General features: G+C 37.3%; 2 protein-coding genes and 3 long non-coding RNA genes across 7 annotated transcripts; 2 read left to right on the top strand and 3 right to left on the bottom strand.

Annotated features, from left to right (window-relative positions):
* Positions 1-17,379: 17,379 nt before the first annotated feature.
* On the top strand, positions 17,380-29,863 carry LOC129754441 (uncharacterized). Its single transcript, XR_008739028.1, has 3 exons — positions 17,380-19,281; positions 29,232-29,532; positions 29,677-29,863. It is a non-coding gene; the product is annotated as an uncharacterized LOC129754441 (long non-coding RNA).
* An 8,563-nt stretch (positions 29,864-38,426) lies between these two features.
* On the bottom strand, positions 38,427-157,069 carry LOC129752796 (uncharacterized). Its single transcript, XM_055748572.1, has 3 exons — positions 156,984-157,069; positions 45,665-47,121; positions 38,427-38,638 (listed from the first exon to the last, which is right to left on the bottom strand). Exons 1-3 carry the CDS (start codon positions 157,067-157,069, stop codon positions 38,427-38,429), a joined length of 1,755 nt encoding a protein of 584 aa, XP_055604547.1.
* LOC129750756 (regulator of G-protein signaling 20) lies at positions 75,395-223,814 on the top strand. 3 transcript variants are annotated; one of them, XM_055745781.1, is made up of 6 exons: positions 75,395-75,868; positions 157,122-157,592; positions 174,127-174,207; positions 187,819-188,047; positions 188,583-188,704; positions 218,689-223,814. In XM_055745781.1, exons 2-6 carry the CDS (start codon positions 157,549-157,551, stop codon positions 218,777-218,779), a joined length of 567 nt encoding a protein of 188 aa, XP_055601756.1. In that variant the 5' UTR covers positions 75,395-75,868; positions 157,122-157,548; the 3' UTR covers positions 218,780-223,814. The 3 variants fall into 3 exon arrangements, with proteins under 3 accessions (XP_055601756.1, XP_055601758.1, XP_055601759.1); XM_055745783.1 differs by having other exon boundaries at positions 157,119-157,592; XM_055745784.1 differs by lacking the exon at positions 75,395-75,868 and adding an exon at positions 76,152-76,173.
* On the bottom strand, positions 177,234-179,026 carry LOC129750758 (uncharacterized). Its single transcript, XR_008738483.1, has 3 exons — positions 177,504-179,026; positions 177,406-177,444; positions 177,234-177,318 (listed from the first exon to the last, which is right to left on the bottom strand). It is a non-coding gene; the product is annotated as an uncharacterized LOC129750758 (long non-coding RNA).
* Positions 206,755-207,301, bottom strand: LOC129750757 (uncharacterized). Its single transcript, XR_008738482.1, has 3 exons — positions 207,188-207,301; positions 206,948-207,129; positions 206,755-206,889 (listed from the first exon to the last, which is right to left on the bottom strand). It is a non-coding gene; the product is annotated as an uncharacterized LOC129750757 (long non-coding RNA).
* Positions 223,815-248,544: the final 24,730 nt, after the last annotated feature.

Below are 248,544 nucleotides of genomic sequence, written 5' to 3'. Positions count from 1 at the left end.
ATCCAAAAGTGATGCACTAGCCGATGTTAATACTGAAGTAGGGTCTATCACCATACTGTTACTTTCACCACGAATCCACGTCAATTGCGGTTGGTTGAAGTCACCGAGAAGAATAACGCTGCACGAAGGATGTTGCAATCTAACTTCAGATAAGCTATCAACATGCAGATCGATAATTGATCCATCCTGACTTTTTTTCCGGTGGAATATATGCTGTACCAATTAAAAACGAACTATGAGCATGAGAAACTTTCACCCACAAGGCTTCTATGCAATTGGTATTAGTCAAAGTAACCAATGATGCGCTGAGCATGTTTAACACCGCTATAAGTACTCCGCTACCCCTGCTACGACGACTATTGACACTACTTCTGTCACAACGAAATACATTATAATCAGAGCCTAATAGCTGACTAGACGGTACTGAAGAATCGAGCCAGGTTTCGGTGAATGAGTAGATTTCGTAGCCGAGCTCTGATGTAGCAACGAAGCACTCACAAATCTTTGATTTCGAACCACGCACGTTCTGGTAATACAAGCGCAGCGCGTCAGATGAATTGGATGCGTCAATTGGGCATGTTTTGCGATGGTCAATAGGACGAGAGCTGCAAATTGAGGGGCGGTCATTGAACGCAGCGGGAGAAGAAGAAGGGTACTTGCCTGAAAGCACAGGCTGGAGAGCCCTGTTGTCTTCTTCGAACACATGGCCGGGACGACTGTTGACGCTGGCAGGAAACTGCGCGACTGTGACGAAGGGCTTGGGGGCCTCCATTGTGCTAAGTTCGTTGCATCCCGGTGATCCGATCGGCAAACTATCAGCAAAATTTCCATTTAGGCAAACATCCAATTTATCGAAAGGTACTGTCAAACTCGACGCGCACGGTTCGGGACTAGAAGGCAGAGGTGTGTGACTAGATGGAATACATAAAACCGAAGGATACTTGCCATTAAATGGCAATTGGAAGCCTCCCCCCATAATTGTGGTTTTGAAAAACGTGGACTGTTTCGGTAAATTATGTTATTTTTAAACAATATTTCAATAAAAAATATATTTGAACTCAAAGAGGAAGCATTTAATGACTGAAATTCATGCAATGCTTGATATTTGGTCTACTAACACCCGAATAAACGATCAATTTGTGGTGGAGGGATACGTTAAGTGACTAATGATTGTGGGGGAACTGTACTTCGGATTCATCAGAGTGACCACCCGTCCGTACTACCCGCGACCGCTGCTGTGCTATCGCTGCGGAAAGTACGGTCACTCGAAGAACGCTGCCCGAATGCGCCCATTTGCGTTGACTGTGGTTGCCCCAACCAACACGACCCATGCCCGAATCGTTCGCTGTGTGTTAACTGCCGTGAGGACTACCCAGCTAAAAGTCAACTGTGTCCCTTGTATGAACAGTAAGAAGCCACCATCCACCTGAAGGTCGACCTCGGAATAACACAAATTGTAGTAATTATAGTGTGCGAACAACAATCAACGAATCTTCCAAAGTATCCAAAACGCAAACTTGGAAAAGGATCAACAGTTCCATAGACAGTCCCAGCGAAACAACAAAAACAAAAAAAAAAACAAAACTTCCCTAGACGAAACCAGTTAAAGCGCGATGTAAATCCCCTCAGACTGCTTCCAATCCAAACGGTAAGACAATCCAACGTTAACCGGCCCGGCACTCAGCTCTTACCTTCGCAATAGTTTCCCTCTGTTCTTTAGAAATGGCTGATACAATCCAAACAAAAACATACCTGCAACAAACCAACAACCAAGCCCACAGCAAAAAAAAAATCATTGATTTTGCTGCTGTAAAATGTAACACACGGGGTCTCACCTGCAGACTCCCTGAAATTCATCTGCTAATTAAAGAATACTTACCCATAGTACTGGCAATTCAAGATATTCTCAGCAAATCTTTAATAGATCACAACCCCACCTCCCGCCAAGCAACAGGACTATGGATTTAAATCTATATTCCACATCAATTTATAAGAATCAACACCGCCCTAAATGCCGTCTGCGACAGGCTGCAGGTCCCCGTTAGAAATTACGGCAGTCTCCTACCACGATTTTGCCGACAGATTAGAAAACCTTTTCTCTCAACTTCCACCGCCGCTAGTGCCAATGGGGAAGCACCCACACTTCCAACAAGGGAATCTATCTGGAAAACCTTGCAAACACCAAAAAGCTAACCTTACTCAAAACTGCCACTTGTTAAAACATGTAGACCCTACATCTAGGACATGTCTGCCATAGATATTACACTTGTTTTTTGGGAACTCGAAATTCAACTGGGAAGTACTAGAGGACTCCCACGACACAAATCACATCTTGCTAAACCAACAATACGTCAATTACCCCCTAACACTTGCCAACACCTTCTGCGATCATTTCTCATCCATCTCTGCCCCATCAATCTCCACCCTTCTTCCAATTCCTAACGATCAAAACAACAACGATGCGGACTATAACATAGCCGTTGCTGAACGAATTAGAGTTCGCCTAGATGATATCGGATACCCCTGCATCATAAACTTACCCCACTTGGAAAAATGACGTTCCAATACATACTCAACAATATCTGGTCAGAAGGATCCCTACCCGACAGCTGGAAAATTTGTCTTGTAATCCATATCTAAAAACCAAAACAGAACTCATATCTTATTGATAACTTCCACCTTATTACCCTCCTGGATTGCACGGTGAAAGTAATGGAGAGAATAGTTAACTGTCGTCTTCATACCTATATGGAAAAACAACAACTCCTGGACCCTCTGCAATACGCCTTCCGAGCTAGAAAATCGACAGACGATTATTTCGATGATCTCGAAAACCTATTCGACACTCACCTGAACCAGCAACACAAACTAGAATGCCTCTCCCTCGACCTTTCGAAAGCCTTCGATAGAGTCGATCGTATCGCCATACTGAACCAACTGATCAAGTGGAGCATCCGATGTGGTTTTTATAAAATTTCGAACTTTTCGTCGAATACAACTCATCATAGTTTGGGCGCCCTGCTCGCTGACCTTCAGCGGCCATTTTGTTCCACCTTCACTTCAGCTCTGTTGCGAAGGCTTTTCAAAACAGCAAAAACCAAAGATTCCGTTTCTAAAATTTTTGTTTTTCCACAGGAGCAGAATCTTGATACATCATTATATTTTATACAAAACAACCAGCAAATGCGTACTATAATATGCTAGGGACCTTACCACGAGCAGACATTTTATGGGATTCAAAAGATGGAATTTGTTTGATATAGAGATTCTCACAAGTTTTGTCGTCCATCAGAAATCAACGGTCTCATAGCCTCGGTACCGGCTATACAGCTTACGAGCTCTGGAACTAGCAAAAATTTGTTGTTTGAGGTGTGCGAACGGGAACCGAAATATTTTTCAGGCAACCCTATCGCTAAAAGATAGAGACGCTCAACTAAACGCAACAGGACAGAAAGGGAAGCTGATCTCGTTTGACCTCTCGAACGCCTTCGATCGGGTTGAACACAGTTATCTTTTTCATACCATGTGCTCACTCGGCTTTCATCGGAACCTGATCGGGTTGATCTCTCGTATTGCAAAGAAGTCATCGTCACGAATACTTGTTAACGGCCACCTATCCTCCCCAATTCCTATCCGACGATCTGTACGACAAGGAGACCCTCTGTCCATGCATCTATTCGTAATATATTTGCAACCTCTATTGCGAGAGCTAGAACGAATCTGTGGGAGCGATTTAGTAGTTGCGTATGCCGATGACGTAACGGTAATTGTGACATCGACCGAAAAAATTTAAGCAATTAAAACAATTTTTGAGAGCTTCGAGCGAGTATCGGGAGCAAGGTAAAACCTCCAGAAAGCATGTTCTATTGATGTTGGTGCTATCAATGGATCCCCACTGAATGCCGATTGGTTAAAAGCGAAACATACTCTCAAGGTGCTTGGAGTTTTTTTTTGCAATTTCAATCCGTGTTATGATTCGCCTTAACTGGAACGCGATAGTGAACGAATTCTCCCAACTTATTTGGTTACACACAACCAGAATACTTACGATCCATCAGAAAGTTTAACTGCTGAACATCTTTGTCTCCTCTCGGACCTGGCACATTGCTTCGTTGCTCCCACCGTATTGTCTACATACTGCTAAACTAGCAAGTACGATCGGTTTTTTCCTCTGGAGGAATTCTCCCACACGGGTCCCGATACAGCAGCTTGCGCGAAGTATTCCCGAAGGAGAACTCAACCTGCATCTTCCGGCTCTTAAAAGCAAAGCTCTACGTGGCTCTACTGCTGAATAGACATCTTTGCGAATCGGAAAGCATCCCATTCTATGGTTCCCTTCTACAAACAAACAGTGCAATCCACAACATTCCTAGTGATTTTCGATGCTTGAAGTTCATCGCACAAACTGAAATACAGCTCCCAGGAAACCTTCGCCAGCAACCGTCTTCGGCATCTATCTACTGTTGGTTCTTGCAACAAACTGATAGACTCAAAGTTGAAATGAAACATCCTATAATGTCAACTGACCCGAACATGTAGTCTGCCGTCTTCTTACTTCTAAACAGCGAGATATCCTTTACATGTTAACAAATGAAAAAGTAGAGCACAAACAGCTATTGCATAAAATGGGTAGAGTAAACAGTGAATTTTGCTATCACTGTAATAACACTGAGACACTTGAACATAAATTTGCGACGTGTACTCGAGTATTACCGGCATGGACTGTTCTTCAAAGAAAAATTGAAGACATTATAGACGGACGAATGAGTTTTTCTTTTCAAGACCTACTGTTTCCAACGCTTCAATGAGTAGGATTAAATCAAATATAATAATAGTAGGAATATTCCTCACTCCCCAGAAACTTGAAGGACACATGAAACGCGCCTCCATGTGAGGAAAGTTCTTACGAACATGAATAAATGCTATCGAGAAGACCTAAGTTGCCTTAGACTAAATTTCGAAAGCTTCTGGCGAAAACTGTTAAGCTCAATATCACCAAAACTTTGTGTCCCGATCTGACAATTATACTAAACTAGCTGACCCGGTAAACTTCGTTTTACCTTCTAAAGTATAAATCGTCATAAATGTTTAATTTCATCTACACGTCCTTAACTGCATTGTGCTCGCCAATAGATTCTTATGGAAATCGGGACCCCCTATCATCAAAAGTGAGATCCTTGAAACTATTATACATACCATCTCTGACCCAAAAAACCCTCGGATACCAAATTTCACTTCATTCCGACCGATCATTCATACGTGATGTTATTACAAAGAAAATGCCTCCATTTTTATATATAAGAAGATGTGAAGAAGAGATAACTTTGTATGGGGACCCCCCTTTCATAAAAAGTGAGATTCTTGAAAGTATTATACAAACCATCTCTGACCCAAAAAACCCTCGGATACCAAATTTCACTTCATTCCGACCGACCATTCATACGTGATGTTATCACAAAGAAAACGCCTCCATTTTTATATATAAGAAGATGTGAAGAGATAATTTTGTATAGGGCCCCCCTTTCATAAAAAGTGAGATTCTTGAAAGTATTATACAAACCATCTCTGACCCAAAAAACCCTCGGATACCAAATTTCACTTCATTCCGACCGACCATTCATACGTGATGTTATCACAAAGAAAACGCCTCCATTTTTATATATAAGATGTGAAGAGATAATTTTGTATAGGGACCCCCCTTTCATAAAAAGTGAGATTCTTGAAAGTATTATACAAACCATCTCTGACCCAAAAAACCCTCGGATACCAAATTTCACTTCATTCCGACCGACCATTCATACGTGATGTTATCACAAAGAAAACGCCTCCATTTTTATATATAAGAAGATGTGAAGAAGAGATAACTTTGTATGGGGACCCCCCTTTCATAAAAAGTGAGATTCTTGAAAGTATTATACAAACCATCTCTGACCCAAAAAACCCTCGGATACCAAATTTCACTTCATTCCGACCGACCATTCATACGTGATGTTATCACAAAGAAAACGCCTCAATTTTTATATATAAGAAGATGTGAAGAAGAGATAACTTTGTATGGGGACCCCCCTTTCATAAAAAGTGAGATTCTTGAAAGTATTATACAAACCATCTCTGACCCAAAAAACCCTCGGATACCAAATTTCACTTCATTCCGACCGACCATTCATACGTGATGTTATCACAAAGAAAACGCCTCCATTTTTATATATAAAGAAAGATGTGAAGAAGAGATAACTTTGTATGGGGACCCCCCTTTCATAAAAAGTGAGATTCTTGAAAGTATTATACAAACCATCTCTGACCCAAAAAACCCTCGGATACCAAATTTCACTTCATTCCGACCGACCATTCATACGTGATGTTATCACAAAGAAAACGCCTCCATTTTTATATATAAGAAGATGTGAAGAAGAGATAACTTTGTATGGGGACCCCCCTTTCATTAAAAGTGAGATTCTTGAAAGTATTATACAAACCATCTCTGACCCAAAAAACCCTCGGATACCAAATTTCACTTCATTCCGACCGACCATTCATACGTGATGTTATCACAAAGAAAACGCCTCCATTTTTATATATAAGAAGATGTGAAGAAGAGATAACTTTGTATGGGGACCCCCCTTTCATAAAAAGTGAGATTCTTGAAAGTATTATACAAACCATCTCTGACCCAAAAAACCCTCGGATACCAAATTTCACTTCATTCCGACCGACCATTCATACGTGATGTTATCACAAAGAAAACGCCTCCATTTTTATATATAAGAAGATGTGAAGAAGAGATAACTTTGTATGGGGACCCCCCTTTCATAAAAAGTGAGATTCTTGAAAGTATTATACAAACCATCTCTGACCCAAAAAACCCTCGGATACCAAATTTCACTTCATTCCGACCGACCATTCATACGTGATGTTATCACAAAGAAAACGCCTCCATTTTTATATATAAGAAGATGTGAAGAAGAGATAACTTTGTATGGGGACCCCCCTTTCATAAAAAGTGAGATTCTTGAAAGTATTATACAAACCATCTCTGACCCAAAAAACCCTCGGATACCAAATTTCACTTCATTCCGACCGACCATTCATACGTGATGTTATCACAAAGAAAACGCCTCCATTTTTATATATAAGAAGACTAGCTGACCCGGTAAACTTCGTTTTACCTTCTAAAGTATAAATCGTCATAAATGTTTAATTTCATCTACACGTCCTTAACTGCATTGTGCTCGCCAATAGATTCTTATGGAAATCGGGACCCCCTATCATCAAAAGTGAGATCCTTGAAACTATTATACATACCATCTCTGACCCAAAAAACCCTCGGATACCAAATTTCACTTCATTCCGACCGATCATTCATACGTGATGTTATTACAAAGAAAATGCCTCCATTTTTATATATAAGAAGATGTGAAGAAGAGATAACTTTGTATGGGGACCCCCCTTTCATAAAAAGTGAGATTCTTGAAAGTATTATACAAACCATCTCTGACCCAAAAAACCCTCGGATACCAAATTTCACTTCATTCCGACCGACCATTCATACGTGATGTTATCACAAAGAAAACGCCTCCATTTTTATATATAAGAAGATGTGAAGAGATAATTTTGTATAGGGCCCCCCTTTCATAAAAAGTGAGATTCTTGAAAGTATTATACAAACCATCTCTGACCCAAAAAACCCTCGGATACCAAATTTCACTTCATTCCGACCGACCATTCATACGTGATGTTATCACAAAGAAAACGCCTCCATTTTTATATATAAGATGTGAAGAGATAATTTTGTATAGGGACCCCCCTTTCATAAAAAGTGAGATTCTTGAAAGTATTATACAAACCATCTCTGACCCAAAAAACCCTCGGATACCAAATTTCACTTCATTCCGACCGACCATTCATACGTGATGTTATCACAAAGAAAACGCCTCCATTTTTATATATAAGAAGATGTGAAGAAGAGATAACTTTGTATGGGGACCCCCCTTTCATAAAAAGTGAGATTCTTGAAAGTATTATACAAACCATCTCTGACCCAAAAAACCCTCGGATACCAAATTTCACTTCATTCCGACCGACCATTCATACGTGATGTTATCACAAAGAAAACGCCTCAATTTTTATATATAAGAAGATGTGAAGAAGAGATAACTTTGTATGGGGACCCCCCTTTCATAAAAAGTGAGATTCTTGAAAGTATTATACAAACCATCTCTGACCCAAAAAACCCTCGGATACCAAATTTCACTTCATTCCGACCGACCATTCATACGTGATGTTATCACAAAGAAAACGCCTCCATTTTTATATATAAAGAAAGATGTGAAGAAGAGATAACTTTGTATGGGGACCCCCCTTTCATAAAAAGTGAGATTCTTGAAAGTATTATACAAACCATCTCTGACCCAAAAAACCCTCGGATACCAAATTTCACTTCATTCCGACCGACCATTCATACGTGATGTTATCACAAAGAAAACGCCTCCATTTTTATATATAAGAAGATGTGAAGAAGAGATAACTTTGTATGGGGACCCCCCTTTCATTAAAAGTGAGATTCTTGAAAGTATTATACAAACCATCTCTGACCCAAAAAACCCTCGGATACCAAATTTCACTTCATTCCGACCGACCATTCATACGTGATGTTATCACAAAGAAAACGCCTCCATTTTTATATATAAGAAGATGTGAAGAAGAGATAACTTTGTATGGGGACCCCCCTTTCATAAAAAGTGAGATTCTTGAAAGTATTATACAAACCATCTCTGACCCAAAAAACCCTCGGATACCAAATTTCACTTCATTCCGACCGACCATTCATACGTGATGTTATCACAAAGAAAACGCCTCCATTTTTATATATAAGAAGATGTGAAGAAGAGATAACTTTGTATGGGGACCCCCCTTTCATAAAAAGTGAGATTCTTGAAAGTATTATACAAACCATCTCTGACCCAAAAAACCCTCGGATACCAAATTTCACTTCATTCCGACCGACCATTCATACGTGATGTTATCACAAAGAAAACGCCTCCATTTTTATATATAAGAAGATGTGAAGAAGAGATAACTTTGTATGGGGACCCCCCTTTCATAAAAAGTGAGATTCTTGAAAGTATTATACAAACCATCTCTGACCCAAAAAACCCTCGGATACCAAATTTCACTTCATTCCGACCGACCATTCATACGTGATGTTATCACAAAGAAAACGCCTCCATTTTTATATATAAGAAGATGTGAAGAAGAGATAACTTTGTATGGGGACCCCCCTTTCATAAAAAGTGAGATTCTTGAAAGTATTATACAAACCATCTCTGACCCAAAAAACCCTCGGATACCAAATTTCACTTCATTCCGACCGACCATTCATACGTGATGTTATCACAAAGAAAACGCCTCCATTTTTATATATAAGATGTGAAGAGATAATTTTGTATAGGGACCCCCCTTTCATAAAAAGTGAGATTCTTGAAAGTATTATACAAACCATCTCTGACCCAAAAAACCCTCGGATACCAAATTTCACTTCATTCCGACCGACCATTCATACGTGATGTTATCACAAAGAAAACGCCTCCATTTTTATATATAAGAAGATGTGAAGAGATAATTTTGTATAGGGCCCCCCTTTCATAAAAAGTGAGATTCTTGAAAGTATTATACAAACCATCTCTGACCCAAAAAACCCTCGGATACCAAATTTCACTTCATTCCGACCGACCATTCATACGTGATGTTATCACAAAGAAAACGCCTCCATTTTTATATATAAGATGTGAAGAGATAATTTTGTATAGGCACCCCCCTTTCATAAAAAGTGAGATTCTTGAAAGTATTATACAAACCATCTCTGACCCAAAAAACCCTCGGATACCAAATTTCACTTCATTCCGACCGACCATTCATACGTGATGTTATCACAAAGAAAACGCCTCCATTTTTATATATAAGAAGATGTGAAGAAGAGATAACTTTGTATGGGGACCCCCCTTTCATAAAAAGTGAGATTCTTGAAAGTATTATACAAACCATCTCTGACCCAAAAAACCCTCGGATACCAAATTTCACTTCATTCCGACCGACCATTCATACGTGATGTTATCACAAAGAAAACGCCTCCATTTTTATATATAAGAAGATGTGAAGAAGAGATAACTTTGTATGGGGACCCCCCTTTCATAAAAAGTGAGATTCTTGAAAGTATTATACAAACCATCTCTGACCCAAAAAACCCTCGGATACCAAATTTCACTTCATTCCGACCGACCATTCATACGTGATGTTATCACAAAGAAAACGCCTCCATTTTTATATATAAGATGTGAAGAGATAATTTTGTATAGGGACCCCCCTTTCATAAAAAGTGAGATTCTTGAAAGTATTATACAAACCATCTCTGACCCAAAAAACCCTCGGATACCAAATTTCACTTCATTCCGACCGACCATTCATACGTGATGTTATCACAAAGAAAACGCCTCCATTTTTATATATAAGAAGATGTGAAGAGATAATTTTGTATAGGGCCCCCCTTTCATAAAAAGTGAGATTCTTGAAAGTATTATACAAACCATCTCTGACCCAAAAAACCCTCGGATACCAAATTTCACTTCATTCTGACCGACCATTCATACGTGATGTTATCACAAAGAAAACGCCTCCATTTTTATATATAAGATGTGAAGAGATAATTTTGTATAGGGACCCCCCTTTCATAAAAAGTGAGATTCTTGAAAGTATTATACAAACCATCTCTGACCCAAAAAACCCTCGGATACCAAATTTCACTTCATTCCGACCGACCATTCATACGTGATGTTATCACAAAGAAAACGCCTCCATTTTTATATATAAGAAGATGTGAAGAAGAGATAACTTTGTATGGGGACCCCCCTTTCATAAAAAGTGAGATTCTTGAAAGTATTATACAAACCATCTCTGACCCAAAAAACCCTCGGATACCAAATTTCACTTCATTCCGACCGACCATTCATACGTGATGTTATCACAAAGAAAACGCCTCCATTTTTATATATAAGATGTGAAGAAGAGATAACTTTGTATGGGGACCCCCCTTTCATAAAAAGTGAGATTCTTGAAAGTATTATACAAACCATCTCTGACCCAAAAAACCCTCGGATACCAAATTTCACTTCATTCCGACCGACCATTCATACGTGATGTTATCACAAAGAAAACGCCTCCATTTTTATATATAAGATGTGAAGAGATAATTTTGTATAGGCACCCCCCTTTCATAAAAAGTGAGATTCTTGAAAGTATTATACAAACCATCTCTGACCCAAAAAACCCTCGGATACCAAATTTCACTTCATTCCGACCGACCATTCATACGTGATGTTATCACAAAGAAAACGCCTCCATTTTTATATATAAGAAGATGTGAAGAAGAGATAACTTTGTATGGGGACCCCCCTTTCATAAAAAGTGAGATTCTTGAAAGTATTATACAAACCATCTCTGACCCAAAAAACCCTCGGATACCAAATTTCACTTCATTCCGACCGACCATTCATACGTGATGTTATCACAAAGAAAACGCCTCCATTTTTATATATAAGAAGATGTGAAGAAGAGATAACTTTGTATGGGGACCCCCCTTTCATAAAAAGTGAGATTCTTGAAAGTATTATACAAACCATCTCTGACCCAAAAAACCCTCGGATACCAAATTTCACTTCATTCCGACCGACCATTCATACGTGATGTTATCACAAAGAAAACGCCTCCATTTTTATATATAAGATGTGAAGAGATAATTTTGTATAGGGACCCCCCTTTCATAAAAAGTGAGATTCTTGAAAGTATTATACAAACCATCTCTGACCCAAAAAACCCTCGGATACCAAATTTCACTTCATTCCGACCGACCATTCATACGTGATGTTATCACAAAGAAAACGCCTCCATTTTTATATATAAGAAGATGTGAAGAGATAATTTTGTATAGGGCCCCCCTTTCATAAAAAGTGAGATTCTTGAAAGTATTATACAAACCATCTCTGACCCAAAAAACCCTCGGATACCAAATTTCACTTCATTCTGACCGACCATTCATACGTGATGTTATCACAAAGAAAACGCCTCCATTTTTATATATAAGATGTGAAGAGATAATTTTGTATAGGGACCCCCCTTTCATAAAAAGTGAGATTCTTGAAAGTATTATACAAACCATCTCTGACCCAAAAAACCCTCGGATACCAAATTTCACTTCATTCCGACCGACCATTCATACGTGATGTTATCACAAAGAAAACGCCTCCATTTTTATATATAAGAAGATGTGAAGAAGAGATAACTTTGTATGGGGACCCCCCTTTCATAAAAAGTGAGATTCTTGAAAGTATTATACAAACCATCTCTGACCCAAAAAACCCTCGGATACCAAATTTCACTTCATTCCGACCGACCATTCATACGTGATGTTATCACAAAGAAAACGCCTCCATTTTTATATATAAAGAAAGATGTGAAGAGATAATTTTGTATAGGGACCCCCCTTTCATAAAAAGTGAGATTCTTGAAAGTATTATACAAACCATCTCTGACCCAAAAAACCCTCGGATACCAAATTTCACTTCATTCCGACCGACCATTCATACGTGATGTTATCACAAAGAAAACGCCTCCATTTTTATATATAAGATACAACACAAGTATATCTACTATTTTTTTCATAATATCTTTCATGATAAGTAAGTTGACTTCGTTAATAAATTTATACTCAAAATATGATTTTGATTTATCGGTTCAACATGTGTTGGAGTTTTCAAAAAATCAGATGTGGCTAAATGAAAAGTATAAAAAAAGAGCTAATTCTACACGAAGAATTTGTTCCTTTACCAATTTATTCATTTTTAGAGAAATGCTGATTTCCATTTACCAAACGTACTCCAGATAATAATAATAATAATAATAATAATGATGTGGTCATCAATAAATCTCAAATCATATTGTAGAGTAGATTTTAAGATCAATTTACTTAGTAAATTGTTGCTTTCTTATAATTTCTTTTATGAAATATTAAGTATTGTCCAAAAAGTGAAATTTCCATCAATGATTGTTCCAATTCAAAGACTTTAAAATCTCAAATGGTAGATTTATTAGCATACTCCGTCAGTCGGGACCTTTTTTCCATTCGGCAGAAAACAACACAAGTTGAGAACCATAGCAACATACTTTGCTACACGAAGAAAAGTTGGAGTAGGCTGAAATTCCTATGTTGAAAATAAAACATAAACAAAATTTTCTGCGTGGTCATAGAAATGCAAGTTCAAACACGAACTTTTGTAGTTAAGACGCGAACCCACGGTTGATGGAAAGAATGTTCAGAGTTTCCTCAGTACCTCAATGCTTGAAATTTCCTTCTAGTAAGAACTTTCTCCAGGAGGTGGTGCTGATATACATGTCCTTGCTGAAGTATATGAAGCATTAGACTGAGTCGATTTGGGGTCATTTTAGAATTTCTCAAACCCTGGGGTCTAAAAAGCTTCGTCTTGGTCCAAAACTCATTCATGATTTTTCGCAGAATTTTTAAGTAGCGTTTTCATGAGTAAATTTGAATTTTTAGGTTTGTATGGGAAAATTGAATATTTTGCACTGAAAAATCAACATCATTTTTGTTTCTTCTGTGGAACCAAGTCAGCTAACAGTGTTTGTGCCAATTTATAAAATTCCTTAAGGAAATTTTCCGCTGAACAACTTTGTTGAAGACCACAACTTCGTATCTAATTAGGTAAAAAAGTTATTAGCTGTGTAACAGAGGTATGTCTTTTCACATTGATAAACAATAAATTCAATTGACATCACTGCTGGAGCCTCACGAACAGGGTGAGTCAGTAGGGTGGGTGCATATTGAGGAAAAGTAGGCAAGGGGTACCAAAAGTTACTCATTGGTGGGGGGTGGAGACGGAGCGTTTTTTGACAGCGAATTGTTCGTCTACCATGCCTACGATTACGATTGCCTGTCACAAGATGGACGATTCCGTGCATTGGTATAAGAACACACCTGAAGCTTTACCCGCCTTGCTCACGAAGCATTGAATGAAAAGTAGCCGTGCAATACCTCGCTAGGCACCCTGCAGGGATGTCAATTGAATTTATTGTTTATCAATGCGAAAAGTCATACCTGTGTTAAACAGCAAATAACTTTTTTGCCTAATAAGATACGAAGTTACGGTCTTCCACAAAGTTGTTCAGCGAAAAAATTCCTTAAAGAATTTTATAAATTGGCACAAAAACTGTCAGCTGGCTCGGTTCCAAAGAAGAAACAAAAATGATGTTGATTTTTCAGTACAAAATTTTTAATTTTCCCATACAAACCTGAAAGATCAAATTTACTCATGTAAACGTTACTGAAAAATTCTGCAAAAAATCATGGATGAGTTTTGGACCAAGACGAAGCTTTTTAGACCCCAGGGTTTGGAAAATTCAAAAATGACCCCAAATCGACTCAGTCTAATGAAGCATGCTGAGAGTTACCAATGTTGATTATAATATGTTTGATTAAATCGAAGAGAAGAGGAGATATTTTGAAACTGTTTTCTAACTACATAGTTTATATAAATCAAACCAGTAGCACTATCGACACAAATGAGTGTAATAAAACACGGAAATTACCAAGGATTTTTAATAGCTTATTACCCCCGGCGGAGATCTTCGGATACAGATCAGTACACTTTGGGTGATTTCTATAGACTGCTTATAATTTGTATTTCCAGATAGGTATTTGGTGTAAGGAATGAATTTGTGTAAGTGTAGTTTGTGTAGAGTTTAACAAAATTCAATGGGTTCAACCCTTTTCGTATAAAATTCATTACATGAGTTAAATTTTTATTCAAGTAATGAATGATAGATAATTTAAAAACAAACTAGACAAACAAAACATTATTTAAAAAAAAGGCTAGGTTTCCACGACTCATAACGAGGCTTATTGAAGAAAAAAATTGCTGGATTTTCAGCGATCTACCCTTAGTTTTTTGCTTATTAAAAATTAAAAATTCTGATATGAGACTTGACTTCCCTGATGACCCTTAACTGTAGTTGCCGATCATGGCTTCACTACAATGCTTGATTTGAACTTTGTGGACATTTTTGACAGTGTTTGCATACTTTTTTACCACTGACACAAGATAATTCTTTGAATGATCAACGGTTTTGTCAGGAATCGATTTTATACAGATATTTAAAAAAAAAACTGTGCAAAATATTTTTTTTCTTTTTCTTTTGCATCATAAATATTTCAAAAACACGTGATTTTAAAATTTTGAAAAAAAAATAGATCGATTGGTAATTTTCACAAACAACAGAATGCTGTCGAAATTTGGAATGTACAATTACTTGTAAATGAGCTATTAGCAAAAGAAAGTGTCCCATTTGTAAAAGAACTAAGCTTCAGTACCTCTTTGCTGTAGTGGCAGCTTGCCAAAGTTAGGGTTGCCGTTCTATGGAGGCAGTTCATCCATAAAGAAAACTTCATCAAATCTGTTTTAAGATCTTCAATTCTCTCTTAAGATGGTAACCAGGGCTTAGATTTTAAGTTTCAATGATAAAAATCATTTATTTATTCTATTTAACCTGCTATTTTAGGATGGAGGCATATTACAAACATGATGGGGGCATACAAAAACACTCTCTTATTCCACTATATAATCATTATTAAACCTCCAAAAAAGCTTAAATAAGTTTAATTTTTAAAGTTCATTTGAATAAGAAACAAAAACCATCCTAGTTTTTGTTTTGAGCTTCTTTACGTATAGTTTTTAAAAGTCGAAATATTACATCAAAATGTATCAAAACCTTGTATGAATTTTTAAATTTTTTTGAGTTTGTAAATTCATAAAAAAATTTATTGCCTAATGTTCGAAGCGTATAACCCTCAAAATGCATTGGTTAGATATGCTGTCTAGTCAGCCATTTCATCAAACAGCCGTAGGCGCATTTAACCCGATAGGCCCATTTAGGAAACCTTTCCCCTACAAGGAGTGCTATAGTATAGAAAACGATGCGTCCAGATTTAATATGATCCATGCTGTATATAAATTTATTATCTTTGAGTTACGAATGTGTTGTGTAGAATATAGTGTAGAATATAGTTACATTGTTAAATTTATAACTTTTGAGTTATGCTTTTAAGTACAGCTCACTTGCCGCGAACGAAAATACGAAATATCTCGTATTCGGTCCGCAATGTGTTAATCGATGGGAATTTAGTAAGTGGTTGTAAATGAAGACTTTGAACTCCTGTAAGTGACTGCCTGTATCAGATAAATAAAAAAAATCGGAATTTAAACTTCTTATCATTTCAGCAATTTTACTTACTCAAATACTTCCACGGAATATTAAGTTTTGTAAAACCAAGATTTCAGCGACTAGGAAAAGTTCTGAGCTATTTTTTTCTTCAAAAATTTGATCATTTTCACTAATTTTAAATGTATTTTTTTAGGCTTAGGGTGAGGTGATGACCAGATTTTTTTCTCATGAATATCATTTACTTTATTAAAAAAAATCACGGAAGTGGGTTTTGTTACACTCGAAATCGTTAAAAATGTCATGTCAAGTATCACACAGTGAGCCTGTAATTGGACAGATTTTTTTCCCCTGGACATCCCTTCGAATAGCTCATTATCGGTCCTGGTAATGATAAACGTGCGAAAGCAGTAAATTGGAAAGTAACGAATCATTGAATCGCGATCGGTTTTTTCGCACTTATAGCTGTAGCGAGCCATGTACAAATGTACATATAATCCGCTCACACGCACTTCATTCATTAAAAAGTGAACAAAGTCGAATGAGAACGACAAAGCGGAAAAGAGATAGCTGGGAAGCGTTGTAAATTTAGTAATTTTCGGAGTAGCGAAGAGTCAACCGGGAGGGGGAACGGAAATCATCATCCCCCCCTCCCCTTCCCATTCCCACCCTTCAAGGAAGGTGGCTGCCCTCTGCTAATTTTCGTAGGTGGCAATTGCCAGCAAAGGGCACACAACACCGTCTTACCGAATGAAATCAGCTGCAGAGGAGAGAGCGAAAATTCAAAGTGTAAAAAGCCATCATCCCCCCATTCTTCGTTTCGACTAACGAGGAACGAGTAACTACCTAAGAACTTGGGTGTAGGAAGGAAGCAGCAGATGGCCAGCAAACATCCTCTCAGCTCAGTGGTGTTTTCCTCGTTTTGGTGAGTTGGCGAGCTGGTGAGAAATGAAATTTTTTTTCTCGCCTATCAGGATGGGAGAAAAGATGTTTTCGCGATGCCGTGCTGTGAGATTTGGGATGGGAGAGTCGGATGAGATTGGAGCACACTAAAGGTGAACAAAAAAGAGCAGTTGTGTAGTATTTGCACGCCATATTGGTTTTTGTTGCGCCCTTTCGGAGTCGTGGAAGAGGTTTGGGCGCCACACCAGTTCGCGCAATTCACAGAAACTCGACGCCTTTTCCGTGCAACTCTATATAGGTCAAACGCTAGTCAAGGCTTCGTCGAGGTCCGGTAGTTTTAGGTGTTCGAATTTCGCGATCCGGATGACGATTTCGGAGTCATCAGTTTCCGGAATCGGGATCCTTCGTCGTCGTTTGATTTCCAGATAGTCGGTTCACTATTTTTGGGAAGGGGTGTTTTTTTCCAAACGGGGGAAAATCATTTGCGCGCGTGGAAGGTCACAGCTCGTCTCTCGCGTTTTGGTGTTGCGTGTGGTTTTTCGATACTTGTCTTGTGTGTTTTTCTTCATTTTTCTCGCTGCCCCCGATTCGAATTTTTTGAGAAGCAAAGATATACACACAGTCCTAGTCTCTGGTTCTGGTTTTTTTCTCCTGCCATATCATCGTGTCAATACAGTGAGGTGAGGTGTTGCAAACGAGTGAGTCGAGCTTTCCTTAGTTCCATGGCCTTTTTTCTTGAATGGGAGAAATTTTCTCGCCCTGCTGATAGTGGATTTGCTTACTGTAATTAAGAAATTACCAACGAAAACGGCAAATAGTAGTGAAATTCGGGTGTTTTTCTTTCAGAAAACTATGAAGTAGAGACCGTTCCGTAATTGAATCGTAGAAAAAACGTGTGATTAGAAGCTAGAAGCTTAGCAAAAGTTGAAATAGTCGATGGTTCTGTTTTTGTCCTCTCCCGTCCTCCGTAAAATTTCCCAAATGGTGGACAGGGATTGCATACATGCTGGAAGTGATGATGTAGCCAGCAGGCATTATTAAATAGTGTAAAATATTAAAGAAAAACATAGTTGAATGTGTGCTGATAGAGTGTAAAAGATTGAAGAAATAATAGTGGAAAAAATCTATGTTTTCGGAGCGATCATCCAAAGCACCCATGTTTCTTTTTACAAACGTTACAAGGCATCATCTTTCATTCTTTCCCAATTGACTGGGTGGTGGTCGAAACTACTATCAATAGGGTGCAGTGGTGTGTCATCATATGCAGGAATGCTATCATTTTTGCTCTTGAAATTCTTCGTGAATCGTAAAGCATAAAAGTGTTGCTGCAGCATGTAAACCTTGGAATACATTGTGTTAAAGTTATGCAGAATACAGTCTTCACGAAAAGCTATCACCATCTTCAACGCGCCATCATCTGATCTCTATCACGGGAGAGTTTCCAAGTCAAGGAAAAAGAATCCATCAGCATCAACAAATCTAAACCACACACGAATTTTCCGAAAAACCTCATCAGTAAAAGAAGAATCCCATTGAAAAAAGCGCGAGAGAGAGAAAGAGAGTGCGAAAACGGGAACGAGAAGTTCGAAGAACACAACAGAGACAGCGAGAAACAAATCCACACAAACACGCACACACTGACACGCATGGGTCCCATACATACAAGGTAGAAAGAAAAAAAAGCACATGAAGGAAAACTCATGGTCTCTGGGAGGTCAACTTGAAACTTCCGGAATTGAATGGTGAAAAAGAATCGAAGATCGCACTCCCTCGGGGTAAGAAAAGCAAAAAGAAGAGAAAACAAGTGAAGAGGATACGGGAAAAATAGGAAGAGAGCAAAGAAGGCATTCCAATGGTACACAAGTACAGTGAGTCGGGATACTGGTGATAAGAAATCAACACACACAGCACAAATACAACAAAAAACACAAGCAAAACGGCAATAGTAGGATTAATAACGTCATCCAATCAGAGCAGTATCATCGTCATCGAATCATTCTTATCAAAAACGTCACCGAATCTGAAACTGAACGGCACTATACTTTGGACATGGAGAAGAAACGATTCGGTGCACCGATAGCAGGAAGAAAGTAAACGGTGAGTGCTGATAACGTCTTGATTGTTTTTGTTGTTGTTGATCTTTTTCTGGCACTTGTTCGTGGAGACGCTTGGTTAGCGGTAGCTTCACTATGGTGGTGAATGTTATAAATCTTCAATAAGTTAAAAACCCTTCAGTAACAAACCACATATATACAAAATACTTTGTGATTGTTCGTATTCATCAAAACGTTGAATGTTCTACTAGCCTTGATAGATTCGAATCCAACAATTTTACACCTTGACATATGAGGTTTGAAAACGCTACGAGTCAGAGCCGTAGGACAATAGCCTCATAGTTTAAAAAAACTAGTAAAAAAGTGATACTAAGAGTATCTCATTACTCGGGTTTTAGTTATTTTATATTATTTGTTATTCATTTGAAATCATTACTTAGGTCCTAAAAATGTTCAGTTTTCTAAGCATTCAAAAATAAATGAGAGATCATGAAAGCTTCATTTGAAAGAAAAACTTATTTGGGGATCAAATCAGATTTATTATTATTCTTGTAAATTCAATACACTCAGGATTTAATTTCAAATTTTGTTTTTAAAGAGTTCGCCATGGCCGTAGGAACGGGCGGGGGGAGGGGTTTTGGGGGTTTTAACCCCTCCATGAGGATCCAAAACAGCCAACGAGGTATTTAACTCTACACCTAAAATGTTAAATTCAGAACCAAATTATGATAATAGATTTAGGTCTATTAAGAGTAACAACCTACACTAAAAACTAATGCCAAAACCTCAAAAACCCATGCAAAGTCCAGAATTCTGCTACACTTTTTTAAAAAAATTCTCTCTTGTTATTCGTAATTCTGAATATTAAATTATGAATTAAATTAAACCTATTTCGGAGGTTCAGATTCCATAATTCTCAACACCAAAATTGTATTCCTATTTTCGTATTTCGGTTGCTGTATCCAGTTAACGATTCTTGATTTTCAGTTCGAATAATCATAAGACATATTGTTTTCATTGTTTTAATTGGGATTTTTAGCCTCTTGGGTTTATTCATCCCATAAACAAAGAAATTAGAAATAAAAAGCTGCTTTAAATCCTGGTTCATATTTGGTTTTGCATTTCATATCAATTTCGAATAATTTTTTTCAAGATCATATGCATTTTCAATATTTTGATCATAGTTTTCCGAATATGAAAAAAGGGAAATTTTGTTTTTTATTCAATTTTGAAGTTCTTAAACTTTTCTTACACAAAATTAAAAAATTTAAAGTTTCGAAATGGCAATCCAAAAATAAAATAGTCAGATTCAGATCTTTGTGAATTCATATATAAATTCTGATTCACAATACAGATTAAAAATAAATAATTTAAATAGTGAATTTAGATTAATCCTGAACTACGGAATTTGAATAATAGATTCATGAATGAGAATGAGGGCTCTAAAACTTGGCTCATAAAATTGTAGTCTGAAATAAGATTCGGAATTCGAATTTTTTGTACATTTCAGAAATCGTATGGAAATTCAGATACAGTTTACAAGCGCAACGAAACTCCGTCTTTTCAAAACATATATTTATCCTCTATTTATCTACGGTGATTTTGTTTACCATAACGCTTCGGTAAGATCATTAAACAGGCTTCGTGTTGCGCTGAACTCGTGTATTCGATATGTCTTTAACATATCAAGATTTTCACTCGTCTCACACCTTCAAAAATATTAATGGGATGTCGCTTCGAGCGTTTTTATGCTTATAGATCAGCTACTGTCATCCATAGGATTCTCACCACGGGAAAGCCGGAATATTTAAGAGAATTACTTGTACCACTACAAAGCTCTCGAACTGGATGCCTTGTTATCCCCAGACATTGCTCCTCTTATTACAGTAATTCGTTTTTCGTGAGAGGTATCGTAAATTGGAACGTTATTCCTGTCCATATTAAGTGTATTAGAACTAAGTCAGAATTCAAGAAGGGTCTATTGGCGGAGCTTACAGATTAAGAACGACATTATCATTACGAGTAAAGTTAGTGTTTTGGAATCAAAATTAGGTTAGGTAAACCCATTATTATTCAGATTGTAACAAAACTATAAGATTGTATCTTACGTTACATGATTAAAGCAATAAATAAATAAATATATAAATAAATAAATAAATTTTTGAATTCAGGTTCAGAATTCAGATTCAGCATGCAGATTAAATACGAGATATCTTTCACTTGCCAACAGTGTGCTACACTTCAAGTTATAACTTAAATTGACTGAATTTACGTTTTAAACTTTATTCGACAAAATTGAACACATCATTTTCCATAAATTCAAAATGCTAAATTTGTAAAATTTAGTCCAGGGGTTTCTGAGATATAAATGTCGAATTTCGGTGTTATTCGCCATAGATTTCTTCGCGGTTCTTAATGTGTTAAGATAGCATGTCAATTCAATTTCCAGATATCACTTTTTTAAACAAAATAAGTTTGTAAACAATATTCAGCTGAAAATCACAAATAAAAGATAGAATTAGAGTTTTTTGTTATATCTGAAAAAAAAAAACAATATTTTATTTAAAAAAAATCATCCACAGGATTTTTTATTATGGAAGAAACATTGTAAAGATTGTATCAAGAGAAAATTTGATCCGATAATCTGATGATTTTTGCCTCTTACTTTTTTTGAAAATTTGAATTGAGGCTCTTAGGATCAGAGGGGTGCAAGTGATTTTTTATCAAAACTGAGATAAACTGTTTTTTTGGATAGTTAAAGTATAGATTAACATTCTGTAGAAGACACAGGTCAAAAGAAAAATTATTTCGATATTTTTAAGCTATTTATGAAAAAACGTGTCAATGAAAATCCTGTTTCGTTTGGTATCATAAGGGTGCAAGTGCACTTGCACCCTCCTGACACCAAAGGATTATACTTTTAGGCTAATTTCATTAGAACGTATACATTTTTGTCAGTTGAAAACAACATCATCTAGCTCCTACTAGGTTTTTCTACTGGTTCTGACCAGGATAATCCAAAGTCCTCAGATAGAGAAGTGATGAAAATAGATTCAGGTGTAACTTCGTCGGCATGAAAATCTCATTGTTATGTATACAAAAAATTCTAAAATATTTTTTATGGCAAATTTAGCCAATGCTAATAGGGATAAAAGGCAAACACAAAACGCACTTAACAATAATTTTTTGGCAAATATATCTAAGAAAAATCTCTCGGATGAAAGCTCAGAGGATTCAGAGTTTTCGACAGGCTCTGATCATGATGTCACATACTAGCCCACGGAACAAAATGAAACTTCGAAAAGTTCAGATGGGTCGTTGCGACAGGTAGTTTATAGAAAAATAATATAGAAAAAAAATAAGTCTTTTAAGGAATATTTACATAACTGTTAAGGAAAGAGGCCTGGTATAATTAGACCAAAAACAGAAAATCCACGGTTCTTCTGGAGAATCAGAAGTTTCTGCTGCTGCAGTTGCTAGCGAGAATGAGTCCATTCCTGGAGAGTCAACTGGCCATTCATCAAGACCCCAAAAACGCCAACGAAATCAGGCAGTCTGGAAACTCATCTTGCAAAAAAAGCTACGAAACCAAGGGGAAGCGTACGTTGGTTCTACCGGAAAAAGCGACCAGCTAAACAGTTAATTTCAATGAATGAACACATATGCAGGTATTCTTGTGTATCCATTAAGGAAAAAGAGAAATTGAAAGTTTTCAACAAATTCTGGGAATTAGGATAGTGGAACTTGCAAACCTCGTTCATTATAAGTTGCATAGAAATTTGAAGCCCGAAAACGCAGAAAATTAAATGTGTGAACAAAAACAAAACATCTAGTATCGTACTGAAAATACTCGTTACATACAGGTTCCAAAAGGTTGCTATCATGTTGTTTGGAGTCAGAGGGGTGCAAGTGTCATTCTTGGGATCAGAAGGGTGCAAGTGAAAAATATCAATAAAAGTAGTTCACCGTTTTAACATAAATATCGCAAAAACTTTGGTTTTTCTTTCAGAATCCTTCATTTTAGACCTCATGAGACACACTCCATCGAAAATTTAGTAGAAAAATTGATTCGATAATTTTGATTTAGAAAAAAAACTTTGAGGCCCGTTTTCTCGAAATCATCATTTCGGCACTTGCACCCCTCTGATCCTAAGCGCCTCAATTATTTTCATCAAAGGTTAAAATCTTTTAATTTGCAAAACAGTTTAATAGAATATAGAATTAGGTTTTTTTTTGTAAGAAATGAAAGACTTCTAAAAAAGCCTATTAAACAAATTCAAAGATTTTAACCATCGATGAAAGCGAATTTAGCTCACCTTTTAGGTTTAGGACCAATTTTCTAAGGTTACGATTTATTACGAAAACTTTTAATGTCTAAGTACTAAAAAATTAATAATCATATAGTTACGAACATAATTTGTTTTAATTTTTTTTTGTATTCGGGCATAGTTGGGCAAAATAGAAAAGGTAAAAATCAGTCACCAAAACCACCTCCATGAGTCAGTTCTTCCTACGGCCCTGGTATTCAAAATATTAATACTGTTAAACAAAAAACCATTAAAATATATTTTGAGCTGAATTTTTCTTAACTTGAAGATTAAGTACAAGTTAATTTATCAACAATAAATTATCTTTAACAATTTATTTCGTTATAAAAATCATGTTATAAGAAATAAAAAAAATTTAGATTTTTTAAAGAACGCAATTTTGAAAATGAGTTCATATCTTATTTTATAGTAGTGGTTTTCACGTATTTTGTGTTTTGTTTTGGGAAATTTGAAATTTTATTTCATATCTTAATCCTGCATTTTGAACCTGAATAAAAATTTGGAACTTTTTAAAGCGATTTCTGATTCCAAACAAAAAATCCCTAAAACTATGAACAGAACAGACAGAATCCTTAACCCGAAATCTATTATAAGAATTTTGAATCTTAAGCTTTTTATACGATTTTTTTCTTAAATTATTTATTCGTAATTCAAATAGTGAATCTGAACGAAAATTTCGAATGATGAAATTCTGATATTTTAATTCTGGATCACCATTATGGAATGTTATAAAGCTTTAATTCTGCATGAGATAAATGCAAATTAAAATCTTAAAATGGTTGGTTGTCTTCAATACAGGTTTAACCTCCAAAACACCCCCGTTCCATGCTACGAGTAGTTGAGGCACTTCAGGAAGTTTCCCTTGAAGAATTATGTGGAATGTTTAACTTTGAAATCTTGATATTTGACAGTTCGGATTTCGGCGGCTAGGCTTCGCCGCCACGAGTTTCTGGATCTGCCTCTTCTTCGATGTCCATCTGGATTCCATTTTAGCGCCTCTCTGCAAATCTTGTTCTCATCGTTTCGCAGCGTGTGCCCAATCCATCTCTACCTACGTTCTCGAATCTTGATTTCTAGCGCCCTTTGATCACACCGGCGATGTAGTTCCTCATTTGAGATCCAGTTGCCAGGCCACCAAGCGCGGATGATATTCCACAGGTAGCGATTAACAAATATTTGTAGTTTTCGCGTCATCACCGCATATGTGCACCAAGTTTCGCACCCGTACAACACTAAGGATTTCATGTATGAGTTGAAGATTCGGATTTTCGTTCGTAGAGAGATCTGGTGTGGCCGCCAGTTGTTCCGGAGACTCGCAAATGCAAATCGGGCCTTTCTTATCAGGCTTTCGATGTCTTTCTTTGTACCATCAAGCGTTATCTGGCTTCCAAGATGGAAGCACTCCACTTTCTCAACTTGTTGTCCAGCTACCATGAAACTGGAGGGATTTCCTGTGTTGATCCCCTTCGACTTGGTCTTTCCTGCATTGAATTTGAGACCTGCTGCTTTAGAGCTTTCTGTAAGGTCGTCGAGTTTGCTCTGCATGTCTTGTTATCTTTGGGCGAGCAAAACAATATCGTCAGCCAGGTCAAGGTCGTTTCGTTGTTCCCTTGTCAAAGGATTCCAATGCAATCTTTGGTTTGGTCTACAGTTGATCCAGTCAAGATCTCATCCACTACGATGAGAAAAAGCGGCGGTGATAAGATACACCCCCTCTCACTCCAGCAGTTTCCGGGATTGGGTTGAACAAGACACTGAGATGGACTAGTTTCTCTGGGACTCCACGTCGTCTAAGAGTAGCCCAGGTGTTTTCATGGTTCAGTCGGTCCAATGCTTTTTCGAAATCAACGAACACCTGCAGAAGAAAGGCCTGGAATTCGTTGATTTGTTCCAGTATAATTCGTAGCGTTGTGATGTGGTCTACACATGATAGTCCGGATCGGAATCCAGCTTGTTGCCGTCGGAGTCGGTTTTTTCCTGGATCCTGTTCAGGATCACTTTGCAGTGTACTTTGAGGTTTGTACAGATCAAAGTTATGCCACGCCAGTTACCGCACTTGGTCAGGTCTCCTTTCTTTGGGACCTTTACGAGGATAACCTGCATCCAGACGGCCGGGAATGTTGCAGTATCCCAGATGTCAGCGAACAGATGGTGCAACATTTGTGCTGACAGGGCAGGGTCGGCTTTCAGCATTTCAGCAGGGATGCAATCGATCCCAGGTGCTTTGTTGGATTTCATGTCTTTGATTGCCGCTTCTATTTCAGCCAGCGAGGGCGCTTCCGAGTTGACGCCATTTATGCGACTTACTGTTGGCGCTTCAAGCTGCGGGTTCTGTTGGCCATCCCTATTCGTGAATCGGAAGAGTTGTTCGAAGTGCTCAGTCCATCGTTTGAGCTGATCTGTTCGATCGGTCAATAACTGACCTGCTCGGTCTTTAAGCGGCACTCTTGCATTAGTCCTTGCACCACTGAGGCGGCGAGAAATGTCATAAAGTAATCGGATATCTCCATTGGCGGCGGCTCTCTCTCCCTCTTCGGCTAGGGAGTTTGTCCAGGCTCTCTTGTCTCGTCTACAAGCTATTTTAACTGCCTTTCCAGCTACCGCATATCGTGAGCAGGTGGCTGCTTTGGCTGATCTGGTAGATGCCTGCTCAATTCCGACTTTCGCCTTTCTCCGATCATCGATCATCCTCCAGGTTTCATCCGACATCCATTCACTTCATCTTCCACAAACTTTACCGAGAGTACCATGGCTCGTCGTGATAAAGGCTTTCTAGATTCTACACCACTGTTCTTCGACTGTTCCGCCTGTCGGCAATTTCTAGGCTCGGGATTCTAGCTGTTTTCAGCTAGCCCTTTTCACCTCTGGATTCTCCAACCGGCGGACGTCGTATCGACACCCGACTTTTTCCTCGTGCCGTTGGACACGCGCAACTCTCAGTCGTATCTCGCCAAGAACGAGGTGATGGTCAGATGCAATGTCTGCGCTTCGTTTGTTGCGGACATCAAGAAGGATCCTTCTCCATTTTCGGCTGATGCAAATGTGGTCAATTTGATTTTCTGTTCGGCCATCTCGGGATACCCAAGTGACCTTATGTGCTGGTCGATGGGGGAAGAGCGATCCACCGATCGACATGGAATTTTCTGAACCACGCTGTTCAATTGACTGTAAAACTGCTCTTTCTCCTGCAAATCGGCAACGTCAGTTGGCGCCCCAGACAACCAGAAGTCGTATTTTCTTTTACAGATTACATCGTATAGAATGTTATTTATACTCATTTTCGTATATCTGCACCTACAATGTGCGATCCATGCATATTCTTTATCGTATTTAAAAGCATTGCATGATTTTATTACGACAAGAAGAGAGACTCGTATTTATGTACATATGAACTCGAGCTTTGTGTACGACAATTCGCAAAAAATCCGTGAAACAACCGATATACGGTGATCAGCCGTGACTGAGAGATTTTGTCGTGTTATGCATAAAATAATTCGAAATAAAAAACGTATATAACTGCATTGATTCGTAATAATGTGCATGCAGTCGTATACCTTTGCAAATCAATTCGCATGTCTGATTTTCGTAAAACGTATTTGCTGGCAATCGTAAAAGAATACAAAAAAGTTCAATCAACTCGTTTATGATAATGGGACATCGATGATTGGAATCGAACTAAAGGAGGCTTCAAAATGTTGATCTATTTTTAGATCATCGATGACGCGTTCTACGATTTGAAAGATTTAAGTTATAGAAATATACGATTTGCTTTTGGTTTAATGCCTGCAGATCGTATGGTCAGGGGATCAAGTCCAGGTACTAACAATAAAATCAGCAATCAGGCAAATAATAAATTTGTACGATATAAACTTGAATTTGACAGCAAAAAACGCATTTCTTTGAAATAATCTTATTTTTATTATTTTTATGGATGAATAAACAGATTGGTTTAAAGTATAAAAAAATAATAATCTTATTTTTATTCAACTGACGGAAAATGAGAGCCCTGCACTCAATTCGCAAAAGACGACCAAATAAGTCATCAAACTTTCCATATTGTTACGAAAAATGTCGTATATTACAACCTCAATCATCTATATGATGATGTAAATTGTCAAAGTATATTCCATAAAGAATCAGGGTAGTCGTAAATGATGCGCATGACAAGTCGTGCAAATCGTAATTTAATACAATTCAAATCAAGAATATGTTTGCTAATGTACCTATATGGCCTCCAAAATGATACGTATATACTGGTTTTGCTACATTATATACGATATGTTTACAGGTATATTTGCGTTGCAAATTCGAAATACCCACCAAATGGTTGTCTGGGGCATAACACTGGACCATTGTAAGGTTTCTAGCCCGTGTTCTGAATCTGGCTACGATTATTCTTTCGTTTATCGGTTCCCATCTTATGAGGGCCGCATGGGCCTACGGGTTTAATAAGAAATCAACTCCTCGTTCCCGAGAAGCGTGTTCTCCTCGTGTGTCAGAGTAAAGCAGTACTTGCCCAGACTGTGTCTTATGTTCTCCAGTGTTAGGCCAACGGACTTCGCTCAGTCACAGTATCTCTAGCTTGAGGCCGCTAGCTTCTCTAGCCAGTGTAGCCAGCTTACCTGGCTGGGCTAGGGTCAAAACATTCCAAGTTCCAATTCTAGTCCGTGTTTTCATGCTACAAATCGTTGCCATATGCACTTTTTGTCCTCATCTACCCCGTATGTCCAAAAACGTAACGCTGCGGAGCACCCGCTCTGAAAATAAGGAACGCTGATAAATACCTTCCCCTTTATATTTTTGATTTTCGAAGGTTTTTTTTTCGTGTTGGGGAGAGTCCACTGCGACCATTTAGTTGATCTATTGTGCGGTATTACCCCACGTAACTATTTCAACTTTGCTATGCTACATGAGACCCTTGCACTATTGGCTAAAGTTGCAGTTGTTTACCGGTAGCACCACGAGCACACACATATATAGGTAGGATCTCCAAGTGCAATCTGAGTTCTCTTCAAAGATCCATCAACATGCATATGCTGCATCATTGAGGCGTTCAATTCCAAGATATATTGGGTTAGCATTTCACTAATGCTAAAACCTCTAACCTTAATCATACTATTTGTGCCGGGTTATTTCATGACCGGGATTCGATCTCATGACTGTTGGCTTAGGCACAATTCTTAACGCTCGAGCTTACTCCATCTCCTCCCTAGATCTATACGTACTAAATGGATGCCCCTTCAGCCAAATTTATAAATTTGGTTTTTGAGTTTTCAAGGGAATGTTTGATTTAACAGAATCTTTTCTCATAGTAAATGTATATGTTTCAAGGTGATTTCGAATTTAAATCTCAATGTGTAATGGATGCTTAGGGCACAATCCTTAACTAAAAAACAAAATCTTGTTCTAGACATTTGTTTATAATCACCAATCTGTTCAATACACTTCTTTGATTGAACTCATCGAAGGCTGTCTTGAGCAAAAGCCTCGGGAGGTTTCACTCACACTGTAGCTAAATTATTCAGATTGCATAGGGAAAAGCTATCGACACTTGCCACAAAACCAATCCAATCAAATTATCATGCTGCTAACCATGATAAACAGTTGCCCTTTCCTGTAAAACAAAATCAGAATCTAATTTTGATTCGTTTGCTCCCTTCCACAGGCCCATAAAAATAAATCCAAACAGCGAAAAGAAAGAAAATCTCTGAGCCCTGGTTATTTCGACCTAGAAGCCCAGGAAACAAACAATCTGCGGCAGGGATTTTGGGCGATGGCGTTTGAGGTTATGAGGGCGACCGGTGTCTGCCCATCATCATCATCAACAGCAACAACATCATCGTCGTCGTCCAGCTCAGCCTCACCAGTAGTAGAAAAAGTGATACATCAACAACAACAACACTCGTCGTAGAGCCAGAAGTTGTTTTAGGCACAAAACAACTTCTACCGCTACTTTTCCAAATTGGGTATGTTTTGCCACCGACAGACCGCAACGCCATTTTCGTTCCGTTCTTTTCGATTCGACCGGGACACAGATTGTAAAATGTGATAATTGATTGCTCTCTTGTATCCTTTTTTTCTCTCTCTCTCTTTTCAACTTTCAATTCTAGAATGTCCTGCAGCGTCGACGGGCTGCCGGCGGGGTGTCGACTCCGGGGCATGGGCTCGACCGTTCAAACTGGTCCACTTAATTCGGCTTTGAGTGGAACGCAGCAGACCTCATCCAATGTTGTCCAACTACAACGACCACCTTCGCAGAAGCCGTGCTGTTTCTGCTGGTGCTGCTGCTGCTCCTGTTCGTGGTAAGTTCTGCTCGTTCTGATTCGCGAATGATTCTTCATTCACTGACCGCGACTCGACCATTGATCGGTATCATTTACTGGACGTGGACTGAATCAACCTGCATTTTGATTATAATTTTCAACAGCTCAATATAGTTGGATGTGCTATAATTCACACAGGAAATCAAATATGGCCATAGTTATCACTAATTCTACAATGTCAGCTGTCGAATCGCGAACATTACTGCACAAGTTCATCACATTCACGTCATCACGTCATCATTAAAGTACATATCTAGAGTTAGTTTTGATTAGGTCGTATGAACCAACATAACCAAAATTGAGTTTTTGAGTGCAAACGATTGATAAAAACGTATTTTACGTTAGGTAAAAACTCGGTTTAATTTTGTCAATAAATAACTTTTGCAAATATATTTGAATTTAGGACGCATAACGACTTTCTCATTTTCGAGTGTAATTTGGTTTTTGCGACTATTTGCATTGCACTGAATTATCGTGCAAAACAAAGGTCGCAAAATAACATTTCGGCAAGTTGGTTTTGGCGACCTAATGCATTTTTTCAAAAAATGCTTCAGCAAGTGTTAAAAAGTTAACAAATTTATACGTAAATTGTTAGTGATAGTTGTTTAAGCTATCCAGTTATAAAAAACTTCTTCAATTTGTAAAGAGGTAAGTTGAAAATGCAAAACTTTTATGAGTGGGCAAAATTTAAATTCCAATTTCATTAGTTTTTCATCACAGAGGTAGCCAACAACACAAAACAGGAAGTGATCGGCAACTCAAAGTGGAATGAAAATACCTACTTGATGGACAGTCCTTCGCGATACGGATTCCCAGCTGCTTAAGTGGTAAAAGGAAATTGCTACGGACTACAACTGCCGTGCGTTTAGAAGAAAACGGAGATTCCGTAGAGCACATATCACCCGTGAGGACCGGGACATCGGCCGAGGATTGTAACGTAAGTCCTTTTCGTTATGCTCTTTTTCGTTATGCTGTTTTAAGGTAAAATTTAGCTATATGCACACTTAATCTTTTCTCCTGTGATCGGGACGATTTCGTCCTGTATTTTCAACAGCTGAAATTACAGGACGATTTCAGGACAGAAAAACCGCTCAGGAAAACAACTGTCAAACTCGCCTGTAGGATCGAAACGGATTTCTCCTGTTATTTGCAGGAATTTTGAAATATTCCTGTGGGCTCGAAATGTGTTCCTCCTGTGGTTTGTAGTGAATTTTGCTTTTGTTTTCCCCTGATTCCAAAACCCCAATTTTCCCATAATAACAAAAAAAACACACAATGATTGTTTAAAGTATTTGAATTTATTTTTCACATATCACAATTTCTTTTCATTTGCCTTATTTGGAAAGGTGGTATTTTCACTATCACACAGACAGACTATGAATCTGAAAAACAAAAAGAAAAGGTTTTTATTATTTTTACTAAAACGCAATGGCAGCTAAACTTACCGATACACCGTGAAAATCGTGTAGGTGTTCTAATCCTTGTGATCCGGTCCATGCCAGCAAACGAGTTTAAAAGTCTTGCACCCGAATATGCCAATCATGCAGCCAACGAAAGTTTCACTGTGAATCTTCACTAAACAGCAACGAACGGATACCGCAAGGAAAAATGGCAGACTGAACTCTTCCGCGGGTATTTAATTTGTGCACTGGTGAGAAAGAAAAAGAAATCCGGTTGTTTTTTTTCCAAACACGATAGAAAGAGATGGGACATTTGACAAGGATTGTGTCTACAGCGATTCAGGAGAACACTGTCCTGAATTCACGGGGTTGGTTAGAGTTCCTGTGCTCTCGTAGCAAGTTGGTCTCGGATTTCAGGAGAGATGAGACGTCCCGCGATTCGGGTGAGTTCTCATCCGAACTTCGTTTAAATTGAGCCGTGTTCCTGTGATACGGAGAATCATGGTCCCGAGCGATATAAATGCAATCTTAGTGTGTGCAAAACGACGTTTGCGCCAAAAACGAAAAGCCTAAGGTCGTAAGTGCATGTTTGCTCGAAAAACCCTATTTATGCTTGTAGTTAATACTCTAGGCTCTTTTAAATCTATTTTCGCATCGCATACCAAATTTTCAGACAACTCTGAGCAGTATTTTAAAAATAAGAATTAAAAATAAGTTACAAAATTTCAACTGCGATTTTCTCGAAACACGTCAGATGGCTCATACGACTTAATCAAAAAAAACTCTAGATATTTTTTTTAGCTTAACTGTCGAGCAGCTTGTGAGAGAAATAGGATGAAGTTCCCAACCAACCAAAAGTCTCATATCTACTTAAACTCGTGCCTCCAAAGTTTGAATTTCGCTGAACAAAGGTTTCAAAGGGATTTGGTACCAAATTTTCACGAATGTGAACATGAAAGTTACAAAACGTTCCTCAAAATGCCTTCTATGGACTCGAAGTTCCAAAATGTTCTTCAAATAGCCTTTTTGTGACATGTTAATCGTATCCACACAGTATAAAAGTTACAAATTAGGTCTCAAATAGCCTTTAGTGGACTTCAAGTTCCAAGAAGTTCCTCAAATAGCCTTTTTTGTTACATGTCAATCGCATTATTCAGAAAAAAAGTTACAAATTAGGTCTCAAATAGCCTTCAGTGGACTTCAAGTTCCAAGAAGTTCCACAAATAGCCTTTTTTGTGACATGTCAATCGCATTATTCAGAATAAAAGTTTCAAATTGGGTCTCAAATAGCCTTCTATGAACTCGAAGTTCCAAAAAGTTCCTCAAATAGCCTATTTTGAGACATGTCCGCCATTTCATGAATATGTAATGTGAACGAACATCAAAAAAGGGCATATAATAAATTAATCATTTTTTCGAGCTTGGAAATTGTTGAAATGTATAATTTATAATGAAACTTCAACTCAGAGCAACTGAAAGCTAACTCGCAAATGATTGTTTTTGAGAAGAGTAACCTTTTTGATTTTCTAAAATTACGTCCAACTGTATTTATTTACCACGAATTTATCACACATTGAAAGTCAGTTGAAGCAATTCATTAATTAAATATCAAGATAAACTCAAGAATTTGTATAAATCTTGGCTTAACAGTTATAAACATGGAATTCCAGTTTTTTTTAAACCGATATAATTTTAACGGATGATTGATTTATACGCCGTTTCGTAATGTTTCTTAGTCATAATCAACATGCGTCTTTGCTGCTGGCTGCTGGCTGCCCGTGCGGGTATTCATAGGAAGCTTATAACCACTTCGAATTTTAGCTGCCGGTAAGGCAACATCTAGGCGTGGCGTCGTGGCAGCGTGTTCGACTATCATCTCGGAGGATCGGGTTCAAATCTGGTACCAGGTCTAATTTTTTCCATTAGGTTGTTTGATTGCTTGAGTAAGCGAATCAAATAATTGTGTATCAGAACTGGCGTACGTGCTGGCATGTGTCGTTAAAAGTTAGTTAAAAGTTAAAAAAAAGCAATCAAGTAAGATCAATTGGGAGGAATAAAGATGGATGCCGAGAAACCGTCAGCACCACATGGGCTGGTGGTGATCTCAAAGTGAGAGAGGAGAGGAAAATTAATTTTTTGTTTTCGCTGATTACACGTTTACTTGTGGGCTGAATAGAAGGCCGTTCAAATCTGTAATGGAACTTCAAAGTTTCAATAAGAACTCAAATTTTGGGATGAATAAAACGAACTTCAGCACATTGATTATGCTGATTAAGCTGTGTTCGACCTTTTTAACGAGACTTTTGGTTGCTTGGGTTATCACCAAGAATTTAATTATACGTGAATACTCTTCTCCCTACGAGTTCGACTGCGGAGAAGGTCTTATCTTATCCCCACAGCCTCCGTCGCAGAGGGCGCGTTCGACTCGGATACTCCGCGACGGTAACGTTGGAGGTATCCTACACACAGACGCTCGACGTACCAGGCAGCTCGGCATACGCAGACAGTAGAGCCTTATCTTCGTATGCTTTTCTACCAGGATCGGACGCACACTACTCAGATGCTCCCCGACGAAGGAGTCACCCTACACCGGTCCTGGACTGGTGCTGGTTCCAACTCCTCTGCAGGGCAGTCATGATCCGGGTGAACCCATCGCTGAAAACGCGCCAAGTATTGGCATCCTCACACATCCTCCTCTGGCCGCAGGCGCAAGCATGTTAGCGCGTACCCCTTCGAACCTCGGACAGTTGAACACTACGTGCTCTGGTGTCTCTACTGTGTCACTGCAGGTTTGGCAGAATGGCGAGGCCACGTGTCCAAACCGATGGTGGTACTGCATGAAACATCCGTGACCAGTCAAGAACTGTGTCATGCAGAAATCCACCTCTCCATGTCTCCGGTCCATCCAGGATCCGACCTTAGGGATCAAGCGATGGTTCCACCGGACACGTTCCGAGCTATCCCACTGGTGCTGCCAGTTGGACATCGAGGCCTCTCTGGCATGTTTACGCACATCGGGCATTACCTGTGCTCTTAGCTGAAGATATCTCGCCACATCGCCACAACGTCAGCAGCTACTGAGGACATTGTTCGATATGCGCTGATAACCCGCCGGTTCATCAGCCACTGCACACTGCAGAGCTTCTGCAGATAACACTGCCTGCTCAAGGCTACCGCTCCGTACCGCAAAATGGACGAAATCACGCTAGCCGGGACCCTCCTCCTGCTGCAGCGGGTCGCTGAGTTGTTCGACATGGCCTTCAAGGGCCGCTCTTTTGCAGGCGTAGTCGACGTGGGCCGTGAAACTTAGCCGATCGTCGATCATCATCCCTAAGTGCTTGATCGCACGCTCGGATTCGATTGTGCACGGTCCAGCTGCAATCGTCCCTGTTTGTGCTGAAATAAGGTTTGTGATCAGCACCATCGCGATCTTGTGGTGAGCCAGACGCAAGCTCTTGGAGCGCATTAAACTTTCCATCTTCTGGAACGCTGGACCGAGCTGGACCTCCTTGGTTGAAGGGCCCGATGCCAGGAGAACCACGTCGTAAGCGAATCCTACAAGTCTCTATCTCGTGGGGAGACGCAGTCTGAGCAGTTCATCGTAAACAATGTTCCAAAATACCGGACCTAGTATCGATCCTCTGCCGAGACACTCACTCCTTCCAATCCCTGGTCATTTACTGTAGTTGGCTGTTGCGGAAATAACACTCCATCATCCTACAGATATATGCCGAAATCCTCATACGAATGTGCGACGACGCAATCGCTGCTCAACTGACGCTGTTGGAGGCGTTCCTCACGGCCTGTCAGCGGTCTTCCCAAAAACCAAACTGTTTATCGGAAAGGTCGTTCTCGCCCTCGGTGTAGAGCTGCATCCTTCTCTGGACCACCTTTTCTAGCAACCTGCCCCAGCCGTGTCCAGGAGACATATCGGTCGATATGCGATGGGTCACTTGGTGGTTTTCCCGGTTTTGGCAGGAGCACCAATCTCTGCCGCTTCCACACATCTGGGAAGACTCTCTCATCCACATACTGTTGCAGTGATGAACGGAACAGTTCAGGGTGTTCCAGACCGGAAGCTTTCTTAAACTGCAGGGACTAAGCAATGTCCCACAGTTCCTCCAGCAGAGTCTTTTTTCAATTAGTTGAGCACCCAGGTGGTAAATCCTGGTTTACGAATTGTATTCCAAGGTACGGCGAACCACCGCATCCCCCCAGTTTGCTATTCTAAGTTCATGGGTGCAATTGGTGAATCATAATACTACGTACCCCTACACCATTAAGTCCACATGGGGCCTCTGGACCTGCATTGAAGGCTGTACCCGTTATGGGTGACCATTAGACTAGTTCTCTTTTCGACTTTTAACGCAGATCAAAGCCGGACTCATATGGATTGTTTCTCATGCATTTTCAAGTGAATCTGCCAAATTTGAGATCTTTTGAACTACTGACCATACTCGTGCAAAGCTTCACGGAAATACCCATTTATACATACTACTCCAGCAAAGCTCTTCCCCTCTACTGTCACGATTCGCGACTCACGGGACAACTAACCGTTCGCCGCTGCTCGTTACTCGAGGCCCACATTCGGCCTCTTGTCACAATTTGGAGAGGCGCCTCTGTTCGTGATTCGAGACCCTCTTACACGCCGCCCTCTCGACCAATTCAAGGCGAGAACAAGTCGCCTCTCATCGTGTCTTAAGGGACCTCTTTCGTTCCGTCTCTTGACCCAATTTGAGATGAGCAGCTACTCGCTTCTCCTCGAGTCTGGAGATACACACATAAATTAACGTGTTCTCCCTCTCAACTCTTTGAGACTCAGCCTGAGCCCAGTCGTTTGCCAATCATATCCGCTAATCGGGGCCAGGAACCTCCCAAAAAAGCAGACCGATCAACACCCGCTCGAACATTTTTGGTCGCCCCGCATATCGGGTTCGCGACTTTCCGATACACGTGACGACCCGTTCCTCTTTGCGACTGAGCACAGGTATCAAGGCACCCAGTCACACTACGTTTGTGCTGCGGTATGTCCTGATGACCCGCAAATTCATTTGAACAGGACCGTTTCGTTGGAGGCTGCATGCGTTGTAACGGGAGTCATGCCCATCTCGGTTTTGCTGGTGGAGAACTCCTATTACTACGAAAATAGAGGCACGCAAAACGTGAGAACATGAGCCAGAGATAGCTCCATGGCCTACTGGCAGCAGCTGTGGGACTGCTCATAAAGAGGAAGGTGGACCCATCGTTTGATCCCAAATATCAAGGAGTGGATGGAGAGAAAGCATGGTGAAGTGGATTTCTACATGACGCAATTCCTGACTGGTCATGGATGCTTCATGAAGTATCACCACAGGTTCGGACATGCAGCCTCGCCGGTCTGCCTAACATGCGGTGACGTGGACGAGACACCCGAACACGTGGTATTATATTGTCCAAGATTTGAAGAGGAACGTGCCAACATATTCGCCGCCTGCGGACCAGAAACGACAGCGGACAACATGTTGCAGAAGATGTGTGATGACATTAACACATGGCAGACAGTCAGTGATGGGCTCGCCCGGATAATGACTGCTTTGCAAAGGAGTTGGAGACTGACGCAAATTGCGATTGACGTAGGATAACGTTGGTTAACTTGACTAAGCTTAAAGAGTCCGAAGCTATCAAATGAACTACGCAAAACAATCAGCGTAGCCGTGAAAATGATCTTGGGCGGTCAGGATGATATTTAATTGATATTTGTATTTAATTCTTGGCGAGTGTTGCGAAAGTAGCGCATATGCGTGAATTAGACACCCCCTACCGAAGTATTGCCTTAGGCAGGTACCGGTTTGGGAAATAGTCTGACGCCCCAGGTGGAGTTTAGGGCATATGTATATACGGATGAGTATATAACGAGTTGACCCATTGTTCCCATGTAGACACGGCACTCGACGTGCATTGGGACCAATCGTAAAATGCCTTCCTTCCTTTTCCCAAAACAAAAAAAAAACACTTCAGTGCTTCCAACCCCAAGTTTAAAAAACGAACACACACATATAGGATCTCAGTGAAACTTCATGTTTCTTTGAAGAGATCTAATTTACTTAACTCTAAGGCGTACATCTTTCAAGGATATTATGGCTAGCATCTTACAAATGCTAAAACCACCAGACCACAGAAAGAGTACTATATGTGCCGTGATCGGGATTCGATCTCATAAACTCTGGCTTGGAAGACTGGAACGCTATCCTCTAGGCCACGACCGGTGGCGAGTCTTTATCATAAGGGGTTGGGTCTCGAGTCGTAAGAGGAGGGATCAGGCCCCTTATCAACAAGAGGAGGGGTACAAGTGGTCACATCGAGTCATTACGAGGAGAGGTCAGATTTCAAGTCGTTAGAGGAGAGATCGGGCCTTGAATCGTTCAGAAGAGAGGTAAACCTCGAGTCGATGCGAGGGAGGGTCGGATCTCAAGTCGTTAGAGGAGAGATCAGGCCTCAAATCGCGAAGAGGAGAGGTTTGTGTGGGAATCGAGTCATTGCGAGGAGATGTCGGTTCTCAAGTCGTTAGAGGAGAGTTCAGGCGTCGAGTCGTAAGGATGAGAGGTTTTGTTGAAAGTGGTCTCGTTAAAGAGTATTGCCTTGGAGCGCATTAGCGCGAATAGACCTCCCACTATTGAAGCATAGTGTACTAAACAGTTCGAGGTGGGAACCAGGTCCGCGGCCCCAGGTGGACTTTATGGCGTAGGGGTAGGGGCACCCATGGACCCAGAGTAGCATACTGGGGGGACTCGGTCGCTCGCCGTGCCTTGGAATGCAATCCGTAAAAAGGATTTACCACCTGGGCGATCAATTAAAAAAAAACTTCAGTGCTTCCAATCTCTGGGTGAATTAGACCTCATTCTGTTCCCCAACTGATTGCAACCCAGTTGGCGCTTCAGGAACTTGGCCTTCCTCCTAATTATCGTTTTCAACCGGATCCTGCCGGACCTTAGGATCCCGGGTTCTTTTCTTCGGGGTTCCAGGTCTCGTCTCCTCTAGAGACCATCTTTACCTCTTGCTGTTCCCGGCAAACTACTTTTCGCTGTCGGCCTGCACGAAGATGCTCGCACCTTCTTCGGCCGAATAGTTTCCTCCCGCAGAGGGGTCACCACGTCTTCATCACGTGCCTTCCTCCGGCACTCCGGTGCCGTAAGAAGGCTCACCACCGCTCTGTTCGCCGTGACGTAAACGGACCTCTATGTGGATGTTAGACTTCTTCCTAACACATTCCACCAGGTCGTAAAAGCCCGCCATTATCACCGCTAACTCAGCAGGAGCCTCAGCATCCTGAAGCTTCGGGGAGCTCGTGAGTTCCTCAACTGCCTGTTGAACTGCGACGAAGGGGTCTTACCTCTCCAGATTATACCGGCTCGGCGGGTTGCCTAAGTTTGGCCTCCTTTCAAGGTAGTCCTTTGTCTTGTGAAGGGAACGGGAGAGGGAATAGATTCCCATTGATTGGGAATTGGAAACGAGAAACTGTGTTTTGCTTTTCTACTTCCTGCCTTACATAAACAGACACAGCTAGTAAATTGCATCTATTGCACGATTTTTTTTAAATTTTCTATGAATATCAAAACTTTGAAAAACTATCTCACGATGTGAGAAGCTGTGTCATCATCATTTTGTTATCATTAAATGATAGCTTCATTACATTATATTAAAATAAAAATTTAATAAGTGTTGTGTTATCTAACCTTGCTGTTGTATGATGCCCCGTTTGACGGTGCTTATGATTGTAGATAAGTCTGAATTTTGGGTGTAGAGCAATTGTAACTAGAGTATCCTCAACAATAAATTATTTACAGGTTTTATTAACCACTCCAGCGGGTTTTTAATCTGCAATTCAAAGTAAAAAAAAAAACATAAAAGTTGGGATCAATAAAAGACATGGTTTTGATAGATTGAATTATCCGCTATATCCACGCGATGCTGTAACAATCTTTGCAGCGATGAAAAAGGGGCTGCAGTATTACTCAATCAGATTTATACACCGCAGCTACAAACCATCCGAATCGAATCGATTTTGACGTTTTTATTTTTATACTTAAAATCCTTGGCATGGGAGAGGCTCGACAATATTAACTAGATGAAATCGATCGACACCCGCATGCGATTGCCATTGATGATTACCTAGCTTCCCAGCAGGAGGAATGAGTGACGAAAAGCTGACTACGATGACAACAACAACGACAGAATCATATATACGAAAATACGAACGCCAATACATTATTTGTGGCATAGTCTTCTTACTAACGCTTGTTCTTTTTTCTTGTCGATTTCTTTTCGGTATTTTCCATGCACTCCCCGGGGGCTTCGAACGAAACTACTCACGGAATGTTTTCGGATCTGGATTTCGGTTCTACCACACGCTTCCCACCATGAAGGGCTAAATGGTAAGTTTATAAATATGTTACCTGCCACCGAAATGCTGCCCGAAAGTGGGAGAGATACACCGAAAGAGCCTTCGGCAGTGCAAGTATGGGCGATGATTTGAATATTGGAGCAAGAGCCACACAATACAATCAGGTTAAGAGTGCCTCCAACTAGATGATAGGGTTTCCTGGTGCGTGTGGGTTTTATGCACTGCGAACTATTCAAATGCAATTGTTGTATGCATGCATTCTGAAACTGTGGAAAAATATGGCTGTCAAAAGTGGCTCCAGAGAGTGATATGTGTATTTTTTTAAATTAATTCTTCGACTGCATACTAATAAGAGAACAACATAATTATTATTATTCTTTGAAAGACCATAGTTATTTTGTTTTGATTATAGCCGTTTTGTATACAGTTTTCGTGTTATTTGCGTTTTACATTAAAGATTCAATTGGTTGACCGGGGCTGAAAAAATATCAGGAACAACTGTATTTTATGTTTACTCTTACTAGAACTCATGGCAGAAGGCAAGAACTCGACCTACTGAGCTATGACTTGGTTTCTAAAAATTAATACAGTAGTACCCCGCTTATCCAAGGTAGTCGGGGGAATCTCGGATATTTTTACTATTATCAAATTTTTTGGAATTTTTTTCAAACTAATTTGGTGAAAAGGTGAATGCCAGCTGAAATTCGATACCATGGTACACCCGGGTTTTCCCAGCATTTCTTTTCATTATCAATCCATATTGTTGTTCATGTAAATTCTTAAAATGATATGAATTATTCATAAAAAAAATTCCAAGATCGATGGTCTGGCTAAAGCTTAGGAGAGCAAGTAAATTCTATAAAAATTTTCGTTCATTGTTTGGATTTCACCTATCGTTATTCAATGAGGAAGCATAAAATTGGTAAACGCTTGTGTAGTGATGAGAAGAATAATGTATAAATTAAAAAAAAAATGATGAAAATTAATGAAACAAATATGTGACAACATTTGAAGAGAAATTATGAAGTGTAAACAAAACAATAGTCTATTAGGATATATTTACTGTTATTAACGAACACTACCAAACCGAAACGTCTCAGCCCCAACTTCTAAACAAGAATGAAACGAATAATTTTATCAAAAAGACGTACCAAATCCCGATTTTCCTAAGACAAAATTGTTTAGGTTTGTAATTGTTACTTGGTTGAAAACAACCTGCAGCAATTAATTCGAATTGTTTATAGAATTGAAATAATTTTAGTGATTAAACCGTAATATTAACCATTTTCAGCTTCTCTATCATTCACTACTGCCTAAACACCCAAAATTTGCTATTTAGAAATTTTACTGTTTAGAACTTTTACATTTTCTTTATCTACTGAAATGAAGGTTTTGCAAACACAAGCGCGTACAACACTCTTAAAAATTTACAAATTGGCAATAAAATCTGTAAGAAATGTTGATAGTTGAAAATTCAGCTAGAATTTACGAGAAATAAGAAGCGAGTATACACACAGAGGCGCCAGGTGTCCTGATTTTTCAGGATTTGTGCTGATTTTCGAGAGACCGTCCTGACTTTTCATAAATTCTCGAATTGCGGCAATTGTGGCATATGCTGCATCTACATAAGCCCGTAGGTGAACTAGAAGCATTTTCGGGCGACAAAAGAACTGTGATATTTTTAAAGTTAAATGAGACTTGATCCTTTCTTAAAGCAGACTTGATCGGATCAAGTTGATCCTTTATTCAGGCTGCCCTAAGCCTTGAAAAAAATCAAGCAGATTGTTAAAACAAAAGTTCCATTGACTTTATTTGGTTATATTAGTTCTCATTTCACAGTGTATTAGTGTCAGATAAAAAAATATTTTTAAGTATGTTTACTACCCTTTAGTCATTGCATACTTTAATGCGTTTTTAAAGCTTTTAGATTAAACCTTTTTTGGGTCATTTAAATTAGGCGATTATTGGACTAATAATTGTTATTGGATCAATTATTTCGTGCTAAGCAATTATCACAATCTATTCAGAAGAGAAATATTTCTTATTGGACACTAGGGATCAATCAAACCCAACACGTGTATGATAAGGTAAATAAATTGTTTAAAAAAAGCATGGCAGAACAATTTTCAATCTTTTAAAGGCAAAACTTGAATTTTTTTGGGCATCTGATCAAAAATTGGAAAAATTTAAATAAGGAGAATTTTTTTTTTCAATTTCAACATTGAAAATATCACGGGTAGGGTACGGAAACATGCGAAATTTTTATCTTCTGTATATGGTAATGATATGATGATGATAAATTTGATAATAAATTTGTTGCTGAGACATGCTAAAGAGTGTCCCACATCAAATTGCATCACATTAAAAATGCTGTAAAAAATTTCTTTGTTGATCAATCCTTTCCAAGCTTTCAGACAATTAATTATAAACCATTTGTGATATTTTGGTATTTTTATTTGTTTTAAGTTTTCACCTTGATTCTACAATTGTAGATTAAAAGTAGCATCTTTTATACAAAAACCTACTTTATCGTAATTTCTTCCTCAAAATTAACCTTTTTGGAAGCTCACTGAGTGCCTCCTGCTTCAAAATAGCACAGTATTTTTCAATGGGTCTTAGTTCCGGTGCTTTAGAAGAATTTATATTATTGGATACAAAAGGTTTCTATCTTGGCTTCATATCACTTCAGAGCATCCTTTAAATGGTGAACGACTAAAAATAAGTCGAAATGGTGCAGAAAACCACCTTATAGCTTTTTTGAACTTTCAACGGATCAAAGAATACGAATCCTACTGCAGAGAGCTTTAGAAGTAGTTTTTACAGTAAATCGAGTTTTTGTTTAAAACTAACATCACTATCGAACCATTTCAAATTCATCTTAAATCAAAATATGAGAACAAGCAAGTCGCTTTTAAGACGATTCCAAAATGGTATTGGTGATAAAGTTGGTCCAGTAGTTTTGCAGATGGAGCCAAACCTGTAAACCACTTTTTTTTGCTATTTGTGTTTCTTATCCAATCTATCTTTGTTTATTAGAATAAAATCAACGGATCATATGTAGATCCTAATGATAACTTAATAGTAGATAATAACAATACAAGATAAAAAAATTAACACAGGTCTATACAGTTCTTGAAACAGTTAAAATTTTTGTCCGGAACACGTTCCTCGAAACATCGAAGTCGAAATGCTCAGAAAAGCGATTGAACGTTTTCAATATGCCGATAAATGCGCTGTTCGCTCCGTAGTTGTTGAGACGAATAGGTACATAGAGCTGCAAAAGCTGGTTTCTCAATCCTCGGGGATGCACGCTGAGAGGAATGGCCTCCAGCAAAACGGGACAGTCGACTCTGGACGTTAAGAGATCAGCAACAACTAGAGCGCGCGTAGCGTTTCTGCGAGCTTGAAGCGTATCTAGGTTTATGAGGCGGCAGCGATTCTCGTAACTTGGTAAACGGAACGGGTCTTGCCAGTTCAGATGACGTAGGGCATACCGCATGAAGCGACGCTGGATGGCCTCGATTCGTTCAGCCCCATTCTGGTAGAAAGGGCACCAAACAGCTGAAGCATACTCGAGGATGGAACGAACTATACAGCAGTAAAGACTCTTCAGGCAGTACACGTCTTTGAAGTCTTCGGCCATGCGAAATAAGAATCCGAGGTTTCTGGATGCTTTGTCGACGATGTAGTTTGTGTGAGTCTTAAACTCCAGCCGTTGATCGAGAATAACGCCCAGATCGTTGATGTGGTCCACCCGAGAAATGATTCCGTCTCCGAGAGCGTACTCCGCATAAAGAGGGTGTCTCTTACGTGAGAATAATACGACCGAGCATTTACTGCGATTCAGGGGCAGGCAGTTCAGGTCACACCATTGAGCAAACACAATGAACTGCTGCTGCAGGAAATTGATGTCCTCTTGGCCGTTTATGGTGTGAAAGAGTTTCAGGTCGTCGGCATATGCAAGTTTTTTGCAGTCAAGGAGCGAGAGTACGTCATTAAAATATATCACGAAAATTAGTGGTCCTAAATGACTTCCTTGAGGCACGCCGGAGCAGGCAAGAAAATGATTTGAAAAGGAGTCATCAATACGAACGGATAACTTTCGACCTGTTAAGTAACTATGGAACCAGTGCAAAAGGGATCCACAGAAACTGTAACGATGTCACATATACTTTCCGTGTACTAATAATACCTCAAGCAATTCTCTTAACGTTCGCGGTCTCTGAAAACTACCAAGCTAAGAGATGTCAGGTCGAACTTGGCAGTAGGAATGCGTTTAAGTTTGGGGTCGTCATTAAATGACGAAACCAAAGAAAAAGGAAGTAAAACGGATCCAACGATGATCCTCGCGTCGGGTTAGAATAATGGGTAAAGGAGCCCCAGTCAAGAAGGTCTCGTCCATTTCAAGCTTGACCACGAAGCGAGTGACAAGGTAGTGCTACAGTTATTTTTTTAAAAACGTGCTTTGGAAGTGCTCAACCTCTCGTGAGTTAAAAGATCAGGGAAATAGTACTCAATAAACTAAATAGCTTGTTTTTATTTAGGCTATTTAACGACAGCTAGGTCAATCTTGTTATGAAATAAACAAGATAGTGAAAGGAAAAACAGGTAAATGAATAACCTCATGCAAAAGATTCAACCAATATTGGGTGGGTTCTAATTACGTTCTGTTTGGTTAAACCGAAAAATCGAAGGTTTCCCTTCGAAAAGGGAATTCCTCTCGGGTGGCAAAAACGAAACTGCAACACCCCTAGTTTCGGAACACCAACGGCTGTTTCCTGGCCGTGCAACATAAACCACCGCGAGCCGCCGAAGAAAGTCGACGATAAGTCACGTGTCGTCGCGGCTAAACCCTCCGTGTCCAGGTGATGTGTCCAGGAAGTGATGAATAGCATACTCACCTACTTACCCACTCCAATCGTCAAGCCGGGACAACCACCACGATTAAGGCAAGTGGAGCGGGTTCAAGAAAGTTTGCCTACCTGTGAACGGTGCCCTGCGTCGTTGCCCAGCGTCGGTGCCAAGCATAGGTGCCGAGCATAGATGCCCAGCGTCGGTACCAGCATCTCGACAATAGCACGTGTAGAACCACCGAAAGAAACGGATAAGCATGCGCATGCCAACGAAGGTTAGATAGCTGTAAGAAAAACTGTACTACTAACAACTTCCCCCACAAAAATCTGATTAAAGGCCAACAAAATTGTAAAATTAACAGAATCCTCGTGTAGTGGTTATTTTGAGTGCCGTGACTTTCTTGCAGTTTGGATTTCGAAATCGTATTTAGCATAGGCTCTGGCAAGGAAAACCTACAAAGGACACCTTGCCACCCTGGTTGTTGTTGTATTTTGCTTTTTTTTGGATTGACGTTGATTCGGGTTGCCTCAGTTTTCGACTCGAACACATTCTTTAAGTCAAGACTCGCCCTGAGGTCTCTTAGCCGGGTACGGGTTTTTCTACAGGGACAAATTGCGACACCACGGTGCTTTCGAGTACCTGGCGCGTGCATGAAGTGGTGGTTCGCTTAAGGGATTGCCTCCTACTACCTTCCCCCCCGTTACAAAACCCAGACGTTCCAGCTTTGCGATAGCGATATCGTGGTTCACCTTGTCGAATGCAGCAGAAAGGTCAGTATATATGACATCAGTTTGGGTTTTCATAGCAAAGCTGTCTTGCACAAAAGATGTGAAGGTGAGTAAGTTGGTAGTCGTGGATCGTTTAGGCATGAACCCGTGTTGATCATTGGAAAGTTGGTGCTTGAAGAACGAATTAATGGGATCCAGGATAACCAATCCAAACAATTTGGCCATCGCGCATAGAGCTGAAATTCCGCGGTAGTTGTCAACGTCTCTCTTGTCACCCTTCTTGTGAACAGGAAACATGTAGGCTTCCTTCCATAGTGAGGGAAAGATTCCAACATCCAGCGATGATTGGAAAATATGCCGAATAGGAAACAGCAAAAGTGGCATAAAACGCTTCAAAAAAGTAGCAGGTATACCATCCGGGCCCAAAGATGTAGAGTTTTTCAGCTTAACTGTCGCTTTCGATATGGATGCATCGTCGATTGTGATACCGTTAAACGAAGAAGGTGTAGGCAATATATTTCTCACAGCTCTAGCCAGTTGCTCAGGAGAAATGGATCCAGTTGTAAAAATGCTGGAGAACTTCTCGGCAAATAGATCACAAATTTCGGGATCAGAGTTCCCTGTGTCGCTGTTCAGGAACATGTGAGACGGAAGCCCTGATTCTCTCCGCTGATTTTTCACGTGCTGCCAAAAAGATTTCGGACTGCTCTTGAAATTCTGTTGTAACCGATTAATATAATTCTGGTAGCTACGCTTGATGGCTTTCTTATAGGCAGAATTCAATTTGCGATATTTGTCCTTAGTGTAGAGGGACTTGTGTTTGTTGTAGTTGCGTAGTGCGCGCTGCTTAGCCGTCTTAAGTCTACGAAGACTTCCAGTAACCCAGGGGGTCCGTAGATTGGTAGCCGTGCTACGTTTCGGCACATGGCGATCGATGATATAGTTCAGGATGTTCGCAAACGTCTCAGCAGCTGCATTGGGATTAGAAAAATCGAGCTCAGCCTCCCAATCAATGGATTGCAGGACGAGGGATATGGCTTCGAAGTCAACGTTCTTAAAATCGTGATAGAAAGACGCAGTTTTCTCTTCTGAGCCAAGTATTTTAGTGATATCGAGTGAAATCACTAAGGCTGGATGATGCGGGACAGTTTTAACCAGAGGAGCAAGAGCAGATTCGATCGTCGGATTCTTGATCCCTTCGTTCACGAAGCAGAGATCAAGCATACGGCCGTTTTCATTTTCAATTTTGTTGATCTGTCGTAGAGTCGCGGTGCTCAAGGAGTCCAGGAAGATATTAGAGGATGCTGAGAATGAAGAACGAGCAGGATCCGGAAATAAAAAGCCGCTTGGGGAGGAGCACCATTTCAAACCGGGTAGATTGAAGTCGCCGATGATGAGTATGTCGTCTGCCGGAGAGCAAATCGAGCTTATTTTAGAGAGGCAGAGCGAAAAAGATTCAGCTAAAGCCAAGTCTCCAGAACGGTCAGGGGGCACGTACACTACGCACAAATAAAGTTTCCGATCTCCGAAATCAATGCGAATCCAAACAAGTTCTAAATTGGCCCAGGAATCGTCTTCAATTTGCTTAGCTGGAAACGTAGATTTCACGGCGAGTAACACTCCACCACCAGTAGACTTTTTGCTGTTACGAGGACTACGGTCGCAACGGAACACTGCGTAATCTGGGCCAATAATCTGACTAGAGAGGGTCCGGTCGTTGAGCCAGGTTTCGGTGAAGGCAATGACGTCGTAGCAAGAACATGAAGTCGCCAACAAGTAGTCAATCAAACAACTATTAACACCACCGACGTTCTGATAGAAAATGTTGAAGGGTTCGGACGATTCGAACGTAGCGCGGGATCGATGATCACTGGAAATCCAGTTTGCTTAAATCACTTTCAAATGCTAGTTATACGTATTGAATGCTGTAAAAATTATGTTCATTAAAATTTTTTCAATAATCTAATGAAATGTCATAAAAAATTCAAAAAAAAAAAATTATGATAGGTTTGGTAGAATCTCTTTAGGGAGGCGCTATGTAGTTTCCTGAGCGAGATCGTGCCTAATCTTCTTCTGTTAGTTATTATTCAGTATATTATTCTGTTAATAATTATTAGAACTGCGTAGTAACGTTTAATCACAAAACTCACAATTGCAGCACGACTACAAGTTGTTTTCGAACGTCGCGTTGAAAATTTAGTATTTTTCTGAAGATTTGCGCAAAATAAATTTGCCTCATTGCTCTTTGATTAGCTCTTTTTTTTTTCTAGCAAAAATACTCAATAAGTGATTTTCAACAGCGTTTGCAAAGTGATGCAATTTGATGTGGAAAAACCTTATTGTTCCCAAAAAAAAACGTTTTTAAGAAAAAAAAAAATTGATCACTGTAAACAAAATAAACCGGTTAAAATGTTCTGTTTACAGTATCTGATTAATTTTATTTCTACCACTTATCCTCAAGTAACATTTTAACTTCCACTTAAATTCACCATTTGAAAATTTGTTTTTACTCACTTTTAAACCCGTAATCACATGTTGAACTGCGACGCACTTTTCATACGGTTGCCTTTCAGTCTATAAATTTCAGTTGATCAAAATATTGAAGTTTCGAAAAAAAATGAATAATGAAAACTGACTGGCACATGATGCCAAATGTATTAGAAAAGCAAATAAACATAAACTTCATTATAATAGTTCATATTTAAATTTTGACTTTTTCCAAGTTTTAAATGAAAATCTTCTGTGGGCAACATCTCATGAAGCCTATGACCTAGATATAGTTTTGGTGTTAATACGTTTTGATGATCGATGGTTTCACTGATGGTTGATTTCACTGTATCAATGCAGATAATGATAAATTAATACAATCGATTCAATTTATTGAGTTCATCGATCATAATTATCACAACTTTTTGTTTTAAATTCATATTTTGTCAGTCTAGCTGTAGCGAAAAAACTTTTAAGAAGACATTTATGACAATTTGAATAAAACAGTCATAATTAACCAGCCAGCAAACATTTTTGTAGCTATATTCTTATGCTGTTTTGAGATACGTTCTAAGACACTATAATAGAATCATCGTATGAATGTCGAAAAATCAGCGTTGGGAGCTTCTAGGGAGTGGTAAGCTCTACTTTGAAATTTAGGGTGCACTGGAAGGGCTCAGAGGGGCGATGGGGTCATTTTTAAATTCACATTTTCACAGTTTACGGAACAATTTAGAATTGAAATGGCAACAAGTACGTTCAATACCCAATGACTTCGAAGAGTTCTGAAAACCAAATTATAGCCAGGTTAGGGAGACAATATCTGTAAACTCACAGAGTTGTTTAGCAAGTTTTTGTCTCTGAAAGTCACAATCAAGACAGTTTTTTTTAAATTGTGACAAATTTTTTATACGATCTGTACACTGATCTGGTTTAAGTTAATTTTGGGTTGCATTAAAAAGCAAAAAATTTTGATGGCAATGCTTCAAAATCTTTAAAATGTATTGTCTAAAAAATTGACAAAGTAATCTTTCAAATAGAATCTGTGTTAATAGGCGTCATAGATTTGGTCAAGGATTTTTTAAATTAATAAGAAGAATTCTAACAAGTCAAAAGAACTTTCATTTTTAAGTCTGATTTTTTAATCAATCAATAAAAAATGAAATTCGTCTACTTTTCATGACTACACATAAAAAGTTATTCAATTTCTTGAAATTGTGGGAATTTAGTTGAAAATTTCAAGACCAGTAAAAGAAACAGCATTCAAATTTAGTCTACGTTTGTCATGGATAGAAGTTTGAAATATTTTTTTTATCAAGAAATAATACTATGCATTTAACTTTTAATGCTATTTCACCAAATTTACAGTAACTAGCATTTGAGTAATAAATGGCTAATTTAATTGGTAAAGAATTCTGTAGTTATCTTTAACTGAATTCAAGATCTCTTTTTATACAAATGTAGAGTTTTCTTAAAACTTATAAAAATACGAATAAAATTTTCGGATTTTTTCTTGAAACACGACTCATTAAGCTGCGCACACCTTATTCCTCCAACGGTTTTGGCTATTTACTTCCAGGTCTTCATATAATTGATGTCTTTGACAACTTTTCCCTTTGTCTTGAGTCTCCTCTTCATTATTGCTCAGTATTTCTCAATGGGGTGGAACTGGGGGCATTAGGATGGGTATAGGTTTTTCGGAACAAACTGGACCCCTTGCTCTACATACCATTCTTGAACGACTTTGCTGTAATGACAGCTTGCCAAATCTGGCCAAAACATTACGGGATGATCGTGGGATCTAATGAATGGCAAAATTCGTTTTAGGAGACACTCTTTTTGGTATAGTATACAATGACGTCGGGTTGTCTGATTGTCGAATTGTCAAATCATAAATTTTCTTGCAAATTTGTCGGCAAAAACAAATTTTAATTTAGCTGGAACATACCTCCGACCTGTTGCCAAGTAAAATTTTTTACCTGGGATTTAACACGCAGTTCCCGGTTGACAGTTCCTCTCATCAATGTTTCCATTTACCGTTTGATAACGCTCCATACGCTATTTCTGGGCAATTTCAGCTGTTTAGCTAGCCTAAATGCAGGCCATAGTGGATTTTCCAAATAACTGTGCACATTTTTCCCTTCTTCCGGCTTCCATTTTGATTCACAGTACGATTTGCAGAATGTCAAAAATACATACGTGAAGCTGACCAAATTCCCGACACGTGGGTGCCAAGAACTATAAAATCCTTCCACTAGGTGCGCCAGAATTGGTCAATATTCCTCAATTCCCATCTGATATTTAGCCATCTGGAAGCACTGCTTGTTGCAGGGAGAACGTGACGATGATTTGTCATTTGAAACTCGCGTGGGAGCAAAATCATTTTAAAAATTAACAAACATGACCAATTTTCTATCATATCTAATTTAAACTGACTTCAGACGACATTTTATACGTTCTTTTCATTATGCAGTTGGAATTTCGATTCGCAACATCATTGTAATCGATTTAAGTAATCATTTCTGATACGACTTCATGTTTGCTGGGTATTTTTGGCTTCATTTAAAAACATTTCTGTGATTTTGATTTCTTAACTTTATTTTTTTAGGAATAATCCACGGCTCTTGAAATGTAGAGCTGATTGAGAAAAACTTTTACTATGGTATTGCATATCAACTAGGTGCATGACTCTGTGAATGCAAAGACTTCGTTGTGCTATTTAATCGACATTTGACAGCAAGTTTAGACTTTAAATTTGCAGAAACGTTGAATGAATAGCAGAACAATATATCACGGTGATAAATTACAACTTTACATCGATTTGTTATGAAAATAGTGGCTCAGTTTTTGCGGGAGTTAATATTACCGGAGCTCGATAAGCGTATGTTTGCCATCATAAAACAAGAAGGATTATTTCGAAGACCTGTGTTCTTTCCACATTTTTTAACAACCGAATCCCTTTTCTCACAGGTTAAATTTGTGAGCTACTCATTAAAACAAACTTCCTTTGTTCAAAGGAGATTACGATGCACAATTTGAATTAAAGATTTAACATTGTCTGATATTTGTCATTAAAACCAAATGTTTTGGTTAAAAAAAATCAAAACCATCTTTGCGAATAAAAGGTGGCTCCAGAGAGTACCTCTATCAAATAAGCAGCCAATTGAAGAATTTCTACATAATTGAAACTCTATGTGATTTGATGAGATAAATAAATTTCTATTTTTATTATTTTTGTAACTCTTGTATAAACCTGTTCACGGGCGGTTGATGTGTGAAATTTAAAGATATTTTATAAAGTATAAATTCAGGCGTTTGTGCGCAGATTTCATGATTCCAATCATTTCAATATTGGTTGGACCAATTTTTTTTAATCCATATAGACAAGTAAGTCGTTCCAATTAAAAATCATTCCCAAAATAAATTCCCTTGAGCTATGTCATTCGGTGTTCTTTAAAAAAAACTCCCACCCGCTTCACCGACAACCCTAACCGCAAACATTTGCCACCAGGCATTTACGCTTCTTTCGCTTGGTTCTGTGTCGGTTTTTATATTCTTCACTACATCAACAATGGATTGTCACCCGATTTCGAAATTTGTTTCTCGATTCGCTTCCAGTTCTAGTTATTTCGATGGAGTCGATTGGATGGCGTTGCCTTTCATATGTATACCAACTCCCACTTCCCTCGTATCTAGTGGAGGTTCTATTTTTTCTGTGACAACCGACTATTGTGTCGTTTTCGTTTTTGTTGAAGGTAAAGGCTGTTATGTGGTTGTTCTGTTCTGTTGCTTGTTGCTATTCGTGTTGGAGTGAAGAAAAGCCACCAGCCAGCACCAGACTACGGAACAATCTGGAAATGTGCCTGAATAATTAATCAATTTGTAGAGCAACAGTCCAGAAGAGGCTCTGCTTTGCTGCTGCTAGTTGGTGTTGAGCAGTAGTTTAGGACTAATGTATTGAGCGCTTTGGATCCTTGGGAAAACTTTCTCTCGGCTACCTCATGGTGTTGCATTTTGATTTATTTCGATTCTAACGTTTCTTGTTGACGAAGATGGATGAGATTCCGTTGTATTGCTATAAATACTTCCAGGATCAATTAATTTCATTCTACTGTAAATCTTCAACGTATCACAGTCAAATTTTGACATTGATTTGAGTTTTTGATGATTTTTTCAAAATCGAAAATTCATAGCTTGGGCGCAGACTTTCAATATTTGAGTTTCATATTTCGGTTTACTTTTTCTGTTATTAATTCAAAATTGAAGCATGTATTCTATCGTTCACTAGGTGAATCATTGATGAAATGGTACACTTGAATATTTTCCCTCCGCCACTTAAAACATTCCCATAGAATCGGTGGGTTTAAGAGGAGGGTCAATTGGGTTCGGGCTCTTAAAAATTTTGGTCGGAAACAAACGAAAAGATAATAGAAAGTAAAAAAAAAGAACCAAGAGCCTAGCCAGTAGCTTCCATTCAGAAAGTAAACATACTGGGTAGTAAAAACGAGCCTACATGAAGGTATGTATAGTAGAGTAGTTGGACAGCTGTGCTGCATGAATGTGTGTATGGAGCAAAAATGGAACTTTGTGGTATAGCTTCAGGCTCTTTCGAATACCAATTTTCGTGAAGAGGTCATCGCACAGAAGAGATCTCGCATGTGAGTGAATGTGCAAGAGTTGAAAGGTCAACCGGGAATTGGTGGAAGGTGAATAACAATTCCCTCCGATAATGAGAGCAAAATGTTTGTGACCGTCGTTGCGTTACATATGAGCTAGATTGGGCTAAATTGATTTGAACAGTATAATTATGACGATTTATTTGACGAGGTATCATTATTTCGGAACCAATTGGGTACTCAAAATTTGTTTCAAGTAGTGACCAGCACAAAAGTCGAAAATCCGCGCTCATGGCTTGCATAAGCTAAGGCGTTTAGAGTATAGCCATTAGATTTTTTGGAAAATGTTTTTGTTTCTTATCTTATAATATTTTTTTTTTATTATGACTTGGCTTGACTAGACTTGACTAGTTTTGACTAGACTTAACTTGACCAGACTTGACTAGACTTGACTAGACTTGACAAGACTTGGCTAGAATTGACTAGACTTGACTAGACTTAACTAGACTTGACTAGACTTGACAAGCAGTCGGCCAGTGAAACAAGAAGTGAAATTTTTCTGAGCATTTCGTAGCTGATTTACAGTCTTTTTTCCGAAGCATGTTTTTTCGGATTTTTATTCTAAGACTTTGAATAAAGGAAAACTGGCATCTGGAGCTGAATATTGTCTGGGAAACATATTTGAGTTACATAACGAGGTTTTCAAAACTATGACTTTTGTAAAAATCGGTTGAGAAACAAGAGAGATATATTAGTTTTAGTCTGGAGTGTCAAAATGTCACTCCAGGGACTATAACGGGTAAAACTTTCAGGGGCGGATGACGGAGAGGGATAGTAAAATTTAATTTTCGTTTTTTTTTTCATAAAGTAACAAATTAAATTATCTAACAGAGCAAGGCTAGAGATTTTTAAATTATTTTCCGTAAAAGTATACCATTGCCTGTTAAACAGAATGTTTTAGTTAAATTAATAACTTTGAAATTGAGGGGTTAACATTGTGATAATTTTCAAATAAATTTGAATTCTAAACTTTCTGTTACATTTTTAATTGAAAGTCTTGGTTTTGTAAAAAAATAGTTTTATATTCTTTTTCTCAATAAAAGTCAATCAAACTAACTAGATAATTCCAATAAAGAAGATGCATTTAAATTTCAGAATCGCACAAGTCGTAAAATATTCACAACATAAAAGCTCTACTTCATTTTTTTTTGAAAACTGTTCGATTTCTTCCACCCACAATGCTCTAGCTTCATCTTTTCACCTAACGATACTTTATGTGAGTCTTACAATTCTATTTGGAGTTTCTTAGTTCATCGAAATGAGAAAAATTTAATAGGAGAAAACATGCATATGTTTTAATAACTGTTTTGGCGTCATTTTTTTTTTTTTTTTTTTTGTTTCGATTATAGTCGTTTTACCATCTTTATGGCATTCGCGACTTTATCAACGTTACAGTTGGCGGATCGTTATTGAAAAACTATCCGGTACAACTGTGTTCGATGTTTACTCTTGGGCTCGAACTCGCGGACATCGGCTCAGGAGACAACAGACTTGCCAACTGAGCTATATCACAAGCCCGGTTTTAACGTCATGAATTCGAATATTTCGTCAGATTTTGTCTATCACCTTATAGAAAATAGCATTTTTTTAAAAAAAATTCCAGTTGATAAACTAAAAAACCTACATATCAACTAAATACTGATTATAATATTCATTATCTTTTATATCATGAAGGATCCAGATTTTGCCTAGATTTTTTATTTTCAGAGATACAATGCTTTAGAATAAGGTTGCCAGAGTTTTTCCCGATCGCTTTCAGGCCGGACAAATAAGGGCTAATTGAATAAAAACCTGGCTAAATTCAAGCAGTTGATGTCAAAATTTTCTTTTAAAGTCGAAAATCGGGCAATATTCGAGCAAATTTGGGGAAAAACACACATAAGCTAAGAAAAGCAATTGAAAGATTATATTTTAATCAAAACCCATCAGCAGAATTTAAATAATATTCAAGGCTTTCATAAAATCGTTCATGTTATTTTTAACAAAACCTGTTTGAAAATGCTCTTTTTTGGTCACAAAAATAAAAAATATAGGAACTCTTCTACAGTTTTTTGTACTTTTTTGCGAATAATGTGAAAAAATGAAGTAAGTGTCTGGGCAAGTCTAGATATAACCGGAAAATCTGACAAACTGAATTTAGAAAAAAAAATTCGACAATTTTTTAGAGAATTCAAATGAAATTATCTTACTATTCCTGACATCACAGAAAGGCGTTTTAAATGCTTGATATTGAAGAATTAAGTTTATCCAACAACTATGCACTGCAAAACTGCAAAACGTTTTGTTTTCAAAAATATCCAAGATTCATTTTTGTTTAGTTTTTTTCTTATGAAATTTGGTCAAGTTTCTTTTTTTCCGTAGATCTGTTCGAAAAACCAATAAAAAAATTTCGGAACTTTTTCTCAGAAGTTAAAATTACTCGCAGTTATCGAGATTTACTTATTCAATGAAAAACTTTATTTTCAATGGCAATGTAACATTTTACAGTTTTTTTTCAAAAAAATAAGCAAATTTTCTACACTCCTAGACCAGTTAAAACAATTTTTTGCACCAATGTGATTTTTATTACCTTAGGCTATTTCATATTTTTTTAAATTATTTCGTTTCAAAATATACGGAATTATGCACTTCAAGGAATAAAAAAACTATTTTAAATTTTATTCATATCTTCTTAGTTGTTGTAAGTAAACAAATAAAACAAATTTTATTTCATTCCTTTGAGGTTGAAAAAAAGTTTTATAATTCAGATATTTTTTTTATTTTTTCAGCATAAAATTGAGATTAAGATATTAAATTTATGGATCACAATTCACAATGGGAAATGATTTTCAGAATTGATATAAATAAGATATTTTCGAATCATTTTACGGGAAAATATAACAAAATAATAGAAAAAACAGAGTTTAAAAACAAGTTTTAAGTTCATAACAAATCTATTTCCAAAAAGTTATCTCAAATATGTGTTTTGCAAAAAAAAAATCATTAATATTTCTTTGTAATTACATTGCACCAGGGCCGTAAGTAGAACTGATTCATGGGGAGGGTTTTGGTGACATATTTTTTTATAACATTTTTCATCAAAAAATGTACGAATAGAATAATAAAAATATTCTTTTTAAATTCTATATGATTATTAATTAATAAGTTCTTCAAAAAGTGATCTAGACCTAAGCAAACAATTGTAAAAAAAACGAGTTTGGCTCCTTAAAGCCTCAAGGTATTACAAAAAAAAATTAAGTTCTTTTACATAAACAGTTCTTTTGAAAATACATCTTAAAATATTTCAAAATATTAATTAGGATTTATATAGAGAAGTTTTTAGTAACAAAATAGGAAACTTACTTTCATCGATCGTTAAAATCTTAAAATTTGCATAAAAATCTGAAGAACTTATCCAGAAGTTCTGACAAAATTCGGTAAAATTTTATTTCCAAGTTTTCAACCCGAAATCCATGCAATATCCAAGAAAATATGACAAGAATCAAGGAAATATTCAACAAAAATAAAAAAATCAAAACATTTGAATCATTATATTTTTATCGAAAAAATAACCTGATTTGAAATCGTATTTCAGGCTCCCAATAAAAATCGGTAATGTTTATTTTAATCAGTCTAGCTTGCAAAAATTTCTTCTTTCGGAGACAAAATTTCAAATTGTAATGATGCAAATTGAATTTTTTGGTGTGAATATCCAAAAAAAAAAAAAATTGAATGAATCCGGGCAAATTATTTTGATTGTGGAGCTCAGAATCTGAATCTGAATCTTGAACTTGAGGTTATGTATTGGCTTTTCGGTCTTTTGCCTCGGTACCGTATTCATCGTCAATCTGGTTGTAGAATTGAGCCATCTTCTTGATCAATTTGTTGTTCGACCGGGAACCTGAATCCAAAGTTTGAATTTTCAATCTCTTTGGAATTTCAATTCGTTTTCTGAAATGTTTATAAAACGGTTTTCGAATTTAGAAATATAAGTCAAAAATTGAAATAAGTTTCAAAGCCCTCAATCATGAATACATGATTATTATTCGGAGGTTTTGGGTTTCAATGATTTTTGTTTATTCCAAGAATGTATTTTTAATCCAACTTGCAAATCTTAATACAAATTAAAAATTCGTATGTTGAATCTATATTGCCATTTGATGCTTTTTTACATTTGAATTTTCAATTTGATTTTTAAGTTTATTCTTCAAATTCGGAAAAATATTAACTAAATATAAAAAAATGTTTATGAGCTTCGAAAATCATGAATAAATTTTTTAAGAAAAATTTAAAACCGAATTTTAACAACGATTTCAAACACAGCTTTTCATTTCAATTTTTGATGATACTTTGAACCGAAATTTTGACTGGATATATTATGCGAAACATGAAAACACAAATACAATTTGTAATTTGATTTGAAGGAACCAGAATCTCTGAAATAAAATGAATCTTATTCAAAACTAAGTATAGACCATTTCGTTTTTGGCAACATGCCCGAACATTTTGTGTTGCTAAAATAGAATATTGCCAAAATCGAACGGTTTTTTTTTCTGAAATTTGTTTTTCCTATTTTAACAAAATAACTATTTTTGTTATCATTAACGTTATTTCAAGTCAATTTCTGACCATTTTTAAACTTTTTAATATTTTTTTTCTTATGTTTTTTATGCATTTTGCACTATTTTTGATTTGTTTATAATTTTTGTTTTTTTTTGTCATTTTTGCTGCTTTTGTCATTCTTCATTATTTTTAAGTTGATTTAGTTATTTTTAGTCTTTTGTTTGTATTTGTTTTTGTTTTTTCTAAATTTTTCATCTTTTTGTAATTTTTGAGTACCTACTTTATAATTTTTTTTACTAACTTTTGCTTTTGTTGTAGTATTCTATCACTATTTCTGAACGTACAAACGTATTTTTGGCGTTTATCTAAATTATATTGGTCCTGTTATAGAGGAAACTAAAAAGTAATGTCACTTCTAAAAACCGTTCGTTTTTGGCATATGTGCCAAAATCGGATGTTGCCAAAATCGAATGTTGCCAAAAACGAACGGGCCTGTATTTAGAAATGAACTACTATCGATGAGTGAGGAAATTTTTGAAAAACTTTTGCTAAAATTAAGATTAGTTTTCGAGGTTTTGACATAAGTTCTGAGTAAAGATTGCAACTATCGAATAACCTTCCTCCATCATCCAAATTTGATTAAGAGTAACAAATTTTCAATGTAGATTAGAATACCTCGCTTGCTTTTGATGGACCCTTATGGGGGTGGCCATGCATTGCACTAATATGAAGAATGTAAGGAAAAATATATAAATGAAAAGTTTCTTAAAATTTTCTTCTATTCAACGAAAGTGTTTTTTTTAATTTAATAAATGAAATTTATTTCGAGGGATTCCTTAATGATCTTTTTTTTTACATCCTGGTATAACATTTTCTCGCATGAATAAGAACTTCACAGATTGAAGTTTTATAAAAAAAAATCAAAATAGGTTCGAATTGAAAATGGGTTAAAAAAGTTTAAATTTCATCATTAGTTTTGGAATTTTTCAAAACCTACTTCAAATTTAGTTCAATGAAATCAACTTTATGGAAAACGGAAACCTTTTCCCCACATCACTCTTGAAAAATGAACGTTTTTCAGCAAGATAAAAATTAGTGTTTATTTTATTAGTCGATTATTGAAACTTGTAAAATCAGCACTTTTTTGAGTGCTTTTTACCAGAAAATTATTGGATAAATATTAGTTATTGGATAAATATTAAAAATTTCGTGCTTTTAGCAATGATCAACATCCATTCAGAATAATAGTATATCTTTTTGAAATCAAGGAATCAATTAAACTCATATTATAGATTGCTTTAAAAATATGGCATTAAGAAGATCATATTATACTCTTACGATGGACTTATTGGAATAAATCTATTTAATATAATTTTTTCGTGTGGAGAACATTTTAAAGTGATAAAAAGATCATCGAATGACATTTTGTTAATCTTTTCAAACAAAGTGCAATAACTCGAACTATAAAGTTTTAATTTTTTATTTTTTTTAATAAAAGGTTTGTTGTTTTGTTCTATTTACCATTTCTGTAAAGGCATATTTTTATAGAAAATTTGATCTATGTAAGACATTTCAGTTTCGAGATTTAACTGAGGAATCAAGTAATCAAGTAGGGATCAAGTGTCCTCATTCTTCCCTACTGTTGATCATACGCAAAAATTAAATTGAAATAGTCGATTGCAAATTGATTCGTTATTAATATGCAAAAAAGATTTTAAATTAATTTCTGCAGTTTAAGATATTTGAATCAAAGCACAAATACTTATTTTATTTTTCCAAAATTTTATTTTTAGAGCATAACTCAAAAACTGTTCGTGTGAGATTTGTTTGATAATCATTTTCGTTTTCAGCGCCAATTTTACATAAAAAGTGATCTTGAGCTTATTTAGTTCAAAAATGCTGTAAACTAGTGTTATTATTCTCTTACGAATAGTTTCCCTGTTACAAATATGTTGAGACTTTCAACTCAATGAAATCAACTAGGTCAATGAAAAATGAATCCCAGTTTTCTTATTGAAGAAAACAAAGTTCAACGCTACATCGAGATAGCACCAAACGGCTCATCTGAGTTCGATTAGGCAGAGTTCAAGATTTTTATCTCCCAGCTTAGCTTGTGTCTCTTGCTTGCGGCCAAATAGAAGACCGGGCTTATAATAGCACCAATCGACGACGATGATCCATATCTGGATCCAAAGATCCTGCAAACTTCCTTCTCGAATCAAGAACGGTTCACAAAGTCAAAAATGGCACCGAAAGGAAAGAAACATGCCATGTTTGTGAAACCTTTCTTCTGCTGCTCCATCATCCTTTTCCTTCTTCCTATGTACGGCACCCAACATAAGCACAGAGCCACTTTTCCGGGGTATAAAAATTTTATGGGGAAGGTTCTCCACCAACCAACCATCTCGTCATCGTTCTGGAAAGTGAGTGAAAAATAAATTGAAGATATGCTGTTTGGACTAGATATTTTCTGTGCCAGCAGAAAGGAAAAAAGGATGAAAAAAAAACCATCCACTGATAGAGAAGTGACGAACGACTTCATGGGCCCGACTGATACGATGAATGTGATGGATAAGTATTGATTGAATGGAAACTGTGGGATACGCTTGAGTTTTTATCGATAGCTAGCTAGCATTGGGCTACCAGCAGTGCATGGGGAAAAGGCATAACGAATACTCGTTTTGTGGAACATTGTCTCTTCTCAACAGTTGAGCGATGGAATAAAATGATTGAAACGATGAGGAAAATAAATTCATGGATTCCCTGTTCAGATGCTGTGGAAATGGAAATGTTTTCTCGGACAACATCCTTCAAAAATTTGAATTACCTCATCGAGATGGCCTCAGTCGTTAAGCATAAATCTTATGGGTAGTTTAAGTTGGATGTTTCCAAAGAACTTAAACACAGAGTAATAAAAATGTTTTGTCGATCAGTTTTCAAGGGCCTTATAGGTACTTATAGACTTATAGGTAAATATATGAAACTGTTCAATTAAAAAAATGTTCACAACTAAACGTTGCTTGAAATATGTTGAAATTTTGTTCTTATGTTCTTAATATTGCACAATTTCTAATTGTTTCAATAACGAAAGCAGATGTATTTTTTCGTTTTAATTTAAATGATTTGACAATTTTCCACATAATTTTTGGTATGATAGAAATGTTGTATTTTCTCTATTCAACTCCAAGAAAAAAAGATTCCAGATGTCGGAAAAATGCCTAGGTGAAGAACAACAATAAAAAAAATTATTGCAACAATGCAGCTACATTAGGAAGAAATTAATTCGAATTCATGAACTTGAAAAAATAACTTAAGCAACATCATTCAAAGCCATTTTGCAATAAAAAAAAGTTGAAAATTGGTATTAAAAACATGTGGCATGCCGAATACACAAATTCAAGAAGTTGTTTTTTTTATTAAATTACACAACTGTGTTATTCTCGACACGGCACAACTGGAAACTGTGTTTGCAATACAACAAAATTGAAGTGCTATGCTAAACTGAAGGGTCGCTCATAGAAAACTTATGTGTCAGAACTCCAGGTTTTGTATTGACCGATATTGTTTGTATTGTGTTTTTTTGCGGAATCTGGCTGTGTGAGTATGTAAGTCGGCATTATAAAAAATCTTTTACCGTTTTAGTTTTCACCACTTGATAGTGTTGCACCGTCCCGGCCAAAAACGAGCTTCAATCGAGTAAAGGGCGAACACGAAATTATTGCGTCAACGAAAATGCCGTGCCAATTTTGTTATAATGTTTAGAATCAAATGAACATTTTACATATGTTTGTTTCAAAATCAAAAGAAAATTTAATCGATGGAGCCTTGAGTATAAAATTGAACGCATTTTCGCAGCCCTCCATCAAAGTCTTTACGGAGTCATCCGGTACCAGTTTCTCAGTTTTTTTTCCTCCATTTTGTTAGCATGTCCTTCTTGTCTTTGAGTGTCTTCCTGCTCTTCCGAAGTTCCCGCTTCATTATTGCCCAGTACTGTTCCACCGGGCGGATAGTTTGGCGGGTTTATGTCCATTGGAACAAAATGGACAGAATAGGCCCTTATACTACTCCAGGACACTTTTAGAATAGTGGCATGATGGGAAAACTGGCCAAAATAGCGAAGCTCCGTCGCGCTGACGCGAGAACGACGTTTCGCGAGGCACTCAGATTAGTAGATCTCATCATTTACTGTGTCCTTTGTCACGAAAGGCTTACTCTTAAGTCCGCAAGAGCAGTTGGCCAAACGAGATATTTGGAGGCAAACTTCGACATTTTCTCCTTCTTAAATTTGTCGTCCACATCGAACTTGCTCTTGCCGGTGAAAAAATTTGCTCAGAATTGGCTTTTATATACGATTCGTCGCCCTATTTGCACAGCAGCCATATTTTGTCTGCATCTTCTCGTAGACCCAAGTTTTATCGCTCTTAGAACCGCTTCAACACTCTGGAGACGGTTGAAAGGCAAATATTCAACATTTTTCCCAACTGCCAGTGCGACAAGTCAGGAAATTCCAGGTGTTTGAAAAGAATTTGTTCTCTAGACTCGCGTTGGTTCACCTCCATTTTCGTTTTATCGAAAAACACGACTTCGAGTTACACAGCATGTGAACAATACACATCAATGAGAAAGTGTGCAAAATGTGGTTGATTTTTACCCAATGGTAAAAAAGTTATGCCCTGTTGAATGTGTCGCAATAATTTCGAGCATGAAGACAGCAAAAAGAGCACTACCTGTAATGCACCGGTGCAAAACTGAACGAAAACAAAATTCTAACTTCCGGCAAACAACTACCGGCTCAGATGACCGGCAGTAGGCAGCTGTGTGTTTGTAGACCGGCAAAAATAATTTCTAGTATTCCATTCCCATCCCACTACCATCAAAGACAAATGATGATGAAAAAACCACCGATCAAACGGCATTGCGGCAAAACAAAAAACCTTAGTTTGCTAACTGACTCAGTTGGTACACTGGTTAGGTTATCAGACTGGCAAGTCGAAATAGGAATGTTGCTTTGGGCTCGATTCTCACTTTTTTTTTTATTGTGGAAGAAATTATCCAATCGAATGAAAATACCATAAAATGTTAGCGCCGAGCGGCATTGAACTTTGCTACCTCTTCTTTGGGTGTATGTATCAACATTCGATTGATGCCTACTGTGAAAATCAGGTTAGTCAAGTCGCCTTGTATGCCAATTCCTTTTCCCCTCCTCTTTCTTTTCAAATCGATAGTATTTTAGTTTATGATGCCTTTGCTATTCCAAAAACAGTGCTGAACACTGATTCATGCAATGATAAATTGAACATATGCAGCTTACATTAATGTACAAAGCATCTGTGCACGCCGTATTACCAAATTTAATGAACTGAAAAATCTCTTTCTAATAATTCCTTGGGAATCCAAGATCCTCTGGTTTCTTTTATTTATTTGCTGATAGCTTTATAACGATAAAATTTTGCAAAAATTGTGATAAATTGGGATGAAATGTTCTAAAACAGTTTCCATTTTTTCTGAGCTCATTTGAAATTCAAATAATCGAAAATTCCACTGTCCACCACTAAGTTATTCTTTGTTTATCATATTTGTTTAAATTCACTTACACCCTTTCAAAGGTGAGTTTTTCAGCATCTTTTTGCATTTTAAAAGAAAAATCTAATTTGACTTACTAAAACGAGATACATACAATTCTATGAGTTCATTTGAAAACAAAAATGTATTTTTTGATGAATGCTCATACACGGGCTATACTAAATAAAATGTACGTTCTGTACCCAGTAACATGCCAAACTGCCAACTTCTTTTAGGAATCCAAAGCGTGTCGAGCAAATTTGTGGATTTATAGAGGGTTTAAAAAGGGGCATTAGAGTTTTTAAGATTTACAACACATTCTATAAATACTTTTTAACGAAAATTCGTTAATTTTTTTACATAATTTAAATCGATTAAGAAACAAAGAAGACACAACAGAGATAATGATAAGATCGGTGAAACTTTTTTTTCGTCAGAAGGATTTTAATACCAGTATGTCATTCATCCTTCTTGTAGCGCATCGAAAACTGTATTATGAAACAAATTGTCATTTCTTTTTTTGTATTCGTATTTTAATTGCGTCTATCAGGGCCAAATTTTCGTGTTACACATATTGCATACTTTTGATGAGTTAACGCTAAGAATAAGGTTGCCAGATTTTTTTCAGCACGTATCCGGGCCGAACAAATCCGGACTATTTTATCTTAAAACCTGGCAAAATACGAGCACTTGATTCCAAAATTGTCGACCGAAATTCGAGAAATATCTGGGCACATTTTTCCATATTCCATATCTATCAGCAGATTTTAAAAGTACTTAAGGGTTTCAGAAAACCTTTCGTGATTATTTTTATGAAATTTGCACAAAAAGTTTCGTTTTAGACGAATAAATAAAAAAAATTTACAATAAAATTTATTTTTTTAAGTTTGATTTCAGAATGAGAATAGGAAAAAAAAACATGGCAAAATCCAGACTTTTCCAAAGAAATCCGGGCAACCGGGCCCGCGGCGACCGGACTGCTTCAAAATTTCATATTAAATATCCGGGCAAACCCGGATAAAACCGGGCTATCTGGTAACCTTATCTTATCTTATCTTATATAATTTTCAAACGATTAGATTTTTTTTTAAATTATAACTCTAACCGAGGCGCCGTTTCAGGTGAAATTGATATGAGCTGCTACCTTTTTCGTTTCCAGATCGGAAAAAGTATAAAATTCGGTTCGATTTTCATCCGTTCATTATTTGCGCTTTGGAAAAAAACTCATTTTCGGATGACGCGAGCCCGGTCAAGGAAAACTAACCGATTTCAAGCTTAAACCCAACCGAATCATAACGAAAACCTTTATTTTTGACAGTAATCGGTCCGATGGAACACCGAAATGGGTCACCGAAATCAGTTCGTTTATAAAACTACTAAACGCACTAAAATTGAAAACCAAAAACTACTAGTTTTTAGTCAGTTCATAAAAAAAACGTTTTTACAAAATTTCGTTGAATTCCGTGTTTAAATACAGTACAAATTTGAAAATTTTGAAATTTGAATTTTGAAAACGCTGAAAAGTTGTCCGATAAGGCGCAACAGAGGTAAAAGGCTTTATTTTGTTAACCACTGCATGGAAAAGCTTTTATTGGTTGCCAATTGAAGGTTAACTTGTGCAATGGACTACGATATAGAGTTTTCATAGAAAAATTTGAACACCTTAAAAATTATTAGAAAATCATTTAAAAAGAACAGAATGAGTTTAGTATGTTTACTTGTTTTTGAATAAAAGTTTAGAAATTGGTGACTCAAGTAGTTTAATTTAATTAAGTTTCGTTTAAAAATGATTTTTATCAACATTTGTCGAAAATTGTGAAACCGAGGGAATAGGGAGAGTGTTATTACATTTTTTAAATTACATTTTATTTAAATTTTAAATTCAAAAAAAAAATCTATAGAATATAGCTTAGTTCACTTAGAAATGGGACAGTTACGAAGGCGTGTATCTCAAAAAATATTTTTTGATCAAAATATGTACTTTCTATGAAGGAAATGAAAGTAATCTTATGACAATTCATGAGAAAATATAAAACGAAATATATTTATCGTCTTTTGTAAGAAAAAAAAATTCTACTTTATTCTTGGTATCTCCTAATGGCCAGCGAACACTTTCTGCAATTATGATATTGATAAGTTTTTCCAAAATATTTTTCATCTAATCTTTATTTTAGGTAGCTGCATCCTCTTCCTTCAATTTCTGCTACTTTTCGGTCCAATACTCCTCTTCTAAAAGAAACTGAGGGCAATTTAATGGATGCTGTTCCGGAATTAACTAAACTTGATTATTTTTTAGCCATCTTAAAGCAATTTGAATGGTATGTCTGCTGGAACAATCTGACAATTACGAAGTAAAACTATCATGAGATTGAATTTGAAGTATTAACGGTTAGTATAGATCGTAAGTCGCGAAGGGTACATACAAGATTAGCAGGGCTGGGTTTGGCCATCGAAGGCCCGTGGCAATTTTTCTCGGGGGCCATATTGTTCGATTTTTTTTCAAATGCTATCCAAAAGAATACAAAACCGTTTAAACGTGTACTGGAGATGAGTTTACTATACTGTCTTAAAATAGACATGTTGTCTGCGTTGAAGATAGTTTCTGGTACCGTAAAACGGTGTAACATTGATCACCGGGATAACTTGGATCAACATGAAATTTTTCCACCCAATCATCAATAACTAGGGCTTAAGTTAAAATATCTCAAAACTCAACTTAAATCTTCTACGTTCAAATTTCAAATTTCAAATTTCAAATTTCAAATTTCAAATTTCAAATTTAAGTAAAAATCCTGTCCAATTTTTGAATGTCCGATTACTAGTAAACGAGCTATCAGCAAAAGAAAGTGTCTCATTTCTAAAAAAACTAAGCTTTAAATCATTGAATTCTATGGCTGAACCTTGCAATAGAATATTATCGTTCGACCAAAAATAATTCAACTCAATTGAAACTAGTGAAAAAGATGGGCGCTTAAAGATGAAACGACCAAACACCCCCTTAACGTTATCTCGTGAGATAATTATTTCAATTGGGACACATGCTGCCGGTAAGCCTTCCATTCAAAAGTCGTTAAATTTGATTACGTTCGACACCTTCAAGAAAAACCACTTCAACATTTTAATCTCATCTCCCCGGCAGCCAGCCAGCAGTAGCTCTCTCAGCTTCCTTTCATGACAGCTTCAGCAGTATCACCAACGCAGCCATCGTCACCATCAGCATAAAACCACTCGGTCTCGGTCTCGGTCTCAGAGTCTCGCTCGGGTATGAATGAATTGGTTTTCTTCCCATTTACCCGCACGATTATTGCGGAGGTGTTCTTCTCTGGCTCTGTCAGTGTTCAACTCAACTCAACTTTGAGAATTCGCACAAACACGACCGCATTGTGTTGTTAAAGTCACATCTGACTAATACGCCAAAGTGCAGTGACTTTGATGGAGTGAAGACGATTTTGCGTGCTCTCGATTCACTTGCAAGGCGTTCCGAATCATCTCATGTTACATACGAACGTGTGTGATAGATTGGCTAGGATGGGTCAAATTTTGAATGATTTTGCCAATCATGACCATAGATATGTACCCTACTATTCAAACTCGTCTTTGATTACATCAAGTCCGATAACGCTTGAAATTCTGAAAATAACCCCCAAATCTTCACTGTGAACCAACCTAATGTTCGCATACTATCCGTCATCAATCGTCATCCTGCTTAGGATCCACTCTCGCTGTTCAAAAACGAACCGAAATATAATCAACAAATTGTTGTTGGCAGCAAAGCAAAACACTTGAATCATGACACAATTCTCACGTTCTCGTCTCACATCACAACACAACAGAACCATGCGCTCTCTACGACAACTCATCTCATCGCTCACTTTGCAAGAGCAAACGTGAGTCGTGAGCAGTGATCGAATTTTCTCACTTTCTCCACATCGTAGAAACGGTAGAAACAAGGTGGTTTTTCTCACTGAAATAAACTACGGGAAAAAAGAGAGGAAAATATTCGATCCGTTGTAACACTGAACAGATGTCCCTCGGTCGGACTAGAAACAACACAAAGAGAACCTCAAAAGTGGGAGCAATCTCACGAAAATGAGTGTACATTCTACTGATAAAAGATTAATTACGGAGAAATTTCCAGCGCTTTCCCAGATCTCTCTCAGCATCTCTCACTCGCTCGAGTGAGGTTTTCTTTTGTTGCGCTTCGAATAGAGTTTTCTGGCCTGCCTGGCTACACAAAGAAACAAATAACAAATGTTTCCAAAACCATATGACTGAGATTCTTCTGGCTGAATGCCACTAGCTAGGTGGTGTGGTAGGACTCTTTCACGGTCTGGCAATGTGGGCAACGAACGAGACTGGTTTGGGGTGGCTGGGGGCTTCTGGAAAAGCTGACACACGTTTGGCTACGGACTTGCGCTGTGGTTTTTCGTTAATTTTTTTCCGAACCGCAAACTGTTGCCAGTTTGGATCGGGAATTTTAAGACTGTTACAGCTTTATTTGGATCTTGACATTAGCCTCTACAAACTATCAATGACAAACCGTATTCTTTTGCACTGACACAGCTTGATGAATATATGGAATAAATACGTATAATATGAATAAAACGTCGAGATCGTACCAAAGCTTGGATAAGCGGGGTTCTACTATACATCGATTATACTAAACAAATATCTTATCTTATATATGAATCTTATCGAAATGAAGAAAAAAACACTTTTTCAAGATCCTTTCATACAATTTACGCACTGCACCATGATGTACACATTGACCCTTAATTTTCACCATATTTTTTTTATTTCCACTATACCTAATCAATTTTAAAACACGTTTTCACTTCATCTTGTTGACCTGGGGCATGTAGAGCGCCATTGATCGCGCACGATGAGCATTTTCTGCCCAGCAGCGAATTTAACTCGATGAAGTCAATTGAATTATAGAGGCACAGCTCATAAGTTTACATTTGACGATTTAGCCTATTGGATAGGTGTCGGAAAGATAATCAAATGTTTCTAACATTATGTTTCTGGTGCTTTGTTTCGCGGATGATGCTACTATCCGTATAGTGCAACAATCGTAATAATCGATCATGAATGATTAGTGAAAAAAAAACCTCGAAAAGGAATCGACCTCTTGTCTTCGGATTACCTTTCCTAACACCTAACCAATAGGCCAAATCGTCACATGAAACAAGTCAAGATGTAGCTCTATAATTTAGTTGATTTCATGGAGTTGAACTCGCTGCTAGATTCTACGACAGAAAATGCTCATCGTGCCCCCATTAATGGTGCTTATACTCCCCCAGTGGGGGTTCTCATTATGTTTCTGTAGTAACTGCTTAAGGCAAACGTTTTTAAAATGCATTTTTAAACGTGTTTATCTACATTTCAAGTTAAAGCCCCTTAGGAAATTGACTTTTTAAGTAAGTGTCTGAAAAAGGAACTATGAAGTATGCTCATGCCCATGCTTATGCTTATGATACGTACACAGACGAAGGCAGAGACGACTGGAACCAGGGGAGAAAGAAACGTGGACAACGTTGGTGTTGGGACTTGCGATTCTTCCTTGAAGGGATGGAAATGAGGTTTTTCTATATAGAGTCCAAAAACTAACAATACAATAATTATAGAAAAATCTTTAACCATTATACAATGTTTAGTTCTGGATCCTTGTACCTTCATCTCAGGTCATCGACCATGGTTATAGCGCCATTGCTCGCTTTTGAAAAGATTTGCAAGAGCAGAGAAATCATTAATACAACACCGAAATCCTTAGAATTTTTCTATTCTAAAAGATTTCAGCACCAAATGGAATACATAAACATATGAACACCAAGATCACCAATGCCTCGGAAATTTTGGAACATGTTTTGCATCAAAGTGTTTAAAAAATGCCTATTTGAAAACTTTTAGATGCGTGTCTTCTGTTTATAAAGTGACCAAATAAATGCGCATGCAGTCCGCATAAGTGGATGACAATAATAAATAAATATTTCGTTTTAATGAGAAAATATTAGGCTGGAACAAATATCAATTTCTTCTTTTGTCACCCCCCCCCCCCTCCCCCCCTTCGAAATTTTCAAAAACCCGAAGAGGGAAGTAAATGAAGTTTGAAGTATTTAATGTAAATTTCAAAAAAGAAAATTCAAGAATCCAAAAGATTACAAGACGAAAAAACAAATTTTGGAAGATGGAAGTTATTCCACCTTTTGTATTCTTGATTTTATTGAATTTTTTGATAAAAATTTACTTGTTTTTTAGGTTTTGTGCAATGATATTCTATGCATCTTTGTTGCATACAAGCTTTCGTGCAATTTATTCCAATTTATTTCTTTTTCGCATTATTTTTTATTATCCCCCCCCCTCGCGAAGTTCCAACTCCGAGTGACAAAAGAAGGATTTGAAATTTGTTCCGGCCTTATTAAAACGTAATGAGAAAAAAAAAGTGAGAAAATAAAAACTAAAATGCATCAAGTATTTTAATGATCAAAGCAACCAAACCATATAACGAATTTACTAGCTGCTAAAAACAAGAAAAGAAAAACCAACTTCCGAAATCTTTCGGATGTGGAAATATTTCTTGTTAACCAAATTTCAGTACAGTATAGCAGCTAAAGCCATTGTAGATTAAAGTGTCCAAAATATCTCAGAAAAACCAAAAACTTTTCACCGGGATTTCCTGTCTTTGCCTTCCTTGTCGACTGGCGTTTTCCGTATTGAGGCATTCATTGTTGTTGCATGTCCAACTTTTCCTGCCACAAACTTTCTATTTCATCCAAATTCCACTTTCCATGAAGAAAATAATTAGAAAAAAAAATCAAAACTGTAGAGCAACGAACTGACAGAAAAACGCGTCCGCACCCGAACAAGGCCTACTCGGAATTCATGAACACGAAACAATAAACTAACTCACAAACTATAGCTGTTTTCTAAGAGCAAACGCACCAATGAGTGAGTATACGCGGCCCGGTTTTGCTCATTTCAGCGGCCCGGTTTTAGGATACACACTCTTTCGCGCACCAGTTGGGTGAGCATCGCGGGCGAGTCTTAACTGTTACACTGAAAAAGGGAATTAAAAAATCATTCATATTAATAAATTCAAAGCGGCAGTTATTTATTCATTCAAAAATAATTTATTTTTTCAATTGTATCAAATATTGCACTGTGTTATGGTTAAAAAGATACATTGAATGCTATGCATTGAATTTTTTTCATAGTTTAAAAAATTTTTTAAACAGTTGCCTGATAAATTTTTAAATTAGATTCTTACGAACTCGTTCTGTTTATTTTTAAGAAATTGTACAATATCGTACGTGGAATAATCATGAAATTCAACCTTATATCGATACTCCCTTCGGGCCCTAGAAAAAAACCACCCTATTTTTCAGTGAGAGATGTGCTGGCCGTGACTTGGGCCCCATTTTCGAAATATACCTTTTCCTCTTCTAAAAAAAGTGATGAATAAAGAAGTTCCTAAAAAACCTTATATCGATATACGTTCACAAATGGTTATAGTATTTTATAAACTGTTTAGGAAATCTTAACTGTTCTAAACTGTTAAGAGATCTTTAGAAAAATAATTCGCATATGGTGCCACCCAGACAGTCATCAAAAATCCCAAAGCACATTTCCAGTTAAGTTACCATGCGATCATTACTATTTTGTTATTTTAAATTGAATTTATCATGCATTTTATTCAACATTTTGTAAAATAAAGAATATCATCAATAAACATTTAGTAGTCTATAATTTTTCAGTGCATGTTTGCTCTCGTCCCTTTCTTGTGAGCAAATTTGGTGACTTTGTCGGTCCCGACGGCAACGGCCCTATTTTGCTCACCCATATACTAACCCCCGGTGCGGTATAAAAGTAATTAAACTCGTGAGCATTTTCACTTTGCTCGCGATTGCTGCGGATGCTCTAAATATGCTTAAATTGCTCTCCTATTCGGGTTTTGGAAACAAGTTTTCCATCAAAATATCAATTAATCGTGTAGTTTTTGAAATTAAAATATGATCTTGAGTGGAATCATCTTTGATCTTGAGCGGGACTACTAACTTCCAAAATAAATCGCTAGGTGCGCTGCCTAATGCCTTATTATGTCTCTCACGCGGTTTTTACCCCTAGATATATGCAGAACCTTTGTATTTTTCTTGTTATATCAGCTTTAGAGAAAGAAATCAAGTAAAATTAAGTTCGAATAGAAAGAAAAAAATCTTTAATTGGTATCACAGTGTAAATTCTGTTTTACATAGAATCTCGATCGGAATAAAATCGGATCTGAATCGGATAAAATAAATCATTTCTCCGCAAAGAAATAACGTACATCCAAAGTAAAAATGTCATTTTGTAGGGTTTTTATTGCACTTAAAGGAAAAAAATACAAAAAAATCATTCGTCGGATGAATTTTCGAACTTTTTTTTTGTGATACCACCCATCATTTTCTGCACAGTACTGCTGGTAACCTCATTCGCCATCTTGTTCCACCACTTTTCCATTTGAGCGGGGGTTTTCATGGTTCTGCCACATTTCTTCAGTTTGCCCTTAACTATTGCCCAATATTTCTCGATGGGACGAAAATCCGGACAATTTGATTTGTATGGAAGAAGTAAAAAATTTCAATTTTTTTCTTCAATTTTTGAAAACTAAAAACTACAGTCCTATAGTGCTGCCAGATGTTTAATATTACTGATAAAATGCATATTTAAAGTAACGATTTAAATTAAATCGCATTTTTTTTAATTTATTACAGTGGTCATAACAAAGTACCCACAACACGTGGTAGCTCCAATCACTATTAACAAATTGGAAACTAGCAACCTTAACAAGGCGGCTTTCGAAATCAGATATTTACCTACCTCAGTTCACCAAAAATGGATCATATATTCCTAAACACAGAAGGCTAGTTGGATTGTGTTCTGTGGATAAACAATCGGGCCGTAGAACCACACCGATTTACATGTGCTTTCTTAGATGCGCACCCGGGGGTTAATGAATGGGAAAATACAAAAAAAAACGATTCACTTAGATAATTTTCGCAAAGTTGGGACGCCGAGTAGATTAAATGTGAAAAAATCAACAAGTAGCAAGCAACTACTCTAAGAAAGCACATGTAAGTTGGTGTGGTGCTACGTTTTTGCTCGATTGTGTATTCACAGTACACAATCCAACTTGCCTGCTGTGTTTGCACGGAAAATAAAAAGGTAAAATTTATCGAGAAGCGAGGGGATTTTTATCCACCCCTCTTTCGAGGTAAATTCTACCTTTTTTCATTCACCTAGCAAAAAGGTTAATTTTACATGTTTTAATTCATCTAGCAAAATGGTTAATTTTACCTTTTTCGCATATACCTAGCAAAAAAGTAAATAATACTGCCTTATTCACTGATTTAAGCGGTAAATACTATTAGTTGGTTTACTTGGTTTATTCAATAAAAATTCAAAAAACAAAATTCTTTCAAAAATTTATATTTATTTGAGATAAACAGGGAATTTTACCTTTTAATTTTGGTATGTATCACGTAATTAAAAAAAAAATGTTGAGGCAAGTCCGCCAGGCTCGTGGCAATTCGACTTCGCGTTCTTCCGAGCCACCATGGCCGCTGAATCCTCCTGCATTGCGTACATTCATGCCCTCCTTCCGGAATGTTATCTGGAGGATGACGTGGAATACACCACCTGTGGGCCGATCTGAAACATAAGCAAAATATTATGACGCGAACCAGCACAACTAAATGATATCTAAGAAAATACTTACCATTCTGTTCCGATTTTCACATATTGGACACGAGGCAAAACTTGTTCCTGAATGACAAAACATCTTAACCTCAATAAACGGGTTCGGAAAATCGTTTGTTAAGCTCAATCCAGGTCAACTCCACCTCGCTACGAGGTAAGTAATATCTTTTTACGGATTTACCTTTTAGGTGAATTGTACCTTTTCATTCAGCTCGATTCAGGTGAAGTTCACCTCGCTACGAGGTAAGATTTACCTCTCACCTTTTTTCTCGGTGAATTATACCTTTCTTTCCAGTTCACCTCGAAGAGGTAGAAGTTTCTTTTTTGGCTTCCACGAGTGTTCACCTTGCTATCTCGGTAAATTTTACCTTTTTATTATTACCTGTGTTGATATGTGTGATCAGAAAACGATCACGCTTTCTATACAGAGTAGTCTGTTGTACGACTAGAGCGTACCACCACACTTTCAAGCTTTCCAATACAAACACCCAAAATAATTTAGAAATTATTTCTACGGTATTTTTCCCGTAAACTAAGATTTTGATGCATTATATCGATTCTACGTGAATTTTGTAGTAACCCCAGTGTAGCAAGGACGCCCCGGTAGCAACTACTTTACTTCCACATAACTGTCTCATGAATTTCACGTAAAGTCTAAGTGGATGATTTCAAATCCGTTCCGTGGTAAATTCATATTAGAAAATTAAATTGTGGTCCGTCAGCTTACTTTTATAGCTGTTGTGAATTTTTTTTGAAGGCGTTGTGTCTGTTGTCATCAGCTAAATATGTTAGCAAGGAGGATTTGATCGGATATTCATTTGTTTTGGAATAGTCGTTTTGGTAAGTGATAAAAATCTCCTTTATTGTAATCAGCTAATTTTTGTTATTTTCATTTTTCTGATAGCAATGGCTGTGTTCTCTCGTTCTTTGGTGAGGCTTTCCAAATAAGATGATCAACGAACACCATTCACGGAACAACGGACAAAATAAAATATTTTTTAATCAAATAATACTTTTTAAATTGACGCATACTTTTCTTTTTTTTCAGGATGTCCAAAAATAAAAGTGTGTTTAGTGCTTAAGCAGCAAAGAATGTAAAAATAAAGATTATTCATAACGAAATTTCGTTTTTTTAATCATCATGAAAAATAAAAAGTAAACAAACCACCCTTATTTTCATTCCGATAATGAAAACATTCCCCGTGGCTTTCATAAACATACTGCGTTAAACTCAATTAAAATTCACGTAAAATGTAGGTGCGTTCCATGAAGCACAAATTCTTATAGGCGCGCGTTTACTTTTTGATTTCGTACCTTCTACGTGAAAATCAAGTGGATAAAAATTATGCAGTTTTTCACGTAGCCCCTACGTGCAAATTATTTTGGGTGAAACTGCCGTAGACTTTTCAACGCCAACTTTATCCTACGAAGCCTATCTGATGCTTGGCTATCCGCCTGTTCTTCATTCGTTTGCAAAATTCTTCTACCTAACATTTCATCTCGCCAAAGGTGTCAACACGTGAACATACTTAAATCAATAAATTTATCGGCGATTAAAACTTATCATCAATTTCAACTATACACAGCAAGAAAAAATCGTGTAATTTTAGACCGAAAACGATGCACGAAAACGGAACATTGATTTTGATGTAAAATTCTATCACGATGTATTTTTTTCAAGAATGTAATTTTTGAGGCGTGTAAACTTAGATCGAAAACAATGCACGAAATCGGACGACGAAAGCCGTCGTGTAAAAATAAACGGGGATGTAAATTTTATGATTTATTATCGTAAATATTAGAAATATTTGCTAAATATTCAGGTTTTGCTGTTGTCCATGAATGAATACGCTGCTTTTAAAATTTTAATTTCGCATATATTTCCAAAAATAACCTTAAAGATATACACCATCACGCACAGCGTCAGCCTGGAATTTTTGTTTCATCCGATGATTCCCAGCACGGTGATGTTGAACAGATGGCCGTCACCAGGATCCTCGATTCGTCCCAGAACACAATTATTTTTCGGTCCGCGTCACCTCCGCCTGACGAAAATTTCTCCGAAAAATCACTGCCACTGCGAAAAATCTGATCTTGCTGCAATGGAGAGAAAACTGATTAATTTCAATAGTATTCTTTTTTTCAATATGACATTATTGTGAACATACCAGCTTTTGAAGGATTATAGAAATGCTAGAGCTACGCCTAAGACTCGTTTTCGAATAATTTTCTTACTTGTTTATTTTGTATCCAAAGCGCGCCACACAAGTTGCACATTTCCATTTAATTTTGAATCAAACATACAATTTTACACTGTTTGTGATATAAAATTTATTGACCACTTGATTTTTATATCACGGAATGTAAAATTATAGCGAAACAATGTATTTCTATTCATTTTTGAAAAAAGATTAAAATTACATCAAAAAGAGTTGAAAATTACATCGTCTTCGATTAACACTTGTAAAAAATTAGACTACTCGTGTTTTAGATTCCGTATACTTTTAGAAATTTTTTGCTGTGTATAAAATGTAAAGAAAATCGCCTAACATGAAAACTTTTAAGCGTGTTTTGATGGGAGTAGCTCTTATTCACTCATTGGCCCGCTTTATTGTTTAAAAACACCATTTTTCAATAGATAAAATCTAGTTCTAATTCGTGACGGTTTGTAAGATTGATTTCTTCAAAAACTTTATGAAAGCACCCAAGTGTATACTATCATTACTTGTGATGCTCATGATTTTACTTATATTACAACATGAATTATATCACACTTGATACCAAAAATCATAAGGTAAATCAAATGTTATGAGTGTTTATATTATGCTACTAAACCTAAAAAATGGCAACACGTTCCGACCAGAAGTTAAGATGTAAACAATCTCCTGACCGAAACGGGAAGCAAAAACGCGTGGTGGAAAAACTTAACGAAAGCTCCATGCACGTTGCGTCCTCGGCTTCCCTCGCCTTTCCTCCTCCGGGATGATTTTCCACTCGATGGCATGAATCGTCTAGTCTCGTATCGCTCCATCCTCCAATCTGAATGATGGAAAACAGAACCCCTTTTTCGATAAAACATCCACGTCCGTGGCCATTCGGTCGCCACCTTTTGGCCACACTGTCTTCGGTAGTTCAGTTCTTCGCTGACGGTGGAGTGCTGCTGTACTGATGTGGCCAAGATAGGGAACGGGCCGGTTTCGGGACGAGATTGTACATTTTTGGCGGTTTGATGAACTTGTGTATTCGTTGCCAATGCTGTTTTTTTTCGTTGTGGAGGAGAAAAACAACAAGTGTGACATACTTACTAGAGGTGTTTTCGAACCAGGAAAAACGCGCGCGTTTTCCAAATACATACCAAACACGTTTGTGGGATTGCGGACGCTTCCTCAGGGCGAATTTCCGTGAATCAGCTGTCCCGTGGTTGATTGAATGGAGTGAAGTTTTTCAAACTGGACGGGATTCGATTCGCAATCTCTCTGACTGCGATTGCGGAAGTGCTGTTGAAATGGAATCAATTTATTAAAATAATTGATACGTTTAAAATGTGCGGGAATCGGTGGTGTTGAAATCGTCGGCCGTTTTAGGCCAAAATTAGAAAAAAAAATCATTGGAGTGGTGTGTGAAATCGAAGTTCTATCAAGCTGCAATCTTAATCATTCCGCTGTGGAAAACATGTTAATTTATAACATAAACAGTTTGCTATAAATTAATTTATCCATGCGCTACAGCATCATCAACAACAACAACAACTACAACAACGGCAACAAGTTAACAGGCAACGGCATCAGTCAGAGACCGACATCTGATCGCAAATCCTATGATACTTTTCGGTGCTATTGGAAACATTCACACGTTTTTGCGGTTTTGCAAAACTGATGGTTTGTTGGAATTAATTTCCGTTGGTTTTGCAACTGGTCCGGGTGAGAATTTCTCCAATTGATGTTGCAAATAATCAAACCAGCAGTTCAGATCGGACAGGCAGCAGCGCCTCAATGAGTTTGGCATGCAAAATAATGGTTTTAATCAGCTTTACGTGCACTTTCCGCTAGGATTTTAGCTTCAGTCGGTATACACAGTCGGTTGGAATTAACTTTCAATTAAAGTCCAAATGTTTCGGCTTTCGGATGTTTTGAAATAATTTAGAATGTGCGTATGAAATTATTGGAATTTCTCACTTGATTATGATAGTGATTTTTGAATAGCTTCACGGTAGTCAATGATTCGCACAAAATGTTTGATAATTCCCCAAGCAACCAAAAGTCACATATTTACTTGAATGAAGGCATTGAAAGTTACATTTTGGCTGACAAAGAGAATCAACTGCCCAATTCCCTTTAGTGAACTTTATGTACTCATTAATGAACTTGAAAGTTGCAAAAGTGATTAATATGTACGTTGTATGTGACTTGTTTTGCCCAATTCCCATTAGTGAACTATATGTGCTCATTAACGAACTTGAAAGCTGCAAAAGTGATCTATACGTACGTTATACGGGACTTAGGTCACATAAAGGGCACAAAAGTGCCCAATACGGGATTTGGTAAGTCACATAAAGGGCACAAAAGTGCTCAAACGGGATTTGATAAGTCACAAAAAGTGCATTGATGTGCTTTCAAAATCAAATCACCTCTTCGAGTTTTAGTTTTAGTTAGAACAACTTCTAGGCGTGGTCTCGTGGTAGCGTGTTCGATTCTCACCACGAAGGTCGGGGTTCGATCCCCAAGCCGGGCAAGTTTTTTTCAATAAGTAATTTTGTATATGAGTGACCATTCTGATGCGATATATTTAGGAAATGTAGGAAAGAAGCAATTGAGCAATTTGTCGAGTTTGAAATCCGGCGCGTGGCATCATAGCGGCACCGGTACAGAACACAGTAAATAATCAAGAGAAGGTAATATGAACCGAAGCCAACGGTTCAGTTGAGATAGAGAGAATTTTTTTTGCTCATTTTCCGATTTTTTGGAAGCTGAATTAAGAGGCCGCTGGAAGCTGAATAGAAGATCATTAAGACTTGTTTTGGAACTTGAAAGTATCACTAAGAACTTAAATTTTGAGCTGCATAGAACGTACTTCATATCAATGATGGGGCTGAGTAAGCGTTTTTGTACCTGTTTTATGAGACTTTTGGTTGCTTGGGTCATTATAGTTTTACGATTTTATACATCCTACCCTGTAAAGTCTTTCAAGTCATGTTGTTTTTAATTTTATTTTCCTAATTAGCAATATTTTCAGTTAAAAACATGCGGAATGCTTTGACAACAATTAAGTTTAGTTTTTCATCGATTACATCAATGCCGATTTTTATAAAATTAACTTTCAGGCGTCGAATCTAATGTTCATTCGTCCTTTTGCGAGCGAGTATCGAAACTGGGGAGATTTGGCAATTGTAGTCCCCTATCGTTGTGCAGTTTGAAATAAATTGTCTTATAACTAAGCATATAATATTTATCAGTAAAATAAATTGCGTTGTAAACTGATCAATGTTCAGAAAATTACAGTCTCAGTTTTCATTTGTTTTCGTTATCCCAAACTTAAAAATTGCTAACGAGAGTTCCCGAGAACTGCTTTAATTCAGGAGAAAAGCTGACAAAAATTTAGGATTTGTGATACATGAATCTTTCCATGCTCTCATCTTTCCCGTCGATCGATCTCTACTTCAATTTTATAATCTTTACGCTTGTTTAAATAAATCTTTTTTTTTTTAATTCAATGGGTAATAATCACAATCATTTTTCTATGCAGTTTTTGTGTTACTAAAAACTTGTGGAAATTATGAGTTAGATATGTTTCGAGGAGAGGACGAATGACAGATACTGTTAAATTCTCTCTAAATAAATAAAATTAGAATATGTTTCGAGGCTTAGATTAATCCTATTTCAATTATCTAACAAATTCGATTCATCACAATCATAAGCACAAAATAGACCTGAGTTTGATACCAGATATTGATTGACCGTTAAGGAATATCCCATTTCCGAAGTTGATTAACTCATATTTATCTACACAGATAAAAAAATGTAACCTTACAATACAAGTGATTTTACATTTCTGCATCGTCGCTTGACAATTTTGGAAAAAGGGTATAGCAGCTCAACCATTTCTATGAAAATTACATGTCAAAGCACGCTTATTCCAGCGCCGGTGTCAGTTTGTCAGTTTTGTTTTGTTTTCATTCCTGTTCGTTTCCCGTCCCGTTCTGCGTCGGCAAAAGATGTTATTTTTTTTTCCAATCAAACCGTGGTTGCTGATTAAAGGTAAATCAATTTAAAAATTAACGTTTGATTGACTTGATAATTTCACACTAATTGCTGTTCTTTACAGGAAATATTGATGCTGAATCCCCAAAACCCAAAGCCCCAACCGTGCGACAATTTTCTGCTGTTTTATCGAACCAGCCGTCGAGCCGCCGTCGTCGGCGGAATCGTCAACGAAGATCAGTGAAAGTGTTGTTAATCAATCAACAAGTGTGATTTAAACGTGAAATAAAATTTTTCCTCTATAAAAACGGTGTTTTTTTTTAATTTTGCGAAACCACTCCCTGTCCAATAAGATTCGTGAGATGTGCTAAATAATGTAAATGTACAGTAAACAACAGCATTGAATGCTATCGGGAATTTACATGAAACGTGCAGTATTATCACTTGCAAATAGCCGATTCCTTTCTACCCATGCAGTTGCATGTAAATCTACGTGGATTTTTTTAAGTGTGTACAATTGTTATATCGAAATAAAAGAGTGCCGTAAACTGGGGGAACATTGATAACTTTTTAACTTCATGGTGGCCTTTTTGTAACACTTTTGTAAAATTTTAAATTATTTACTGGGGTAAGGATTATCAAGCATGATCATTGACAGCAGAATATTCAAACGACATTAGGCTGGAACAAATATCAATTTCTTCTTTTGTCACCCACCCCCTCCCTTCGAAATTTCAAAAAAACCCGAAGGGGGAAATAAATAAAGTTTGAAGTAATTTATGTAAATTTCGATTAAAAATTCCAATGTCTGAAAGATTAAAAGATCAAAAAACAAATTTAAGAATATGGATGTTATTTCACCTTTTGATTTCTTGATTTGATTGAATTATTCGGTAAAAAATTACTTGATATACAAGTTTTGTGCAACGATAGAGTATGCAATTTTTTTTGCATACAAGCTTCCGTGCAATTTATTCCAATTTATTTGTTTTTCGAATTATTTTTATTGTCTCCTCCCTCGCGATGTTCCAACTCCGAGTGACAAAAGAAGGATTTGGAATTTGTTCCGACCAGTGGCTGTAACTAAATGTTTGTTACAACACCAGAATTCATGTTTCGGGGTAACTTTGATCACAACGGTTTTCAGGTATTTCAACATCTACAAAATTATTGTTTTGATGCCATTTAGTACAGAAGACTTAAAACATCAATAACAGTAATTCTTGGTTTGGTCTCGTTTGAATTTTTCAACGTTTTCTTTTTTAAAAAAAAAGGCCGTCAAACGGGGCAGCTACAGTGGGCTGGATAGATGCAACATTTATATACCAAAGCACTGATTTAATTTTGAATTTTTATAATGTTATCAAGTTATCTTTTCATGACTACAAAATGATGATGGAATAATTTCTCACATCTTAAGCTAGTATTTTGAAGTTTTTCATTTTTATTCAAAACTAGCTGATCCCATACGAACTCCGTTTCGCTTCAAACTTGGAATATTTTATGAACAGTTTGTATGGAAGTCAATTGCCAAGCATTTTCCAGATGCAATTCCGAATACATTGTTTTTAATAATCGCAAAAATATTAGACGATCACTTTTCTGACGACTGCACCTTAATTTGAAATCATGAATCAATTGACCGTGGCGAAAACCCCCGTGTATAAATTTCGACTCGATCGGTGCATAACAATGCAATTATTGCCAAAAAAAATAAACCTCTTTTGGTGACCTGTTATAGAATCTTTGATATCTGAAATCGATTACCTTTCCCCCAAAACTCCTGTTCAAATTTCCTAAGCAATCCATTGAATAATAACGTCAATATTGCCAAAAACAGTGGAAATTAATTTAATGTGGACGACCCCTTTCGTCGATCCCTGGCAAAACATTTGACATCTGAAATTGATTGCTCGTCCCTGAAAACTACCGTGTGCAAATTTTCATCCCAATCCTATATAATAACGACGGTATTGCGAAAATATGGAGAGGTTAATATGGACGACCCCCTTTGTTGACCCCTTACACTGAATTTAATACCTGAAATCGATTACCCGTCCCTCAAAACTCTCGTGTGCCAATTTTCATCTGAATCCATTGTATAATAACTACAATATCGCATTAACTGTGAATTGTTAATATGGACGACCCTTTTGGCGGACCCCTTCGGCCGATCTCTGACTTTAATTTGGATAAGTAAAATCTATTGTTTGTCCCTAATAACTCCTATGAGCAAATTTTTATCCCAATCCGATGTATGAAAACGTCAATATCACTAAGATATTGAAAGTTAATATGGACGACTCCTTTGGACGATACCTGACTCCGCATTTAGCATCTCGAATTGATTGCTCGTCATTCAAAACTACTATTTGCAAAGTTTCATCTCAATCTGATGTATAATAACGCCAATATCGCAAAAACAATAAACAGTCGATATGGACGACCCCTTTTGCCGACCCCTGACCCAAAATGCAATGCCTGAAATCGATTGGCCATCTCTTGAAACCCTCATGGGCAAATTTTCATCACAATCCGACGAAAAATAACGTCAATATCGCGAAAACAGTATTTGTCTTGTATGGAAGACCCCCTTCAGAAATGGTCATCCGAAAATCCGAAAACATTTTTCATCATTCCTGGTCCTAATGAACATACGTGCCAAATTTCAGCTCTCTAGCTCTTAAGACGGCTGAGTCTATAGAGGACAAACAAACAAACAAACCCACAGAAATAGCTTTTATATATATAGACTAGCTGATCCCATACGAACTCCGTTTCGCATTTAACTCGGAATATGTCATGAACAGTTTGTATGAAAGTCAATTGCCAAGCATTTTCCGGATGCATTTCCGAATTCATTGATAAGTAATAAATTGCAAAAATATCGGACGATCACTTTTTCTGTCGTCTGCTACAGAATTTGAAATCAGTAATCAATTGACTGTGCCAAAAAAACCACGAGTAAAATTTCGACTCGATCGCTGCACGAAATTATTGCCAAATTGTCCTTTCGGTGGCCTCTTATAAAATCTTTGATATCTGAAATTAATTGCTCTTCTCTCAAAACTCCCGTGTGTAAATTTTCAGAGCAATCCATTGCATAATAACGTCAATATTGCTAAAAACAGTGAAAAATTAACTTATATGGACGACCACTTTCGTCGACCCCTGGCAAAACATTTGACATCTGAAATCGATTGCTCGTCCCCGAAAACTACCGTGTGCTAATTTTCATCCCAATAGGATGTCAAATAACCACGATGTTGCAAAAATATTGAAAGATTAATATGGACGACCCCCTTTGCCGGCCCCTTACACTGAATTTAATACCTGAAATCTATTGCTCGTCCCTTAAAACTCTTGAGTACCAATTTTCATTTGAATCCGATGTATAATAACGACAATGTCGCATTTACAGTTAATAGTTACTATGGACGACCCCTTTGGCGGACCCCTGTTTGTAATTTGGATAAATGTAATCGATTGATTGTCCCTAATAACTCCTATGTGCAAATTTTCATCCCAATCCGATGTATAAAACGCCAATACCGCTAAAATATTGAAATATTTATAAGGACGACCCCTTTTGACGACCCTTTACACTAAGTTTGATACCTTAAATCGATTGCACGTCACTCAAAACAATCGTGTACCAATTTTCATTTTAATACGATTAATAATAACGTCAACATGGCTTAAACAGTGAACAGTTAATATGGACGACCCCCTTTGGCTGGCCCCTTGCACAAAATTTGACACCTGAAATCAATTGCTCTTCTTCCAAAACATTCATGTTCAAATTTTCAACACAATCCGACGAAAAGTAACGTCAATATCGCGAAATCAGTATTTGTCTTGTATGGGCGATCCCCTTCAGAAGGGGTCATCCGAAAATCTGAAAACATTTTTCATCATTCCTGGTCCTAATGAGCATCCATGCCAAATTTCAGACCTCTAGCTCTTGAGACGGCTGAGTCTATAGAGGACAAACAAACATACAGAAATAGCTTTTTATATATGTACTAGCAGACCCGGTAAACTTCGTCTTACCCTGTTAAATTTGGCGTCCATTTTAAATTTTTTCTTCATTAACTTTTTAAATTTATTAAATATTGAGTTGTTAATCGTCTCACTTTTGTGAACATGTTCTAGTTTTTTTTTTTTTTAATTTTCCTCCTTTCCGTTTACTCGAATTGTCCCGCTTAATTCTATCGAAATAAAACCTTACAATTTTATTTCAGTTCTACGGGTCTTTTCTCCAATAATAAAAAAAATAACCTTTAATAAATCTTACATGCAACTTTCATGAATACTTTTTTATTAACTTTTCTATCATTCAGATTTTGTGTATATCAACGAATAGTCAAGTTTCAGGTTCTTGTCGCAAAATGGTTTTATTTTTTCAGTTCGATGTTATCGTCCAACTTGCAAGCCTTTTGCAAAAAAAATCACTTTTTGTAACTTTTTCCATAAATAATTGTATGTTGATAATATGTATGTTTAAATTATTGTATACAATTTAGTTGATTTATTCCGCTTTGTTCGAAATAACATTAAGGTTTGAATCGAAATCAAAAGTTTCTCATTTATTGTAATTTATTGGACATGAAACATTATTAAAATAAAATTTTTAATATTGGGACAATTTTCTGAGTATTTGGGAGCTAAAATCGCTGCGTTAGGATTAATATTCCTAACGCAGCGCTTTTAGCTCCCAATTTGTTTTGGGACAGCTTTTTGTTCACCATCCTCACCCCTCGAAGTAGTTTGAATAAATATACATATTTTCACCAAAACCATGTTCAAAAAGTTTTTCTAGATACCGAGCTTATAGATATGACACATTTCAACTTGAAGTGTTCACAAACAGCATTTGCCATGGCGATTTTGTATACTGCAATCTACTTTTTCATATTGATTAATGAAAAAAAAAGCAAATTACATTCCTATGAACTTTAACCCAATGAATCACGGAAACGATTGGTATTAAAAATAGAAAAAAAAAGTTTTTTATTGAAGTTTGAAATGATGTTCTGATTTCAAAATTTCCTGAACATTGTTGGTGGGGATCTGCGATTTGATTTAAGACTATGTAATATTTTCATGATTCAATAACATTTAATTGAAAAGCAGATTTAAAAAAAAACTCAATAGTTCGAAAAGAAATAATCTGTTCAGGCTACGATCGTTTCATGAGTTCATATCATTTTCTGGAAAACTTCATGCTGGAATAACTCAAAGCCTTAAAAAAATAAGTGTTTTTTTTGTAAATCGAAACTCTCAATAAAGGAACACCGGGTATGATAACAGTGAACCTATAAACAGTTTTTCGGTAAATAATTTTAGAAAAAGTTGAGTTTGTTTAGTCAGATTGTTTATTTGGGCCCAACCATTTATAAATGAAGAAAAAATGTATACATTTTATGTAAATTTTGAACGTTTGCATTCGCTCTAGTGTACCTTTTAACTGAAAATTCTTCTTAGATTATTGATAACTTATACATATGGTTGCAAAAAATTCTTTGCATTCGGCCTTTAAATAAACATCAATCCTATTTAATCCTCCTTAAAGGACAGGCTCTTGTTCAGTACATGTGTATGTTCATTTTCAACGGATTTTGTTGTTGTTCTGTAAATTTAAAGGCGCTTGATTTATCTTCAGTTAAGCACATTTGTTCATGTTCGAAAAATGTTTCTAGGCGTATTGGATTATTCAATCGTACGTAAATCTTCCCACTTTCTTTTTTTCAAACGTCCGCAAAGAGTCATACCATTTTTCCATATGCATCAGTATCAAATTCATGTTTTTTAGACAACCATTGCTGATTCAATTAACATGAAACAAAAAAAGTTTTAATATTTAAAACCGTTTAAATGGTTTTGATTTGATCTGTAAAATATCAATCTGGGTCACATCAAGGCTTCATTTATTCATATGTGCTGTAAAAAGAGCTAGTAATCAATAAGAAAAAAAACACATCTAGGCTTCATATCGCCGCCACGTGCGTTGAAAGTATGCTTGGTTGAGAAATAGGCGCCCAAATATTCCCACTAATCAGTATGCTATGCCCTGGTTACTATCCTCTCACGACGTTTGCCTGCGACGCCTCGACCATGGAGACGAAAAACAAACCGCCCGCCCGGCGCCCAAAGTAAAAAAAATCTCGAAAAAATGGAAGCCATGACTTTTATTTCATTCAAAAAACTACAAATTTAATAATTACGGACAATAGATGCGACTTTCTGTTGTTTTTAATCGATATAAACCGATTCGCATGGCTACAGAATATTCTAAAAATAATTTCATTCGAATCGTTTGGATCATTTCGGAGGAGTAGTACTACAAACACCGTTACAAGAGAATTTTATATAATAGATATAGATTAAAAAAATCATCAATAAATGTACTAACTATAGCATTTTTCGGTCTGATACTAAACTTTACCCAGTATGACGGACTGACTTAATAATATCACCTGCAAACTTTCAACTGGTTTAATCATCCTGTACCAACACCGTTGGTGTAAAAATATATTGCAAGCAATCGCAACATTGTTTTAAATAAATATTTTTATAGTTTAGTTACCGGTCTGGGGTAACATGCAACAAAAAGGTAAATCGAAGAGACGCCTCGTAAATCTCGTTTCCATGTGCTGGAATATAATTGTTCTGCATCACGCGTTTTTCAACATTGAAATTTCATTCATCCAAACTTTTATTTTTATGATTTTATGATTTATGATTTATGATTTAGATGTTTTCGTAGTATTTTTACCCCTAAATGTATACACATTAAAGTGTCCAAAAATCGCATAATATATGGAAATCTGGGATCTCGCCCTCCAAATGATAGATAAGGATGTGGAGAACTTTTGTCTGGGGCCAACTAAAAAAATCATGTTTAGAGGTTCCGCAAACGCGATCTTTGAAAACAGTCCATTATACAATGATTTGATTTCGAATGTATTCTGGGTCCAACAATTTTTACAAAATTTATAGACATTTTTTAAATTTTGATTGATGTTAATTACTACACGTAAAAAATAAAATAATGAACCAAATTTGTATCTAAATTTAAAATCAGCAAGCTATTTTCCAGAAAAAAAATTTGTCAAAAAATTTTGTATTCAACTGACCAAAACGTGTACCTCGCGTAATTTTTTTTTATATCAACGCAATCAAAAGATGCGATTTTTTGTGCACTTTATCTTTGCTGAACAAAGTATGTTGTTTGTATCATCGTGTAAAGAGATATTCACGGTTCAACCATTATTAAAAATCACAATTTAGGATATTTTTTATTTAATTTATCGAAATTCGTCTTAATAAATACCTACTTGAAAATCAAACTTCTTGCAAAGAAAAGTCTTAGATGTTTTGAAGGAGTTATAAGGCGATTTGTGAAAACAAGTATTTGATGAAAAACCATTTTTTATGCTTTTTCAGAACACAATGTCCCAAAATCCCTTTCACACTTGAGATTCAGTGCAGCCCCTTCCCGTTATCAGATTCAGCTCAAATTTGACATATGGTCTGCTGATAGTTCCCTTAAATTATCTAAGTCTTTTTTTGCAAATGTTTTAATTTTCAAGTAGGTATTTGTAAGGACGAGTTTGATAAATTAATTTAAAAAAATCCTTAATTGTGATTTTTAATAAGGATTGAACCGTGAATATCTCTTCACACAATGATACAAAGAACATACTTTGTTCAGCAAAGTTTAAGAGCACAAAAAAACCGCATCTTTTCATGGCATATATATAAAAAAAAATTCCCGCTAGGTACACGTTTTTACAGTTGAATACAAATTTTCGGAAAAAAATCTGGAAAATAGCTGCTGATTATAAATTTTGATACAAATTTGGATCTTTTTTTTTACGTTTAGTATTTAACCCAAACAAAATTAAAAAAATATAAAATATATAAATTTCGTCAAAATTTTTGAACCCAGAATTTATTTAAAATCAAATCTTCAAAAAGTGAACTTTTTTTTGAAATATCGCGTTTGCGGAACCTCTAGAAAATTTTTCTATCTAGGTGGCCCCATACAAAAGTTGTTCTTCACATCCTAATCTACAGTTTGAAGGGTGAGATCCCAGCTTTTCAGACATTATGTTATTTTGGGACACCCTAATGCACATCCTTATGTTCAGAAAAAATGTAAAAATTAGTGTAAACAAATCCGAAAATTACTGCAATTGGTGTTTTAATGCGTAATGGTTTTTATGGCATCAAAAATGCATCAAAAACTATTAATTTATATACGTTTTCATTAGATTTTTCATTCACATCTAAGTTTGTTTCAGGTTACCTCTTTCACTAAGTAAAGCGAAGATCGCATGTTTTTTTTTTTTAAATTGAAAATAACTGAAGAAACCATTAATTTTTTTGACTACGTCAATTTGATGTCCCACAAAGCTAAGAACTTTGGATGCACAAGCGGTATGTAGCATTAGATTGAGTCGATTTGGGGTCATTTTTGAATTTCTCTAACCCTGGGGTCTAAAAAGCTTCATCTTGGTCCGAAACTCATCCATAATTTTTTTGCAGAATTTTTAAGAAACGTTTACATGAGCAAATTTGAACTTTTAGGTTTTTCTGGGTAAATTGAATATTTTGTACTGAAAAATCAACGTCATTTTTGTTTCTTCTGTGGAGCCGAGCCAGCTGATGGTTTTTGTGCCAATTTACGAAATTCCGTAAGGAAATTTTCCGCTGAACAACTTTGTCGAGGACCTTATTAGCTTCGTATCATATTAAACAGAAATTTTATAAGATGTTGAATGGGGGTTAGACCGCTGCAAAAAATTACTTTTTGCTCCCATATGTTTTTTCGATGCCTTTTGGGTCACCAAGCATCAGTATAAAATTTGAGATGATTTGGTTGATTCCTGAGTTAGCGCAACGCGTTTCAATTTTGTATGGAAATTTGTATGGAAGAAGAAATTTTTGCACATTAAATCATCCAGAAAATTCAAATAAGCTTGAAATGACGTCGGTCTTTGATTTTTAGATTTGTCTATTCTTAAGCTTCATTTTTTGCTATTATGACAAGCAGCTAAGAATTTCATTAAAAAAGTTATAACCATTTCAAAATAAAAAATCTGAATCCATTAAAAAGTATTCAAAACAGGCAGACTTTGCTTGCTAGAGCTGTTAAAAATTGCATGAAATGTTTTTGCAAAGACTACATAAATCAATAAATTCTCTGGCAATGTAAAGCAGTTTTTTGAGATTTTTTATTTCCATCCTAACGTTACACAGCTTTCAAATAAGCAGTCAAAAACGATAAAATTAAAAAAAAAATTGAAAACAAAAATTTTATATAACATGAAATATCTTTTCTGGCAAAAAATTAAGGTTTGTGCTTTGTTCACATGAAATTTACTGCAAGAATCAAGGAACATTCTTCATCCAAAGTTATATTTTTTGGAACTTTCAGAACATCTCTGGCGATTTTTGAATGAAAAATTTTGTTTTCCCATACAAATTTCCATACAAAATTAAAACCCGTTGCGCTAATTCAGGACTGGATGGATCGCTTCCAAAAATTTTATTGCTATTTCTGGCAGCAAAAACAATCTAAAAAAGTTATTGGAGGTGTTAAAATTTAAAAATTTTAAATTTCCATACAAAGCTTGCAGCGGTCTAATGGGGGTATGTCTTTTCGCATTGATAAACAATAAATTCAATTGACATCACTGCAGGGTAGCGAGGTATTGCATGATTACTTTTCATGCAATACTTCGCGAGGCCTAAGCAGTGATGTCAATTGAATTTATTATTTATGAATGTTTTTTTTTGTTGTTTTTGCTACATACACACGCACAGCTTAGCCGTGGTTGTTTGCCGGTGGATTGAATGGGCGATGGAAGCGAAAAGTTATTCTTTCTCTCCTTAAGAAAAACACCTTTAAAACTGTCAAAAGTTGGGTGAAATTATAATTATATTATAATAAACTAGCAGACCCGGTAAACTTCGTCTTACCCTGTTAAATTTGGCGTCCATTTTCCGTTTTTTCTTCGCTGATTAACTTTTAAAATTTATGAAATATTGAGTTGTTAATCGTCTCGCTATTGTAAACATGTTCTAGTTTTTTTTTTAATTTCCCTCATTTCCGTTTACTCGAATTGTCCCGCTTAATTCTATCGAAATAAAACCTAACAGTTTTAATTCAGTTCTACGGGTATTTTCTTAAATAAACAAATAAATAACCTTCAATATATCTTACATGCAACTTTCATGAATTGTCGCAAAATTGTTTCATGTGGTTCTTGTCGCAAAATGGTTTTATTTTTTCAGTTCGATGTTATCGTCCAACTTGCAAGCCTATTGCAAAAAAAATAACTTTTTGTAACTTTTTCCATATATAATTGTATGTTGATAATATGTTTGCTTCATTTATTGTATACCATTTCGTTAAATTATTCCACTTTGTTCGAAATAACATTAAGGTTTGAATCGAAATTAAAAGTTTTTCATTTATTGTATTTTATTGCATATGAAACTTTATGAAAATAAAATTTTGAATATTGGGACAATTTTCGGAGTATTTGGGGGCTAAAAGCGCTGCGTTAGGATTAAAATTCCTAACGCAGCACTTTTAGTTCCCAATTAGTTTTGGGACAGCTTTTTGTTCACCATCCTCACCCCTCTAAGAAGTTTGAATTAATATACATATTTTCACCACCAAAATCATGTTCAAAAAGTTTTTCTAGATACCTAACTTATAGATATGACACATTTCAACTTGAAGTGTTCCCAAACAGCATTTGCCATGGCATAAAATCTGGCGATCTTGTATACTACAATCTACTTTTTTTTATATTGATTAATAAAAAAAGCTATTCCTAACATTCCTATGAACTTTAACCCAATGAATCAAGGAAACGATTGGTATTAAAAATAGAAAAACATATGTTTTTAATTGAAGATCGAAATGATGTTCTGATTTCAAAATTTCCTGAACAATGTTGGTGGGGATCTGTAATATTTTCAAGATTCAATAACATTAAATTGAAAAGCTGATTTAAAAAAAACTAAATAGTTCGAAAAGAAATAATCTGTTTAGGCTACGATGGTTTCATGAGTTCATATCATTATCTGGAAAATTTCATACTGAAATAACTCAAAGCCTTAAAAAAATAAGTGTTTTTTTTGTAAATCGAAACTCTCAATAGAGGAACACCGGGTATGATAACAGTGAACCTGTAAACAGTTTTTCGGCAAATAATTTTAAAAAAAGTTGAGTTTGTTTAGTCAGATTGTTTATTTGGGCCCAACAATTTATAAATGAAGAAATAATGTAAACATTTTATGTAAATTTTGAACGTTTGCATTCGCTCTAGTGTACCTTTTAACTGGAAATTCTTCTTAGATTATTGATAACTTACACATATGGTTGCAAAAAATTCTTTGCATTCGCCCTTTAAATAAACATCAATCCTATTTAATCCTTCTTAAAGAACAGGCTCTTGTTCAGTACATGTGTATGTTCCTTTTCAACGGATTTTTTTGTTGTTCTGTTAATTTAAAGGCGCTTGATTTATCTTCAGTTAAGCACATTTGTAAATGTTTGAAAAAGGTTTCTAGGCGTATTGGATTATTCAATCGTACGTAAATCTTCCCACTTTCTTTTTTTCAAACGTCCGCAAAGAGTCATACCATTTTTTCATATGCAGCAGTACCAAATTCATGTTTTTTAGACAACCATTGCTGATTCAATTAACATGAAATAAAAACAGTTTTAATATTTAAAACCGTCACAAAAAAAACAGAATTTGGTAAGTATAGACAAATTTAACAGACTTTTTGAATTTTGTACGCATTTCCAAAATTATAAACTTTATGTCAACATAAATACTGGATTTTTGGAAGGCATGGTAAGATTGGTAATTAATTAATAATTAGTTGGCACATTTCTTCATGACTTTTCAAAGCCATTTATGTCGTTTTCATAACAAAAAACCATCACAGAATTCATGGGTAAAAACTCAGAAGGTCAGAATTTTTTTTCCCAAAAAACACAAAAAAATTTCCGGGGATGTAACTATGAACATTTTCATAACAAGATCTCAACTGGAGTAACTTTCAGCACTTCTCAATATGAATAGATTCTGTAGAGTTAAATTCAAAGATAATCACACGATTTATGCATCAAAAGATTTAAGGATGATGTGACATCACACTGACATATAGTCAGAATTTTTTTTTCGATTTTTTATGACTGAAACACATGCGTTTTGCATATTCATCAGAGAAGGGCGGAACACGCAAGAAACATGTTCTAAAATGAGAAACCTATTGTAAACCTGACAAAACATATAGTTTTGCGATGTTCTTAGGCATAAAACACAAATTGTGGTAATTTTAGGTGTTGTTAGATTTGAATACTACTTTTTATGTAAACTGAAGTTGATATGAGAAAAAAACATACGGGTGCTGCATATATTTAAGGGTAAAAGTTTACTTTAAATTCTACTGAAATAGATGCAAATTTAATGTTAATAAACGTGTTATTAATTAGAGGAAAACTGTACAAGACGCACCAGCTGGTTAAGATGGCCCATGTCAATTTTTAACAAAAATACACTAACCTACGGTATCGAATGGTGTTTTTCTTCATTTTTATTGTAGCAAGCAAGCTTCTCCATGATTTATTAGATGAAAAATTCACAAAAACGACTTAGAAACTGAAGGATTTATGGAATCAGCGTAAAACTTGTTATTTTTCATGGGTAACATGTAAGACTTTATGGTAAAACATCCGGCGCAATCTGATGAAACTAAAGCTTATCGTTTTTCCACTTTCGGAAGACTATACATATTTTGTTGTGTTTTACTAACTTTTCACAAATTTTATCTAAAATCAATCATATCAAAATTGGGGCAGAACGCCCACCAGACCACTTGTTTTACGTTCAAATTTTGATTGCTGTTAACTTTTGAGTAAACTCGAATATCAACATAAAATGCCATTATTTTTATTTGCTGACTCCCAAATTACGATAACAATGCAAATTTCGTCCTTGTTCTAGTTGAAAAGGTGCACCAATATTTGCCTCGAAAATATTATCAGCGCCATGTTTGCCGCGATATCAGTCAAGAAATTTAATTTCGTTGCCTACCTGAAGGCGTTTTACTTATAAGAATGTAGAAAAGTGTATTTTGAAAAGCGAAATTTTCGATAAGTTTAGCAATTATAGATGGTTTTTTGCCAAAGCATGGTTGATTTTCAAAAATACGATGAATATTTAATTTGATGTTTCAATTATGACATTTCGTATAATCATTGTTCTTTTCTCACCACCCTTTTCATATGATGCCTTCTGTCCACTTGTTTTGGCGTTCTATCCCGCGGTTTGTTTTCTGGCAGTTTGAGTTTTTTTCAAAAATATAATCAAGATCGTCTGAATTAAAGCATTCGAAAGATTCCTTTTAATTCAACCACGGTAAATGAAAAGTTCAGATACCGGTATTTCTACTATCTTCTTCAGTGAGCGTTTCAACCAAGTAGGCTTACAACATCGTGTTTTTATCATATTTTGTCTTAAAATACGTAAATCTGATCCCTGAATCATCGTAAACTTTCAATTTGTTTCTTAAATGATTGGTATCGCTGTAAATAGTGATTATGCTTAACTGGTGCATCTTGTACAGCTTTTCCTTACAAGGTTTCACTGTGATTTTAATTTTGTGGAATCATACCTTAGACAGGTTTTTTTTTTTTAATATATCTTTATTAGTACCAATTCATCATTACATTTATATTACATTAATACATTAAATTAGGTGTTCAGTTCAATAATGAACTTTCAGAGCCCTATAGTTTAATAATCACTAAAATTTATTTATTCGACTTAAATTTGCTGAGCACAATCAAGCATTTTTATAAAGGAGAACATCCTGTAGTGAAAAAAAAAAATATTTTAAACTAAAAACTAAAGCTATCCTAAAATTAAACTAATTGTACAGAGAGCGAATCTCTGCGATGGAAGACTGCATCGATTTGCCTCTGAAGTTGGAGATGATTTTGTTGGCCATCTCTTCGATCGATTCAATGCCCGCAATCCGATGAAGATCTTCGGTGCTGTGCCAAGGTGGAAGCCGCAAAATCATTTTCAGAACCTTGTTCTGAATCCTCTGGATGGCTTTCTTCCTCGTCGCGCAGCAGCTAGACCAAATCGGAACTGCATACATTATCGCTGGTCGGAAGACTTGCTTGTAAATAAGCATCTTATTCTTCAGGCAAAGTCGGGATTTCCTGTTGATGAGAGAATAAAGAGATTTAGTGTATTTATTACATTTAGATTGAATATCTTCAATGTGATTCTTAAAAGAAAGATTCCGATCAAGTGTGAGTCCCAAGTACTTCACGTGATCAGGCCATTCTAAAGAAACCCCATTAAAAGTTATGGAATGATTTTCATTAGGTTTTAAAAAATTTGCTCTTGGCTTATGGGGAAATAAAATAAGTTGAGTTTTGGAAGCGTTAGGAGAAATTTTCCACATTTTCAAGTAATTCAAAAAGGAATTTTAATTTTGTTGCAATCTACTGCGTACCACCCGTAAATTTCGACCTTTGGCTGAAAGCAAAGTATCGTCAGCAAATAATCTTCTATCTTTTCCTTCTGGGACATCAGGAAGATCAGAAGTAAAAATATTGTATAAAATAGGCCCAAGTATACTACCCTGAGGGACACCAGCTCTAATGGGTATCCTTTCAGAGCATGAATTTTGATAGCTTACTTGCAAAGTTCGGCTAGTCAAATAATTTTGAATAATTTTGGTGAGATATACAGGAAAATCAAATCGAGCTAATTTAGCTACTAAACCTTTGTGCCAAACACTGTCAAAAGCTTTTTCAATATCAAGAAGAGCAACACCAGTTGAATAACCCTCAGATTTGCTAGCGTTAATCATATTAGTTACACTCAAAAGTTGATGTGTAGTAGAATGTCCATGACGAAAACCAAATTGTTCATCAGGGAAAATAGAATTCTGATTAATGTGAATCATCATTCTATTCAAAATAACTCTCTCAAATAGTTTACTTAAAGAAGGAAGCAAACTAATTGGTCGATAACTTGAAGGCTCTGAAGCACTTTTTCCAGGTTTCAAAATTGGAGTTACTTTGGCATTTTTCCATTTATTGGGAAAATAAGCCAAGTGAAAACATTTATTGAAGATTTTAACTAAAAAATTTAAAGTGCTTTCAGGCAACTTTTTAATAAGAATATAGAAAATCCCATCTTCCCCCGGGGCTTTCATATTTTTAAATTTTTTTGAAAATCAATTTAAGTTCATCAATATTTGTCTCACAAGAACTTTCAAACACAATTTGCTTAGAAAGAATATCATCAAATTCTAGGGAAATTTGAGCATCAATTGGACTTACAACGTTTAAATTAAAATCATGAGCAGACTCAAATTGTTGGGCTAATTTTTGAGCTTTTTCTGAATTAGTTAAAAGAAGTTTATCCCCATCTTTCAAAGTAGGAATTGGCTTCTGGGGCTTTTTTAGAATTTTAGTTAATTTCCAAAATGGCTTTGAGTAGGGTTTTATGTCCTCTACTGCTTTAGCAAAATTTTCATTACGAATGAAATTTAAACGACGTTTGATCTCTTTTTGAAGGTCGCAATAAATTAATTTCAAATAAGGATCCCTAGTTCGTTGAAATTGGCGTCGACGAATGTTTTTCAGTCGTATCAAAAACTGAAGATCATCATCAATTAAAGGTTGATTAAATTTATGTTTAACTTTAGGTATTGAAGCGGCTCTAGCATTGACTATTGAAGTTGTCAAATTTTCTACAGCCAAATCAATATCTTCTATTGAATTCAATGGAACGTTTACATCTAAATTACGTTCAATAAAATTCATATATCGCTCCCAGTTAGCCTTTTGAAAATTAAAAGTTGATTTTAAAGGGTTTTCAATGGGACTTTGGAATAAAGAAAATGTTACTGGAAGGTGGTCTGAATCGAGGTCCGCATGAGTAACTAATTGACTACAATGCTCGCCTAAATCCGTTAGAATCAAATCAATTGTGGAGGGATTTCTAATTGAAGAAAAACAAGTATGCCCATTAGGATATTCAACAGTATAATAACCTGCAGAGCAGTCATTAAACAAAATATTCCCATTTGAATTTGATGAAATATTATTCCAAGATCGGTGTTTTGCATTAAAGTCACCAATAATAAAAAATTTAGATTTATTTCTGGTGAGTTTTTGTAAATCTCCCTTCAAAAAATTTTTCTGTTCACCGCTGCATTGGAAAGGCAAATATGCGGCAACAATTATAATTTTCCCCATAGAAGTTTCTAATTCAATTCCAATTGTTTCTAAGACTTTTGTATTAAAAGAAGGAAGAAGTCTAAATTTGAGACGACTATTGATGACAATACCTACACCCCCACCTTGTCGATCAAGTCGATCATTTCGTAAAATTTTAAAGAAAGCATTGCTTTTCAAGTTATTGTCTGGCTTTAAAAAAGTTTCAGTGATGGCAGCAATAAGTATGTTTTGAGTTTTCAAAAATAAAAAGAACTCGTCTTGGTTAGCCAGCAAAGATCTAGCGTTCCAATTCATAATATTTAAACATCTATTTGGATCCATGAGGGAATCGTAAAGTCATAATAATTTTGTTAGCATAATTAAAAGAAGTTTGGAAAGCTAAACCTGAAGAGGGCAACCCATTTTCAACCACCTCTGAGAACGATAAACAACGAGTCTGTGGCGCAGAATCAGCCCAGGTAACATTAAAATCACTTCGGGTATTACCCAGCCGTGATTCCAATGTAGGCCGAGGCTGACTGCGAACAGGCAGGTTGTTTGCCGGTCTGACGTGTGTAGACGAAAAAGAGGAAGGAGGAGAAGAAACTTTTCTGGAAACTTTGGGGTTTTTCCTAGAAGCAACAATTTTTGCCCTAACGGGACAATCTAGAGAATTCGAGGAATGATTACCTGCGCAATTCGCACACTTAAAAAATTCTGTTTTTGGCTTATCACCACCAAAAAGGCATTTAGATTTTTCATGATCGAATGAGCCGCAAAACATGCATCTGGCATTCATTCTACAATTTTTAGTGCCATGACAAAAAGCTTGACAACGACGACATTGCGTAATATTTTGTAAAAAATTGGTATGGGATTTACGAAAAGGTTCAAATTTTACTCGACAATGAAACATAAGACGAGCCTTTTCCAAAATTTTCAAATTATCAACCTGATTCTTTTTAAAATGGATCAAATAAAGTTCAGGAGCAAAACCAACACTACTGGTATTATTCGTGTTGGTTCTTTTCCTCATTTGAAATACTTGAATTGGAGAAAAACCTAACAAAGAATTTAATTCATTTGTGATCTCATCCGGTGTCTGATCGCCGGTGAGACCACGAAGTACAACTTTAAAAGGACGATCACCTCTAGTGTCGTACGTAAAAAATTGGTGTTTTTTATTATTCAAATAATTTAAAATTTTTTGAAAATCATTAAAAGATTCCGCCAATATACGAGCAGTTCCCCTTCGACCGATCTGAAAAGAAATCTTCACATCCTTGACGGAAGTGACGATTTCTTTTCGAAAGGCATTGAAGTCAGGAATCGTGACCGTTATTGGTGGAATCTTTTCGTTTTTAAGAGTATGAGTAGAAGAAGAAGGTTGCTTAGTACTCTTATCAGAATTAAATTTGAATATTTCCTCATCACCGATGTTATGAAGGACATCGAATGAATTGGAAATTTCAACTTTTTTGGCAGATGGCCCTGGATTAGGTTCAGCAATCCGTTTTCTTCCGGCCCTTGAGCCGGCCGAAGACTTACCCATGCTGGAAAGAAAAGAGAAAATATGAATAAAAGAAAATGAAAATAATTTTAGCACTGAAAAGTGCTGATTGAAATACAGGTAAGGAAAAAATAAATAATGTAAAATGTTCCTGCAGGTACACAGCAACGATACGATGCTCCGGCGTACGTGTTGACGGCTCAACGGTACAGATGGAAGTGGACCTTAGACAGGTAAAATATTATTTTCCAAACGTGTTAGAATGATGAAACCAACATAAAGTGTGTAGCTGAAATCATAATATCAATCCGTCATACTCGGTGAAGTTTGTTACGCCATCGAAAAATGTTTAAAGTTGGACATCTATTGAAAGATTTTTAAATTTTTTATGAGTTTCAAAAACTAAATAAAATTTCCTCGAGACGTGAGAAAGCATGTAATCATCAATTTGTTAGTATGAAATTTTGACTAGATTACATTCTATCAAATTCGTATCTTACCCCGCTGTTTCATGATGCCTCGTTCAACGGCAATTTTGAGACAACAATGAACAATGTTCAATGTCTTGCCATTTTATTTGAAAATATTTAAATCTCACGTAGGTAATCAATAACAATCGATAAAACAATATCTCCAAGTCCATGTGCCCGCCCACACGAAACAAGGAAGGAAACTTGAATAATTACACTATTGCCAGGAGAATGATTTCGTAAACTATCGACACGGAAGATATCCCTTCCATGTGTGCAGGGAGGGCTTAAAAAACCACTATTAAAACCTAAAGACCATTGAGACTCACGTGAATGGACACTGAATGGACGTGTGCGATGCACCAGATGATGTAGCTATCTATGCAGTTATGTCTATAGGGTGGTACTCAGGGCGTTATCGGTAAGTGACACATGTTGTTCAAAAGAGATCAACATTAAGAATGTACCTACTCTTTAAATTTTATTGCTTCTTGGACACGTTATTTTCCACTTAACGTTTTAAGAGGAGCTCAAATTGAACCACCCTTAGCCTTGCACAGCTGACCAACCATTTGGAGCATCTGTTGAACCTACACAGTCATTAAAGGCCAGCCGTCGAAGGCGAGGCTCATGAAGGTCAGGTCAGTTGCAGTAGGATAATCGAATGCAGTTGTTACTTTAAACGACAGTTAATATTTTATTCTTTGAATAAAAAATTTAAAAAAAATCAACTTTTCAAATCAACGGACAAACTATACAATCGAAAATTTGCGAACGGTTCAGCGAGTTGTCTCGCAGCAGTGCTAGTACATCTCTCTTTTATGTCACCAGAAAAGTTGATCCCAATTAAAAGTTGATTTGACTAGTTTGCTCCCATATTTTGTCAGCTCTGTTACCGGTTCCGGAAATGTGCATTATCACACCAAATAGAGACCGTGAGCACACATACAGCTCACACGTGTGCACATTGGAGCGAAAACGGACCACGAGGATGGCGACACGTTGATGATGATAGTGATGTTGAAGTTGAGCTCTGTGCACCTTTATCACAGCCAACACACATAATTTCATTTCGGGTTTTGTGCGTCGAGTCGGAAGTTGTGTTGGTTGAAGGAACTTTTCTCTCCCCCAACATGCCATCGTTTGTTAATACCGGGAGTGGCTCCATAGAGTTCGTCGAGTTAATTACTTTATCATTACCGGGCACAGGAGAGCTATTTTTGCCCTTCATGTAAACAATAGATGATTATGGAAAAGGTGGACATTGAACGAAAAGGTTGCCTGGGTTTCTATTCTGTCCTGTTTATGGATCAAGCAAGAATCGCCCAAGCAGGACGGCACGGCGTCAGGCCTCACATGTTTGCTCGGGTTTGTTGTTCTTCGTTGATATACCGGAAGCAACCGGCCGGCGCAGATAATGAGCTACGTTTTTTTTAGATTAACGCAATTCAACCAGCTTAGCTGGGATTAAGAATTTTAAAACGGTTAGTGCAGAGAGAAAGGTGCGATTTTATGAATAACTAGCTTAAGTCGAGTCTAGTTAAATAAGCGTTGCAACACAGCATGAAACATTTATTTACAAAAAAAAGGATGTTAAATTTTAAACGAAGGCTGTTATATTGAATTCAACCTTCTTGAACTGAATAAAATTTAATTTTTTATAATATAGTTAAAATGTTAGTTAAACGTAAGCCCTGTCACACTGTATTATGAATATGGCGTTTAACGATGTAATCCATCTTTTCATGTTTAAATGTGCGTTTCTTAAATGCTGTCAGTTATTTGTTTACACTTTTTTTCTAATCTCACTTACATAGAAGGATTATCTCTAAGAAATTGCTCACAATTTAACCCTCAACCATTCCAGAAATTTTTACTCGTTACTGTTTTTGTAGTGTCAATATATCTCTCTTGTTTTCCAATAGATTTTTAAAAAAATTTATAGTTTTGGAAACCTTGTAATGTAACTCAAATATGCTTTCCAGACAATATACACATACACTACTTCAGTTTTCCGTTATTCAAAGTCTGAGAAAAAAATTCGAAAAAACATGCTTCGGAAAAATGCGTTGCTCATAAGAATATATTATTTCGAAACTTTTTAAGATCTTCACCGTAAAAAATGTAAAAAAGTGATGTAAAATTCGTACTTTCAATCATTGAACCCTGAAATTTGTTTTAATTACACCAGATAAATTTTGAGAGAAGGATTGGAAAATTGACGTGATTTGAAACATTTTTGCATTTTCAGATTTTATAAATACGAAACACAGAATTCTTGACGAATTTTTAAAGGTAGCGCTTAAAGGTTGCGCTTAAATTCATTTTTGCACTGGATTTTGAGTATATTTACGCAAGATTTCCGCAATAAGTTTATATTTACCAGAAAAAGGAATTTCATACCAATTTAAGTGGTAATTATTACATAAGCACTGCTATACTTTTCAAAAATATCAAAAGTAAAAATGTTAGCTCTAACATCCGCTAGCAGCTGTTTGTTCGTTCCGAAATTGGGTGGGAGATGGGCGGCAAAAACGACAAAATCATGCAAAAACGTGAAAATTAAGTCAATTTTTCAAAATTTATCTAGTGTGACTTAAACAATTTTGACGGTTACGAAAAAACGTTTTACACCACTTTTTTGCATTTTTTAATGATCATGATCTTAAAAAACTTCAAAAAATATATATTCTAATGTGCAACGTATAGCTTCTAACTTCAGCTTTCTTGGACACTAAGTTAATTTTTTTTTTGAGAATTCCGTTGCTGATTTACAGTCTTTTTTCCAAAGCATGTTTTTCGGATTTTTTTCTTAGCCTTTGAATAACGGAAAACTGAAATATTGCAGCTGAATATTGTCAGCAAAACATATTTGAGTTACGTCACGGGGTTTTTAAAACAATAAATATTGTAGCATTCGATTGATAAACAAGAGAGACATAGCGGTTTTAAGCGAGGAATGTCAAATTTACACTTAAGCAATCTTGAGAGTTGGAAATCAGCAACCAGTAAAACTGGCAATTTTTAATTTAATTTTAATTTCAATTTTCCTACTCACATTACAACTTCTTATTTATTTATCGAGTATTCATAAAAAATATTTCAAATTCTTCCTCCCTTAAAATTATCATGTGTCACACGCAGAAAAATATATTTTAAAAATAATAAAATTTCGGCCAAAAATAATAAAAACTTTGATTGAGAAAAGGCACAAACATGTTTTTGATAACACTGACAAAAAACATCGATTCGATTTAACCTTTCCGTTTGATTTAAACACCTTTTTTCAAAATGAATCGAAATTTCTGTCAAAACAATAAAAAAAATTGGTTGAGAATTACAAAATTTTTATTGTTGGAAAAATGAATCATTGAGGGTTTCAAAAAATTAAACTTTGTGCTGTATTTTTTTTTTTAAATTCAAATTAACATATATAATTTTGATTTGAAGAATTTTCGGATCTACTAATGTAAACAAAAAAATTTAGGTATAAGTTTTTTCTTTATTCATAAACCATTACGAAAATTCACAAAACATCAACGAAAATTTATTTCGGAAAGAATAGACGGCACGATTTGGGTAGTTGCATCTGAAATAGGAAAAAAAATGTAAAATGTATGCTCAGAAAAATTTTATTCCCCCAGCCGGTTTTGAGTAGTTTTCCGGCTTGTTGGAAACTTTGATATCTACCTTGAAAGCTGCTTTCCCTGCTGGCATGAAACCCTGATGAGTGGGCTGCTGTTGGCGTAAATTGCCTTGCTTGGGCCATCTCTGTGATTTTTCGTTGTGTTGTTGTTCGGATATGCTGAAATTTCATCACTTTTTTTTTACTTACCTTTTTTCATGAACATGTTTATCGGATAAACGCAATATTGGTTTTATAATAAGCCAAATTTTAATTTCATGTTATAAAAAATGATAAAAATTTCGTTTATCTATATTAAAAAAATTGTTGAAGCTATTCAAATATCTGCTTTTAAAATACAAAATAAAATAACAAAACGTTTTGTTGAAACCAACCCCAGTTCTTTTTCTGCGTGTAATCCTTTAAGTGAGTGTTAATGCACATTGCTTTTTTTTCAAACTAAAGTTCATTAAAGATTATTTTTACAAGTGTCATATCATCAACAAATTTGCCTTCAAAATATTTCAAATGTTCGAGCATCGAGCAGACCGAATCAAGTCTTATAATTCCGGAATTTTTTGAGTTATTGTTGTTCATTTACTAGGAGAGAATATGTTTTCAACAAAATAAAGTACTTTTTGTAAACAGCTGATGACGTTCGTGGTCTACTCATATCAAAACTGAACACTGTGTTTAGACACGTTTACAGCATATTATGAAAATTAAATTTGCGAAAAACGAAAGTTTTGTAATTCAAATACAATAACTTCAGACTTTTTCTACCCCTGAGTTTAGGCAACCCCATTTACTAGTGTTCAGTACAAAAGTACTTACTCGCTCAATAGTTTGGTAACTTTATGTTAGCAATTTAGCAAGACATCGAGTTTTCGAGAGTGTTTCAGTGAGTTAACGCATTCAAAAGTTTTTTTTTTGCTGATCGTGCTCCAATGGTTATCCGAGCATACACGAGCTGTTAGCGACTCAGAATTTAGACGGCAAGTGTGAGAACTCTTGAATCTGAGAGGGAGAGAGGGAATTCCATTAAAAAGGGTTCAAAGTAGCTTAATTAGCACTCGTTTCGTTCTCCTTCCTTCATTGGCGCAATAGAATGCTATTCAGCCTCTAAAGAAATATTTTGAACCTTTTAAGCCGGAAAAAAAAATCTTTTTTAACATTATTACACAAAAGAATAACGCAATATAAATCGCCGGCAGCAAGCGATGGTACCCTCCTCAATCGCAACTGTAGATGCTGAAAAGATGCTGAATATAAAAAACCAAGAATGAATTTCGGAAAGTTCTTGTGAATATTTATTTCAACCTTCGACGAATTCATTTATAAATATTAAAACTGAAAAAAATAAACAAACACTAATGTGAACAAATCACATACCATAACATAAAATTGATATTTGATATGACGCTTAGAAGTCTTTTTAATGGGAAAAAAGTGGGGAGGGGGGCAGCCATACAATTTTTCGCACAACTCAAGAATTAAACAAGCAAACGGAACCAAATTTAGTGTGTGAGGGTATAAGGATAGGAAGAATTTTTTAAAGATGGTATGAGACTCTTCCTCCTTTCCATGTAAATATAAAAAAGGGGGAGGGGCCTTCCATAGATTTTGTTTTTGCAAAATTCGACAACTAATCAAGCAAATTTGACATGGGTGGTTTTTTTTTGTACGAGAAAAGTTTTTATAAGCATTTGGGACTCCATCCTATTCTATTGGGGGGATATTAAGAGGGGAAAGTTTTCCATATAATTTAATGCATGATTTGATATTTAATCATGCACATTAATCCAAATTTCACAAAGAAAGGTTTAAGGCTACTAGTCAAGTTTCTACGATGTTTGAGACCCATCTGTCCTTCTACTGGTGGGATAAGAAGGGTGGAGTGGTCCCCTTTTTATGTATTACTCGAGAACTAATCGTATAAAAAACTAAATATATCACGGAAGTATATTTGAGTACGAGAAATGATTATTTTTATGTTTTGAGACCCCTCAATCACTCCAACGGGAAGAGGGAAAGAGAGGTAAGGTTTTCATAAATTATTTTTGGACCATTCGAAAACTTATTATTCAAATTTAATAGCAGAGAGTATATGAGAAGAATCTTTTTCTGTGATTTATCAATGCTCTCATACATTTTTTAATAACTGGAGTGCAGATCTAGCAGATTGTAACAAATTGAGAAGAAAATTTAAATTCAAGAAATATTTCTAAAATTATTTGGTTCTCCCTACAGAATTGGAAAGAGAAAAAAGGTGCCATACGTTTTTTTTGATAAATTCAAGACCTCATAAAATAAATTTAACCAAATTCTACAGGAGAGAGTATAAGAGTACGAGAAATTATTCTATAGTTATTTAAAAACCCCTTTTCACCTTCCAGTTTTTTGTATGTATTTTTTTATCCAACAAATAGAACCAAATTTGAAAGAAAAAGTACTCGAGTACGAAAAAATTTTTTTTAGGAAAGATTCTATTCAGTACAGAACCAGGAATGGAGAAGCTGTTATCGAATAGTTTTTCAAACCTTCAAGCAAGAGAAACGATATGTTACTTTAAAGCTTTTTTTGAGTTTCAATACCACTCCTTTTTTCAGAGGAGAATCGGGAAGAAGGAAAATATGTATAGCACGAAAACTTATCAAACAAATAGAGCCTTATGTCTAATGTGATGAAATTTTGTTACGAAAAACTTTGCACATTGCAGAGGAAAAAAGCAAATTAAAACGAGTTCCTAATATCAAATTTAAAACAATTATTGAAAAACATGTGATGTGAAGGCTCTCATTGTAAAAATATCGAGAATTATTTTCTCACAATTTATTGCTTTTTAGAAGGTGTTACAAAGCACACCGGGTCAGCTAATATCAAATAAAACAGAGTACTATTTGTATCGGAAAATGATCACATTTATTCTCGTTAAGTCGATAAGGTTAAGATAGTGATTAACATATGTTTGGATAATCCATCCGTCATATTGGCAACACTTCTTTTTTTTTTTTTAAGACATACACCGTCTTAGCCGATTTAGGCTTTACAGACTGAATAAATTACGTGGACAACTTAAGGTTGACATTTAACATCCAGTACCGAGATGGGAATCGAACCCATGCCATCAGTGGACCAGCGATCACCGTCTTACCACGCTAACCGCTCGATCACCTAGACGTACATGATGATTTCCAATCTGTTCAACTGGCTTGTTGCCAGTTCCAGTGAACACTAGCTTCGTTCAACGGTTGGTAAAAATCGGTTTCAACTGGTTTCAGGCAACTGGTAGATGTTCGATCACCAATGTTTTGGTCGAAACTAGTCAGGTCGTTGTTCAATGGGGCAAGTATAAAATAGTCGAAACCAATCCAGCTCGGCAGCAGGATTGGTTTCGACCAGGTAGAAATCGGTCGAAGTCAATTGGAAAGAGACAGGTGATCAACTGTCAATTCTTGTTCTACTTGTTTCGACCCGTTTCGACTAGGTTTCATTGAACAGACTATTAACTATGAATTCACTCTCCCGATAGGAAATTTGACAGATGAAAAATTTCGCCGTTCACATATTTAGTTGGGTGCCGATTTAGTCTGGCTACGAATCGCCCTACTAAATCAATGACCCTATTTAGTATGCCGATTAATCGGGCTACGCTTGAATATGAAATAGGTGCCATACTAAATCGGCTGATGAGTAGGCTCACACAATTACGTATGATCTAGTAGCACAATAAGTTGATCTACGTTATCGGGAAGGATTGGTCAATTTAGTAGGTTTACGTAGGACTCTATTTAGTTGGCATACTTTAAGCCTATTTAGTATGGAATGGTCATAACTGAATTAGTATTTGACATCTGTGTGTGATGGAGTTCATCGATGGGAAAGCTTGGCCCACGTCAGCACGAAAGGTCTCGTCGGTCATCAGTGGTTCGTTGGAGTGGCTAGCGAATTCTATCGGTTCCATCATGACGACGTTCTACCTGACCAAGTTCCCGGACGTTTGTCGGATATGCCTGAAGCCGTAATAGAAGGTGTTCCTGACTCCGATGGAGGTATCGTTTATGGATTCCGCCGCTCTCACCGTGGGCCAGTTTCTAGATGCAGTGCTTGGATGGCAAGCTTCTTCGCAGGACATGTCGTTTCCAGATCGGCTAAGTTAAAATATTTCGGCATTCTCATAAGAAAAATCTCCACTGGACTTGCTCTAGTCTAGTCCATACTGCTATTAAATATGGATTCGCAGGTTTACTTTACTAAATCATGTGACTAATAAACCTTTTTGGTCGGGTGGTTCTATTTTGCGGTAAATCAATCCCACTATTTAATACGATTGGGTAGAGTGGTAGGAAAAGGAATCGATTTTGGAGACCAATCAATTCTGCTATTTAGTCGGATTGAGTTGGGTGGTACGAAGAAAAATCCATTTTTGCGATCAATGAATCCGGCTATTTAGTACGATTGGGTCGGGTGATAGAAAAAACAATCGATTTTTGAGGCCAATCAATTCTGCTATTTAGTCGGATTGAGTTGGGTGGTGCGAAGAAAAATCAATTTTTGCTATCAATCAATCCGGCTATTTAGTACGATTGGGTAGGAATATCTCATCAACTTTATCGCCCTACTAATCAGGCGATTTAGTCGGTTCCTACACAATCATGCTACTCATCACCCTATTTGATAGGCCTACGAAATCGGCCTATTAATCGGCTGATGCCCAGCAAAAACTCCCATAAGCGACGTTGCAACAATAGGCCGATTATTATGAACTAAAATCGGCCGACGCACCCTTCGCGAGCCGACTAAGTATAGTGAATAGTAGGATGTATTTCCTATCGGGCTTCGTCGATTCTAGAACAATATGGGTCGATTCACGATGACGTAATTCCCTTTTGTGATGACAGTTCGCAATTTTTCGTGTACCCGCACGGTCAAGAAATTTAACTTAAAATTCAGTTTGAGGATAGCAAAAACCAAGTCCCATTTGTGAACTTAATTTAACGCATTTTTTTGTTTCATAACGGTTATCTCTCCGGGAGTGAACAGTTAAAATTCTTAAAAATTACGGAAATGAGGTTTGTTTATTAAAATGATTCTACATTAGACTGGCCCATAACAAAAAAAAATCCTTATATATTCCACGCGGCACCCCCTAGGTTGGTGCATTTAGGTGAAAAAATGACTTTCTGAAAGTTTCAGGTCATTTGGTGGAAGCACGAGCTGGCGCAAAGGACTTGTAATTTGTATGAAGATTTTCAGCAAAATGTATGGAAAATCGACATACCTTCACTCTTTGTATTCTAAAACATGTTTCCAGTATGCTAGAAAGCTCAGAATTTCAGGAATTGTAGTTCAAATAATGACAAACAAGTTTGTAGAAGATTGTGACGCAATACGAGTTGATTGTGATGAGTTATTTGCAATTGAATGTGTGATTGTCGCATTTCTTTGATATGAAATGGGCTGTATGGGCTAATTATCTCACTTATTTGATAGCATCGTCACACAATGAGAATAAAATATATAAAATTTGCGTCCCCGGCAAAGTTCTAGCTTATTTTAAATCAAAAAGTTGCAACTATGCCGAGGACACAAATTTTCTATCTTTCATCTCATTGTGTGACAATGCGATCAAGTGAGTACTAGTAATCCACCTATATCTATGCCGTTCACGATATATCGATGGAATGCGAAAAAAAATCACACATTCAATTGCAAATAACTCATCACAATCAACTCGTATCGCGTCACAATCTTCTACAAACTTGTTTGGCATTATTTGAACTACAATTCCTGAAATTCTGAGCTTTCTAGCATACTGGAAACATGTTTTAGAATACAAAGAGTGAAGGTATGTCGATTTTCCATACATTTTGCTGAAAATCTTCATACAAATTTCAAGTCCTTTGCGCCAGCTCGTGCTTCCGCCAAATGACCTGAAACTTTCAGAAAGCCATTTTTTCACCTAAATGCACCAATCTAGGGGGTGCGTTGAAAAAAATGTTGTAAAAATCATCCCATACAAATTTGGGCCAGTCTATTCTACATGTCTTCAAAACACTTTTTAAACACATTTCTTCTGGACCTTTCCGGACCAACCGACTTTGCATTGAATATTCTGAGACAGCGCTTCTAATTGAAACAAAAAATCTTATTGAATTTTTAGATTTTATTTATCGGCCTAGCGGTGAAAAGTGATGTCCTTTTTAGTAGGGACATCTAAAGATTATGAAATTTGTCTACCGCTTCATAGTAGTAGGCCAATAATTTGATATGTGAACAAAAATTTGATATGTGATGATATGCTTCTAAATAAATTCTACCCGCTCATTTTAAACATCTTTCCTTTCATCTAACCTTCGATCCACCTATATAAAAAAAATCATAATCTTTAGATGTCCCTTCTAAAAAGGACATCACTTTTCACCGCTAGGCCGATAAATAAAATCTACAACTATAAATTGCGGTGATTAATCCTTCATAAAATCTTAAATAATTTTTAAACTGCGACCCAGAGATGGGTCTTGACTCAAACATTCAGTCAGCGAAACTTTTTTTTTTTTGTAGAGAAATGAATCCAACTTAGATGGAATTTCAGGGACTAGATAAGAGAAAATCGATATTGAAAAACATGCGAAAAAATTCGCCTTGTCTCCCGGTGAGACTTGAACCCACATCTTGCGCCTCTCCGGGGCCCATGTATTAACATTCTACTACAGGAGACCAACCTGGCGTATGAATATTATACTGGTTGAGTGTCGATGTCTATCGGAAATGAAGGGAATAGTTCTCCCATGTGATCATAATCATTTTTCTTGGTCTATTTCTATTCCCATCATTTCATCTTAGGGTAGTTGGAATCAAGTTTTTGGACATTTTTTAAGTACGGCAAGATTTGCATTGCCTTCTCATATCCTGCACGGGTTGTCAGTTATGATGAGAAATGATGCGTTTGCCGTATTTGGATATCCAGCCAATTTCGGTGTTTGGCACCGCCTTATTTCTATTTTTAAACTGCGACCCAGAGATGGGTCTTGATATGAGAAGGCAATGCAAATCTTGCCGTACTTAAAAAATGTCCAAAAACTTGATTCCAACTACCCTAAGATGAAATGATGGGAATAGAAATAGACCAAGAAAAATGATTATGATCACATGGGAGAACTATTCCCTTCATTTCCGATAGACATCGACACTCAACCAGTATAATATTCATACGCCAGGTTGGTCTCCTGTAGTAGAATGTTAATACATGGGCCCCGGAGAGGCGCAAGATGTGGGTTCAAGTCTCACCGGGAGACAAGGCGAATTTTTTCGCATGTTTTTCAATATCGATTTTCTCTTATCTAGTCCCTGAAATTTCATCTAAGTTGGATTCATTTCTCTACCAAAAAAAAAAAAAATCTTAAATAATTTTCAAATGTGCTTCTTAAGAATTCGAATGTGCCGAATCGATTGTCCGGAAGATTCTTGTGTTATTTTGACCGCAAGCTGTTAACGAATGCACTAAATGTTCGACAACAGTAATCAGGGACAGAAGAATCCAATATAGGAAAATTTTACCGGAGAATTTTCCTATACTGAAAGAAAAGGCTGAACTACTCTAATTTTTTACGATATGGTATTTATTTTCGAGGAATACAAATAATTTCGGATAGTTTATCTATTAAGTTTGAATCCATTTATTCCTTCTGATTTCAGCTTGATTAACCAACAAAATGATGGATTTTTCATTATTTGACGCACGCTTCATTATTTGAATATCTCATTTCTTAACAACTTATTCTCATTTTAAATTTTTTTATCCCAAAATTCGACTCACTGTTATTGGTTTCATTTGTCACGCAATCCGGATCAATTTCCATGGTGTAAACCTCGCATAGTTCGGTCGTCAAGAGTGATGTTCAAAAGATATCATTTCTGTTCTTCATTGTCTTCAGAGCAGACACAATCGGTACCAAAAATATTAAAAATTCTTTACGTTTTAAGACAAATATGTACGTGAGGCAACCTACTGCTGTTTGTTGTTTAGGATTTTTTCTTGCAAACATTACTGTCAAAGGTGATGTTCGGAGCAAAGGGGGCAGGTGATTTCGTCAAATAATTGTATATGAAACTTATTACAAAACTCAATATTTCCATCACTTTATCTAATTAATCTATCGTATCGTAACTATCTCGGCAAGTCTCGTTGGATAAATAATGACTCATGCAGAAAAAAAATCACTTTTTGCCACTTGTACCATAGGTTTATAAATATTTTGTGACCAAAAACGAAATTTTTCTAAAAAGTTTTCTCAAAATAACTATGAATGATTGTTTGGAAGCCTAAAATTTGGTTCAAATTTTGCTGACGTGTTAAAAAAAACTTTTATTTGTTTTTCTTCTTAATTTTTACTTAATAATTCTGTGAGTTTGGTAAAAATGTTCTTGCAAGCTTCACGCTATATATCCCATTTTTAGAGCTGGAATTTCATCTGTGCTGGAATATCATTCCTAGCAGAACAGTCCATTTGCCAGCAGATCAATTCGCACCTTTTTTGGTGTCGTCATTAAGGCATTTTTTCATCAGAAAAAAAATCTGACAACCATAAACATAGCAACTCTTTTTTACAAAAGTACCTTATAGTTCCTTATAGTATCTTATAGTTCTATAAGCCATGTTTCTCAATTGTGATATCATCACAACGCACAGTCCCAAGGTTCCGATTCCAGTCCAGCATTTACCAAACGAATAAAAAATAAACTATGTAGTTCTCAAGGTTCACCTCAATGGCCCGTGACACGTGTGAGCGAGTGAACAAGCAACTGGAAGCAGCATAACAATTGCAATTTCCCAAAAGGCCACGCGGGTGATAAATCTTCTCGAAGATGACCTGCATCTTTAGCCTTCCTCACTTCTCACGGGGGGAAAAGCGGATACGGCGTGTCGTACTATAGGAGTAGAAACCTCCTATAAATAGTGATATCACACTGCCGGCGTGGCGACAGCATGCGAAATTCACGCAACCGTGTCGTCGGAAGAATAATCTTTCCCGAGAGTCACAAACAACACTCCATCGGCCAGTCGCTTGAAAAAGGGACACTGTTTTTTTAGTCACACTGTCAAGGTTAAGGGAAACGCGTTTTTCACTTTTTGCTAACCGGAAAGAAGCGAAACGGAACCATTTGTTGTTAGATTCCGCTTAAGGTTTTTGAAGGGCTTGGCACAGTTCCAAAACTGCTCACTTGAGAGGACCGATGGAAAAATATTGCTTTAATGTTAAACGTTGGTCGATGCTTCGTTCATTGAACTAGAAAGATTGATTGCCTATGCATAAAATCTGAATTTATCGGATAATGTAACATCTTGTGAAGTACATCCAATGCTTCTTACGATAGCTTTCCAATCACCAAATCGAAAATTGACATGATACACTGTGAAATGAATATGTCAACTATGAAAAAAGTGACCAAAGTTACCCCAGTTCACAATAACAAAAAATGAACAGATATTATATCAATTTTTATATCAATTTCTAATTTCTGTTCTGACTCTGAACAACGAATCACTGATTGAGATATGATACAAATCCATTTTTTCTAATTTTTCATAAGATGATATGCTCTGGTTTTGTCAAGTTGAGATTTATCACCTTTTCCGTGGGAAGTTTTAAAGTAAGTGCATAAATTTAGGGGTAAACAGGGACAAAAAAGTCCGAATGTTTTCATTAAAAATCTGCGAAAGCTACAATCTGCTAGAATTCAACTTTCTTCTTTTCGATTTCATTTAGAAGGTCCTCTATACATTTAGTGTTTTGTTTTATAAGTATTTCATCTTATTATCGATGATATAGAGTTATTCAAGAGACATTTTGATCTGTGGAAATCAGAAAGTTACAATACATTAAGTTGACGAAAGAAATCGAAAAAAAACATTCACACCTATCCAGACTAGTTTGTTCACTTTAGTCAAAGACTCCCGCGCGGTATCGGTGCAATATGATCACTTCCATCTGTACCGTTGAGCCGTCAACACGTACGCCGGAGCATCGTATCGTTGCTGTGTACCTGCAGGAACATTTTACATTATTTATTTTTTCCTTACCTGTATTTCAATCAGCACTTTTCAGTGCTAAAATTATTTTCATTTTCTTTTATTCATATTTTCTCTTTTCTTTCCAGCATGGGGAAGTCTTCGGCCGGCTCAAGGGCCGGAAGAAAACGGATTGCTGAACCTAATCCAGGGCCATCTGCCAAAAAAGTTGAAATTTCCAATTCATTCGATGTCCTTCATAACATCGGTGATGAGGAAATATTCATATTTAATTCTGATAAGAGTACTAAGAAACCTTCTTCTTCTTCTTATACTCTTAAAAACGAAAAGATTCCACCAATAACGGTCACGATTCCCGACTTCAATGCCTTTCGAAAAGAAATCGTCACTTCCGTCAAGGATGTGAAGATTTCTTTTCAGATCGGTCGAAGGGGAACTGCTCGTATATTGGCGGAATCTTTTAATGATTTTCAAAAGGTTTTAAATTATTTGAATAATAAAAAACACCAATTTTTTACGTACGACACTAGAAGTGATCGTCCATTTAAAGTTGTACTTCGTGGTCTCACTGGCGATCAGACACCGGATGAGATCACAGCTGAATTAAATTCTTTGTTAGGTTTTTCTCCAATTCAAGTAATTCAAATGAGGAAAAGAACCAACACGAATAATATCAGTAGTGTTGGTTTTGCTCCTGAACTTTATTTGATCCATTTTAAAAAGGATCAGGTTAATAATTTGCAAATTCTTGAAAAGGCTCGTCTTATGTTTCATTGTCGAGTCAAATTCGAACCTTTTCGTAAATCTTCTACCAATTTTCTTCAAAATATTACGCAATGTCGTCGTTGTCAAGCTTTTTGTCATGGCACTAAAAATTGTAGAATGAATGCCAGATGCATGTTTTGCGGCTCATTCGATCATGAAAAATCTAAATGCCTTTTTGGTGGTGATAAGCCAAAAACAGAATTTTTTAAGTGTGCAAATTGCGCAGGTAATCATTCCTCGAATTCGCTAGACTGTCCCATCAGGGCAAAAATTATTGCTTCTAGGAAAAATCCCAAAGTTTCCAGAAAAGTTTCTTCTCCTCCTTCCTCTTTTTCGTGTTCACACGTCGTGCCGGCAAACAACCTGCCTGTTCGCATTCAGCCTCGGTCTACATTGGAATCACGGCTGGGTAATACCCGAAGTGATTTTAATGTTACCTGGGCTGATTCTGCGCCCCAGACTCGTTGTTTATCGTTCTCAGAGGTGGTTGAAAATGGGTTGCCCTCTTCAGGTTTAACTAATAAAAATGGGAAAAAACCAAGTCTCAACGTTCATGCGAAGGCTTGGGAAAATCCCCGAAATTCAAATACTTTTTCTTCTCCTTCCTCTTCTGATTCTAACAATTTTGTTGATTTGGGTGAGATTACTGAGGAAAAATTAAAATTTTTGCATCAAAATTTAATGGAAATGATGCAACTTATGTTGAAAGCAAATTCAATGTTTGAAGCTTTCCAAACTTCTTTTAATTATGCTAACAAAATTATTATGACTTTACGATTCCCTCATGGATCCAAATAGATGTTTAAATATTATGAATTGGAACGCTAGATCTTTGCTGGCTAACCAAGACGAGTTCTTTTTATTTTTGAAAACTCAAAACATACATATTGCTGCCATCACTGAAACTTTTTTAAAGCCAGACAATAACTTGAAAAGCAATGCTTTCTTTAAAATTTTACGAAATGATCGACTTGATCGACAAGGTGGGGGTGTAGCTATTGTCATCAATAGTCGTCTCAAATTTAGACTTCTTCCTTCTTTCAATACAAAAGTCTTAGAAACAATTGGAATTGAATTAGAAACTTCTATGGGGAAAATTATAATTGTTGCCGCATATTTGCCTTTTCAATGTAGCGGTGAACAGAAAAATTTTTTGAAGGGAGATTTACAAAAACTCACCAGAAATAAATCTAAATTTTTTATTATTGGTGACATTAATGCAAAACACCGATCTTGGAATAATATTTCATCAAATTCAAATGGGAATATTTTGTTTAATGACTGCTCTGCAGGTTATCTACTCTCTGTTACTTGCGAGCTTGTTTTACAGCTGAATTAGGTTACAGTTGTTTTTTTTTTTGCTTTGGTTTACTTTAAGTTAGGTAGTTCATTAAGTTGGTTTTCAGGTATGCTTTAACTTGGCGTTTGAAGCTGAGTTTGTTTGTTACGAGCTTCAAGAATCCTGGGAGGTTATTGCACTTCAATTAGCTATAATATTCGGGTTATTATACTGTTGAATATCCTAATGGGCATACTTGTTTTTCTTCAATTAGAAACCCCTCCACAATTGATTTGGTTCTAACGGATTTAGGCGAGCATTGTAGTCAATTAGTTACTCATGCGGACCTCGATTCAGACCACCTTCCAGTAACATTTTCTTTATCCCAAAGTCCCATTGAAAACCCTTTAAAATCAACTTTTAATTTTCAAAAGGCTAACTGGGAGCGATATATGAATTTTATTGAACGTAATTTAGATGTAAACGTTCCACTGAATTCAATAGAAGATATTGATTTGGCTGTAGAAAATTTGACAATTGCAATAGTCAATGCTAAAGCCGCTTCAATACCTAAAGTTAAACATAAATTCAATCAACCTTTAATTGATGATGATCTTCAGTTTTTGATACGACTGAAAAACATTCGTCAACGCCAATATCAACGTACTAGAGATCCTTATTTGAAATTAATTTATTGCGACCTTCAAAAAGAGATCAAACGTCGTTTAAATTTCATTCGTAATGAAAATTTTGCTAAAGCAGTAGAGGACATAAAACCCTACTCAAAGCCATTTTGGAAATTAACTAAAATTTTGAAAAAGCCCCAGAAGCCAATTCCTACTTTGAAAGATGGGGATAAACTTCTTTTAACTAATTCAGAAAAGGCTCAAAAATTAGCCCAACAATTTGAGTCTGCTCATGATTTTAATTTAAACGTTGTAAGTCCAATTGATGCTCAAATTTCCCTAGAATTTGATGATATTCTTTCTAAGCAAAATGTGTTTGAAAGTTCTTGTGAGACAAATATTGATGAACTTAAATTGATTTTCAAAAAATTTAAAAATATGAAAGCTCCAGGGGAAGATGGGATTTTCTATATTCTTCTTAAAAAGTTGCCTGAAAGCACTTTAAATTTTTTAGTTAAAATTTTCAACAAATGTTTTCACTTGGCCTATTTTCCCAATAAATGGAAAAATGCCAAAGTAACTCCAATTTTGAAACCTGGAAAAAGTGCTTCAGAGCCTTCAAGTTATCGACCAATTAGTTTGCTCCCTTCTTTAAGTAAACTATTTGAGAGAGTTATTTTGAATAGAATGATGATTCACATTAATCAGAATTCCATTTTCCCTGATGAACAATTTGGTTTTCGTCATGGACATTCTACTACACATCAACTTTTGAGTGTAACTAATATGATTAACGCTAGCAAATCTGAAGGTTATTCAACTGGTGTTGCTCTTCTTGATATTGAAAAAGCTTTTGACAGTGTTTGGCACAAAGGTTTAGTAGCTAAATTAGCTCGATTTGATTTTCCTGTATATCTCACCAAAATTATTCAAAATTATTTGACTAGCCGAACCTTACAAGTAAGCTATCAAAATTCATGCTCTGAAAGGACACCCATTAGAGCTGGTGTCCCTCAAGGCAGTATACTTGGGCCAATTTTATACAATATTTTTACTTCTGATCTTCCTGATGTACCAGAAGGAAAAGGTAGAAGATTATTTGCTGATGATACTTTGCTTTCAGCAAAAGGTCGAAATTTACGGGTGGTACGCAGTAGATTGCAACAAAATTTAAATTCCTTTTTGAATTACTTGAAAATGTGGAAAATTTCTCCTAACGCTTCCAAAACTCAACTTATTTTATTTCCCCATAAGCCAAGAGCAAATTTTTTAAAACCTAATGAAAATCATTCCATAACTTTTAATGGGGTTTCATTAGAATGGTCTGATCACGTGAAGTACTTGGGACTTACACTTGATCGGAATCTTACTTTTAAAAATCACATTGAAGATATTCAATCTAAATGTAATAAATACACTAAATCTCTTTATTCTCTCATCAACAGGAAATCCCGGTTGTGTCTGCGAAATAAGATGCTCATCTACAAACAAGTTTTCCGACCAGCGATCATGTATGCAGTTCCGATTTGGTCTAGCTGCTGCGCGACGAGGAAGAAAGTCATCCAGAGGATTCAGAACAAAGTTCTGAAAATGATTTTGCGGCTTCCACCTTGGCACAGCACCGAAGATCTTCATCGGATTGCAGGCATTGAATCTATCGAAGAGATGGCCAACAAAATCATCTCCAACTTCAGAGGCAAATCGATGCAGTCTTCCATCGCAGAGATTCGTTCTCTTTATGTTTAGTTTAATTTTAAGATAGTGTTTAGTTTTAAGTATAAAATATTTTTGCTATTACTGGATGTTCTCCTACATTAAAAACTTGATTGCGCTCAGCAAATTTAAATCTTATAAATAAATTTTTATAATCTAGTTACTTATAGGGCTATGAACAGTTCATTATTGAGCTGAACACCTAGTTTAATGCAATAATGTAATATAAGTGTAATCATGATTTGATACAAATAAAGACATATTTAAAAAAAAAAAAAAAAAATCGGTGCAATATGACGTGATGTCAATTATGGAGGAGCAGATGTTTTCAAATTTTCTCTCCTGGTGCCAGCCAGTACAGTTTCTTGTGCTCGAAGTGTAGCCAAGAATCCCATCTTGTTGGAACCGGGTCCAAGTTTTGCAATTAACAAGTTTTGTTGCGAATGAGACTTTCACGGAACGGTGCGTCTCGTCGTTGGAGAGAAGAAACCCCATTGGACAGATAAGTGGGACAAGCTTGATCTGTGGTTTCTTGAAGTGTTTCCTAGGAAACGAAACGCGAAAAGACCAAGGATTTTTTTTTCTATTTCTTTCCAGCAGTTTGATCGAGCTTGTCCCGGTAGTTGAATAATGGAAATGAAACAGAACGAACTTATTTTTTGGGAATATTGATTGATTGATCGAGTTACGTTTAATGAAGTGTCAAATGACAAAGTGTCAAGTGACAAATTAAAATATTGCAAAAAGCCTTTTTAAACGTAGCAAAAAACGTAAAAAAAGTTGCACATTGAAATTACCAAAGCAAATCCTCGGAATGGTACATGTCGAGATGGAAAACAAAGCCTGGAAACAAATAAAACAAGCTCCCAACGAAGAAACAAACCTAGCAAATGTCTGGCCCGCGGGGATTGACCGTCAAACTTTTGTGACTGGCTGAAGAAAGCCAAAAGTGCTTAATTTTTCATGAAGACACAGAAATAAACAAATGGAAAATGGAGGCCGCCTGCAGCCTCAAGGTTCAACTTAATTTTCATATTTGTAGAAGGGATTTCCGCTAAACAATAAAGCACCCTGCCAGGGCTTTCCGAGTTGTTGGCTTATGTTGGTTGATGTTGTGTTTTTTCGTTCATCCAGAGTTTTTTAACAGAAGAAGCTCCCCTGATGGGGCTGGAATTTAAAACATGTTAAAAAATCGTTGAGGGGAAAAAGTTGCCCTCTTGACTGACTCAAAAATAGAAGGGCAGCTTGGGTACGTAACGTAACCCATCCTTTGTGAATGATTGAGGCAATATTATTGACACACAGACAGTGTGTGGGTGGGTGCTTATAGTAAGTTAGTTTGAAGGGTCGCCGGGAAGAAAACTCGATGAAAAAGTGACGATGTAAGCACTTTTCCTCATGAAGTGAAGGGCAAATATTTCCGCAAGTAAAGGGGAAAGTTGTTGAAGACAAAGTTGAATTTTAATAGTTCTCGCATGTACCTATGTAGTTGTGAGTGTGTTTGAAATCGTGCGAATGTGAAGTCAAAATTGCTCTAAAATACTTAGTAAATTTTCATTTTCTTCACATAGTTTATCCTTATTCAATTATCAGAGGATTGGACCCGAATAATGTTAAATTATCGAAGTATTTGAATAGAAATCAAATTAAAATGGAAATGCGTGGATATTTTGAGCTATCCATCATGAAGGGATGAATGATCCCATAGGCGAAAAAATCGGGAAAACAGAATAATTTATCCACAAAAATTGTTTGAAAAAAAAGTTGTCCAGGGTATATTTATCACTGTAATCTATATATATACTAGCAGATCCGGTAAACTTCGTCTTACCATGTTCAATTTGGCATCCATTTTCTATTTTTCCTAGTTTTCTTTACATTTCCCTTCTTTCCCTTTACTCGGATCGTTACGCTTAATTCTATCAAAATTAAACCAAAGAATTTAAACTCAACGGGTCTTTTAAAATCCAATTTTTGTAACTTGTTAAATAAATAACTGTATGTTGTTAATATGTATGTTTCATTTGCTGTATTCCATTCAGCTTGGATAAGCTTGAGCTTGGATAAACCGTACATTTCAGTAGTTGCTACTCCGTGATTGACAAGAACCATCAAATTTGCACATAGATCCAAATAAATGGGGCTTGGGATTAGCTTACCATTTTCTGTGTGCACGTTTCGAAGGTTCCTCATCTTATATGGTCAATAACGGCGCCGGCCACGTCCTTACGGTTCATCGGGGAAAGGGAAGGATTGTTAGTTCGACTTCCGTTGCTACTAGAGACCGAATACACCTCTAAATCTCCACGGTCGTCACAGGAAGGGTGGTTTGTTAGTGAGTAAGGTAAATAAGATCTGGATTCCCTTTGGGAAGGGATGTGATCAAAGCAAAGTTAAAAATCGTCGCGTCGCACACTATCGAGTACATCGCGTTTTTATACGTCCTAACTAACTTAGTACTTAGCACCGGCGTAACTCACCGAATTTTACCGCGCGCTTAAGACGAAAAGAGCAAAGCGTCCTAACGTGGCACTTTCAAACACGTACAATGCACATGGCAACGATGCAACTCACCGAATTTTATCACGCGTTTAAAATTTAAAACGAGAAGAGCAAGAACGATCTAGCGAGCAAAAAACGAACACCGAACCAATCGATCACGTCAATTATCCCCACACAAACACACACATACACAAACACACACAACGAACCGACCCTACTGACGAAAAAATGATCCATTACCGAACACTGCACAAGCCTTTGATTTGACCGGAGACTTAAAAAAAAAATGAAAACGCAAATTAACTCTTGCAAAAACTAAGAATAAAAGCTTTACAAAGCTACCATTTGTTTGTAACACGAAAACTAACATTACATTGATTTTTCTTTTTCAGAATTTACAAAATCTTTAGATTTAGAAATTTTTACGATTTTTCATATTCATCGATGAACGTCAAAAGAAACACGAAACTAGTTTTAAGCTAAACTTTCAATAAACACCCCAACAAAAGCTCTGATATTTTCGAAATATCTGTGTAGTATAGAAAAAAAAAATCACTACATTGATATTCAGAACTAAAGCGATTTAGTGTTATTCATTTCCGTAATAGGAGGTAAATAGTGCCTGTCAAATTTAAAATTCACTGTCTAGAAAAATTTAGTTAACATAAATGCTTTGAAAATCCGAAATTGGGAAAATGGCGACAATAAAACAAAAAACTCTTTTTTTTGCTGTAGTGATATTGAATATTTGCCGATCAAACTCACTATCCAATTCGCCCCGCCCCCCTCCCCCCAAAACACACACACACACACACACACACACACACACACACACGCGCGCGCACACACACACAACCTCTACATTATCGTCTAAATAAAAACAAAAAACAAAACTACTTAGCTGAAATCCACGGTGCCGTTTTCCAATCTGTCACCAGCATTTTTTCTTCATTTGCTGTATTCCATTCAGTAGATTTATTTTGTTTTGTTATACTGTTTATAATATCGGGACGATTTTTGAAGTATTTGCAGAATATTTTGCCTAACGCAGCGCTTTCAGCTCCCAATATGCTTTGGGTGGTGTATTTTTTAGAGCTGTAGAAATGAAACACATTAGAAAAGATTTTTTACTAACCATTTTCAAACAGCTTATTATTCACCATCCTCATGCTTCGAAGCAGTTTGAATTAAAATCCATATTTTCACCTAATCATTTCCAAAAAGTTTCGCCTGATACTTAAGTTATAGGCTTTACACATTTCAACTTAAAGTGTTCCCTAACAGCACTTGTCATGGCATTAAATCTGGTGATTTTGTGTATTGCTAATTCCTTTTTTTTATTCAAGCAAAAAATGCAAATGAACTCCTTTGAACTTTAACCCAATGAATCAAAGAAACGATTGGTTTTGAAAAGAGGAAAACATATGTTTAGATATATTCACCCATTATTTTAAAGATTTTAATTCAAGCAGTTCTGATTTCTAAATTTCCTGAACATTGTTGGTGGTGATCTGCGATTTCATTTAGGATTACGTTATATTTTTAAGATTAAATAACATTTAATTGATAAGCAGATTTTTTTAATATTTAATAGATTGAAAATAAATAATCTGTTCAGGCTACGATGGTTTCATGAGTTCATTTTATTTCCTGGAAATTATCATATAAACAAAACCTTAATAAAAATAATGTGTCTTTTTTACTTTAAATCTTAATTTTCAAAAATGAAACACCGGTCAAATCCTAACGAATATCACCACAGTTCAACTTTCATATGCTCTGGAAATAAGTAATATTTTCAAAAAAAATATTAGTTATGTTGACAAAAAGAAATATCGAAGTATATATTTGTCCCATTTATTGGGGCAAGGTCTTTTTAGATGCGTCAGTGAAAAGACTTTAAAATTAATTTAATACTTGTTCTTGTTTGTCTGTTTTATCAACTTTCATTGCTATATCCTAAGTTTGCCTCCGGAATAAATTAATGCCTGCACAGCAAAAAAATCTGAATCCTTAACAACACTGAAATTGAAAAACCTTTAATATTACATAACGTCGAACGCGATTTGTTGATGTAAATTTACAGATTGAAAAAAGTTGAATCCATAATAGCACTGAATTCGAAGGACATGAATATTACATGACACGGAATGCGATTATTTGATGTAAATTTCCATCACATATGATGTAAATAAAAAAAAGCATCACAAATGACGGAATTTTCAGTGCGAATTAAATATTACACGTCCTCAATATTTACATGTCTTCCAAATTTTACACGTCTGTTGAAATTCATAGACGTGTAATATTCAACTCGCTCTGAAAATTCCATCATATGTGTTGCTTCTTTTTCGTTACATCATATGTGATGTAATTTTACAAATGTTTTTGGTCATACACAATTCTTAACAACACTGAATAAGAAATTTCTTAAAATTACATGTCATGGAATGTGATGACGACTTTGAATTTGTGTTTAATCAATATTACAAACACTGAACATGATAATGTCATGTAAAATTATGAACTGTCAAGAACAGGACCAGAGACAAATGTAAACAAAGTGTCAAGTCAAGTCGTGCACCAAAGTTTAAGCAGTTTTCCCGCGAGTGAGGTTCCCGGAGATCTTCGTGAAGCAGGGATGCGGTTCCGGAAGCGGCTCCACGTAAATCAACTTAGGATCCGGGAAAGAAAGTAAAAGGGTGAAGTGAATCCTAATAAAAAAAAATGTTTGCTAAAAAATGTTTGTCGCTAAGTAAAATAAATTAGATTAGTTATAAAAAGGTTTAATTTTTATGAAGAGATGAGAAAATTCCATTGTTGAATCATATAAACAAAAAATAAAACAAAATAAATTCCAATTGGAAAGTTTCCCTTTCAATATTCAGTGAGATTATAATTTACATCATTTTTATTTTACACGTTGCAAAATTTTACATCATTTTTATTTTACACGTTGCAAAATTTCACTGGCGTGTAATTTCCAACTAGCACTGAAAATTCCGTCATATATGATGCTTCTTTTTATTTACATCACATGTGATGTGATTTTACAGATTTTTTTCGTTGTGTGTGGTACATCAATTTCACTGAATGCTGTTCAACCAAAAGACCTTGATTTACAAAGACCTTTATAATAATTTTGAATATCAGCTTCAGATTCAACCACTCGGGATATCCTTTCTTGCCATTTTGAAGATAAAATTTTTAAATTGTAGATGTTTCATAGCTATATTGCGCGTTTTCACTTATTTCACCTAAGAAATTACAGGAACTAATATTATTTTTAACTCTATCAGGTCAAATTAAAAGTTCATCATAAAAACTTTTCAACAAAAAAGTGAATCAAAAGTCTCTTCTATTTATATAGCCAAAATATGTAAAACAAAAACACACTTTTCATGTTAAGTTTGTACTTGAATTGTGTGTAAACAAACAGTAAACGTGTACACAGTTTTGGTGAATGATTTTAAAAAAAAGTTAAGTTTATTTTATCAAAATTTATTTTGGGCCCAACAGTTTTTAGATGAAGAAATAATGTATACATTTTTTGTAAAAGTTGATAGTTTGCTTAATTTGTTTGATAGTTGATAGTTAGAAATTCTTCCGGAAAATGCATATCCTCACTTTTTGTTATTAAAAAGTAGATTATTTTATTGATAACTTCAATTTACGTTAGCAAAAAATCAAATAGTTCATTCGGCCTTTTAAAACTTCAATTCAATCTTATCCAAGGCCGGATTAAGGGGGGGGGCAAAAGGGGCAATTGCCCCGGGCCCCCCGGCTCAGGGGCCCCCCGAGGGAAAAAAAAGTTTATCATTTCTACAAATCTATGGAAAGAAATCAAAACTAGAGAATCGGAATGCAAACTTGAAATGTAACAACAAGGGGCCTCCGTGAAATAATAGCTAGAAATTTTTTTTCAAGCTAAGGGGGCCCCCTAGAGTAAGTAGTGAAAAAGTTCTCCCGCATTTTGCGGGCTAAGAATGTCAAAATTTTGGTTTTGAATTTCAAAATTTTCAACTCAAAATCTGGACAAAAATATTGTAAACCAAGTTCGAAAAAAATAAAGACGAATATGAGGCAAAACACCTCCAATTTCATTTTTTTAAATCGTAAACTTGTTAGCTCACAGTGCTAAAAGAGAATAGAGAAGCTTTATGATAAACATTTCAAAATTTTACCCGGGCAGTATCCGGGATAATACCGGGTATAAATTTTCACTTTTCAATCATTATTATTGAACTTTCTATTGGTTTATAAATCATAAACCGTTTTCTTTTCTTATTTTTTAATATAAATGCTTAAAAACTGTAGTTGCTTAAATTTGACCGATCGATCGATCGACAGAGTTTCTTTATTTAATTTCCATCCCAAATTTTGCCTTAGACTTATTGGAACATTTTCAACTGATTTAACCCAAAATTTTATCAGCTACTGAAGTAAATATCCTGAATTCAGTATATCATTTTCCAAATGATAATTTTCAAATTATCATAAAAACGATCTAATAGTTGAGTTGCTAGTATCATTGAGTGATTTTCTTAACATGAATATTTCAATGTTTTTAATCTTATCTTTATTCAGATTACCCCGTGAGCTTTGAGGCATCCATTTAAATTTTTGCCACATTTAGAATAACATTTTTTTTTTTTAATCAATGGTTTGTTTATTAAGGCATTTTACTTATAAAGTTTCATTTTGCCGAGTGTATCACTTAACTTATCTGTGTTAGTAGAAGGGGGAGCCGTAATAGTCGCGGCGACTCAATTGTTAGATTATAATTTAATTTAGGAGAGGGAAGGGGAACGTCTAGGGTTCACTATAAAAATTTTCCATCTGGGTACGCTGGTGGCTTCCTGTAGCTGAGGTTCCGATAGCTACTCCAGGTGATCGTCTTCCTGGCCAGCCTTTTGGTAGAGTTTGTCGGACCCATCGCATGAGAGGTTACTCTATTAATTAAACGAAGCCAAGATTAATAGGGTACATATACAGGGGGAAAGATGTGAAGGTAAGAGGACTAAACGACCGAGTCAGACATTTTAAAAAATTCTAGATAGGGTACAAATATTCAAGATCAAGTTTTGCCAAGATGTCTCGAATTGGAACACCAGGTGGTTTACAGAATAACAATTTGATATCCATTTTTTTTATCTGATGAGAATCATATTCATAAACATATTCATAAACATTTTTTTTTGTGTTTCAAAGATATAAAATTGAAGTTAACATGTTGTGAAATTTCTGCTTTGGCTCTGATTGTAACTTTGAATCTTTTAGTTCAAACTTAATACATATTTTATTCTCAAAAACTTGATTTGAAATTATATTTTAGATTTAAGACACTGAATTGTGGTTCGGAATATATCCTGATTTTTATTCTTTAATTCTTGAACTTACACTCACTTCATTTTCTTGAATTTCTAAACTCTCCCGTGATGTTTGCACGTGATTAATTAGCAATTTTTATTTGAAGGTACCAAAAACTATCTTCTAGGCAGACCATGGCTATTAGATGACAGTATACTGAACTCATCTCCAGTTCTTTTTCATGTTTGAAATGTTTTGTATTCTCTGGGAAAGCATTTAATAAAATCGAATCATAGGGGCCCCCCGAGAAAAAATTGCCCCGGGCCCCCCGATGGCTTAATCCGGCCCTGATCTTATCTATTTCAAAGAACAGACTCTTGTTGAGAGGACGAATGGCCAAGTTGGTTAAAATGCTCTATAATTAAACAGATTAGAAGAGAATAGACTCTTGTTCAGTTAGTGTGTCTATCATTCTAGGCGTATTGGATTATACGAAAATTAATGTAAAGCTTCCCAATTTCTTATTTTCAAACGTCCTCAAAGTGTCATAACATTATTTCATATTAACTTTACTAAGTTCATATTTTTTGGCAACAATTTACTACTTAAATTAACACGAATAAAAAATGGTTTTGATATTTGAAATCGTTTATATGGTTTTGATTCGATCGATAAAATATCAATCCGTGTCACATCTATGTAGGCGTCATTTATTACCATGTGCTGTGTACAAATAAAATAAGCAAGAAAAAAACACATCTAGGTTGCATATCGCCCCCACGTGCATAAGAAATATAGGAACTTGGTTGAGAAATAGGCGCCCAATTTTTAAATTTTTCAAGCGATCAATGAACAGTATGCTTTGGTTACTATTATCTTGTAACGACGTTTGCTAGCGACGCCTCGCCCATGCAGACAAAAAACAAACCCCTCAAAGAAAAGAAAATCTCTAAAAATGCCCAACTTTTCAATTTCAGATTTTGGCAAAACAAATATTAGGGGAAAGGTTTCCTAAATGGGCCTATCGGGTTAAATTACCCTATGGCAGTTTGGCGAAATGGCTAACAAGACAGCTTATCTGACCCATGCATTTTGAGGGTGATACGATTAGAACATAAGGCAAGAAAGAATTTTATGAATTTATAAACTCAAAAAAATTTAAAAAAATATACAAGGTTTTGATACATTTTGATGTAATATTTCGACTTTTAAAAATTATACGTAAAGAAGTTTGAAACAAAAACTAGGATTGTTTTTGTTTCTTACTCAAATGAACTTTAGAAATTAAACATATTTCAGCTTTTGTGGACGTTTAATAATGATTATATAGTGGAATAAAAGAGTGTTTTTGTATGCCCCCATCATGTTTGTAAAATGCCTCCATCCTAAAATAACAGGTTAAATAGAATAAATAAATGATTTTTATCACTGAACCTTCAAATCTAAGCTCTGTATGACATCTTAAGAATGAATTGAAGATCTAAAGACAGATTTGATAAAGTTTTTCTCATGGATGAACTGCCTCCATAGTATGGCAACCCTAACTTTTGTTTTATTCCACAAAATTATAATATAAATAGATTTTTATAAAACTTCAGCTTTGTCGTACGGAAATTACTACTTTCTAGCAGTTTCAATGAAATTATACGGAAATATTGCCCAAAAAACAGAAATTTTGTTCAAAACATAAATAGGCGCATTTAGCCCGCACGGTTTGAGGTTCGGCATTTTAGACAACACTTACAATAACATCGTTTTCTTGGAAACAGAAGAAAATTTTAACATGAAAATTACTCCATTGTATAGAAAACAGATGACTGCACACGTGTATATAGTTTTTCTACACATATTCGATGTGATATTTGATTAAATCAGTGTTTAGCTTAATAGGCGCATATAGCCCGCTCCTCCCCTATATGTTTTATTCGATCGGCAAAATGTCAACCTGAGTCACATCTTGGCGTTATTCATAACCATGTGCTGTAGAAATGAGCTAGGAATCAAGAACAAAAAAAACACATGAAGGCTTCATATCGCCACCACTTGCATTGAAAATGTGCTTGGTTGAGGATTTGTGGATTTCTGTCTGTCTGTTCCCTATAGACTCGAAAACTACTGAGTCGATTTGCGTGAAACTTGGCAGGTGGGGGTATTGGTGGCAGGGGAAGGTTCTATTATGGTTTGAGATCCCTCCCTCTCTCATGAAGGGGGGGAGGGGCCTTCCAAACAAAAAACAATTTTTTGCATAACTCGAGAACCAATCAAGAAAATGGTATCAAATTTGGCATGGGGTGGTAATTGGGAACGAGAAATATTTCTATGAATATTAGGTACCCCTCCCTCCTCTCAGTGGGGTGATAGGAAGGGGGTGGGGGGCTACCTTACAATTTTTCATATAACTCGAAAACTGATCAAGATATTGGATCCAAATTTGGCATGGGAAAGGTATTTGGATACGAAAAATATTTCAATGATTATTTGAGACCCCTCCCTCTTTCCAGTAGAAAGGGGGAGGGGCCTCTTTCATATTTTTTAGATAACTCAAAAACTTATAAAGCAAATGGAACCAAATTTGGCATGGGAGGGTATTTGGATACGAAAAATATTCCTATGAATATTAGGTACCCCTCCCTCCTCTCAGTGGGGTGATAGGAAGGGGGGAGGGGGGCTAAGTAACAATTTTCCATATAACTCGAAAACTAATCAAGATAATGTTACCAAATTTGGCATGGAAAAGTATTTGGATACGAAAAATATTTCAATGATTATTTGAGACCCCTCTCTCATTCCAGTAGAAAGGGGAAGGGAGCCTCTTTCATATTTTTTGACATAACTCAAAAACTTATAAAGCAAATGGAACCAAATTTGGCATTGAAGGGTATTTGAGTACGAAAAATATTTCTATGATTATTTGAGACCCCTCCCTCTTTCAAGAAGGGGTTTATGGGGGGGGGGGGGAGGGAGCCTCTTTTATAATTTATAAAATAACTCAAAAATTAATTAAGCAAATGGAACCAAATTTTGCATGGGCGGGTATTTGGGAACGTGACATGTTCTAATGATTGTTTGAGACCCCTTCCTTCTTCCAGCGGGGAGAAAGGAAAGAGGGAGGAGAGTTTCATACAGTTTTGACTGCATTACTCGAGAACTACAACATCAAATCGATCCAAATTTGGCATGGAACGATATTTAGGTACGTGAAATGCTTTTATGAATATTTGGTATCCCTCACTTCTTCAAAGAGGTTGATGAAAAGGGGGAGGTTTCCCTTACAATTTTCAGCATATCTATAGAACTGATCAAGCAAATTGATCCATATTTGGCACGTGAGGGTATTTGAATACGAGAAATGTTTCTATTTTAAATTTTAGTCCCACCTTTCTTCAGCGGAAAGATATAAAGGGGGATAGGGGGGCTTCCATACAATTTTTTTTTGCATAACTCGAAAATAAATCGAGCAAATGATTTGGCATCAACAACTATTTGAGTACGAAAAATACTTTCATGAATATTAAATTTTCACCACTCCATTCAATGGAGAAAACGGTATGAGGGATGGTACTTTCTTTCAAGTTTATGCCTAACTCAAGAATTAACTACGATAATAAGACCAAATTTGACATGGGATGGTATTTCAATACGATTTTTTTTTCTATTTGACACTATTCCTTTCTTGCAGTAGGAGGATAGAATTTGGAATACAGGAAGGGAAGAGGAATGCTTACATTTACACTGAACCCAAATACACATGATTTTTCACTTAAAAACAAGGATCCAGTGATTTTCTTCCATTCAAGTGCGACATATACATTTCACTTGGCAGTCACTTAAATTTCAAGTGAATTCATTCACATTCACTTCAGTCGTCACTTGAATTTGAAGTGAGAAAAAATATTCACTTCCCCATCACTTGAATTTCAAGTGAATGTCGGGTTGTAATTGTGTTTATTTTCAGAGTTCAAAATGGCAAATTCTAAAGAGCAGCGTTTAAAGCTTGTGCTGGATTTGAATTTTCCCAATTCTTTAATAGGCGATTTTTGCGGTAGTTTGTGTTAAACGTGATGTGAGAAAAAGTTATTTAAAGGTGTTATAATGTTTCAGCTTGTTGATTGAACTGAACAGATTTTCTGGTTTGCAGCAGGGATTTAGCAGATTTAGAAGTCGCACTATCCGCAGTAACCGATCTGCCTTGGGATTACGATGGAATTTTCCAATCAATAAATTTATGGCGAAAGCGTAATGTAAGTATTTGAAATCGAAGTGCTGTTCTATAAATGTTCTTTTATTTAAAAACGCGAGAGATAACTTACTTAGAAATTTAGATAAATTTCACTCGAACGTCATAGTGTAATTCACTTGACCGGTCACTAAAGTGAATTCACTTGACCCATCACTTAAAATTCAAATGAAATTACGTATGGCGAGAATTTACTACAGATGTCACTTATTTTTTAAGTGAAAATTATTTTGGGTGTACCTTTCCTTTTTTTTTCTTTCAAAATTCGAGAAATGGACAAAACTTAACACGGAAAATCATTTTGGTATGATTCTATGATTATCTGACACACCATCCTCCTGCCAGTGAGTAGATACATAGGAGGAGGGAGGTACAGTACCGGTCATAATTGTATAGAAATTGGAAGCAAGCGCACTGTCACTTCGACTTTGAACTTCCATAACTTTTTACTCTGATGATTTTTTTTGATCAATTTTTTTGCGTTAGATAGATCAATCATCACACTATTATATCACAAAATTTTAGCCTTCTGGAGATTGTGTGGCCTGAGAAACAGTAATTCTACGAAAGTCGGACTTTTTGGACTTTTCTCATTCAAACTGCAATATCTCTGGAACTACGCAACATTTTTTATTGAAATTTTGCAGAGTGATTGTTGAAATATGAAGCTAGCATGTCTGAAGTTTTCGGAAAGTTCCACGATGAGATCAAAAGTTTCGCGAGGTGCAATATTTCAGGCATGAACTTTGAAATACGATTTCTATAGAATTTTGGACGAATGTTTCCATAGGAAAATCATATTCTCTGTTTAGCAACCAGTAAATCTATTTCAACCGAAAAATCACAACGATATCGCGAGATTCTGATTTCAAAACCCAAATGGATAATTTATTCCAGTTTTTCTTTTCTTCATTGCTTTTGCCAGACATTTTTTGTCTGATTGGTGAAGGAAACGATATTGTTCTCATTATTATTATTATTATTTTATTAAAGACATTTTACCATTTTCATGGCATTCGTGTCTTAAAGTTTCTTAAAAGCTAATTTACATAATGATATCCTAACTTAAATCTTATCGAACATTTCAATAGCTTTCAGGAAGTTTATAATTGCTGTTTCTTTCGATGAATCGTTATGTAGAATTCCACTGATATCTCCGGTAATTCTATGATCTCGTCTGGCTTGGTCATATCCATCACAATCAACGAGAATATGTTGAACAGAAGTCCGTACTCCACAGAATTGACATACAGGTGGCGAATCTTTCTCAAAAAGGAACGAATGAGTTAATCGAGTATGTCCTATCCTTAACCTACTCAAGACTCGCTGTTCAGAAGCGTTCCTGCGATCATTCCATTTAGTGGTACATTTCTTAATCCTTCTCAGGAAATTTGAAGAAGCGTACCAATTTTGTTCCCATATATTGTTCTCATGAATCGTCCAAAATTCTATAGAAATTGCATTTCAAGGTTCATGCCTGAAATATTGCACCTCGCGTAACTTTTTCTCTCATCAATAGAACTTTTCGAAAACTTCAGTCATGCTAGCTTCATATTTCAACAATCACTGTGCAAAGTTTCAATAAAAAATGTTGCGTAGTTCCACAGATATTGCAGTTTCAATGAGAAAAGTCCAAAAAGTCAAACTTTCGTAGAATTACTGTTTCTCAGGCCACACAATCTCCAGAAAGCTCAAATTTTGTGATATAATAGTGTGATAGTTGATGTATCTAACGTAAAAAATTTGATCTAAAAATATTATCAGAGTAAAAAGTTATGGAAGTTCAAAGTCAAAGTGACAGTGCGCTTGCTTCCAATTTCTATACAATTATGAACGGTACTGTAAGCCCAATACAATTTTGTAAGCATATGTTCTCAGAAGCCAAAAAATGGACACAAATATGGCATAGAAAGGTACTTCGTTACGGGATATGTTTCATCGATTGTTATAGATCTTACGCTCTATAGTGTAGAGAGGGAAAGAAAAAGGGGCTTAATATAAATTTTGTTGTAAAGCCTAAAAACTTATCAACCAATGGAACTATATTTGATATGAGAGGATTTTTGGGAACGAAAAAAAAAATGGGTATGATTTTCAAAACTCTCGACCTTCATTCTGCAGGGGATGAAGTGAAGGCCAGAAGGTCTATCTTATCAGTTTTTTAGCATTAATTCAGAACATATCAAGCAAAAACAACCATATTTTAAAAGTTAGATTTTTTGCGTACGATTAATTTGAGACCTTCCTTTTTTCAGGGCGAAGCTCAAAGAAACAGATTAAAATTATCAGATCTTTAAAACGTATTGATAGATCAAGATTCAGAATATTAATTTAAGTTATCTTTGTCAATTCGGAACTCCAGCTGCACTCTCATTTTATAGCGGTAGCTTATACATTATGTTATAATTTGATTTAAAATAATGCCAACAAAACAATAAAAATTTGAATAATTTCGGAAAATGTCATTTCATTTTGAAAGGTGTAGCAAAGCACACCGGGTCAGCTAGTAATCATATAAAATTGGCGTTTTCTTTCTATGGAATGTTATAACAGAGCACTTGAAGACGCCGACTGATAGCTTATTAAGTCTACACCATTCACCAAAGTGATCTAGTAAAGATTGAAGGTGTGCACAATCGACAGTAGATTCGACTGGAACGAATAGTTTCAGATCATCAGCATATCCTATTTAGGTTCTAATTTTCAAGCTAACGATCAAGTCGTTGAAAAACAGAACAAAAACGCCAGCACGCCAGATCGGTTAGTAAATGGAAATGGTATGCTATCACCAAAATTAATCCTAATACACTGCTCGGTGAGAAGTGAATTCAACCAAGAAACCATGTTGTCATGAATAGCGAGCTTAGCTAGCTTAGCGAATAAGATTCCGTAATCAATCGTATCGAATGCCGCTTTGATATCGGTGTATAAAGCATCGACCTGTTTTTTTTCTTTCTATTTGGTTCAGACAAAACGAAGTGTACTCTAAAAGATTGGTGCTCACCGATCTGCCAGGCATAAACCCATACTGTTCAGCGGCAACATAATGTGAGGAAGCGCGTAAGAGGGCTTGACTTACAACAATTTCAAAAAGCTTGGATCCTGCCGATAAACTCGTAATGCCTCGATATTGCTTCACATTTCGTCGTTCGCCATTTTTGAAGACAGGAAACATGATGGAATTTTACATTCATTTTTTTACATTTATTTCACTACAATCCATCTGACAATTTAGTCTCCATGAAGTACTTAAATCTACATTATTTAACTGCCGAAGATATTATCTATATATATATATAAATGAATGTTTGTCTGTCTGTCTGTTCCCTATAGACTCGGAATCTACTGAACCAATCATCGTCAAAATTGGCATCTGAGGGTTTTTGGGGCCGGAGATGGTTTCTATAATAGTTAAAACCCCATCCGACTTAAGGAACGGAAGGCTCCCATACAAAATTTGAATTTTTTCGAAACAAATTAAAGTCATGACATCTATTTTCTCGAGATTTTTTTTTCCTTTGGACGGTTTGTTTTTCGTTTCCTTGGTCGAGGCGTCGCGGGCCAACGTCGTGAGAGGATAGTAACCATGGCATAGCATACTGATCAGTGGGAATATTTTGGCGCGTATTTCTCAACCAAGCATATTGTCAATGCAAGGGGTGGCGATATGAAGCCTTGATGTGATTTTTTTCTACTTGATTCCTAGCTCATTTGTACAACACATGGTTATGAATGACGTCTAGATTAGACCCGGATTGACATTTTGTCGATCGAATAAAACATATACCATTTTTTATGCCAAAATCTGAAATTGAAAAGTCATGGCATCCATTTTTAGAGATTTTCTTTTCTTTGAGGTGTTTGTTTTTCGTCTCTATGGTCAAGCAAATGTCGTCACAAGTGGATAGTAACCAAAGCATAGTAACATACCAAAGCATGTTCATTGATCGCTGGAAAATTTTAACAATCAGGCGCCTGTTTCTCAACCAAGTACCTATATTTCTTATGCACGTGGGGGCGATATGCAATCTAGGTGTGTTTTTTCTTGCTTAATTGTACACAGCACGTGAAAAAACTGACGCCTAGATGTGACACGGATTGGTATTTTATCAATCGATACAAAACCAATTGAAAGATTTGCAAAAATAGTTCGTGTTAATGTAGGTAGCATTTGTTGTCTAAAAATATAAATTTAGTTCTGATGCTATTGGAATAATGGTTTGACAGCTTGCGGACAATTGAAAAAAAAAAAAACAAATACAAACTGTAAAGAATTTACATACAATTTTTATACCTTTTTTTGCCTACAAGGTTATTTTTGAATCATATTGATAACAGAAATATGAATAAGATGTTTTTTACAGAGATGGATCGGAAACATTTTGTTGAACATGAACAAGTTTTATCAAGCGCCATTTAAATTTAAAGAAGATAAAAAAAAACCGATCCGACACATGAACTGATCAAGAGCCTTTTCTTTAAATTGGATAAGATAGGACTGACGTGTGCATAAGTGAAAGGTATCAGTGAAATAAACTGATTTTTATTGACCAAAAGTGAGGGTATTAATTTTCCGAAAGAATTTTCATTCAAGAAACACTAGAGCATGTTCAAACGTTCAACTTTTCTATGTTACACAAAAAAAAATAATTTTGTTTTCTTCTAAACATTGTTACATCGGCCCAAATTCACAACTGAAAAGAATTTAGAAATGAAAATAGAAACTTTTTATTTTAAAAAATTCTGAAAAAAAAACATCGTACTTTTTGCTTACAGACCAATTCAAGTACGTACTTAACATGAAAAGTGAAATTTTTTTAGTATACCCTTAAAGTGTTAAAAACAATATTCCCTCCTGTCAACTTACACGGTTGAGCAAGGGCAAACGTCTAACTTTTAAGAAATTCTTCTTCAAAATTATTCAATATGTTGGAAAGATCAGAAGGGGTATTCTGAATGTTGAAATGGAAGCGGATTTAAAAAATGTTTAAATGTCTTTGGAATGAAGGTCATTTGCTTTGAACAGCATTCGTTAAAAGTGGAGTAACAAACATAAATTTATACTGCAGAAATACTACAGATATATCAATGAAACTTGATAAAACAAACAAACAGAAGTACGTATTAAATCTATTTTAACTCCATTACTCTGGCGCATCTGAAAATAAACTTTGCATTTATACTTGCCGGGACATATGTTAACTCAGAAATTGTTTTTGCCAACATTTTTTAATATTTGACTTTCAAAGAGAAAAAAAAACGCTGAGAATTCCTTCAGTGATGCAACTGATTTTTTTTGAATATTTATATTTTTGCTTTTATAATTTTTTTTAGAAAAAAAGAAATTTGCACTGTAAAAAATCGATAATTTTCATACTATGATAAGTGTTGTTTGGGAAAACATCAAGCTATAATGTCTCATGTTCACGAGTTTGGGATATGGCGAAAAAAAATTTAAATTAATATTGGCGCAAAACTGATAGATATTCAAACTGCTTCGAAGGACGAGGATGATGAAAATAGCTGTTTGAAAATGGTTATTAAAAATCCTTCTCATCGCTTTTTTCAAATTTCTATAGCTTATTTTTTCAACTTCAAAAAATACACCATCTAAAGCTTATCAGGAGCTGGAAGTGCTCATAATACAGAATATTAATACTATTTTGTAATAGAATAATATACTCAAAACAATTGTCCCGATTTAAGCTATTGATCGGTTTTCAAAATTCTATCTCCATTAAGTACAACGCGAATTTTTTTTCTTTCGATTAGAAATTTATGTATACTCGAGCCGAGTAAATCAGCCTACCTTCTTCAAGCAGTGGGTGACAAAATTGGAAAAGATAGGGGAGCTCCCATGTAAGTTTAAGATATAGAGCTTTTCAAAGATGGGACCATATTTTATAAGAGAGTTTTTGGCATTACTCAAATAATGATGTGACAAATGTTTTTATGGAAGTTTGTAATTTTCCCCTTTGGACAAAAGGTGGAAATCCATTAATTTTGATATTATTTAAGTCATTTTGAAGCTTTTAAAACAGAGTACAAATTTCAGATCTTGAAAAACAAATTTAGAGATCATGTTTGACTTAAAAAAATGCTAACCAAGATCTAAATTTGACAGAATTTTTACAAATAACATTTATTTTTGGAATGTGTAGCAAAGCACACCGGGTCAGCTAGTTATCTATCTATATATATAAAAATGAATTTCTGTCTGTCTGTCTGTCTGTCTGTCTGTCTGTCTGTCTGTCTGTTCCCTATAGACTCGGAAACTACTGAACCGATTTGCGTGAAACTTGGCAGGTGGGGGTATTGGAGGCCGGGGAAGGTTCCTGTTGTGGTTTGAGACCCCTCCCTCCCTCATGAAGGGGGGGAGGGACCTCCCAAACAAAAGACAAATTTTTGCATAACTCGAAAACCAATCAAGCAAATGGTATCATATTTGGCATTGGGTGGTATTTGGGAACGAGGAATATTTCTATGAATATTTGGTACCCCTCCCTCCTTTCAGTGGCGTGATAGGAAGGGGGGAGGGGGGCTACCTAACAATTTTTCATATAACTCGAGAACTAATCAAGATATTGGATCCAAATTTGGCAAGGGAAGGTATTTGGACATGAAAAATATTTCAATGATTATTTGAGACCCCTTCCTCTTTCCAGTAGAAAGGGGGAGGGGCCTCTTTCATATTTTTCTAAATAGTTCAAAAACTAATAAAGCAAATGGAACCAAATTTGGCATAGGAGGGTATTTGGATACGAAAAGTATTTCTATGATTATTTGAAACCCCTCTCTCTTTCCAGTAGGGAGTTATAAAGGGGGGAGGGGCCTCTTTTATAGTTTTTAACATAACTTAAAAAGTAATTAAACAATTGTAACCAAACTTGGCATGAACGGGTATTTCGAACGTGACATGTTCTAATGATTGTTTGAGACCCCTTCCTTCTTCCAGCGGGGAGAAAGGAAAGAGGGAGGGGAATTTCATACAATTTTACTGCATAACTCAAGAACTACAACAGCAAATGGAATCAAATTTGGCACGGAACGATATTTGGGTACGAGAAATGCTTCTATGAATATTTGGTATCCGTCAATCCTTCAAAGAGGTGGATGAATAGGGGGAGGAAAGGTCTCCCTTACAATTTTCAGTATAACTGGAGAGCTGATCGAGCAAATTGAACCTTATTTAACATGTGAGTGTATTTAATACAAGAAATGTTTCTATTATAAATTGAAGCCCCATCTTTTTAGCGGAAAGATATAAAGGGAGAAAGGGGGATTTCCATTCTTTATTTGCATAACTCGAGAATTAATCGAGCAAATGAAACCAAATTTGGCATCAAAAAGTATTTGAGTACGAAAAATACTTTTATGAATATTAAGTTATCACTCCTCTATTGAAAGGAGAGAACGGAATTGGGAATACAGGAAGGAAAGAATGAAGCCTACATTTAACCTTTATTTTACGAAATCCGAGAAATGGACAAAACTTAACATGGAAAATCGTTTTGGTATGACTCTATGATTATCATGATCATCCTCCTTTCAGTGAGAAGGTACATGGGAGGAGGGAGGCTAGCCCAATACAATTTTGTTAGCATATGTTCTCAATTAATGCTTACGAAGCCAACAAATGGAAACAAATATGGCATGGAAAGGTACTTGGTTACGAGATATGTTTCTACGATTGTTATAGACCCTTACGCTTTACAGTGTTGAGAGGGGAAGAAAGGAGGAGGCTCCATATAAATTTTGTTGTAAAGCTGGTTGATAAGTATAACCAATGGAACTATATTTGATATGAGAGGATTTTTGGGAACGAAAAAAAATGGGTATGATTATTAAAGATCACGAACTCCATTCAGCAAGGGGTTAAGAGAAGGACAGGGAGGGGCTCTCTAATCAGTTTTTTAGCATAAATCCAGAACATATCAAGCAAAAACAACCATATTTTATATGTTAGATTGTTTGCGAACGATTAATTTGGGACCCTTCCTTTTAAGGGCGAAACTTAAGGAAACAGATGAAAATTATCAGATCTTTAAAACAAAATTATGGACTAAGATTCAGAATATAAGTTATGGTTATCTTTGTGTTGCAATTTGAAACTCCAGCTGCAGCTCTCATTTTATAGTGGTTGCTTAATAATTACGTCATAATTTAATATAAAATAATCCCAAAAAAACAACAAAAATTTTTATAATTTCTGAAAATATCATTTGATTTTGAAAGGTGTAGCAAAGCACACCGGGTCAGCTAGTATATATATAAATGAATGTTTGTCTGTCTGTCTGTTCCCTATAGACTCGGAAACTACTGAACCGATCATCGTGAAACTTGGCATCTGAGGGTTTTTGGGGCCGGGGATGGTTTCTATAATAGTTACAAACCGCTCCGACTTAAGGGAGGGAGGGCTTCCATACAAAATTTGTAGTTTTTCGAAACAAATTAAAGTCATGACATCCATTTTCTCGAGATTTTTTTTCCTTTGGGCGGTTTGTTTTTCGTCTCCAAGGTCGAGGCGTCGCGATCCAACGTCGTGAGAGGATAGTAACCATGACATAGCATATTGATCAGTGGGAATATTTTGGCGCGTATTTCTCAACCAAGCATATTTTCAATGCAAGGGGTGGCGATATGAAGCCTTGATGTGTTTTTTTTTCTACTTGATTACTAGCTCATTTGTACAGCATATGGTTATGAATGACGCCTAGATATGACCCAGATTGACATTTTGCCGATCGAATAATACATATACATTGTTTTTGCAAAAATCTGAAATTGAAAAGTCATTGAATCCATTTTTAGAGATTTTCTATTCTTTGAGCGGTTTGTTTTTCGTCTCTGTGGTCAAGCAAACGTCGTCGCAAGTGGATAGTAACCAAAACATACTGTTCGTTGTTCGCTGGAAAAATTTAACAATTAGGCGCCTGTTTCTCAACCAAGTACTATATTTCTTATGCACGTGGGGGCGATATGCAACCTAGATATGTTTTTTCTTGCTTAATTGTACACAACACGTGGAAATAAATGACGCCTAGATGTGACACGGATTGGTATTTTATCAATCGAATCAAAAGCAATTAAAAAATTTTCAAAAATAGTTCGTGTTAATGTAGGTAGCAATTGTTGTATAAAAAATATAAATTTAGTTTTGATGCTAATGAAATAATGGTATGACACTTTGCGGAAAATTGAAAAAAAAAATACAGAAAGTATAGAATTTACATACAATTTTTTAACCCATTTTGCCTACAAGGTTATTTTAGAATCATATTGATAACGGAAATATGAATAAGATGTTTTCTACAGAGATAGATCGGAAACATTTTGTTGAACATGAACAAGTTTTATCAAGCGCCATTTCAATTTGAAGAAGATAAAAAAAAATCCGATCCGACACATGAACTGAACAAGAGCCTTTTCTTTAAATTGGATAAGATAGGACTGACGTGTGCATAAGTGAAAGGTATCAGTGAAATAAACTTATTTTTATTGATAAAAAGTGAGGGAATTCATTTTCCGAAATAATTTTCATTCAAGGAAGACTAGAGCATGTTCAAACGTTCAACTTTTCTCTGTTACAAAAAAATAAAAAATTATGTTTTCTTCTAGAAATTTTTACTTCGGCCCAAATACACAACTGAAACGAATTAAGAAATGAAAACGGGAGCTTCTGTTTCTAAATAATTCTGAAAAAAAATCGTACTTTTTGCTTACATACCAATTCAAGTACGTACTTAACAGGAAAAGTGTTTTTTGTTACATGGCTGCATAAAAGAGACTTTTGAATCGCTTCTTTTTTGAAAAGTGAGACTTTAGAACTGATATTCATCTGGAAGCAAAATTTTTATAAGAAATTTTTAGTATACCCTTAAAGTGTTAAAAATAATATTTCCTCCTGTCATCTTACACGGTGGGGCTAGGGCAAACGTCGAACTTTTAAGAAATTCATCTTCAAAATGATTCAATATGTTGGATCGACCAGAAGGGGTATTCTGAATGTTGAAACGCAAATGGGTATTAAAATTTTTTAACTGTCTTTGTATTGAAGGTCATTTGCTTTGAACAGCATTCGTTAAAAGTGGAGTAACAAACATAAATTTATACTGCAGGAATACTTTAGATATATCCATATATCAATGAAACTTGATAAACCAAACAAACAGAAGTACGTATTAAATCAATTTTAAAGCAATTACTTTCAACTTTGCATTTACACTTGCCCCAATATACAGGACAAATGTTAACTTAGAAATTGTTTTTGCTATTACTTTTTGAATATTTGACTTTCAAAGAGAAATAAAAAAACGCTGAGAATTTATTCAGTGATGCAACTGATTTTTTTTAATATTTATATTTTTTGCTTTAAAAAATTTATAAGAAAATCAGAAATTGGCACTGTATAAAATCGATAATTTTCATACCATGGCAAGTGCTCTTTGGGAAAACTTCAAGCTGATATGTCTCATGTTCACGAGTTTGGCATATGGCGAAACATTTTTTAACATAATTTTGGCGCATAAAAAATAGATATTCAAACTGCTTCGAAGGGCGAGGATGCTGAAAAAAGCTGTTTGAAAATGGTTATTAAAAAACCTTTTCATCGTTTTTTTTTTCAAATTTCTATAGCTTTTCTCCATAAAGTACAATGCGAATCTTTTTCTTTCAATCAGAAATTTATGTAAAATTGAGCCGGGTTAATCAGCCTACCTTCTTCAAGTAGTGGGGGACAAAATTGAAAAAGATGGGGGAGCTCCCATGTAAGTTTAAGATAAAGAGCTTTTCAAAGAAGGGACCACATTTTATAAGAGGGTTTTTTGCGTATGGATATTTGGCATACCTCAAAAAAAGATGTTACAAATTTTTTTATGGAAGTTCGTAACTTTCCACTTTGGAAAAAAAGGTGAAAAATCCATAAATTTTTACATTATTTAAATCATTATGAAGCTTTAAAAACAGAGTACAAATTTAAGATCTTGAAAAACAAATTAAGAGATCAAGTTTCAGTAAATAAGATATACAATCTTTGAATTGCAATTCGGAACTCCAACTGCAGCTCTCATTTCGAAGTTGTTGGATCTGAACTATGATAATTGACTTAAAAAAAAGCTTACAAAAATCTAAATTTGAATGAATTTTTACAAATTACATTTATTTTTGGAATGTGTAGCAAAGCACACCGGGTCAGCTAGTTTAACATAAAATTAACCAGTAGATCAGAGTTCCTTATTCTTAATTTGAAGGTTTGCGTAGAAATATTAAAATCGTACAGCTCGTAGAACCAATTGAAAACCAGAAACAGAGCTCGGATGGGTTCTTGTTGAGCATAATTGAGTTTACTGGAAGTTGATCCGCAGGAATTCACAGTTACGGACGATACGTGCCCCGTTTATTTTCACGCAGGACAGGAGATCCGGACAGTCGATTCCACCATCAAGGAGTTTTTTGACAAAAACCGCACGAGCTGTGATTCTCCTTGTCGTCAATGTTTCCATTCCAAGAAGGCGACGTCGGTCTGTGTATTCGGGTAGTTCATTGGGATTCCTCCAAGGCAGGTGGCGCAGCGCGAACTTCAAAAAGCGTTTTTGGACAGCTTCGATTCTATTTATCCAAAGATCGATTTATCCAATTAGCGAGAAATCTTTCACGCTCTTGATCTAAAACTTTAAATTAATAGTTGTTAACATCTCACAACTCTATAGGCCTTCACATCCCCCTCTCCATCCAAACGAAGCGGCTGAATCAACTTTTAATCTTTCCTTTCTCTGATTAGAGCAAGTGCCGTTTGAAGCGTAACTCGAAACCACTGCGACCAGTTACTGGATGCTGACCAAAAGCTCGAGCTGCAGAATTATCCTAACAACTCGATAAAATTTTGATTTTCCTTTTTTCAAACAAACCCGATTCGTTAGTGAAGTGGAGTCGCTGATGCTGCTGCTGCCACGTGTGCGAAAACGAATGCTAGGATTACAATCGACTTAGCGAAAGTGGTGAAAAGTCTGCTTCATTCAGCGCTCCGAAAGAAAAGAAAAAAACCGCTCGGAGCAAGCAAAAGGCGGAAATTCCTGCTCACAATTGATGATTTATTTGCTTGTGAAAACCCCGTCCGGCTCAAACGCTGCCAGCAGTATTTGTCTTTGAGGATTGGAGCATTTTGTTTTCTCAAGTTCGTGCCTTTTTTTTCGTAGTGCCCCCATCCCTGTCTCCTTTTTTCACCATCTGAGCTGCGAGCTGAGTTGAGGATTGCATCTCGTGAGGGTGTTTACAATGCTGTGAAAGCAAATGTTCTTGGCTGTTTCTCGACGCCGCCAACGAGCGAGCAAACGCTGAGCTGTTTGAGAATATCAACAGGCAAAAAAGTGTTGGAATTATTCGAGTTTTACAACCTCAACCAAACGAGCGAACACTTGTTGTTGACGAGAGACCTCTCCCAGTAGTGTTTGCAAGATGAATATAGAAATTTTGTGTATATTTGCGAACATCTGTAAGGGTGCTGGCTGGGTGAGCTGGCAAGGATTTTTCCACATGAGGATGGAACAGTGCCATTTTCCGTTGCTTTTTTTCTTCCTGTAATTGACTGGTGGTTTTGTCGGTAGTCAGCTTAGTTGAATGATGACAGATGTAATTCACTCGACCACTGCAGTTCTCTAACACCCCTCAATGGAATACTTAAGACTTTTTGTGCTGGGATCCAGTGGCCAGCAGTGACCTTTGCGGTTTGTTTCAAGTTTGAACTTGAAACAGAAACGGTCAGATGCGAGAAAGGTGTGAAGTTTTTTTTTTAAATATAGGTAGGGGAGAGGCGGGCTATATGCGCATATTAAGGAAAACTCTCATTTTTTCCCATATTCCGATAGATAGGAGTCTGAAAACTATATGCACATGAGCGGACATCTGTTTTCTATACGTTAGAGCACTTTTTCTGTTAAAATCTCTTACAGTTTTTGTGGAAATAATTTTATAATAAAAGAAGTCAAAATAGCCGATTTCCGAAACCGGCGGGCTAAATGCGCATATTTATGTTTTAAGCTATATTTCATTTACACTTGCAATATTTTGAAATTATTTAATTGAAAATGGTAGAAACGGATGTTAAGCATACGTTAAGGCTGAAATTTTGGTGAAATTTTTTCCATCACTAGTTCTTTTGCATGAAACATAGTTAAGTATGCCATATGGCCATATTTCATGGTAATATTTTGTTCATATTGTATTTCTATCAGATCACTATGAAGTTCTTCTTTTTTCGCTGTAAGATCGTGGTTTGAGCGTAGATTTAATGTTTAAATGAAAGAAAGTAAAAAAATTATATGAACAATCTATTTTTCTTGATATAGGCATTTAACCTACCTTGATATGGGCATTCAGAACCTGTCTGTTATTCCAATATCTTATCATTTACAACTCTGCCAAAAGCTTCAATTTGTTGAATTTTCGATTTCCAGATGAATGAGAAAGAAAAACAATTAAAATTTTTGTTCACAGAATCTGTACGCACAATAATTAAAGTTCAATATATTATAACAAAACTGACAAAAATCTTGTTTGATTTTTCAAATTTTTTCGACTTTATATAACAATTTAATTTTTTCATGCCATGTGTTAAAAGCGTATTACCCTCAAACTGCACTGATTAGATATGATGAATCTTTAGCCATATCGTCAATCGGCTGTATGCGCATATTACCCAACATGCGCATTTAGGAACACTTCCCCCTAAGTGTGTTAGAAACCAAAAAAAAACATTGAATAGTAACAGATTAAAGGGTGATACGGTCAAAATTTGGTCAATATCAACTTGACGTATTTCTTTCAATTTTGCATTTCAAAAACTGAACACCCCTCATTTTGAAGGTTTGTGTGTGTAGAATGTTGCTCCTATTTTGATTTTCGAATTCACTCTTCAGTTGTCAAAATGCCGTCCAAGGAAGAAGAGCAGCGTATCAAAATTTTGCTCGCGCATCGCGAAAATCCGAGCTACTCGCACGCAAAGCTGGCAAAATCGCTAAAAGTTGCCAAATCAACCGTTACAAATGTAATTAAAGTGTTTGGGGAACGTTTGTCGACAGCAAGGAAGTCTGGATCGCGGAGAAATCGAAAACCGGAAGCCGCTGAGACGACAAAGAGAGTTGCCGGTAGTTTCAAGCGAAACCCTAACCTCTCTCTCCGAGATGCCGCAAATAAGCTGGGTGTATCGTCTACAACCGTGCATCGAGCCAAAAACAAGCCGAACTATAGACTTACAAGAAGGTAGTTACTTCAAATCGCGATGATAAACAAAATACGACGGCCAAAGCGCCATTCCGGAGGCTGTACACGACGATGCTGACGAAGTTAGACTGCGTGGTAATGGACGACGAAACCTACGTCAAAGCCGACTACAAGCAGCTTCCGGGACAGGAGTTTTATATGGCAAAAGGAAGGGGAAAGGTAGCAGATATTTTCAAGCACATGAAACTGTCAAAGTTCGCGAAGAAATATCTGGTTTGGCAAGCTATCAGTACCTGTGGCTTGAAATGCAGCATTTTCATAGCTTCCGGGACTGTCAACCAAGAAATTTACGTGAAAGAGTGTTTGAATAAACGTCTGCTGCCTTTCCTGAAGAAACACGGTTGTTCCGTACTGTTTTGGCCGGATTTGGCATCTTGCCATTACGGTAAAAAGGCCATGGAGTGGTACGCCGCCAACAACGTGCAGGTGGTTCCCAAGGACAAGAACCCCCCCCCCCCCCCCCAACACGCCAGAGCTCCGCCCAATTGAGAAATACTGGACTATTGTCAAGCGGAACCTAAAGAAGACCAAAAAAACTGCTTAGGACGAGCAGCAGTTCAAGGCAAACTGGCTTTCTGCGGAGAAGAAGGTGGACAAGGTGGCTGTACAAAATCTGAAGGCAGGGGTTAAGCGTAAGGCCCGGCAATTCGGATTTGGAAAAGCGGAAGCCTAACTGAATACTTTTCCTGAATTTTATACTAATTAAACTTGAAAAAGAAATTTAATTTGATTTTTTAAATAAACGATTTCATCGATTTACACGCGTTTTCCCTTGACCAAATTTTGACCGTGTCACCCTTTTTTTGCAACTGTGGACGAAAAACCTCGGTTTTTGTGAAAAATAATACCATGGACTCCGAAATGTACAAGGAGGAGTGCCTTAAAAAACGTTTTTTTTTTTCGTACATTAGATCTAACAAAGGACCAGTAAAGTTTTCACCAGATTTGGCAAGCTGCCACTACAGTGGTATCGGGTCAAAACGGGTGGATTTTGTCGAAAAGGACATCAATTCACCCAACTGCCCTCTATTCAGCCCTATCGAAAAATTTTGGGCAATTGTCAAGCAGAAGATGAAGAGGAATGGTAGGACGACTCGGGATGCAACAGAGATGAAGAGATTATGGAACAAAATGACCGCTGAGGTCAGTGAATAGGGTGTCCAAACTATGATGAGTGGTTCTCGAGGAAAAGTTCGAAATTTCATCTAAACAACATCGGAATAAATTTTTCCTGATTTTTCCTTTGAAGTGTAGTAAAAACCCTACATTTGGATTACAAAACATTTTTATTTCGTTTACATAGCTCCGAAATAGACCCTTTTTAATGCGTCCAGATTTTGCATGATCCATGCTTTATGGCAAGCTTTGCGAGTATGTCTATAAGTCAGTAGAAAGCTCACTCGTAAACCCGAACTAACTTGATTCACTCGACTGCTACGAAAGCGTCTTTCGCTTGGCGTTTCTGTCACTCACTGCATTCGATCAGTGAATGCAGCATTAGCATTCAATCAGTGTCAGCTAAAGTTGCTGATAATTTTAGTAGGTATTTGTTTTTGCTATTTCCGAAAATTGTAAAATGGGATTCGAAAAGAAAACACGATTTGAATTTCGCTAAGACCATACGATTATTCAGAGGGGACGGGAAGAGAGATGAATATAAATTTCTTGATGACGACATGGCGAATATCTGACAATTATGACCAAAATTTGACAATTGTGGTCAAAAATGACAAAATTATGACAAAATGTAACAAATATGGTGAAAACATGACAAAATTATTTAGGATGACCGAAATCTGACAGATATGACATAAATTTTTGTGTGTCTGTGCGTGTGTATGCCATTTGCTGTTTGTTTTGCTGCATTGACAGTCTCGTTTGACGACGAAATAGGAGACCCTGATTGCGGCAGTTCAAAGCATCATTGAACTCTCTGACTTTTATTCGAGTTATGGAAGAAAACTCCTCGAAATTGAAATTTGCTGAAGTGAGACAAATAAAGGTAAATTCAAATTCATTCTTTCCTTTCGACGATTCCGAAACCTGGTCAGGATGCCTCCGTCCTTATGCCGGCACGAAGCTTTTGCGGGATGTTTTGAGTTTCTGATAGAACTTTCGTGTTTCTTGGGAACGATGCAGCTGCTCCAGCTCCTCGAGCTCCTCCCCCTCAAGGCAGCGCTTTTTCTCCTGGAAATTTCGGACTCGCAGCTCTTCCGCTGTCGGTCATTTTCCACATTTCGACGGGTGACTCTTTGCACTACTGCCGCCCGCGCGGCATTCTCTTCGTCCATCACCCTCCTACACTCCTCGTCGAACCAGTCGTTCCGTCGTGTTCGTTCCACATGCCCGATGACGTTCTCCGCAGCACTGTTGATGGCTGTCTTGATGGTATCGCAACAGTCCTTGAGAGGGGCTTCATCAAGTTCGCCCTCTGCCGGCAGCGCTGCTTCGACCGATTGCGCGTAGTCTACCGCGACCTCAGATTACTTCAGTCGTGCGATATTTAACCGAGGCGGGCGCCGGTTTCGTGTGTTGTTCACTACGGAGATTTTTGGGCGCATCTTCACCATCACCAGATAATGGTCTGACTCGATGTTGGCGCCTCGACAGGATCTGACGTCGATGATGTCCGAGAAGTGTCGGCTGTCTATCAAAACGTGGTCGATCTGTGATTGCGTTTGGTACGATGATCTCCCTCCAGGTGTACTTGTGTGGAAGGGGGTGCTGGAAAAAGGTACTACGTACGGCTTTCCGTTTGGAGGCAACAAAATCTATTAGTCTGAGGCCGTTTTCGTTGGCCAGGTGCGCAATGAACCTTTCATTTGTCAGTTTGAATTCCTGTTTCTGGCCGACCCGAGCCGTAAAATCCCCGAAGACGATCTTGATGCCATGTTTTGGGCAGCGGTTGTATTCACGTTCCAGTTGCGCGTAGAATTCGTCTTTATAGTCACCGGTACTTCCGAGGTGAGGTCTGTGCACGTTGATGATGCTGATGCTGAAGAAGCGGCCCTTGATCTTCAACCGGCACATTCGCGGGTTGATCGGCCACCACCCGATCACGCGCTTCTGCATCTTTCCCATCACTATAAAAGCTGTTCCAAGCTCGTGTGTTGCCGCAGCTCTGGTAGATGGCACGACCATCTGGGTACGTTCGTACCGTGGAGCCCTTCCAGCATACCTCCTGCAGCGCTACGATGTCGAATTTGCGGCTCTTCAATTCGTTGGAGAGCACGTGGGTACTGCCCACAAAATTTAGAGATCGGCAGTTCCATGTTCCAAGTTTCCAATCGCTAGTCCCTTTTCGTCGCGTGTGTCTTTGCCGATTTCCATCCGAAATTTGTTGTTCGTTGTTCGTTGCTTGTTTTTTTTTGTAGTCACGGGTTCGCAAGGTCCGTAGCTAACCCCACTATCTCACAAGAGCACCGTCGTTATGTTGCTGTTTTGGGTCCCAAACACCACCAGCACGTTGTTGCACTCCGCTCGCCGCCCTGACATGGCGAACAGACGCGTACGGTGCTCCCTTCTTCAGTCTGCATGCGACCAGACCATCCACCGGGGTTGGGTACCCGGTCTCCGCTTAGGTTACTCGCACCCCAGCCGGTACCACGGGGAGGTAGAGAATCGGAGTTGTAAGACAAGAGGTGGTATGGCCACTAACCGAGGGTTGGGTGTATGGGGTCTCGAGTTGCACATTGTCTACGTTCGCCAGCCACTCGGAGGACTGGAGTTCAAATCTCAATCGTGGAATCTTTTTTTTCGTTTCACTCAAATTACTTAAAATCGTTTATTCATTTTTCTTTTTGTGGGGAAATCGAACCGTTGGAATCTTGTCATTGTAGATATATCGCCTCCACTTTCGTAGCTATATGCTATTTTGGTAATTTTAGTACAATCTTTTCATCTAGTATATTTGCTGAATAATCCTGTTGTTCCTACGATATACTTTCTAAAATGTTTGCTATGTACGACGAACAAAATCAAAGCTTTTGTGCGTCTCCATGTAGCTTTATCCAGAGTTTATTGGGTACAGATTAGAACAAGTACCGCATACAAAAAACAACAGATTATTTGAGGAAAATTTCCATATTATTGGCGTGAAAATGAAAAACTAAGAATCTTCCCGCTTGAAGGTATGAAATTTTTAGAATCTACTCATCGACCGAAAGCCTCTTGGCCATAAATACGATTTACGAGCCGAACAAACAACAATGAACCCCGGCAAGCGATGCGGATGTAATGCACATAATTTTGCGCCTAATTGTTCCCTTTGTCTCGCTGAAAAGCCGCAAGGTTGCATTGTATCAGGACTCGAATCAATTCAGCCAACTCATTCATTTCGAATACAGCGTAATTACAACCGAGCGGGGTAGGGAATGCGAAAAACAAAACTTGAAAAAAATACATCGGGTACAATCCAACAACCCCCACCCACATTGTGTCTGTTGGTTCGGTGAATTATTCCTTTGGCATTCTTTCGTGAGGACAAAATAACCAGAGAACCAAGGAAAGAAACCCTCTATTGCTACTGCTGCTAAGCTAACCAGCCGGACAATTTGCATCGGCAAGTGCTCCAAAGGTCAAAAGAAATTCAGGCCACCGTGAATGGAAGAGGCAATTGACTTTTCCGTTGTGTCTTCAGGAAAGCAAGCATCCTTCTATGTAGCTACAAACGATGAGAAGGATAACACTATCCGGGCTCTCGAGTGTTTAAGGGATTTCTTTTGAACTTGCTGGATGTCACAACTGGATCAATTGGGTTATCCGTCGGATGCAGTTTTAAAGTATTGCAACAAGAAACGAGATGAAAATAGATTCTTGTGAGTTTCAAGAGGTTCCAAAGATGAAGATAATCAAACATTAAATCGTTTTTTCTCAGAATCTATATGACCAGTATTCGGAAACTTTGAAATTATACTTCAAACTTTGACCTTTATAAGAATTATTTATTCAGGGTAATGATATTCGTAAAAAATCACCTCGTGTAGGTACCTCATTTAATATCCGATCAACATACAAAAAATATGTATCAGATAGGTTCCCTTTACCAATTTTCTCACTGTTAACAACTGACTTTAGAACAAATTTTCATGGATTTTCCTTACCTTAATTTAATCGAATACTCCAAATCCATCATCTAGACATTGAATCTAGTAAATATCGTGGTATAACTTCATAATAACATAACTGCATAAAGACTGTATTTTGACCAAACTGATCACATTAAAGGATTCTCGAAACTTATTGGAAGGATGGATGCCATAGCCAGGGAAAATCCTTCCTACAGGATTCCACGGACTGGGAGTAGAAGGTATCATCATGATGCATATTTTAGCACTCAATCGTCAACAAGTTGCCGCCTGGTGGCTTTCCATGGTATAGATACCTCGCTACTAATAAATAACAAGTTGGGAAAATATGTTGTTCACTTCACTACTGCGGCCTTAGTCGTTTAGCCGCAGCAACAGCTTCAGTTCGCCATAATTCCCATCTGTGTCTGCCGTATGTATGTATGTATGTAACTGGATAATTTTGCTTTGATGAGCACACCAAGTGTATCAGATTGAGTGCCACGTCCTTGCTACAGGGAGAAGGACTATTTTTGCTGCCCGCTCCGGTGCGAATCTATTAGTCGAGATTAACATTACACCAACTCTCCGGTCTGCAATTTTGATAACCGCAAACAAGTTTAGTTACTTGTCACCTTTGTTTGGGGAATTTTGTCATCATTATGTGTTGTCCTGTTTACATGTTTCACGTGTGGTGAGGAATAGATTAAAACTTGTGTAAGCGTGCATGCGGGCTTCGAAACAAAAATACTGTTTTTGTACTTGAGCTTCTAAAAAGTTTTGGCCATCAACGCATTGCAATTTGAAATAATTTTGATCTCCTAAAATACTGTTGGCATAGTCAAAGGCGTTCTATTGTCCATGATAAATATAAGGTTTTAAATGGGGAACTCAAATGAAGGAAGACAATTCGTCAAGGATCACACAAATTGTGCAGCCAATGATTGAATTTGTGGTAATTTGTGGCAATTTGTTAGAGAAAATTAGAAGGTTTGAGTTAAAATGAGAGAAACCAGTACTCAGAGAGAGTGAAAATGTGCTGATTGTTGCAAATTGTTGCAATTTGTGAAGCAGTTGTGGCATTTTGATCATTTCCGCTCCAAATGCAAAGAATTCTCTCTTGATTTCAATCCCTTGGTTTTATATAAGGTTTAATTGAATCTGTTAAAATTTTCGCGAAACGGAAATAAGCATGTTTTTTTTCTAAGAGCAAATTCACTGGTGTTGGGAAAAAGTGGTAGAAATTTTGACATTTTTAAAATTTTACCATGCAAAAATATTTTCAAGATCGTGGGGCGTTGTATTTTTTTACAACACTGTTTCTATTTCAGCCGTATGTGATAGAAATATTGCGATTTTTGCATCACAGCATGTGAAAATACAACACGTGTTGTAAAAAAACTAGAAGGCCACAGATCTTAAAAATGTTTTTGCATGGCGAAATTTTCAAAAAGTGCCGTGAGTGTCAAAATTTCTACAACTTTTTCCCAACACCAGTGAACATGCTCTAATAGATTGTCTATTACAATAAAGTCATGGTATACTTCAAACACAATTTTAGATACATACAGTATTTTGAGTCCTTTGTTACAGATAATTTCTGGATAAACATTAGTTTTTAGACAAACATTAGTTATTCCGTGATAACCATTGATCAAGATGCATTCATGAGAAAAATATATCTTTTTAACTCTAGGGATCAATTTACCCATAACATACATTTCGGAAAATTTTGTCTTAAAAACAATTGAAAGTTAACTATTGCTTTGAAAATATGACATTGTGAAGCTCATATGATACCCCAACGATTGACATACTGGAATGAAAATTTCCACTGTAATTTTTTCATGTGGGAAACACTTTAAGGCAGCGGTCGGGGAACCGGGGTAAATTACCCCAAATGGGGTAATAGTGAAATTCTTGGGGGTAACAGTGAATGTTTTGTGAGTGAAAAGTGTATTTTTTCATTTTGCAATTTGTTGGTGCATGATATGAAGATGCTGGAAAAAATTCGATTTCGGTTTTTTGCTCTCCGTTATGGGGTATTATCAACTTAAATAAAAATGTTCTGGGGTAATGATTCAAGAAGTTCCCCGACCCCTGCTTTAAAGTGATAATAAAAGATCTTCAAATCACATTTTGTTAAATTTCTCGAACAAAGTTCAATAACTCGAAAAATAAAATCTTTAAATTTTTTGAGATAGAAGCATTGTCATTTTATTCTATTTGGCTCATTTTTCTAGAACCTTTAACATTTGTAGGATATTTCATTTTCGAGATATGGCAAAGAACTCAAGTTTCCCAAAGGTTCAAGTATCCTCTTTCTCCCCTACCGTATTCGACATTGTGGTAAAAGACCTCCACTGTTGACGATCCGGAGTCAGCGTCTTCACTTGGTCCCAGTCAAGATTCTCGTCTACAGTTCGGATTTCGGCGGCTAGGCTTCGCCGCCACAAGTTTCTGGGTCTGCCTCTTTTTCGATGTCCATCTGGATTCCATTCAAGCGCCTCTCTGCAAATCTGGTTTTCTTCTCTTCGCAATCCATCTCCACTTACGTTCCCGAATCTCGATTTCTAGCGCCCTTTGATGACACCGGCGATGTAGTTCCTTATTCGAGATCCAGTTGCCAGGCCACCAAGCGCGGATCATCACCGCATAAATGTGCACCAAGTTTCGCACCCGTACAGCAATACGGATTTGCGTTTAAGTTGAAGATTCCGACCTTGCACAAAAATACCTCATATTGTGCTTCGACGAGATGGACTAGTTTCTCATGTACTCCTCTGCTTTTTCGAAATCAACGAACACCAGCAGAAGAGAGTCCTGGAATTCGTTGATTTGTTCCAGTATGATTCGTGGCGTTGTGATGTGGTCCACACATGATCGTCCGGATCGGGATCCAGCTTGTTGCCGTTGGAGTGTAGCGTAAATTTTCTCCTGGATCCTGTTCAGGATCACTTTGCAAAGTACATTGGGGGTTGTAAAGATCAACGTTATGCCTCACCAGTTACCGCACTCTGTCAGGTCTCTTTTCTTCGGGACCTTTACGAGGATACCCTGCATCCAATCGGCCGAGGATGTTGCAGTATCCCAGATGTCAGCGAAAAGACGGTGCAACATTTGTGCTGACAGGGCAGGGTCGGCTTCCAGCATTTCAGCAGGGATGCAATCGATCCCAGGTGCTTTGTTGGATTTCATGTTTTTGATTGCCGCTTCTATTTCAGCCAGCGAGGGCGGGTCCTTGCACCACTGAGGCGGCGAGAAATGTCATAAAGTAATCGGATATCTTCATTGGCGGCAGCTCTTTCTCCTTCTTCGGCTAGGGAGTTTGTCCAGGTTCTCTTGTTTCGTCTACAAGCTCGTTTAACTGCCTTTTCCAGCTCCTCATATCGTAAGCGGGCGGCTGCTTTGGCTGACCCGGTACATGCCTGCTCAATTCCGGCTTTTGCCTTTCTCCGATCATCGACCTTCCTCCAAGTTTCATCCGACATCCATTCACTTCTTCTTTCACAAACTTTACCGAGAGTACCATGGCTCGTCGTGATAAAGGCATTCTTGATTCCACACCACTGTTCTTCGACTGTTCCGTCTGTCGGCAATTCCGAGCTGTTCTAGCTGTTCAACGTTCAATGCTCCTTCTGCATTTTCGGCTGCAGCAGATGTGGTCAATTTGATTTTCTGTTCGGCTATCTCGGGATACCCAAGTGACCTTATGTGCTGGTCGATGGGTGAAGAGTGATCCACCGATCACCATGTTGTTGTTGCCACAAAATTCTACAAACAGCTCTCCGTTTTCGCTCATCTGTCCTAGGCCATGGCGCCCCATGATGCGCTCAAGGTCCTGATTGTCGGAGCCAATCTTTGCGTTGAAGTCGCCGAAATGGATTTGAATGTCACCCTTCGGAATTTTCTCTACCACGCTGTTCAGTTGACTGTAAAACTGCTCTTTCTCCTGCAAATTGGCAACGTCAGTTGACGCATAACACTGGACCATTGTAAGGTTTCTAACCCGTGTTCTAAATCTGGCTACGATTTTTCTTTCGAATATTGGTTCCCATCTCATGAGGGTCGCGTAGACCTGCGGGCTTAATAGGAAACCAACTCCTCGTTCCCGAGTAGCGTGTTCTCCTCGTTTGCCAGAGTAAAGTAGAATTTGCCCGGACTGTGTCTTGCGTTCTCCAGCGTTTGGCCAACGGACTTCGCTCAGTCCCAGAATTTCAAGCTTGAGGCGGCTAGCTTCTCTAGCAAGTTGAGCCAGCAAGGGTTAAAACGTTCCAAGTTCCAATTCGTGTCCGTGTTTTCATGCTAAAAGTTGTAGCCAAAGTTCCAGGTCGGTCATTTCTTTCGGATTCCGTAACAATTTTATGAATCGGGAGCAGTAGTTTGTTAGCCTAAAGTCCCTATTCTGCGATGGGGCTGCCATCTTGGACTTAGCTGGCAGGAGCCATAAATTCAGCCGCCCGCTGCGAGACAGACGCTGTTTGAGCCGCCCCTGACCTGGAGAACAAACGTTCGGTTGTTGTTGCACGCCGCCCCAGACCTGGGGATCAGACGCGTACAGTGCTCCTACTTTGAACCTAGAGCCTACTTTAGTCATAAAATGACGAAATTTGTAAATAATTCATTTTGCTTTCAAAGGATAAAGATAGGAGTACAGGAGCACACAAAAAACTCTTATTCTTCAGGAATCTTTCCATAGGGCTTTTTGCCATAAAAAGTCTTTCAGGTTAAATAATCAACGTTTTTAAAAACGTACCTCCTAGTCAGTGGTAAGTCAGACAGTTCATTTAGTGGGAAAATCTGAGTGAATAAGAAAAAAAAAACGTTTTTTTTATCCAAGCCAAAGTTAAAAAGAAATTTTTATTATTTAAGAGGAGAAATCACCGTGAATTTGTTTTATGAAATGAATTTGCGGCTTTATCGGTGAGGGTTAAAGAGTTGAAATGAAAGACGGATAGAAGATCAGAAGAAAATTCTAAGGTGGTGAAAAGAGCGAAGAGCATTTGAAATAGAAGCTTGACCACATACTAAATTCTTTGTCCCACACCAATTAACTGTATTGAAGAAGTAGTACCCAATAGAGAAGGCACTACGTTTTTCGATACAGTTAATTATGGATGGTTCGGCACATGTGCACACTCACATGGCGGTCGAACCATCCATAATTAACTGTATCGAAAAACGTAGTGCCTTCTCTATTGGGTACTACTTCTTCAATACAGTTAATTGGTGTGGGACAAAGAATTTAGTATGTGGTCAAGCTTCTATTTCAAATGCTCTTCGCTCTTTTCACCACCTTAGAATTTTCTTCTGATCTTCTATCCGTCTTTCATTTCAACTCTTTAACCCTCACCGATAAAGCCGCAAATTCATTTCATAAGTTAAAAAGAAATTTTCTTTCATTGTGAAGAATATGACTCATTCTACCTATTTTTTCCAAAATAAATGAAAATCAATGGAAAATCAGAAAATTATGTAAAGGGTTCAAAAATAGGAGACTTTTGACATCGATATTCCATCTTTAGCCCTGATATTAAAAAGCTGTTATACTTTTTATGATGATATTTGAATGAAGATCACAACTTTAATGAATTTGTTAATTTATTTTTGAAAAATTACACTTTTTGTACGAATTTAATTTCTAGGGCTCTAGGTCCGATGAAAGGTACCAGTTCAGTACCAAAATAGGAACAGTAGGTTCAAAGATGGAAATTTCGATCATCCATATCTTTGAAAATCTCTCAAAAACGGTAAAACCTATGTTGAACATTTTCATTAAAACTTGCAGATTAGATTATGAATTATAAATAAATTTCCTGAAATATATAAACCTCCCACCAGTCCCACCCATTAATTTGTGAAAAAAAACGTGATTGTTTAAAAATCCCCGCTTATTGGGTCCGCAGTAGGGCAACAAACCCTACTATATTCTCTGATTTCTTTTTTTTATTGAAAAATGGTTTTATGAGGGAATTTTACTTATAAAGTATTTATTCACCGGGAGAGTGTTTCCTAACTTTGGGTTAGTAAGAGGGGGCCGTAATCGTCGTTTTCTATTATTTCGCAAGGTAGAATTTGAGGCCACATTTCCAAAATACCTTAAATACTTATTAAAAATTATGTTTACCACCTCCACAGTATCGGCAAAAATAGCTAGCCGAGAATAATTGTTGAAATTTTTTAAAAGAAAACTATTGTCTAATGTAAGTAAGTGTATCATCCCTTGAAAGTATATCTAACTAAACTAAAAATTTATTCAATAAATTATAGTTTTGACCGTTTCGCTATCGAAATCAGTTTTCGTCATTCCCCATCAACAACAGTTTTATTTAAATGATTTTATTGAAAAAGGACGACTTTCGAACATGTCAAAACCCGGTCCTTGACACTTTCGCTCTTCTCCATTTTTTCGAAAAAGATTCGAAAGATTCGAAATTACCGTGGAAGAAAACAAAATCCAGAACAAATCTTTGAGCTTTTAATTTCATCCAGATTCCAGATTCAGAATGGTTAACAATTTGGAAATGATTAATGATATAATTCATAGTCATAATAGGCCATTTTACAGGAATTAATAAAAATAATATTTTTCGCATCGTTTCTTTATCGTTAATCATTATCTTTATCTTACATCAATCATCATTTCCAAATTGTTTGACCATTCTTCATCTGGAATCTGGATGAAATTGAAAGCTCAAAGATTTGTTCTGGATTTTGTTTCCTTCTACGGTAATTTCAAATCTTTCGAATCTTTTTCGAAAAAATCCAGAAGAGCGAAAGTGTCAAGGACCGGGTTTTGACATGTTCGAAAGTCGTCCTTTTTCAATAAAATCGTTTAAATTAAACTGTTGTTGGTGGGGAATGACGCAAACTGATTTCGATAGCGAAACGATCAAGACTTGTTTTTTAAAGAAACACATCAAACATTTAAAAAAAATTCAGAGTATTTATTTCTTAATATTTTTTTTTTATATTGTTGGATATGGTAACCATAGTAGGAATAACTGAAATTAGTCACCAGCTCGAAACTTCAATATGAAATTCCGTAATTTTTATTCATACCTGAATTTCGGCATGGAATTTTTTCATGATTGTGTATTTTTTTTTTGGTTTAATTGATAAGTACTGGAGGCAGGGCCGTAGGAAGCACCGACTCATGGGGGGGGGGGGGGGGGGGTTTGGTGACTTATTTTTACCTATGATTTTTTGTCCAACTTTAGAGAAGACACGAATGCCACAAGGATGATAAAGTATCATTTAAAAAAACCTTGAAAAAGTATCTTTAAAACAGTGGTCCTTAGCCTAAAGGGTGAGCTAAATTTTTATAATGAAGCCAAAATATGAAACTTGCTTTCATCGATGGTTAAAATTTTGGAATTTGTTTAAAAGTCTGGTAGATCAAAGTTATTTGATTTGAGCATAAAATAAGTTCTTTTTAGGGTAGCCTTCAATTTAAAAAAAAAACTTATTCTATACTCAAATCAAACAAGCCCAATCTTCTTCTTTTGCAAATTCTAAGATTCTAACCTTTGATGAAAATAAATCAAATTTTACAAAATTTTACAAAAACAGTAAGAGATAAAAAAATTTTGGATCAAATATGTTTGATGCAAACTTGAACTAAATTTATGGTTTTAGTTTGAAATTAGGCTTTAATAACTGCAATATTAATAATGTTTAACAAAACACTGAAAAAATAAAGTATTTTATGCAGATTTTTTAAGTGAAGATCAGGTACATGTTTCTTTAACTGGAAATATTTTTCATGAAGAATCAATTCCATGATAAAAATCTTGTGGATGATTTTTTTAATATAATTTGGGATATTTTGCAGGAATCATAACTTTGAAAATTTACTCAAATTCTACTTTAGATTTGTGATTTTCAGTTGAATTGTATGTACAAAACTAATTCTGATAAAAAATATGATATTTGGAAATTGAATTGACAAGCAAAATTTGATTTAAAAACTCATTCATTTGAACTTTGAAACTGTTTCCAAATTTCTATACGATTTTTGAAATGTACAAAAAATATGATTGAGGAATCTTACTTCTAGATTAGAACTTTATTGTCCAAGCCTTTGAGCCCTTATTCATGAATCTATTATTTAAATTCTGTAGAACTGGTTTAATCTTCATTCATCTTTTCAATGATTGATTTTTGACCAGTTTTGTGAATCAGGTTAAAAATGTGAATTTCAAATGATGAAACTGAATCTGAGTTCTCAAATTTGGATCGCCACCTAGAAGCTTTATATATTTAAATTTTGTGCTCAAATAAAGTTTAAGAATTTTCGAATATGAATATAAAACAAAATTCTTCTTTTTTTATAATTTTAAATCTACTGAAAATGCATGAGATTTTCGAGAATCATTATTCAAATTTTATATGAAATGTAAAACCGAATTTGAGCCAGGATTTCAAAGCAGCTTCCATTCTTTATTTCTTATGATTACTCGAACTGAAAATCAAGAATATTAAACTTGATAGAGAATCAGAAATACGAAAATATGTCGAAATATAATTTTTGTTATGGGAATATGGGTTTGATTTAAAGTTTAATATTCAGAACTGAATTTCTATAATCAGATTGCCAGATTGCCTGGTTTTAACCGGATTGGCCCGGATATTTAATATAAAATTTTGGAAAAGTCCGGTCCGCCCCGTTTCCCGGATTTCATTGGAAAAGCCCGAATTTTGCCCGGGTTTGTTTTCATTCTCATTCTTAAATCAAACTAAAAATAAACAAATTAGGTAGTAATTTTTTTTAATTACGCGTCCAAAATTTTCGCAGCAAGTTTCAAAAAAATAATCATGAAAGGTTTTTGCTAGGTTTTAATATTAAACATCATGGATTTGTTTAGGCCCGGATACTTGCTGAAAAAATCTAACCTCATTCTATGAAGCAGTGAGAAAATTTTGAAAACTGTAGCAGATTTTAAGCTTGGGATGGATTTTTGAGGTTTTTGCATTAGTTTTTAGTCCAGATAGTTACTCTTGAATATCTTTGCTCTATTATCATAATTTGATTATGAATTTAAAATTTTGAGTCTAGAGTAGAATACCTCGCTGGCTTTTTTGGACCCTCATGGGGGGAGTTTAACCCCCAAACAGCCCCCCCCCCCCCGTTCCTACAGCCATGACTGGAGGCAATGGCTTCTATCGCTGTGTACAAAATATTTCATGGCGAAAGCAATATTTTTCGCCTTTGTGTAGTCTATATACTGATTTGGGTTAGATATAGTTGCCTGAGATAGGTACAGTTAATTAAAACGGGTTACAAGGTTTTTAAGGACAGATTTAAGGGTCAAAATGGATTTAATTTTTATCCCTTTGAGGTATGTATGTTTGCTTAAGAACAATTTTACTGCCTTCAATTTCCCGAAAATATATTGTTCAAATATACAAAGTCGCTTATGAAATATATTTTGTTTCTTCCCAGTATTTATTTAGTACAGATGAAAATCCTTAAATTCAACAATAGCAATAGCACTCATCGTCGAGGCTCCAAGCGCTCCACAGAACAAACACTACAAGCCGCTGAATACATTTGCTCATGTTGGGTACTTATGCACCCTAACCTCACTTCCTGTTGCCCCCCCCCCTCCCCCCCCGTAGCATGTTTGAGGCAGGAACCCTAGAGAAGTCCGAGTAGTAGGAACCTATTGCTCGGAAAGTAATTCCAGTTCACTTTTGAGGTGTATGTTGATCTTTGTCGTTTTTCGCCCCCCGAAACAAAAACATCAACTGGCTGGCATCAACATGGGAAAGTTGGCCAGGGAAGAACAATTATTTATTCTCTTTTTTGGTTTGTCGGGGTAGGGAAAATGGGGGAAGATAACAGCAAAAATTTGCACAGAATGTGGTCCAAAACCAACAGACCGTAGGGTTATCTGAGAACAGGGTAAATTGTTACTGTGAAAGAGGTTTAACTTTTTTTTGAAAGTAATTTCTTTTACATATTGGTTTTGTACAATTTAAAGCGATATAAATGAAGCGCCAACTCAATCGTGAGAAGAAAGTTGCAAATGAGAATCATCATTTGCAACCATCAGGTTTATGGTAGATAATGGTTTTTCCAATACTGGGTTTGAATGTTCCTTACTATAGGTAATTGATACACGTACGTATACACTTTCCATCAGTAATGAGTTTACAGAAAACTTTATCAAAGGTTATTAGTTTATTGAATCATTAGAGCGGTACCTTACCTACCTTCTGTGTTTTGCTCACTGGGTGTAGGATGCAAGATGTTTGAATCATCCCCTTGTTTTTCTCTCTCGATCAAACTTTATTCCCAACCTGCAGCGAATGCTGCTCAGGACCTTACCCACATATAGGTACATGCTATAGCCATTACATAGAACTGTTATAAAACTGACATTCTGACCAACCACCAAAGCATTGATGGCGCGTATCCTTGACTTGAATGGGGTGCCGCACTGTGTTTACTCAATATGCTTGCTGCCTGAGTGGTGCTTCTTGCTAAAGTAACAATTATGATAGGAACAGAGGAAAATCTAAAGCAAACACATATGCTATCATTGGCACAGTGATCGAGGATATTGTTTTTCCGTTTTGTTAATTTTTCATACTTCAGTTAACGGTTGACAAGATTTTCCAAAATAAATAAGGCTAGTCTTTGTCTTCTTGGCTGTTTCTGTAATTGTTTGTTATGATAATTCTTCAATTTACGCCATTTTGGAACACAAGATGGTACTTTGCAGATAAGCAACTGTTTTCGTAAATCTTATTTTATATTTAAATTTTTAAGAAAGGTGAATAATTAAATAATGTAGTGTTTTAAAAATATTTGAAATAAAACCAATGTTCACGAAGGGGTGTATTGTTCCTTCTCTCCACCGTTCCTTGTGGTTGCTGATTTTTGTTGTTGTTGTTGTTGCTGATGATGCTGTTCCATTTGAAGATGACTTATTTTTTGTTGTTCTTTTTTCCGAATGTGTGCTTAGCAGCAATGTGTCGGTGGGAATATAAACAGTAGCGACGTAAAGTAGCTTCCCTCCATATGTATGTAGGTACAAACATACTAGCAATATGAACCTGATTCAAACCGAGTGCGAAATTCCTCCGGAGCTATCGTCGTTGAGGCTGCTGCTGTTGCCGGTGCTAGAAAAGATTCACGTGCTGTCATCCACGTTTATTCTTCCCCAACATCCGGTGCTGATGATGCATGCTCCTTCTTTTGTCTACGACGACGACGATCAGACTCTGATGGATGCTGATGGTGGGTCAAGTGCAAGTTCATATGATGAGGTCAATTTTGGTGAAAACAATAAGCGCATCCTGCTCGGGTTACTGAGCTGTTTGGATTAAAAGAGAAAAAAATGAAGCTTCAACTTTACGACAGTGTGTAAGTAGCAGTGCATTTGAGCAACAACAATGGCTGAACGGTGGCGGGCGGCCATCGCCAAAATTCGAAAAGGGTAAGAAATTGTCCTATTTAGACTAAGTCGATTTAGTGTCATTTTTGAATTTCTCAAACTCTGGGATCAAAAAAGCTTCTTATTGGTTCAAAACTCATTAATGATTTTTTGCAGAATTTGAAAGTAATGTATGCATGAGTAAATTTGAATTTTAAGGTTTGTATTGGAAAATCGAATATTTTGTACTGAAAAATCAACATCATTTTTGTATCTCGGGTGGAACCGGGCCTTCTAATGGTTTTTGTGCCAATATGGCTTCTCTCAATGCTTACAGATAATCATACCTCTTGTACATCAAAAGTTTTAAGGTTGATGGGACACCAAACTGACGCAGTCAGAAAAATTATTGGTTTTGCCAGTTATTTTTTAATTTACAAAAACATGCGATTTTCACCCTACTAAGAAATAGGGGTAAGTTGCAACAAACTCTGTAATTAATAAAAAATCAAATGAAAACGTTTGAAAATTTAAAGTTTTTGCTACATTTGTGATGTCATAACGCATAATGCACCATTTGTAGTAATTTTTGGTTTTGTTTTTAAATTTTAAATTTTGTCTGTCAAAAATGTTTTTAAGAAAAAAGTGTTAATATGCTGCATACATTTAGGGGTAAAAAATACTACAAAATGTTCTTTTATCTCAAATCATGTAAATAAATCTTAGGATGGATGAAATTTTAATGTTAACCAACGCATAATGCAAAAAAAATCATATCCCGGCATATGGAAACGGGATTCATGAGATTTAGTTCTGATTTGCATTTTGTTGCATTTTGCCCCAGTCAGCTAACTGAATTATAAAAATATTTATTTAAAAAAAGTTTGGTGATTGTCCGAAAAATATTCATACACCAACAGTGTTGGTATTGGATAATAAAAGCAATATAAAGTTTGTAGGTGAAATCATTAAGCCAATTCGTCATACGAGGTAAAGTTTTTTACGGCATCGAAGAATGTAAAAATGTGTACATCTATTGCTCGATTTTTTAAATTTTTCATGAGAATCAAAAACTTTAAAAAACTCTTTCACGATGTTGAAAACTATGTCATCATCAATTTGTTATCATTCAATGATAACTTTAGTACAGTATATGAAAATAAAAATTGAATGAGTGTTGTGGTATACAAATGTTGCATCTAACCCTGCTTTTGCATTTTGCCCCGTTTGACGGTATACAAGATAAGATGAAAATAAAAAATGGTATGGTTTTCTACAGGCCCGTGCGAAGGACTCGTCCATGGGGGGGGTTTTCGAAATTCAAATTTAGCTAGAATTAACAACAATACCAAAACACACAATAAAGAAGGCACGGTGAGTTTCGTAGAAGGATTTAAAGAAAAAAAATACTGTAACGCTAATTCACTTGCAGTAACGCTTGCATTTCTACCAAAAGTTAAAATATTTGGCGGTGACCCCATCCAAAATATTTTTTTTAAATTTTTTTTTATTTGAAATGTATAAAAAATATATACTTTAACTGTTTTAAAATTTCAGTGATGCTAATTCTTTAATTTTAACTTGTAATAATATTAATTTAAATGGTTCGCAAAACATTCTCATCCATATCCATGACAATTTTTTAAAACAATTTGAAACTAGTTACAGAAAAAAGTGATTAAAACAAAGAATATTGCATTAAAAAATATCTCCTCATCTTAACATTTGAAAATCGGCTGGCTAATCCTGTCAGCAGTCTTGAAGGGTTGAATTATCTGAAATCATAAAAATTACCTGTAATCATATGAATCCATAAATGAATCCATTCTCTTTAGATTTTCTGATTATGAAAATATTGGTGAAATTTTTAATAAACAAGATCATTGATTAAGAAAATCACTTTATATTTGAAACCAGTTTAACTTTTTCTGTGATAACGCTTATCGTGATGCGATCTAGAGTTGAAACGTATGCAAGTTGGTCCTTCACAAGGAATCACCCAACAAGCAACACACGTCTTATCTCCCGCAGTGTTAACTACTGAATGATGCTCTACGAGAGGCAAACGCTTAGACATTCAAGCAGTGATCGGGAGAGCGATGGTACATAACTAACACTCTCACACTATACAGCTTTATGTAACACAATCGTTCAATAGACTACCACACATCTCCCCTCTTCTCCCAGGAAAAAGGAAAAAGAAAATTGTTTCCCCGATATTCTAAATCGAGGAAATAACATTTACTAACGTCATGCTGTCAAATTTTTTCCCTGCCTTTCCGGTTTTGCGTAATTACAAACTATGTATCACATTTTAACTACTTACAATTTAGACAAACTGGCAGCCACGCTCATAACTCCCAATTAGTTCCATAGTCTATATAGCTTCGAGAATTAAAAGCACTTTGTACCCAGACACGGGCATCGCTATAATCAAGCGGTCCCTTAGGGCGAGTCCAAATCTCAGTAAATAATGGAAAACTTTCTTGAAATATCAGCTACAGTTGAACAAACTTCTTATGACAATAAACGTTGGTAGTGGGACATCTAAGGCTTACATGATGGGTTAGACTATATTTGGCAATAACTTTCTTGAACCACTCGATCTTGACCTTCAACATCAGAAGCTCATATTCTCTTGAACGAAGTCATAAAATAGATGTTATAATAGGTAAAACCAAAGTATTGAGATACGCGGGCTATTTTTTTTAACAGATGGATGGGATCGTTCAAGCTTTGCAGCTTTTCATTCAAGTATTGCAGTTCGCACTCAAAGATCGGATGAAATCTTATCATCTGACTATAATATAATTTGAAGAAAACGTTAGACTCAGCTACAGTAACGTTACAATTCATACCACTATAAGAGTTCAACGCAGCCAGGCTACTTTCACGTAGGCAATTGATCAGCAGTCTTCCATCTCCACTTCATCACCTTTGAGAAGCTTTTGACTCACCGTGCCTACATTTAGTTAAAGCTTCTACTTCCGAAGATTCAAAAAAAAAGGATTCTGTTACTTAACCTGTGAAATGCGGAAAGTACTCCCACCCGATCAGGAGAGCATATCAAAATAATAACTCAAACGTATCTCACCAAGATATTTACATATGATTCAGTTATAATTAAGTACTCCAAATTTTCGATTTTAAGTTTCTCCAATCTGAATTATATCTTATTCTGATTGACAAACTTGAATGGGGTTAAGCTCATATTCATTGATCAAGATTTTTTTCGGATTGTGCTAAAATAAAATGATTATATCTTATTTTGATATACGTTCAACTTTTTCTGAAACACGGACATCGAAGTCAACGGCTCAAACCTTACATTAACGAGTTTCGCTCAACAGATTCATAAAATTGAATCAAATTTTTGGGAAACCAAAAATGGGGCATGGTTTTATCAAATAATGTGGTTTATTGACCTTCCACTAGAAAATTTTCTTGAAGCACTGATATCTTGATAAGTTATAATTTTGCTATAATTTGTTCTGTCCAATATCAAACTATGCTATCTGAACCAGATATAATCTTGATAGGAGCATATCAAAAACTGATATAATTTAGCTATGATCGTATAGATTTTTTGATATAATTTGAGATATTTTAACATCCTACGAGTACTAAATTATAACTCATCCAGATAGGAAAAAAATGAATATCAAAATATCTCATCTTGATATAATTTAGTTTTTCTCTTCTGATCGGGCAGCCATGGCTTAATAAGTTCAATAAGACTTTTCTCCAGAATACAGTTTAAAGCACTGATTTTAAGCAAGTCAAATTTTAGTGATAGATCTTTACATAGACGCTATCTCCCGCTGGACTAGCTCAGCACTTTTTTGAACACAGTTTTTTTTTCAAATTCATTTTGACTCGGTTTTAAATATGGCATTTGAAACATTCCACGAAGTGAGGTTATTTAAGTGTATTTAATAAAATTGAAATGTTTGCATTTATTCTCAACCTCTTATAAGCCACAAAGCGGAGCATGATTAGAACTGGTGACACCCCATTTAAAAAAAATGTACGTCTCGATGGTCGAGTGGTTAGCGTGGTAAGACAGTGATCGCTGGTCCACTGATTCCCATATCGGTACTGGGTATTAAATATAAATCTTAAGTTGCCCACGTCATTTATTCAGTCTGCAAAGCCTAAATCGGCTAAAACGGTGTACGTCTTTTAAAATGCAATGTTTACGAGTCGTTATTTCGGCCCAGAGCATAAACCAGCCTTATTCATTTATTTTTTTCTGTACAACAACAGCTAGTGCAAGCTGTTCACCGAAAACATGGTCAGTGTTGAGAAAATTAAGTCCCAAAATTTTATTCCACATATAATTTTCAGTCCCAATAACATTCACGAAAACATTACTACGCACCCAGTCTGAAGTGTCAAATTTTCGACTTTTGCAGTTCATGCAATAATCAATAAACGGAAACTCACCCGAGTCCAAAATAACGGTACACCACGCGATCTTCTGAGAGCGCTAGATTTTTTTTTAATCTTACAAAACTTACAAACTTAAGCAGTAATCTCATAAAATAGCTGTGGATCAGTGGTTATGAGAAAGTGAATACCCTCATTTCTAGAATGACTCATGAATTTGACGAGGATTAAATAAAAGGTACTGATTCATAAAAAGTTTATGTAGTCACACTTGCTGATATTTTAATATTTTTCCAGCTTCAAAAAGTTTTGTTATCAAGTCAATGAATAACATTTTTTCGATTTTGCAGTAATGATTGATGACTTCCCACAGGTTTGTTTAGTCTGAACCTAGAATTACGATCTCTTCCTAAATATTGCTGGATATTTCCGTTAGCCTCTGTTTTTTTTTACGAATGGCTCGACCTTGAACTTACACGGGGTGGGTCCAAGGTTGCCGAAATCACAGAAAAATCTTTATTATCACAGAATTTTGAGCAAAATTTCGTCACAGAATCTGTGTCACAGATCACAGAATTTTTAAAATTTTCACAGAATTTCCAAATTTTGTACAGATTTCCAAAATTATATTTTTTGTTGACTTTTTGGCCTTTTTATTTCTTACTATAATTTATGAAAATATGATAACAAGGCAATGTAAATTGATATTTTTCAGTTAAAACTGTAGGAAATTTCCATTTAGTTGATGTTTGACATGATTTCCTTATGAACTTCATAAAAAAAGCGTCACAGAAAACCGTCACAGAATTTTAAGTTTAAATCACAGAATTCGAGAATTTATTTCGTCAAAAACACAGAATTTTTTCCGGCAACCTTGGGTGGGTCTCCTGTGAGCAGCGTAACTGAACAGCATCTTATAAGCGCTATAGACTATAGTCTATAGTAGACACCAAGAGAGTAGAAGAATGCTTCTGCTAGAATGGCACGCGGATCGGTTAAATGTGAAGTTGGAAAACATTCCACAACTCTTTCGTTGACGATTCTGAAAAGAACGGATTTGCACCAACATACTACCGAATTTAAGGCATGAACAGGAAGACCAAGGGCCAAAAGAGATGCGAGAAAGAACAACACTTTCTATCTGGTTTTACGCACACTATTTACTTTGTTTAACTGTTGTATTGTCCGAGCCTATGGACACGTCGCTTGGAGATATCCTTTCAACATCAAAATGCCATTCAAGCTCAAATGGGCATATAGGGCGCGCCTTAAAATATACACGCATCCTAAACGCCTAAATGCACGCACGTCATCAAACCGCCAAAAATGTGCTTGGCGCGTTGTTGTTTCCATTCTTGTTGCTTTTGGTGTCGCTCGTTAGCGACGGTGCGACGCTCACAGCGTCGTTCTTGCACGGTACTTCATTCATCGTTCTCGTCGGGGGGTTCTCCTGGCGTCCTCGCTCTATTTTCTCCCTGCATCGGCGTTGCTATTGGCTGTCGTCCCCTGCTACTGAGAGAAACATTTGTGAATTTTTTTGAGAAGGCCTCGCTCGTTGCATAATCGACGCATCTCTCGAAGAGCACCGGGCAGGGCCCGGTTTGAATTGTTTGAGACTTGAGACAAGCAAGGAAAAACGAGAGCGACAATAAGGGTGGGGGATGACAATGTTTGCTAAATTTTTCATCAACGAAAAATTTCGATTAAGTATGAATGCCAGTAGCTTTATTGTGTTAGTGTTTTCTTGATCTGACACAAATCATAAATTATCATCACCATCATCGGATTTATTTGAATATGTCCTTAAAACCTTATAATTGTTCAACCCAATTTGAAGATTTGGCAACGTAGTATCATCGACTTTTTATCGATTCCTTCGTGTACAAACTTCTACCATTCAAGATTATTAATTCAATGTCTACCGGCAAAAATCGGCTGTCACACACTACTACATACAACAACAATTTATTAGTTGTTGTCCAAAGGGAAGGAGACAGTTTGCTTTCCACACAAAGCTGTGAGTGTGTTTGTGTGTGAATGCATCGATCAGACCACCTACAGGCGAGGTATTGCGTGAAAATTGGAATTATCAAAGCGACCAACACTCACATCTGCGTCCCGTTCAAAATAACTTTGATACTTCCGCCATTTTTTTCGCTGCTTTAGTTGCTCATTATGGGCAAATAATTATTTCATAAATACTCGTTTAGAGCTATCATACATAAACATGAAAATATTTTCAATCACTTCCTTCCTGCTCGTCCTATGCTAGCGACAACAGATAACATACAAAAAATCATAGTGCTCGTCCCGAGCTCAAGATAATTTTCCTTTAATGTTCGTCCTTCTTTTTTTTTAATACTTGTCCGAACAAATTGGCAAATGCTAGTTCCGAACTAATATTTATTTTGGTTTGCTCAAACCGGGGTAAATTCACTTAATTTCTGCTCTTCCCGAGTTAACAAACATGTAACGATTCAAAGACTCGTCCCGAGCTAGGAATCACTCTTTTTTTTTGTCCATGATCAACACACAAGAAAAATTTCAAGATGCTCGTCCTGAGCTGATTTCCATTTTACCATTGCATTGCTCGTCTTGAGCTATCAAACATACAAATACTTAGGTGCTCGTCCCGAGCTAAAAATCTATTTTTTTAGGGCACGTCCCGACCTAAAAATCTTTTTTTTCAGTGTTCGTCCCGAGCTAAAACTCTTGTTTTTTTCAGCGCTCGCCCCGAGCTAAAAAATTATATTTTTTTCCAGTGCTCGTCCCGAGCTAAAACTCTATTTTTATCAGTGCTCGTCCCAAGCTAAAAATCTTTCATTTTTTTTAGTGCTCGTCCCGAGCTAAAACTCTATTTTTATCAGTGCTCGTCCCGAGCTAAAAATCTTTTATTTTTTTCAGTGCTCGTCCCGAGCTAAAACTCTATTTTTTATCAGTGCTCGTCCCGAGCTAAAAATCTTTTATTTTTTTTCAGTGCTCGTCCCGAGCTAAAACTCTATTTTTATCAGTGCTCGTCCCGAGCTAAAAATCTTTTATTTTTTCAGTGCTCGTCCCGAGCTAAAACTCTATTTTTATCAGTGCTCGTCCCGAGCTAAAAATCTTTTATTTTTTTCAGTGCTCGTCCCGAGCTAAAACTCTATTTTTTCAGTGCTCCAATTGCTCGTCCCGAGCTCCATACAATACTTACTGTTAATTGACATCAACAAACCAAAACCCAAGGCTCGCGCACTGACTTTTTCTTGGCTGTGCGCTTTATCTTTCGTCATCGCTGTCGTTTCGATAACGCACCAGTACACAATCAACAGAAAAGAAAGAAAAAAAAAACACTATCAAGTATCACTGTTGCAAGTTGAGTGATTCCTAGAAGGCGAAAATCTTGTTCTTTAGATTTTGCTTCGTCGGTAAACGAAAGCAAAACCTGCCACGGTCGCCAATATGCAAGTTGGTCCTTCACAAGGAATCACCCAACAAGCAACACACGTCTTATCTCCCGCAGTGTTAACTACTGAATGATGCTCTACGAGAGGCAAACGCTTAGACATTCAAGCAGTGATCGGGAGAGCGATGGTACATAACTAACACTCTCACACTATACAGCTTTATGTAACACAATCGTTCAATAGACTACCACACAAAACGTTTGTCATAATTTAAGCTTTAGGAAAACGCAGAAAATCAAATATCAATTGAGTCAACATTGTGAATTAAAATTAAGCTTTGAAATGGCTTCTTCGAATCATTTTTCAACACAAAAATTTAGACTTCAAATTCAAAATTTGAAAATTTGTTTCTTGAGGAACAAATTGATGACATGTGATGAAAATGCATCGAATCAAATTCTACTCGCTCTTTTTAATAACTTATTTATAAAATTTAATTGATTATTCAAGTAAACGAACTTCTCAAAATCTGCAAAACGATTTGATTTTTGCTTTTAAAAGATCTCAAATTGAATTAAGTTAATACATTTTCACAGTTCGTTTAAAATCTATTTTTTTTTTTCAAAATTGGGAAAAGTAAACAAAAAGAAAACTTTAATAAACGTTTTTGCAGAAGTCAAAATGACTTACAGGTTTAAGGAAAACCCTTTATTAAATTTTTATTTTTTATATTTTGACGTTTTATCAGAAAAGTGTAGAATTTTCTAAAATAATTTATACCTATTCTCAAAAGTTGCAAGACACCAAAATTAATCAAAATTTGCTCTTAAATTCTTTGCACCTAAATTATTTGTGAATTTTGTGGCCCTGTGTAATTTATGAAAATTGTTTCAATGTCGAGTTGAGCATTTAGAAGAACAATAAACACAAAATAAAGTTGATGTTTAAATTGGTTGGATTATTCAAGAATATTTCATATCAGCATTCAATTTGTAATGATATTAAAGTTTTTTATTATTATCACAGTGATTTGTAAGAACGTTATGGATAAACTTATTTAGAAACATTTCTTAATAAAAGCCAATTTCAAAAACAAGATACGGTTTTTTACTAAATTGTAAATCCAAACTAACAATTCAAAACTAGTTTCTAATCGTAAATGTTATGTACTGTCGCAGAATGACATGTCTTAAGTCTACAGTGATACAGGAGCAAACTCCGCCGAAGGCGAGAAAATTTTGCGATATGTTTGTGAACACTTATTTAAAAACACCATTTTGGATGAAGATTCATTTCTTGAACTAAGAAATTTTACTTGGAAAAAATCTCCATGGGGGGGGGGGGTTAAACCCCTAAAACCCACCCCCCGTTCGCACGGCCTTGGTTTTCTACATTTTCAAGGTATCATAAGGTATTTTTTTAAATTTTTAATAAGTTGTTTTCCCAAATTTTGCCTGTTTGAAAAAAAGCAATATTGTTTGGATTTTGAAAAATGGTGAGGAATCGTGGGCCACCAAATCCAAATTGATCAAATAACATGCAAAGTTTATGAGTTGACCTAAAACTGTGATATCCTAATTCATTTCGTCATTCTAAAGCAATTTCAGATGATGAGAGCTGTGTATGATAGCATTGATTCCAAAACCTGGCTCGCGAACGTTTTGGCAAAATTTCTTATATAGGATGGACAAAATATTTTTCATAACTTTTCATTTGGCATAAGAAAACTTTACAGATAGGAAAGACGTGTTTTAAGTTCTGAATGTGTATAAAAACATAAAAATATAGGTGGTTCAAGATGTGTGGCCCACGATCCCCCACAAGCTATGATTTGCAAATTGGTTGCGTTTGTGTGACTTATTTATGTTTCATAAAAAATTCCTCTTCCACGTGAAAGATCATGACAAAACTATGATCCTAAGCGTATGAGCATATTTTTGTTATGCACTTTAGATTCCCCATCGATGAAATTATCGGGTGTTTTTTTAGTTATGTAAGTAAATTTTTCTAATTTTTTTAGCTTGATAAATAAAATAAGCATATGATGCGTATTTTAGTCAACAACATATAGAAATATATGCTCACGCAAAGCGACGACGATGACAGTTGGTTTGAGATTTAAATCTCAACACACATCTGAGATATTAAAAGTGGCCCACGTTTCCCCATGGCCCACGATACCCCACTCTCCCCTATCTTTATCTAATTGATCGGCCTTATTGGTGAAAAGTGATGTCCTTCTTAGTAAGAAAATCTTGAGATTACGAAATTTTATAGAGGGATAGAAAGTTAGAAGAAATGAAAGATGGTGAAAATGAGAGGATAGAATTTGTTAGAAGCATTAACATCACATACCAAATTTTTGTTGGCACGGGCCAACTAACAACTACTATGAAGTGGTATATACAGATAGAGTTGCACCTACCATCACGCTTAGGCTACTAATGTGTGGTGGTAGATACAACTCTTTGTATCTACCACTTCATAGTAGTTGGTCCGAGCCGAACAAAAATTTGGTATGTGATGATGATGTGATGATAATGCTGCTAAAACATTCTACCCGCTCATTTTCACCATCCTTGATTTCTTCTAACTTTCTATCCCTCTATAAAATTTCATAATCTTAAGATGCTTTTACTAAAATGGACATCACTTTTCACCGATAAGGTCGATAAAATTAAGCAACAAACATAAATTACGGTGGCTAATCTCTTCATGAAAGATATCAAGATTGTCATCTGGATTTCAACGCTCAGGTTGGCCAGGAGGAGGACTTCAAACCGACATATCAGCGCGCATCAGCTGACCACCGAAAACGTAGAACCTTTTTCCAGCAATGGCTCCCACACAAGTACACCTGGAGATCACCGTACCAAACGCGATCACAGACCGACCACATTTTAATAGACGGTCGAAACTTTTTGGACATCATCGCCGTCAGATCCTGTTGAGGCGCCAACATCGAGTCTGACCACTATCTGGTGATGGTGAAGATGCGCCCAAAACTCTTCGTAGTTAACAATATACGAAGACGACGTGCGCCTCGGTTAAATTTAGCACGACTGAAGAAACCTGAGGTGGCCGCAGACTAAGCGCAATCGCTTGAAGCAGCGCTGCTGTCGGAGGGCGAGCTTGACGAAGCCTCTCTCGAGGACTGTTGAGATACCATCAAGACAGCCATCAACCGCGTTGCGAAGAACGTCATCGGTTATGTGGAACGACTGGTTCAACGAAGAATGTAAAAGAGAGATGGACACTTGTCGAAACGTGGAAAATCTTCAACAACGGAAGAGGCAGCGACTCCAAATTTTCCAGGAGAAAAAGCGCCGCTTGAAGAAGGAGGAGCTCGATAGTTCTATCGGAAACTCAACGCATCCGTTTGGTGATCAAAAGGTGGAAACAGCACTTCGATGGACACCTGAACGGTGTACATGCAGGAGACCAAGACGGTGGAGGAAGGTACATCGCCGGCGTAGCAAATGGAATAGAGGAGCCACTTCCAACGATGAGTGAAGTTAAGGAAGCCATTTGCCAGCTGAGTAGCAACAAGTCGGTTGGCAAGGATGGCATCATAAGCTGAACTTATCAAAATGGGCCCGGGCAAGTTGGCCGATTGCCTACACCGATTGATGGACCAGATCTGGGACACAGAACAGCAACTGGAGGAGTGCAAGGAGGGGGTAATATGCCTCGGTCCATCTACAAGAAGAGCGACAAAATGGACTGTGAGAGCTACCGAGCGATCACTGTCTTCAATGTGGCCTACAAAAAAAAGCTAAAGAGGTTGTACATAAGCCACGACCGCAAGGTTAAGAATTACGACAGCCGGTCAATAGGATATGTTTCATAATAAATTTTCATACTCGAAAAATGTTGATCATTTTGACATGAATTATATATTCATTCATCAACTATCATGGCCAATTGAAACAGATTGCAGCTCTAGACAATTGCATAGCAAAAGGCGGGAAAATATTTGTAGCTGCTTCAAAATCCAATGCAACTGAGCCAATGCGCCTGCAATTATGCAACTACAAACCTCAAGCGTTTTATCAAACGCTTCGGAAAAAAGCTTTAAAGATTCAGTATCAGTAGGGGAAATGCGCACTATATGCGGCTATCTATAAAAAAAATACTGATTTTATCGAATATATTAATAAATGTCTTTTTCCCTACACAGAAAAAAGGGGTCGTCCATACAAAATAAAAACTGTTTAGTGATAATGACGATATTATTCGTTGGATTGAGATGGAAATTTCCACTCTAAAGTTTTTCGAGACGGACATACAGAAAAAAATTAAAATTAAAAATATTTTTTTTTTTTTCAAAAGTTATGAAGCATTTAGTTGGCTGACCCCGCAGATGTGGAAAATTGCTGAATCTGGACGATGCTTCTGATGTGGTTTGGTGGGCTTTTGGCCAAGTTTGATTTTCTAAAGGAACCGAATGTTTTCAAGATTATGTTTATGTTTTGACAACCCTATGTCAGGCCACTACTGCATCAGTTCACCAGGTGGTGAGGTATAATGAATGTTCCGGGTTTCAGTGAAAATGATTTACTCAGCCGAGCATAGTTGTGCTCGTCGTCCTGATGAAGAACTTCAAACAGCACAATCCTAGCAAGCGGCCTTCTCTCAACAGCATTGCACACATTTTTGGTCGCAACAACCGACCGACCGGGAGAAAGACCAAAAACCAAATGAAACCGGGTCGGAGCAACCCTTGCACTTTTATAACTTCGCATCTAGTGCAGCTTGGGTCGACGATCGGGGTTTTTTCGCTCGGGTGTTTTGCGCACCAATTTGTATTAGCGCGTTATTAGTATTGGTGTACCAACACATAGCCGACCCAAAATGTTGTTTGGAAAAGATGTCCGAGAAAGAGGCGTTTTTCGTGACGCGAGATCCGTTCGCGAATTTCAATTTGCCCCCTATAGTGCTGCCGTAAGACGTAATTCTACGTCAAAAGTTTTCCCGAATCCTACTCCACCGCCTAACGCCACAAGCAATCAGATTCGTGGGAACTCATGAGGCCGGCTTCATGGAGGCACGGTCTACAACGGACCAGATCTTCACATCACGGCAAATTCTCCAAAAAATGTAGTGAACACCAAGTGCCTACGCACCATCTATTCATCGACTTCAAATGCCGCATACGACGCGATCGACCGTGACGAGCTATGGAAAACAAGGTGACGATGTGTTCTCGTTGTGAAAAAAAAGTGAAATTGAAAAAAAAAGGATCACGACACACACTACCAAAAAAATCTGGAAAATTACATCACATATGATGTAAATAAAAAGAAGCATCATATATGACGGAACTTTCAGTGCCAGTTATATATTACACGCCTGTAATATTATGCAGCGTGTAATATGAAAGTGATGTAAATTTTAAAGCTACTGAATTCAGGAAAAATCCTATGGGAATTCGTTTTGTTTACTTTTTTATTGACCAGATTCAATGGAGTTTTTTCATCTTTTGATAAGAAACAATCTTTTAATAATAAATTTCATTTACTTTATTAATCTACAAACAAATTTTAATGATTCATTAATTTTAAAAGGCATTTTCACCACCTTTCAATTTCTTTCGAAGTAACGGATCTAAGCATGCAGAGTAGTGTTGGGCCGCTTCCAGAACCACTTCCGCTGCCGCTTCTTTTCGGAGATATCCGGAACCAACGATATCGATGGACTGAGAAGCTAACTGCTTTAACAAAATACTCATCAAGACTTGACTAAACACTCTGTTTACATTTGTGTTCCTGTTTTTGACAGTTTTATTTTTACATGAAATTATCGCGTTCAGTGTAATGTAATATTAAATAAACTCCATGGCTCCATTTGTAAAATTACAGCATATATGATGTAACGAAAAAAAAGCATCACATATGAAGAAATTTTCAGAGCGAGTTGAATATTACACGTCTATGAATTTCAACAGACGTGTAAATTTGAAAGACATGTAAATATTTAAGACGTGTAATATTTAATTCGCACTGAAAATTCCGTCATATGTGATGCTTCTTTTTATTTACATCATATGTGATGGAAATTTACATAAAATAATCGCGTTCCGTGTCAGGTAATATTCATGTCATTAGAATTCAGTGCTATTATGGATTCAACTTTTTTCAATCCATAAATTTACATCAATAAATCGTGTTCGATGTCATGTAATATTAAAGGCTTTTCAATTTCAGTGTTGTTAAGGATTCAGATTTTTTTTCTGTGCAGGGTACACCTGAACAAGCAAAGAATACTCTTGAAAAGTAATTTCCAGTTTGCACTGATAACTTTCGTCCCGTTGAACAGCTTCGAAACAAGTCCAGTAGGGACTAACAGACGATGTAAAAGTCAGCAAATTTGTTGTCATGGATCGATTTTTAGCCGTCTTCAGTTGTCGCAGTTGATTAGTGACCCAGGGAACTCGTGGATTGGAGGGTAAGCTGCGTTTCGGAACACGGCGGTCGATTATGTAGTTCAGTATGTTTGAAAAAGTCGCAGCGGCTGCATCGGGATTAGATATATCGATCTTGTTCTCCCGTTCGATAGAATCCAGGACGAGGGAGATAGCTTCGTAGTCGACGTTTTTGAAGTCTTGGTAGAAGGGAGCTATTTCCTTTCTAAGAGCGTTAATTATAGTGAAATCACCCACTAAAGCTGGGTGATGAGAAACTACTTTAACGAGAGGAGCAGGAGCTAAATCAATTATTGGATTCCTGAAGCCTTCGTTAGTGAAGCAGAGGTCTAGTATACGGCCGTTTTCGTTTTCAAAGCTGTTGATCTGGCGAAGTCCAGGAAGATGTTGCAAGGAGCCGAGAAATAGGAGCGCATAGGATCTGGGAACAAAAAGCCGACATTGGAAGGGCACTATTTCAAGCCAGGCATGTTGAAATCACTGATAACAAGTATGTCATCTTCAAGGGAGCAGATTGGGCTTACTTTGGATAGGCAGCTACAAACAGGTCCCTAGAACGATCAGGAGCCACGTACACTAAGATCCAAAGAAGTTCCAAATCGTCCCGGGAACTGTCAATAAGCTGAGCCGAGAGTCTAGACTTGACAGCAAGTAAGCAAGCTCGTACCCCGAATAGGTATCTGATTCTGTATCACTACCTTTAATTGCCAGTGTCAAAAATCTTGGACAAATATTTCAATTGATTTTATTGCTGTAATTCGTTAGAGTTCATTTTGATTTTTTATGTTTTCAATACCATGTTAAATTTCATTTTTCGATGCCTTTATTTCACTGTTAAATTTAACTCAACAAACGTTAATAAATTACCAACAAAGCGCCCACATTATGAGCAAAGATGATCGACAACGCTCCTAGCTCAATATCATGTGGTCGATGATGATGGGTAAACTGTTCCTGGAGCGAGGCCATTTAATCGAAGAACTACGTGACAAATCGAGGCTTCTGGCATTTATTTATAGTTGGTATTTTTTTCTCACATTATTCTTCACTATGTATCTTAACAACTTAGCAAGGAGAAAAGCACAACACCAGTTCTTTCACACCCCGCCAACACGTGGACTATCAATCATGTTTTATTGTGTATTCTCATGAGGAGGAACAATTTCTTATCGTCAAGTGCGTTGATGGTGGAATGATACCTACTGGTGTTTTTTAGTTTGTTTAATTTAACAGCTCTCAGAAAATGAATGCCTTATATAGCATTGAAAACTTATAAACAACAGCAATACAAGGCCAATAAAAAATAGATTGCATTTTATTTGCAACTTGCGTTAATGATTCATATTGATTGCAAGTTGGTGAAGAGTTAACCACGATTTCATAAAACGAAATATGCTTATTCGCTGTTCACGAGAGCCAATTCCAAATCGATCGTGTTGCGATATCGAAACTCGATTAAAAAAAATGAATAAAAGCAATGTTACAAGATGATGTGATGACAAAAGTGAATGGACGTTTTCAACCCTTTTCTTTCTTACTTTCAACCAATCTCATCCTCCCAAAACGATAAAAAAAGGGGCCGATCTGCAAAGATTGTACAAGGATAAGGCACATTGAGCTTTTAACATGTCATGTTTCCTGAGGTTTGTCAAAGGTAGTGCACAGCGATATTTTCATTAGAATTTGAAATTATATAAAAAAACATTTAATTTTCATCATCAACAACAATTGACTACAATGCTAAACATAATTTCTGTTCCGAGTATTGGAGCTAGCCACATAAATATGCTTTCAATGTGTGAATAGCAAATTACCAAAAAAGTTGAAAATCAACACGTGCGTATTCTCGTAAAAATTGACGGCCGAAGACCCGTGAATACATGCTAAGTCACACTGACGCTGAAGTCGGTATCTATCCGTATTCCCATCAAATTCGCCACTCAATTTACCGTCCTCGCAAATTCACAATCCCGCAGCACTCCCACCCATTCCTAGTTGTCTCAACAAGTGCCTACCGGTTCTGGGGACCGATTTCGAGGTGAAAAATTAGTTTCAGATTGGTTCTGACAGGCGTATGTATCTTTTTCTAGCCGCAAATATATGGCGCTGAAGCTTCGAGAGACTTTTGCGCGAACCAGATTGTACTTGTTCTATCAAGGGATGTCGAAATTGAAAAAACCCTCCAGGCCACCCACCAGCTTTCAAACCTCCAGGATGCCTAGGTTCAATTTGTTTGCAGCTTCCTCCGAGTTTCAGACAAAAGTTAAAGATTCCACCCTTTGGTCAAGTTTGTCGGGGATTCGGGACATAGTTGCTATAAATTTTTAATAATTTCCATTCCATCGGTTTGTTGTAAAACAAATTAATTGATTGACTTCATTTTCCTTCCCTCTCTTTGCAGCTTGGCGATTAAAAATGCAGAAGACAACGGACCTACGAAAAAGGACCCTGCCAGTTCCGATACGCTTTTTGATGGCGAACAGTAAGTTTTCGGATTTAATCATAATTTAACAAAAAGTCTTCAGAATTTGACAGGGATGGGTTGGGATTATGGTTAATTGAGACAATGTAGACGTTGTTTTTTTTTCAATGGAATAACTGAAAGCAATTTTTTTGCTGCAGTATTTCCTGGGGAAAACATCTGATGTAAGCGATGCGTAGATGTAGGAAATATTATATTTATTTTTTGTACAAAACTTTGCTTTATTAAAAGCAGATGAAGTTTGATCATGATCAATCGTCACTTGAGTCATTCGAAAATGCAAAGAGGCGAGATATTACTTTTTTCATCCGATATTTAATATTATTGCAAATACAAAGGCTAGACCGCTACAAGCTTTGTATGGAATATTAATTTTATAAATTTTTGATTATTTTACTGTAGAAAAAACAATAACATTCTTCAAGCGATTGATTAAATTCTGAATAAGCGCTTCGCGTTTTTATTTTGTATGGAAATTTTTGTGGGAAAACAAGATTTTTCATCAAAAAAAATCACCAGAATTGTACTGAAAGTTTAAAAAAATAAAACTTTTAAATATTCCTCGGTTTTTGAAGTACCTTGCATTTAAAAAACCACAAACCTAACTTGTACCCCAAAAATAAAAAAAAAACTTGTAAAAATATATTTTGATATTATTGGGTTTACCCTGAAGGAGATTCATTTTAAGTTAGTTTTTCTGTTCAATAAATGAATTAACCGTAGTAACGTGAAATTACTTGATCCAAAAAAGTGTTTGAAAATAAGTTTTGACAGATGTCAGGAAATTGGCTCACCTCCGGCGGTATTTTGTTTCGCTCTAGGCCTTAGGCTGATGTCATGCTGAAGCAACTAGCAACGCGACCTTCAATGCAACGTTCACACGACAAACCAGCTCTCTTTTGAGCTCCATGGAAAAAGCGCAGACCTGTCATACTGGTCGCTTTGTAAAGCGCGACAAATCTGATGCCAGTGTGTTTTATAGCGCGACTAGAAGGAAATCCAATGGAAATATTGTTTTTCTCTATTTGAAGCAGTAATTCCGGGTTTTAAGCACAATAGTAAGAAGATCTGTCCGAACTTGTGATAATAAACTAAAAAACATCTTAATCGGCGAGAAAATTTTCATGAATTCTTAGTAGAAAGGAGGAGAAAGGGGATTATCAGATGAAGAGAAGTGATGATTTGTAGGGAATTTCAAAGCGACAGGTCGCGCCAGGATGACATACCAATGCGTTGCAACGCTTTCTTATTGGAACGTTGCGTTGTGTTGCGTTGCTAGTTGCTTCAGCATGACATCAGCCTTAGACATTACATTCTGCGACACTATATGACGTTCACGAATAGAAGCTAATTTAGACATAGTTGTCAATTTAGATTTGCAGTTTAAAACCCTGTCCACAAAAAAACCCTACCTTGTCTTTAAAGTTTGTTTTTATAAAGAAGTGTATCGAAACTAGTTCATCCATTAGAGAGGGTGTTCCTAATTTGGCATGTATGCCTAATGTTGACATGCCGTTTGATTTTGACACGTTATTTTCGACTCATCACATCTACAAAACAGATGATAATGTAACGGATCATCTGAACTTTAATCATGCATACAATTTTGTTTCCTAACTCTTATGATTTTTAATTTAAAACGCGATTCTTAGCATGTTTCTTAAAAAGCACTATTTTAGAAATGGAAGATTAAAGCTGAATTTTTCAACCGATTTATTTGAAAATTTTTGTCAATTGTTTATCACCAGAACAATTCTCTCGGCGAACAATTTTCTCGGCGAAATAAAAAAACGATTCGCAGCTCCCAAAGCCGCTTTGTTATTTGTTTTTATTTTGGACCGCCTAACCTCAATAAATTAGGTGGTACAATCGGCAATGTCTATTTGCCAATTCACAAATTGTACCGATCCCGAGAAAAACGCACGGATCATCAAGTGCAACGGGAGATGCAAAAAAACATTTCATATCTCATGTGCTCGAGTTTCGGGACCTCAGCTCAAGGCTCACCATGAAAATGACGGAATCCTATGGCTTTGCTCAGACTGCAGGCAGCAACATTCAGACGAGTTCCTGGAAAAAGTAGAAATCAATAGGCAAACAATACTAGAGTTAGCCAAGCGACTCGATACCTACTTTGATGTTCTTGCCATGAAACTGGACACCAATTCCAAAATGATCACTGAGCTGGCCGCTGTCAACGCATCCACAAACGCCATCAACGTCGAGCTAATGTCAGCACGTTCATCGTTGCCAATGCGTGTTGAAGATCCTTTTTCCGAAATCCACGATAGAGTCCGTGAATCACTTGATGCTTCAATGGATCGGCTATTCAGAGGCAGCAGTTTGGATGACGAAAGCTGCCCCGTCTCTCGCAAACGCAAAGCCAACTCAGTCACCGGATCACAGAATAAGCGCACTAGAAACGAAGATATGGGCATCACACAAACTAATTTGGGTTCTGAAAATTTCGATCCCTTACCAACTACTGTTCTCGTCTTTGCCTATTCCTGCTGATATAACACCGCCTGATGATTCGAGTTCTGCAATTAGAAAGCGCCGGTTAGAAATTCATCCGAATAATCTTCCTTCCGACTGCCTTCTCACCACCGAAACGGACCAGCATCAACAGCCGAACAATGCATCGATTGCTCCAGTCTCCGCTAATTTTGTCGATCTGACACAAGAATTGACTTCGAATCAAGTCAACCCAGTCCAATCCCACGCACCTATGAACGCGAATATAGCACACTCAGCACAAAATTCAAACGCAACGAATGCATATCCTACCTTCTACTATCAGCCTATGTGGCCGCCATACAGCGTCCCACCGCCTAGCCACTCGAATGGATGGTACATGCAGCCTCCGACTTCTTTCTTTCCACCGAGTTATCCACCCTTTTCATCTTGGCAACCTGTGACGAAAAAGAAAGATGTAGCAAAAAACAAACAGCCGCGATCTTATGATCCAAAAATTGGCTCTGCTCCAACGACCAGCGCAAAAAAACCAGATGATCAACTCACCTTTTGCGTCCGGAACTTCACGACCACAACATCCTGCGGCGACGTCGTAAAGTTCATCACTTCAAAAAATATCCCTGAATCCGCCGTAACCTGCAGCACGATGACAAAGTTGAGCAAAAGAACCAGTTACATCTCGTTCAAAATCTCGATAAAAAAAAACTTTTCATCGGCACTTACCGCAAACGGATTCTGGCCAGCTGGTATCGTCATATCGCCCTACGAAAAAACAAAAGCTGTTGCTTTGCCACTCAATGCATAGCAAGAATTTTACTCACCCGATCCCGTGGATCCAACCGGACTTGCACAATCTTCCGCACCGAACTTGTTCAGAACACAATTTATAAACAAGCCGTCGGTCTTTGGCGACGCCCATCAAATCATCGACGCGAGTGAACATCTACAAGCTAATGATGATATTGTTTATTCATCGTCCCATACCGACGTAGCTATTGCGTCGCTTCCGAGCAAGCTGTGCGCCTCAACCGTGAACCCTAATCGCAAACATGAATTGACGATTTACTACCAAAACGTTAGAGGTTTGCGTACAAAGACAAGGGAGCTGTTCATCGCACTAGCTGAATGTGAGTACGATGTGATTGTTTTTTCTGAAACCTGGTTGCATGCGGGCATCAATAGCGCAGAGTTTTCTGCTAGTTATCAAATTTATAGAGCTGATCGCTCAGCCCAGACTAGCAATCTAGGAAGAGGGGGAGGTGTTATCATAGCAGTAAGACCATCTCTTTCGTGTAGCGAAGTTCCTCTTCGTCATAGCGCGCACCTCGAGCAAACGTGTGTACGCATCAAACTCGGATTTTGTTCATTATTCATTTGCGCGGTTTATCTGAGTCCTGATTTGACTGCTTCCAGCTACAAATCTCATACGCTCTGCATCGAACAATTATCCGAGCAGCTCTCAAGCACAGATTCATTGTTGGTAATAGGAGATTATAACTTGCCCTACGTTTCATGGATTTTCGACGAAGAATTGAATAGTTTTCTTCCTGATACCGATCTTAACGTTGACGTTCCCGATTTGCTTCAATCGAAGGAATATATTGTCATTAACGCGCTAACAGATTTTGGTTTACATCAAATGAACAACATTAAAAACTCCAACGAGCGTATGTTGGATCTGGCCTTCACAAGCGACTCCACGAGTTTCCAGGTTTTCGAACCCCCTCAGCCACTTCTGCGTGAGGATTCCCACCACCCCCCGTTCGTAGTTTCATTTACTTCAAACACTTTTGAGGATGTTGACGACGCAAGTGACGTTCGGTACGATTTTAGAAACTGCGACTTTAACGAACTCGACTTTATCATACAGCAAGAAAATTGGACCTCCATTCTTGATCCCAGCACGCTTGATGTAGATTCAGCAACTGAGGCTTTTTACTCACGCATTAACGATATTCTAAGTAGAAACGTACCAGCGCGTGCCCGCCATAACCCCAAAAAATTTGAATGGTGGAATCGTGAGCTATCGAATTTAAAAAACCGCCTGAGGAAAGCTATAAAAATTTATAGAGGCAACCCCACCGACATCGCTAAGCAAAGTCTGCCCCCGATTTTCATCAAGCGGTGCTGTGACTCTCTGGCACTTCCGGTAAGCATGATATTTAACAAGTCCCTGGAGACATTTACCTTCCCTAAACTCTGGAAAACTGCTGCAATCACTCCCATTCACAAATCTGGGAACATACATCTCGTAGAGAATTACAGGGGTATCTCTATATTGAATTGCTTGGCAAAGGTTTTCGAACTCTTGGTATTCAACGTAATGAGCACTGTTTCTTCACACATTATCGCAGAATGTCAGCACGGTTTTCGCAAAAAGAGGTCAACTTTATCCAATTTGATGGTGTATGTTCCCTTCGTCAGCAGCTGTCTTGCAAATAAAAAGCAAGTGGATGGAAAATACGTGGATTTTGCCAAGGCGTTCGATCGGCTTCCCCACAACCTCTTAATCGACAAACTTGATAGAATGGGTTTCCCAACTTGGCTGGTTAAATGGCTCGAGTCATATCTTCGAGGCAGAATTGCCTTCGTCAGACAGGGCCACATCAAATCCCAACATTTCACTGTTCCTTCTGGGGTCCCCCAAGGTAGCCATCTAGGTCCTCTCCTGTTTAACCTATTCATGAATGACCTTTGTCAATTAATTGGTTCTGAATTAGTGTTTTATGCAGACGATCTGAAAATGTACCGCTCAATTACGCATTACTCAGACTGTTTGCTTCTTCAGCGAGACCTCGATAATCTAATGCTCTGGTGCCAAGTGAATGCGATGGAAGTCAACCTAAAAAAATGTAAGATTCTTACGTTCACCAGAAGCAGGGTTGAGATTACCCATCTGTACACAGCTGATAGCGTCTCTCTTGAAAAAGTTGAGTCTATTAGGGATCTTGGTGTAATTATGGATAAATCTCTGACATTCAAAGAGCATTTAGCTGTAACCGTGGCCAAAGCTAAAACTGTGCTGGGATTTCTGGTAAGGAACACCAAAGGATTCAGTGACATTACCACTCTCAAAGCATTATACTGCTCACTCGTTCGCAGCGGTTTGGAGTACAATATCCAAATATGGGCACCTAATTCAATTGGAGGGCTGAAACTACTTGAGTCAGTTCAGAGACGGTTCCTGCGATACGCGCTTCCAAATTTACCATGGAATGAACCTCAGCGACTTCCCTCTTACCATGACCGATGTGGAATCTTGAATATCGAACCAATCGGCTCACGTGTTGTGCTGCTTCGTCGTTTGTTTATATTCGACGTCATATCCGGGAATATAGATAGTGCCAGTCTCATCGAAAGGATACCGTATCATGTCCCATCTCGTTCCCTAAGAAATTTTGAGCCGCTAAGATTAAACAATTATGGAAGAAATGAATTTTATAATCCATTTGACATCTCTTGTAGATTGTTCAACCAAGTGTATGTGTATTTTGATTTTAATATAAGTAAGGATAGTTTTAAGCGTAGTTTAAGTAACCAGTCTGTATGATATTAAGTTATCGAAGACCGTGAACAATAAATAAATAATTTTTGTTATTAGAATAATAGAATAATAATAGAAGCTAATTGATAAAAGCTATGTGATTGGACTTTTTTTAATTACAACTTTTTCACATAAAAGTTATCAGTTTCTTGTGTTTTCAATAAAATTTCACAAAAATATTTCTAAAACAAGTTATTTTTTCCCCTAAAAACATTAATAGGGTAGGAGTTGGCAATTCTAGACATGTGAATGATGGGAAGTGCGTATTTCACATTGCTTTCAGTGAGATGAGTCTCTTTGAAGAAAGCGTTTATCGGCTATGGCTCACAGTTATGTGTCATCGGGTACTTCAACATAAGAGCTAATTAGTTGAAGTAACTTTCTATCCTGGTTCTTATGTATTGCTTCAGCATTGTTTTAACTTTTTTGATGTTCGTTTTTTTCCCTGAGAATTCCAGAAAGATTGTTGTAAACGTGTTTACTATAGTAGGGAAATACTTTTCGAGCCATTTCAGTAGGCGGTCGATTAATTATTATTTTATTATTATTATTTTATTATTAATTCATCGAACATAAAAGTTTAAATGAATAGTAGAAAAAAACACGGTCAAACAATATTAAATAATCTGGACTGGCGTATTCGACGAATAAAACGACCTGTAGATTCTCCAAACTGGTGTAAGTGTTCAGCAACCTGGAACATACGCACCATTGCGCTTATTGGCTCATTAAAGCCATACGAAGTTCGATGAGTTTGGTTGAACAGTAACGAGCTAGATCGTAGGATTCTTGATGGGGCACTGAAGTTTATCGTTCCTAGCGAATTTGGCGATTGCACTTCTCCGTTGAAAATTTTTGAGATAAATACTGCCTGTTTAGTCTTTCGGCGGCATCCAAGAGTTTCTAGACCCAAAAGCTGACATCGCTCAGGATAAGCCGGGAGATCTTCGGGGTGGCGCCAGGGAAGGTGTCTTAAGGCGACTCTGACAAATCGCTTCTGTACGCGTTCAATCCTCAAAATCCAACTTAGCTGGTAAGGGGCCCAAACAATTGAAGCATGTTCAATTATTGATCGGACGAGCGCACAGTACAGGGATTTTAAGCATAACGGATCTGTGAATTCACGCGCCACTTTGGTGATGAAGCCGAGTTGACGATTCGCTTTATTGATGACTGAAGAACGTTGACTATTAAACGTGAGCTGTTCATCAAGGATGACTCCAAGGTCCTCGACTTCTGATACCCTGTTTAAAAGCTGGTTACTTACTTACTTAATGATCCCGCGCCGATCCACCGGTGCATAGGGCCGTGGTAAAAGACCTCCAAAGCTGGTTGCCGATTTTATATTCGTAGAGGAGTGGTGTTTTGTTTCGATGAAAAGTGATGACGGAACATTTCGACACGCTAACTGATAATTTGTTCAGTGTGCACCATTCGCTAAAGTGGTTCAAAAGTGATTGCAAGCGAACGCAATCTTCGATATCTATAACAGGAACAAGTATTTTGAGATCATCGGCATATCCAATTTTGGTTCAATCTTCTAAGCTGATAATCAGATCATTAAAGAACAGAGCGAATAAAAGTGGCCCAAAGTTGCTTCCTTGTGGGACGCCTGACCGATTCGTAAATGGAAAGGATACGCTATCACCGAGCTTGATTCTAATACAGCGGTTAGTTAAGAAGGATTTGAGCCAAACAACCATGTTGTTATGAATACCAAGCTTAGCAAGCTTAGCCAACAGAATCCCATGGTCGATAGTATCGAATGCAGCTTTTATATCGGTATACACAGCATCAATTTGTTTTCTCTTTTCTATCTGGTTCATGCAGAATGATGTATATTCAAGTAGATTAGTACAAACTGATCTCCCAGGCATGAACCCGTGCTGCTCATTGGCTATATAATGCGATGACGCGCGTAGAAGAGCTTGGCTAACGACGATATCAAAAAGTTTGGAACCAGCAGACAAACTTGTTATGCCTCTGTAATTTTTTACACTACGACGTTCGCCATTCTTAAAAACAGGGAACATATACGAACTTTTCCATTTGTCAGGAAACTTACGTTGTTGGAACGACTTATTGAAAATTCGAGTTAAAGGCAATGAAACAGCTTCGATGCAGCGAGAGTAAATAACAGCCGGAATCCCATCCGGTCCAGGCGCGAAAGAAGTTTTCAATTTTCCAGCAGCAGAAACGATGAGCTCTTCATGAACTGTGAAAGTATTAAAGTCTATCACATCTGCTGGAACGTAATTAGTCGCTTCGCTGCATTCGCTTTCGGGTGTAACGGAATCTAAAAATACAGACTTAAAATGTTCTGCAAACAAATTACAGCAAGTGTCTGGAGTATTCCCAACAGCTTCATGATAAAAAAACGGACGAAGGCACAGAGCTCGACTTGCGTTTTGAGTTGACGAAGGTCCAAAAACTACGAGGATTTCAAACTAGATTGCACACGCAAAACATGGTTTTTATATAGCAAAGCATTGAGTCTTCGGTAGGCAGTGCTTGCTATTTTAAATTGTTGTTGCAAATCATCAGTTCGATTTTTCCTTAGTCTGCGTAGACTGGCATTCCTCTCACGGCGTAGATTTCGCAGCGTTGGTGTACTCCAAGCGGGTGAAAATTGTGGTTTGAACCTAGGAACGTTTGAATTTAACCAGTCGCTTATTATATCGCAAAAGGATACTGTCATGTCGTCAACTTGTGAGTTACTGAAAACTACATCCCATTCAATGCTGTTCAGGTATTCTGAAAGTAGCGAAAAGTCTGTCTTTCGGAAGTTCAGAGGTCTGCTATTAACTCTTGAAATGTTTGGCGGAGCAACTTCGGCGGGCAAATCAGCGGGCAGATCGAAAACAATAGGTGGGTGATGAACATCTACTGGAGCCAAAGCATCAGGAGCAGCATTCACGAAGATTTTATCGTCACTAAAACCGAAAACTAAATCGAGCGTTCGTTCAAGATGATTCCTGATTGCATTAAATTGAACCAAACCAAGCGAATTTGTTCCATCAATCAAAGCGGCAGCAGCTACACTAAGAGGTGTTACATTCGACAGTTGGGCTCCCGTGTCATTCACTTCCCATATCAGTCGGGGTTGATTATAATCGCCACAAACTATTACAGATTCGCCTTGAGAAGCTCGGGTGCACAGCTCACGTATGGATGCAATATGAGATTCAACAAAATGAGCGCAATTACTCCTGTTGGGTGGAATATAGACAGCACAAAACAGCAATTTTTTTCCCGTCGATGTTAGCAGCCACACAAACTTGTTCCAGATCATTACCGTGCTCTGTCGGAATAAAACTGCTGACATGACATTGTTTTACGGCAATTAAAACACCACCAAAGCTTTTTTGTTGCTATTGCACGAACTTCGATCGCAGCGAAAAACACTGTAGCTATTGCCAAATAGTTGAGTTGAATGGAAGGAATCTGTCAGGCCTGTTTCGGTCAAAACTATCACATCGTAGCTGCAATCAAAAGCTTGCAAATAAAATTCCTCCGTTTTAGTGCGCAAACCACGAACATTTTGGTAGTAGAACCATGCATTATTATTTTGAGGGGCACACGAGGCGATACTGGAATCCAGAGAAGCATGACTGGGAGAAATATATGGATTAGAAAGGTACCGTAAACTGGGGGAACTTTGATCAGCGGGGTAACTTTGATCAACATGAAATTTTTGCAGATAATCATCATTAAGATCGTCATCGGGGATTTTAATGCTCAGGTCGGCCAGGAGGAGGAATTAAAACCGACAATTGAAAGGTTCAGTGCGCACCAGCTGATCAACGAAAACGGCCTCAGACTCCAAACGAATGGCTGTTCGTAGTACCTTTTTCCAGCACCGCCTACAAAGTTATGTCCCTAATCCTACTCCGTCGCCTAACGCCACAAGCAAACAGATTCGTGGGAAGTCATCAGGCCGGCTTCATGGAGGGACGGTCTACGACGGACCAGATATTCACATTACGGCAAATCCTCCAAAAATGCCGGGAACACCAAGTCCCTACGCACCATTTATTCATCGACTTCAAAGCCGCATACGACACGATCGACCGTAACGAGCTATGGAAAATCATGGACGAGAACGGCTTTTCCGAGAAGCGGATCAGACTGATCAAGGCGACGATGGATGGAACGCAGTGCTGTGTGCGGATTTCGGGTGAATTGTCGAGTTTATTCGAATCGCGCAGGGGGCTTCGACAAGGTGATGGTCTATCCTGCATGATGTTCAACGTGGCGCTAGAAGGTGTTATTCGACGAGCGGTGGGCGAAATGCGGGGCACAATTTTCAACAGATCCAGTCAACTTATCTGCTTTGCCGATGACATTGATATAGTCGGCAGATCATCTGCGGTGGTGGAAGACATCTACCGCAAACTGAAACGCGAAGCAGGAAGGATTGGGTTGATGATTAATACGTCCAAGACGAAGTACATGCTGGCCTGCGGATCCGATACCGACCGAACCCGCTTGTCCAGCAATAACAAGGTCACAGCCGACGGCGACGAGCTGGAGATAGTCGAAGACTTTGTCTATCTCGGCTCACTGGTGACCGCAGACAATGACACCAGCCGTGAGATCCGGAGGAGAATTATCAGCGGAAGTCGTACCTACTATGGACTCCACAAGCAACTGCGGTCGAGAAGACTTAGCCCTCACACGAAGTGTAACCTGTATATGACGCCCATTAGACCGATTGTTCTCTACGGGCACGAGACATAGATATTGCTCGAAGTGGACCTGCGTACACTCGGAGTATTCGAGCGACGAGTGTTAAGAACCATCTTTGGCGGCGTACAGGAGGATTGAGTGTGGAGGCGAAGGATGAACCACGAGCACGCACGACTCTACGGCGAACTTAGTATCCAGAAGGTGGTGAAGGCTGGCCGGATACGCTGGGCGGGACATGTTGCGAGAATGCCGGACGACTGTCCTGCAAAACAGGTGTTCGCTACGAATCCGGTAGGAACAAGATGAGCGGGGGCACAACGAACGAGGTGGATAGACCAAGAGGAGCGTGATCTAGCGAACGTGGGGTGTCCGAGAAATTGGAGAACGGTTGCTATGGACCGAGTGAATTTTAGGAACTATGTTCGTCAAGTTATGTCGTGAGACGGAATACTATGTAAATAATGTGATCCTCGGAACCAATAGCTGTTCTGGGATTTTCCTGAAGGCTGAAAGAATTGAGATCGGCCGGTAGTTGTTCACATCGACTTTGGACCCCGCTTTGTGGATCGGTACGACTTTGGCGGCCTTCAAACAGTCCGGATATTTTCCAGTATATAGACTTTCATTGAAAACATCCCACATTAATTTAGAGAAGAAGCTAAAATGAGTTTTGATTAAGTGTGTAGGTATTCCATCAGGACCAGCACTTTTCATCGATTCAAGGTCTCGAATCTTCAGGATTACTTCTTGATCGGTAGCCGGTTGCAGAAATATCTGACTCGTAATGGTGGAGGCAAGCTGGGTTCCTATGCTTGTTTGGAATTTGTTGGAAGATGTATACCATCATGTCACCATCTACCGCCCAGTTAAGCGGTTTTTCAACTTCAAGCATGTGTAATAAAAAAACGACGACAGATTTTTATTTGCTTTCTTTTCCAATACATCTCAAAACTGCTCTTCTTTCAATAAAAAATTTGACGCAATGCGAAAAATATACGCTTTTCGAAATAATTAACTAAATTTTGGGGTGTTCAACTGGCCCTATTACCGCCCACTCGACTTTTTTGGGTATCAATAAGGTTTTCTTAAGGAAAAACTATCTAACAACACGGAAACTGTTCTTTCTAGTATTTTCCATGTAACGAACTGTCATAACCATATTTAGGAACTTGAGAGAATACATTTTGTGAAATTTTTCCCGCAAATTTTGTACAAATTTTAACAAAGTGCGTTGACTGACAAAATGATGATTCCCGGCAAACAGCCTCAAGTAACCGGTTACTTTCAGCGAAAAAACATCATTTTCTATCATAATCCGACTAAATTTTTCTTATAATTTACACATTTGACACAATACATGCGTTAAAAACGAAGAAATTGTGCGTGACCGGTTATTAGGAACCCACACTTTTTTTTGACACCAATTATCGCCCATCACTAAACGCTTCAAAAAACAACAACGTTCGAAAAAATCAAAAATTTTCCGATGCAAATCTATTCTACGAAAATAAATCTATCGTTTCAAGTCGATTTTAGGTCAAATAAGTACTATCTTGAAAACAAAAACCTTTTTTGCCCTAGGAGTACAGTAATGCTTAGTTCGCTAACAGGCGTCGAATTCAACAATTTGACCGGAAACCAAGAACTAAGCATTTTATTTCTGGCTATAGTTAGCATAATTAAGTGATGTTTTTTAAGTGAAATGGTCGAACAATGATGCCGACACAGAACACAGGTCTTATTTTTGGAGAAAACATCCCAGTTTTTTTCAGAATACAAACAAAAGGGTGATTTTGGGCGGTAAATGGTGTCTGGGCGGTAGATGGTGACATGATGGTAATTCACATGATAAATGCATAGAATTTTAAGTTGGATTATTTAAAGTTTTATATTTTATGCTGAGAAAGCACACCAAAACTGATAAAAAACAGCGTTTAGAAAAGAATTTTTTTACAGAGGCGTATTTTTACATTCATTTAAAACATTATTGCTGAATCGTGCGCTTTTTATTTGTTCACTATTCTTTTAAGCAAGTTGTTGTTATGCATATTGTTTACAGCCAGGGATTTCATTTCATATTCAAATGGATGTTTAAAGCGACTTTTTGAAAATTTTCTATTTTCAACTACGATGTCGAGTTGATGTGCATCTTTTTCTCGTAAACAAGCTGGCTTTTGACGAAAAACTCGACATTGAAACAATCCTTACATTCGAAACAACCAGTTTGGAAAAGAAACGGTGGTAAAAAATTATGAAAAAAGAGTTTATTTACAAAAATCTAAAATTTTGTCTCTAAACCCTACCTGGGGTAAGTGGGGTCGGCTTTATATATACTTGATGTTTACACATTTTTTCAATTTTCTCTCCTTCATCCAATACATATAATTTGGCTTTTTTTAGCATTCGGATCATAAAAAGTTGGGAAAAGTACTTGTTTGTTCTGGAATAAGTATATATTTTCGATAAAATCGAATCTCGTGTATTGCAACACAAAGTTACAAACAATAATCATTGAAAGTAATAGTTCTATGAACTTTTTTCTAAATTTTGAACGGTTCAAGCAATAAAGTAACGTATACAACCAAGAAAACACAATTTTGTTGAAAATTTCTTGAGAAATCAAAAAGCAAATCAACTGTCCTGCTGATTTTTCAAAGTTGAACTATACGAAAAACCGTCCCCACTTACCCCAGTGTACCTCACCTAATTTTGAAGGTAAACAGCAACTCAACACAAATGATTTGAAAAATGATTTTCCTAAAAGCTCCCTTTTGGTTGTGTCTCGTTAAAAACAATAATTCCCCATTTCACTCGAATCCATTCGTCTTCATTAATAACTGTAGGCCTCCCCAAGACTGTAAAGCTAATAGCCTGTTGATATCTATTTCTCTCCAATCCACCAGACCAACGCTAGAGGAAATCCGCAGCTGGGGCAAGAGCTTCGACAAGCTGATGCGAAGTCCGAGCGGGCGGAAGGCGTTCCGGGAATTCCTCCGGTGCGAATACAGCGAGGAAAACATTCTCTTCTGGCTGGCCTGTGAAGAGCTCAAGAAAGAAACCAACCCGGAGGCGATAGAGGAGAAAGCTAGGTTTATCTACGAAGATTATATATCGATTTTATCACCGAAAGAGGTAAGCAATTGTTGGGTTGGGCGCTAATTGATACTCGTACGATTATCACCGCTTTGTTGAGTTGAGAAGGGTTTTTGGTTCGGGATTCGAAGGATATCTCGTCGAGTCTGCGGAATGGTTGACTGAATTTGTTGACAACTGATGAAATACCTTTCCAATTTAGAATCTTAAACAGGGTGTGTGGTCATGTTAGTTTTTCAGAGACAAGAACATGTGAAATTTACATGTCCATAATTCAATTCATTCTAGAATTTATTTATTAAAAAAAATATCACAGAGAATTCTGAAAAACTCATAAACTAGACCACCTTTCAACCCACTGCGGTCTGAGCTCGGTGGAAAGTCTTAATTAAAACTTGATTAAACTAAATTATTTCATCTTTCCCATGTCTGTCCGTGTGCTGTCATCGCTGCTGGCTGGGCCTGTCTTGGGGGCACCTTTCGGGTTCATCGTTATTGCAAACCGCCTGCTGGATGGCTGGTTGGCTGGCTGTGCCTTGCTGTGTAACTGAATGTCCGGACGGAAACTCTACAGGTGTCGTTAGATTCCCGAGTGCGGGAAATAGTTAATAGGAATATGGTGGAACCAACGCCGCACACATTCGACGAAGCTCAACTACAAATTTATACACTTATGCATAGAGATTCGTATCCGAGGTAAGTGAGAACATAATTTAATTGCTGGGCAATTTCGGTAGTTGTTAAGAGTTTCAGTCTTTTGACAGGCAAATTGTTGCGCTAAAGTATTTTCATTTGATTTCATGAATAAGCCACATACCTACGCATTTTGAAAGCGTGAATCGAGAACATGTGGAATTAAAAAAGAATCGACGTATCTATAAATTGGAAGGTCTACATGTGGTTACATCATTAAGACTTTTTTCATTGCATTTGAATAGGTACAATTTGAAAATTGCTTAAAATTTCGTAGCCAACATTATCCATGGAAATAATTGTTGTTTTTTTTTCGAAACTACACATGTCCAAGGTTGATTTACCTAACCTCGATATATTTTGTCATGCTCTTCTTACTAGGACGGCATTTTGACAACTGAAGAGTGAATTCCAAAATCAAAATAGAAGCAACATTCTACACACACACACACACACACACACACACACACACACACACACACACACACACACACACACACACACACACACACACACACACACACACACACACACACACACACACACACACACACACACACACACACACACACACACACATACACACACACACACACGCACACACACGCACACACACACACACACACACACACACACACACACACACACACACACACACACACACACACACACACACACACACACACACACACACACACACACACACACACACACACACACACACACACACACACACACACACACACACACACACACGCACACACCCACACATACACCCGCACACACCCACACATACACACACACACATACACACGCACACACACACACACACACACACACACACACACACACACACACACACACACACACACACACACACACACACACACACACACACACACACACACACACACACACACACACACACACACACACACACACACACACACACACACACACACACACACACACACACACACAAACACACACACAAACACACACACACACACACAAACACACACACACATACACACACACACACACACACACACACACACACACACACACACACACACACACACACACACACACACACACACACACACACACACACACACACACACACACACACACACACATTTCTATCGGAAACCGACTCCATTGGTGAAGGTGTGAAGCTAACCGTGCCGATGTACCTGGAAGGCTGGCGGGTCGTTAAGTCACGCCAGTCTCTAACGGTTGCCTGTGGGGCACCGGGACACACCCCACAGTATCCCAGTCCTTGCTGCGCTAAGCAGGTCACTGGCGCAGTGGACCGTTTGTTACCTGATTACTCGTGGGATCAAATATGCCAAAAAATCTAAAAGAAATGAAAAAGGACGGAACGGATAAGGGCGAGAGCTCGAATCCGTTCGGCGGGAGTGGCCTTAGGCGTTCGCCGGTTAGGCAATCTGCCAACCCGGTGGACCCGACGGCAACGTCGGTGGAAACACCGAGCGAGGTGCGAGCGGACCCGTACGATCAAGTACAGGAAGCGCTGGAAGACCTACTGAGCTCCCCGGAACTCCAAGATCCGGGAGCTCCAGTAGAGTTGGTCACGGCCATGGCTGGCATCGCTGACCTTGTGGAATGTGTGAAGGGGAAGTCCAACATCCACAAGGAAATACGCGAGAAGCTAGCCAGGGTGATGCAGCTCTTCATCGCAGCCAACAAAGCTGTGGTGGAACGGCTTGCGGAGCCTGAGGCCGCCAGACCAAAAGAACGAGGGCCGGCAGAGACCCCTCTGAGGGCGGACACCATCCGCCCAAAGAAGGTCAATGCCTTTGCCCAAACAGAGGGCAGCCTTGCGTTTGCTGGCAACAGCAAGCGTAAGAGAGGGTCTCCCGGGGAACTCAGACCCGGGGACCCTAAGAAAAGAGCGGAGGATCCGTCTGTCCGGCAGGATCCTGCGGCCAGCGCTTCCAAGCGGGCGGAAGGCCCTGCCGAAAAGGCAGATGAGCCGACGAGCGCAAATACCGGATGGTGGACGGTATCGCGCAAAAGGGGAAGGCCCAAAGGTGCGGAGACGGGAAAAGCCAAACCCCAACCCCAACGACGCAAACGTCGCGTCAGGGAGAGGGGCGAGGCGATTGTTGTCAAAGCACCTGAGGGCACGTACGCAGATGTCTTGCGACAGATGCGTACGAACGAAGATCTCGCCGATTTAGGCGAGAAAGTTCGGAGGATCCGTCGGACACGCACCGGCGAGATGATCCTCGAACTGAAGCGTGGTGCTGGAAACTCCAGCGGGACCCTTACGGTTAAGGCAGCCGAAGCTCTTGGCGACAAGGCTGAGGTGCGTGCCCTCTGTAAGGAGGTGACCATCCGGGTTAAAAACCTGGATGAAGTCACAACGGAAGACGAACTGCGGGTGGCACTGGTCGAGCAGTGCAAAATCTGCTCTGACCAGATGACGGTTCGTCTGCGGAATGGCCCTCCCAAATCTGGTATGCAGATTGGGCTGGTCAGACTTCCGGTTGCAGCAGCAAACGCCGCACTTAGGTGTGGGCGGCTAAAGGTGGGATGGTCTATCTGTCAGATATCCATCCCCCAGCAACCGGACCGGTGCTTCAAGTGCCTGTTGAACGGTCACAAGTCGTTCGACTGCACTGGGCTAGACAGAAGTGGCATATGCTGGCGCTGCAGCGAAACCGGCCACAAGTCGGCTAACTGCAAAAAGCCTGCTAAATGCCCTGTCTGCGCTGGAGACCACGCTGTTGGCAACCCTAGGTGCCCCGCCTACACAAAGGCGCAGGCGGTACCACCCCGGGCGCCAAGAGCATAGAGGTCGTCCAACTTAACCTCAACCACTGCTACACAGCACACCAGCTGTTGCGGCAGATGACAGTTGAGGAAAAGTTGGACATCGCGCTAGTGGCAGACCCATATCGCAGAGCTGCGAATGGCATTAATTGGGCGACTGATGATGCCAAACTGGCCGCGATATGGGTTACAGGTAGTTTCCCCATACAAGAAGTTGTGGCGACGGAAAACGAAGGCATGGTGGTGGCCAAAGTTAACGGGATCTACTTCTGTAGCTGCTATGCTCCCCCAAGATGGTCCTTGGAGAGGTTTGGCACTATGGTTGACAAGATGGTGGATGTGCTAATGGGGAAAAGCCCCATCGTTATTGCTGGCGACTTTAACGCGTGGGCCGTTGAATGGGGTAGCCGCCTCACAAACCCCAGAGGTCAAACTCTTTTAGAAGCCCTGGCGAGGCTTAATGTGGATCTGGCCAACGTAGGGAATACCAGTACCTACCAAAGTTGGAACGGGAGCGAGTCAACCATAGATGTCACCTTCGGTAGCCCGGGGTTGGTAAGCGATTGGATGGTGAGCGGGGCCTACACGAATAGCGATCACTTCGCAATTCGCTATCGGCTAGGCTCAAGTACGCGGACAGGTAGACGCGAGTCTCGTACAGGAGAACGCCTCTGGAAGACAACGCAGTTCGACCAGAACGTCTTTGTCGAAGCGTTGCACTGGGAGAGGAACCTGGACAACCTGTCCGCGGAAGAACTGACGAGGGTTCTAGCTCGCGCTTGCGATGCTGCGATGCCGAGAAGGGCCAAGCATAAAAGCACTAGGCCACCCGTCTATTGGTGGACGGAGGAAATTGCGGGTCTGCGTGCCGACTGCCATAGGGCAAGGCGCAGGATGCAGAACGCAAGGACCCAAGAAGAGCGAACGGAGCGTAGGCCACTCTTCACAAGCGCGAGATCGGCCCTCCGCAGGGCCATCAACGCAAGCAAGAGGGCACGTTTCAAACAGTTATGCCGTGACGCCAACGACTGTCCATGGGGTGATGCCTATCGGATAGTCATGGGCAGAACTAAAAGTGGGGGTGCACCACCTGAAACGTGCCCCGATAAACTGAGAGTCATCATCAACGAGCTGTTCCCACAGCACGATGTTACCCGCTGGCCAACAGTCCCGTATGACTGGGACACCAGCGCCGAAGAGAGGATAACGGTGGAAGAACTTCGCGAGATCGCCAAGTCTCTCCAACCGAGGAAGGCCCCCGGACCGGACGGCATTCCGAACGTCGCGGTGAAGGCCGCGATCAGGGAATTCCCCGATATGTTCCGAACATCGTTGCAACGATACGTGACGGAACGGGTGTTTCCTGACACGTGGAAACGGCAGAAACTTGTTCTTCTGCCAAAGCCGGGTAAGCGTCCAGGAGACCCATCGGCATATCGGCCGATCTGTCTACTGGATACAGCGGGTAAGGTTCTGGAGAAGGTGATTCAGAACCGACTTCAGAGATACACGGAAAGTGAGGGCGGACTCTCGGGGAAACAGTTTGGTTTCCGTCGAGGTCGCAGCACCGTAGATGCCATCCGCTCGGTCATCGAGGTAGCGGACAGAGCCAGGCTGACCAAGAGGAGAGGGCTCCGCTTTTGCGCGGTTGTCACTCTGGATGTGAAGAACGCCTTCAACAGTGTCAGTTGGACAGCGATTGCGTCGTCGCTCATCCAAATGAGGATCCCGGCATATCTGTATAGGCTTGTGGAAAGTTACTTCCACAATCGCCAACTGCAGTATATGACCGGCGAGGGTTTGCGAACACAAGAGGTTTCGGCGGGTGTTCCACAGGGGTCAATACTCGGCCCGGTTCTGTGGAACATCACTTACGACGAACTCCTACGAACGAGCCTCCCATCGGGAGCCGAACTCGTAGGATTTGCAGATGATGTAGTCCTCTTGGCGAGGGGCTCCTCAACAGCGGAGGTTGAGCTACTGGCCACGGTAGCTATCCAGGAAGTGGAACGCTGGATGCACTCCAAGTGCCTGCGTCTAGCCCACCACAAAACCGAGATGGTGCTTATCACCAACCTGAAATCACCCCAAACAGGTACCATTGCCGTTGGACCGTGCAACATCGTGTCCAAACGCGCAATCAAGTACCTAGGGGTGATGATCGACGACAGGCTCAGCTTCACGAGCCATGTCGAACACGTGTGCAAGAGAGCGGCAATGGCCACGGCCGCACTCACACGAATGATGCCGAACTCCTCGGCTATCCAAAGCAGCAAAAGGCGGATCATTGCAAGTGTGACCACTTCGATCTTGCGGTACGGAGCAGCGGCCTGGAGGCAGGCCCTGGGAGGAAGCTGTAACCTGCAGCGACTTAGCAGCGTTCAGCGGCTGATGAACCTGCGGGTTATCAGCGGATACCGGACCATGTCGTCCGAAGCCGCCTGTGTAGTAGCGGGTGTTATGCCCATCTCGGTTTTGCTAGAGGAGGATGTCTATTGCTACGACAACAGAGACACGCCCAACGTTCGAGATCTCGCCAATGAGGACTCGATGTCCAACTGGCAGCAGCTGTGGGACAGCTCAACGAGAGGAAGGTGGACCCATCGTCTGATCCCGCACATCGGGAGCTGGATCGGAAGAAGGCACGGTGAAGTGGACTTCTATATGACGCAATTCCTGACTGGTCATGGATGCTTCATGAAGTACCACTACCGGTTTGGACATGTGGCTTCGCCATATTGCCCAGATTGTGGTGACGTAGAGGAAACACCCGAACATGTGGTGTTTGTCTGTCCGAGGTTTGCGGCGGTACGTACTTCCATATTTGCCGCCTGTGGGCCTGACACGACAGCAGATAACGTTGTACAGAGGATGTGTGCGGATTCCAACACTTGGCATGCGGTCAGCGATGGGTTCACCCGGATCATGACTGCCCTGCAGAGGAGCTGGAACCAACGGCAGTCCGCGAACGGTGTAGGATGACTCCATCGGCGGGGAGCATCTGAGTAGTGTGCGTCCGATCCCTTGATCGAAGCTACAAAGATAAGGCAACATCTTCTGCGTAGCGGAGGTCAGGGGTGCGCCGCGAACGTGTGTAGGATACCCCAATGTCGGGGGGTATCCGAGTAGTTCCGCTTCCTAAGAGGGAAACTGCGGGGATAAGACTTTACCTTCCTCGTAGCGGATCTCGAGGGAAGAGGGTTAACCACTGTCGGGGGATACCCACGGGTAGAGAGGCTCTCGACGCCGGGCGAGCCTCTCGAGTCGGTGTAGGATGTCGTCATCGTCGGGAAACATCCGAGTCGTAGCGTTCCAAGTCCCGAATGTGTGCCGTGACAGGCGCGAGTCTAGGATAAGCTGCTCTCGATTTGGCACACAACGGGCAGGAAAATCCGCGGGCCAAAAATCCTAGGGTTGCCAACCAAGGGGGATAAAGAAGACCGGACAACGGTCGGAGTAGACTGACCCCATCGACGGGGGGCTGTCGAGTAGAGTGCGTCCGACCCCACGGTTTGAAGTTACAAAGATAAGACAATACCTTCTGCGTAGCGGATGCCGTGGGTGCGCCGCGTTTGTGTGTAGGATGCTCCACCTTCGGGGAGTATCCGAGTAGAGCGGTTCTCAACGACAGAAGCTGCGGGGATAAGACTCGACCTTCTTCGCAGTGGAAATCGTTGGGAAAGGGTTATTCCACGTTCGGGGAATACCCACGGGTAGAGTGGCTCTCGACGCCGGGCGAGCCATTCGAGTCGGTGTAGGATGACGTCTTCGTCGGGAATCATCTGAGTCGTTGCGTTAAGTCCCGCGCGTGTGCCGTGACAGGCGCGAGTCCAGGATAAGCTGCTCTCGATCTGGCACACGACGGGCAAGGTGGCAAACTTCGAACCCTGAAGATAAGAGGTCGGGCTTCGAGTCGTTAGAGGAGAGGTCAGGCCTCAAACCTTCAGGCGGAGAGGTTTGTGTGGTCAACCCCGAGTCTTTATGATAGGAGGTCGGGTCCCGAGTCGTAAGAGGAGGGATCAGGCCCCTTACCAACAAGAGGAGGGGTACAAGTGGTCACCTCGAGTCATTACGAGGAGAGGTCAGATTTCAAGTCGTTAGAGGAGAGATCGGGCCTTGAATCGTGCAGAGGAGAGGTAAACCTCGAGTCGATGCGAGGAGGGGTCGGATCTCAAGTCGTCAGAGGAGAGATCAGGCCTCAAGTCGCGAAGAGGAGAGGTTTGTGTGGGAATCTCGAGTCATTGCGAGGAGATGTCGGTTCTCAAGTCGTTAGAGGAGAGTTCAGGCGTCGAGTCGTAAGGATGAGAGGTTTTGCTGAAAGTGGTCTCGTTAATGAGTATTGCCTTTGAGCGCATTAGCGCGAATAGACCTCCCACTATTGAAGCATAGTGTACTAAACAGTTCGAGGTGGGAACCAGGTCTGCGGCCCCAGGTGGAGTTTAGGGAGTAGGGGGTATACACGGAGTATATCATGAGTCTGCCCATTGTACCCATGGACCCAGAGTAGCAAACTGGGGGGACGCGGTGGCTCGCCGTGCCTTGGAATACAATCCGTAAACCGGGATTTACCACCTGTGGTTACCAACTAAAAAAAAAAAAAACACACACACACACACACACACACACACACACACACACACACACACACACACACACACACACACACACACACACACACACACACACACACACACACACACACATACACACACACACACACACACACACACACACACACACACACACACACACACACACACACACACACACACACACACACATACACACACATACACAAAAGCGGTAGCACACCACCTGAAATGTGCCCCAACAAACTGAGGGAAATAACGAGAGAGCTGTTTTCTCATCATATAATTAATAGCTGGCCGCAAGTCCCGTACGACTGGGATACGAGCGATGAGGAGTTAATATCGTTGGAGGAACTGCGGGACATCGCCAAATCCCTTCAGCTGGAAAAGGCTCCGGGTCCAGATGGTATCCCGAACATTGCAGTTAAGACCGCGATTATGGAATTTCCCGAAATGTTCCGATCGTCACTGCAAATTTGTATAGAGGAAAGGATGTTTCCAGATATTTGGAAACGACAGAAGCTGGTTCTGCTGCCCAAACCAGGAAAGCCATTGGGGAACCCATCGGCATACAGGCCAATATGCCTACTGGATACGGTTGGAAAGATTCTGGAAAAGGTGATCTTGAATCGTATCCAGCGGTACACCGAGGGCGAAGGCGGATTGTCCAACAATCAATTCGGCTTTCGAAAAGGGCGATGCACAGTCGACGCCATTCGAACTGTCATCGAAACGGCTGATAAAGCCAGACTCAAGAAGAGAAGAGGGGACCGTTTTTGTGCGGTAGTAACATTGGACGTGCGTAACGCCTTCAATAGTGTCAGCTGGGCAGCGATTGCTTCTTCCCTTATAAAAATGAGGATACCGAAATATCTCTACAAATTAGTGGAAAGCTATTTCCAGAACCGCAAGCTTCTATACATGACGAGCGAAGGATTTCAGGAAATGGACGTTACAGCTGGAGTACCGCAAGGGTCGATACTGGGCCCGGTTCTGTGGAATATTACGTATGATGAGGTGCTGACATTGAGCCTGCCAGAGGGAGTAAAGTTGGTTGGTTTCGCGGACGATGTCGTGCTACTAACGACGGGTTACTCTACAGAAATCGTCCAGCTAAGAGCTTCAGAGGCTGTAGAAGCGGTAGAGAGCTGGATGCACTCCAAAAGTTTGCAGTTGGCTCACCACAAAACCGAGATGGTCCTGATATCAAACCTGATTTCACCGCAAACAGGCAGGATTACAGTTGGATCATGCACTATCGAATCAAAGCGTGAGCTTAAATATTTGGGTGTGATGATTGACGACCGGCTCAGCTTTAAAAACCACGTTGAGTATGTGTGCAAGAAGGCGGCAACAGCAACGGCCGCACTCACGAGGATAATGGCGAACAACTCGGTGATCCGAAGTAGTCAGCGAAGGATAATTTCGAGTGTAGTTTCGTCAATCCTTCGATATGGAGGGGCGGCCTGGAAATCTGGTCTTAACATCCAGTGTAACCAGCAGAAGCTGAACAGTGGCTGCTTTGCAAAGGAGTTGGAGACTGACGCAAATTGCAATTGACGAAGGATAACGTAGGGTAACTTTACTAAGCTTAAAGAGCCCGAAGCTATGAAATGAACTACGCAAAACAATGAGCGTAGCCGATGGGACGTGAAGATGATGTTGGGCGGTCAGGATGATATTTAATTAAAATATGAACTTCTTGGCGAGTGTTGCGAAAGTAGCGCTATGCGTGAATTGGACACCCCCTTACCGAAGCATTGCCTTAGGGCAGGTACCGGTTTGGGAATTAGTCTGACGCCCCTGGTGGAGTTTAGGGCATATGTATATACGGATGAGTATATAACGAGTTGACCCATTGTTCCCATGTAGACACGGCACTCGACGTGCATTGGGAACAATTCGTAAAATTCCTTCTTCGAATTTACCACCTGGGTAACCAAAAAAAAAAAAAAAACACACACACACACACACACACACACACACACACACACACACACACACACACACACACACACACACACACACACACACCTTCAAAATGAGGGGTGTTCAGGTTTTTTAAATGCAAAATTGAAAGTAATACGTCAAGTTGATATTGACCAAATTTTAACCGTATCACCCTTTAAGAGCGCTTTATTATAACATACAGTGCATCCAGATTTTAGATTATTTATGCTTTATCAGGGGAACATATTGTTTCACTTGGTGGACTGTATCGAGCAAAAAAGAAATTTTTTCTTTAAATAGAACGCCTTCCAATATGTTCTCTTTAATTCCCTCGTCCTCTGTACTCATCAAATGCCATTGTTCTATTTTCGCTAAAGGTAAGAAACATTAAAGCTGACGTCATCGTTGATGGATTTATTCGGTTGGAAATTTAATCGCTTTTCTTCTTTACCCAAAACCCCATTCCACCTGGTGTGTGGTATCGATTATTATAGATTGCGATCATCACTGGCGGGCGCCTTTGAAAGCTACATAACCTCCAAACAGGCAACTTTTGCATATCTAACAAACTGTTCCAACATACAAGTCTCTCCCGTTTCCGATTAGTATCCGAGCATCCCTGCCATGCCATGCCATAGCATGGCAAAAGGTTCTTTTTGATTATTTTCCCCCCAAGCGTGACTAATTTGAGCCAACCGATGCCCTTTTTGAGCAAACATAGCCAGTTTCAATCACCTGCCGCCATCCGCCGCCGAAGTACACCGCAAGAATGTTGCCGTTTCAGTTGCCATGAATTGGGCGTTTATCTTTTGAGGGGATTAGGGAAACATTCTTTCATCTGAATGCATCTTATTTTCCCCCCAATAAAGGTTTTTCAAAAAAGTTCGAAATCCTTAAACAATCATATATCTACCAGTAAAGGTCGCGGGAAACCCAGCTCACAGCTCAGGAGGATTACAGAGTGTAACCACCATGTATCTTATCTTCCGTTCTACTGAACTTTCGCTAGATTATGCTCCAGATACATGTGTTTGTGTAGATATGTTTATTTTAAATGTGCAACAAGGGTTTCAGATCAAAGGTAATATAATTTATGAATAAATAATTAGATCTTTAGAAAACACTGCACTGTCTCTCTTACTTTGATTGATAACTTGATCTGAGGCTGAAAAGTTTTGATAGGTACATTTTGAGAAGACAATCCTGATACATGGGTTTTGCATCCATTATTCAAATCTGGCTTGTTAATATGTGGTAATTTTTTCTGATTTCATTGAATCTTTTATATTTTAGGAACAATTAGCGTTACGTAATTGGCTATTACTATGAGTAGTCAAAGTACTACGAATTGTTCTGACTGTTTAAGCAAATTAAAGGGTGATTCGGTCAAAATTTGGTCAATATTAACTTGACGTGTTTTTTTTTCAATTTTGCATTCAAAAAACCTGAACACCCCTCATTTTTAAGGTGTGTGTGTGTGTGTGTGTGTAGAATGTTGTTCCTATTTTGATTTTGAAATTCACTCTTCAGTTGTCAAAATGCCATCCAAGGAAGAAGAGCAGCGTATCAAAATTTTGCTCGCTCATCGCGAAAATCCGAGCTACACGCACGCAAAGCTGGCAAAATCGCTAAAAGTAGCCAAATCAACCGTTACAAATGTAATTAAAGTTTTTGGGGAACGTTTGTCGACAGCCAGGAAGTCTGGATCGGGGGGAAATCGAAAACCGGAAGCCGCTGAGACGACACAGAGAGCTGCCGGTAGTTTCAAGCGAAACCCTAACCTGTCTCTCCGAGAAGCCGCAAATAAGCTGGGTGTATCGTCTACAACCGTGCATCGAGCCAAAAAACGAGCCGGAGTATCGACTTACAAGAAGGTAGTGACTCCAAATCGCGATGATAAACAAAATACGACGGCCAAAGCGCGATCCCGGAGGCTGTACACGACGATGCTGACGAAGTTTGACTGCGTGGTAATGGACGACGAAACCTACGTCAAAGCCGACTACAAGCAGCTTCCGGGACAGGAGTTTTATACGGCAAAAGGAAGGGGAAAGGTAGCAGATATTTTCAAGCACATGAAACTGGCAAAGTTCGAGAAGAAATATCTGGTTTGGCAAGCTCTCTGTACCTGTGGCTTGAAAAGCAGCATTTTCATAGCTTCCGGGACTGTCAACCAAGAAATTTACGTGAAAGAGTGTTTGAATAAACGTCTGCTGCCTTTCCTGAAGAAACACGGTAGTTCCGTACTGTTTTGGCCGGATTTGGCATCTTGCCATTACGGTTAAAAGGCCATGGAGTGGTACGCCACCAATAACGTGCAGGTGGTTCCCAAGGACAAGAACCCTCCCAGCACGCCAGAGCTCCGCCCAATTGAGAAATACTGGGCTATTGTCAAGCGGAATCTAAAGAAGACCAAAAAACTGCTAAGGACGAGCAGCAGTTCAAAGCAAACTGGCTTTCTGCGGCGAAGAAAGTGGATAAGGTGGCTGTATAAAATCTGATGGCAGGGGTTAAGCGTAAGGCCCAGCAATTCGGATTTGGAAAAGCGGAAGCCTAACTGAATATTGAATATATAACGATTTCACCGATTTACACGCGTTATTTCTTGACCAAATTTTTACCGTATCACCCTTTATATCGGTATACAATAAACAGTCGAACTTGGATAAGTGAGAAACCTCCTGAAAGAACTCATCAGGTCCCGTGATTTTTTTAACCACAAACCATTTAAGGGAAAATTCGTAGGGGAAAGTCGGGTAAGACTATCAATATTTCGAAAATGAAAATGTTTGGAACAAATCTCATGTTGGGAATATGTTTGCCTATATGCGTCTCAAGACTTTCAAGATCCTTTGTTGATTCACAGCAATCAAGGTCTCGTAATAGTAAACAAAACACAGTATGCACAATTCGATGCAATTTTCTCTACTGAGAAAATAATGCATTACTCGCAAGATTTTCGAAAAATTCAACCATTTTCAAAGGTTAAATATTAATTAGGCTTTTTATTGTCAACCTGGAGAAAACCCTGCGAATTCCAGTCGACGGGCTTGAGCAACAAACGTCTTAAAAAAAATGGCTAAGTCAGGTAAGATGGACACTTCGAGGTCGGATAAAACGAACACATAAGTTTCTCCAGATATTTTTAAATTATAATCGGTTCGATTCTCCATTTGCCTTGGCAAGATTAACTGTTTGTCGAAAAGCATTCAGAATCTCAAACAGGTCATAAAAACAGTTAAAAAAATTTCGCCGGTGAAAAAAGCACCTATAAATTACAGAATTCTAAAATCCACGTTGTTTCCCTAGCGGATTCGGATCAGTTGGTTCCATTCTGGTTTAAATAAAGAAAGAAATGTTCTGCGCTGCAGGCTAAAATTGATCCTAGGCCTAATACAAGATTGTTTAGTAATGACAAAAGGTTCCGTAGTTATTGGAAGCCCCGCAGTGAGACGTGCTAACAGTCCTAACTTCTCTTTTTCTCACGTCTCACTGCAACACCGTCCCGTAATATACGAGAGATCCAGAGAGCCGAGACTGGAAGAAAAACAAACGGCAATAAATGATAAGTCCTAATCCGACCACCACAAAGTAACGTCGCGAATTTATTGCTCTCGTCCGAAACCCCGAATCGGTGAAATAAAACCGTTCCCCCAGAGTGGGAAAGTGTACTGCAGTTCGGTGCAGTAGTGAAGATCCCTCAGTGATAATTTTAACTGGTTTTACAGTCCGCCAGTTGAGGGTGAAGTGCAAAACTAAACATTTTTGGTCCATTCGAGCCAGATAGTCCAGTGAAAATTGTGGGACATCTTGGACAATTGAGTTGTGGTATAGCGTCGCCTATTTCGTCACCGGACATTTTGTGTGATTGAGACGCTCCAATTGTGTTAAGGAGCCGTCATTTTGGACGCGCAAAGACGAACAAAGCGCTAGTCTTGTTGCTGAACGCCATCGCGGATTCCTGGGAGCATCATCAAGCCGCTAGTGATCGAGCCTAGCGAGGTGGAAGGCAGTGGATCCCAACCGGAGTTGGCCTTTTGGGTTCGGATTTTCGGACGGATTTGGAATTCCTATTGGATAATTTCGGATAAGTAGCGCATGTCTGTGGTTGTTGTGTGGTTTTTTTTGGATTTTAGTGGTTGAAAATAAATACTGAAATTTTAATTGTATTTTGGGTAGTTGATTAATATTTTGTGCAATTCCCTGAGGTATTCGAGATATTTCATCTTCAAATTGTTGATTCTACTTTGGCTGTCAAGTCGCGATTTCCTGTCAAGGTCGGTTTTTGTGAAACGTTGAGCGATTTTAATCAGTTTTAGTCTGAATATTGGTTGGATTTTAAGTAAATCCATTGAGTTTGAGTCAGTTGTCGGTAATCTGAATGTTGTCAGATTGTGTTTGGATTCAAGTGAATCAAATAAGTCAGATTTTGTGAAAAGTGAATCAAATTAGTGATTCGGTCAGATTGCGTGGGATTTGGAGTGGAATCATTAAGTGATTCAGTCAGTTTTGTGTCGGATTGGAATTATTGGTTGAATTCCTATTGGTTATCATCTATAGTGATATCACAGACAAATCGAGTTCTGTGATTGTGTAAGATATCGGTGATATTTTATTTACCAATTTTGCTGTGAATTTTTAATCTTCCAATATATTTGAATTTCTTCTTTGATTGAGACAATAGTTGTTTTTAAAATGGAAGATTACAGCATTCTTAAGAAACAAGAGCGTCAGTTACGAGCTTCCATCAAGGGAGTGTCGAATTTTGTCAGAGATTTCAATTCTGAGCTTCATGAGAGTCAGATTGAAGTAAGATTGAGTTTGCTTGAGTCGGTTATGAAAAAATACTACCTGGTAAGGCAGAAATTGGAAGTGTTGTTGGATGCTGCTGACAGTGACGGAGCTGACGAGGATGCCAAGGAGTCAGAAGCTGCTAAGAAACGAAGGTTGCAGAGACAGGCTGCGGAGCGTGAAGCGAAGTTCGACGAAGAAACGCTAGAAGTCGAAGAGCAGTACTGTATACTGAAGTCAGCCCTCCTTGCTCTGCGTCCGAAGAAGATTGAGTCTTTGAGTTCTTCTGGATCTGCTGATAGAGTTGACACGATGTCGCGTGTCAAGTTACCGGACATAAAGCTGCCTGGTTTCAATGGGAAACTTCGGGATTGGATTCCGTTTCGTGACATGTTCTCCAGCTTGATTCATAACAACGAACAGCTATCGGACATCGACAAATTTACATACCTACGGTCAGCGATAAGCGGAGAAGCGCTTCAGGAGATCAGCTCCATAGAACTGTCCGCCGATAATTACCAGGTAGCCTGCGACATGTTGGAGAAGAGGTACGAGAACAAAAAGTTGATCGTGAAGGCGTATTTGGACGCACTTTTTGGAATTGAACCTCTGAAGAAGGAAAGCGGCGAAGCTTTAAATCACCTGGTCAGTGATTTCGATCGGAATATCCAAATGCTGGGCAAGATAGGAGAGGACACTGATAAGTGGTCGACGCTGTTGGCATACATGTTGTGCACTCGTCTGGATTCAGTCACACTTCGTCAGTGGGAGAGTCACCACAATTCGAAGGATGTTCCGACGTACCAGAAAGTGATGGACTTTCTGAGGGATCAGGCATTAGTTCTGCAATCGATAGCACCGAGTAGGTCAGAGGACATCGAAAGTCGTCGCTATCGTACAACCGTTCACACCACATCGAGAATTCAGAACAACTGTGTGTTCTGTGGTAATTCGTTCCATCCAGCATCTACGTGTAGCAAGTTCAGAGCAATGTCAGTACCCCAGCGCTTTGAAGTGGTCAAGATGAAGCGGCTCTGCATCAATTGTTTGGGTTCTGGCCACTTTGCGGATCGTTGTAGCAAAGGACCATGTCGTGAGTGCAACAGAAAGCACCATTCGATGTTGCATAAAAATTTGAACAGTTTTTCGAGTCAGAGCTCCGTTTCACAAAACCAGTCAACAGTCAACAGTCAATCGTATCGGAATAATAATCGCCCAGGACCTTCTGGTCAAGGTCAAGAACAAGAGTTGATTAGACAGGATCAACAAAGTCAGGCTTCGTACACAAATCCTCAAGCACAAGAGAATTCTACTAACTCCTACCCCATAATACGAACACGTATTCGCCACACTCAACCACAACACACCACAGACAATTCTTTTACGTTTAATGCGGCACCAAGGCCGAAAAGCGCTAAATTTCGTTCGCCTCGAGTTTTGATGTCAACCGCTGTAGTGCGGGTTGAAGATCGTTTTGGTGACCATACGTTTGTGAGAACATTGTTAGATTCGTGTTCTGAATATTGCTTTGTTACCAAGAGCTTTGCGAGAAGATTGAATCTCCGAAGGAGTCGGAATGTTTTGAGAGTCCAAGGTATTGGAAATGAGTCAGTTAAATCGAATGAGTCAGTTGAGGCAAGAATTCGGCCTCGTGTGTCAGAAATTTCTTCGTTTTCGGAAGATATAAGTTTTCATGTTTTGCCTAAGATTACGAGTAATCTGCCCACCACCAAAGTATCGCTCAGCGGGATCAAGATTCCTCATGATTTGGTATTGGCGGACCCTGAGTTTTGGAGCCCGGGTCCGATAGATATGATTATTGGGGCAGAATATTTCTGCGATTTGTTGCGATCAGGCAAATGTAAAGTTTCGGACAATTGTCCAACCCTGCAAGAAACTGAGTTTGGATGGGTTGTTTCTGGAAGAGTACCGGATAGTTCCGTTGAAACTGTTGCGTAAACAAAAAGTTCAGAAAAGTTTTGTTTTTTTCTACTGCGGGTTTGGAAGACACTGGACAAGTTTTGGGAGTTAGAACTATATAGTAAAAACAGAATTTTGTCAGTTTATGAGTCAGTTTTTGAACAGATATTCTAAGGAATCACAGTGAAAAATTCGGAAGGTAAATTCGTCGTCATCTTGCCGAAAAAAACTTTTTACTAGCACCAATTGGGTGAATCTCGAAAAAGCTATGAGTCGGTTCCCCAATTTGGAAGAAAGGGCAGAACTTAAGACATTGTGTTGGAGTTTATGCATGCGTATGTGTCGATGGGACATAAAAGAAAATGATCACAGGATGTGTCAGTTGTTTTTTGTCAGATCTTAGTCAGAATGGGTCTGATCTTAGTCGGAAAAGTCAGATAAAATGTTCAGAATGTGTCAGAACTCGCTCCTGGTTGTTATCTTTCACGTCACGAAGTTTTGAAACCGGAAAGTACATCTACAAAGCTACGCGTAGTGTTTGATGCGTCGTGTCACACCTCAACGGTCGTTTCGTTGAACGATGTATTGACGGTGAGGCCTACTGTGCAGAACGATTTGTTGTCGATCATCATGCGCTTCCGTCTGCACCGATACGCCATCAGTGCCGACGTCGAGAGGTCAGGATGGTACAAGTTCAGCAACCGGGACAATATCTTTAGTAGACAAGTGACGAGATACATCAAAGGAACCAGTAGAGTTCCTACGAGTTCCGTATTTGGAGACAAGATGCTATAAAAGCTTGCCAAAAATGGATCAGCAAATCATCAGATTGTTCATACTTGAAAATTTCGAAGATAAAGAGTCAGTTGGTTAGCTGTAATTGTGAAAACCCTTGGTTGAAGTATGACACAAAGTCAGATGTTCAGATATTTTTCTTTGTCGGTTACATTCAGGACAACATTGGCTCATTGGAAAATTCGTACGCAACAGAGCTCAGCAATATTGGCCTCGTCAAGCTACAGAAGGCCGGTTCGACCGGTCAATTCTCGAAAAAAAAATCCAATGTATATGACACTCATAGCTAAATGTGAACTCCGAATGAAATATTAGTTCTGTAGTCGTCGTTATGATTGTAGTCCGCAGCGTCACAATGGTTTTCGCTTCAGACATAATGCTCAGCCCGCCAATTAGTTGTGTCGACGAGATGGTCCGTTGAAACCGAATTGAGGTCTACAATTGAAGGTTTGGTTTATTATTCTCAGTCGTTTGAGTAAGATTGGAAATGAAAACGAATAGTAGTAGTACAATAATAGCCCAGAATCGATAAGCTCAACTCATTTTATCAGTATTGTATAATCCGTGTTAGGGTCGGTTTTCGAACGCTCCATTACCAGAATCTTGAAAACATCTGCTGGTAGTTCGCAAAAGTAACACTATTGGATCATCGTAAGGTATGAGTAGACAAGGTTGAATCATTCCACACTAGTTGCTCTAATCGTCAAGCAAAACCCGGTGGCAAAGTCAAAAAAGTTTTCCTTTGAAAAGTGGCTACATGTTGTATTAAAAAAAAATGGTGTGCTGCTTATTTGAAACAACTAACAGTAAGCAGATTTGTTACATGGAATAGTAGAAGTTCAAATTGAGACGTTAAGATTAGAAATTATTCGCAAAGGGTCTGTATGAACCTTTTAAGCATAGATTGTGTCAGTAAACATGAGTCAGATAAGATACCTGAGTATGGAAACTATTGTCGGTTTAATTTGGTTGGATATAAGAAATTTTTTGATTAGTTTCTAAGTTTTTGGAAACTTTGTAAACAAACACATGTCGGTTTGTCTATGTCAGCAGGCAGAAAACTTGATCTTCGTGGTAGCCTAAATTTAATCTGGGATTGAATTGGCATGTATGAAAATTGGCTTGAAGTACCCATCCAGTGGTTGTGATGTTATTAATGATACAGTGGAATTAATCATCTTGAATTTTATTCTTCCTTTTTCCGGTTATGAGCATCCAATTCATCAATTCGTCTACCTTCGAGTCCTTGGAAGTACGATTGCGCTTGGATTGATCACCCAAGTCATTACTGAGGTCTCGCAGCTATCGTAGAGGTCCGAGTGATGTTTCCGGCCGGAGCATCTTAAAGATGAATAGCTCACTACCGAGGGTTTAGTACATAGGGGATAAAATAACTCACCTGAATCATATCATCCGAACATCAAAAATTCGATCATGACGTCGAAGTTTACCGCAAATTGTTGCATCTGGAACAGTTTGAACATCATATCATCACGTAACACACCGCCCGGGACCCTCCTCAAGGCTTCCCAGCTGGGTGTAAGATTCGTCGTTAGCCAGCAGGTGGGCCAATTTGGGAAGCTATAAACGAACACGAAATAATCACACTAAGCGTCCCAAAATATGGTGTAAAACGTACCTGTCGAAAAAGCAGCTTGGTCACCATCGATACTACGAGTTCCATCGGAATGATTGGAGACGTTATCAGGAAATCTGGAACCGGAAAGGCCACGAAAACCGACGTACAGCAGCAAATTTCGGAAAGTTTCGGAAAGAAGCAACGTTTAGCAGCGAAATATGCATGAGTTTGAAGAATATCCAAACCAAAACAAACGGCAACGTGTGAAATTGGGAGAGAAGGTTCTCCATGGGCGTCGAAATCGAAAAACAAAAATGGGTTCATCACCCTTAATAGATGGTGTTATAATTTGAAGTTTTTTGAAAAGATTTGAATTGTATAGCGTAGAATAATGATAGAATTGCATGAATTTTGAAAATTGTACTAGTATGTAAGAAATTGTGTTGAAATCCGGTGGTTTCAAGGGGGCCGGAATGTTTAGTAATGACAAAAGGTTCCGTAGTTATTGGAAGCCCCGCAGTGAGACGTGCTAACAGTCCTAACTTCTCTTTTTCTCACGTCTCACTGCAACACCGTCCCGTAATATACGAGAGATCCAGAGAGCCGAGACTGGAAGAAAAACAAACGGCAATAAATGATAAGTCCTAATCCGACCACCACAAAGTAACGTCGCGAATTTATTGCTCTCGTCCGAAACCCCGAATCGGTGAAATAAAACCGTTCCCCCAGAGTGGGAAAGTGTACTGCAGTTCGGTGCAGTAGTGAAGATCCCTCAGTGATAATTTTAACTGGTTTTACAGTCCGCCAGTTGAGGGTGAAGTGCAAAACTAAACAAAGATCTCATGCCAAATTTTGGCCAGATCGGATCACGGGAAGGGGTCGCTCAACGGGCCTGAAGTTTGAATGGGATTTTGAGACATTTTGTTCGAGAGAAACATGAAAAACCAGTTTTTCATCAGAAATTTAGTTCCCTTCGACCGATTTCTTTTGAAAACGGTTTTTCTTAAAGCCTCAATTATGGAAAATATTTCAGTCGGATCATTTGGGGCACTCTAGTGTCCATCTAATCCAACTTCACCCATTTGGGAGGTTTTATTATTTGTACATTTACATGCAACGATTTTTGAATTCAAAGAAAAGTACCACAATAACAAAAGAAAATAATTCGTCTTCCATCAGTCAGGGAACACGGTCGTGGTTTTGTGCAACCTCGTGTGTGAAAGTGTTCTTTGTTCGGTTGATACGAGACAGTTACCGCGTTCAATCCGGTGTTTTTTGCCGTATAGTGACACATAGGACAATCAAATTCCTACAAGCTACCAAAGCGGAGAAGTGCCGTCGCTAGCAAAGGAAAGGTGTTGAATTGACTTCCCCAAAACTTGGCCTGTCGAGTGCTGGTGGCCTGCAGTTTTTTTTTTTCGTTGTACCCCGTGAAAGGGAATTGGCCCCCGCTGGAAGTGTTTCCCCTGGCAGGCGGATGAAGGTCGTCGTCATTGTTTGACAACCGGCCTAACCGTCTTCGTCAGACTGGTTGTCACGCTCCACGGTATAAATAGACAAGGTAGGCTACTAAGAGGAGTAAACAACTCGTTTGAATATAAACAAGTGACGTCATTACTATCTTCGTATAGCGTGCCAGGCAAAAAGTTTCGCGCGCGTAAGATAATGCTGCATACATCAAGGATCACTAGATGGATAGTAATGACGACATTATCCGGAAGATATCACCTTATTATATTGTACACAATGGTCACGCTCGTTGACGCTCGTTGCAGCCATCTTCGATCAACGAAGGAAGACCACGTGGTTGGAGCCATCGTTAGACACTGGACAAAAAATACGACTTGAAAATTGGCCGAATAGTCATGGATTACGAAAAAATCAACCAAGTTTGTAATTTCTTTTATTTTTTCACTGTTTCTACTCTATCTTTTCTCCCTTTTAATATTTTGACAATTAAGTGCTTCGCTCATATTTTTAAAACGAAGACAAAAAAACATGAACGAAGTCGGGGGGTTAAAACCCTCAGCTGTGGATGATGAGAATTCCATCTATACGAGAATGAGGAGCATCTGGAGCATGGGTGGCCAACATTTTCATCATGCGGGCCAAATTTCAGAAATGAGATTTGCTGGCGGGCCAAAAAACAAATTGTCCTGAAACAGAAAACAGTTTTTTGAAAACGCTATAGAAATATTTGCCTAGGTCACAACAAGTATAGATTCATCTTAAGAAGTCATTTTTGTTGCTTGCATATTTTTACAAATTATGCTCCAGTTGAGTAAAGTAGAAATATTACGCAAAAGGGAATGAATTATCTCCCCCAACTTATGTCAATCTTTTTAAGGAATTCAAAACCTCATTAGTTTATTCATCCCAGAAATGTCAAATCGCTTGACTACAATGGTCATTTAGTATATTTCATGGTCTCCAAATACAAAAATTGATAGACAAATTGAAATAAAACACAGAATGGAATTGTAGAAAAATAAGAATGTTCACAAGCTTTTGACATTTTAAAGAATAATTTTGTCAACGAACTTTGATTATATCATAAATATATTGATCTTTTAACACGTTCGTCGCCAAGCGCCACCCACTCAAAAACTCACTTTAAAAGGCCAAAACATCCACAGGAAATATAGTTTCGGCTCCAAATTTTGGCTAGAGAACGGAGAAGATTGTGGTTACAATCCGAGATAATTTTGAATTAAATTAAAATCTCCAAAGTGTCTTTTCAAATATAGACGTTTTTTGCGACGAACATTTCACAGTATGGCCTCAACCTGAATTAATCCAACTATTTTCAAATTTTCCAGTATCTCGATCCGACAAGTGTGTTTGGAATGCCATATATAAACAGGATGAATACGAATTGGATTGTTTCATAAACATTTTACCTTTTGAAAATAATAATTTTGCTACGAAAATTCGTTATTCTGAGAGATTTGTCAGTACCAAACCGGTTCTAGTTGAATTCTACTACCCAACTGTAAATTCTGTTTAGTTTTCCATTATTTTTATGCATTAATACAGAGTACGTTGCCAATTAAAATATATTTGGATTTGGTCTAATTTCCATAAATTTTCCCTTTTTTTTAATAAAGCTTAGCAAAAAGTAACTAATTGGAAATATCAGCTGAGCAAAATTTCTATATTTTACCAAATTTGCTAAAATGATTAAATGTTGATGGATGAACGAATTTGTGAAATAGATCTAAGTTACGAATGGTTGAAGTTGTTGTGAAAGTATAAATCGATAGAAAATTATTTCGATACGATCACGCTATCTTTCTGAGGCTATCCAATTTCACAATTTTTAAACTAGAGTCCGCTCTTCATATTAATGATATGTAGTCGCCAAAACCTAATCGGAAAACAATGATGGAATTTATAGATAATGTGTCGAATACCATACAATTTTGATAATTAAAAAATTTCAATATTAATCGTTTTTTGTATTAAATGACCGTAACCATTTTTTTGTAAAATTATATGATGCCTTCAGAGCCAGGCCAGATTTTGAGGAAATAAAGCCAAACGATTCTCCATGTTCCAAATTATAAATATATTCGCACAATTTGATGTTCGAAAAACGTATGGAAAATGGTTTTTAATTTAGTTAGTGTGGATTCAGATATTTTCATCCAAATTATATTTGCAGATCAAGAAAAATGTTCAATTTTTAGAATATGGTTTTATTTTAAGAGGAGCTTCGCGGGCCACAAAAAGTTGGTCGCGGGCCACATGTGGCCCGCGGGCCATGGTTTGGCCACCCATGATCTGGAGGATCCTGATGCTGCTGGTCCCTCAAATGCAAGCCTTTCTCGAATGGATGATAATTCTTCATCACCCCTAACTGAGAGTAACAGAAGCGCTCTTTAAAAGAATGATCGAGACGTTCTTATGCCTCTTACTTAAAGAGCGCTTCTCCACTGGCCCAACCTCATTCAAATAACATTTTTCTGTGTTGCCAGACAACGAAGAGGCGACTGATGATGAGAATCCTTTTATCTTCGTTGCGAACTCCCGGAAACGTGCTAAAACAACTCCCAAGACATCCAAAATTCCCAAGAAAATCTCTACAATAAACCCTCCAATTAGCGTCCCTAAAAAGCTGAATGTGGCAGAGCCAAAAATAAAACAAACTCTTCCTGGATTCCGTACGATCTTTTCACCACAGAATAATCCAACACCAGCAGGGACCTCAAAGGTGACAAATGTAGCCTTGTCAAAATCAACTTCCCAGTCCGGATTGTTTAAGTTGACTGACATTCTAAATGGAAAATTTTCGTTTTTTTAGACGTTTCTGAATCCATCAGAAGCATTGTAACAACAATGCTTCCTGTAGTGAGAACATTTTTGAAGCAATTGATGCAAACTTGGCTCCTCATTTCAATGTTTATCTCTCGATGGCTAATTTAAGCCGAGAGGTCGAAGATCACTGTTTTACAGTTGAATTGTCGTAGTCTCGCCCCTTAACTGGACCCGTTAAAATTTTTACTTCATGAAACTAGTTGCGATATTTTTGCGTTGTCCAAAACTTGGCTTTCTTCTCAATCTAACATCTCATTTCACGATTTTAATGTAATAAGTCTAGACCGCGACGATTCTTATGGAAGGGTGCTTTTGGGGATCAATAAGCACCACTCCTTTTATAGAATTCACGTCCCTTTATCAGGAGGAATTGAAGCTGTTGCATGTCAACTATGAGAGGTAAGGACTTATGCATTGTCAGTTTGCACTGGCCTCAAAGAGTTGCAGTGAATCGAACTCACCTAAAGGACCTGTGTTCAGTTTTGCCTGAGCCAAGGTTGATCCGGGGTGCCTTCAATTCACATGTAACTGTTTGGGGGGAACAAATTGATGATAGTCGTTCTACTTTTATCTACGACATTTGTGACAGTTTCAATTTAACTATTTTGAACTCGGGTGAAAAAATACGAGTGCCTAAACCTCCTGCAAGACAAAATGCAATTGACCTCTCATTCTGCTCAAATTCATTATAATTGGATTGCCAGTGAAAGGTAATCCCTGATCCCAATGGTAGTGACCACTTGCCAATCAAAATTATAATCACTACAATCAGTTTGTTGAATTTTTAAGTGCCTTCCCCATTAGCACATCAAATTCAACAAATATGGCATATGGAACCTTAAAAGACACATCGACTGGAAAAAGGACTCGGACGAAATAACAGATGCCATTGATTCTATGAATGTTTTACCCCCTTTAGAGGAGTATCTTATGGAAAGTTGCACAGAGCATGCGTAATCGATCATCTACAAATGGAAGTGAAGAATATTCACATAGGGTAGGTGTACCCACCTCCGTCGTATCCCTCTTATTCGTCTTAATTCATGAATGCATGTTTTAGAGCCGAAAAATCACTTGCCACTTTAATTGGCTACTTCACATGATAAACTTACGCCTGTGAATTTATTTTCTATCACAAATTTGTTACTTTTGAAACTATTTTTTGAGATATCTATATGATTTTGAAATCGCGAAGTGAAATTAATTATTGGCGCACTCCGCCATATTGAAAGACGAACTTAGTGATCCCCCCAACGTGTTTCTTTGTTTTTACGCTTTCTGTCAATGCATATAACAATCAAATCATCAAATTCAACTGAAAAGTGTTGAAATAAAATTAGAAAAATGATTTCAAGCTAATCTGAACTATATAAATTTGTCAATATTCGATTGAAATCGAATCGCTCGGCCCCCATAATTCGTCGTTATTTTGCGACAGGAATAGGAAACCGTTTTGCAAGAATTGGAATTAGACCGGTTCATTTTTACTATTTTTTGCTGACCACAGTCGGACTCATAGAGAATGAACATAATTGATTTCTAAGTAATCACAACACAATAAAGTAATTTTGTATATTTTGAAGCTAGAAACTTTATGCACTGAGAGATAAGTGCAAAAAGTCTATTTATAATGACAAATTACTTAAATGTATTCAGCATTGCTTATAATGCATGGTTTTGAATGAACAAAGAATTGATGGCTTTTTTAGCTAAGTTGTTGGTGTTTTACAAATTATTTACTAACAGTTCCGTGCATTTTTTTAATAGACGTTTGAGTGCACGCAAGAATATCTCCAATTTACACATTTCTAACGTTCAACTCCAATGACATTGTTTCTTCAAAATTTTATATTTCTCGCGTGAGCTTTCATTACGTCGTATGAAACATCTCAAGAATTCACAGAAAACTGCTGCAAAAGTGATCAAAACAACTTAAAAATTTGTATCTGTCATGTAGAATATGTTGTTCAGGCTACAAATATAATAAATGGAAAGAAGCTGCGACTGATTTATGTCTCCTTTTGGATTTTTGGATTCGTAATAAAACTCTTTGTTTACATTTTGTTCCATACGACGTAATGAAAGCTCACGCGAGATTTTAAGATCTGATTATTTTTGGTTTTATTATCTGATGACACTAAACCTTTCTCAAGTATTTGAAACATGAGATACATCAACTATATGAAAATTAGACTTTCTGAACTTCTTTCATTCAAATTGCAATATCTCACATACGACCAAACGCTTTGCTCTACAGAATGGTCACTGAGAGATCCTTGATAACTAAAATTAAAACTTCTCCAGTTTTCAGAAATTCCCTAAATGGGAATCAATAACTACTCGAGGAAAAAAATTCAATTCCTGGACCGAAAACCTCGATTTCTATTGAACTTTTGCGATGCATGGAAAAACGATGTCAAAAACTTCCGTTGAAGGTCAGAAAGACAAGAGAATTTAGATGAATGAATAATTTAAACTTTGAAATAAGAGTTCACGAGTCTCTGGTTTGGATCTCAATTCAAGTTTGGATAAAAAAAAATCGTTAGATATGATTTTTGTACATAAAGTCGTCAAAATTCAACAAAATTGAACCCGTTTTATATGCTGATTCTCACCATATAAGTTTTAAAACTTGACTCATGATTGCTTCATTTTTTTATAAATTCTCAGTGAATTTTCAACGAAAGATGTTTTGTAATTTTTTTACATATTACAGTTTGAATGAAAAAGTCGAAAAGTTTAATTTTAGTTGAATCACAAACATTTTTGCAAAAACTTTTATCGCTCGTAAAAAAAACTCGAATAGATGAGCTGAACCAGTCTAATGCGCATAACGCGCATTAACGTGGTGTTGCTTTGTTTCGATATCCTTCGCCGGGGTTCCCACATGTATAAGAATACAAATGTTGACAAAACGCAAATGTGATTCAGCCTCTCCTTAAATGTCTTACTATTCAGTCTCATTACGTAGAAAAACATATAGTTCTATTAAAAATGTTGATGTTCTTTAAATATGGGTAGTTTCTATGTAAATTTGTGCATTGTAATTTGTGTTAAGTGTCTGTATGAATGTTATGAAATCTTATTTTACAGACAAATCCTGGATCATGGCAGCCCTGTCCGTTGGAGAGTGTGTTGGTAGAAAATACATTTGCAGGGTGGATTCAATTTGTAAGGTCTAATATTGTGCTGCCTGCAATTGCCTTAGTCAAGCAATGGTACCTAGCTACAATAACGCTACCTTGAGATTTCTTGGCAAGACAATTTTATTGCGACTTAGATCTCATTCGAACTTTGCCGTTATCCTGCGCGGTTGATCCGTGCGAAGTAAATAATAGCATTTGCATGAACCGCAACCGCAAAATTTCAAATCTATCCCTCATGAGGGAGGAATAGTTTGAGACAATTTCGGTAGAATTGAATAGAAGGTATAATATTTTGCTGCCTGCAAATGCATTACCCAAGCAATGGTAGACCTTTTTACAATAAAGCTATCCTAGTTTCATGGCTTATTGCGACTGGTTACTTGAAAGAACTTCTGCTGTTATCCTGCGCGGTTGATCCCTTCGATGTATGCTAATGCAAATTGCATGAACCGCAACCGCAAAATTTTAAATGTGTTTCTGAAGAGGGTGGAATAAATTGAGACAATTTCGGTCTCCTTGTACGACGGAATTAGGAACCTGGTACGACAATGAAGGAACTTGAATGAGGAAAATAAATCATAAATTGACTCAAAAGTACGTAATGGATTGATCTATTTCCTACATAGATTCAAAAAACAGAATTGGAAATATAGTTAAATTACTAAACATCAGTTTTAAACCAACATGGAAGGCAATTCTATCAAAATAATGAAAACAGCTTCCATAAGCCGATGTCTTAGGAGCCTTTATCCTAGATGGATTTTCAACTTCGCACGAAAAGTCTGTCCAGATTCTACACCTGTGCAAACAATAATCCGGAATGTGCCTCCAGATAGGTGTGGCCTGGATTCCAGCTTTTCGATGGTTGAATTTCCACTTGCCCTCCTCTCTTGCAACAATTCAGCTCCGAGAACTGATAAAATCAAATTTAATTTGTTGAAAAACCTTCCGGATGCCGCAAAATTTCGCTTGTTAAATTTATTTTATCAATTCTTGGAGAACTACATTGTTCCCCAAGAGTGGAGACAAGTGAGAGTCATCGCTATTCAAAAGCCCGGAAAATCAGCGTCAGATGCGAATTTGTACCGTCCAATAGCGATGTTGTCTTGTATACGCAAATTGATGGAGAAAATGATTTTGTTTCATTTGGATAAATGGGTAGAAGCAAATGATCTCCTTTCAGATACTCAATTTGGGTTTCGAAGGGGCAAAAGGACAAACGATTGTCTTGCTTTGCTGTCTTCAGAGATACAAATGGCGTAAGCAAAACGTGAGTAAATGGCTTCAGTGTTTCTAGACATAAAGGGAGCTTTTGATGCAGTCTCAATAGAAGTGTTGCCAGACAAGTTGCAATCCCGGGGTCTGCCTGCCTCCACTATTGAACAACATCCTATACAGCTTGCTTTGTGAGAAACATCTGAACTTTGCTCACGGAGATATTTCAATTAGAAGGACTTCTTACATGGGCCTCCCGCAAGGTTCATGTTTGAGTCCACTTTTGTACAACTTAAGTGACATCGACAGTTGTCTCTCCGAAGGTTGCACACTAAGACAACTTACAGATGACGGCGTAGTGTCTGTCACAGATGATACTGAGGCATATCTGCACAGACCTTTACAAGATACCTTAAACAGATTGTCATCCTGGGCTTTGGGGCTTGGGATTGAGTTCTCTCCAGAGAAAACGGAGTTGGTGGTTGTCTCTAAAAAACATACACCAGCTCAACCACAGCTCCAACTTCTAGGCAGAACGATCACGCAATCGAGGTGTTTTAAGTATCTTGGGGTTTGGTTTGATTCCAAATGTACCTGGAAAGCACACATTGAGTATCTGAAAGGAAAATGTCAACAGAAAATCAATTTTCTTCGATCAATCACCCCAAGTAACACCGATAGTTTTATTGAACTCTTCAAGCTCCTTATAAAACCACAAATTTATCTAGTAACCTGCTATAAAACTTAGAATGTTACTTGGGACTGGCATCTGGTTGGGTGCCCATCCAGAAGATCTTATTGAAATGTATCGAACAACTTTTCTCTCAGTGATGGAATATGATGGCATCTGTTTTCAATCGGCTGTTAAAACACACACCTAGTAAAACTCGAGCGTATCCAATAGGTACCCTTGTCTTCGCATCGCTTTAGATTTTATGCCATCAATGCACAACATGATTCTTGAAGTTTTGGCAGGAATACTCCCTTTGAAAGATCGATACAATCTACTATCACTTCAGTTCCTCATCGGGTATAAGGTATTCTGGAGGCATTCCTTGATATAGTTCTGGGTGTTCATTGTTTCCGATGTGACGAACGTGCTATATATTTTGCCGCACTCGCAAATTGTCTGCCACACCATCACCTTCTTGCCAAATTTTTCGGTGAAAATGTTCTTCTCCGTTTCGGGGATATGCTTGTCCATGCGTACAGTGAAGTATTAGCACCCAGAACTTTTGCTAAATATTGAATCATACAGTTTTCGGGCTCTTGGTTTGACAGAAGCGGCTTGATTTGGGTCCTTTTTAGGTTTTTTTCCTGCTTCTGTTACGTCTTGAACCAAAGTCGTTCTTTAGCACGCATGACGTTAGACTTCGAGGTCCCGACCTTTCTGTTTGTAGGCATCCCTGACCTTTTTGTCGATAGCAGAACTTACAGGAACAGATGATCGATCGCTCTCCTCGGTTCATCTTCAGTTGTACAATATTCACCATGTTTTTTAATAGCTGTCCATACCGATTCGACTCTCACATCCTCTTATTTGGCCGATTTTCTCAATGAGATTCCACTCACAGTTCACCACTTGTGCACGATACTTTTTCTCTTCTCCGAAGTAAGACCACACATTTTGAAATGTTATCACAAACTAAATGTTTTTTTTTTATGTTATCAGGTACAGAAATGTGTAAACAAAAGGACGCAGCCAATAGAATTCGAAAAAAATGTTCGATTCAAAATGACCGTTAACATTTGGTCTGCTTATAATTTGTGGAACAGTCTAAAGATCGAACAAATGAACTTCTTACCACTTTCCTTATCAGAATCATTGAATTGCACTTGATTAGATATTCTACTTTTCTTGCTTGATGGAATCAATCATCTACACACTAATTCAAATTTGAGCTCTGTTGTGGTATGAGCCTACTTGGTTGAATGATTCAACTGAATCAAAGCAATCGAAAGATTCCTTTTAATTCAACCACGGTAAATGAAAAGTTCATATACCAGTATTTCGATAGCAACTTACTACCTTCTTCAGTGATCTTCAATCGAAAACGTTCACTGAAGAAGGTAGTAAGTTGCTATCGAAATACTGGTATATGAACTTTTCATTTACCGTGGTTGAATTAAAAGGAATCTTTCGATTGCTTTGATTCAGTCAAATTTGAGCTCACTGTTAGATCCCTTATTGTTTCCTTCAACGAATGACCTTAAAATATTTGGTCGAATAGTTGATTCCCAGCTGGTATAAGGTCTTCCACTGGGAATTGTCTGGTTTTTTATCCTGCCCATAAATTTAGGTCAATGTGTTTCTGTATTGAACGCTATCTCAAAAACCACGGAACAGATTGTATCCAAATTTTGTACATTTTACCATACATTTCAAGAGAATTAAAATTTTATCGATTTCTATCCATGCATTCGAAAGATATTCAAAAACAAAGTGTTAAATTTGTTCTGTTGTTAACATGCTTTTTAAGCAAATGTGGTAGCATAGTATCTTCATCTTTAGCATAACTTGGTCAACCGAATAATTTACGATAAAGAGTCTACAGAACTTTGTCAAAACTTTGGAATACTTCTGTTCAGACTAGTTTTTTTTTTTGTTAATTTGTCTCAGATAGCAGTTCAACATTCTATTTTGTAGCAGAATGAATCTGAAATTTTCCCATTGGTGTATTTAAGATTATTATCAATTTTGATGAATTTTTAATTTAATAGAGTCCTTCCAGGAATTTTTTTTCTTTTCTTGGGAATAATATTTATATGGAACAGAAAAAATATTTTCATTCGATTGAACAACAAACTTCTGGTTTAATCGACCAGAACGCTAGGCGAGGTAAGCTTCTTTCATTAACCCTGCTGTTTTCAACTCTCTTTCAGATTTATAAACTCACCACAATTCAAAACCCTAGCACAAATACCGGAGAATGTATCGGCGTCTGGTTCCACGGCAGAGAGTCCTAGCAATTAGTAACGGCGGCGGCGGGTGTAAAAAATTCCTGGAAAAGGCGAAAGCGGAAGACCAGCGCAGTATGTCTACATGAGACGGATAATGAAATACGGCTGAACGCTAAATGAACCATAAAGTGAACAACATAAACAGGAGATTATGTAAACATATTGAAAAGCATTAATCGGAGTTTTTAACAATAAGCCGCTAGCCCCGGATGGTGACTAACATAATATGGATGTGGTAGAGTGGGACGAAGTAGGGTGAACGAAATGTTAATCGGACGTGTCGCTAAAACCTAAGGGTATAGTCAATAGGATAAAATTATCGCAGAAGTTAAACACAAAATAAACAAACAAACCAACAAAAAACACAAAAAGGCAAATAAGATAAAATTTTATACAAAAATTATACAACATGACGAAAAATGGATCGAAATAGTGTTCCCTCCGAAAGGAATCAAGGGCGGTAATTATGGTTATATAATTGATAAATTATATAATTCTCGTAATTCACCGATCATTTTAGCGTTACTGTACAATATAGATGGTCGTTATCAAAAGAAGAACATAGAGTAATTGAATAAAAAACTAATAAGCTGAAATGTGACAACCCCTAAACGAAAACATATGAATGATGTGAATATTAAAAGTATTTCTCTTGATTTCGTAACTTTAATTGTTTCAATTCAACCTCAACAACGACCGTTAAAATAAAGAGAAATAAAATAGAAATCCACAGATAAGTTTCGTGTTTTTTGCCAGAGAAAAATGTAATACTAGGATATGAAATCAATTGTCTACATGTACCAGTAAAGAAAATAAAAACACATCAAATCAAACATTCTCAAAAAATTGAAAAAAAACTCATGCACCCCAAGACTTACACGTTGAAACAAAATCACCTTCTCGCGGTGCTTTGGTTCACCCACCACCACCCATCCACAAAAGTTTACTTCAAAAACAACAAGAGATAAATAAATGAAACCAAATAGAAAAAAAAAATCAACAACTGTTACAATATTTTTACACTGTATGTGAAACGATCAGCACAAAGATTAGCGAGTAAGCGCGCTAAGATTCGGAGCAAAGTATCTTTATCTATTTCAAAACTATGCTTAAATAAACTAAAAGAAAACAGCCCGTAAATCTAAAGCAAAAATATAAAAAGCAAAGCAAAGAAACAAAACAAAAACAATGCTTTAACGTTCTGTGTTCGATCGAAACGTTCAAGTATTTAAAGCAAATGTTGAAAAGAAGAAAAAAACAACAACAAATTATCGTCACAATTTCTCATCTTTCTCACACACTCGTATCGATAAGCCTAACAAAAAGTTTCAAGCAAAACCAATAACGCTGAACTTGGCTAAAAGTTCTCGCTTATTTCTACCGTTGTCTTATTGTTAATCGCACCGCGCTAGGTGACTCTCGTATGAGTGACTCTGTTGATTGTATCTGTTGTGTTTCTGAGTAGTCACATTATATTTTGAAAATCTTTCTTCTCTTCGCCGTTTTTCCACTTCACCAGTAGGATTGCAATGCGTTGGTAAGCAACATGAAGAGATTTAGGAAAAAAACAAACAAATCTAGCTCAATTTTCAAACCCTATAACAACCACGTTCGATTTTGTTACGTTTAGTGCGATATGGCCTACTTGGATTTTATAAGATTTTTACAAACGAAGCGTTACATTTCTTGCACAAAAACACAAACATACACGCAATTTGGATTAAACAAACAAAAGAAAATTATGAAACAGATAAAAAGAAACACACAAAACACTTACAAGCGTAATTGTTAGTATATCAATAAATTGACATATTTACTAATGATAAAAGAGAAAATAGATAATGAAGATGAGGTATTCTAGTCAGAGGGTAGGTTAAAATCCGAGAGAATCGGAACAAAATGTGATTGTTTTTAATAGTTTTTGTGAGAGAGGAAATGCTTTCGCACTTCTTCTACTGAATCGGTAAGGTATCGAGATGTCCTAGAGATGGAATGATTTTAATCTCGTTCATTTATTTAGTTGTGTTTCCTAGATTCTATTCGAGTTATCACAGTTATAGTTATTTAAAGTGAACAAGTGAACTTCGAATTCGGTTGCCAAAACATCCTAAATAATTAGTCAAAGTTTTGTGTTTGCTTCCTTAAATCGATTTTTAAATCTGAATCTGATCTCTGAATTTGAATTTTGAATCGGGATCTGAATCTGATTTCAAGATGTCTATTCTGAATCAGATTTCTGATTTTTCTTTTCTATTTTTTTTAAAGAATCTCAATGTTAATATTAATATCCTAATGCATTTCAAAATTTCTGTTTGTATTGTCTAATTTATTCAACTGTTTGAATTTATCAAAAAATGAAACGATTTTCAAATCCAATTCTTAAAATATCGATTGAAAGGTTAAAATTTTTCATTTTGTCTATTTTTATTTCCTTTTCCTCAGAATAATTTTGAGGTTATCCAGATTTGTACAATCAACATTAGTATTTTCATGAAATGATTCTAGACTTGTTAGTAGATTCCTGAGATGACTGTAGCAGAATATATTTTCCTACAAAATCTAAAGAAATCAGTTCAATCAAAATGAAACCAATCCCCGGCAAAACTTATTGCCAAGAGCAAAAAAAAAGTTAATCAAAACCTACAGGCTGAGCAATCCAAAAAAAAAAAAGAAAATGGTCAATAGACAAACTACAAACAAATCGAATTGTAACCAGAGCCACAAACAAACCAAACCCATAAACAGGAACCGAAATCATATTGTTGTTGTCTTTAGTCAGAAATCTAAAAGTAAGGAAAAAAACAAAATTATCTACACATACGTTTAGGAAAAATCCACAAATTTGCAATAGCAAACAATAGTCAAGAACCAACAAAATCAATAAATGATTGAGTTAGTAACTCAATTCATGCATCGAGAGAAAATATACACTGGCCCAATTATTACCTATATATAAAGAAAGGAAACCCTTCTTTAGGATAGTCTAAAGAACAAATAACATAGCTGAGAAATTCCTCTTTTTCAATAGAAAATTTCAATTAAAAGTATAAGATAAAAGTTACTTACCTTCTGAGAATGGCGCTCAGATGTTTTTTGTGAAACAGGTTTTGTATTTTTCTATATTATCTGATTCTGGATCATTACAACAACAAACATAATTTAAAACAAACAAACATGGATAATTGTTTTATTCCAAGCATCTAAAATTTAAACATAACTTTTTTGCCTCCCGGTTTTTAATTGAATAATGTTTTTACATCTCGGCTATTATTTTTGAGCGCCTACAACTATCACATTGCAATAAACAACAACTGAAAACAGATTTAAAATCTAACAAATACTAACAATGGCAAACAAAATTAGTCCAAACATATACAGATTTGAGTGTATAACTTTCCGTTTTGCGATTATTTAAACAACATATTCCAACGCTTAAGTTCGTGTGTGATGATTGAACAAAATGCAAAAATTATAAACGAACAATCGAATCGGTAAAAGAAAAGAGACAAAAATCACGTAACAACAACACAAAAGCAAACTTTTATAACAAATCAAATCAAGAAACGGATGTTGAATGAGCAAAATAAGTGGAGAAAGCGAGCCCCGGAGCAAAAAATTGAAATTACAATGATGGCGGAATGCAACTTTTTTACGAGATAAAGTTTTACAAATCATTAGTTACAATCGGCTGATGGTTGAAAAGAACGATCAGCCTGTCGGATCATCCCAAGCTCGGAAGACTATCGAATTAAACTTGAAACCAGTAAAAAACACTACCGTTTTCAAGATTCACGACTAAAATAAAGCAGAAGCGAGTCAGTTGTTAAATTATCTAGTCAGCTAACATAATGTGTAATACAATGATCTTCAATGTTTCCGAAAGTTTTAAGTTCTAGCTTGTAAATCCTCCACAAAGTCTCAATAAACAATTCCCAAGAGAGTAACACTGATACAAACCGACAGATTGTTTTTGGTTGAATTTGTTCGTTCTCTTTTCCCAAGCTGTGTACCTTAAAATAAGTAAACAAATAAATAAAAATAAACTGGGGACGTAAGAGACAAGGAAGTAGTGTTAGACGGTGTAGTTTATCTTAATATTGTCATGTTTTTTGTTCGAAGCAAACAAAAAAATGACGCAACAGATAGTTGACAAAAAAACCCCAAAATCGAACACTAGCAGCTACAAGAGAAACAGCCTGTGGAAAATAAATAGGATTCTATGATTTTCTTACTTCTAACTTTTATATAGTAATATATATTCACGGAAAACAGAACAACTTAATTAACAAAAAAAAAAATAAACAGAAATAACAGACTTAAGAATAAGTAATGAAAATAATAAAATACCGCAAGACATACACAGTCAACAAACACACACACTCACAAAACTTGTTGTTCATATTCGAATTTCATATAAAAGAAAGTAAAATATAAAACCGAAAAAGTAAAACGGAAATATTTAAAACTGCACCAGGTCAGAGGGCAAAATCAGAAAACTAAACCAAGCTTTGTCTGAATGGAACATGAAAAAAACCTAGCGAATGAAAACAATTAAATTATCTAAATTCGAGAAAAAACGATTAACAAAATTTTTAAGACCTAAAGAAAAAAAAATAAACAAAACAGAAATCATAATTAGGAATGTATCGATTTTACTTATAATAAAGCAAGCAAAAAATGTATGACTAATAGAGAAAAAAATCCGAATAAATCGTTTTTATTTAAGTTTATTGCTGCAAGTGGAAAGGAATGGTCAATCTCACCATGTGGTATTCGCAAAGATACAGAAACAATGAAAATTAATAGATTAACAAACAACAAAACCAAAAATACAAAAAAAAAAAAAAACATCAACAGCAAAAGTGACAGCGAAATAACGACAACATTGATGAGCCAAAGATGAATGGTTTATCGCAACCAACGCAGATCAGAAAAGTGTTATAGGAAACCAAAAATAAAATGCAACAAAAAAAAAACAAACAAATCGTAAACAACAACAGAAACTATACCACACATACACACAAACACACTTTTATCAAACAACAAAAGTGAGAGAAATAATAATTATAATAATAAAAAAAATATCGTAAATGAAAAATTGAAATAGTTTTGGTGTTTCAATCAAATTTTATATCACAGTAGGGTAAGTTGTTTGAGCATGTATTATCCAATTTCATATTAATATTTCTTTAAATCTGATTGAAAAAAGGAATTTTGTGTGATGTCAAAAAAAATCAGTTGACTTTTCTGTTATAAATGATTTCAATTGAATTTTGGTTTTGGAAAGGAAACGGCCTCAGAGCCTCAGAGTGGCATAAATACGCTCTCAAAAATCGTTTTGAAACGTTTGTTAGGGTTTCAGTGAAATTCACACTTGACATAATTGAGGTATCCATATATAAAAAGTGAGCCCCGATGTTGGCATTGTACCACCTTTATTCGGGTAAAATGATACTAAATTTTAGGTAGGGCGTGATAGCATAAATCGAGATTTTGTATGAGATTTCTGCATGAAATCAATTTGTATGTTTTGAGGTCGAACTAAACTTCACAGAAATCTTAGTGAGAGTTTTTTTTAAAATAAGTTTAAAGTAAGTTAAAATTCCCCCAAACCTGGCAACATTGACTAAACCGAGCAACCGGCGGCAAGCGTTTGTAATAAACGCTTAGCCTGCATGATGAGTTGCTGATGCCACCTATTGGTCGCTAGCCAAACTATTTAGGTGAAAAAAAATTGATGGAGGGCGCATTGGTGGTTGCATTTCCAACCGTTAGGAACGTTGCCTTTTCTTTCAGATGAGAACAAAATTAAACCTGAATAAGCTAATCACAACATTGTCCGTGCAGCAGTAATATCGACATTTCAATATTGTTTAAAGGTGTTTTGACAATCAATACATAAACTGTCTTCATGAAGTGTAGTGTGTTAAACACACTGTGTTTTTAGTTCAATGATTATTACTGATTACCCTTCTAAATTCCAATTTTTTCGTTGTTAAAATCACAAAAGCTTAGTATTTTTAATACAAACAACTTTTGTTTGCATTTTTGGTTATAAAATGGGCAAAAAAAGAACACGGAGTTTTAACACTAAACATACCGACACTTTGTATATACCTATTCATACCGCGAGCGGTCAAATGACGGTTTACACTGTTTTCGCTAAAACTTTCTTCTTTCTAAACCGATTTTTTTAAATTTACAGTTTTGAAAAGCCTATAACGTGACTCAAATATATTTCTCAGACAGTTGTCAGTTACAATCAATAATTTCAAAGTTAATTTAAGTCCAAACAATTTTTTATGAAAAAACATGCTTCAGGAAAATTGCTATAAATCAGTTATTTAGTGAATTGTATCAAAAATCCGAATTTATGAAATGTTCGAGAAACATCTACCTTTGAAAATTCGTCATAAATTATATATTTCGTATTTCACAAATGTGACAAATTACGTCTCCTTTCCAATTCACTTTTTAAATTTTCTCTACTGTAACAGGAACAGCTTTGGCGGTTGATTGATTGAAAAGTACGGGTTTTACACAACTTTTTTACATTTATGTTGGGCATGATCTTAAAAAAAAATTGACAAAAATTTCCGTATGTGCAGCATATAGCTTCTAACTTCAGCTTTCTCAGGCACTAAGTGAAATTTTTTTTCGAGTATTATTAGATATATAGTAATTTTCCTGGAGCATGTTTTTTCATAAAAAAATTTTTGGACTTGAAATAACTTTGAAATTGTTGATTGTAGCAGAAAACTGTTTGAGAAACATATTTGAGTCACATTATAGGCTTTTCAAAACTGTAAATTTAAAAAAAATCGAAATCGAAAAACAAATCAACGAATTCCAGGACTCTCTTCTGCTGGTGTTCGTTGATTAAAAAAAAGCATTCGACCGACTTAACCATGAAAACATCTGGGCGGCTCTAAGGCGAAGAGGGGTCCCAGAGAAACTAGTTCATCTCATCGAAGCACAATACGAGGCATTTTCGTGCAAGGTCTTGCACGATGGTGTCTTGTCCGAACCAATTCCGATAATTGCTGGAGTGAGACAAGTATGTACCTTATCACCGCTACTTTTTCTCATCGTAATGGATGAGATTCTGACTGGATCGATTGACTGTGCACCGAACCGAGGATTGCCGTCGAATCCTTCAACAATGTAGCAACTGAACGACCTTGACCTGGCTGACGATATTGTTTTGCTCGCCCAAACACAACCGGACATGCAGAGCAAACTCGACGACCTCATCGAGAGTTCCAAGGCAGCAGGTCTCAAAGTCAATGTCGGAAAGACCAAGTCGATGGAGATCAACACACGAAATCCCTCCGGTTTCATGGTAGCTGGACAACAAGTTGAGAAAGTGGAGTGCTTCCAGTATTTTGGTAGCCAGATAACGCCTGATGGTGGTACCAGGAAAGACATCGAAACCCGGATCAGATTTACTCGTTTTGCATTTGCAAGTCTCCGAAACATCTGGCGGTCACGCCAGATCTCTCTACGAACGAAAATCCGAATCTTCAACTTAAACGTCAAATCCGTATTGCTGTACGGGTGCGAAACTTGGTACACATATGCGGTGACGACGCGAAAACTGCAAGTATTTGTAAACCGCTGCCTGCGGAATATCATCCGAGCTTGGTGGCCTGGCAACTGGATCTCGAATGAGGAACTACATAGCCGGTGTCATCAAAGGGCGCTAGAAATCGAGATTCGGGAACGTAAGTGGAGATGGATTGGACACACGCTGCGAAAAGATGAAAACGAGATTTGCAGAGAGGCGCTAGATTGGAATCCAGAAGGATATAGAAGAAGCCGTTGAAATCCGAACTGTCGACGAGAATCTTGACTGGGACCAGATGAAGACGCTGGCTCCGGATCGTCAACAGTGGAGGTCTTTTACCACGGCCCTATGCACCGGAGGATCGGCGCGGAATCATCAAGTAAGTAAATATTTTTTCATCCGACCTCCACCTGCTGAAATACATCTATTATATAAAATTCTCTTGTAACGGTGTTTGTAGTACTACTCCTCCGAAATGACCCAAACGATTCGAATGAAATTATTTTTAGAATATTCTGTAGCCATGCGAATCGGTTTATCTATATCTATATATATATATAAAGTAATTTCCGTTTGTTTGTTCGTTTGTATGTTTGTCTTCAATAGGCTCAGCTGCCTTAAGAGCTAGAGAGCTGAAATTTGGCATGGGTGCTCATTAGGACCAGGAATGATGAAAAATGTTTTTAGATTTTCGGATGACCCCTTTTGAAGGCGGTCGGCCATACAACAAAGGTTTTATTCCCACGAATCAAAAGTCATGGCACCCATTTTGTGAATCGACTTTCTTTTCCGTTCGTTTCGTTGGCGGGATTATTTTCACCATCACCATGGGCAGGCTATTAGAAACGACCATCCAGAGCTCACATGTACTGGATAGCAAATCAAAGCTTGCTCAGCATTAAAAATTTGAAAGTGAAAATTTTGGCGGGTGTTTTTTGTACCTTCTACCTTCTACTTCAAAGCACATGCTACTGGTACGAGATATTTGGATACAATTATAAGCCTACACTTTGATTGAAAAATACAACTAGCCTGTTAGGAATATATTTACTAGAATAGTAGTGGCTTTCAAAGTGCTCTGTACCGCCGCTGGGGGACTTTGAGGGTCGACCATTTTTATATTTTTGGATTTCCTCATAGAGAAAGAAATTTTTTTTAGATTTAGAGTTATAAGTTCAAGGCTGCGATTTTAACGCTCCAATTGGAATGTTAATGGGGGATTAGAAAATTGATAAGATATTTAAATTTGAGGTTTTGAGTTTTATACAATTTGATTTCACTGGCCAATTTCTAACTTTTGAGTTATCATTGATCTATTAATGGGATGTTTGTGTCCATGAAAAAAACAGAACTAAAAAAAACCTTTCTCATAATTTAAAAATGGTGTTTTCGGGATGATTTGCTTTCGATAACTTCTAAAAGCTATTAGTTGAACTTTCAACATTTAAGGTAAACTAATAATAAAGCAGGGCGAAATTGAAAAGCGAAAAAATACTCACATGCAATTGAAAACATGCAAAGTGAGTTTTCAACATGCTTCAACAAAGTTCGGAGGTTTTTTTAAGAAATTTCTCATTAAATGAAACTTAAATATACCATTTTACAGGGAGATCATCCATATTGAAAAGTGGGATAATCTTCAACAGATATTTTCATTAGATAGGGGATGGAAATAATAAAAAAGCAGTTTAATCTTTTGAAGATAAAACTATTCAGCCAAATCTATTCAAGCTTCCTAAAAAATGATGGTTGTAAAAAATGTTTTTCATGAAAGGATGAAGGATTGGGATGAAAATTTGTACACGAGAGTTTTGAGGCAATCAATTTCAGGTATTGAATTTAGTGTAAGGGGCCGGCAAAAGGTGGGCGTCCATATTAACGTTTCAATATTGTTGCAATATCGTCGTTACCATACATGCATCGGATTGGGATGAAAATTGGCACACGGTAGTTTTCAGGGACGGACAATCGATTATAGATGTCATATGTTTTGCCAGGGGTCTACGACAGGAGTCGTCCATTAGTTTTTTACTGCTTTAAGCAATATTGACGTTACTATGCAATAGATTTCTTTGAAAGTTTGCGCACGGGAGTTTTGAGGGAAGGAAATTAATTTCAGATATCAAAGATTGTATAAGAGGCCACCGAAAGGGGTTTAACTTTTTGGCAATAATTGCGTTGTTTTGAAACTGTCGAGTCGAAATTCATACACGGGGGTTTTTTGGCACGTTTAATTGATTTCTGATTTAAAATTAAGTAGCATACGACAGAAAAGTGAACGTCCAATATTTTTGCAATAATAACAACAATGATTTCGGAAGTGCATCTGGAAAATGCTTGACAATTGGCGTATTCATACAAAAAGTTGAAAGCGAAACGGAGTTCGTATGGGATCAGCTAGTATCGAATAAAAACAACAGAAAGTCGCATCAATTGTCCGTAATAATTATATTTGTAGTTTTTTGAATGAAATAAAAGTCATGGCCTTCAATTATTTTCGAGATTTTCTTTCCATTGGGCGCCGGGCGGGCGGTTTGTTTTTCATCTCCATGGTTGAGGCGTCGCCAGCAAACGTCGAGAAAGGATAGTAACGAAGGCATAGCATACTGATTAGTGGGAATATTTGGGCGCGCATTTTTCAACCAAGCATAATTTCAATGCATGTGGACGATATGAAGCCTAGATGTGTGTTTTTCTTCTCGATTTCTAGATCATTTGTACAGCACATAGTAATGAATGACGTCCAGATGTGACCCAGCCCAGATTGATATTTTGCCGATCGAATCAAAACCATATAAATGATTTGAAAAATTGAAACTTTTTTGATTTCGTGTTAATTAAAGCAGCAATTGTTGTATAAAAACTACGCTGATATGAATACTGATGCATATGAAGTGGGAAGATTTAAATACTATTATATAATTCAATACGCATTCATATCGATAACAGAAAAAAAATATAATAACTATATTTTCAAAACAACAACAAAATCCAATGAAAAGGAATAGAAACATGAACTGAAAAAAAGCCTGTCCTCAAAAATAGATTATGTGGAATTGATGATTATGTGGCCGAATGCAGAGAACTTTTAGATTTTTTGCAAGCTGTTATTAATTAAATAATACACTTTTTCATTACAAAAAGCAAGGATATGCATTTTCCGAAGGATTTTTCAAATTAGAAGGTACACTACACCAAGTGCAAACGTTCAACATTTACAAAAAAATGTATAAATCATTGCTTCATCTATCAATTGTTGGGCTCAAATAAACAATCTGACGAAAAAAACTCAACTTTTTATTAAAAACATTCACCAGAAAACACGGTACTGTTTGTTTACACACAATTCAAGTACGTAAAAATTAAAAGTGTGTTGTTGTTTTACATATTTTGGCTACATAAAAGAGACTTTTGATCCGCATTTTTTTGAAACGTTTTTTTTTGTGATTGGCGCTCCAGTGAAAGAAGATTTTTTTTTCAACTTTTTAATAATTTCCTCTCCAAAATGATTCAGCATTATGTGAGAATGGTCAGAAAGGGGTATATCGCGTCTTTAATCTGAAGTGTTTATTCAAAATTATTAAATGTCTTTGTAAATGAAGGTTTTTTGTTTGAAACTGCTTTCAGTAAAAGTAAGAATCAAACATTAACTTTTGATGCAGAAAAATTGCAGGAAAATCAATGAAACTTTATAAAACAAACAAAACATTTATCAAATTTATTTCAAAGTCTTTACACTTTGTAACGCATGTATGAATGAGTTCAGAAAAAGCATTGTGTTTTTACTTGCTTCAATAAACAGGACAAATTTTAATCTATAAACAACATTTAACTTTCAAAAGTTAGTTGAAAATTGATTAAGTATCGAAACAAACGAAAATTGATTTGTTATAAACAAAGATCTAAATATTTTTCTTCGATTTATAGAATTGCAAGTATGGTAAAATCCGTTTGCATTTGCCTCAGTGTATCTGAATTTAAATTAAGATTGAAAGCAAAAGATAGGAGCAGAATAAACTTTGATGACCTTCTCGACACAAAGATTATTATTTTTATGATATATAACACAATATTTTTTTTTTGAAAATTTTTAGAAAATATTCATACCACCGTCGAGGCATAGACAGATGTTTTTTAATCCATTCAATTTTTGAAAATCTGCTTTTCAATCAATTGTTAATGATATCTGTCAGTAAGCTTAAATCTCGAAAAATTTTGAAAGGGAAAAAATAGAAAAAAAGTAATTATTCCTTTGAGCTTATCCATACGATAAAAATTTGCACTTTTTGCTTAAACCATCAAAAATAAAATATTTCAGTATAAAAATTCGTCAGATTTCATACCAAGACAAGTGCTGTTTGGCATCACTTCAAGTTTTAAGGTGTCAAGCCACAAGTTTAGTATATGGCAAAATAAATTGTGAACTTGATTTTAACATGGGAAGGTATTTGGGTACGAGATATATTTCTATGATTATTACAAACCTTTCTGAATTGCATTGTGAAGAACGGAGGGACAAAGAAGGTTCTATATGAATTGCGTTGTTTAGCTTGAAAACTAATTAACAAATTAGGGCTTCTCTACAAGTTTGTTAGCATAAATCAAGAATCTATCAAGTAAAAAGAAGAGAGGTTGCGTACGAATAATTTGAGACTCCCTTATTTCTGGATGGAGTCGGAAAAAGGGAAGCAAGTCTATATTCATATTATATTTGGCACAATTTGAAAACTTATCCGACAAAAATGTAGTTCATGAGCACTTGCATTGAAAAAGGGAGGGGGCTTGAAGTTCATACCATACATTTTGAATCATTATAAACTCTTTGAATTCATAAAAATAGGGTGAAAGTTTCAGATCTTGAAAAACAAATTTAGAGACCAATTTAAAGAAAATATTATTCAGTTGCAGCTATCTTTTTAAAGCAATTGCTCCTTAATTAAATTGAAATTCGGTTTAAAATGCTGCCCAGGAAATAAATCTAAATTTCAATTATTTTGCAGATTTAATTCATTTTTGGAAGGTGTAGCAAAGCACACCGGGTCAGCTAGTATATATATATATAAAACAGGGAGAGAGACAGCCCATACAGAAATGTGCGAACACGCAAAACTCTTCACTGGATCATCCGATTTGCATGCGATTTTTTTTGTTGTGTTCGTCTTCACGCGAAGAATAACACAACGGAGAGGGAATTTCGAAAATGTTTTTGTGGAATTTGAAAATTAATTTTTAGTTTTTATTCGTATCAAATAAAAGTCATGGCACCCAATTCCCATTTTTTTTTCATTCTAATCACCCAGAGTAGAAAGGCGCCAAAAGCAATCAAGGCTTACTGATGTTCATCCATCTCTCTATAGGAAGTTTTGGCGCCCATTTTCGTTGCAAGTGTACTTTCCACGTGGCACCAGTAAAATGGATACTTGGATGTATGGGGTGAAAAAAAAAGAACGCAATAAGCCGGTATGAAGTATACCTATTTTCGAAAATTGTCATTTTTGCTTCAGCATCAAGGCAACTTCAACATTTTTTAAGCTAATTTACCCAAAGCTAGCCGGATTGATGAAACAAAGTTTAAAGGGCCCGGTCAAGTCGTCCAGCCCGGTTGTCCGGATTTTGATTAAAAAAAATCCGAATTTTCCGGATTTAGTCATTTCATTTGCCAAATAAAAAAAATCTCTTATAAGGTTAAATTTTTTTTTTATTTTGCGTACTAAAACGAAATTTTTGAGCAACTTTTAACGTAATAATCATGCACGGTTTCTGGATGCTTAAAATACGATTCAAAATTTCTGATGTGTTTCGAAGAAAAAAAATTATTAAAGTGCTTTTCGTTTCAATTTCTTTTGAGTAGTTTCTGGATTTAGCCCAAATTTGCTTGGTATTGCCCGTATTTTGGATTGACAATTTTGAAATCAAATGCCCGGATATTGTTAGGTTTTTAGATAGAATAAATTTGACTGACCAGGATACGCGCGGGAAAAATTCTGATCTCTTTTATTTACTCCGTTATTTTGTTTTGTTTATTTTCCGGTTAAATGAAAGACTGTCATATAATTCGTATGATTGTGGAAGTTTTGACATATCCAAATCAACTGAACTGATAACAATGAAATATTCCAATTTATTCCATTACAGAATCTTCTGTTCATATTTATGGTATAACACCAAGAGAACGTCTTATTTTTAATTAATAGAATAAGACGACCATAAATTGATTTACTTGGCTTTTGTAAACGTCAAGAATGTAATGAGTTAGTTCGAGAATAGAATGATATTAACTTTGTAATACTATGTGAATTTCATCAGAAAACCGAGGAAATGTTAGATACTATCCACTTCTTCCTTTCATACTAAGGTGCTGAAAAACTAAACAAAATTAAGGATATAAATAGGGTTGACTTTGTAAAAATAAAATTCATAATTCGATCCAATACTCAGTATCAGAAATCAAGAACAGATAATTGGTTCAATAACATCTTCAAATACAAGAAGCTTGGAAAATAAAAATTTTAGTTTCGACGAAAATATGATTCAAGATCCAAAACAGAGATAATGAAAACTGAATTAGATTTGCAAAGACTTTTTTGAATTTAATTTCTGATTTTGAATTCAAGATCTCAAAGTAAAAAAAGATTTCATAACCGTTTGATTTGAATTGCTGTGAATAAAAATTCCATGTACATACACATATATTGAATGTTCTAATTTTCTTTGTTCATTGCTTAAGCATCCATTTCTCGATAAATATGATAAAGTTAAAGTCGATATAAAAAAGATGATTTTAAAAATTAAGAGGAGATTATCTAATACAGAGAACATATCAAGTGCATGATAGATAACGAAAAACGGAATGGTATATGAAAATTTGTTGATTTTTATATATTTGCAGCATAAAAAAATCGCGAAATTTCATACCATGAAAAGGGTTGTGCCATTTCTACAAATTTGGTACCTATACGATAAAGAAGATTTCAAACATGGTTTTGGCGAAAACGGAAAGACAGTTGATCAAAACAGCTTAAAATGACGACACATTTCAACATAACACTTCTTGGGGTTTATAGAAATTGAACATATCGGTGTCAAGGATCCTCTGTAAATGAAAAAAAAAAAATGTAAAACAGAAGAAAATAGATTTTTAACTTTATCCCAGAAGATATTCGCTTTCCAGTTTTGTTGGAAGTCAATCTTCTTCGAAAATTTTTGCCCCTGGAGGTAGGCACTACCATAATATGACAGAAGTATTACGAAAATAGTCAAAAAACTGTGTCGATTCACTCCGTTTGAAGGTAACAATCCAGTTTCATGAGCGCAAATAATTATTAACCTATTTTCTGCTTATTTACATGTTCATTATGTTAGCGAAATTCAAAGGCTTAACGAAGTTTGCCGGGTCAGCTAGTTATTTTATAACATTAACATTTACTTTTATGTTCGAAAGAAAAATACAAATTTTCGAAAAATATATGGAAATTGGAATAACACAGCCACTTTTTTTTAACTATTAGCAGGGAAAAGCCCGCGGAAGTGTACCTCATGTGAGGTCCTTTCCAGTGGGCGCAAAACCTCCTTACCATTTTTTATGTTTTGATTTTTTTTTAATTTTTTCTAAAATTGGTTTTTACAATATTGTTTATCAATATTGTTTATCAATATTGTTTATCAATATTGTTAATGGCGGCGGAAACGAAAGAAGTTTAAAAAAAATGTGAGACTTCGAATAACAGCTAGTGAATGATAGCAGCCAATCAAAACAGACGAATGGTTGGAGGTGTGTTTCTGCATTGCTTCCAGCGAAATAAATCTCTTTAAAGGAAGCGCTTATTGACTAAGGCTTAATACCTAGAATCATCGGGGATTCCTTAACGTTAGTTTATATAACGTAAATTGAAGTAACTTCCCAGTTTAGATGTAATGTGTCGCTTCAGCATTTTTTTAAAACTTTTTTAACTTCGTTTCGTAGCCAGCGGCTTCGGCGTAGCGGTTAGAGTTCAAGTCATCTACGCCAAAGTTCATGAGATCGAATCCCGGTCATGGCATACATAGTACACTTTCTGTGGTCTGGTGGTTTTAGCATTTGTGAGATGCTAGCCATCATTACTTCGAAAGATGTGCGCTTAGAAAGAGACGAACCAGCCCAAGGCTGAAAGTCTCTATAATAAGAAAAAAAAACTTCGTTTCGTCTCTTAGGGCTCTTGGTAGATGATTGTACAAAAGTTTACTGTAGTATGGAAATGCTTTCCGGGTCATTTCAGAATTAGGTCGCCTTATAGAGATAATGGCTTGATTACGAAGACCGTATTCATGGCTTGGTTACTCATACACAACATTGTGAAGAGCTCGCTGATCATCCAGATGCGAGTGGATGATCAAAATGGCTTGAAACTCTCTTAAAGCGTTTATAGGTAGCGTCGAGTTTAACAATAGTACAATAGTCGCGTATACATCCTAGGCCGGTTTCAAATAGCTTTCAAACAGCGGTTTTGAGCAGCTTGAAGCTTTTTTAAATGACTTTTTGCTGAGGCATCCCAAAGAAAAACTTGATACTGCAGCATTGACTAAACGAATGCTTGGTACATCAATGACAGTTGTTTTGTTGGGACAAACCTCTTCACTTTCCACAGTAAGCCACATGTAGCACTTATTTCTGTATGCTTTTCTTTATGTAATTGACCCATTTCAGTTTGCTATCGATTGTCAGTCCAAGATATGTAAAGTTCTCCACTTTTTCTATAGGTATCGATTCTAATGTAAGATCTCCGTGCGGCTGCTGAGATCTACTGGATGAAGTTATAATCATATACTTGGACTTTTTGAGATTTAGTTACAAGAGGTTTTCGTCAAAGTATTTCCGCAATACTTCTAAATCCTGACGCATGCTTTCCACTATTGAGTGAACGCTTCTTCCAGTGTAAAACAAAGAAGTATCGTCAGCAAACAAACGTGGCTTCCCAAGCAACCAAAAGTCTCGTTAAAAAGGTCGAACAAAGCTTAATCAGCATAATCAATGTGCTGAAGTTCGTTTTATTAAGCCCAAAATTTAAGTTCTTATTGAAACTTTGAAGTTCCATTAAAGATTTGGACGGCCTTCTATTCAGCCCACAAGTAAACGTTTAATCAGCAAAAGCAAAAAAGTTATTCTCCTCTCCTCTCTTACTTTGGTCACCACCAGCCCATGTGGTGTTGCCGGTTTCTCGGCATCCATCCTCCCATCACCTCCCTCAATTGATCGTACTTAATTGCTTTGTTTTTAACTTTGTTCGATACATGTCGGCACGCACGCCAGTTCTGCTACACAATTATTTGACTCGCTTACTCAAGCAATCAAACAACCTAATGGAAAAAATTAGTCCTGGTACCAGATTTGAACCCGATCCTGTGAGTTGATAGCCAAACACGCTGCCACGACGCCACGCCTAGATGTTGCCTTACCAGCAGCTAAAATTCGAAGTGGTTTTTAGCTTCCTAGAATACCCGCAAAGGCAGCCAGCAGCCAGCAGCAAAGACGCATGTTGATTATTACTAAGAAACATTACGAAACGGGCGTATAAATCAATCATCCGTTAAAATAATATCGGTTTAAAAAAAATGATCCATGTTTATAACTGTTAAGCATAAAATTATACAAATTCTTGATTTTATCTTGATATTTTATCAATGAATTGTTTCAACTGACTTTCAATGTGTGATAAATTCGTGGTAAGTAAATACAGTTGGACGAAATTTTATAAAGTCAAAGTAAAGTATTACTCTTTTCAAAAACAATCATTTGCGAGTTAGCTTTAAGTTGTTCTGTGTTGAAGTTTCAAAATAAATTATTCATTTCAACAATTTCCAAGCTCCAAAAAATGATTTATTTATTATATGCCCTTTTGTGATGTTCGTTCACATTTCATATTCACGAAATGGCGGACATGTATCAAAAAAGGCTATTTGAGGAACTTTCTGGAACTTCGAGTCCATAGAAGGCTATTTGAGATCCAATTTGTAACTTTTATTCTGAATGATGCGATTGACATGTCACAGAAAAAGCTATTTGAGGAACTTCTTGGAACTTGAAGTTCACAGAAGGCTATTTGAGACCTAATTTGTAACTTTTATACTGTGTGGATGCGATTGACATGTCACAAAATAGGGTAATTGAGAAACTTCTTGGAACTTGAGGTTCACAGAAGGCTATTTGAGGAACTTTTTGGAACTTCAAGTCCATAGAAGGCTACTTGAGGAACTTTTTGCAACTTTCATGCTCACATTCGAGAAAATTTGGTACCAATTCCCTTGGAAACCTTTATTCAGCGAAATTCGAACTTTGGAGGAACGAGTTTAAGTAGATATGAGACTTTTGGTTGCTTGGGTATACATCGTATTCAAATGAAAATCGGTACACGATAGTTTTGAATGACGTGCAATCGATTTAAGGTATAAAATTCAGTGTAAGGGACCGGCAAAAGGGGTCGTCCATATCAACTTTTCAATATCTTATTGATATTGACGTTTTTATACATCGGATAGTGATGAAAATTTGCAAATAGGAGTTATTAGGGACAATCAATCGATTTCACTTATCCAAACTACAAACAGGGGTCAGCCAAAGGGGTCGTCCATATTACCTATTCAATGTTAATGCGATATTGTCGTTATTAAACATCGGATTTAGATGAAAATTAGTACACGAAAGTTTTGTGTCACGTGCAATCAATTTAAGGTATAAAATTCAGTGTAAGGGACCGGCAAAAGGGGTGGTCCATATCAACTTTTTAATATCTTATTGATATTGACGTTTTTATATATCGGATTGCGATGAAAATTTGCACATATGAGTTATTAGGGACAATTAATCGATTTCACTTATCCAAATTACAAACAGCCAAAGGGGTCGTCCATATTACTTATCCAATATTTATGCGACATTGTCGTTATTATACATCGGATTCAGATGAAAATTGGTACACGAGAGTTTTGAGGGACGAGCAATGGATTTCAGGTAATAAATTCGGTGTAAGAGGCCAGCAAAGAGGGTCGTCCATATTAACCTTTCAATATTTTTGCAATTTTGTCGTTATTTGATATCGGATTGGGATGAAAATTTGCACACGGTAGTTTTCGGAGACGGGCAGTCGATTTCAGATGTCAAATGTTTTGCCAGGGGTCGTCGAAAAAGGTCGTCCATATTAATAGATTTTTCACTGCTTTTGGCAATATTGACGTTATTATGCGATGGATTGCTTTGAAAATTTGCACACGGGAGTTTTGAGAGAAATGCAATCGATTTCAGATATCAAAGATTGTATAAGAGGCAACCAAAAGAGGTTTAACTTTTTGGCAATAATTGCGTTGTTATTCAACGATCAAGTTGAAATTTATAGACGAGTGTTCATGACATATTCCAAGTTATAAGAATGAAAAATGTTTTTAGTAAAAATAATAATATTAATATTCCAAGCTGAAAGCGAAACGGAGTTCGTATGGGATCAGCAAGTCTTATATATAAAAATGGAGGCGTTTTCTTTGTAACACCATCACATATGAATGGTCGGTCGAAATTAAGTGAAATTTGGTATCCGAGGGTTTTTCGGGCCAGAGATGATTTGTATAATAGTTTCGAGATTATTACTTCTTATGGGAGGGGGGCTCCTACACAAAATCAACTAGAAACGGGACAAAACTCGAACAGCTTGAATACGATTTTTATGAAAACTGATTCACGAGCTCGAAGAAGTTAAAGAACTATAAACATTTCCACCGATTTATTAAGTAACGGGTAAAACGAAGTTTACCGGGTCAGCTAGTAAGAAAATAAATTCTAGTTCATTAGTATCCACAACGTGGAAACGAATACTCCATCTTTTATTAAAACCACATTTCTTCATCCGACCTGCACCTGCTGGAATACATCATTTTATAACATTTACATTTACTTTTACGTTCGAAAGAAAAATACAAATTTTCGAAAAATATATGGAAATTGGAATAACACAGCCAATTGAAAGCGTGTTTTCTCCAAATAAGCCATTACGCAAATAAAATCCTTGGCTTCAAGGGTCCAAAAACAAGCTTGTTGATCATATCGATGATTTGTTTTGTCGTTAAATTTATTATTTTGATTCTATTTAACAACTGCAGAACTGTTCAAATATGAATAAAACACTTGTATAACATCGGACATGTTTTCTTTGTGTTATTCATACTATCGATATCATCATGTTGTATAACAATGTTGGCAACTGACACGATATCATTTAATAATCATCCTTAAAGGAGAAGGTTTGAATCTGAGTATTTTAACATCAAATAAAAAATAATCGGTGCGTGACAAAATCAGTGATTCACTTAATACAAAATGTCGGTATGTTTAGTGTTAAACCAGAATAAACTAATAACAACATTTTCCGTGCAGCAAATATCGACATTGAAATGTTCTTTGACAATCAATAATGAAACTATCTTCATTCACTTCCATCTGTTCCGTTGAGCCGTCAACACGTACACCGGAGCATCATAACGTTGCTGTGTACCTGCAGGTACATTTTACATTATTTATTAGCCCAAGATTAAACCCGCCAACTGCAACATTGATAAATTCTTTTTTTTTCTCAGGGATTTTATACCAGGTAGGTTTATTCATCTTTTAAACCAGGTAGGTTTATTCATCCCGAGGAAACATTGATAAAGTCGCGAATAATACTTAAAAAACTTACTTAAAAGTTGGTAAATCGACTATATAATCGAAACAAAAAAACCTTATTTGTTTCAAAACTTTTTCTCCCATGGTAGATTTCTTTGGCTCCATAGTGACTTTTTGTAGTCTCGTCAAGATCTTGGCTGGTAAACGGTGGATAATGTGCAACACGAGACCCCATAGTGGTCAAATCACCTCTTATTCACAACTCCTATCTCTACCTCCCCGTGGTGCCGGCTGGGATGCGAGTAACCTAAGCGGAGATCGGGTACCCAACCCCGGTGGATGCTTTGGTCGCATGCAGACTGAGAAGGTGACCGCACGCGTCTGTTCCCCAGGTCAGGGGCGGCGTGCAACAACAACCGAGCGTCTGTTCTCCAGGTCAGGGGCGGCTCAAACAGCGTCTGTCTTGCAGCAAGCGGCTGAATTTATGAAATGCGGCTCCCGCCAGCTAAGTCCAAGATGGCAGCCCCATCGCGGGATAGGGACTTTAGGCTAACAACCTACTGCTCCTGATACCGTGTATTGTTACAGAAACTGAGAGAAGAAATAACCGAATTGGAACTTTGGCAACGACTTTTAGCATGAAAACACGGACTAAAATTGGAACTTGGAATGTTTTGACCCTTGCCCAGCCAGGAAAGCTGGCTCAACTTGCTAGAGAAGCTAGCCGCCTCAAGCTAGATATATTGGAATCGATTGCATTACTGCTGAAATGCTCAAAGCCGACCCTGCCTTGTCAGCACAAATGTTGCACCGTCTTTTCGCTGACATTTGGGATACTGCAACATTCCTGGCCGACTGGATGCAGGGTATCCTCGTAAAGGTCCCGAAGAAAGGAGACCTGACAGAGTTCGGTAACTGGCGTGGCATAACTTTGATCTGTACAACCCTTAAAGTACTCTGCAAAGTGATCCTGAACAGGATCCAGGAGAAAATCGACGCTACACTCCGACGGCAACAAGCTGGATTCCGATCCGGACGATCATGTGTGGACCACATCACAACGCTACGAATAATACTGGAACAAATCAACGAATTCCAGGACTCTCTTCTGCTGGTGTTCGTTGATTTCGAAAAAGCATTTGACCGACTGAACCACGAAAACATCTGGGCTGCTCTAAGACGACGAGGGGTCCCAGAGAAACTAGTCCATCTCTTCGAAGCACAGTACGAGGCATTTTCGTGCAAGGTCTTGCACGACGGTGTCTTGTCCGAACCAATCCCGGTAGCTGCTGGAGTGAGACAGGGATGTATTTTGTCATCGCTGCTTTTTCTCATCGTAATGGATGAGATCTTGACTGGATCGATTGACTGTAGACCAAACCGAGGATTGCCGTGGAATCCTTCAACCATGGAGCAACTGAACGACCTTGACCTGGCAGACGATATTGTTTTGCTCGCCCAAACACAACAAGACATGCAGAGCAAACTCGACGACCTCACCGAAAGCTCCAAGGCAACAGGTCTCAAAATCAATGTCGGAAAGACCAAGTCGATGGAAATCAATACAGAAAATCTTTCCAATTTCGTGGTAGCTGGACAACAGGTTGAGACAGTGGAGTGCTTCCAGTATCTTGGCAACTGGATCTCAAACGTTAAACTTCATCGCCGCACTGTGGTCCGAAAGGGCTAAAAGTGGAACTTTTTTCATAGTGCCTCTGTCTTTCATTTTATCTCTTAAGTGTCTTCAGAACATTTGCTTCTTCAAACATGCTTCATAACTTGAAATTATCAAAAGTTAGTCAAAGCCTACTATAAAAAATTGAAAATTCTAACTTTTTTAGTTCAATACATAGAGCATTACTATATACTACAAAGTTGTAGAACTTAAAAAAATATGAAACTTTGTTTAATACACCAAAGCTCTATCTCTTTTCAGAGCAGAGTTATAAAGGTTTTATTTTAAAAGTTATTTAAAAGTTAGTTTTCTAAACTTAACTATAGTTAGATGAGGATTTACATGAATACAATGTCCTAAACATTTGTTGAGACATTCAAATCCCACGTTTTGCATAAGATTGCAACATTCTACGACGTTTCCTAGCCAACTTATTGCATTTTTAAGTTTTATTTTTACTCAACTTCACGAGCGTTTGTTGCAAAAACGTGCAAGTGGATTTTTAAAACTAATAAATCAAATTGAAGCTTGAACTTAGTGCAACAAACTGGTGTTGGCGCCATTTGTCTCCACGCGCTCATATTCGAACACAAAAAGCATATATTCGATATGTTTTACGAGTTTCCATACAAAAAAATGGAAAAATTGATTTCCAGGCTACACAGATGCTACGCAAAACGAAGGCAGAAGGCAATTTAAAATAATGTTTGTATGGAAACACGCAAAACACATCAAACGTATGCTTGTTGTGTTCAAATATAGGCGCGCCGGTGTCATCAAAAGGCGCTAGAAATCGAGATTCGGGAACGTAAGTGGAGATGTTTTGGGCACACGCTGCGAAAAGATGAAAACGAGATTTGCAGAGAGGCGCTTGACTGGAATCCAGATGGGCATCAAAGAAGAGGCAGGCCCAAAAGCTCGTGGCGGCAAAGTCTAGCCGCTGAAATCGGATGGCTTCGGATCGCCAACAGTGGAGATCTTTTATCTCAGCCCTATGCGCCGGTCAATCGGCGCTGGACCTTTAGGTAGGTAGGTAGGTCAAGATCTTTTGAACCGTATATTGCATGCAAAATTAACTAAATTCAGGTATCACAACCAGATCGTGTTTAACACATGACTACACCTGACTTTCATTTGTACCGTAGGGTCGTCAACACGTACGCCGGAATATCGTATAGTTGCTGTGTGCCTGCAGGAAATACATATTACTAGCTAATCCCGTACGAGCTCTTTTTCGTGTTTAATTTCAAATATGTAATAAGTGTGATAATAATTCACTCAATCGAGGTGTTTTAAGTATCTTGGGGTTTGGTTTGATTCCAAGTGTACTTGGAGAGCCCACATTGAGTATCTGAAAGGAATATGCCAACAAAGAATGAATTTTCTCCGATCAATCACTGGCACCTGGTGGGGAGCCCATCCGGAAGATCTTTTAAAATTGTATCGAACAACTATTCTCTCAGTGATGGAATATGGTAGCTTCTGTTTCCAGTCAGCTGCCAAAACTCACCTCCTCAAACTCGAGCGTATCCAATACCGTTGTCTTCGCATCGCTTTGGGCTGTATGCCCTCAACGCACAACATGAGTCTTGAAGTTTTGGCAGGAATACTCCCTTTGAAAGATCGATTCAATCTACTATCACTTCGGTTCCTCATCAGGTGTGAGGTCATGAACCCACTGGTGATTGTAAATTTTGACAGGCTACTTGAGCAAAATTTTCAAACCAGGTTTATGTCTATATACCATGTCCTCATGTCAATGCAGGTTAACCCTTCTTCATTCTCTCCAACTCGTGTTTGTAGCCCAGATTACGATCATTCTTCTGTCCAGTTTGATTTGTCTATGCAGCCAGAAATTTGTGGAATCCCGGTCCCTCATCGCTCCCTTCTGATTCCAAGAATTTTCGAAGCTAAATATAGACACGTCGATGCTGATAAAATGTACTTTACTGATGGATCACTTATAGAGGAATCAACAGGATTTGGAGTGTTCAACGAAATATCTAGCGCCTCTTACAGCCTCGAGTCACCATGCTCTGTGTATATAGCAGAGTTAGCAGCTATTCATTGTGCTTTGGACAGTATAGCTTCAAGGCCAGTTGGGCACTACTTTATTGTAACGGATAGTCTGAGTTCTGTTCAAGCAATCCACTCAATAAAACCGGGAAAGCACTCGCCATACTTCTTCGAGAAGATACGGGATAGTTTGAGTGCTTTATCAAAACGTCGCTTTATCATCACCTTTGTTTGGGTTCCCTTTCATTGCTCGATAGAGGGTAATAAGAAGGCAGACTCTCTGGCAAAGGTGGGGGCGATGGAAGGCGACACGTACCAGCGTGAAATTGCCTTTGATGAATTTTACTTTTTAGTTCGAAGAAACTCTCTTGTCAACTGGCAGCGCAAATGGGACGAGGATGACAAGGGTCGGTGGCTGCACTCGATTATCCCAAGGGTAAGCCTTAAACCATGGTTTTATAGATTGGACCTGAGTCGAGATTTTATTCGTATATTTTCCCGCCTCATGTCCAATCATTATTCCTTAGACGCGGTACTCTATCGTTTGAATATTGCTAGCAGCAATTTGTGTAGTTGCGGCCAAGGTTACCACGACATCGAGCATATTGTTTGGTCGTGCGAGGTCCATCTTGTCGCTAGAACGAATTTGATAGACTCCCTTCTGTCCCGAGGAAAACCACCCTATGTTCCAGTGAGAGATGTGCTGGGTGTGAGAGACTTGGACTACATGTTCGAAATATATCTTTTCCTAAAAGCTATTGATCTTCGTCTATAATTTCTTCTTATTTTCATATTTCCCTATCTATCTTCTTTTTCCTCTAAAAGTGAACTAGATATAAGCACACAATTGTTATCAAACAAAACGAGTTTGGCTTCTTAAAGCCTAAAGGTATGAGCCGTTTCAAATAAAGAATTTACAAAAAAAAAGTGTGATAATGGAAGTTGAGATGTATTTTCAATACTGTAAAACGGGGTAACTTTGATTATCGGGGTAAATTTGACTGACTATAAATCTTTCCACATTATCATCAATAACTCAGCCTAAAGTTTGAATTTTTGAAAACTGTTTTCTATGTTTGAAAGCCTATTAATTGAGTATCAAATAGGCAACATTTGGTATGTATTTTTATTTTTTTTATAGTTAAAAATTTAATTTCAAAATCTTGAAATATCTTTTTTTCCAAGGCACGCAAACAAACAGCTCTCCTGATGATCCAAAAAGCATTTAGAAGCAAACGGATTGTTGAATGTGATAGAACAACTTTTTTTCTTTATATATGAACAGTTATAGTGCTATTTTTATAGTCATTGATTCATTAATTTTTGATATTTATAAAATAAGGACATTTTCAAAGAGTAAGCCCGTATTGGACAAATGGATAGGAACCTTATCAAATGGTTAACTTTGAAGAAAATTTTAAAATGAAAATAGTTGGAGGGCCTAGGGGAATGTGTAAAGGAAAAAAAAATCATTTGTATTTTGAAGTTCAAACTGTTAAGCAATTATTTTAATTTTGCCCCTTAATGTAAGCGCCCCTAAATGTAAGTGCCCCTAAATGTAAGTGCCCCTAAATGTATAGTTCTTTTTTAAAATAAAACGGTTAAATTGATAAACTTGCATATGTAAATATTATGAAGGTGTTTTGCATCCTGTATGATCAATGTCACCCCAAAGCATAAAATTCTGAACCGAGATAAAAACGACATTCAATTCAAATTTAAAGTAGTCTAATAAATTTCTGCATCCATGTTTTAAGTTCATAGGAGTCCAGTAGGGGAGAGTGGGGATACTTGATCCCCTTTTCTTATTTTCATCATATCTTTTTGGAAAAATTTAGCAACTCGCAGTCTTTTACATTTTCTGACAGCGTGTAACTTCAAGTTTCTATGCTCCTTAAATTAGATCGATACTTGAACCCGTAGATGAACTAGAAGCCTTTTTGTGGGAGTGAAAAAATTGCGATATTTTTCAAGTTAGGGGAGACTTGATCCTTTATTCAGGAAGCAGTAATCCATGGAAAAAATCAAACAAAACCCCAAGATTGAATGTTTGTTGACTATTTTGGTCATGTCTGTTCTCATTTCACAATCTATAATTGTCAGAAAAAAAATTCTATAGCTTATTCTCAACCCTTATGACATTGCAAACTTACGGGTGCTATTTTTTATAAACAAGAGAAAATCAATTATTTTAGCCCTTTTCTTCAGATAATTGGTGTATGAATATTAGCTATTGCATAAATATTAGTAATCTTGTAATCAGCAATGACCACGATCCATTGAGAAGAAGAATATACCGGGATCATTTGTACCCATATAATAGGGATCAATTGTACCCAAAATCAACATTTTAGAAAATTATTTCGGAAAAAAGTTGTGAGTTTTCCATCGCCTTAAAAATATTGTATTTTGAAGTTCATTTTACACCCGAAAGATTGATGTTTTGGAATAAATATTTTTGTTATAATATTTCCATGTTAGGAACATTTTAAAATGATGAGAAAAGATCTTCAAGTCACATTTTGTGAAATTTTTCAAACAAAGTTCAATAACCCAAAACTTATTTTGTTAAAATTTTAGAACATTTGATCTTTGTACGACATTCCAGTTTGGAGATATAGCTAAGGAATCAAGTATCCCCAGGGATCAAGTATCCTCATTCTCCCCTACTGGTTTTAAAAATATAAAACATTCCACATTCCCCTTAACAGAAAAAAATATCAATCTTACCCCGGATTACGGTACAACATTGCATAAAATATTAAACAGTATTTTTGAAAGACCCGTTTTGATAGTTTTCCGGGTACGATATTTGAGCTTGTTCAGATTCCTAATCATGCAATTATTGCAAAAATATAAAACAGTAAATTCAATCGCATAATGCATAGTAACTAAATTCTGCAAAAAATTTTAAGCAGTTTATATCAACGTTCTATTTTCTGTCCTTTGATTCAGAATTTGAAATCAGAAATCGATTGTTCTTTAAGCTTGCGTGTATGAATTTCCGTCTCGATTCGATTCATAGTAAGGTGCTCGTTCCTCAAAATACTCATGTGCTAATTTTCATCACACTTTGATGTATAATAACGCCAATACCGCAAAAAACATTAAATGGTTGATATGGACGACCCCTGTTCCTTAATTTGATACCTAGAACCGATTGCTCGTCCTTCAAAACATCCATGTGCAAATTTTCAGATCGGTCGAAGAGGAACTGTTCGTATTTTAGCGGAATCTTTTAATGATTTAAAAGAAAAATTAAATTACTTTAATAATAAAAAACATCAATTTTTACCTACGACACTGGAAATAACCATCCTTTCAAAGTTGTACTTCGTGCGCTCACCGGCGATCAAACACCGGATGAAATTACAACCGAACTAAATTCTTTGTTAAGTTTTTCTCCGAATCAAGTAATCCAAAGAAAGAAAAGAACCAACACGAATAATACCAGTAGTGTTGGTTTTGCTGCTGAGCTTTATTTGATCCATTTTAAAAAGGATTAGGTTAATAATTTGCAAATTCTTGAAAAGGCTCGTCTTATGTTTCATTGTCGAGTCATATTTGAACCTTTTCGAAAATCTTCTACCAATTTCCTTCAAAATATAACTCAATATCGTCGTTGTAAAGCATTTTGTCACGGCACTAAAAACTTTAGAATGAATGCCAGATGCATGCTGTGCGGCTCATTCGATCACGAAAAAATCTAAATGCCTTTTTGGTGGTGAAAAACAACAAAGAGAATATTTTAAGTGTGCGAATTGCTCAGGTGATCATTCTTCTAATTACATAGACTGTCCCGTTAGGGCAAACATTAGTGCTCCACCTTCTTCTCGCCCTCACATGTCTGGCCGACAAACAATCTGCCTGTTCGCCGAGGTCTTCTTTGGAATCACGTCTTGGTAATGCTCGAAGTGATTTTAGTATTACCTGGGCTTATTCTGCGCCACAGACTCGTTGTTTATCGTTCTCAGAAGTGGTTGAAAATGGGTTGCGCTCTTTGGGTATAACTAATGGAAAAAAACCAAGTCTCAACCTACATGCGACGGGTGGTAAACTCCCAGAAATTCAAACACCTTTTCTTCTTCTTCATTTTCTGATCCTAACCATTTTGTTGATTTGGGTCAAATTACTGAGGAAAAATTAATATTTTTGCATCAAAATGTAATGGGAATGATGCAATTTATGTTGAAAGCGAATTCAATGTTTGAAGCTTTCCATTCTTCTTTTTTTTATGCTAACAAAATTGTTATGACTTTATGAATGTTTAAATATTATAAGTTGATCTTTGCTGGCTAACTAGAAACATACGTATTGCTGCCATCACTGAAACATTTTTTAAGCTGGCAATAACTTGAAAAGCAAAATTTTGCGAAACAATGTTATCAATAGTATTCAAAAATTAGGACTTCTTCCTTCTTTCAATACAAAAGTCTTAGAAACAATTGGAATTGAATTAGAAACTTCTATGGGGGAAAATAGCCTGAGGGTTCCAAATTAAGGGAAAGTGACAAATAACATTCTAATAGAAATTACTGAGCTCGGTAACACTTCAGTTTTCCAAACCAGTTGGTCCAGGATGACTGAAGTATTCAGTAGACACAACTGAATACTTAAAAAATCCTTTTAGTAAGAATTTTATTTAAAACAATTATTACGCATGTAAAACTATAAGGTAGAGACCAAGTCTGAAGTCAGTTTTACTACAGATAAGATAAAAAATTTGACAATACTTAATTTGTCAAGTCAAATTTGAACCTTTTCGAAAATCTTCTTCTTTCGATGGTATGGTAATAGAAATTATTGAGCTTGATTACTCAGAAGAACAATCAAAAAGGGTCCTGTATGACAAGAGTATGTCATACAAGCCATTTGACTGATGCCATTTGAAGTTTTGGATGCGTATTTAAGGGTATAGTTAGGTACCCATAATCATGAGGATAGCGCTTAAAAAAACTACCTTTGGTTACAAGTGTTCAGGTACATCAATCATTCTTCTTAATAACTGGTAATTTTTGAGTTACTTCACAGGTGATACAAGAATTTTGTATGCTACCTAGAAAAACCGGTAACGGTTTCCGTAATTTGAAAAAGATAAGTTGAACACAAATTTCAAAGACATTTTAAAACATTACCAAAATTATTGTTTCCACTGGTTTACTAAACATTAAGCGTACGAAGGAAAACGGAAATTTAGTTTTCTGGAGTACAAGGATGTGAAATACTTATGATGTCAGAAAGATCTTAATGAGATAAGGAAAAGTCAATATGAGACCAAAAATCAACCGTTGAAGAAAAATGTTAAAACGAGTTGTTTTGTTGCAGCTATGAGCCTAGATCATATGCAAACCATAGCAATTTCGTGTAATTTAAGGTTTCACTAATCCGAGGAGGTACTTCCCCCGAATACCTTGGAAAAGCGTATGCTGTATTTGTAGTTAGTAACAATTAAGGTTTTGGATCACTTGCTTAATGCAGTATATGATTTCGAACGGAAGCGTTAGTGTGAAATTTGCTACACAATAGTTTTGTAAAAGTTCACATGTTTTTTTATGCATCAAAGACGATCGTTATCGTGTTTAGTAACGGCTTTTCTGGTTTGTTGACAATCTCGAAAACTTTCCGTTTCAAGGTTAACAACCAAAAACGAGTTATGGGAAATTAGATACAAAAAAAAAATCTGATCACTAACGGTCAGATGTTCCGCCAACAGAGAGTCTACCCTGACTGGACAGATGTTCTCGATCGCGAAGATTTCTTACTCTCCCATAGAAATCCATTATCCTTGCATTGAGTCTTGTTAGCCACCGGAATGGTTTTCAAAAGGAGCTCATTACCATAATTCGTTGACTGGTCAGCCAGTTGGTTGGATTGGATCCTCTGCTCTGCTCTGGG

This window comes from Uranotaenia lowii, chromosome 3 (assembly GCF_029784155.1).
Source record: "Uranotaenia lowii strain MFRU-FL chromosome 3, ASM2978415v1, whole genome shotgun sequence".
Lineage (NCBI taxonomy): Eukaryota > Metazoa > Arthropoda > Insecta > Diptera > Culicidae > Uranotaenia > Uranotaenia lowii.
Note: the sequence above shows the minus strand (reverse complement) of the source record. Positions and strands in the feature narration are given on the sequence as shown.

What these genes read in the sequence shown, in the direction of transcription:
- LOC129752796 (XM_055748572.1), bottom strand. Translation starts at nt 157,069, where the DNA reads ATGGAACAGCATCATCAGCAACAACAACAACAACAAAAATCAGCAACC. An exon ending in AAGGAACAATACACCCCTTC is followed by an intron (nt 47,122 to 156,983) that starts GTGAACATTGGT and finishes CTGGATTTCCAG; the next exon opens with TGATCATCGATCCCGCGCTA. An exon ending in TACATCTTTGGGCCCGGATG is followed by an intron (nt 38,639 to 45,664) that starts GTATACCTGCTA and finishes CCTTCGTCGCAG; the next exon opens with TTCAACAGGCAGTTGAGGAA.
- LOC129750756 (XM_055745781.1), top strand. Translation starts at nt 157,549, where the DNA reads ATGGCTGAACGGTGGCGGGCGGCCATCGCCAAAATTCGAAAAGG. An exon ending in ATCGCCAAAATTCGAAAAGG is followed by an intron (nt 157,593 to 174,126) that starts GTAAGAAATTGT and finishes CTCTCTTTGCAG; the next exon opens with CTTGGCGATTAAAAATGCAG. An exon ending in CGATTTTATCACCGAAAGAG is followed by an intron (nt 188,048 to 188,582) that starts GTAAGCAATTGT and finishes GAAACTCTACAG; the next exon opens with GTGTCGTTAGATTCCCGAGT.